General features: G+C 40.6%; 2 protein-coding genes and 1 long non-coding RNA gene across 3 annotated transcripts; 2 read left to right on the top strand and 1 right to left on the bottom strand.

Annotated features, from left to right (window-relative positions):
- The first annotated feature begins 27,924 nt into the window (after positions 1–27,924).
- LOC120232634 lies at positions 27,925–41,050 on the top strand. The gene is made up of 4 exons (XR_005528615.1): positions 27,925–28,041; positions 36,258–36,386; positions 38,603–38,677; positions 40,736–41,050. It is a non-coding gene; the product is annotated as an uncharacterized LOC120232634 (long non-coding RNA).
- A 13,570-nt stretch (positions 41,051–54,620) lies between these two features.
- JAK1 (Janus kinase 1) lies at positions 54,621–181,680 on the top strand. Its single transcript, XM_039233416.1, has 25 exons — positions 54,621–54,828; positions 131,088–131,165; positions 133,838–134,036; positions 137,406–137,529; positions 143,706–143,859; positions 147,775–147,938; positions 149,644–149,983; positions 151,567–151,752; positions 156,025–156,182; positions 158,408–158,531; positions 160,586–160,772; positions 165,650–165,756; positions 168,520–168,663; positions 169,408–169,495; positions 169,912–170,039; positions 170,653–170,788; positions 172,414–172,565; positions 174,292–174,442; positions 174,569–174,663; positions 175,739–175,931; positions 176,677–176,801; positions 177,196–177,368; positions 179,023–179,140; positions 179,667–179,777; positions 180,475–181,680. The coding sequence occupies exons 2-25, from the start codon at positions 131,160–131,162 to the stop codon at positions 180,580–180,582; spliced, it is 3,471 nt and encodes a 1,156-aa protein (XP_039089347.1). The 5' UTR covers positions 54,621–54,828; positions 131,088–131,159; the 3' UTR covers positions 180,583–181,680.
- Positions 181,681–182,898: 1,218 nt separating this feature from the next.
- Positions 182,899–270,547, bottom strand: RAVER2 (ribonucleoprotein, PTB binding 2). The gene is made up of 12 exons (XM_039233415.1): positions 270,293–270,547; positions 249,873–249,939; positions 244,513–244,982; positions 241,374–241,565; positions 232,097–232,223; positions 224,853–224,938; positions 223,032–223,136; positions 222,761–222,872; positions 220,578–220,846; positions 213,212–213,323; positions 211,742–211,878; positions 182,899–183,799 (listed from the first exon to the last, which is right to left on the bottom strand). The coding sequence occupies exons 1-12, from the start codon at positions 270,545–270,547 to the stop codon at positions 183,653–183,655; spliced, it is 2,079 nt and encodes a 692-aa protein (XP_039089346.1). The 3' UTR covers positions 182,899–183,652.
- Positions 270,548–288,358: the final 17,811 nt, after the last annotated feature.

Below are 288,358 nucleotides of genomic sequence, written 5' to 3'. Positions count from 1 at the left end.
GATATCTAAGAGAGGGAAAACCCAAGCCACAACATAAGAGATGATATTAACTACAGATGTAAACAACAAAGGCCGTGAATCTAAAACATAAAAACTCATACAAGTCCTCTTTGATTTCTTAGTTGACCCCTTCATTATTTAGTAGCATGTAATTTAGCCTCCATGTATCTGTGTTCTTTCCAGATTTTTTCTTGTGATTGACTTCTAGTTTTATACCATTGTGGTCTAAAAAGATGCATGATATGACATTAGTCTTTGTATTTATTTTTTTAAGTTTTATTTATTAATTTTGAGAGAGAGGGAGTGCACACATGTGAGCAGGGGAGAGGCAGAGAGAGAGAGGGAAAGAGAGAATCCTAAGAAGGCCCAATGCTGTCAGCACAGAGCCTGACGTAGGGCTCGATCTCACAAACCATGAGATTATGACCTGAGCCAAAATCAAGAGTTGGACGATTAACCAACTGAGCCACCTGTGCACCCCGATTTCAGTCTTTTTAAATATATTGAGATTTATTTTGTGACTTAACATGATCCATTCTGGAGAATGTTCCATGTGTACTTTTTTAAAAAGTTCAAGGGCGCCTGGGTGGTTTAGTCGGTTAAGCGTCCGACTTTCACTTAGGTCATGATCTCGCGGTTCATGGGTTCGAGCCCCGTGTCAGGCTCTGTGCTGACTGCCAAGCTCAGAGCCTGGAGCCTGTTTCAGTCTGTGTCTCCCTCTCTCTCTGACCCTCCCCTGCTCACGCTCTCTCTCTCTCTCTCTCTCCTAGAAATAAATAAAAACATTAAAGAAAAAACAAACTAATTTTAAAAAAAATGTTTATTTATTTATTTTGAGAGAGCGAGAAAGAGTGAGCGTGTGAGCAAGTGGAGGAAGGGCAGAAAGAGGGAGAGAGAAGCCCAAGCAGGCTCCGCGTTGTCAGCACAGAGCCCAACACAGGGCTTGAACTCATGAACTGTGAGATCATGACCTGAGCCGAAATCAAGAGTGGGACACTCAACTAACTGAGCCACCCAGGTGTCCCCATGTGTACTTAAAAAGAATGTAGATTCTGCTATTTTTGAATGGAATATTCTGAATATATCTGTTGGATCCATCTGTTCCAATGTATCATTAAAAGCCACTGTTTCCTTGTTGGCTTTCTGTCTGGATGATCTATCCATTGATGTAAGTGGAGTGTTAAAGTCCCCTACTATCATTATATTACTGTCAATTTCTTCCCTTATGTCTGGTAATATTGCTATGTATTTAGGAGCTCCCATGTTGGGTCATAAATATTTACAATTGTTATATCCTCTTTTTGGATTGTTCTCTTTATCATTATGTGGTGTCCTTCTTTGTCTCTTGTTATAGTCTTTGTTTTAAAGTCTATTTTGTGCCTGCGTGGCTCAGTCAGTTAAGCATTCAACTTTTGCCCAGGTCATGATCTCATGGTTTATGGGTTAGAGCCCCATGTAGAGCCTACTTCGGATTCTGTGTCTCCTTCTCTCTCTGCCCTCCCCCTCGCCCGTCTCAAAAATAAATAAAGATACAAAAAAAATTTTTAAGTAAAAAAATAAGGTCTATTTTGTCTGATATAAGCAGTGGTACCCTAGCTTTATTTTTACTTTTATTTTCAAGGTTAATGTTTTTCCATCTCTTCACTTTCACTCTGAATGTATCTTTAGGTCTGAACTAAGTCTCCTACAGGGGTGCCTAGGTGGCTTAGTTGGTTAAGTGTTCCAACTTCATCTTAGGTCATGATCTCATGGCTTGTGTGTTCAAGCCCCGCATTGGGCTTGAACAAAAATCGAAGTAAATCTCTTGTAGGCAGCATATAGATGGGCCTTGCTTTATATCCATTTAGTCACCCTGTGTCTTTTGATTACAGCATTTAGTCCATTTACATTTAAAGTGATTATTGCTATATGGAAACCAACTTGACAATAAACTATTTGTAAAAAAAATAAAAATAAAGTGATTATTGCTAGGTGTGTATTTATTGCCATTTGTTACATATTTTACTTGTTTTTGTAGTCCTTATCTGTTGCTTTCTACTCCTCTTTCTCTCTTCCCTTGTGGTTTGATGGGTTTCTTTAGTGATATGTTTGGATTCCCTTCTCCTTATTTTTTGTATCCTCTATTTTTTTATCATCCTCTAGATGAGGATTTTAATTTGCGGTTACCATTAGTTTCATATATAGTATCTTATGCACATAGGAGGCTGTGTTAAGTTGTTCACTTAAGTTTGAACCTATTCTAAAATGATTAAATTTTTATCTCCCACCGTATATTATGTATATGATACCATGTTTTACATCATTTTCTTTTGTGAATCCCTTGACTAATTTTTATAGGTATCATTGATTTTAGTGCTTTTATGCTTTAATCTCCATACTGGTTTTATGAGTGATTAATCTACTACTTTTATTATATGTTTGCATTTACCTATGAAATTTTTTCCTTTCATAGTTTTCTTCTGATTATGGTTTTTTCTTTTCACTCAAAGAATTCCATTTAGTGTTTCATATATGGCTGGTTTAGTGGTAATGAAGTCCTTTAACTTTTGTTTGTCTTGGAAATTCTTTTAAATCTCCTTCTATTCTGGGGGCACCTGGGTGGCTCAGTCAGTTGAGTGTCCAACTTTGACTCAGGTCCTGATCTCATGGTTCATGGGTTTGAGCCCCATGTCAGGCTCTGTGCTGACAGCTCAGAGCTTGGAGCCTGTTTCAGATTCTGTCTCCCTCTCTCTCTGCCCCTCTTCTGCCTGTGATCTGTCTCTCTCTTGTCTCTCAAAAATAAACATTAAAAAAACTGAAAATTAAAAAAAAAATCTCCTTCTATTCTGAATGATAGCCTTGCCAGGTAGAGTATTGTTGGTTGCAGGGTTTTTTTTTCCTTTCAGCACTTTGAATAGATCATGCCAGTCCCTTCTGGCCTACAGAGTTTCTGCTGAACAATCATCTCATAGCTTTATGGGGTTTCCCTGATACGTAACTTTATTCTTTTCTCTTGTTGATTTTATCTCTCTTTATCACTATTTGCCATTTTAATTATTATATGTCTTCGTATGGACCTAAGAGTTAATTTTTTTGGGGGCTCTCTATGCTTCCTGGATCTGGATACCTGTTTCTGTTTCCTTCCCCAAATTTGGGAAGTTTTCAACTATTATTTCTTCAAATAAATTTTCTTCCCCTTCTTTCTTGCTTGTCCTTCTGGGATCCCCGTAGTGCAAAAGTTATCACACTTGATGTCGCTGAGTTCCTTTAATTTATTCTCATTTTTTATTATTTGTTTTGGTGTTCAGGTTGGCTCCTTTCCATTTCCCTGTCTTCCAGATCACTGATCCATTTTCTCCATTCTCCAATCTGCTGTTGATCTCATCTATTTGTATTTTTTATTTCAGTTATTGGGTTCTTCATCTCTGATTAGTTCTTTTTTGTATTTTTATCTCTTTGTTGTAGGTCTAATTGAGATCTTCAATTTATTTTTTCAAGTCCAGTCAGTATTTTTATGATTGTTCCCTTGAATTTTTTATCAGGCGTATTGCTTTTCTCTCTTTCATCTGGCTTTTTTGCTGTGGCTTTGTCATGTGTTTCCATTTAGGCCATATTCCTCTGTCTCATTTTGTCCAACTCTCTGTGCTTGTTTTTACGTATTAGGAAAGTCAGCTACATCTCCTGATCTTGAAAGTAGTGGCTTTATGAAGAAAAAGTGGTGCCCTGTAGTGCCATGCCCCTGTTTTCCAGAACCAGGTCCTTCAGGAGTATCTCCTATGTGGGTTGCATATGTCCTACTGAGCTGCATCTGCCTTCAGTGCAGTCCACTGCAACGACTTACTTTACCTCTTCTGAGCTCACTGGGCAGGGTTTGATCCCTGTGCTGTTAGGGAACAAGTGTAGAGCTGCTGTGGGCTTGTAGTTGGGCAGTGTCAGTAGGCAGTCTAGATGCCTGCCCCCAACCTGTCTGCCAGGACTGCAGTCACACCAAACTGTAAGGCACTCTCCCTTCATTGTCCTCTGAGAGGCCTTCATTGATGGGCAGGGCCTGTGGTCAGATGAGATGTCTGTCCCCAGCCCCAGCATCTATTGGGGCTTTAGTTGTACTGACCTACAGGGTACTCTTCCTGCCTTGTCCACTGAAAGGCTTTCATTGGTGGGTAGAGCTAGCAGTCAGACAATAAAGTAAAAAAAGTATATGAAGAAATACGAAAATGAAAACACAGTGGTCCAAAATCTTTAACATGCAACAAAAGCTGTTCTACGAGGAAAGATTATAGAAATACAAGCCTACCTCAAGAAACAAGAAAAATCTCAAATAAACAACCTAACTTTATACCTTAAGGAGCTATAAAAAAGAACAAACAAAGCCCAAAGCCAGTAGAAGGAAAGAACTAATAAAGATTAGAACAGAAACAAATGAAATAGAGACTTAAAAAGCAATAGAAATAATCAATGAAACCAGGAACTGGTTCATTGAAAAGAAAAACAAATTTGAAGAACTATTAGCCAGACTTATCAGGGAAAAAAAATGATTCAAATAAATTCGGAAATGAAGGAGAAATCGCAACCAATACTACAGAAATAAAAAGGATTATAAAAGAATATTATGAAAAAGTGTATTTCAACAAATTGGACAACCTAAAGAGATGGACAAATTCCCAGAAACATATTACCTTCTAAACTGAATCAGGAAGAAATAGGAAATTTGATCATACTGATTACTAACAATGAAATTAAATCAATAAACAAAAAAACTCTCAGCAAACAAAAGTCCAGGACCAGATAGCTTCACAGGTGAACTCAAAAAGCATTTAAAGAAGAGTTAATACCCATGCTTCTCAAACTATTCCAAATAATAGAAGAGGAAGGAATGCTTCCAAATGTATTCCACAAGGCCAGAATTGCTGTGACACTCAAATCAGATCAAAACACTACAAAAAAAAGGAAAGCTACAGGCCAATATCTCTGATGAACATAGATGCAGAAATCTTCAACAAAATATTAGCAAACCAAATCCAAAATACATTAAAATAATTCAATCAAGTGGGATTTATTTCAGGAATGCAATGCTGGCTCAATATTCGCAAATCAATCAAGGTAATGTATCACGTTAACAAGTGAAAAGATAAAAGGGATATGATCATCTCAGTAGATACAGAAGAAACATGTGACAAAGTACAACATCCATTCATATAAGAACTTTCTGCAAAGTAGGTTCGAGGGAACATACCTCAACATAATGAAGGACATATGTGAAAAACCTATAGCTAACATCATATTCAATGGGGGGAGGGGGACTGACAATCAGACAAGAAAAAAGGAATACAAGGCATTCACATTGGTAAGGAAGAAGTAAAACCTTCACTATTTGCAGATGACATGATGCTATATATAGAAAACCCTAAAGACCCCATCATAAAGCTATTAGAACTGGTAAATAAATTAAGCAATGTTGCAGTATACAAAATTAATATACAGAAATTGGTTGCATTTCTTTACAGTAGTACTGGAGTAGCAGAAAGATGAATCAAGAGAATAATTCCATTTACAATTGCGTAAAAAAAAAAAAAACCAATAAAACGAACCCAGGAGGTGTAATACCTATACTCTGAAAACTATAAAACATTGATGAAAGAAATTGAAACTGACACAAACAAATGGGAAGATATTCCATGCTCATGGACTGGAAGAACCAATATTGTTAAAATGTACATACTACCCAAAGCTATCTACACATTTAATGCAATCCCTATCAAAATACCAACAACACTTTTTACAGAACTAGAACAAATAATTGTGAAATTTGTATGGAACCACAAAAGATTCTGAATAGCCAAAGCAATCTTTTTTTTTTTTTTTTTTTAGCCAAAGCAATCTTAAAAAGCAAAGCTGGAGGCATCACAATTCAAGTTCTATTACAAAGCTGTAGTATTCAAAACACTATGGTACTGGCACAAAAATAGACACACAGTTCAATGGAACAAAACAGGCCAGAAACACAACCTCATTTATAGGATTAATTAAGCCAGGACGAAGGAAGCAACAATATACAATGGGGAAAAGACAGTCTCTTTAACAAATGGTCCTGGGACAACTGGATAGCTACTTGCAAAAGAATGAAACTGGACCACTTTCCTACACCATGTACAAAAATAAACTCAAAATGGGTTGAAGGCCTAAGTGTGAACCCTGAAACTATACAAATCCTTGAAGAGAACATAAGCAGTAATTTAGTTGATATTGGCTAGAGAAACATTTTTCTAGATATGCTCCTCAGGCAAGGGAAATAAAAGCAAAATTAAAGTATTGGCACTACACCAAAATAAAAAGTTTTGCACAGCAAAGGAAACTATCAAACAAAACAAAAAGACAACCTATTGAATAGGAGAAATATTTGCAAATGATATATTCGATAAGGGGCTAATACTCAAAATATACAAAGAAGTTCTAGAAGTCAACACCAGGGGTAAAAATGAACCATATAATCTGATTAAAAATGGGAACAGGACCTAAATGGCAGAGATATTTTTCAAAGAAGAAGACATACAGATGGCCAACAGACACGTAAATAGATGCTCAACACCATTAATCATCAGGGAACTGAAAATCAAAACCACAGTGAGATATTACATTACCCCTATCAGAAAGGCTAAAACCAAAACACAAGATATAACAAATATTGGTGAGGATATGAAACAAAAGAAACCCTTGTGCATTGTTGGTGGTAATGCAAATTGATGCAACCACTGTGGAAAACAATATGGAGGTTCCTTGGATAATTAAAATCAGAAATACCCTATGATCCTGGATATTTACCCAAAGAAAATGAAAACACGAATTCAAACAAATATATGCACCCCTGTGTTAACTGCAGCCAAGTCATGGAAGCAACCCAAGTATCCATTGGTAGATGAATGGATAAAGAAGAAATGATACACACACACACCCCCCCCCACACACACAACACACACACACACACGAATATTTACTCAGCCATGAAAGAATGAAATCTTGTCATTTGCAACGTGGATGATCCTATTATTTCACATAATGCTAAGTGAAATAAGTCAGCCAGAGAAAGACAAGTACCATATGTTTTCACATGTGGAGTTTAAGAAACAGAATGAATGAACAAAGAAAAAAGAAACAAACCCAAAACCAGACTCTTAAATGCAGAGAGCAAACTGGTGGTTTCTGAAGAGGAGATAGTTGGTGGATGGGTGACATAGATAAAGGGAATTCAAAGTACACTTACCTTGATGAGCACTGAGTAATGCATAGAATTGTTGAATCATTATATTGTACACATTAAACTAATGCAACTCTGTGTGTTATTATGTTTAAAAAACCAAACAACTCTTAAAAGTCATTATGAAAAAATCAGAAATAGATTTTGCCAATAGAAGATGGGCAGAAGATTGGGTCATGATCTCACAGTCCTGAGTTCGAGCCCCACATCGGGCTCACTGCTGTCAGCCTATCAGCATGGAGACTGCTTTGGATCCTCTGTCCCCCTCTCTGCCCCTCCCATGCTTGTGCTCACCCAAAAATAAATAAATATTTTTTTAAAAAGAAAATGGGCAGAAGATTTAAATAGGCACCTCATAAAAGAGGATCTATGCAAAGCCAAAAAATATATGAAGACTTGCGCCAACTTGTTTTCCTCATTAGTAATGAGGGAAATGCAACAGAAAACCACAATAAGGTACCAACACCATCCTGACTAGTGGAGTTAATGTTCGATAGCGGGAATTCTCTTAGGCTATTGATGGGGGTAGAAATTAGTACAACCATTTTTGAAAAAGTGTGGCACTGTCTAATGTAGATGAAGTTATACCGATCTTCAGACACAGCAGCTTCACTCCTAGGTTTGGGTCCTGGAGCAGTGGTTTTCAAAGAATGGTCCATGGACACCTGAAGGTCCTCGATTATCTTAAAAGTCTATGAGGAAAAAACTATTTTTATAATAAAACTAATATGCTATTTGCCTTTTTCAGTGTGTTAACATCTGCACTGATGGAGCAAAAGCAGTGATGGGGAAAATTCTGGAGTCTCAGCACAATTTAAGGCAGTAGTACCAAACTGTACAGGTAGTTCTTATATTCTGCAATACCACTTACCAAAAAAATGCCAGTTTTACTTAAGAATATCTTCTTAAAATTTTTTTCTAATATTTATTTATTTTTGAGACAAACAGAGCATGCACAGGGGAGGGGCAGAGAAAGGAGACACAGAATCTGAAGCAGGCTCCAGGCTCTGAGCTGTCAGCACAGAGCCCGAGCTTGAATTTGCGAACCACGAGATCATGACCTGAGCTCAAGTCAGATGCTCAACCGACTGAACCACCCAGGCACCCTAAGAGTATCTTTAAAACAATAAAATTAATAAATGAAACAGTAAATATTAATTATACTAAATCAGAAGTATTGGTACCTTAAATACATCTTTTACTGATGATATCAGTGGCAATATTAGCAAATGTGAAATTTCTGATGTAAGGAAATGTGTTAACATTTGGAAAAATCTGTGTAACTCAGTGAACCAATATTTACCAAATGGCCAGTGCGTGATATTAAAAAATCATGCATAGGTAAAAGTTTCATTCAGAGTTAGAGACCAGAAGATTTTAAAGAACAGAGTACATTCACTGATGTGATTTCAGATTCTATATGCAACTAACCTTTGAGAAACTACCAGTGTTAAATAGAAGAGATGATGGTAAGCATCTTTTTACTTTCCCTTATTTCAGAGAGGAAGCTTTCAGTGTTTCACTATTTAGAATGATGTTGGCTATAGATTTTCTGTAGATGACTTTTAAATGATTTTAAAATTCCTTTTTTTTCAAGTTTGATGAATTTTAAAAATAAGTGTACATATTGATTTTTTTATTTTACTATTTACCTCTTCTGAATATACTGAGGTAGTCATATGGTTTTTCACCTTTACTAATATGACAAATTATATTTATTTATTTTTAAATTTTTAAAATGTTCATTTTTTAATATTTTATTTATTTCTGAGAGAGAGAGAGAGAGAGTGTGTGAATGGGGGAGGGGCAAAGAGAGAGGGAGACACAGAATCTGAAGCAGGCTCCAGGCTCTGAGCTGTCAACAGAGCACGATGTGGGGCTCTAGCTCACGAACTGTGAGATCGTGACCTGAGCCACCCAGACACCCCTATATTGATTTATTTTCTAATGTTAAACCAATTTTGTATTCTAGGAAATATCCAATTTGGTTATATATATTATCCTTTTGTACTGCTGGATTCAGTTTTCTAATATTTTGTTTCAGATTTTTCAGTTAATGTCTGTAGATCAAATTAGCCTGTGATTATTTATATTTTGTCATAATGTCCATGATGAGTTTTAGTATCTTATTATGAGTTTGAGAGTTCTCTCTTTTATTTCATTTATATAATATTAGAATACTTTTTTCCTTAAAATATTGGTAGAACTCACATGAAAGCCTCCTGGTCCTAGAGTTTTCTTTAAGGATTTTTTATGAATGGTTTTACTTTATAATGGTTATAGGATTATTCTGGTTTTTAAAGCTATTATAGGTTTTGCTAATTTTTCCCCTAGAAAATTAGTCCATATAGCCTATACATTTTCAAATGTATTAACATTAAGTCATTCATTATATTCTTTTGTGATTTTTTTTAAATTTTTTTTTTTATTTATTTCTAGGGGAGAGAGAGAGAGACAGCGTGAGCAGGGGAGGGTCAGAGAGAGAGGGAGACACAGACTCCGAAATAGGCTCCAGGCTCTGAGCTGGCAGGCAGCACAGAGCCCGATGCGGGGCTCGAACCCACGAACCGCGAGATCATGACCTAAGCGAAAGTCGGACGCCCAACCGACTATGCCACCCAGGCGCCCCGCTTTTGTGATTTTTTAAATGTCTGCAACATCTGGAGTAGTATGCACCTTTTGAATCTTGATAGTTTTTTTGTGTGTATTTATTCACCCTTTCTGTCTCTCCTTTCTCTTATAGTCTCACCAAAGATTTGACAACTTTATTAGCCTCCTCAAAGAACCAAGGATTGGCTTTATTAATCCTATTAAGTATTTTTTTCCATTTAATATATTTCTGTTCTTATTTATTATTTTCTATCACTTTCTGTTTATTTCTAGTATCCTGAGATTGTTGCTTATCTCATTAAGTTTTGAAGCCTTTTACTTTCTCTTCTTTTTTCTTTATTGCCCTTTTTCTTTTCTAATATATCACATTTAAGGCTATAAATCAGCCCTCTAAGTACTTGATAGCTGCATCCTACATATTTTCAATAGGTGTGAGTTTATTATTCAATATAAAACAATTTTTAAAATTTCCATCATGAGTAATTTTACAAATACATGGGGATGTTCTGTTTATTTTTTTATTATTTATTTATAGTTTGATCACCCTCTGTGTTATCTCCATTCTTGCTTTAAACATCTCATGAGTCCATTTTTGAAATGTTTTGTGTGGACTTTGGAGTATTTGTTTTGCAGTTTTTTAATGTAATATATATATTCTAGTTAGGTCAACTTTATCTAGTTAGGTCATCATTGTTTGAATCATCTATTAGATAATTTTTCTTTATTTTTTGTTTATTTATTTTTGAGAGAGAAAGAGAGAGGCAGAGTGTGAGTGGGGGAAGGGCAGAGAGAGAGGGAGACACAGAATCCAAAGTAGGCTCCAGGCTCTGAGCTGTCAGCACAGAGCCCAACTCTCAAGCCGTAAGATCATGACCTTAGCCGAAGTTGGATGCTTAACCAACCTAGCCACCCATGTTCTCCTATCTTGTCTTATTCTATTATTTTTAAGTTTTCCATATAATTGTGGGTTTGTCTACTTTTCCTTATATTTCTGATTTTCTCTTACATAGTTAGAGGATATTAGTAGGTATATATAAATTTTAAATATGAGTAAAAATTGATTTTGTATGGTTAAGAAGGGATTATCTTTATCTTACTAAATTTTTATTGTAAAATATATATAACATCGACTTTGCCATTTTAACCATTTCTAAGTGTCCAATTCAGTGGCATTAATTATATTCATCATATTGTGCAACCATAACCGCTATCTAGTTAGTTACAAAACATTTCCATTACCCCAAATAGAAACTGTAACCATTAGGCAAAAATTCCCCATGTTCCCTTCCTCCCAGTCTGACAAATCTACTTTCTGTCTCTATGAATTTGCCTGTTCTAGATATTTCATGTAAGTGAAATCATACAATTCTTGCCATTTTATTTCTGGCTTATTTCACTTAGCATATGTTTTCAAGGTTCATCCATATTTATGTGCCATACATACATCAGAACTCCATTCCTTTTTATGGCTGAATTAATACTACTCCATCATATGTACATTGCATTTTGTTTATCCATTGATTTGTTGAATAGTTGTTTCCACCTTCTGGCTGATGTGAACAATGCTACAGTAACATGGTATAAAAGTATCTTGTGAGTCCTTGCTTTCCTTTTTTTTTTTTTAAGCTATATGCATCAGAGTGGAATTGCTGGGTCATATAGTAATTCTGTGTTTAACTTTTTGAGTAACAGCCAAATTGCTTTCAATATTTTTTTTTTTTTTTTTTTTTTTTGCGTCTTAAAATCTGTTTAGAGTACTAGTGATATAAGAGTGATGGCTCTCTGGGGCTCCTGGGTGGATCAGTCGATTAAGCATCCAGCTGTGGATCATGTCATGACCTCACAGCTCATGAGTTGGAGCCCCTTATTGGGCCCTGTGCTGACAGCTCAGAGCTTGGAGCCTGCTTCAGATTCTGTGTCTTCCCCTCTCTCTCTCTGCCCCTCCCCCACTCACACTCTGCTCTTTCTTCTTCAAAAATAAATAAGCATTACAAAAAAAGATCGCTGGCTCTTTTCTGTTTGTATTTATAGAGAATATGTATTTCTATTTCACCTGTTTGAATATTTTTTATTCAGTCTGAAAACCTCTGTTTTATAACTAATACATTTAATCCATTTATGTTTTATTTCATTAATTAGTGTTAATAACTAATATCTTAATTTTTTTTTTTTTTCTGAGAGAGAGACAGAGTGTGAGTGGGAGAGTGGCAAGGAGAGAGGGAGACACAAAATCTAAAGCAGGCTCCAGGCTCTGAGCTGTCAGCATAGAATCTGATGCAGGGTTTGAACCCACGGACTATGAGATCATGACCTGAGCCGAAGTCAGACATTTAACCAACTGAGCCACCCAGGTGTCCCAATAGCTAACATATTTTAAATTAACCACACATGCTTTTCTTTCACTTTGTCTCACTTGTTCTATATTCTTTTTCTCTTCTTTTCTTCTTTTGAATTGATGATTTTTTAAATCATTCTATTTTCTGTCCTCCAATCAATTTATAGGCCACTCATTTTTTAATCTAAGTCATTATTAATGTTGTATTATGCACAACATTGCATTATATAGATTTATCCAGATATTTACCACTTTCTTTATTCTTCATTCCTTCTTGCATTTCAGAGATTCCATCTGAGATCACATTCTTTCTTCCAGAAAGATATCCTTCAGAATTCCCTTTTGTGAGGGTCTGAATAGTAGCGAACTAACTCTCTATGTTCTGATTGGTTTTTAAATGTTTATATTATGCTCTCATTCTTGAAAGATGTTTTTGCTAAGAATAAAATAATAGGTTCACAGGTATTTTCCTTCACCCCATGGAGGATATCACTATACTGTCATCTGCTTTCCATTGATTCTGTTGAGAAGTCAGTTATCAGTCCATCTGGTCGTTGCTTTGACAATGATCTCCACCCAACCCCACCCCCATCTCCACCACACCTCCCATTCCCCGCCCACCCCTAGTCTGGCTATTCATTAGTTTTATGATGAGTCTTGGTTTGAAGTTTTCTCATTAGTTATTTCATTCTTTCTTCCTTGATTCCCTCCTTGCTTTCTTTCCTTCCCTCACTCCTTCCTTCTCTTCTCTCTCTTCCTCCTCTCTCTTCTACTTTCCTCCCTCCCCTCCCCTCCCCTCCCCTTCTCTTCCCTTCCCTTCCCTCTCTTCTCCTATATAGGACTTATTTCTGTTTTTGAGTGCATGAATTGATGCCATTTTTTAGCTCTGAAAAAGTATAAACCATTATTTTTTCAAATCTTCCCTCTGTCATCTCTTTCTTCTCCTTCTAGAACTAATTAAATGTACACTAGACCTTCTCACTCTCTTTTCCATAAATGTTTTTTTTGAAGTTTATTTATGTTGAGAGAGAGAGGGAAAGAACATGTGCAAGCTGGGGAGGGTCTGAGGGAGGGAGAGAGGAAGGGGGAGAGAGAGAGAGAGAGAGAGAGAGAGAGAGAGAGAGAGAGAGAGAGAGAATCCCAAGCAGGCCCCGCAGTGATGGTACAGAGCTTGACACAGGGCTTGAACCCACTAACTCTGAGATCATGATCTGAGCCAAAATGAAGAGTCAAATGCTTAACCAACTGAATCACCCAGGTGCTGCTCACTAAATCTTAATCTCTTTTTGATATATTCCATTTCTTTGCATTTCTGTGCTGCCTTCTGTAAAGTCTTATGACTTAAACTTCCTGTTCTCTAATTCTCTTTTAATTTATGTCCAATATGCTGTTAAACAACTGTTTTTTTTTTTTGTTTTTGTTTTTAACTTCAGTAATTGTGATTTACATTTCTAGAAATTTTATTTGGTTCTTCCTAAAACCTTCTTGGTCAAGTTTTACAGTTTCATGTATCCTGAAGATATTTTCAAGTGTAACTTTTATATCTTTAATAATAGATATATAATTGTGATTTTTTAAAAATTTATTTTGAGAGAGAGAGCTCAAGCAGGGGAGGGGCAGAGAGAGAGAAGGAGAGAGAGAATCCCAAGCAGACTTCAGGCTGTCAGTGTGGAGCCCAACACCAGGCTTGAATCCATGAACAATGAGATCATGACCAGAGCCAAAACCAAGACCAGTTGGATGCTTAATTGACTGAACCACCCAGGTGCCCCAGAAATTTTTTTAAATCTATGTCTGATAATTCCAGTGTCTTAAATCTTTTTGGCTCTATTTCTACTATTGTATCTTTTAACTTTTATACATGGTGCTTATTCATCTAGGTGTGCTTAGTTGTTTTTTACTCTGTGTTGCTCATTGACCTTGAAAAATTATTTATATGAATACTTTGAGGCCCAGGAGGAAGATGACTTCTCAAAATGGGTTCATTTTGAGACACTCAGTCCCTATAGGTTCACCAGTATACAATTTAAGTTGGTGGAATTGGGCGAATGCATAGCCTATGAATTCCTAGTTCCACTGGTGCATTTCCTTTTGTACTTTACACCTTAGGCAGATGAGGCTCAAGTTGGCTGGATTAGCAAATGCTCTCAGGGCAAAAGTAGCATGTACTCAGTATACTTTAGATTTGAACAAACTGAGGGTTGCTGGAAGGGAGGTATATGGCAGGTGGGGGGAGTGGGGCAGAGGGAATGGACTAGTGGGTGATGGGCATTAAAGAGGGCACTCGTTGGGATGAGCACTGGCTGTTATACATAAATGATGAATCACTAAATTCTACTCCTGAAACTAATATACTATATGTTAATGAACTAGAATCTAAATAAAAACTTGAAACATTAAAAAAATATTTTAATTGTGTTTTGATACTTTTATTATGTGTATTTTAAAATTATTTTAATACTTGAATATTTTATATTATTATATATATATCTTATATATTATACTTATATATTATCTTTATATTCAATCCAGCATTTTTAGTTGTCAGTTTCTTTAGTCAAGTGTCTGGGATAAGCTGCTCCCAAGACTGGCCCCTGGACTGGAGTCCACTGAGGTCTCACAGGGGTATCTCTGCTTTTCTGCTCTTATCTGTTACTCAAGTCAAACGAATATTTCATAGGGTGGTCATTTTTCTCCACTTGGTCAGGCGCTGGTGGTGTACCTCAGCTGCCACTGACCTGCTGTGGTTCTCATCAGCACCAGCACGAGCACCACAGACCTCTTTGAATCTTGGCCAATTTCTCTACTCATTGTCTTCATCTCTACTTCTGCTATGGGTCACCTTGACCAACCTCGTGGCTGAGCTATTATCTCTCAGCTGAGCCATGTTCTGTGTCCTCTAACAGGAGACGCAGGAAGACCTGAGTCCCTTCCCCACCACACAGGAGCTAATGAAGCTAAATTGGGCCCTCTTTGTACCCTCTGTTCTGCGCTCTTTCCTCCCACCCCCTGTGCTGCTGGCTCAACATCATATCCTCGTTCTGTCCGAGGCTAGCAAGCTCAATGGTCTAGTCATCATAGGTGCACACAGTTGTCTTATTGTGCTGAAGAAGAAACGCCATGATCTGGCCTACCAGGTTTTATCCTTGATATGTCAAAGGAATGTGAAAAATTTCTTCTCTTCCTCTTTATTTTGGCTTCCTGAATAACTATTTTGATCAAAAATACTATTTTGGATGTCAGAAGCTGATTTTTAGCCCTCCTTTTATTTTTATTTTTTTTCTTAAATAGCTTATTGTCAAGTTGGTTTCCATATAACACCCAGTGCTCATCCCCACACGTGCCCTCCTCCATGCCCATCACCCCCCTTCCCCTCTCCCTCACCCCCATCAGCCCTCAGTTTGTTCTCAGCATTCAAGAGTCTCTCATGGTTTGCCTCCCTCCCTCTCCCCAACTATTTTTTCCCTTCTCCTCCCTCATGGCCCTCCATTAAGTTCCTCCTAATCCACCTATATGTGCAAACATATGGTATCTGTCCTTCTCTGCCTGACTTATTTCGCTCAGCATAACACCTCCAAGTTCCATCCATGTTGTTACACATGGCCAGATTTCATTCTTTCTCATTGCCTTGTAGTATTCCATTGTGTAAATAAACCACACCTTCTTGATCCATTCGTCCGTTGATGGACACTTAGGCTCTTTCCATGTTTTGGCTATTGTTGAGAGTGCTGCTATGAACATTGTGGTACATGTGCCCCTATGCATCAGCTCTCCTGTTTCCCTTGGGTAAATTCCTAGCAGTGCTATTGCTGGGTCATAGGGGAGTTCTACTGTTAATATTTTGAGGAACCTCCACACTGTTTTCCAGAGGTAGCCCTCCTTTTATTAATTCCAGCTTTAAGAATCCTAATCCCACCCTCCACACATCACTGTCAGTCAAATGGATGCCTCAGGCCAACTAAGGAAAAGATCATATGCATGAAAATGTAAAAGGAAGAAGCAGATTAATATGTTCCATAAATATCCAAGTTACAGATATATACATATATTATTTTCCAATCAAAAACATTTGTATTAATTATTTACTGCTGTGTAATAAATTATGCCAATATTTAGTGGCTTAAGATAATGAACCTTATTATTTCACCATTTCTATAGGTCGTAAATTTTACAAGTGGCTTAGCTTGGTGATTCTGGCTCAGGATCTCCTAGGAGGTTAAAGACCAGATAGAGGGGGCTGCAATCACCTGAAGTCTTGACTGAGGCTGAACTCTGAAGTTTACTCCCAGATTAGCAGGAGGCCTCAGGTCCTCATGACATGGCTTCCCTCAAACCAAGCTGGGAGGTAAGAGAGTGAGCAGGAAGCCACCATGCGTATTATGTCCCAGCCTCTGAGATCACACACTGTCACTTTTGATTCATTCTATTCATTAGAAATGGGCCACTAAGTCCAGCTCATACCCAAGAGTAAGAAAATTAGGCTCACCCTCTTAAGGGTAGTGTCAAAGAATTTGTAGACATTTTAAACCACCACAGTATTAAAAATCATTCATCTCCCCCTTCCTGTGTGCCATGTGCAGAAACCAACCACGAAGCAGATTCCTGCATAATAGAGCTCAGAGTCTGGTGGGTGCATGCATATGAACACAAGCAATTACAGTACACCAAGATAGGGGTCCTAGTTTTCTCCCATGTGACATGGGGGACAATAGATGCTTGGGGGCACAGAAGTCAATATATGTGAAATGCTTTTGTGTAACTGTAGTTTAGCAAAAGTGATCAAGAGCTGAGATTCAACAGGCAAAATGCCTGCATTCAAATTTCAGCTCTGCCACTTTTACTGTCTATGTGAGGCTGAGCCACAACTCATTTTCTCTGTGCCTCAGTTTCCTCATCAGTAAGATGAGAGAGTAACAGTACCTAACTCACAGGGTCTTTGCGAGGATTAAACAGGTTAGCATATGGGAAGGGTTAAAAGATACCTGGAATTGGGGTGCCTGGATGGCTCAGTTGGTTAAGTGTCCGTTTTCAGGTCAGGTCATGAGCTCGCAGTTCATGGGTTTGTGCCCCGCATCAGGCTCTGTGCTGACACTCTGAGACTAGAGCCTGTTTCAGATTCTGTCTGCCTCTTGCTCTACCCCTCCCTGGCTCGCATTCTGTGTCTCTCTCAAAAATAAATTTTTTTTAAAAAAGTTAAAAAAAAAAGGTACCTGGAACATAGCAAGGGCTAGTTATCACAGTTGTAAACTGCAAACTGCTTCAGGAATAACAGCTCAGAGCCTGGAGCCTGCTTCGGATTCAGTGTTTCTCTCTCTCTCTGACCCTCCCCCACTCATGCTCTGTCTCTCTGTCTCTCAAAAATAAATAAACGTTAAAAAATTTTTTTAAAGGAATGGAAGGTAGTATTATTCTAATTTCTGAGTCTAAGTACATATCCTTATGCCTGTCTTACTGAAAATGAAATTAACTTTAAAAAATGTTTAATGATGTACCTTTATCTTTTTAAGCATATGACACATGTAGTAAGATGACTGTCACTCTTCATCTCTACCCCACCCACTCATTAATCCCACTTCCTTCCCCAGAGGAAACCACGTTAACAGTTTCATGAATGTTCTTTCAGAAATTTCTATCTGTTTAAAAGCTATGTATTTTTACAATACTTTACTATAAATGGAATTGTATTATACGTATCTGCTACTTGCTTTTTTCTGTTAATAATTTTACTGTTAATAGTTAATAGGCCTTTTGATGTTAATGACCACAGCTTTATATCTTTCCTTTTAATGGCCATAGGAAGCTTTGTAGGATATATACACTGTCAATTCTTTAAGCATTCTTCAAATGATGGCCATCCATGTTGATTCCAACTTTTTATTATTATAAGCAATTTTATAATAAACATGAACATTTAAATGGACTTTGTAACCTTCAAAGACTTCATGAATATACATGTTTTAGAATATTTATTTATTTTGAGAGAGAGAGAGAGAGAGAACAAACAGAGGAGGGACAGAGAGAGGGGGAGAGAAAGAGAATCCCAAGCAGGCTCCATGCTGTCAGCTTTAGCTCAATGTAGGGCTCAAACCCATGAACCATGAGATCATGACCTGAGCCAAAATTGAGAGTTGGATGCTTACCAGACTGAGCCACCCAGGTGCCCAAAATATATATGTTTTTTATTAAGACATGTTATACTCATTAAACCTATAAAGCTCTAATGAAAAAGTCTACAGAAATTTAAACCTTTTAGCTTGACATCCAGGAATTTCTCCAATGTGTCCTCAAATTATTTCTCTGACTTTGTCACTTAGTGCTTTTGCACAAACTCCATACCTAGACAAATTGTCTTACATGATATTACTAGAACACACCATACACATTTCTGCCTGTGGACCTTTGACTAGGAATAGTCTTCTACTTTCCTCTGCTTTCTGTCCTGTCCTTCTGTAGTGGGTGACAATGGGGTGGTCTGTCCATCTCACAGAAGTGGATTCTTGGTTTCCTACTTGATTGCAATTGTTTGGATCAGGAGTTGGCACCAGATCCAAGCTGTGCAAATCACAGTCTCCCCAAAGAACTTGGAATTGGGACCAAAAGTGAGTATCTGTCCAGGTGGCCAGACTTGGGTCACCATGGGAGCTATGGGATGGTTATATGATCCTTAGCGGCAAGAAATGCAACCAAACCTGGCTGGTAGAAGCAGAAGAATGAGATGGACTTACAGAGAGGAGATAAGACACAGTCTGGGTATTTTCCCAAAATAGCACCTGGATCTCCTTCCATCAAAGGACTCAATTACACTCCTGCCTTGCATTCTGTCAAAACTGGGTTTACTAAAGCTGGTTTTTCCTATTTACATTCATAAAAGTGGATCCCATAGCATCTTCCTTAAAGGTTGAGCCCTAGGTACTCTGATTTGTGAGGGCCTGAACCTGCATGCGTTGGCCTACTCACTTGGAACTTAAACCATTCATTTTGGCCACTTTGTTTCAAACTCATGACTATCCAACATTACTGTGCAAAGAGGAATTCTAGATGAGGAAAATAAACATCAGCATTTTTCTTATTTTTTAAACTTTTAACCATTTTGGATGGACCTTTCTGAGGCAACTGACAAAAATTACCTAGTTTATTAAATTGAGTGTCTTACTATTTAATCATTTCTGGATGATTCAAACTAAACATGAAGATCTAACATTTTATTTTTATTTTTTTAATGTTTATTTATTTTGAGAGAGACAAAACATGAGTGGGGGAGGGCAGAGGGAGAGAATGAGAATTGCAAGCAGACTCCACGCTGCATGCGCAGAGCTCCATGCAGGGCTCGAATCATGAACCATGAGATCATGACCTGAGTGGAAATCAAGAGCCAGACACTTAATCTACTGAACCATTGAGGTGCCCTGAAGATTAAACATTTTATATGCAAAGCATAATCCACAGAACCTATGGGTTCATCTCACATAATGAGCACCTGGTACTAAAACAGAATAAAATAAGCCACCTCTTTGAAGAGGAAAATGAGATATCAGATATGAGTCCTCCTTTAAGAATCTAAACTTTTTTAAACTTTAGAGAGACAGAGAGAGTGTGAGTAGTGTGGGAGGGGCAGAGAGAGATGGGGAGAATCTCAAGCAGGCTCAGCACTGCCAGCACAGAGCCTGACGCAGGGCCATGAAATTGTGAGATCATGACCTGAGCCGAAATCAAGAGTTGGATGCTCAACTGACTGAGCCACCTAAGGGCCCCAAGAATGGAAACTGTTTTAACTCAAGAAAAGCTCTGAAGCAAAGCACCTAGGCACCTAGACCTAAAGATATTTTCAAATTCAGATGCTAGACTATAAAATATTTCAGTCTTTGCAGAAAAGAAAGCTAAGTTTTTGATTTAGTGAGCTACTCATGGGGCTTAATGATTTATCAGTTAGGTTACCAAATAATATTTCATTATACTGGGTTCAGTTCTCTCCATGGTAAGAAACAGATTTTTCCCTATTGCTTCCTCACACTTGTGTGCAGAGATAAAATCTCTTGCCATAAAGCCCATACTCATTGTTTACCCTATGTTAGTATGGGCAGCAAGGTTGGTGAAAAATTCAATTGTGGTAGGTTCTAAAATGGGTGTGGCTGGTGTCTGATCAAAAGAGTTTGTGAATTATACTTCTACTAAACTTAGCGTGATCTTATTTTGGTGTAGAACTAAGCCCCTTGTTTCTACATGCAAAAGCTCCAGTGTAATTTTTGTTTTGTTTTTGGTTGAATAGTTTTTGTTGATATTAGTTATGCTCACATAAGAATGTAGAACTCATAAATGTACAGTTGAAAGAATAAAAATAAAGTAAGAATTCTCTCTAGCCTTCCTTCTCCCTCAGGTTAAGGAAAGAACATTTTCATTGTCAAAGAAACTTCTTGTGTGGGCCTCCTCAATTGCTCTCCCCTTCCTACACCACTGAGGTAATCAATGTTCTGAATTTTAGGATAATTGTCCCCTTAGTTTTCTTTTCTTTAGTTTTATGACCTATATGCATCCCTAAACAAGAGTGTTTAGTTTTGCCTGTTTTGAACTTGGTATAAACACAATCATATTGCATATTTTTTTCAGGGGCTTGCTTCTTTCAACATTGTGATTGCAATATCTATGTTGGTATGTGTAGCTGTTCATTATTTTCATTGCTGTACAGTAGTACCTTCATGAATATACTGTAGTTATATATTCAACCTTTGGTGGACATTTAGATTGCTCTGTTTGTTAGTATTATTATGAACAATGCTGCTATAAACATCCATGTATATATTTCCTAGTGCTAGAGTTTCTACTTGAAGATAGGTAACTGGGAGAAGAATCATAGGATATTTATAGGCTCAGTCTTGCTAGGTAATGCCAAACTGGTTTTTTTTTTTTTTTTTTTTTTTAAGTGCTATTGCAAATTCATGCTCTTATCTGCAATGTGTAAGGGTTCTCATTGTTCCACGGCATTTTCTATATTTAGAATGGCCAGACTTACTTTCATCAATCTGGTGGAGATGTAAAAATATTTCGGTGTGGTTTTACTTTGTTACTCCTTACTCCTAAGGTTGAACATCTTTTCATATGTTTAACGGCTTTTTGACTTTCTCCTTTTGTGAGATATCTGTTTTCATCTTTTGTCCATCTTCCTATTTTGTGTTTGTCTGTTATTCATAATTCCTAAGTCTTCTGTGTATATTTTTGATACTACCCTTATCACTTAAATCAGTTTCAAATGTGCATCTCCTTCCAGTGGATGGTAGGTTATTAAGTTTTTTGATGAATAATTGTTCTCAATTTCAATGTAGTCTAATTTACCAATCTTTTTTCTTATGTTTATACATTTTATGTCTTAAGAAAACTTTCCCTGCCCCAGGGTCATGAATATTTTCTCCTGTACTATTTTCTAAAATTTTTATAGTTTGCCTTTTACATTAGATTTTTAATTCACCTGGGGATTATTTATATGTATAGTATGCAGTAAGGATGCAATCTTATTTTTATAACTAAATACCTAGTCATTCCAGCACTATTTACTGCACGCTCCATGATTTCTCCTTTATTCTGCAGTGCCCGTTTGTCTATATATTTGTGGATCTAGGTCCGGCCTCTCTCTTCAGATTCATTGATTTATTCTTCTATGCTTAAACCAGTAACAGAGTATCTTAATTATAATGAATATATAAGTATTAATATCTTGATGGTGAGTCCCTATGTTCTTCTTCAAGAATGTCTTGGCTCTTTTTGGCTTTTTGGCTTTCATATATATTGTAGAATCAAGTTGTCAAGTTCCACCAAAAAAATGTCTGTTGGGATTTTAATCTGGATTGTAATTAAATCTATAGATCAGTTTGGGGAAGAATTGACATCTTTAAAATGTTAAGTCTTCCAGTTTGTGAATATAGTGTATCTCCATTTATCTAGGCCCTCTTAAACAACATTCACTAAAGTTTTATAATTTTGTTGCATATACTTTGTTAGACTTATTCCTGGGTAATTTTTTTAACATATAAATTTGGATGCTACTACAAATGAACTGTTATTTAGAAATCAAGTACTTTGTGATTGTATTATTCTAAGGCTATTTTAACAACTTGCCACAAACTTAGTGGTATAAAATAACAGAAATTTATTATCTCATAGTTCTGTAGTTCTGAAGTCCAAAATCAGTTCAAAATCAAGATGTTGGAAAGGCTGTGTTGCTCTCTAGAGGCTCTAGGGGAGAATCTGTTTCCTTGTCCTTTCCAGTTTCTAGACTTGTCCACATGCCCTGGCTTTTCTCCATCTTCAAAACCAGCAACAAACAGGTTGATTGACTTTTAATGACACACTTTTTCAGTTTTAAGTACTCTTGTGATTACATTGGGGTCACCCAGATAATCCAGGATAGTGTGACCATTTTAAATGAATTTAATCACATCTACAACGTCATTTTTGACATTGAAGGCAAACGTGTTCGCAGATTTCACGGATTAAGATCTGGACATCTCTGGAGGGAAGACAGGCATCATTCTGCCTACCGTAGTAATACTGATTTTGTATCCTACAGTCTTGCTAACCTCTCTTATGAATTATTATCATTTATCTATAGGTTTTTTAGGTTTCTACATATACAATCAAATCATTTGCAAATAATGACAGTTTTGTTTTGTCCTTTCCAATAAGTATGTGTGTGTATAACACAAAGAATAGCTGGGGAAAACAAACAAATAACAAAAATACTGCTAGGGCTTCCAATATAATGTTAAATAGGAGTGGTTATGTCAGGCAATCCTGTTTTGTTTCTAACCTCTAATGGAATACTTTCAGCATTTCATCATTAAACATGTTTGATGTAGGCTTTTTTTCCTCCTGAAATTGAGAAGGTCATATGTTTTTTCTCCTCGAATCTATTAATCACATTAATTACATTAATTGATTTTGTAATGTTAAACCAACCTTCCTTTCTGAGAAAAATCAAACTTGGCTATGCATTTTAGTAGTCATGCTAATGAATGATTGTGGGCCTTTTCTTTTCCTTTCTTGTATGCAGTATCGTAATCAGGTTATTGCTGCTCAGTTATAACAGCCTCACAAAATTAGTCACAGAGGGTACCTACTTTTTCTATTCTCTGAAATACTTTGTGTAAGGTTGGAATTATTTGTTACAGCATTGCTTTTAGTACAATTGCTGAGTTTCTAAACCTAAACTACATTGTGAAGCTTTGTACATTCTTCAACATGTTTGTGTAAAGTGCTTTAATTTTTTTTAAGGTTTATTTATTCTTGAGAGAGAAAGAGAGAGAGAAAGAGAGAGAGAGAGAGCAAGTCGGGGAGGGACAGAGAGAGAGAGGGAGACACAGAATCCGAAGCAGGCTCCAGACTCTGAGCTGTCAGCACAGAGCCTGATGCGGGGCTTGAACCCATGAACTGGGATATCATGACCCTAGCCAAAGTCAGATGTGAGCCACCATGAAGTGCCCCATGAAATGTTTCAGTATTTAATTATTCAACTCAGGGAGATTGGAAGTACTATCTCTTTTCTTTTTCCTGATAAGGAAACTGAAGCTAAACAGGTTACATATATGCCTAAAGATCACATAATTACTAAATGGCCCAACAGAACTTGAATTAAGATTTCTAGGGGTACCTGGATGGTTCGGTCAGTTAAGCATCCAACTTCGGCTCAGGTCATGATCTTAAGGTTTGTGAGTTCAAGCCTAGCATGGAGCTCTCTGCTATTAGCTCAGAGCCTGCTTGAGATCCTCTATCTCTTGCTCTCTCTGCCCCTCCTCTGCTCTCTCTCTCTCTCAAAACTAAATAAACATTAAAAAAAAAAAAAAAGACTTCTTGGCTCCAAATCTATTATACAACACTACATTTTATTGACACTCTTCAGAAGTATTGATATCTTGGCTGCCATGAGTCCACATTTTTCCAAAACAAATTTTATGGTGTCTTTGTCTCTTCCTTTGATTTTATTTCTTGCCATCATTTTTCTCCTTTCTCTCTCCTTGCCCCACTATTGCTTTATTTCTAATATGCTGTGCTCCCAGAGACATAAATAGGTTACTGTTTGGTAAGAGGAAATATGCTCTGAATGTCTGAGGGACATTCCTCGAAGTAAGGAGCATCAGCTTTGGAACATCCATTTCAGATCGGCTAAGAAGATTTTATTATTCTCTTTGTTTCTCTTATGTTGCTAGACTGTTAATTCTCTTCATATTTATATGTCCTACACTTTGCTAACTCAAAGCATAATCTGTGGACCAGCAGAAGTGGCATCTCCTTGGAGCATGTTTGTAGCAAAGTAGGTCCCATCCCAGAACCAATCAATCAGAAACTGTATTTTAGTAAAATTGCTAGGTGATTCCTATGGACATTAAAGTTTGAGAAACATTGGCCTATGTCACCAATTAGACTATAAAACCTTTGGGAGCTCCTTATACCTTTTCATACCACCAGTTCCAAACACCATGCCTTATACAAAACCACATACTCATGAAATGAAGGCTATTAAGATGATTTTGTAAAACACAAGGCAAATCGGAATACTCAGTTCTAGTTTTGACTGTGTCAGGAACTCAATATATTGTTTAATTTCTCATCTTTAAAATAAAGGTGTATAGTTTTTTTCTAATGATCCCCCAAATTCCAAAATGCTACACCATGACTGATAAATATCTTATAGTTAAACTAATCAATGTTAATGACAATTGTAATAGTCTGAGGTATTTTCTTCACAAAAATTCGATATGAATTACACAACGGTGTTGAAAGAAATATGTAACATATTTTAAAAGTATCACCTGCATCCAAATAAGTTGTCATTCTTAAGATCTCACTTGGTAAAGATGACTTTTGATCAGATGCCCTTTCTCAAGCAGCAAAGTAGTGTAATAATAGGGGCCAGCACTTTGTGTTTCTAAAGTTCAGGTTCAGTAGCCTGGTATAATGGCAAACTGGAAACTGCAATATGTGAGAATATAGGAGGTGATGCTTTGATTTCATGAACATTGTGTAGGACTATCAAACCAGAATTAATATATTCTACCTTAGCTGCCTAGAATTTCAAAAATTTCTAGCAATTTTGTATTTGTTCTCACCTTCAAGATATCAGACGTAGAGAAGGGGTAAAGACAGCAGAGTTAAAAAGAAAAAAAAAAAATTACCCCAGGGGCACCTGCATGGCTCGGTTGAGCGTCCAACCCTTGATTTTGGCTCAGCTCATGATCTCACGGGTTGTGAAATCCAGTCCTGTATCAGGCTCTGCACTGACATCATGGAACCTGCTTGGGATTCTCTCTCCCATGCTCGCTCTCTGCCCCTCCCCGACATGTTCTCTCTTCTCTCTCTCTCTAATAAACTTTAATAATAATAATAATAATAATAATAATAATAAAAGATTGCCCTAGTTCAGAGTGTATCTGGCTGGCCTAAAAAATGAGACATTTCATAATTTGCTCTTCTATCTTCTTGGAGAAGAATTTGTGCTTGGGTTGTATTGTTGTAACTGTATCATAATCATCATTGTGGAACCATTGTTGGCAACCCACAAAAGAATGGAGTTTTTCATGATTGCCACTTATAGTTTTGATTCCTTTGATCTTAACATCTACTTGTTTGGTAATTCTGTTCCCTAAATTAGACATTTGGTACAGTTGGTCAGCCTTGAAACTTCAAAGACAACAAGCTGTCCAGCCATCTGCATGACTACCATTGAAGTCCCTGGTGTTCTCACAGATTGCAGCTTGTCTGTTCTGGAAGATGAGCTACACATCTATTCTGAGCCTGAGCAAAATATGTGACCAGCCAGAGCAACCCTGACAGTTACTTATGAGTCTAGCGGTTCCTATGCAAAACACCGAACACTGTACTTACAACAGCATGGTTAGTGGCAAATGGTATCTTCCATACAATTCTTTTAATTTTTTTTTTTTTTTTTTTAGTTTTTGGTTTCATTTTTGTTTTTGTTGTTGTTTTGTTTTTTTGAGAGAAAGACCACAAGCAGAGGAGGGATGAGGCAGGGAGGGGGCAGTGGGTGCCAGAGGATCCCAAGCCAGCTCTGCCAGACAGCGAGAGAGCCCAATGCCGGTCTGGAACTCATGAACCCTGACGTCATGATCGGAACTGAAGATGGAGGATCAATGGACTGAGCCACCCAGTGGCCCCTTCCATACCATTTTGAAGAAGCAATATTCTTTTTTTTCTTTTCCTTTCTTCCTTTCTTCTTCTGCTGCTGCTTTCTTCTCCTTCTCCTTCTTCTTTTTCTTGCCTATTTTGTGATTAACATGGGGATAAGACAGAAAATGCCCTGCAAACATCTCGCTTTGGCATTGCCCAATTTAGCCTATTTCATGCATGTATTGTGTTTGGGAGTTGCTTGTTTTTGTTTTGTTTGTTTTAGATGGGCGGGAAGAGGGCATCAAGTAAGGATTTGAAGAGGTTACTGCAGAAGGCATTTTATTTTCATATAGAGGGGAAAATATACCCATCTCATAATTACGAAGTATTTCGAGTTGAAAGGAGTTGAAATACGTCTATTCCTGACGTCCAAATGAATTAGCTAGGTGACCCTGGGCAAGTCACTTAACCTCTGAATTTCCTCATCTGCAAAATAAAAGCATTGGTCTACACACAGCTATTTAAATCCCTCCTTCAATTGTTCATTCATTCGCTCTCTATTCAGTACCTACTATGCGCCATTAATGCTAATAACACCAATTATAGGAGAGCTTAAAATTGCGTCTTCAAACCTTTAAACATCACTCATCATTTAAAACCAGTTCCTGAATTCTCTACCCCCCACCCCCCAGTAGGTCGAAACACCGTTTCTGTCTGAAAACACACGTGGGGACAAGAAACGTGTAAGTTGCATGCAACCTAAAGCGGATGTGCCAGCGAGCTGGTGAGCTTTTCTTCCTTCCGAAAGGGCAGGCTCTGCAAGGGCGCCCGGGCGCAGAGTGGGTTACCCAGTCGCTCCTTTCTCGGCGGGGAAACCTGGGAAACATTTTTGGGCTCCGTCCGAGTCACGCGGCGACTCCACGGCAGGAATTGTGCAACGAGGCGAGCCGGGCTGCCGGCCTGGGTGGAAAGACGCGGGGGAGGCTGCCACAGTGCCAGCTCTTTTCCTCCCTGGGGGACCTCGAGGCGCGACGGCGCGGCCAGGACGGCGGCGATCCGGACGGCCCCGAATCCCGGCCAAGAAAGCCTCGCTGCGCCGCGGGGCGCGGAGGAGAGGAGCGCTTGGGGGCCGTCCCCTCTCCGCGGCAGGGACCGACCCCGCGCGCTCCCCCGGACTCCACTCAGGGCCGCCGGCCGAGGGGGGCGGGCGGGAGAGCGGGAACGGCGGCCGCGGCTCCCCCCTGCGGCCGCGGCCGGGAAGTCCGGGCTCGCACTTTCGGTTAGAGCACCGGGGCTTCCAGCGGCGCCGCCCCCCACCCCCGCCGGCCGGCTCGCGCTTTCGGGCTGGGTGACGCAGCCGTCCGGGTACGCAGAAGTCTGCGCGGAAGCCCGGAACCTCCCGGGCCGCCGGCGCCGCCCGGCCGCCCCCGCGCCGCCCAGCGCCCGCCCAGGCCTGCGCGCGGGGGTAACCCGGGGAGCCCCGGCGGGACGCGCTCCCCGGGCGCAGGATCGCCGATCAACCTTTGGTCCTGTTGACCCGTCGTCACTGGCCCGGTGACGTGCGTACTATTATTAGCGTTAGAGGTGAGGAGACGGGTCCAAAAACTATCCAGTTACGTGCTTGAAGTCACAGAAGGAAGGGCTGCGAAGCAAATCCGGGTTTATCTGGACACAGCTAGGTCATACTTGTCTTGGGTCAGTCTCTTCCAGGCTTTCATTCCAGTGAGCCGCAGACAGGTAACAGGTGGGACAGGTAAATTGAGAGACGGAGCCCCTCTGTACGGGGGCAGCGGGGGCAGTTGGCTTCTGGTTGGTGCTCACTCATTTGCCCCCGTGTGCCATAAAAATGTTTTTTTGTCCCTGTGTATCTCGGAGTGGACGAGGTTGGAAAGCATTTCCCAGACCTTCTACCTCTAGTTTCAAACCGTATCTTGGGATCAGGGACACCAAACGTAAGGGGTTTGTTAGAGAAGTAAGACAGTGTTTATGGGAGTACTAGCACCTCGGGGATCTTCAATACGTGTCCATGGTCTCTTCTTTTTGCGGCGCTCCTGGGGATATCTGGGCACTCGCCCTTCTAGGTCGCAGCCCTTTTAGGTCAACACCCTCTCTGACAGATGAAAGATATAAGGCACTCAGTGGGAAAATCACTTACCCCTCCCCCCATCTCCATCTAATTAGGGATAGATGGTGAGCTAGGAGCCCTGTCTCTTGGGAAGGTGCAAGGGCTTTGGGCACCCCACCCACCTTTTCCTCCCAAAAGCTTCAGAAGGACTCCAAAGCTAGAACGTGACTTCCTCGGAGACCTGATGACGGTGATGTGGGCGGGGACCTCCGGGAAGGAGGAGGAAGCTAAGTCACCGGGTTTTTAGCGGCTCCCCCCACCCCCTAGAGAGGGACCTAGCAACCTCAGGCGTGAAGTCAGCCCTGCAGGCCTTGGCCACTTTTGCCGTCTGGGGCTCGGCCCCTTTTGGAATAGCTGCAGCCCAGTAAAAGATAAAGTGTGTGTGTGTGTGTGTGTGTGTGTGTGTCGGTCCCTTTTGGAATAGCTGCAGCCCAGTAAAAGATAAAGTGTGTGTGTGTGTGTGTGTGTCTCGGTCCCTTTTGGAATAGCTGCAGCCCAGTAAAAGATAAAGTGTGTGTGTGTGTGGGTGGGTGGGGTCCGGAAGTAATGTCCAAGTAAATGTAGATCAAGGTAGGAAGGAACATGCTGGCGTGGGAATTTTCTCCTCGGTGGGACACCCTCCTTCATGGCAGATCATTTCAGGGTCAGCGCAGAATTTTGAGAGGAATTTATCTTGGAAAGTGAAACATACTAATGCAAGTTTTCTAACATGGCCACATCTTGGGAACTTTTTGGGTTTTAAAATCACTGCTCACTGGAGCAGCTCGTTTTCCCTCCCAAGCCTCGACTTTGTGAAATGAGGCTGAGCTACCTGGGCAGCCCTCACCCTTGGGCGCCCTGGGATGGCTGGAACAGGAACAGCCCCCCAGTGGAGGTGCAGCTCCAAAGGGAAGCCCGATCGTGAAAGCGGAGGACTCTCTCCTTTGAAAACAAAATCCATTTTTTAATCACAGAAATAATTAGTACTCATTGTACAGAAGTTAGATTTCTTTCAGAAACAGAAAGAAGATAAAAAATTGAAATCTGACACCTGGGAAACCACTGTTGATAATTTGATTTATAGCATTAAACATAAGCAGACTGCATGCGCTGCTTTTTTCCTTGAACAGCCTTTTTTCCTCGAATAAAATATCACGACATGACACTAAATATTTTCCTTATGTTTTTTTCCACATATTTTTTAAAGGGGTATTTAGTATTCCATTGTGCATTCATTTAGCTAAGGTCCAGATGAAGGATTAAAATTGTGTCAGGATTTTGCTATTGAAATAGCAATGAAGTGTGAGGCTTGTAACTCAATCTTTGCACACATTCTCAATTATTTATATAGATAAAATTTTTAGATACGGTATTTCTAGATCCAGGGATAAAGACTGCCCTACAGTGACCTTTCAAGCTTGATACCGTAACATCCACGCCAGTGTTTTCCCAGACTTTCTGTACCATTTATTCACCAAGAATTTATTGAACACCCATCATATACCAGACACGGCTGGATACAGACAGCACAGGTGCCATAAATGTTAGAGAAAGCTTTGGGTAGTCAGATGACCAGTTTGAAGAGGGTCATAAAGGCCAGTTGATTTTTTTGAGATGAAGGGATTTTATGTGAAAGGAAGTTAGTGAGGAGCAGTGAAAAAAGAAAAGAAGAACAAAAAAAGGATCAAGGAGAGTTTTCTGTGCAAAAACATGGTGGCCTAAAAACAAACATGTGTTTGTATATTTGGCAAGACTGTGAGTTGTCTTGTGTGCTTGTACTAAGCCTAGACTTGGGAAGGAGAGTAGTAAGATAATGCAAAAAAAAAAAAAAAATAGCCTATTATGTCATGTTAAGAAAGTTCCGACCTTATTCAGACTTCATTTATGATGAAATTGGATCTCACCACTTAACCTACTGAAGGGCACTGTCTTCAGTAGACCTTTGAAATCATTCCTGGGGAGAGAAAAAAAACATGATAGGAAAATTTGCAAAAGAAGTATCTATCCCTAAAGAATACTGAAATCCAAACTGTGGAGAATCAACCACATTCAGCAGTAGTAACTACCATGTCTGTCACACTAAAGAATGTACTATAGTAATCATTAGTAAATTTAGTCATGAATAACGTTCTTCTTTCTACTTTAAAGCGAATGGCCTGGATACTGATACATGCCCAGAGATTATTTCAGTTTCCTATCAAGAAAGCAAATCCAAAAGTAATATATAGTATAATATAGTAATCTTGGAGTGTCTTTAGTTAGTCATTTGGGCCACCATAGAGGAAAAAGAAATTACATTGGTTTCCTCAGCCTTTCTCCATGCTGTAATATTTTCAGCTTACTATTTGCCTAATCTCAATAAAAGATTTCTAATGTCAGATAGGTACTGTTGTGTATGTTGTGTGTGTTGAGTGTTGAGTTGGTCTTCCTTCCCTAGGCACTTTGCATACATTTCAAGGGATACAGAGCTGTGGTCAGTCTCTCGGTTTGCAAGTCATTTCATTTAAAAATAGACCGGTGACTTTTGCCTCAGATTTCCTAGATAATATTGCAGTAGATGAGAAAATTGTTCTACGTTACTTTAAATTAGAATGAAAGACAATTTTCTACCCACTCAGAATTAGAGAGTAGCTTCTAAAATAATTTCTCTTGTTTGCTTTCTGAATTCAACTTCAGGTTTTTGTTTTTGCTTTTTTTTGGAATGAAACTTTCCCTCAAGATGCCCCAGAGCATTGGAGATTAGTTATGAAAACCTTGAAGTTTAATGATTAAATCGCACTGGCCTAGTGCTCTGGGAGTCAATCCCAGCAACTTCAGTGTATGACAGGAAGTGTCTGATGCAAATTTGAAAATTTGCTCTTGAAACTGCTCCTTTTTTCTTTTTGCAATTTGAACTGCAAATCTGAAAATTTGCTCCTGAAACTGCTCAGTTTTTCTTTTCGCATTTTTGAATGAGGTGGCTCCTCGTGTGTCTAGCTCCAGAGAGGCAAGTAAAATTCAAAATGGCATAGCAGCTAGGGGTTCCAGGGTTACAGCATGAATTGTGATGGTGCCTGGAAGTCGCATCCTTCCCTTAGACCTTCCCATCCCACTTAGAGACCGAGAGACCAAAGTCTGGTCTGTGCTTTGACTTCTTTTCTACTGTGGCTTCACCCTCCTCTTCACTGAGGTTTTACATGCAAGACAGAAAAATATCTGACTGAAAAAGGTGCATTCTTAACTCTGTTTTAATTCTTTAATCCCATCGTATCTTATTTCTATCTGATGCCTTGTATTATTTATAAATCTTCTCTTGAGAATATTTTCTCTCGAGAATATTGTAAGTTTAGAGATCAGATTCTCACGATTTGAATGCTGCCAGCAATGGCGGAGTGACCTTGCAGGGTTAGGTTTACCTTGAAGAGGTCATCAGGGTGTGAGCCTCTGCTCCTCAGTCTCAAATTTTGCCAGTACTGAGAATGGACCCATTTCAGAGATGCACTCACATTGTCCAGGCTTATAATATGCATAAAGCAATATCTAAACGTAGAATGCTGATATATTATGTTTGTGACCTGGGCAAGTTCCACAAAAGGCGGAGAGTCTGTTCTCTGCCATGTCTCCAGTGCTAGTTCAGGGCACCATATGCTAGGTGCTCAGCAAATATTTGAATTCATGATTTAATTCCTAATTGCCAGTTTTCTCTCTGTAAATCAAGTACCATATATCTCACTGATTGTTTCTGAGAACTAATTTATGAGCACTTAGCATGGTATTTGCCACAAAGTAAGCATTCAGTAAATTTCTCATCAAAGATTAGATAGCTGTTAAGTTTTTATTTATTTTTTGCTTTACTTGAAACAAAACATCAGTTCTATTCGCTACAGATATTTGTTTTAACCCCTCACCGTTCTGGGGGGAAATTAGTTTGAAATATGAAAATGTGTATTGTATGCTCACTGTGTAGGTTACAAACATAATGTTTGTGCCATATAGAAACCTAATCCAATGAAGGAAATAGACTTACAAAATGACTACAAGGCTACATATGGAGCCAGAGAGAAGGGCACAAGCATAGGGCTGGGGGCATTCTAAGAAAGGCACAGTTCAGCTGGCAGGAGGGTGAGAGGCCTATTTGCTAATAAAACTGATGCTTATGATGAATAGGAAAGCAGTAGGAAATATATTTCTGATTCATCAAAGACAAGTGATGGTTTAAAAGATGGTACCATTTTTAAAAGGTTATGCTTAATATAATTTTTTTATTGTCTCATATTCTAATTCTTTGAAAATTTATAACCTATTTAGAATGTGTGGCAACGCAGAATTAATCAGTGTTTAATCAGTTGGAATATTCTGTTTCTCAAACTATTTTAGACAAACATTTGAAACTGTGTTCCACCAAGAATAATACAGTTCTTTTTTTTTTTTAATGTTATTTATTATGAGAGAGAGAGAGACAGAGAGAGAGAGAGAGCACAAGCAGGGGAGGGGCAGGGAGAAGGAGAGAGAGAGAATCCCAAGCAGGCTCTGCACAGCGTGGAGCCCAATGGTGGGGCTTGAACTCATGAACTGCGAGATCATGACCTGAGCCAAAACCAAGAGTCAGATGCTTAACCAACTGAGCCACCCAGGCACCCCAAGAGTAATGCAGTTCTACCAAGTGACATCCTTTTATTGCATAAAAACAAAACTAAAAATTAAAAAATATATATAAATATTTATTTTTTGGTAATTTATAATCACAATAACCTTGGCACTTGGAGGAGGAGATAGAGACAGGGATGGATGTAGATATCTCCTCCACGGTCCAGACAGGCACGTTTCCTTGTTGTCTTTTCCTGTACAGCGGCTGTCTAACCTGTTCATCATTATACTGGCCTTCCTTGGGTTTCCAGTTTTATTAGATTTCCCCATTTGGGGTGGACTTTAGCTCAAGCTGATTTCTAACAACCCAGTCTTCTTAGATCTTCAGATTTCTCAAGAGTAGCTTGATTTTTATGTGAAATCAGCAATTTTAAAATGTTGGCAATCAATTTAAACTTACTCGTTTTTAAAGTGCTATACAAAAAAAAAAAAAATTACCAAGGGCCATATATGGGCCTCAGTCTATTAGCTTATAATCTCTGTTCTAAATAGGCTAAGCCATCAACCCATGTGTTTTATATATACAATGTAGAACACATTTTGCTAGGATGCATGTGTTAGATACAATATTCACAAAGTTGGAGAGATAAGTCCAATTTGAGATTTCTTTTTATTTTTCTTTATAAATGTACACATGTATTTCTTTGTAAATGTACATGTACATTTTGTTGTTCAGTGAATACGGTCACTATACGTACAATATAAGGAAATGTAGGGCACAGTCCCTGCCCTCAAAGATTTTTTACATCCTGTGCGGTATAGAATGTGAGATGGATTGAATTATCAAGAGACTTTTTTTTATAGTTTATTGTCAAGTTGGTTTCCATATAACACCCAGTGCTCATCCCAACAAGTGCCCTCCTCCTTGCCCATCACCCATTTAAAGAAAGAAGAACACCAGGAATTTACTGGGTCTGGGTCTGTTTTAAAGGAGCCAAAGGGAGAGTGAGTGTGATGGCACTAGAAGGAAAGGATATTTATAGGAAGTTGTGACAAGAATTGATAACTGAATGGATGTAGTGTAAGAATAAGTGAAAAATGGTATCTGTGCTTCTATAATTGGAAAATTCTAACTAAGCATCATATTGCATGACTATTCAAAGGGTGCCTTGAGTGAATTTTGAAGGAAATAAAAAAGCTCAATGTCCCTTTCCTTTTGGTTATTCATTTCTTATAAACCAAAAGCAATGTGAAAGATTTTCTAATTTATAAAAGGCTCAACAAATGTAATCAATTTTTGCATAATTAAAAGGCAGAGAAATATCCAAGTTTTAAGGAAAATGTTTTAACTGATATATTCATGTATGTTATTCTATTTTATTACCTTCTCATCTTACAGGATTGCCTTTCTTTTTTTGAGAGAGAAAGAGAGAGAGAGAGAGAACAAGAGTGGGGGAAGGGTAGAGGAAGAGAGAGAGAATCCTGATGCAGGGCTCCATTCCAGGACCTTGGGATCCTGACCTGAACCAAATCATGAGTCGGACACTGAACTGACTGAGCCACCCAGGTGCCCCGCCTTTCTTTTTCAATCAACAAAAATAAATGTGCACAGGTACATCAAGATTTTAAAATATCTGTAGGCTTCTCATGTTGAAAAGCTTCATTGAAGTAGACCATCAGTATTCTCCAAATCAATGCTATTAGTTCCACTTAGGGCATTTTACTGGCGTCTGATTGTTTGAAGGGGCTATAGGGAAACTGATGACATTAAGTAAGATAGATTATGGATCACATTCATCTCTCCCCTCTCCATGGGCCTAGCAGGCATAGCTTGCATTATTGCTAATGGGAGTTTTGAGTTTACCATTAAAAGTCTATCAATCTCCTAATCCTTGCAGAACACAAATGGGCTTTAACTTCAGGTGTAACTTGTTAATTGGTTGACAACAGCCCCACTGTAAAAGATCAACACCCAACAAGTTTTTGTGTGTGTTTTTGCCATTTCTTCTGCCCCTTTCTAGTTCAGAACCAAAGGGCATTTGTCAGCAGGCTAGAATAAAGACAGCAGTAGGAGACTTTGGTTGCTTATGTAGATTCAGGACAACAGGGTAGAAACCCAGATAGCATTATGTTTTCAGCGCTTCCAGAATGTACGAGGTCACATTTGAATGTCAGTGCAATTCTGTCTTGAGAGTAGATTAGCATCTTAGACTGGGCAGCTATAACAAAGTACCGCAGCTTGGGTGGCTTATAAACAGTAGAAATTTTTATTTCTCAGTTCTGGAGGCTGAAAGTCTGGGATCAGGGTGCCAGCATGGTCAGGTTCCAATGAGCACCCTCTTCTGGGTAGCAGGCTTCTCACTGTGTGCACACATGGCAGAAACAGGGATCCACCCTGGTGAGCTGATCATCTCCCTGAAGTCTCCCCTTCTAATACCTTCATACTGGGGGTTAAGATGTCAACATATGAATGTGGAGGCAGGGGACACAAATGTTCCACTCCTTGCAGTTGAGCCTCCCTCTTACACCTATGTAGAAACTGATTATCAGAGTCGCCTTCAAATTTCTTGTCCAGTGTCACCAAACTTGCACTTATGAAAACTGGGACTAGAACCCAAATCTTATGGCAACAAGTCCAGTGCTTTTTGCAGGGTCCCAAACTGCTTCTCAGCCATTCAGTTTAACAAGTGTTTCTTCAGGGCCCATTCCATCAGGCTCTAAGGATGCCAAGAGCGCACAGCATTGCTGCCTTCTCTCAAAGGACTTCTAGTTTATTTGATCAAGGTTTGTGGCGGTGCCTGGGTGGCTCAGTCGGTTAAGCGTCTGACTTCAGCTCAGGTCATGATCTCACAGTTCATGGGTTCGAGCCCCGCGCCGGGCTCTGTGCTGACAGCTTGCTCAGAGCCTGGAGCCTGTTTCAGATTCTGTGTCTCCCTCTCTCTCTGACCCTCTCCTGCTCACTCTGTCTCTCTCTCGCTCTCTCAGAAATAAATAAAAAACATTAAAAAATTAAAAATTAAAGTTTGTGTACGTATAAAATGGCTACAGCATCAAGTGTATTTTCATGAAATATTTTAGGAATGTAGAGAAAGGAGAAATTTTGGGCTTTTCATTGGGGAAAATTTCATGGAGGAGGCCTGTGGGCATTCATGGACGCTCTACAATGAATAAAGTACCTAAGGAGCTAACCTTTTGAGCACCTAGTCTTTGAGCACCGTGTGAGATATTTCTCATAGCTTCCTTCATATAGGCCCCATCATTATCCTCTGAGGTAGGTGTTGTTACCTTTCACATTGCAGATGAGAAGATCAGTGCTCAGAGGAGTGGAAGGCACACTTGTCCAAGGTACACACTACGGCAGAGACAATATTGAACATAGGAGGACACCAAGGTCTGAACTCTTAACCAGTATTGTACGTGGTTTTATGGTAAGTAGATTTTAAAAATCTGACTTAACTTTTTAAAATTTTATTTATTAAAATTTTTTTTAAATGTTTTTGATTTTTGAGAGAGACAGAGCACAAGCAGAGGAGGGGCAAAGAGAGAGGGAGACACAATATGAAGTAGGTTCCAGGCTCTAAGCTGTCAGCACAGAGCTCGATGCCAGGCTCGAACCCACAGACCATGAGATCATGATCTGAGTTGAAGTTGGGTCCTTAAACTGACTGAGCTACCTAGGTGCCCCTATTTTTTTTTTTATTTGAGACAGAGAGAGAGAGAGAGAGAGGGAGCATACACATGATGTGGGGAGAGGGGCAGGGGAGAGAGAGAGAGAATCTTAAGCAGTCTCCACACTCAGCATGGAGCCTGACACAGGGCTTGATCCCACAACTCTGAGATCATGACCCGAGCTGAAATCAAAAGTTGGACGCTCAACAGACTGAGGCACCCAGGTGCCCCCGAAATCTGATTTTTTACAAATGTATATAAAAATGTGTCCAAGTCTCTAAAACAAAAAAGCAATTAGAGTTCCCCTTTCCCTTGACATGTTGGCAGACTTGTGGGATAAAACAGAGAAAGGGGAGCTATTCTGTTCTAAGCTCTCACTTCATAAAACAAAATTCTGGGGACACCTGTGTGGCTCAGTTGGGTTAAGTGTCTACAGCTTTTAAAGAGACTCAGTCTTTGTGGCCTAATATTTTGGGGACAGTCTGCTTCAGGAAGTTGAGATGCCAAAGCTTTGTTCTCCAAACCATTGAGGTAGGTGATCCAGTATGAAAGCTCATCTCCCTGCATAAGTTTCTAGAGCTATTAAATAAGGTTTACCCGTGCTTTCTTGAACTTTTATTCAGTGTACTTTTTATACATACATATTTACAATACAAAAAATGTTTCAGTGCTCATTTTATTTTATTTATTTTTAATATTTTTAAATTTATTTTTGAGAGAGAGACAGAGCACGAGCAGGGGAAGGTCAGAGAGAGAGGGAAACACAGAATATGAAGCAGGCTCCAGGCTCTGAGCTAGCTGTCAGCACAGAGCCCGATGCGGGGCTCGAACCCACCAACAGTGAGATCATGACCTGAGCTGAAGTCATATGCTTAACTGACTGAGCCACCTAGGTGCCCCTTCTATGCTTATTTTAAAGTTTTTTTTCTTTTTTCCCCTAATGTCCTATGTCCTACATCAGCAGTGTCTGTCGACATGGTGGTACTTGGCCAGCATACAGTGCTTGTTGGTGCTTCCTCCCCCACAGGGATTGTCAAGTGTACAATATGGAGAAAAAAAGGTTTCAATCAATTGAGAGAGAAATAGGCAACATTAGGTCACTGGACTCAAAGGATGGGGATGAGAAAAAGCTGGAAAATTAAGTGGAGGGTTGACAAGACAGTTTAGTTATTTTTTATTGTGATGAAATATATAACACTAAATATGCCACTTTAACTATTTTTAAGGGTATAATTTAGTGGAAGTAATTATTGAAAACTTTTTGTAGAGGCGCCTGAGTGGCTCAGTCGGTTAAGTGTCTGACTTCAGCTCAGGTCATGATATCACGGCTTGTGAGTTCAAGCCCCACATCAGGTTCTGTGCTGACAGCTCAGAGCCTGGAACCTGCTTCAGATTCTGTGTTTCCCTCTTTCTCTACCCCTCCCCTGCTTGTACTCTGTCTTTGTCTCTCTCTCTCTCTCTCTCTCTCAAAACATTTTTTAAAAATTTTATTTTATTTTATTAAACATTTTTTAAGATTTATTTCTGAGACAGAGAGACACAATGTGAGCAGGGGACTCAGATAGAGAGGGAGATACAGGATCTGAAGCAGGTTCCAGGCTCTGAGCTGTCAACACAGAGCCCGATGTAGGACTCGAACCCACGAACCGTGGGATCATAACCTGAGCTGAAGTCGCATGCTTAACCGACTGAGCCACCCAGGCGCCCCTAAAAAATTTTTTAGAAAGTAGTAGATTCCAGCTCAAGAAACCACTTCCTTTGCTCATCCATAAGAAGCAACTTCTCATCTGTTAACGTCTTATCACAAGATTGCAGCAATTCAAATAGTAATAATAATATTAATACATTATTAATATAATATCAATATAATAATAATTTTAAAGTTTGAAATGTTTTGAGAACTGCCAAACTATGACAGACACACAAAATGAGCAAATGTTGTTGGAAAAATGGTACCAATATACTTGCTCTGCAGGGTTGCCATAAACCTTCAATTTGTGAAAAACATGTTATCTGTGAAGAGCAATAAAGTGAAGTGCAATAAAATGAGGTATGCCTGTATTTAGGTCTCTTAACTTCTTACATTGTCTTAGAGCTTTCAGTGTTCCATATTTTACTTCCTTGGTTAAATTTATTCTTAGGTATTTTATACTTTTTGATACTACTTTCATGTTAGTGGAATTGGCTTATTTCCTTTTGAATTGTTCATTACTGATGTGTAGAAACAACTGATTTTTGTATTTTGATCTTGTGAACAGCAACTTTGCTGAATGGGTTCACTAATAGCTTTCTTGTGGATGCTTTGAGATCTTTTTTATATATAGGATCATGACATCTGTGAAGAGAGTTAGTTATATTTCTTTCTTGCCAATTTTTTTTGCACTTTATTTTTCTTGTCCGCTTCCTTTAGCTGGAACTTCCAGTATGGTGTTGAATAGCAGTGGTGGAAGCATGCATCCTTGTCTTGTTCTTGCTCTTAGAGGCAAAGCGTTCAGTCTTTTACTACTGGCGAAGGTGCTAGCGGTGGGTTTTTCATAAATGCCCTTTATTGTGTTAGAAAAGTTCCCTTTTATTCCTAGGTTTTGGAGTGTTTTTATCCCGAAAGAGTGTTGGGTGTTGTCAAATGCCTTTTTTGCATAACTGAGATTTTTTTTTACCTTTGTTCTATTAATGTGGTTTATTACATTGATTGATTTTCTTTTTTTTTTTTGGTTTTAAATGTGTTTTTATTTATTTTTGAGAGGGAGAGAGAAAGAGAAAGAGAAAGAGAGAGAAATCAAGCAAGCACAAGCATGACAGGGACAGAGAGAGAGACACACAGAATCTGAAGCAGGCTCTGAGCTTTCAGTGCAGAACCCAATGTGGGGTTCCAACCCACGAACTGTGAGATCATGACCTGAGCAGAAGTTGGATGCTTAATACACTGAGCCACCCAGGTGCCCCAGTGATTTTCTTTCTTTCTTTTTTCTTTTCTTCCTCCCTCCCTCCCTCCCTCCCTCCCTTCCTTCCTTCCTTCCTTCCTTCCTCCCTCCCTTCCTTCCTTCCTTCCTTCCTTCTTTGTTTCTTTCTTTCATGCTTGTTCATTTCTGAGAGACACACAGAGAGATTGCAAGCAGGGGAGCAGCAGAGAGAGAGGGAGACACAGAATCTGAAGCAGGCTCCAGGCTCCAAGCCCCTAGCAGAGAGCCCTACTCAGGGCTCCAACTCACAAACCGTGAGATCATGACTTGAGCCAAAGTCAGATGCTCAACCGACTGAGCCACCCAGGCGCGCCGATTTTCTTATGTTGAACTACTTTTGCATTCCTGAGAAAAATCCCACCTGGCATAGTGTATAATCCTTTTAATATGCTGTTAGATTTGGTTTCCAAGTATCTTGTTGAGGCTTTTTGCATTCGTGAGGGATATTGGCCTGTAATTCTCTTTTCTTATGATGTCTTTATCTGCTCTTGGTATTGGAGTAATGTTGATCTTATAGAATGAATTAGGACGTGTTCTCTCCATCATGATTAAGTGCATCAACGTTGGAGGCAGATGGTGTGAATTTTAATACTGCTTCTGCTACCAAAAAGTTTGTAGTAAATTATTTTGTCATTTGTCTTCTCTAAACGTGATTTCCCCTTCTGTAAAATGGGAGTGTTAGGAGAATTATTTGGGATCATTCATTGTAAATCCAGTGGTGTGCTGGTAAATGTTTAACAACCAGCTCTCAGAGGATGTGGAGATGAGAAACCCTGGTTTGTAGTGTTTGCCAATTTCCATGGTGTAACTACTCCTGCCGTGATGGATTTTAAGGCGCAGATGGAGTTGGAGAGACATGTACACGGTCTGTTCTCACGTGCCAGTGGGAGCTGACTCCAGCCCACCAGGTTTTTTTTTTAAGGGTGAAGTACATAATAGGTTGTCAATCAATAAATATTATCATTTTCCGTTACCTTTAACAAAAATAAAATAAATGAAAATAGAATGAGTCCTGAAAAGTCAATCTCTATAATCTCCCTCTCTATTGCCTTGTGTTCTGAAATATTGTATATTTAATGCTATCCTCAGATGGTCTATCCTCTGTGGAAATCACTTTCTAATTTTAGATCTTGCATCATTGTTTATAGTGAATATAATCACAGCGAGGATGGTCCTTGCCCGCAAGTCTATTTGCCCGGCTGGCAACTGGCCACACCTGGAAGGACTTGCTGCTCCTACTTGCTTAACATACTAACCTTGACGGCTACAGGGAAACTTAGAGACATCATCCTGCCTTGGCTCCGTGGGTGCTAAGGTCCTCTGCTTGATATTGGCCCTGCCAGGAATCACCAGCCAGTCCTGCTTTCCCTGGAAGGCACACATAGATGACACAACCGCCCTCACTGGGCAAATGATTCTGGAAAGGTCATGCCCTCTACACTTCTGCTTAGACCTGGGCTTAAGGAAATTTATGAAGGAAATAAAGACTGTCTTACCCTGTCTCCTAGGCACCTACTCTTAAATGCTTGACTGAGTCACCGTGTTGTCCTGCGTTCTTTATCCACCCATCTCTCCACCCATCCATCCATCCATCCATCCAACCAATCATGACTTACAGAATGCCTGTGGCTGCACATACGGAGATGCTAGATGGGCCTAGTGTTCATAAATTCACAGCCTGGGATGGGGTCAGGTCATGTGGAGATAGAGATGCAAATGAATAATGAGAATAAGTTATGATAAGAAAAAGCACAAACGTATATCCAAAGTACTATGGGAAACTAAAGGATGAGTTCTGTTTGCCTGGAGGAGCTCTGGAGGTTTTTGCAGAGTGTGTGCAGATAACCAAAGGATGAAGCAGAGGTTTGGAGCCAGATTATGACAGACTTTCTATGCTCAACTGTGACATTAAACTTGATCCTTCAGCAACAGGAAGACTTTCTTTCCTTTCCTCTTCCACTGCCCTGTATCTTAGGACTTCAAGGCCCTGGTCCCTGCTAATAAAATAATAACCAACTTTTTAAGGGCTTACAATGTGCCAGGTACTGTAGTAGGTGCTTTAAATTCATTATTTAACTTAATCTTCACAACAACCTTAGAAGACAGAAAGTAGCATCATCCCCGTTTTACAGATGAGAAAACTGAGATTTATAACTCAAAGTCACACAACTGGAAATAGGCAGAGCTAAAACCCAGTTCTGATTCACAGCCAAGCCTGTCCTCCTAGAAACATGAACCAGTGAGACTTGGTGTAGCTGAGGCATTAGGAGGAGTGGTTCCATCTCACCAAACCAGCCTCCAAACTTCCCTGTATTTTATAATGTTCATACCTCAAACCCTCTTACCTCCTACCTGGGCTGATAACAACCATCTGAAAGCACCTTGTTTAGGAGACGGTCATAGCTATTTTGGAGGAGGGCTTTGAAGAATGTTGATGGCATGTCAACTTATCATCAAGGATTGTGGTTGCTTTGGGGTGACGTTGAATTAATGATTAATCTGCTCCTGCATAAGTCAGCAAATGCCCCTCCCAAATAACGTAATGTGGTAACTCCAAAACATCTGCCCAACTAAACAGACTGATATTCCTCTCAACTCTCATTGTACACCTTCTGTAAAAGGAAGCAAGAATTCTACTTAACCTTTCTTGCCAGGCAGTGTTAAATTTATACATGAAATTAACTTTATATTAAATATGTATGTATTTCTAGGTATAATTTAATTCTGTAAAATTGTGTGTACAAATGAGTGACCTGAAGCTCAGAAAGATGAAACTACTTGTTCAAGGTCATGGAATCAATTTTCTCCCTACTGTTGCAGGACTCTAACATTGGGGTGGTCTTCAGGTTGTATCCCAGTGAATAACTGCCCTTCTTTTTTTTTTTTTCTTTTATTTATTTATTTATTTTATTTCTAGGAGAAAGAGAGAGAGACAGCATGAACAGGGGAGGGTCAGAGAGAGAGGGAGTCACAGACTGAAACAGGTTCCAGGCTCTGAGCTGGCAGTCAGCACAGAGCCCGATGTGAGGCTCGAACCCACGAACCGCGAGATCATGACCTAAGCGAAAGTCGGACGCTTAACTGACTAAGCCACCCAGGCGCCCCTAACTGCCCTTCTTTTTAATAATTAGACTTGGAATGTCGCTAAAGGAGCATTATTATTTTAGAGATGTGGTGTAGTGAAAAGAGCAGGGGCTCTGAAGCCACGTATTCCTGCATTAAGATTCTAGCGCCTGCTCTGTAGTGGGGTGACCTTTGGCAAATCACCTCATCTCACCTGAAAAGACAACCGTGAGAATTGCAGCAGATGGCTGGCCCCTGGGGGGGCCTCAGTACAGGTCAGTTCTTTCCAGCTCCTCCTTGGTGTAACACGAATGGACGGCTCTAGCCATCTCAAACAAGTTGGTTATGCACTCAATACATTCTTAGAGGTATGTTTACTTATATTAATCAAAACAAATTCCTGCCATGTGGTATTTTGAGGGGAAATTTGGGGAAGGTATTGTGAGACTAGGCCCCTGCAAGATGGGACTCAACAGAACATTCAGGGAGGCCCATGACCCATAAGACTTTTGGGGAGGAAAGAGAAATGATGCTGTGTTGGAGCCACAAAATATCTGGTCAGGGACATGATACCGGGACAAATGGAAGGAAAATAGCAATAGAAGGCAGCAGAGGACAGATTTCCAGAGAATGATGCCCATAGTACATGCTGTGTGAATATGGCGGAAAGAGAAAGACCAGTTGGAGGGGGCCAAGGAACCCGCCATGATGCCCCTCCTGCATTCTCTCCTGCTTTTGTCCCCCCACAGCACTTTGGGTTTCTCTTAGAGTTACCAGCGCACCTACCTCTTTGTAACAAGGTGGAGAATATATCACTATCTTTTTTTAAAGTTTATTTTATTTTATTGGCAGAGAGAAAGAAACAGTGAGCAAGGAAGGGGCAGAGAGAAGGGAGAGAGAGAATCCCAAGCAGACTCCATGCTGGCAGTGCAGAACCTGGTGTGGGGATTGAACCCATGAACTATGAGATCATGACTTGAGCCAAAATCAAGAGTTGGACAGTCAACCGACTGAGCCACCCAGGCACCCCAGAAAATAACACTACCTCTTAATAGCTGGTGCCAAAATTTCTCTGGGAGCTAGAAGCATCTAGGTTAGGAAAGCTGGGTATAACAGAATTGGTTGGAGAGCTTAAGGCAGAATGTTGAGACTCGAGGACTTGGATGTTAGAGGAGGGGCCACTTGTTGTGGGTACTACAGAGAGAATGTGCAATCCTTGGGGGGAATCTGGGATGAAGAACACGAGGAAAAGAGAGAAGGGAGGGCAGGGGGAAAAGGGAGAGAGTGGCTAGCAGTGCCTCTGAGCTGTCATTCCTCCCTCCCCTTCCCTACATCTCCAGCAATGACCACCAAACCCAGGCAGCTTTGTGTGAGTGCCTTTGATGAGAAAAGTGGGAAGAGACAGAGTTTCATATCAACATTGTGCAGGACAGATTAGATGTGAAGAAATGGAAGTGTCCCTTCATCTCTCGGAAAGGCCATGTACTTGCATAGGCCAGTGAAGAGTTCGGGGTTCAAACCAAATTTACGCAGATCTTTGAGAGAGGCAAAGGGACCTCAGCTAACTTCTGAGTTATATCTCTAATTTCTTTGTCTTTCCTTCTTTACCTTTCCCTCCCCTCCAAAGCTTACCCAGTACAGAACCTGACATATAGTAGGCACTCCATAAATATCTGTTGTTCTGAATCATGTAAATATTATGTATGGTTTCTGCTGTCGTGGTACTTAAAATTGAGTAAAGACAACACACATGTATTTCCTGCATAAAAATAAACCTAATGCTAAAAATTCTGGGAAGGACATAAATACCATCTAAATAGACTTAACACTTTCCCACCTCTTTGTTTTTTTAGTGTCCTTCAAGTTCAACTCATATCTCACCCTCCAGGAAGTCTATCTGGACTTTCAGTGATGTTTCCTGTCTCTGAAATCATATGCCACTTCCTGTCTGTGTCAGCCATTTGACACTTGATCACTTATTTTACAAATGGATGTTTTGCATTTTCCTCTATATACTATAGTCTCTGAGGACCACCCTTGCTAAGGGCCTAGTATAGTATCCTGTACACATAGTTGTTCAATTGATTGTTACTGATCATATGTATCTTGCAACAGACTCTCAGAAACTAAAGAATTTATTATGTACTTGGCACATACTGGTACTGAATAAATATTGTTGAATTGAGTTGAATTGTTGGCTGCCACAAACCTCTGAGAATCTGCAATTCCTAGATCTCACCCTCCTGCCAGAATAACGGAAGATTAGAACTTGGGAAGAGATCGAATCTAATTATTGTTAAGCCATAATTTGTTTACCTGTCGCTTTGGGGCATATAATTTAGGCTTTGCACTCCAAATGAAAATATGATTTATTGGCCAGTTACTTTCACATGGATGCTATGAGGTTAAAAAATAAAGATGCACAGAATTTTGATGCTGACAGACATTATCAACTCAGGAGAAGTATGAGCTCAGAGAGGTCAGACAGGCTGCCTTATGTCTCCTTGGTCTGTTGCAGAGCTCACTGAGCGTTCAGGTCCCATGCTTTCTGGTTCATGGGCTTTCCAGGCTCTAATCTTGGTTGTCAGAATAGCATTTCTTCATAGAGTTTTCATTATTAATGAAGCATACTAAGTCCCTAGGGTGGAATAAACCTCATTATTAGAGCTAGTAAGTCAAGCCAAAGCAATCTGATATTCTTGTAAAATTGAATAGATTTTGAAGTAAAGATTCCTTGGGCTCACTACCTTCCAAGGGGGCCATCATCTCATTTATCCTACCTATATATAACATCATATATATACACCCTGTAAGTGGACACTTCTGTGAGGACATTCATTATAACAGTTTTATTGATTCTGTTATACTGCTGTTAATTACATGAACCACAAAAAACTTCAGTTAGATTAAGCCATAATAAATAAGATTAGTAAGTCAGTTCTGTATGTTGAGTGTTTTTATAAGAAATGTTCATCTTTTCATAAATTACTACACTGACATCTTGTAAAATAATTATATCAGATATTTGGACATTTTGTAATTAAAAAAAGGTTTTGTGTGTTTTCTAATAATTAATGGTACGAACTACAATTAATTATCCTCATGATAACCCTATAAAGTGGACATTATGATCCTCCTCACTTACAGGCAAAGAAAATAAAAGTTTATGAAAATTTGATATCTTGCCCAAGATCCCACAGTAGGGGAGGCCAAGACTGAATGTGGTAAGATATATGTACTTAGCACAGTGCTGGGCAGATAGTGCGTTGAGTAAACGCAATTGGAAGAGTCAGTGTGAAGTGAAAGTCAGTGAAAAGAAAGACAAAGCTGTTTTGAAGGTGGCACATAAAGTACATTTTAGAAATTCCTGTATATAGGAGCGCCTGGGTGGCTCAGTTGTTTAAGCGTTCAACTTTGGCTCAGGTCATGATCTCATGGTTCATGAGCCCCGTGTCGGGCTCTGTGCTGACAGCTTAGAGCTTAGAGCCTGGAGCCTGTTTCAAATTCTTTCTCCCTTTCTCTTTGCCCATCCCCTGCTTACTCTCTCTCTCTCTCTGTCTCTCTCTCTCAAAAATAAGTAAACATTAAAAAAAAGAAGTTCCTGTATAGAAAACATGTGTGACTAAAATTTGATTCTGAGCTTCTTAACAATCAGCAGGACAAATACGATCAGTTATATAAGTGATAAGTAGCCTTGCCCAAGTACAACTATCTATCACTCAGACCTAAGGGCCTTTTTTCAAAACACAGCGTTTATCCCCCTAGTGAGAACCTTGGGAGATAAGGCAAACTCACCAATGAACATATGGGACGGCTGTTAGAAGCCTGGAAAAGTACCAGCCAAACCTGAGTGAAGTGGAGGTGCCTGAGTTGCCCTGGCAGACGGCAGAAGAAGGATTAAGAACTTGAGGGAAAGGGCAAGCAAGAGTGGAAAGGCCAGAAGGCCCCTAAGAGGATTGTTTCATGGGAGGCCCAAAGGATACACCATTCACCAAGACCATTATGAATGTACTGCAGGGGCGCCTGAGTGGCTCAGTCAGTTAAGCTTCCGACTTCAGCTTAAGTCATGATCTCATGGTTTGTGAGTTTGAACCCCACATCGGGCTCTGCGCTCACAGCTCAGAGCCTGGAGCTTGCTTCGGATTTTGTTTTTTCCCTCTCTATCTCTCTGTCCCTTCCCTGCTCTCACTCTGTCTCTCTCTCAAAAATAAATAAACATTAAAAAAAAAAAAAAAAGAATGTACTGCAGAGAGGTACCAGTGTCACTAAGAAGTCACTTCTGAAGGCCTGGGCTCAAAGTAGGAGAATGGTCCCAGAGCTGGGCTCCTTAATAGCCATGGGTATGATGAGGCTCCTTCTAAGAAATACTCATTGGAAGCGTTTACCTACCGGAAGCCATGAAGCCACAATACCATATTAACCAGTAGAGTCAGAGGGGCAGCCATGGGGGTTTAGTCTGCAGGAATTACAGAGAGGGTTAACAGCTCATTGTGTCCCAAGGCGCAAATGTGTAGAGAACAAAGGTACTGTATAAAATCTAGAAAAGAGAGGGCCTATGATCATGTGGTCCTCTGGTCATATATATCACATATGGCACCCCTAGAGCAGCAGACCTCACAGAGTGCTGCCAGCCCTTGCAAAGGCACATCTGAAGTGACAGACCAGAAGTAACCCTCTGAGAGACTGGGTTGCCTTCCTGTAGGCTATGCTTTAAATCTGAGACCTCTGTATGACAGGGTGTCCACGCCTAGATGAATGAACGCATCCAGGATCCAAGGAATCAGAGCAGGAGTGGTGCCCATGTACCATCACTCCTAACGGCTCACTGGGGAACTTTGCCCACATTCTGGTCTCTTCAAGTGTTAGGGGTCTTGGGCCCTAAACAGCGTGTTCTCTTGCCGGGGGATGTAACAAGAGTCCTATGGAGTTATGAATTATAGCTGTCACCGGGGCCCTATGATTCCTTGTGCCCAGGGACCAGCAGAGGAAAAGAGTCACCATCGTGGCAGGGAGAATCCATCCTCATCGGCAGGAGGAAGTGGAGTTCCTAAAAGGAATGCGGCTAGGGAGGAACGTGCGTGGTATCCTGGAGAACACAGGTCCCGGAACTGTTTCTCCACTGGAACTATGATTGGAAGCAGATAGCACTCCTGGCCTGAGGACGGTGTGACTGCAAAGGGCTCAGTCAGTCGTCTCAGGAAGGAAGATTTGGGTCACTTCACCAGGTAAGCCACCAGGACCTGCCAAAGTAATAGCTAAGAATGAGAGGAATTTGGAATAGAACAGAAAGCAAACAAATAAACAGAATGGACAGAAGAGGGAGAGGATGGGAACCAGCTGTGGCTCTGAGACCAACGGCAGTGACCTGGCCATAGTTTGCCTCATTAACCGCCTTTCTAAATTTCCCTGCAGAGAGACAGATCCACAAACCTGTGGAGGTCCTGCTCCCCGAACCTGCTGTAGAAGTGGACCTGAGCAGTGCAGTGGCTAGAATGTAGCCTCTGTGAAAGTACAGTGCTCAGATTTCCTCCTGTGGGGAGCATGACTGACAGAGTTCCAGCCATTTCCTCTGTGCATCCATTACTATGTGTGTGTAGGGACTAGGCTTTCCATGCCAATGACTGAGCACGGCAAGCATACTAAGGCAGGCCAGTTCCGGTGAACAATGGCCACTTTGGCTTGAGGACTCCCAGGTGCCTCATCCAGGGTTTTCTTGGAAATGCGCTCTTTCTATCCAAACCTCCCTTTCCTCCTCTTTTCTTCCATAGATATTGGAGATGCATTATCGTCTGGAGGCTTCCGTCACGTTCTTTTCTTTCCTCTCCAATAAATCTCTTGCTTATCTAGTCCTGTCTTACTTGCTTCTTTGTTTCTTTTAATGTTTATTTTTGAGGGAGTGAGAGAGAGAGAGAGAGAGAGAGAGAGAACATCAGCAGGGGAGGGGCGGAAAGAAAGAGGGAGGGAGAGAGAATCTTAAGCAGGATCCATGCTGTTAGCGCAGAGCCCGACACCAGGCTTGAACCCACGAATTGTGAGATCATGACCTGATCTGAAATCAAGTCAGACGCTTAATCCACTGAGCCACCCAGGTCCTCCCTTGTTTCTTGAAGGACCTAATGTGTGCTCCCCAGTTAGTGACTAGCTATTAAGTATAGTCCATACACTCTAATGGAGTTGAAACTGTGAGTTTGTAGAGACGTGCTTACTTAGTCTTCATAATCATTTACTGGGGTAAATGGGCCAGGTGGTATTATTCTAATTTTACATATGAGGAAACTGAGGATTAATTTAGGAACTTTCCTGGGGTACACAGCTAGTGAAGTGGCAGGGCTGAGCTGAAATTCAAACTTAGATCTGTATTACTTCAGTCACCTTTACTACTCAGCCGCTAGACAGTTGGCCTAATGGCAGAGCTGATATCTTGAGAGAGTTGAAGTTTCTAAGGAAGAATAACCTCATGTCTGAACAGGAGCGAGCTGAGGCAGTTCTCCAAATCAAGTCCAAGGTGTATCTCTGGCGATAATTTTAGGGTAGTATTAATGCTGTCATCAAATACGTGATAGACACATCAAACTTCTGGATAGTATTCCTTCAAAAATTTTAGCCTGGAAAGGTTTTAAAGTGGGCATTCACAATCATACATATATAATTCAATTGTTTCATCTTTTTTCTTTCTCTGAATTAACTTTTATAGCAAATATCTACTGAAGTTTTACTATATGTCATGCATGATTCCTTCCAGGCAAATATTATATATATTCCTTTTCCTTCCCCATTACATTTAATCAGGCTCTTTTTTTCTTACTTTCAGTCAGTCATTATTGGTATCATTTTTTTCCTAGTGTTTATCTTCTTATTTATTTTGAGAAACAGGATGCGCAGGGGAGGGGTAGAGAGAGGAGAGAGAGAATCCCAAGTTCCCTGTCATTATCAGTATTCTTGATGGCCTACTGATTTCATGGTACTACGAAATGAGAAAGGATCTCTTTCCTGTAAGTGTAATAATTTCCCCACTTAGCAGGATACTAATTGCATGGATTAGAGATCACATAGGAAAAGAATTGTTCAGTTACTGTCTTAGTTTAGGGGTAAAAGATCTAACATTTTATTGTAATTTTCTTTCTACTTTTTTTGTTTTGTTTTGTTTTGTTTTTGGAGGGTGGGATGAAGGAAAGGGAGGAATTGTTAAATAAAAACCATTTATTGAATAGTATAGTCAATATATATGTAAATATATATGTCAATATAAATGACAAAAAGTTTCAGGCACTTTGGAGCATCCGTTGAAAATTCAGATGGTTTAAATACTGGATATTTAAAGCATTGAGCTGTATGAAAGCTAGAGTAATGTAGAAAAAACATTTATGTCATCCTTCCTCATTCTGTCTCTTAAATCTTTTCCCACCCCCCTTAGCATATATCACTATCTGACATTATTCTAATTACTTACTCATTTCCTTGTTTTCAACTATCCTCACAAACTAGGAACCTTCTCTGTCTTGTTTCACTGCTGTATTCACAATGCAGAATAGTGACAAGCACATAATTTGGTGTTCAACAAATATTCATTGTATTCGTTTGTCTAACCTAGGGAAAGAGGATGATTTCCTAAAGAAACACAGATGAATGCATAATACAGCAAACAAAAACCCACAGTAATCAATATACTTGACTATAAGAAAACAGAAAATTTTTACAAGCATAATTTTTTAGAACAAAGTGTATACTGGGAAAAATATATGTCAAAAGGATGACAGAAAAATATTGCTATCTTTATTAAAGATATCATTATTACAAATTGCTAGAAGATACTATGATCCCTGTAGATATCAGGCAAAGAATGAAAGCAGAATTTCTCCTACCTACTCCATAGACACACATTGATAAGTTAGAAGAAAAATGAAAAATAGAAAGGCATGAGAAGGCACATAAAAATTATTAATCTCTTCAATAATCATGGAAATTCATAATTAAAAGTAAAAAAATTAAAACATTAAAGATGTATGTATGTATGCATGTATTTAAATTTTATTTTAAGTAGGCTCCACAAGCAATATGGGGCCCAAACTCACAACCCTGAGATTAAGAGTTGCATGCTTTATTGACTGAGCCAGCCAGCCATCCCAAAGATGTAAAGCATTAAAAAATGATAATGTTCATTCTTGCAGAACTTGACATTGTGTATGTTTTTCAGGACAGTTTAAATTTTTGGAAACTTCCTGGAAAGTGACTTGCCAATATGAATCTATGATCAGGAATCTAAAAATATGCAGTCCATTTAACTCAATAATTTCATTTCTGTGAATTTCTCCTAAGATAATGGCCTGAATAATATATATTTAATTTAATTATTATTTAAGTTATTTGCATGAGGAAATCTATTAGTTATGAAGACTTTTGTAGTAACATGGACAAATATTCATAAATTTAAGGAACAATTTATAAAATTACATGTACACCATGATTATACTTACATTAAAAATATGGCTAGTGAAAAAGTAACTGGAAGAAAATATGTAACATGGTAAGCATATTTATATTAGGGTTGCAAAATTTATCTCTCTTCTCTAGTTTCCAAGTCTTTGTAACTGAATTTCATGATCTGTACAATGGGATTTTAGTTTTGTTTAGTACAGCCTTAATTTTTTTTTAATGTTTATTTTTGAGAGAGAGAGAGAGAGCAGGGGAGGGGAAGAGAGGGAGACACAGAATCTGAAGTTGCCTTCAGGGTCTGAGCTGTCAGCACAGAGCCTGATGCAGGGCTTGAACTCACAAACCGCGAGATCATTACCTGAGCCGAAGTCGGATGCTTAACCGACTGAGACACCCAGGTGCCCCTGTTTAGTACAACCTTTTAAACGCAAACCTTATTATTTGAATCTACTTTCCCATTGTAATCTAATCTTTTCCAGAGACAGACTGGTGAGCAAACGCTGTTGATGAAGATTTACGTGTGAAGCCCATGTGTATGATTGCTGGTTGGATAGGGTGGTTTTTTAAAAGAATTTCCCGATAAGAGGGTTCTGCTTCATTACATTTGGTTTAGTTCAATTTAGGTGAATGTTTGTAGCAGGCTTTCAGGTTTCTTGCCACATGTTACATATTAGAAGAGAGTATGTGTAGTCCTCCTTCTATATTGTTCTCTCCTTCCTATGTTCCTTACAGGGTGACTATAGAAGTTTTTTTTCTGCTCTCAAACGTAAGATTGAGTTCCTCATCCAATTTAGTTGGTGTGTTCTTGGTCAACCTGTCAACTAACTTGGAAAATTTGCGAGACACGTGACATTCTTCCTTATGCCTCAGCACCCACATCTAATCAGTCACCACACAGTCTATTCTACCTCCTCAGGCTTTTGACACTTTCATGCTTATCCCTCCTTAGTCTGCTGCTTTAAATATTGTGCTTATCACTTGTAGCTCACGGCTCTACAATGCTGTGGAGATTAATCTTGTCCTCCAATCCATTATCCACCTTATCTTTACAGTAGTGGTTGTCGACAAGGGCAAGGGTGGTTTTTGTCCCCCAGGGGATATTTGCCAATGTCTGAAGACATTTTGGGTTGTCATACTTGGGCCAGGAGGTGGGTGGGTGGGGTTGGAGGGCGTGGAGGGGAAGCGAGGGGGACTGCTACTGGCATCTAGTGGTTAGAGGACAGAGAAGCTGCTGAGCCTCCTGCAATACATAGGACAGCACCACGTAACAAAGAATTTTCCAGCCCCAAATGTCAATGGTGCTGAGGTTGAGAAACCGTTCCCTGGGGTGATTCTTGTAAAACAAACCTGCTTAAGTACCTAAAGAACACACTATGTCTTTCAGGCAAGATTTCTGCATCACTTATCTTATTCCCCAGCCTCACAAACATATATGTATTACTGCCTGAATATGCCATGATCCCCCCGGGGCTCCTGTGATTTATCTGCTGCTTATAGCATCTTCTTTTCTTCCTGATGTCTTCAGGCTAGGTTGAGAAATTCTCCTCTGTGACCAGTGTTAGAAGATTATGAATCACACTGAACGGTCACCCATCATTTATGCCACTCCAGTGTGAGAACCAGAGGTCAGGAGCTGGGTGTTTTCCCTCAGAATCCTCAGCACTTAGTGCAATGCCCAGTATGGGGAAATACACTCAACCAAGACCCTCTCTCCTAAGTCCATTCCATGAGCCTTTCATAGTAGTCAGATTCATTCCTGAGTACAATGGGATCATTGCTGCTGTCCTGACGGGCCTTTATCTTTACTTTTTGCCTTTCCTGAAATGTGGCTCTTTCGTGTTTTTGTTGCCATTCATTCACTCCCACCTGTTCTTTAAGGACCAGGTGAATAAAAATGACTTACCAAGCCCACCGCTGTGCCAGACTTGCATTATCTTCTTTTGAAAATGTTTATTTATTTTTGAGAAGGGGTGGGGCAGTGAGAGAGGGAGACACAGAATCCAAAGCAGGCTCCAAGATCTGAGATGTCAGCACAGATCCCGATGCAGGGTCAAACCTGCAAACTGTGAGATCATAACCTGAGCCGAAGTCAGATGCTTAGACTGAGGAACCCAGGCATCCTGGGGCATGCATTATCTTAGTTCGCCTTCAGCATAATCCCTGTAAGGAAGGCATATCCCAATTGAACAGGTGAAGAATATGATGTAAACAGCCCTGAGTGGCAGGTGAGGGAATACATGCACACAAACACCCAGAAATGGAGGCAGCTGGGGCCACAACCCTCCCTGCTTGATTCTACTCTCTTCTCTGTTAACGTTTCTATCTCCTTCCAGAGGGCAGTTTGGAGGTCCTTTAGTCTGCCCCTCAACTTTTATGAGTAAATTGTAATTTGTTTAGGGTATCACAGGTGGCTAATTGTGGGAGCCTGACCTAAAATCCAGAACTCTAGAATCAAGTGCTCTTTTCACTCATTAGGTACCACACTGGCACTTCTTGCTCAGTATGAGGTAAGTCTCAGGAGTCCCCCAAGTTATCAGGAACCTTCCAGCAGGATTAGCAGAGCAGGTGGGGCAGCCTTGGTCCACAGTGACTGAGCTGCAGAAGCCTGACCTCATGGCTGGGAGGATTTTCCAGGGGAAGGACTGGAGTGTTTCAAGCTCTGGAGTGAGTGGAACAGATTTGAAATTTTAAAAGCTCACTGTAGAAAATTAATTGGAGACTGCAGTGAATGCAGAGCCTCAATTTAAGAGGTGTTTGTGGTCCTTCAGGTGAGAGATGATGGCAGCTTGGATCATGTTGTTGGAACAGTTAGAGACTGGAGATACCTTGGGAGTAGAATTGTCTGGATCTGACTGTAGACTCCCTACGGGATATGAATCCTGGCTGTAGTGTGACTTTAAGATATATAAGCCTCAATTTGTTTTCTCATAGCTAAAACGAGGATAATACCTACTTTGAGAGATTATTAGTAAAAAAATGAAAAGTGCTGAATACATCAGGTATCAACAAATGTTAGTTCTTAGGTTTTTGTTTTTTTTTTTTAAATTTATTTGAAAGAGCTCTTTAAATAGGGTATGGGTTGGATCTGAAGTACCTGGTCTAAGTCAAATAAGATTTGTTCTAAAGTTCCTGCTAGTAAGGTGCTCTACAGCTCACCTCTTACTCTGTGGGGACAAGGGTGAGGACCGTGATCAAAGCATCGCGGTGCACGAGCACATCAAACTTGAGAGGTGTCAGCCTGTGACCAAAACCTCACACCAATTTTACTTTTTGCCCTCGCAGACCTCTCCTCCCTAGACTGGCGTTTCTAGAAGACGCGGTAGAAAGAAGCGAGTGAGGTGTGGGGGGCACGAACGAAGCCGAGTGGGGACTGGACGGGACCCCCCGGAGGCGAGGGATTCTGCGCGTAGTTGAGCCCAACACTTGACTACGGCCCCCGCCCCCTCTTTCTTGGGCCGTAGCTCGTGGCATCACGAGGAGGCGGGACCGACTTCGGCCTGGGAGGCGGAGCCGGCGGCGGGGCGGGGCGGGAGCGTCGCGAGCGCAGGCCGCGGCGGCCGCGGAGTAGCTAGCAGCCGCTTTGAGCGCTGGCCTGCGCCCCAGCCCTGATTTCCCACCCCGCGCCCCCTCCTCAGCCCGGGGCGCGCGCACGCCGGGGCCCTGCGGGGCTGGCCGCCGAGCTAGCAGGCCGCCGGACCTGCGCAGCGACCCGGAGCCCCCTCCGGCCCAGGCGCACACGGAAGTGGTGAGTGTCACGGAGGGGAGGTGGAGAGGCTGCGGCGGCCGCAGACGGCCGGGCGAGGGGCGCGGAGCCGGGCGCTGGCGGGCGACGCGGCCGCTGCTCTCTGTCCTCGGGAACCGCGCGTCCCCGGCCGCTCGGCAAGCGCGGCGCTGGACCCGGGGCCCGGGCGGGCTGGGGGCGTGTGGGTGCGGGCGAGGAAGCGGGGGATTTCCAGCCGAGCGGAGACGACCGGCGGCGGGGAGGTTGGGGGGCGGGAGCCCCGCGCCGGGATGGGGGGGGAAGGTTAAGTCTCGTCGCCCCCTCCCCCAGAGCACACACCAAGTTTTCATAAACAAGCCTGGAACGCGCTGACATCCTGTTTATACCACCCTGAGATACAGGCGCGGGCTTGAGGTCAGACGTCCCTCGCTCTTGCACCGAGAACTTGACCGCCAGCACTCTGGCAGAATTGCTGTTGGGGTGGGGGGCGGGAAGAGGTTTTCTCTGGCCTCAGGACGGAGGCCGAGGGTCTTCGCTGTTGTCTTCCTTTGGCATCTCAGCGAGGGAAAGTTGTGAGATTTGGGGCCGTATTTGGGGCAAGGAGGGGGCGTCCGTGGACTCAGGAAACGCCCCCTCCCCCTTAGGGTCTTTTCGCACCAGAGCCGAGGCATCCCGAGAGGAGGGCGAAGATGCACCCCGGGCGAGAGGGCCAGGGAAGAGGAACCGTGAGAGAGAGCCCCTGGGGGAAGTGCGAATCCTCCTATAATGGGACTGAATAACTGAAACTAGGGCTGGGCTCCGGCCTCCTCTCTTACTCCGCAGACCCCATCCGCGCGTGGTCGCCAAGCGTCAAAGGGAGACGTCCCTTTAGCGGGACTAGTAAACTCCCGTCTCAAGTCGTCTCCCAAGGTTCTAGGGATGTGGGCTTCTTGGATATGTGTTCACCAAGGAGCCTCCTTAGGGAGACGAGATAAAAGGTGTGATTATTGGCAGGTGTCCACGTTTTTAAAACACTGTGTATTCTCTGAATTCTTGTGTGTCCGTTGGGAAAAGGACCCTGCCGCTTCTCTAATACGTGGCTGTGAGCCGTCTGTCTTTAAGCCCCGGGTAGATACATGCTATTAATTTCTTTTTTTCCTCTTTTCTTTCTTTTCTTTCTTTCTTTCTTTCTTTCTTTCTTTCTTTCTTTCTTTCTTTCTTTCTTTCTTTCTTTCTTTCTTTCTCTCTTTCTTTCTCTCTTTCTTTCTCTCTTTCTCTCTTTCTCTCTTTCTCTCTTTCTCTCTTTCTCTCTTTCGTCACAGATGTTTTCTTTCAGTAGCAGTAGTTCACAGCGGTATAAAATTGTCATTGCTTCTTTCAGGGAGGATATGCGTTAAAAACCTTGGATAGTTAAGTGAGGAGTAGAATGCAGAAACAATGAGATGTGACCATGGAGTCTTTGTTAGCGATTTTTTAAGAAAAGGATCATGGGCATATATATATACACAGTGCAAAGAATTCTTTTAGATGAGCATTTTATAGTGATTAAATCCTTGTTTCTTCCCTTTCCAAAACCCCATTTTGTGCTGTTTCTCGCTTTTGCTTTTGGTGGCTCTGTTTTCTAAGACCAGGGAGTCATTCTCACTGAAGGATCAATGTGTTCTTTTTTGTACTTTGTGGCGAAGGTTCATGGAGACCATAAGGTTACTAGACACTTGAGGTCCAATGTGTTGTGTATTATGGAGAAAACGTATCCTATGTGTAGCTCCAGATCAGGTTTAAAGTACATCATATCTGAGTGATTGTGGACATTGTGAATAGAAATAATCACAGCCTCTTAATTCTACATATCATATTAAGTAAGCAATTTCACTCTATCTTATAAATAGCTACAAAAATGTATTTTTAAATTCAGGGGTTGCAGTGTGACACTCTGCATTGAATAAAAGCCAGTTTAGTTTCCTCATTCCGCAATATGCTAATTACAATTACTAGGAAATGATGATGGAGGGTAAATAAATTGTATATATATATAGGTAAAATAATTCAGACACTTTCCAAAATAGAACTTATATAACTACATTGCAATTTGCCATAATTTAAGCAGTGTTAGTATCTGTTTAGTTAATGCTGTACTTCTGACATCTTTCTGTTCATTTGGTATCCACCCATTACAGATTAAGATGAATTAGGTTGCAAATTTTTTTCAATTCGGGCATTTGCTAAAAAGCTGCTAAATATAAGGAATTTTGAGGGTGGAGTTGCTGTTGTAGGAATAGGGACTCGGGTTAAATGGCATGAAGAAACGTAAATTGAGTGCTTTTAAATCAGATTGTTAGGTCTGCCAGTTTAGATTCTAGGTTCACAAACACTAGTGGTTTCAACTGCACACCACAAATTCTAGTAATGTTTTAAGGTTATCACTCAATTTCTTCTGAATAGCTTAGGTCATGCATATAAATGGACAGAAACCCATCTGAAGCTAGTATTGAGAGCGTGTGTAGGTTTATATTCACTTTTCTAGAGAGAACACTGATATATAACTGTGTTAATAAGGTTCATTAGCAAAGACCAAAATCTGTGTTTTCTAACTTCTCTGATAAGTGTTTATTCCCTTAAACACATGCACATCATTTTGTTTTCTTATTATGTATTTCCTTGTGTTCTAATGAGATAGATAATTATATGCTTTTTAAAAAATTTATCATCTGAGATGTAAATATTCATACAAGGACATTTTTCTTGTTCATTTCCACATTTTAAAAAGTTGTTTTAAGTGAATGGGCAATTGGTTAATTAACTCAATGTCCCTGAGCAGGCAGTATCTGATGCTTTGTGATTTCTTGTGGCTCAGTGGTATATGGAGCCTTGTCGTAGAGAACCTCTCAGATTCTTTTAGACCAGTATTTCTCAACTGGATATGATTTTGTGCCCGAGGAGATATTTGCAGTTTTTGGAGACACTTTTGGTTATTCCAACTTCGGGGGTAGGATGGGAGGGAGCAGTGTTATTGACATCTAATGGAAAGAGGTCAGGGATGTTCCTAAACTTCCTATAATGGTGAAACCCCATAGAACAAAGAATTATCTGGTTCAAAATGTCAGTAGTGCTGGGGTTGAGAAATTCTGTTTTGGAATGCCAGGTAGGGAACAAGAAGATGTGGACTTCTGTCATGGCAAATAGCTTCCCTTCAGTTTCCAATTTTCCTCATCTGTAGAGTGGAAACAAAAGTGTTCACCATTTCAAAACGTTGGGCGGGAAATCATTTAAATAATGCATGGAAACTGAAGTGCCACGTAAATTATAATTGTTATGAAAACATGATTTTTTAAATTGATAGATATACTAGTAGTTGAGGAGTAAAGAGCTTAAGGTTATAGAGTGAAAAGATTTGAGTGGTTTGGTATTATTGAATTGTTACTAATTATTTTGGGTAAAGGATTTATTTAATGTAATTTCTTATTAGAACATAAACTTCAGAAGGCTCAGTCTGAAGTTTATGGGTGGCTTAGTCAGTTGAGTATCCGACTTCAGCTCAGGTCATGGTCTCAGGGGTTTGAGCCCTGCATCAGGCTCTGTGTTGACAGCTCAGAGCCTGGAGCCTGCTTCGGATTCTCTCTCTCTCTCTCTCTCTCTCTCTCTCTCTCTCTCTCTCTTTCTCTCACTCTCACTGCCCATCCCCTGCTCACACTCTGTCTCTCTCAAAATAAATCTTAAAAAAAAAAATTAAAAAACAACAACAACATAAACTTCAGAGTCATCGATGGTCTACTCCCTTTCTGGTTTAAAGACCATCAGGTTCTTGTCAATTTCTTTTCTATAAGAGTCCTTAAACTTGGAAGAAGAGCTAATGATGGGAAAAGGGGGAGGAGCTGGTGACCAGAGAAGGCACTATTTGTTTCTAAGCCCTTCGTTTTCTCTTTTTGGATAATCACCACGTACAGGTAAATTACATTACAGGAGACATTAGAAAAAATGGTTCATTGTTTTTTATACTTTGTGGGCTAACCTCCAAGCCATGTTCTCACTCGGCATGTTGTTTCCTCTCTGCCTCTTGCTCTCCCCTGTACTCAGCTAGGTGTGCCACTATTGCTTCCTGTCTCGAAAACCCAGCGGTAGTAACGTGGGTTTTAAACAGCTGCCATGTTGAAATGACTGGGTTTCAGGGGCAGGAAACTACTTCCTATGAGCATTCTTCCCTCTGAAGTGCACCCAGTTTTTTTGGTAGTTTGAGGCAACAAGCAAGCATAAAACATGAAGTTCATTTCTATGATATATTTACTTCTAAGATTTTATGATCTGTGATTCTTAGCAGCCGGCTGTGGGCACAAATTTATCTTTGGTGCTCTGTGAATAAATTGCCCAGTCTGGAGGCAAGACTTGCTTTAGAAGAAAAATGAAAATTTCTTTAAGTCTAGCCAGAAGACAGAGCTGGGCTTTGTTGGGATATTTTTAATCTGCGGTAACTGAATTTATTTAACAGTACATTCACACAACACTTTGTTCATTCCTTTATTCATTCAGTAAATACTTGTTGAGCCTTTGCTATGAATCTCAGGGAGTGAATAAACAGAAAAAAAGCATGCAGAAAGCCTTGTCCTTATAGGATTTACAGTCTAGTAGAACCGTGGAGCTGTTCAGTCTGGGTTTCTCAGTTGTAGATTTTACATGTGCAGAAAAGTAAATCCTTCTTTGTCAGTGTAGCCAGGCCGCTTGTTTTGATCCAAGCTGTGACAATGTGGGCAACTTAAGCTTGTTTCTTTATCAATAAAAAGGAAGTAAAGATGGTACCTACCTCTAAGCTAGTTTTGAGAATTGAATGACTATGCCTTAAGATTTTTGAATGGTGCCAGGCACAAGGTGTAAGCTGAACATTTGTGTTTTTATTTATTTATTTTTTTACTGGTGAGTCCTTTGGTTTAGTTAAAAACAAAGTGAAGAGCTTAAATTGTATTCAGAATGCTTTAAGATGGTAGGGAGGGGCGCTTGGGTGGCTTAGTCATTTAAGCTTCTGACTCTTGGTTTCAGCTAAGGATGATCTCATAGTTCATGGGTTCAAGGCCCACATTGGCCTCCAGGCTGACATTGCAGAGCATGCTGGGGATTCTCTCTCTCTTCCTCCCTCTGTGCCTCCCCCCTTCTCTCAAAATAAGTAAATAAACTTAAAAAAAGAAAAGAAAAGATATCAGAAGTGTGACCCATTACATACAAAACAGAGTAGCTGATACATTCTATGTTAGAAAGGCTTCAATTAGAAATGGATGAATCAAAAAAGTTTAGGCGCTTAAAGTATTCAGTTTCTCAAATCTAGAAGAGTGTGTTATGTAGACAGAACCAAAAGTAGATAACACATTAGGTTTTGTATTTTTAAGGAAAAATGAGAAACAAAGATGCCTTTAATTTAACTTTAAAGGTCATGCAAAGTATATAATTTGGTAGGAATGTATTAGACTTTCTGGGAAGGTCCATATAAAGGTACTGTGTTGCTCTCACTGATTCAGTTTACTTAGGAAGTGGCAGAAACACAGGCATACCCGTTTGTAAAATGGTGTTTTCAGTGTTGTGTGCAAGTTAAAAATCTTATAAGTCAGATGATGTGTTAGGGAATTTTGCTACTTAAGCAATTATAAGAGTTAAAAGAAACTCTGAAGTATGTATTCATTTTCTCCTGAATTTTGTTTTATCAGTTTCTAGTTCCATATATGTGCTTTCCAGAAGCACGACTTACCAAAAATATAAATTATACAAAAAGTTAGCCCTTCCTCCTAATCGTATTTTAAATATACCTTTAGTTCCTTCTCAGTACTGTTTATATTGTACTTATTTTCTCAAGAATAACAGTTGCCAGGTGGCTGGAAAAGAGCTCTTGATATTTTCATCCCATATTCTTTGATAGCAAAGGAGTTAGTTGTATCTTTTCCTTGTCTTCTGGTAAAACTCCTAATTCAGATTTGTGGAGGGGCAGCAGGAAGGGAAGTCCGGCTCAAATGGTGAACAGGTTGACCTGTAGGTATTTAAAAAATAAATTTAGGTTTATTATTTTTGGGTACATTGGGTAACTAAGGCAAGTTTGAAGGCATATATAAAGGAGAAATAGGTAAGAACAATTTGTAATTAACATAGCTCATGTTTTTAATGGCGATTTAAAGGGCTTACGGCTGTTAGAACTGACAACAGTTCATTCAATTAAGCACAATTATATCTACAGACTTATTTGCAGTTAATTTGCTCAAGCTGTAGCAAGGCTGTAATTCATAGCAATTTTTTTCAATAAGTAGAATTTAAAACTCTTATGGTAAGGGAAAAGACAAAAGAAAAAATTAAGGAGAAAACAGTCTGCCAAATGTATACTTTTCCCAGTGAAAAATGTCGTTATTGAACAGGAGCGCACCCAGGGAGGCAGACAGATGTGAGTCATATAATAAAGAGATGCACTAGGTCTCTTACTGTACACCTGCATACTCACTTTAGGGCTAATTCCCAAAACACAGACTTAAAGAAGTAAGATGCATTATGCTTCAGTTTAGTATTCTGGCCCTTTGTTGTTGTTTTTCCAGTTAAAGCCATTCTGTAAAACTAGACAAGTCTGCTAACCACTGTATGTTAGTGTTCTAATTGGAAAAATCATTTTATGTACGGTGGCATCTCCAAAGAATTTTACTTATTTAGAATGACCATTCATGCAGGTTGGCTAGTGGGAGGGGGGAGTCAGAGAAAGCTAGACTGGCCTGTATGTAAATTATAAGCCCTCTTGATGTGGATTTAGGAAGTAGTCTGATTGAGATGTACAAACTCACTGATAAATGCTTTCAGGTTCTCCTGTTTATTCCTTTATTTAAGTATTATCTGTAAATATGTATTATGTGAGTGCAAGATAGGCCTGATTCCTGCTCTCAGGAAGCTTCCTTGCTAGTGGAGAACACAATAATTCAACAATTATAAACCATTTGTTAAAATTATGTGAAGTATCGGGAGAGATGTTTTAGTTTGCTACAGAGGTTGACAGGCAGTAAGAAGAGGGGGTCTTCATGGTACATTTAAAAAATTTTAAACATTGAAATCTGAAGGGTGAAAGAGTTAGCTAGGCTAAGGGGATGAGGAGGTTTTTCCAGCTAAAGGAGATAGCATGTGCAAAGGACCTGAGGTGGAACCAGCACTGCAGCTGGAACGGGAGGACAAAGATGTAGGCTTGTAAGGTTGGGAGGCACCTGATCAAGCAGGGTCCTTCTGGGTCGTATTACTTTGGGCCTTGTAACATACCAGGGGAAACTGAAGGCTTTGAAAGAGGGCAGTGACATGATGGGACCTGAAGCCTTGTAGGAAAAAAAGAAAGGATTCCCCCGTTGCCACTGTCCCTGGGGCATCTTTCTTCTCTCTCTGCCAAATGCATTGAAAGCCTTCCCTTCCTCTCACTCACTCATGCTTTAATTCTTGGCAATCTGACTGCCACCCCCCACACTCTTGAGACTTCTTTGAGGTCACCGATGACCTCCTTGCTGCCACATTTTTGACACCTTTCTTCTGCCCTTGTTATCTAAAACATTTGATGCTGTTTAGCCCCTCCCTGAAAGATGTCCGCAGCCCCACTGCTGTCTGGCTCCTGTAACTCTCCTTCCTCACTCTGTCTTTTCTCTCTTCTCTTTGGTGTCTTCTCCTCTCCTCTCTCCCTTTCCCCCAGCGAAGACTTTTCCCCAAGCTTCTGTGAATGGCAAGTCTTTGTTCCTGCGACTGTGCAGATGGCTTGCTTTCACCTGAGCCCTAGTTGTTGAGCAGCCCTAGGTGTTATTTCGAGGCACCGGGATGCTTTAGACCAGAGGAAAGGCCTCTCCTTAAGGAGCCACACTCCAAGATGTTAAATGTCTCCGTAAATGAGATGATTTCTGGTGGTGATAAGTGCAATAAAGAAAATAAGTTAATGAGTAGAGAATGCTTAAGTGGCTGGGAGAGGGGCTTCCTCCTGGGAGGTGACATTTGAGCTCAGGCCTTAGTAATAAACAGGAGCCAGGGCATGTTAGGATCTGGAGGAAGAGCCAGGCAGGGCAACAGCAGAGGCCTAGGCCCCATTAGGAACGGTCTTTCCATTCCGTGCTGGGCTCCTTTCCCTGGATGGCTTAGTGACACCTCCCATTTAATTGCTTCAAACTTGGTATCCGTCTCTCTGACCCTGCCTTGTCAATGATTGATTTCTCTATTCTCTTAATACCATCTCTGTCCACCACCCTCAACACTTTAGACCAGCGGTCAGAAAACTTATTCCATGAAGGAAAAGGCAGTAGATAAATTCAGCTTTCAGGGCCATGCTGCCTTTGTCACAGCTATACAATTCTCTTGTAGAACTGAAGCAAATGTAGACAATATATAAAGCTGTGAGTCTGGCTATGTTCCAATATAATTTTATGTATGGACCCTGCAATTTGAATTTTCACTTGTCATGAAATATTTTTTCCCAACCACTTTAAAATGCGGAAACTCATACGGCTTCTTAGCTGTACAGAACAAGTGGCAGTGGACCAAAGTTTGCTGACCCCTGCTTAGACTCATGTTGACTTCTCCCTTGCCTTTCTTCCTACCCCACACCCAGCAGTCTGCCCAGCCCTCAGTGCTCCCTCCCAGTATTTGTACCTTTTCACTGCTTAGCAGTCCCTGCTGCAAGCTACCTTTCTTCTGCTTGATGATCCCAGCAATCTCTAATGTAGCCTCCTGACTGCAGCCCTTCCCCTCCAGTCTGTCCTTCACACAGATACTGAATAATCTTCTTGCAGCTGGGTTATTCAGGTCATAGAATTTCCCTGACCACAGCTTTCGGAAGCCCCTACTGCCTACAGAAAATAGTCTAAACTCCACCTTGCTGTGGCATTCAAGGGTCCTTGTGATAAGTCCTCAGCTTTTCAGCTTCCTCTCCCGTTTCTCTTCCTCTGCACTGTGCCAAAATAGACTATTTACTGTATTGCATTTGGCCTTAGACATTTCTTCTGCTTTTCTGCAGTCTTCTTTTTTAAAGTTGATTCATTCATTCATTCATTCATTCATTCATTCATTCAGAGTGCATGCACGGATTGGGGGGAGGGGCAGAGAGAGAGGAGAGAGAGAATCCCAAGCAGGCTCCCCACTGTCAGTGCAGAGCCTGATGCGGGCTCCATCTCACGAACCTGTGAAACCACGACCTGAGCTGAAATCCAGAGTCGGGGGCACCGACAGAGCTACCCAGACGCCCCTGCAGCCTTCTTTTTTAACACACTTTGCCCATCCTCCTGTCTCCGTCTGCCAAAAGTCTGTACCTTTCAAGGCCCCTTCAAATGTCCCTACCCTTCCCCTCATCCCGGACAAGAAGTCTGTATACATGTAACGCTTTGGTGGTGAGGGCATCGTGTTCCGCCTTGTGCCTCCGTCTTTAGCAGACTGGCGTCTGCTGTACAGTACCAAGGTCTTAGAGGCCAGGAACGGTCTTATTCACTACGATATGACCTTTCTCAGTGGGCACGTGGGTGTTTATTGGGAATAAATGCTAAGTCCTGTGTAGATGTATACAGTTTGTAGACGTAAATGAGAATGTTTTGCTGATGGGAATTTGGTCAGTTTAGTTCTCGAGTCTTCTATGAAGAGGTACAGTTTTGTGAAAGATTAGGTACTTTGGAAGCCATTAGTTGTGCTCTTGGTCCTGTCCATATTGAACTTAGATAAATACATTTAGGCAAATTACTGATGTTCCTCTTTAGGAATTGTTATGTTTCCTTTTATAAAAAAGAGTAACGAATGCTCTTTAGTTCATAATGTTTCCTTGCCAGAAAGCTCGGGGCCAAGCTATTTGCTCATTTTAGGTTGCTGTCCATTCTTTGACATTAATGTCCTTGCCTCAGTCTCCCAGCAGATCACTTGTCTCATGTGTTAAATCTTCCTTTAATTAATGGTTGTTGTATATGGCTTTTATATTTATGTAGGTAGCCTCAACATCTTTTTTGGTGATAGAGTTATAAATAATAATAGTAGCCCCTTAGTGTAACCATCCTGAAGTGACACCAAGATGGCAGAAGAGATAAATGTCTGAGAAGAAACAGGCAAAAAGGCTCTGGGGCAACATGGGAAACATGATGTGGGTTTGGTGGAAAATGAGAAGAGCTCTTTATAAGTGTTTGGTAGTCTTTCGATTAACGTGTGCTTGGGGCAGGTTGTCCCCTAGGTTTGTGGGTGTGTATGTAGCACATCTTTGTCAACAGGAAGGAGAGGGGGCAAGAGAATGAAACTCAGGACTAGTGGACTTTTATGTCAGCTCTTGTATGTGCTTTGTATCTGGTGTTTAATCTTTTCATAGAGAGTTGGGTCTTAACAGCATCATTTTCCAGATGAACAAACAGAGCTAATAAAGGCAGACCTGACTTTCAAATTTGAAGCCCTATGGCATTAAAACAGATAAACACCCTTTCTACTCTTTCTCCCCTAATCCCGGCTTTACTGAGGTATAACTGGAAAACCCTTCTCTTAAAAGAACCCTTTCTACTGCCTTGTCACTTGTCTCTTTGGGGTGTGTGTGTGTGTGTGTGTGTGTGCTGTTTTTCGTTTTGGCTGACATTGGCATTTAAACCTATGGAACTTGTTTCTGTCCCATTCTATAGCCTAGTGCTTCTGAAGCAGTTTTTGCCTCTTGGAGAAGTGCCTCTACGCACCCGTATTGTGTTTGGTATTGTTAGATCCTAAGTAATAAAGAGGATCCAAGAGGATTTTTCCGTGAGGGGTTGGGGGTGAAACAGGCACCTGGGTTCGTTTAGCTGTCCTGAACAGAGTTCAGTACTTTCTGGTGAAATATTTTGGACAGTGTAAATCAGACTTGATTTACTGTTGCCTTTTATTACCTGGTTATTATATAATACGTTCCATGTTTACAGGTTTGTGTCTCAGTATACCAGACGTGTTGTGAAAAACAGGCTGGACTTGGACCCAGGAAGAACTGGGTCTGAGGCTGTCCTCTGCCATGGCTAGCTCTGTGGCTTTGGGCTCATAATTGATCCTCAGTTTTTCTCAGCTGTAAAATGGATTTAATAGTGCCTATCACAAAGGTGGCTTTGTGAAGGTTAAATGAGGCGGGACATATGGAATACCTTCAGACAGCACTTGGAATTCAGCAGCATTTAATAAATGTTAGTTACCCACTCCCACTCCAGATACTGAAAATTGCCAGGGAATGTGTAAATGATTATGTAATGTTTACATGTTTACTAATGGGAACTTTATTGATAGATCACACTCAAGTTATGAACTTGTGATTCAGGAAACCCCCTAATGCAAATGGCTGGTTTCCCACTGCTACAAAAACATCGGTATAACATAGTGGCTCAGACTTCCAAATCTGGAACCAGAGTCTGTGGTGAACTCTGCTTTATTTTACTAGCTTTTTGATCCTGGGCCAGTTATTCACACTCTTTGTGTCTTGGTTTCCTCCTGTGTAAAAGGAGGATAATAATAGCACATAGTTTTTAGGTTGTAAGGATTACATGAGCATGCATGTGCATGTGTGTATGTATACCATAAGGGTTTGTCACTACTGTTTACTATCGCTCCTGTCTTTTCCTCATTGTGTAGACAGACCATAAGTCACTGGAAATTCCTTGTAATTCCCTGCCACGTCTTCTCTTAACAGGAGAATCTTCTGAGCATTATAGCTGTGTCTTTTCCCTCTATCTTCTGTCCTTTTTTAATTACTCAATTTTAACTCAGGCTGTCCTTTTTCTCATTTGTTCTCCATGGGGCTCTTCCTTGTACATTTCTTGTCTAAACACTTAAAAAAAATCTGACTTTGTTTTATGTGAAAACTGGACATTTCCTAATAATGAATGATAAACCCAGCTATGGGTTATGCTAAGGAAGATGAAAGCCATATATAGTCTCAAGCAGATAAAAAAAAAAATGTATAAACTGCTTTACTGTGTATTGAATGCTTACTCCATGCCAGACAGTCAGGTCAGTGCACTGAGGCTAAAAATGATTATGTTTAAAGGCACCCAGGTTTTCTTTCTTTCTTTTTTTTTTTAAAAATGTTTATTTTAGAGAGAGAGAATGCACATGAGAGGGGGAGGGCCAGAGAGAGAGGAGAGAGGGGAACTGAGGATCTGAAGTGAGCGCTGTGCTGGCAGCATTGCTGGCAGCAGAGAGACCAGTGTGGGGCTGGACTCACAAGCCGTGAGATCATGACCTGAGCCAACCTACTGAGCCACCCAGTTGCCTCTAAAGGCACCTTGTTTTTAAGTGGAGGAATCTGGATTTGATTGAAGGGAGGACTCCTGGACCCTTGGTTTCAGAATTCCTGAGATGAGTTGCCTTAAAGCCGACAGGTACCTCCTCACCACTCCATCTGCACCCCTTATTAACCTACTCTGCTTTCCCTTAAGCTCCAGCTTTCAGGGTGACAAGATCACTCACAGTTCTCTTTGGCTCCTTTCACAGGGCACATGTATAGTGTTTCAGTTACTATATGTGTTAAATTGGTCTTTTGTGTGCTGGCTTGGAAACCCAGCCACATTTATAGCAGTGCATGTTGGGGGAAAACGTGCTTTAAATTTCAGACAGCCAACTTGGAAATTTTCAAAAAGGCAAAACCTTTTATAAACTAGAGGGTACCAGTATATTTGAATGTATTACCTGCATTGATACACTTGAAAGGCTTATATGTCATGCCTGAACTAGGCACATTTTGAAATTTATACACATTATTACACTTATTTGCTTAGCTGTCTGTTCTCATCTGTGCCTGACCTTTGTATCCCCAACCACCACCATTGTGTTTGGTACAGACTAGGAGCTAGGAACCCTATGAAGAGACCTATTTAGTCCTCTTTAAAAATTGATGGCTTTTTATACTTTTCTGTATGCTCGATACAGTTCAATAAAAAAAAAAAAATCAATGCAGTAAGAGTCAGGTAACATAGAAGGAGTGATATTGCCACACAGTTACCTAGCAGATGAAAATACTGCTTATGCTAGACATAAGCAGTTGGGAGCCAGACACTTAGAGAATATTGCTTTGATTATTGGAAGGCAAGGAAAGCAGTCAAACGAGTTCTTTCTTGGCTTGGAGTCTTGTTTACTTTTCCCAGGTTAGAAGTGATAGCTCTAATGGTTTTAAGGAATCAGGAAGACAGGTCTGCCACGAACCCAGCATATTGGGTTCTGAGTTTATAGACATTTCCTAATTGGCATCGTTTAAAGGTTTGTAGTACATAGTGATCATAAAATCTTATAATAATTGTAAGAGTTGGAAGAAATTGTAGTCACCCAGGGATACTTCCCTGGTTTTATAATGAGAAAACTAAGAATGAGAGCATTCGTGTGACTTGCCCAAGACCTTGGTGGGCCAACACTCTGAGTTTATTTTTTTATTTATTTTTTCAACTGTTTATTTTTGAACTAGAGAGTGAGTGGGGAAGGGACAGAGAGAGAGACAGACAGACAGACAGAAGATCTGAAGCAGGCTCTGCACTGACAGCAGAGAACCCGATGTGGGCCTCAAACTCATGGAAACATGAGGTCATGACCTGAGCCAAATTCAGACACTTAACTGAGCCACCCAGGCGCCCCTTTGTGTTATTTTTAAAATATAGCCTCATGTGGAATTTGTGATTGAGTGGTAAAATGATATAGAAAGTATTTACATATAGAACTTAAGAAACTAAATGCCCGTTTGTTGAAATAGAGAAGTTTAAGATGTATTTGTGGATGAAAGATTTAGAGATTATTTAAGAGAAATTGGGGTTATGTAGGGTCTAGCCATTGGACATTGGACATTGTGAAGTGCGGTGGCTTGTGGGAGAAGAGAGATCACGCTGCTCTCTTTGGCTCTTGCCACATTGCAAGTTACAGAGGTTAGGGACCAAGTCCCTCTTGATTATCCCTTAGTCCTAGTCCAGCTCTGTCTCTGCTGCGGAACAGATGGTCAATAAGTATTATTAAACACGTGAATGCCAGTTGTAAGCCGCTAAGTGTGGGTTTGTGTTGTGTAAGTTTGAATTTGAATGTTTTGACTGGCATTTTTTTATGTTCCTTTTATCAGGAGAAAAGCCACTTTACAAAGCATCCCCTGTTAGACCTTAATGGAGGTAACAGTTAATATTAAGAACAACAATAACAAGTGTGCAGAGGTCATTCTAGATAAAAAGGTGTTCTGTATAACTTTCATTTGAGACGTAAGGCAGTCAGAGAAGTGAAGTGGTTAGGAGCTAGTCCCGAGCCCTGTGCTCTTCCATTGTGCCCCAGGGCTGCACTTGACTGCTCCTGACTGGTTTGGGGGAACAGCACAACCTGTAATGCCTCCCCTGGTTGTAGTCCGCTCAAGTTCACCTGCTCACTGGCTCCTCTGTTGCCCCCTTGGAATTTATGCCTGCTGTCTTCTGGTCACACTCAAGGCCCTAATCACATAACTGAGTCAGAATGACCTGTTCTTGATGTCAGCCTCATATTGGCCCTATGTTCCAGTCACTTGAAACTCGCTATATACAGCACCTGAATTCTTCTTTTAAAATTTTATTTAGCATTTTAAAGAAATTAAAACAAATACTATGCTTGAATTTTAGAAAAATTAAGTAAATAAAAATTCCAAGACCTGTCGCTCACATAAACATTTTTGTTACTACTTTAGTGTAGTAACTAACATGAGATTTTGTTTCATGCATTATGGACCTATAAATTTAAAACAAATTCAAGGAGATCGTAGAACATAATGCTGTTTTGTAATCTGGTTTTTTTTTCACCAAGTGATTCCTCATAATTTTGGTCAGAGTGACATAATGCTTTATGGTAAATAGTTTTCTGTCTAAAGTGCAACATACGTTGTTTTTCCTACCGTAAATAATCCTGTTGAAAACATCTTTGTTCCTCCATTTTTGTGTACTTTTCTGATTGTTTCCTTAGGAGGCTGTAAATGGTTTTTTTTTGTGAAGTTTTTTTCATATTTTAAGGTTTTGGATACTTATTTATGTCATGGTGTAAAAAGCATGTGCCGCGCCCTAGTGGAAACGTCCTAAATCTGCCCAGTGGCGTCCTACAGCAGCAGGTTCCCGTAGGTTCTTTGGGGAACGTGTGGTTCTGGGATTTCGGATTCCTGAGCAGTGTTTCTAATGGTTAGATTGTCCCCGGAGTACCACAGACATTCCAAGATTTACACTAAAGGTGTGAGGTGGAAGCCACCTTAAGTAGTGGGAAGATAATCCCTCGGAAGAGACAGGTTTTATCATTTTGTGTTCACCAGGTGTGTTGTAGTGAACCTTGGAAAGTTCCAAGTAAAATAGGGTCTGCTTTTCCCCCCTCTTGTGGTTAAAATACTTCTGCTAATCTTTCATGACAGAGAGACACCCAAAAGCTATTTCAGAAGACAGATCCGTTACTGATCAGTGGTTATCAAGATTTCACATGGATAGTATGCTCAGTGTTCTGAAGTTATTTTATTGGTTGGGTCTGTTTCAGAGAACTAGGCAAGGCTGGTTTACCTTCGCAAAGGCTTGCTACAACAAGCTCATAACTGCATTCCCTGGGGAGCACAGTACACTTTTAAGATTTTGCTTCAGGCATCTCTGTGCAGCTATGAACCTTTCAGATTCTAGATGTGAAACTGGTTTGACATTAATTCCTAGCATGACAGCTTTTCAGGTAGCCTCTGTGCATAAGTCAGACAAAGCCTGCAGAGCCAACACCATGCTGGGCACAGTAATTTCTTTTCTCTTTATTTGCTCCTTTCTCCGTGCCTCCTGATTCATACAAGAGAGTCCTTATACCTGGGGAGTCCTAAATTTTTTGATTAGATTTATATTTGATAAAATTAAACTGTGTAAGTAATTAGTGAAAACCAAACCAAGGGAACCTGTAGTTAATGGAGCACTGAGTTGAAGACCTGATAAAGGGCGAAGTTCTTTCAGCACAGATGAGAGATCTTATCTGTGTATTATCTTCCTGTTCTTTGACTTTAGTGTTAGCGTGTTCCTTCCAAAGCCTCCATTTCAGGGTAATATTGTAGGCACTCTTTTCTATGTTATACTTCAGGTAATTTAGAAACCTTAATATTTCTAATGCAGTCTCTTTCTGTCTAAACCTTTAATGCTTTGTAAGTCTCTCCTTCTGTATATAATCATGTAGGTTTAATGATTTTTTTTTAAATTATGTTTTTTCTTCATAAATGTAATAGTAGAGGCCTAACATAATGATGTATTTACCAACTGGAAAGATGATGTTAAATTTGAAATCATACTCACAAAATTATGGGATTGTGTACTACTGTTCTACTAAAGGAATGTGATACTGAAGATAAAATTCCAAATGGAGCTATGGAGAGAAATCTTACACAAGGACCTATATAGCTCATCATGGTTTTGCTTTTCTTTTGGATTTCTGTATTCTCTCTGATGACTTACCAAAGATGTTGAGGTTTATTGGCCCATATAACTAGAGCCTTTTAGTGAGGCGGGGGATGGGGGGAGAATCCATGAGCTTCAGTGATGTCAAGGCATGATCCCTTCATTAGGATCCTGTCTCTGTTTCTCTCATTGGTCTCATTTCTTGCTAATAGTCAAGTTTTCTCCAAGTGGCTTGAAAGAGAAGAACTGGCTTCCCCAAGGTGATACTCTTTAGGCTTCCATTCATCAGATCTCCCTGAGGGTCTCTTGCTTGAGTCACTCCTCTGTCCTGTAGGTAGACACTGGGTGGTCAGGCCTGGGTCATGGATGGGGGTCAGGCAGGACACTGCCTGAACTGTAGTCCTAACAGAACCACATGGGATGAGAGATTTCTAGACAGGTAAAGATAATAGATGTCTATCATAACATTTTCACAATGACCTAACATGTCTACACAACACACATAAAATTTACCATCCAAGCCATTTTTAAGTTCAGTGGTATTAAGTACATTCACATCGTTGTGCGGCCTGTCTCCAGAGCTCTCTTCATCTTGCAAAACTAAAACTATATTCCCAATTAAATGTACTACCCCCGCCTCCATTCTCCCCCTCTTCCATCCCCTGGCAGCCACCATTCTTTCTGTCTCTATGAATCTTAACTACTCTAGCTACCTCATATGAGAGATGGAGAATTTTTCCTTTCATCTAGGTTCTTTGGCCGGTCTAATAATTAAATTGATATCAGATCAACAAGAGAAAAACAGATTTAGTTTTATACATATGAAAGCTCATAAAAATATGAGATTCAAGGAAGTGACCAAAGCAGACAACTTTTTATACCTTAAACAATAAATTTGTGAAGAACTGGCAAGACAGAGAAGTTTGGGCTTGGGGTAGCAGATTAATGAAGAAGTAACACGTTATGTTTATATAGCCTTTTTCACCCTGGGATTTCCTATTTCTAGCAATAAGGATGCTTTCTACCCTGTAGGTGCAAGGAGGAAGGTGCCCTTCACATGGGGAATTTATGCCCTGCTTTCAGGGGTACAGGGGGTCAGAGTGTCCTCCTTGTCTTGGCTATTTTTAAAGTAACTTTAATTCAAAATAACCAATAGGCCAGAGTGGCACATTTTAGGGCAGTCTGCCCGGAACTCCCTCAGTACAGTATTTGTCCTTTTGTGATTGGCTTACTTCACTCTGCATAATGTCCTCAAGCTTCATCCATGTTGTAGGATGTTTCAGAATTTCCTTCCTTTTTAAAACTGAATTAATACTCTGTTGAATGTATATACCACACTTTGTCTATCCATTCATCTGTCAGTGGACACTTGGGTGGCCTTACAGCTCTTCGCTGTTGTATATAACGCTGTGCATGTGGATGTACAGCTCTCTCTCAGAGACACTGGTTTCAGTTGCTTTGTAAACTGGCAGTTTTTAGACAATTCTAACTCAAACAGGACCAAAACCAAGTTCATCTTTTCCCTTAAAAACTTTCCTTTTTCTTAACCTCCCTCTCCTATCACCTTCACTGGTCATCTAAGCTCAACCCTGGGGCTTTTTTGACCCCCCTCTCATGGGCTATTAGTCACCAAGTCTGATGATTTTTAACTTTTAAATATCCTTTTAATCCAGTGTATCCCTGAGTATGTTTGTTCTGAAGGTGTTCTTAGAAGAAAAAATTTCATGGTCTAATAAATTTGGGGATTAGATGCTGCTTAGCTTATCCTTTTCTTGGAGAACCAAAATGTAGGTTAACATTCTAATGTCTCAAGAAGTCTTATGGTAAAGCAGCTGTTGAATGCTACTCAGTTAACTGTTTTCCAGGTACACGTGATCATGGAATCAGTGCATCACTTAACACTTTACTCATGGAATCGAGTAAGAAACACAGCTCTCATCTCTCCTTTCTATCCCTACTCCTGCTGCCTTTCTTTAGATTTTATGTCTTGCTTGGACTATAGCCCAAACCTCTGAAGTCAGGGGTTTTAAACCTTCTTTTTAAATTTCATCGATCCATTTGGCAGTCAATTGAAGCCTCCTTCTCTTGGAATAAGAGAACATATACACTTAAATACATAGGATTACAGATCATTCACTGATTTGCGAGGGAAGCTGTCGTCTGGTTCATCTTCAGTTACTGCAGCCTGCACGTGGTGTGTGGGGAGAGTACTGTATAGTGGGGAATAGTGTAGGCAGTATGGCAGGACAGTCTCCGTGGGCAAGTTATTTAACTTCTCTGTCTCACTTTACTTCTCTGGAAAACTAAGATAGTGATAGTACCTACCTCATAGGATTGTTCTGAGAATTAAGTGAGTCCTATATTTAAAGCACTTAGAATGGTGACTGGTATATATAAGTGCCCAATAGCTGTTAGTTGCTATTTCTTTCCTTCCTTCCTCTGTGGTAGCATTATTTCATCATATTGCAAAAGATGAGTTATGGTTCCTGTGAGGTTCATTATTTGCATGCATTTCCATAGTTCATCCCCAGTGAAGGAAAAATACATCTGATAACATTACCTGTAACTAACTTTTTTGGTGCTCAGTAAGTGGAAAATAAAGAACATCCTTTTGTTTAGGTAGAATGTTTGCTTTATTTATTTATTTATTTAAAGATTTAAAAAAATTCTTAAGTATTCTTTCCACCTAATGGGGAGCCCCAAGATCAAGAGTCACACACTCCACTGACTGAGCCAGCCAGGCACCCCAGATATTTGCTTTATTTAACAAACACTTATTCTCAAAACATAGAAAACAGAATATTAGAGGAAACACATGGAAGGAAGTATAGTTATGGGTGTATGGCTGACATTTATTTTTACTGAGACCTAAATTTTCCCTTTGAGAGTTTCAGCAGGTTAAGAGCATGGATTGCAGTCTTAGCCCTGTGACTTGGGCAAGTTACCTAATGCCTTGTCATTTACTTATTTACCACCATTTGCTTATTTGCAGAAATGGGACTGGTTATTCCTCTGAGGGTTAATTTGAATATTAAATGAGATGACTTACACAGAAAACACAGCCCCTGGTAGGAGGTCTGTAAATGGTTTCCTCTATCCTTCAGAGAAGTAGAAGATTATGCCCCTGGTGATTTATTGCTCAGCTCCAGTGTTCCTCACTGTGGGTCGCAAACGTCCCTCTTACCAAGGCTTTCTTGGCAAGCATTTTAAAATTTTTTTTTTTTTAATGTTTTATTTATTTCTAGGAGAGAGATAGAGACAGCATGAGCAGGGGAGGGTCAGAGAGAGAGGGAGTCACAGACTGAAACAGGCTCCAGGCTCTGAGCTGGCAGTCAGCACAGAGCCCGATGCGGGGCTCGAACCCACGAACCGCGAGATCATGACCCAAGCGAAAGTCGGACGCTTAACCGACTAAGCCACCCAGGCGCCCCTCTTGGCAAGCATTTTAAACAACAGCAGCAACATCATCATCATCATCATCATCATCATCATCATCATCATTGGTGGTAGTGTTGATGTTTTGTTTGGCATGGGTGCTATATGGGTCAGAAAACCAAGCACTGTATAACAAGGTACAAAGCTCGTTCCCATCCTTGAGAAAACTCGTTCCCATCCTTGTTCCTGTCAGCTTCCTTCCCTGCCTACTTAAGTATTCTCCTTTATTAATTTCTTGTGTTCAGATACGGTTAATACAAGTATATGTTTTCCCTGTCTGTACACTGTTCAGCACTTTGCTTTTTTCTTCTTACAGCACATCCGTCTCACTTTTCTTATTAGGACATTGAGTATTTCCTTATTTACATGCATGCATGCAAGTGTGTGTGTGCATATGTATATGTGCGTATGTATTAGAGCTCCAGAGTTTTCAAATGTGTGACCGTACCATGGTTTACTTAACCATCCCCATTTTTCTGGATATTTGCTTTGTTTCCACATTTTTGCTGTTGCAAACAGTGCTTCTTCATATAACCTCATATGTACAAGGTTGGACAAATTCCCAGATGGTATTGTTGGATTAAAAGATAAGTGTATGTATCATGTTATTAAAATGGAAAATTGCTCGTATTGTTGGATTAAAAGATAAGTGTATGTATCATTTTATTAAAATGGAAAATTGCTCTCCAGGAGGTTTGCACTATTTTGCATACATTGGCGTGCACTTATTTTTATTTTGCATTGCAGATAGTTCTTACTACTCCCAAACCTTTTTTGAGCTGCCATCTTGTTAATATAGTGGGTATTGTGTAAGTGAAGGAGATCGCTTCCCATTTTTCCTATGTGGTACTGGGCTGTTCAAATCCAGTGTTTTCCAAGCCACATACTAGGGCACAGGGTCATGGTGTGGTGTGAGACTAGGCATTCTGCCCATCCTTATCTGCTCTTGTCCCTGTCTTGGGATGAGGATGGAATGGTTGGGTGTATTGTGTGCCTGAGGCGCCAGGTAGGTCTGGGGAGATGGTCACTTGCTCTGCACATAAAGTATTATTGGCTACTGTCTCCCTTCCTTGGAAGTTATTTATATTTTTAAGGAATTATGTTCACTGCTTTTTGCAAAAGTTATTTCTATTTATTGAAGATTTAGAATAAGAGGAAAGAATAAAAGACACTTGGAATCTTATAACCATTGTTAATATTTTAGTGAATATCCTCTCAATCCTATGTGTGTATTCCCATCATAAATGGTAATCATATACTGCATGATGTTTTATAACCTTTCATTTATTAATGCATTAGGAATATCATTCCATTTTTCAGTAATCACACACACACACATACATACATGTATGTATGTATGTGTGTGTGTGTGAGTGTGTGTGTGTGTGCGCATAGAATTCTGTTGGGTGGCTTCACCACAGTTCTGTGTTCCTGGATGAACGTTTTAAGATTGTTCTGTTAGTCATTTTAAAGAGCGTTATGAGGAAAATCCTTGTAGTTAAATCTTATTTATCATTGTTATTTGCTTAGAAGAAATTCCTAGAAGTAGAATTGCTAGGTCAAAGTACATGTGCTGTTGTTCTCCAAAGCTGACATGCTGTTTATATTTCTAAATGAGAGTTCTTGCTTCATCACATCCAGTCAATTTGTGGATATTGTAATCTTTAAAAATTTGACAATCTATTAGTAATAAATGGTAAATTTATATTTTACTCTCTAGATTTTTTTTCATACTTGAGAATTTGCATTTTCTTTGTGGATGCCTGTCAAGGCCTTTGCCTATTTTATTACTGGTGTGTGTGTGTTCTTGTTTTTTGTTAAAAAAAAACTATAAACGTATACAGGATATTAATTTTTTGTCATATATAGTACAAATATTTTTCTTCAGCTTGTTTGCTTATATATTTAGGGTCTTTGGATTGAGAAGTTTTAGATTTTTGTGTATTCACATTTGTCAAACATTTCTACTTTTGATGTCATATTGGAGAGACCTTTTGACTTCCATGATTGCATAAATGTTTATGTCCATTTAGACTTGGTAATTGATATCTTTGGTGTTTTTTTTTTTTAAATTTTTTATGTTTGTTTATTTTGAGAGAGACAGAGTCAGCATGCATCGGGGAGGGAGGGAAGGAGGGAGGGAGGGAAGGAGGGAAGGAGGGAGGGAAGGAGGGAAGGAGGGAAGGAGGGAGGGAGGGAAAATCCCAAGGAGGCTCTGCACCGTTGCAGAGCCCAACATGGGGCTTGAACTCACGAAGCCATGATCATGACCTGAGCCAAAACCAAGAGTCAGATGCTTAACCACCTGAGCCACCCAGGCACCCTGCTATATTGGTGTTTTTAAATGAGGGGGCATTTATTTTGGTTTATGGTGTAAGATGAATGCTGACTTTCTTAATATTTTTTTCTGACTCACTATCCAGTTATCTCACCACACACACAATTATTCTTCTCTCTGCTTTGAAATCCATGTATTTAAAAAGCATTCTTTTTTTTTTAACAGGCTTGAAGATTTATACTAAATTTCTGTAGAAAGGGCATTAGAGTATGTAACTGTTTTCAGGCAGTTGATGTCAGGGTGATATTGAGGAGGTAGCTTAACTTGTCTTTGACTGAATTTCTTTTGTGAGATCACATCTAACCCATAGGGCAACTGAGCCACTATTCTTGATTTAATTAAGGAAAACAAATGTGATTTATTCAGATTTTTGCAGTTTCTTTCAGATAAAAATTAGTTGTGTTTCCTTAATTTTGGGAGAGCCAAGTTTTCTAGATGGATGGGAGTTTATTCTTATAATCACCATATTTTAAAAGCTTTAACTACTTTGATGAAAAAGTTCAAAACTATATTATATCTTTGCACTGAGGTAACTAAATACAATTTATTTTTCTTAATCAGATTCAGTTGTAAGCGTAAGTTGTTATGCTGAACATTGTGCTTATAGGGGCATAGCATGGCCTGGAGTAAAAAGACCTGGGTTTAAATTTACATTTTACTACTTGTTGGCTCAGCAAACCCCTCCTAACCTCACTTTCCTCATCTTTTAAGAAATTGAGATTAAAAATCTTTGTATATAATCTTCCATAAGTGATAGCTCTTATTATTATGATAGGGATGTCCTCTACAGTCTGTCGAATTGCATACACTGTCTTTCTCACACACACAACATATACACACACAGTGTATTTGTTTCATACTAACTAGCTTTGGACTAGAATTCTTGTGCTTTCTATAGTTTTTCAGTCAACTTCTCTGTTGTCACTTCCTGAAGTGATCAGTCTGCCTATGTATAGAGGCTTGTCCCATAGGATTTACAGACTTGTTGGCATCTAGTCAGTCTTACTTTGTGCACAACTCTAAGTGAGAAGGCCTGGCAGCATGTAATGTTCATGAATATTAGTGTGCAACTTCTGTACCATTTCCTTTGGTGAACTCCTATTTCACGTGTGTTCCAAAACAATGAAGCTTAGCGTCATTCAAACATAAGAGTGTATTTGCACACTGGTGTATATTTATAAAGGAATAGTATTGAGCCACCCACTGGGGAGACACATAATCTAAGTGGTTCTTTTATTTCCTCTCCCCTTTTTATTGACTGTGTGGCACACATACACCAGTGGTATAATACATATCTGAGTTTCAAAGCACAGATTGAAACCATGTTGTTTTCTTTTTTTTAAGTCTTGTATGGGGATTATGTCTAGGACCTTGACGTTAAAAGTTACACGTCTGTTGTGTGTCCACCCTTTGTGCACTGGATGATATCCCCATTTAAAGATGAGGGAACCAAGATTTGCAGAAATTAAGTACCTTATTCATTTTGTAAATGAGTAACTCCTGTCTGACTTCAAAGCTTTTTACCACAAACCGTGCTATCTGTTAGCTCCAAACTGAAGCTCTTGTGATGGGGTAGATGTATTGGAGTTGAGCAGTGGTAAATGTCTATACTTCTTTTATCCTACATAATGGGCAGTAAGCTGTCATCTACTATTCTCAATTACATGGTCCCTTTCAAAGGCATGTGTTGTGCTCATATGTATATATTTATGCAAAGATACACTGCTCACGGAACCATCTCACATCTTCCTGCCTCTAGAAAAAATGGCTGGTGGCGACCAGAACAGAATGCCATGGCAAAGACCTCTTTAGTGGAAAATATGTTCTCACCGTTCAGATAACAGTGCTCTAAGCACATGTGAGCCAACAGAGTCTCTATGAGAACAATGCTACATGGATCTTCAGTTTTGTTCTGTTAATTTAATTATTAAACATTAATTTTTACAACATTTAAATGAGAATGCCAGGCAAGGGCAAATGACCATGATTCTGTCCTGGGCCACTACTGACACCATGTGATGCTACCATCTGCATCTGCCTCCATCACATCCCTTGTGTGAACATAAAATGCATATTAAGATGAGAGACTCTATGAGGAAACATTAGTTTTTTGGTTTCTTTTGTAGTAAACTCTTAATTTTAGATGAGATACCTGGAACCAAATGGTCTTGTGTTGATAAAAGTGTTGCCTTGCTAGTTTCATTTAGAGCTAATATTGTTTGGGTTTTATAAATGGTTATGATGAAGGAAGGAGAGAAGATAAATAGTTCTGGTGTTGAGGGAAGTGGAGCAATAAAATCAAGCTAAAACATGGTCACTAAGCTCAAATTAATCAGACCATCTGTGTGTCTTCAAATAGGGCTGAATCAAGGATTCAGACAAGTACAAGTGCTTCTGGATTTTTTTTTTCTAACTAGACTTAGTTTATAGACCAGAGAAAGCTTCTGCTCCTAACTGGGCCAATAGTTGAAAAAACTCTGTCATTAAAGGAAGAAAAGGCAAAATCATACAATGCATCCAAAATTTGTGATTAAAATTGTTCTTTATTAAAGGGTCATTTCTTATGCCTTATATAACTGAATTTAAAACACTTTTTTAAAAATTTTGGAATAATTACAGGAAGTTACAAAGATAGTAAAGAGAGGGCCTGTATTGTTTAATTGAACTTTAACACAAGTGATAACGCTTTTCTTTCTAGTTTTTAAAGATTTTAAAGATAAAAGATTTTTAAAGATAAAAGATACTCAGTGCTGGGTCTTTGAAACTTGTTGTGAACTAGTTTTCTGAATGACTCCAGGTACAACTGGAATAATGGCTGAAATCCAGATGGCACTGGTCAGGACTGTGACTGTGTCATAAACGTGAAGTGGGTTTCCCTGGAAGCCAGAAGTACCATTAGAAGCCGAAGAATGCTGTGGAGTTCTCTAGTCGCTGTAGCTTGGGCCTCTTGAGCCCTTGAGCTTCCTGTAGATGCTTGAGGTTTTGTAAAAGGTCCTAGTAGCCCTAAAGCTGCAGTTGTCAAAGTAACAGGTGGGAGCTGGAAGCCAGCTTGGCAGTCAGTCAGCTCCGCAAATAACCAAGGTTGCTCAGTGTTCACAAGGTCCTGCAGACCAAACTGGGGGTGTGAGGATCAGCCCCACACAGATATTTGGTTCTTCTTTTTTTTTTAAACAATCATTTGAAGTCACTTGCTTTGTGTTTGTGTTTTCTTTCATACCGATTTGATTTAACCATACAAAATTTCCATTTTTGTGGGTTAAAAAATGGTCAAGTGTTGGAAATGTAATATGGTTCAGCCTCATGCTTTCTCCTATCACGTTGAAAATTCTTATGAATGTGGAATAGCATATTTTCAGGGAGACCTGGGCTCTGTCTGCTTCTTTAGGGAGGAAATTTAGCACTCACCATTTTAAGTAGATTAACTTAATCCTCTTAACAATCATGAGGTAGGTCCTAATATGCTCCCTGTGTTGAAGCTCACAGGTAGTGAGTGGTGGAGCTGGGTTCACACCCAGGCAGTCTAGTCATGGAGCTGTGCTGCTGCTCAGCACTTCCCTTTGGCCCCACCTCTCAAGTCATGCTTGTGAAGAAGTCCTGGGTGCCTGGCCAGCTGATGGGCAATGATGTAGGTGTTTCTTTTTGACTTCATGGGAAAAAGAACTTAATTTCCCCCCCTAAAAATGATATTCTTCTGCAATACAAGAGTTTTAGAGACTTAAGGATACTCTTGCAGTCTTTGGGCCTCTAGAATTGAGAGTAAGAAGAGACTTGTTGGCCCTAATAATGAAAGTATAGATGGTTACTGCCTTAGAAGAGGAGGGTGAATGTTTGTCCATTCCAACTATGGATCCTCTGGTTCTCTAATAAATCCCTGCCTCTCATCTGTGTTGCTTAATCTCTTTGATCTTGAGTATGGAAGGAAAGGAAGCAACACAGTGCATGAGGGAGTTTTATTTGGAAATTGCTCATGGCCTCTTGCTTGCCGAGTTCCATATTGATATTGGTGGAGTGAGGCAGCAGGTTAGGAGACTAGGCTCCCTGGCCAGGAGCTTTGTGAAGTGGGGAAAGGAGGGGTGTGTCCCTGGGTCATTTCTTTCTGGGGCAGCTGTCCTAGGTATTGAGACACAGACAGATCTTTTCTAGGACAGTCCTACTGGATCGTGTCACATCACACTCTAGCCTTTCCTGATTTATTTGTACATCAGTTATGGCTCTGATGGCCATTGAACAGAATTGTAAAGGCTCACATAGTGCCTTTCCAGGGACTTTCCCTCTTTCTCTCCCTTAGCATCAGAGATGAACCATCATAGTTGTAGGCGATTCTGTCATCAGCATCTCAGGTATTCTGTCACAGCAGGAAAGGCTGGACAAACAGCGAGTGACTGCCAGAGACCCAGAGGACTTCCCATTCAGGCTGAGTAGGAGGAAAGGACAGGTTGTTGCAGATTTGGTTTAAAGTGAAATACAATAGTTTTTTCTGGTTATATCCTCTGTGGGCAGAGGAGGGAAAAGGTCAGAAAACAGTTTCTTAAGTATTTTTCAATACTCTCTAGTGTGTTAGTTTGGTCACAGTGGATGTGAGGTTCAAAGCCAGTTTGATTTGTTTGGCAGTGTCATCAATTTGTTTGGCAGTGACAAAGATGTCAGCTGCATTTGCATGATCATTTCTAGAGGGCAATCAAGGGAAAAGCTCCCTCATTCCTATGTTAGAGAAAGTAAGGAGGGGAGTGGTGCATATCTGCATGGCTAGGATTGGATTGGTCTTCAAGAAAGTTGGTTTCATAAGTTGAACATGAATCTTTTGCAGAGCGCCATGGCCTTTGTAACTCTGGATGGTCATGAGTTCGTTCGTTCGTTCGTTCGTTCGTTCATTCATTCATTCATTCATTCATTCATTACCTACTGTGTTAGAAGCCCTGAATCTGAGAAATAAGAATGAATGAAGCACAGCCTCAGATGCCCCTATGGTCTGGTGGGTGATATTTACAAAACAAAGCAAGCTTGGGTTGTAATTCCTGTGTTTAACAAAGTGCTGTTGAGGCATAGACAAGAGTGTGACTGCATTTGTCTGGGAAAGTCAGGAAGACTTAACAGGGAGGGTGACACACTTGAGCTGGACTTTTAGAGAATGAGATAGAATTCTTCAGGTCCAATAGATAGGAAAACTTTCTGAAAAATCTCAGGAGGACAGAGCCTTGGAACAGTCAGGGTTGAGGGAGCACTCATACAGGTCCTTACCCATCTCAATTTGTAACTAGAAGGCCAGGCTCTCCCTTTAATGTGTTTTTCTTCATTTTCCTATGGATTCATCATGATGAGTCACTGTAGTTTCTGTTCACAGTGATACGAGGGACAGCTGGTAAGAAAAGGACCCAGCTCTTCACTACCTGGTTCCCCTGGTTTTGGCTTCCCCCACCCTTTACTCTCCTCTTCTCAGAAACAGCCTCATATGCTATGCCCTCGTATCATTTATTGAGCATGTTTCTTAGGACCGGTCTGGAGGACATTTGCGTGATGCCTCTTGGGATTTCCCTGAAACCTTTCCTCACTGATCTGAGTTGGTGGCCAGGGACACAGGCTGCTTTTTTGGTCCTTTGCCATTTCTCCAAGCTTTCTGACTTCATGAGATCCTTCTGTCCTTTCTGGATGTGGGTCAGTATTTCTCTTTCCTCCTATGGACTCCTAGTAGTGTCTGATCACTGTGTACCAACTCCCTAGTTGCACAGGTGGACCTGAGTTAGGTCCTTGACTGTATGTCTTGTTACTGTGTTTGCATTACTTGAGGGTCTCCATATTTATATAGTAATTGTGTACTCTATAGTGCCTGAAAATCCTAAAGGCCAAGGCTAGTTTGAATGATTCAAAGTTAGTCATTTCAGCATGAAGCAGAGTGAGTCTAAGGCAAATCAAGAATTCTTTGAAAGCAAAAACTTTTGTTTAGAGCAGCATGTTTGCTGAAGCAGATAGATTGGTGCCAGAAATATGCCATTCTCTTTTTATACTGTACCTCCTGCCATGTGGTCAGAGACATGAGGATCCTTTGGAGTGAATTCCGGCTGCACAGTTCTGGGGAGAGCATCAGGGTGATAGGCACGGAATGCCTGTCCAGGCTGTTCTGGAATTGCTGTTGAAGAGTGAGCATCACTCAGCCCATTGCCTGCAGATCGTGAGGGGAGGATGCAGGTGGGAGGTGGGTAATGTATGGGGACACGGTGAAGACACATGTGAAAAGCCCATTGGAATCTGCTTTTTGGCAGTGTTGGGCAATTCCCTCAGAAGTTTCTTCACTTCCCAGGAACATGTACAGAGAGTGATACATCACTCATGTGTAAAGATTACTCAGGGTCTGCAAAATGCTGCACTCTCAAACAGTTTTGCTGAGCTGAACATTGGTCAGTTCTGATGTTTGGTTGGTGGCCATCCATGGTTATTAAAAATAACTTCCCGAGTCCAGGAATCTAGGAATTTACAAGTTCAAAGCAGAGGGGTGGGAGCCCTGTGTTCTCCCTCTTCCCAGGCAAGGGAAGTGTTTTTCTAGCTATACACTTTTCAGTAAAACTTAAGTTCTTTGTGCTTGGGTTTACTCATCTGTAAAGTGGGTGTAATAGTGGTACCCACCTTATAGTATGGTTCAGGATTAAATGAGTAAGTACAGGTAAAAGTCTTGGCATGATGCCTAATACAAATAGCTAACACTGATATAGTGTTTACTCCTGTTTGTTTTCCTTACTCTTTCTTATTTGAGATTTCCCTGAGATTCTATAGTCATTTAAAAACCACTCTTTCGGGGCGCCTGGGTGGCTTAGTCGGTTGAGCGTCCAACTTTCGCTTAGGTCATGATCTCGCGGTTCTTGGGTTCGAGCCCCGTGTCAGGCTCTGTGCTGACAGCTCAGAGCCTGGAGCCTGTTTCAGATTCTGTGTCTCCCTCTCTCTCTGACCCTCCCCTGCTCACGCTGTCTCTCTCTCTCCTAGAAATAAATAAAAAATAAAAAATAAAAATAGATTGCCTTAAAAAAAAAAAACCCCACTCTTTCTATGGCTTTAGGCTCCATCAGCACTGGCTTAAGAATTCTTCCTGGGAGTAACTTTTGGTTTGTAGTAGTCTTTATTCCCTTCCCTTTCCCTCGGGGTGGCACAGGAGAGAGGGTGGTGCAGGGTCAGAAATCAGTGGGGAACAGAGGTGTGTGGTCGCAGGCAGAGGCACCAGCTGGAGCTCTTTCCTGCCTCATATTTGGATCCTTGGGATTATTTGATGGTAGAATGAATGATTATTCCATTTTGCCAAAAAAGCCATAGCTTTAGTGTTAGGAGAAGCTGAACAAAGGCATGTAGGACTCCTGCAATTATCTTTGCAGGTCTTCTGTAAATCTAAAATTAATCTAAAACAAAAAGTTTTTAAAATTGAGGGGAATGAGGGGGCACCCGGGTGGCTTAGTCGGTTAAGCATCCGACTTTCGCTCAGATCATGACCTCGCGGTTCGTGGGTTCGAGCCCCGTGTCGGGCTCTGTGCTGACTGCCAGCTCAGAGCCTGAAGCCTGTTTCAGAGTCTGTCACTCCCTCTCTCTCTGACCCTCCCCTGCTCATGCTGTCTCTCTCTCTCCTAGAAATAAATAAAATATTTTAAAAAAAAATTAAAAAAAATTGAGGGGAATGAGGAGTTGCTTATGAGTTTCAGTCATATGAGATGAAAACAACAATGTGCATATAGTTAACAATACCATAATGTACACTTAAAAATTGTTGTGAGGGTAAATTTATGTTATGTGTCTTTACCACAGTAAGAAAAAGAAAGAAGTAAAAAAAAAACAAAACCCAAAAAACAAACAAACAAAAAACTTGCAAAGCTCCAGTGACAAAGCTGGCAAGGAGTACTATGCCCGGCACATTAGTAAATACTTAAGAATTGGCTGTGGGAATGAGTGAGTGAGCTAGGTTTGAACCTGACCTTGACACTTACTAGACAGGCAACCTCAGGCTAAATCGTTTCTTGTCTGAATCTGCTTATTTTTACAGTGCAGTCATATCTACCCCATAGAGTTGGTGTGAGCATTAAATGATGTTAAAGAAGTTTATCAGAGGATCCAGTATTAGTAAGTGCTATAAAATGTGGGAATTATAATTATAGAATTGATATACTCTTGTGTGGATATCCAGTTTTTAAAATCTATCCTTTTTTGGTACATTGAGATTACTTTTAGGTTTTTGCTATTGTGAACAATACTGTGATTAATTGCCTTACAGCTAAATCTCTGTGTGCATACATTGTTTTCTTATTATATATTTCAGAGAGTCACATGGTTCCTAATTTTTAGATCTTATTCCAGTATCAGACTCTTTCTAGATAGTTTGTAACAATTTGCCATTCTCCACAACAGTGTGGAGGACAGATTTTTGATAGTCAGAGATGGGGGGGTGGGTGAGTGGACCCTATACAAGTGAAGTGCTCTCTTCACAGTAATGTTAAAAGTTGAGGGCCCTCTGAACGCTAGCCTGAGCTCTTAGGGCATGAGAAGTCAACCTTATGGTAAATAGCTGGGCGCCCACCGCATGGTTTAGTTGAGCTGAATGGCTTTCAGCCTGTGGCTGGGGAGGTGAGGACATGGATGACTGGCATATGCAGGGTGGAGAGCTGCCTCAGGTGTCCAGAACCTTACTGCTGACAGATCAGGGACCAGAAAGGGAGAATTTTTCTAGGCCTTCCTGCCCCATGGGAGTTGTAATGTGGGTAAGCAGGGTGGGCAGGTAATACACACCTAATTAGAGTTTGCCTTCCCCGATGAATATTAGAGCCTGAAGAGGAATTTGATGGTATCTGGTATAGTGTTTTTTTTTGTTTGTTTGTTTTTTTACTCTTTGGAAGCCAGGGATCTCTATGTCAAATTTAATCCCACTTGAAGCCTCCATGTACCGAAGAGACTAATTTTATAAATTCAGACACAATATAATATCATAACTTGCCAGTTAAAGTCGAGAACAATGAATCTAATTATGGAAACTGAATTTTGAATGAGTTCAGAGTGGAGTGGCAGTCCCAATCATTTGCCAGTTTTATTACCCAATTTACTTCTGAATTTAGTTTTGGTTACAGTATGGAGAAATCTGACTCACATGAATAATTGCAGATAGTTTACTAATAACTTACCTTGCGGTTTTAGGATACTCTTCAACTGGCCCAGAAGCCTGAAAGAATAGGAGGAACTTTTATCACCATAGACTCACAACTATTTAATGAATGGTTTCATTCTCTATCCATAGTGCAAGACCGATGCTGTGTGCTTACTCTTTATTCCAGTGCAAGCTGTTGTGAATTTATTTGTTATTGCATAACTGACGATTCCCCTGTGAGTCTGAGCCCAGCGGATGTGCTGGAGATTTGTCTGGCATTCAGTTGACCTGGCCAAGTGTGCTCTGGAAGTTTGTCTACTTGTTTGAGCAGTTTTCAGGGAGCAGGTCAGTAGAAGTCTGAATTTAAACAATAGAGTTCCTTCACAAGATGTTCAAATATAAGCTCGGAATTAATAAGAGAAGCATTATTCTGAAGTCTGCAAAAGAAAGTATGAACACATTGGTGATCTTCAGTGAGTTAAAAGGTGCTATAAAATTGAATTTGTGAGGGTTCATTAAAATCAAAAGTTGTTAAAATATAGCTGAAAAGTGAAATTTGAATGAATTTTCCCCCAAGAATTATAGAGCACTCCAAACGTTTGGTTACTTAGAACATAGCTTGAAAATCCTTATCTCTAACATAGTACACCTCACTCATTTTGTAACGTGATAAAATTGAAGCCTCAGGAGGGGAGGTAACTTTCCAAGGGTCACTCTGCAAGTTACTGGGAAAGCTGAGAAGAGGAATCCTTGGGTCTCTAGATGCTTCTCTCTCTCTCTGTCTTTAAAGTTTATTTTATTGATTTTGAGAGAGAGAACAGGGAGGGGTGGAAAGAGAGAATCCCAAGCAGGCTTTGTGCTGCCAGCACAGAGCCTGATGCAGGGCTCCATCCCATGAACTGAAAGTTCATGACTTGAGCCGAAATCAAGAGTCAGATGCTTAACCAACTGAGCCAACCAGGCGCCTCTCTAGATTTTTCTTTATGGTTTTTTTTTTTTTTTTCTGCTGAGTAGTGAGGACTCCCCAAAGGGGCAGGAAGCCGGGAACATGTGTAGGCACATGCACGGACTCCCATGTACCCACTCACACACTAGGCACCTGACAGCTGGCTTCAGGTAAGAAGGGAAAGGAAGTGAAGTTTGGAGTCCCCACACTGAGCTGCCCTTCCTGGCAGTGTTTCTTGTTGTGAATCTCTGGAGATACCTTTTGCTGCATGAAAACTTAAATCTTCTCAGGACTCCACTTTCAGGCTGCTCTGCTCTGACAAGTAAAAGTCACTAATCTGATAAACTTGTCTAACTTTAAAGGTGGGAGTGAACTCACTGGCTGCCCCTACCTGTTTTTGTATTATGAGCATCTCCTGGAATACAATGCTTTTCACCCTGACTTGACTGGCTGTTTCAGGGGCACTGTGAGGCTGGGAGGGTGTTCTTAATAGTGTCTCCTGCATCCTGAAAATAAGACAGACCCTTGCCAGGGCTGCTGCTGATCTGCATGCTGCCTTTGTGGGAATTAGAAAACAACCCTGCCCTGGCAGTGCCGCCTCACCCGTTGAAAGAAGGCAGCCCCAGCTGTTCTTTCACCTCCGTTGGACACTCTTGGCAGGACTGTAGTCCTGATCCTGATTGTTGTCTGTCTTCCAGCCAAGTGTAACGAATTATTGTCTTACATTATACTGAGAGCATACAGATTTGCTCCTTGTGGGTGCTTAATAGATGATTCGGTGGATCGATAATTGAGAGTTGACCAAGTACAGAAAATGGCAACTTGCAGGATGACACCTGCCCTCAAAGCAGCAGTGACCATCCAGCATGAACGTAAGGATTCCATAGTTCATACGTTTATTTATTTATTTTTAATGATTTTTTAATGTTTATTTTTTAGAGAGAAAGAGAGAGAGAGAATGAGAATGAGAATGAGTCGGGGAGGGACAGAGAGATGGAGACACAGAATCTGAAACAGGCTCCAGGCTCTGAGCTGTCAGCACAGAGCCCAGTGTAGGGCTTGAACCCATGAACCACGAGATCATGACCTGAGTCAAAGTTGGACACTTAACCAACTGAGCCACCCAGGTGCCCCTTAAATTTTTTTTAGTCATACATTTATTCAATAGATGCTTCTTGAGCAGTCACTGTATAGAACCAGGCTCTGGGTGAAGACAGACAGACGTTCATTCTCTCATCTCTAGTCAAGGTGATGGACCCCAAACAAATACAGAGACCAAGTTACCATAAGTAACAGAATTCTAGGTTGTGATAAGTGCTCTAAGGAAAATAAACAAGGGTGTGTAAGGGGTGGATAGGAGTGAGGGAGGGGAGAAGAGGGCACTGGAGGCAGGGCCTAGATCACCAAGACCTTCTGGATCTGGGTTGTCAGGGAACATCTGTCTCTGAGATAAGCATGTAATCAGACCCAAACAATGGAAAGGAGCAGGTGTGCAAAAAGCAGTCAAGGCAGCTTGGACAAAGGTGGGTAAAAGTGTGCTGTACTTTAAACCCTCATAGTATGAACTTGGAGCATAATATGAGGCAAGGTTGGAGGCAGCACTGATAGTAACAGTAGCAAACACTTATTCTGTATACTATGTGCCATGTCAAGTGCTTCCCATATATTAACACTTCAAATGCTGAGAATTTATTTACCTATGAGGTATGTAATAATACATACTTACTTTACAGATAAGGAACCGAGGCACAGAGGCTAAATAACTTACCCAAGATTTCACAGCTGGTAAATAGTAGAGCAGGGATTCAAACACAGGCGGCCTGATTCCACACCGTGCTGGTATCCACTGTGGTGTAATGCCAGTGGAAACGGAATAATGCCAGGTCTCGGTTTCCGCATCAGTAGAATGGAACTGGTATGTAGATGAAAGGAGATAATGTCTGCAAAGTGATTGGCACATGGGGAGGCACTCATTAAGTGGTGGTAGTTAGTGTTGCGGGAGGGGAGGAGGGGGGGCAAGGAACTAAAGCTCTAGGGAAGGGACGCGTATACTGACTGCTTTGACACAGGAGAGTGCCATGAAGGCTCAGAAGTAGAGTTAGTTTCTTCCAGATGGAGAATGCAGACAGACCCAGGGGAGGTCCTTACTGTAGACCTTGAAAGATGGTCAGGACTCAGATATGCAGAGCAGGTAGGAGGGGAGATCTAGCATTTGCTCAGAAGCTGGAGAGCCGGGCTTGGGGGCAACAGCACTGGCCCTCCCGAGCAGAGGTGGAGGACCCAGATATAGGCCAAAGTGATGGTAGGTTGGAGCCAACACTCAGCAGGGCTTGATGCCATCCTGAAGCTTTGGGTCTTTATGTATTAGAGAATGTAGTGTCCTGGTGTCCAAAGCTCAGTTTAAAGATCCAATTTGGGCTCCTTCCAAGTCTCAGATTGGGCCTCTGGCTGAGTCAGTGAGAGAGAGGAGGTTTTTTTTTGTTTTTTTTGTCTTTGGACATGTCATGTGGCTGTCCAGTAGAGGTGTCTGGCCACTTTCTGGGTCCATGCAGAGAAGCACCACTCTAGTAGAGAGCTCTAGTACCCTGCTCCTTCAGACAAGTTTTATAGGTAGTTGCAGACAAATAACCAGTGTAGGCTTTGGAGCTAGTTAGCTGGGCAGGAATCTGGGCTTTGATTCTTGCTTTTGATCTTGGGCCTTATTTAGTTTCCTGTGAAGTAGAGATTTATACCACCTCATATTGTTGTATGAGGGTCCAATAAGCATTTAGCACTAGGTACCTGAAGCACATAGTAAGTGCTCAAATGACAGTAGTGGAAGTTACTAGATTGCATGGTGTGGAAAGCTCTGAATACCCAGGGGAAGTTTTTTGAGCCTACTAATTGCCTTCTCCCATATTTCTGAGGTTAGGAAACCTAAGTAGTTGGCGGGACTCACTGGAGCCATGTTGAGATGGATGTTAAAGCCATTCCCAGGCTCAGTGGGACTTCATGCCACAATGTGTATTTGCTATCATAGTCTTAGCCTGTCATTTTGGAATAGGAACAATAGCATCCTTTAAAGTGTTTCTGATTGTGAGTGAAATGTCAGCAGTTTTATATTCCAGTCCAGTAGACCAGGAGATGTCATTTTCATATTGATTGAAAATATTGACTCTGCTTCTCTGCTACCTAAGAATGAATTTTTACTTTTTTTAAGTTTTATTTATTTATTCTGAGAGAGAGAGAGCACACATGTGCACATGTGTGGGGGAGGAGCAGAGAGAGGGAGAGAATACCAAGCAGGCTCTGGACTGATGTGGAGCCCAACATGGGGCTCGATCCCAGGAACATGACATCATGACCTGAACCGAAAGGAAGAGTTGGACACTTAACCCACTGACACCCACGTGCCCCCAAGGCACCTAAGAAAGAATTTTGGAAGAAATACCACCCAATTCTTCAGACTCACTGAGTACCTGCTTAGGAGCCAACTGCAGTTCAAGGTCATTACCAGGGAACACAAAGATAGCAAGACTCCACTTAGGCTCAAAGCAGCACTCTTCATTTCAGCTGGTTCAGTGACATCCTGTGAGATGTTGTTGATTCATGGTGGGGTGGGTATCTTTGGCATTTAGAGAGAATGGCCAGGAATAATAATTATCCTGTAATGTGCATAGGGACAGTCCTGTGCAAAGAAGTATTTTTCGATAACATGCATGACTTCTTTTTTTTTTTATTTTTTATATTTTTATTTATTTCTAGGAGAGAGAGAGAGAGAGAGAGAGACAGCGTGAACAGGGGAGGGTCAGAGAGAGAGGGAGACACAGACTCTGAAATAGGCTCCAGGCTCTAAGCTGGAAGTCAGCACAAGGCCCGACGCGGGGCTCAAACCCACGAACTGCGAGATCATGACCTAAGCGAAAGTCGGACGCTTAACCAACTAAGCCACCCAGGCGCCCCAACATGCATGACTTCTGAATGTCTCTCTAGACATTCTTGTAGGGGAAAAACTTGTTTATAATTTTATGAGCCTAGAACAGAACCTAACTTTATTTTCCATAAAGTAATTTTTGCATCATTCTGTTATAACCTGAATTTGCTAGGAATGCAACTACTGTATAATTGATCCATTGTACTATAGAAATCTGATACTATTTTATTTTGTTTGAAACTTTACCAGAAGCTATTCACCATTTCGATAAATTGTGCTACCAGTTGGCAAACACAGTGTATTTGTGTTGCCAAGAAGGACCTGCTGGTATCTGTCTCTATTTGTGGTTACTGCATTCATGGCTACTCTGCTCTCGGTGTAAGTACTAAACTATTGCAGGGGTCCCTGGCTGGTCAAGCCGCTGACTTTGGCCCAGGTCATGATCTTGGAGTTCGTGAGTTCAGGGCCTCGTCAGACTGTGTGCTGATAGCTCAGAGCCTGGAGCCTGCTTCACATTCTGTGTCTCCCTCTCTCTCTGTCCCTCCCCCACTCAGGCGCTGCCTCTCTCTCTCAAAAATAAATAATAAAACATTAAAAACAACAATTAGACTATTTCATTATGTCTTCTAGTGTACTTTTGACAGGAATTACATGTTGAAATACAGATTATTATAAATTTCTTTAAGTGATCCTTTATAGTTTGGACATCATTTGATTATTTTGAAATTTTGCATGTGAATTGTTTTTATTTTTGATTTTCACTTCAGGATAGTAATGGGAGCATTATAAAATATGTTTAAAAAAGTGGGGGAGAAGAATGTTTAGAACCATTGGTTTGGTGCACTGGTTTCACGTCAGTCAGCCCTGGTAGTGTGCAGAGACGTCTTTAGGGAGAGTTTCACCTCCAGTTTGTTCTAAGTCCTGGTATGTGTAGCCTTGATTCTAAACTCATTTGCATCAAGAGTTGTTTTTAGCTGATGGTTTTGCAGTTCTAGAAAACGGGTGTATCTGAGTGGATGTGAAGTGGTTACAGTGGTTTTGTCCACAGCACCCTGTGCCTGAGAATCTTAGCCGGAGGGCTTCTAACTTGTGTTCTAGTCACCACAGCCAGCAAATGGGAGTGTCTCAAGCGAGCTGAACCAGAGTGGTTTTAGAGAGGGTCAGAATGCTCCTTTCAGATGTTAACGTTATCTGTTAGCGTTCAAAAGTGATTCTGAAGCTTTCGTAAGTCTCGCTAAATGGCGTTGTGTAATCGCTTGTGGTCTCTAGTTTATAACCAGCGAGAATAATGAAAGGTTAATGAGACTGGAATTTAGAGAAACAGAGAATGCTTTCCCTGAAGGTCTTCAATGGATAGGTGTCGGGGCTGGCCTAGTAGTAATCCTAGACAAATAATAAAGTGTTTAATTAAGGGCTGATTATGTTATGTGTCAGACATTGTAGGCCAGAGTTGCTGGAGATAGGTAGTGGAAGAGGAGGTTGGATCGGGGTGGGCCCCGAAGGGAGAGGAGGAGAGTATAAAAAAGCTGTAATTGTTTCCTACCCGGAATTTCCATGCTATTATTACCCCAGCAATCACATTGGCTTGTATTCTGAATTTACAGTCATAGGAATTCATGGATATCTTTAATTTGGTACGAAATAATGTATGATTTGTATGAAATGCATGATTTCCTTTGTGCGTGGTTTTTGGCAACAGTTAGATGAGAGGGAATTAGTACTGAGCTCAGAAACTTAAGTGCCCAACGCCACAGAGCTCGTACGTGGCAGGGCCAGGATTTTTTTTTTTAATTTTTTTAATGTTTTATTTATTTCTAGGAGAGAGAGAGACAGTGTGAGCAGGGGAGGGTCATAGAGAGAGGGAGTCACAGACTGAAACAGGCTCCAGGCTCTGAGCTGGCAGTCAGCACAGAGCCCGACGTGGGGCTCGAACCCACGAACCGCGAGATCATGACCTAAGCGAAAGTCAGACGCTTAACTGACTAAGCCACCCAGGCGTAAACTCAGGTTCCAGTGATGCCAGAACCTCTCCTTAAGCCTTTGCATATCGTCTCCGTGGAGGTGGTGATCATGATTAGCCTTTTTGGTCACCATTTTGTACACAGGTTGTAAAACAGATCTCAATTGGCCCAATTATGTCAATTTGTTTTATGTTTTCAACATATAATCTCTGATTGTATTTAAATTAGGGATGGTTAAAAAGTTCCAGCCCAGTTAGTAATTTAGCAACTTAAAGCATTTGACTAGCATGGTTAACCAAAAACCTAAATCATACTAACTGTTTGAAGTGGCAAAGAGTAAGGGAGCTTTTCATATGGTTACTAGTCTGCTTTTTAAAATGTGTTTGTAAACGGAGATTCCTAGGTGATCAGTATTTGTATTGTGATGTTAGATGGGCTTTGGAAATTCCCTCACCGTGACTTCTTGAAAAGTTGGCTGAATAAACTGACAAGGGATTCCAGCCCTTATTGTGTAATTGAAGGTAAAGATGTGGAGCGAGTTTCTGTGCCCCCAGCTGTCATCACGTTAGGTGTAGCAGCAATGAAACTGTCAGGTCAACGAAAAAAATTTTACTATTGTTATTTTTTAATGTTTGTTTATTTTTGAGAGTGAGAAAGAGTGTGAGTGGGGGAGGTGTAGAGAGAGAGAGAGAGGGAGACACAGAATCTGAAGCAGGGTCCAGGCTCCGAGCTGTCAGCACAGAGCCTGACGTGGGGCTCGAACCCACAGACCATGAAATCATGACTTGAGCTGAAGTCAAACGCTTAACCAACTGAGCCACCCAAGTGCCCCTTAAAAATATCTCATTTCTAAGTGAGGATGGTCTGGCTAGCTGTTCTCCACTAGGGAGGACTTTTAATATTGGATTGGATTGTTTTGCTTTTTGTTTTTTTCTGAAAGACAATCTAATGAGAACCTAAGAACACCTTTGGCTGCTTAAGGAATTTTTGTCACTGAACGGACTACTGAAAACTGTGATTCTCGGGAAGGATTGTCACATGTCTTAATGTCTGTGGGGGGAGAGAGAGAGAGGTTGAAGGCCCTGTGCTGCTCTGTGATTTCAGACCAGTTACTTAATTCCTCTCTGCCTCCATTGACTCAAGCCATGCTGTAACTAGCAGTTTCTGTTCTGAGGGCAGATCTCAGGAATGTCTTCTCAGTTGGGAATGGGAGACGGGGCACATCTGGGGTCCAGCCCCAACAGCAGGCTGACTCAGTTCCTGTCCTAACTGGCCCCTCTCCCCACCTCTGGAATTACTACCCTGCCTCCCCTTCCTCTGCCCTCTTCTTCTGAGGCTGTTCTGACCCACTTTGTGAGGGACAGGAAACAAAGGTGATGGGTATAAACTGAGGTGCACTTAGCCGTGGAGCTGTTATTAGGCCTGGTTCTGACTGTGGCTCCATCACTTCTTTGTCCTTTTTGGAAATAGATGGAATTCACTCACTGGTGATATTGGGGATTGGGACAAGTGAGCAGTACTTTTTTATATACTGACTGACTCTTTCTAGCTGGCCCTTTCTCAGGGCAAGGGGACTAAAGGAAGGGAAAATGAAGTTTAAGAATCTTTTTTGGGGGGGTCTACAGTGTTTACAAAAGATTGAACTACTCTCATAAGTATATCACAAGAGTTTCCAACAGGTTTCATTTCAGTCACTTGTTTTCTTATCCCGGATCACAAAGCACTTTGATGAGAAGAGTCCAGGTTTTGGTTTTGGATCACCTGGTTGCAAGTCCCAGCTCCACTGCTTGCTAGCTCGATACCCTTGGGCAAGTCACTTCAATTCTCTGAGCCTCTGTTTCTTCATCTGTTAAAATGGGTGCAGAAACATTTGCCAGAAGCGTTCTACTGGGTCCCTGGGAATCAGCTAAGTTCATAGATGTGGAAGCTCTTTGTAAACTGAAAAGGGCCATATAAGCCTAAACAATAATTGTTATGGTTTCAGGTATTAAACATGGCCATGCATCGGGGCGCCTGGGTGGCTTAGTCGGTTAAGCGTCCGACTTTCACTTAGGTCATGATCTTGCGGTTCGTGGGTTCGAGCCCTGCGTCGGGCTCTGTGCTGACTGCCAGCTCAGAGCCTGGAGCCTCTTTCAGTCTGTGACTCCCTCTCTCTCTGACCCTCCCCTGCTCACGCTGTCTCTCTCTCTCTCCTAGAAATAAATAAAACATTAAAAAAATAAAAATAAAAAAAAATGGCCGTGCATCAAGAGGTGAGGGTAGCTATATTTTGGGCACCTGACTGGAGGTCCTATATTCCAAAGCCCGGAAGTCCTCACTGGCATTTTTCCTAATGCAGCAGTCCTGTGGTAGTTTTTGGAGTGTGGCCAGAAGCACATGCCATACTTATTAAAGGATTCTGGCTCTCTGTAACGTGGGATTACTGGCACCGGGAGATGGAATGATAAAGGAACATCACATTATATTCAGATGTGTGAGTCATGCACATTTATGAGTTACTTTAAAAAAAGGAATCGTAATAGAAATGGGCATGGGTTCAACTTATATTATTTTCCTTGGCTTTAGCAGTTTTCAGGTTAAAAGTCACTGCATTTAACTGTCTTAAAGTATAGCTTTTATAAAAAGCTTTTAGAACTTAAACTCTGTGTAAATGCACCTGAATTCGAAACTCTGTCTTTTAATTTTCCTGCCAGTAGGGTATTAGAGACAGTTTTGCATTGTGCATATCTCTGTGTCCTGCTCCGACTCTTACTGAATCAGAAAGCAGGAATAGATGATTCCTATGACCCTGGTGGCCTTCAGAGAGCTTCATGGTCTTGTATTCTGCCCACTTGTTTTGCAGTGAGAAAAGCTGCAGTCCCAAGGGGTTGCTGGATTTATCAAGGCCCAGAGCTACATTATGGCAGAGGCAGGATTAGAACTCAGTCCACATGACACTGCCAACAGGGAGATAGACTCCGGGAAGATTTAGTCACCGTGTTGGGTGACTCCACCACCACCCTCAGTTCATTCCATTTAAAGATCATGGTTTGTTTAGTTTAACCTACTTGCCTCTGTGGTTTAATTCTTTTCAGAATTGGAAATAATTTTCAAGGATTATCCTTTATACCGTACTACCTCTTTATGCTTAAGATTTTCACTTGATTCATTTAACCAGGAAGATCACAAGACTCTTCCGTAAGGGGTGACTTTTCCATTAACCAGGTTAGTCATATTTGTCCCTCTTCTTAGAACTTTTTTCTTCAGATTTCGTTTATTATTTATCTGCAGCCATTTGAGTTCTCACTCTGTGCCAGGCCCTGTGCTAGGTGGGTGCTATGAGTAGGAAGGCACTGAGTGACAGAAGGAAGGACCTCATCTAAGATCTTGATTTTCTCCCGAGAGGATCTAGTGTGCCTATCAGGTCCCACCATCATTGTGTTTTATAGTAGACAGTAGAAGGCTGAAAGAGAAAATCATTAGCAAAGTAAAGATTTTTCTAAAAATGTCTGTTCTCAGCCTAGCTAAGTAGACCTACATTACCAGTCTGTAATGACATAAACTGGCGATAAAAGTCAGGGGGATTCCTGCATAGTCAGGGTTTCAGAAGGTTGCTGCCATTCGAGATAGTCTTTAAAGAAGCTCAGGATTTGGATAACTTCATGGAATAAATTACGTAATTGATAATTAATGAATATCTGATAAAAATCTCTTGCTGTGTTAGGAGCTTTAAATATATTAGCTCATTTAATCATTTGGGGAGGGAGTTTTTTTTTCCTTGAAAAATGTATTAAACAAATAAAAGAGGCGCCTAGGTGGCTCAGTCAGTTAAGTGTCTGATCTTTGGTTTCAGCTCAGGTCATGATCTCAGGGTTGTGGGATTCAGCCTCGCATCAAGCTCTGAGCTGAGTGCGGAGCCTGCTCAAAATTCTCTTTCTCTCCTTCTCCCTCCCCCTCCACCCTTCTCCCCTGCTCATGTGTGCAAGTGCTCTCCCTCTCAAATTAAAAGAAGAAAGAAAAGCCAAATTCAATTAGGCATTCTCTCTCTTGATGTGGTCTGAGGATCTTGATAATGGCAGCCCTAAGCATATCCATCTCTTGTGTCTCACTGCCCAAGTGTGGACAGGCTGTCCTCAAAGACTGGCTTTCATCCTGAGCTCACTGGTCTGCCCTCCTAGAAATTCCCTTTGCCTCCTCTGTGTTTAATCTTTATTTCTCGTTTTGGAGCTTCTCCTCTACTCCTCCTTTGAGGATGGGTAGCAGGTAAAATTTTCAAGATCTTGAATATCTAACTATTGCCCTTATTACTCCTTCAGACTTTACTGATCATTTGGTGGGTTATAGAGTTTTAGGTTGCTGTTGTTTCCCTTCAGAATTTTGAAGGCATTTGTCAGTTGTCACATTGTTTCATGCAGCTGTTAAAAAGTAACCCAATTACTTTTTTTTTTTAATATTCATTTATTTTTGAGAGACAGAGACAAAGCATGAGTCAGGAAGGAACAGAGAGAGAGGAGAACAGAATTGGAAGTAGACTCCAGGCTCCGAGCTGTCAGCACAGAGTCTGATGTGGGGCTAGAACCCACAAACGATGAGGTCATAACCTGAGCTAAAGTCGGACACAACCAACTGAGCCACGCTGGTGCTTCTTTTTTCTTTGAAATGTTACTTTAAGGGGAGCCTGGGTGGCTCAGTCGGTTAAGCGTCAGACTTCGGCTCAGGTCATGATCTCACAGTTCGTGGGTTCAAGCTCCGTGTCGGGCTCTGTGCTGACAGCCAGCTCAGAGCCTGGAGCCTGTTTCAGATTCTGTACCTCCCTCTCTCTCTGACCTTCCCCTGCTTATGCACGCGTGCTCTCTCTCTCTCTCTCTGAAATAAATAAAAACACACTAAAATTTTTTTAAATGTTACTTTAAAAGAAAAATCTTGTTCTTGCTTAATAGATAAAATATATTTCTTTATCAACCTGATGACATAAATTACTTTTTAAGGTTTTTTTGTCTCTATAAATAATCTTTATTCTGAGTTGCTTTTTTTCCTTTCTGCATTAGAGGCTTTCCTCAGACATTGGTTTATCTTGGATGTCTGTTCATTCTTAAATGTGAAGAGAAGGAGCATGTGCGTGGGACTTACACACTTTGAACTTCCCTAAAGAGTGACTTGAATGGGCCGTCAATTGGGGAACCCCAAGTGTTAGTATTGTTAGGTGTGTTCTCGTGGGATGGCAACATTCCTCAGAAAAGAATATTTCGCTCTCTTGCCTTAAGGATCAGAGAGTGGCTGCCAGCATTTCTGGAGCCATGTGGGGAAGAGGGTGGAAGTTGCAGCAACCCGGGCCTCAGCATCCAGTGTGTGTGCAGACACAGCCCCGTTGTGTGCTGTAAGCTTCCCATGCTTTGCCTGGCATCTCTAGTCTCAGGATCCTCTGACTTATCGTCTCCAGAAAATAAACCTCTAGACCCATGCTTCCCTGAAATGCAATAGCTACTAGCCATGTTAAGCCATTTAAATTCAAATTAATAAACATTACATACAATTTAAAAAATGAAATAACTTAAAACTTGCCCTGACCACATTTTAAGATCTCGATAGCCTCATGTGGCTAGCGGCTGCCATACTGGGTAGAGCAGATAGAAAACATTTACACTGTGACAGAGAATTCTGTTGGACGGTGCTGGTCTAGACTTCTGAGGGGCGGAGGAGTGGGCAAGGGAATTCCATTTCTCAGATGTCTCTCCCCAGCCTTCCTCATTTACCCCAGGTGCTGGTGCTTCCAATCCCTGTGACTTTTTGAGGCTTGTGTGGTACACATTTATTTGCTTGTCAGCTTTTGCCACTGTCCACGTGGGATTCAGTTTTCATGGGTTATCTGTCATTTTGCTACATACCTATCTCATTACCAGCTTCCAGAAATTATTTGCAGTTTTCTCCTCTCCTTTTCCCCTCCCATAGTTGTGATTGTGGTCTTAAAAAAGCCTTACCGTGTCTACTGTGTTATACACACATGCGCACCGTGTACACATACACATGCGCGCACACACACATTTTAGTTGGGTTTCAGGAGGGCATGGCATTGGACAGTTGTGTTCACTCAGCCATTTTGACCAGGAATCCTAATTCATTTACTCTTCATAAACCTATGAGGTATAGGCATAGTTGTTCTCATTTTACAGTGAAGAAAGGCAGGTAAAATAATTAGCTCAAGGTCACATAGCCAGTTAGTGGGGTTTGAATTCAGGTTAGATTTAGAAATCTGGTATCTTTTTCCTTGAACAGTATTATGCCGCATTTTGTGTTCAGGAGAGATTCTCCCCTCACACATACCCCAAGTTGTAATATTTTATAGTTGCGTTTTAAATATATTATTCCAGATATTTCTCAGTTATCCTTAAACCTATTTAAGAGGTCAACTTTGAGTAATTCTGTCTCAGACATGTTTTCTCTCCTCTGCTCTTCATTTCTACTTTTTTTCGAGGACTTCATGACTTCTAAACTTTGTGTTAGCATTCTCTTCAGCAGTTCTTGAAGAGTTTAGAAAAAAGTATTTAGAAAAACATTCTGTTGTTTAATTTAAGCCTTTTATTCAAACTATCTATGGTGATTCTCATATAAAATTGTTCCTATATCTGTCTTTAGTTGGACCCCACCTTCCATAAGACAGTGAGCAATCCTATTTGTCTTTGAATCCCTTGTCCGAGATACAAGATTCATAAACATTTATCACTCTTTGACTCGACGTCATTTCTTTCCTTTTTTTTTTTAAGATTTTATTTATTTATTTATTTATTTATTTATTTATTTATTTATTTTAAGTGACCTCTACACCTAGTGCGGGATTCAAACTTGCAACCCTGAGATCAAGAGTCACATACTGTTCCAAATGAGCCAGCCAGGTGCTCCTTAACATCATTTCTTATTTAGGCCATTGCATTGCCTCCTAACTGCAGGTCTCTCTGCCTTCTGTCTTCATGTTTGCCCAAGATGACCTATACAGATTGGTCCTTCTCGAATGCAACGTTCATTGGCCTCCTCTAACCTTCACTGTAAACTCCTGGCTTCTCAACATTGCACTGAGGGTCAGGTCTGCCTTTCCTACCATGTTAGCTCCGCTTCTGGCCCCCCACTGTGACATGTACTATACCACCCTGCCTTTCATGGAAGGGTGTCTACATGGTCTTGAATCTGTGCCCTTTGTACATGCATTTATCTCTGAGATATACTGTCTCTGTTCCCACCTGTTTCTTCTCCTGTTTAATACCTACTATTTTTCTGCAAATCTCAGCTCCAGGATATTCTCCCTGTGAAACCATTCCTGAACGAACCACCCTTACATAGACCTAGAGGATTCTGCTTTCTGCTCCCACAGTACCACGTTTCAGTATACTTCATCTGTCCATCCATCCAGATGGAATCCTTTCATACACATTACCCTGCAGCTGGCTTTTTCATGTCATAACTGTTGTAACTCTCTGGTTGCAATTTGATTTTCATATACCAGTTTCTAGCATAGAGTCTGGCACATAGCAGGCCCATAGATTATTTTTTATTGAGCCAAACAGCCTAGCATCAGTGAGCTTATGGTAATTGATTTCTCCTTTGTTCTCTTTGAATTCTGTCATAAATGTGACCATAAATTACACTTAAGTCTATTTCCCCAGGATAATTATGAATAGCACCCCACTTTGACTTTAAAAGTCTTCCAGTAGACAGTAAACTGTATGGCCATCTGCCAATGAAACACATCCAGGTGGAAACCATTTTTTCTTTATTTTTCTTTAGTGGAACAACTAAAGAGAAAGAAACACTTGAGGTGTGAGATTGCATATGGAATATTGAATTCTATTTCTCTCCATCCAGCCACAGAGGAAAGCCCTAAACTACACAATGGAAGAGTCACCTTTGAAGTACCTTTCAAAGTCTAAACATTTCATTTTCCAGAAGGACTGCTGATTCCTTCCAGAAGTACTTTTATAAAGAGCAGTGTATATTTCAGAAGTAGGCCTTTGTTTCCCTTTCCTGCTACTAATATTTAGATTTCAGTTTGTCTGCTTGAAAATCCAGAGCTTTTTGGATTCTTTTTCTGTTGAGACCCCAGTGGGGTCCCGGGCTGTGACGTGCAGCCTGCATGGAAACTAGCTGTCCTGGAGGCAAAGGGGACTCAAATAGCTTTAGGTTAATTGGTGGGTATATTGAGAAGAGCTGGGGATTTAGGTTCGAGTCCTTGCTCGGCCACTTCCTAGCAGTATCACTATAGGAAAGCTATTTAACCTCTTCAGTAATGTGAAGTGGGGATGGGAATATCCCACTTTGCTGGGTCAGTGTGAAAATTGAGATCATGCACGCAGGGCAATTAGTACAGATAGTGGCGTAGTAGGTGTTTAGCAAATATAACTTTTTATTCTTGTTATGATTAGGACAATCATCTTTTGCATAGACTAAAACATTAGAAAATGTTTATGAGAACGTTGGGAGAAGAATGAATAGGATCTGCCCCACAGCTTTCTGCCTGCATTGTGCCTATCCCCACCAGCTGCATTGCAGAATGGAAGCAAGGAAATCAATAGAAAGAAATCATGTGGGTTGCAGAGGAGAGAGTAGAATGACATATCTGTGGTTGTGGGCAGGTGGAGTATTAGCTGAGTCTACCTTGGAAGTCTTGTGTTGGATTGGGATTAGAAGGGCTGGATCTCAGAATCCCCTCAAGAGTTAAAAATTTTTTCTTCTCTGGATCCCTGATGTAGAGAAGATCAGGAATATATTATTTCATATTATACTTTGGATAGTATAGTACAGTATATTTTTAAAAAGCTGCCAGGTGATTCTGATGTACAGCTGGGTTTGAGAATAACTAGATTAGGTAACTATTTCTTACCCAATAACACCATAAAACATTCTAACCATTTGTTACTTAATGTAGGTCAGGTGATGGCACAATAATACTTATTTTTGGGGTCAGAGAACAGAGACTATTGTTGCAGTAAAATGGAGAGCCTGACTTAATTGAGTTCAACTGATTAAATTTTATGACACTTGAAATTGAGCTTCTCATGCATCTGTGTGTTTTCATCTAGGATCTTTGCTTATGTTTAGATTATTTGAAATGAGGTAACAAGGAAATTGTGATATTAGGAACCATAAAAATCCTGTTAGGAGTATAAAATACTCAAAACATAAACTCAGGTATGTGTGCATTTCAAACATAAAGGAAGATATTTCTCCTTATATTTGAAAATGTCTTCAACTTTTATTACTGATACTGCAAAGGAGAAAGAACTTAGGCCCACGTCCTTGACAGCTGGATGTTCTGGGTCATTATTTTAGTGGAAGAGTATTGGATCAGGAGTCAGTAGACCCTGCTGGAGACTCTGCTCTGATTTTCCTCTTTGTAAACTTGAATTAGTTACTTATCTAATCTCTTGGACATGTGCTTCCTTAATCTGTAAAATGAAGGTAATATTATTGGCCTTCTCTGTCCTGTACATGTTGTTGGGGGTAAATGAGGAAATATCTTCAGTAGGAATGTAAAGCTGTGATGAGCACACAGAATGACCATATATTCCTGTTTAGCTGGAATGGCCCTGGTTTGTGACTGTTGTTGGGTGTGATTATTAATGGCTCTCAGGTGTCCCAGTTTGGATGATAAGTTATTTGGTCACCCTGTTCTCCTAAAACCCATCCATTGTTGACTCTTAGTCTCCATAGCAGGAGGGTTTTCTGGCCTTATTCCTGTAGCCCTCAAAATTTCTCACCAGATAATCTAGCATTTCTTTGATACTTTCTGGTAATTTTCTTCACTTTTACATCAGTCTCATCTCTCTGACTAGATTGATCAGTGGATAAAAATGGTTTGTTTCTCTCCTCCTGAATAATTTTCTATATTTATCATGGATTTAGCATTTTAGACACTATATTTGCCCACTTTGATTGATGTGTCCTAAGGAAGTAATATCTAAGTGCGAGGAGAAGACAGAGGAATCATAGAAGGAGAAATGGCTTTGTGGAATAATACTAAAACACGAAGAGAAAAACAGTTTCTAGGCTGGTGTCCTGATTTGATTTTTTTGAAATTTAAATGCCCTATGTTGATATTTCCAAGTGCAGCATAAATCTCTAAGTAATTTGGAGAACTACAGAAGCTTCATGAGATCAAATTCCACATGCTCCCTACCCCCTCAGGAGAGTTTTGTTTTAGAACTAAGACTAGAAAAAATATTTCCATTTCTCAGATAATGGGTGCATTTTCTTTTCCCCTTTTGACAATGAATATAATGTATTTGGTTGTTTTCTTTTTGACCTCTAGGAAACTAGGAGCCAAATCCATGGCTCATCTGTTTGGAAAGCTGTGGCTTGCAAATAACTTTCCCTTCATCTTGGCTTTTTGCCCTTTGTTATAATTTCTCTGGACCTGGGTTTTTAATTTTTGATATATTTCTATTCTATTAAATACATTCTTATAAACGCCTTTAGAATCTTGTCACTTAAGTCAGAGGTTAAATAACTACTGCAAAGACAGCATGTAGTTTCAACATTATTTTCATGGAACTGCTTGGAGTTTAGAAGGCCAGAGCTTTTGAGACCTGTGTGACCTCAGAACAATAATGAGTATGTGTTGATGTGTCATCCTGCTGAAGAAGTCACCTCCCTCCCACAAGAATAAAGGCTGAATACAATAAATCACCTTCTGTATGTTAGCTCTTGGACAAAGAATCAGTAAAACTAGTGTAGCACAGCATTAATTGAGGATAAGGACTGAATTTTCAGCAATTCAGTCTGGATTAGAATATGCATTTTCTTTTCTCTTAGTGCTTCTCATGATAGTGTCTCTCCTCATCTCTCCCTCTGTCTGTTTTGGCTTCTCTTTTAGTTTCCTCAGCCTCACTGTTCCCTATCCACTGTTCCTTTCTGGTCTGGTCTTCTCCTTGCCTTCCAGTCCTAAAACCTTGAGGTGTTTTGTTTTCAATCACTAGCCAGTTTCCCTTCCACACCGCCTGTTCCGTTCTGTGAAGCACACTGTATGCCCACCTGCTTTCAACCATTCTGCCTCTGGGACCCTTTCTTCCTAATCACCTCAGACCAAGTCTTATGCGTATACCAGCTTGTCTGTCAGGCAGTTCCTGTGGGAAGCACCGCCCCTGCTCACCAGCTACCTTCAAACCAGGAAAAGAAGTACACCATTAAATACCAAGATAGGATTTAGGAAAAAATAAAAATATAACATTAAATTTGGTTGGAGTACTTACACTACACTTCAAGAGGTTAATAATAGGAAGGAGAATTAAAAACGTGGCAGTAGCTAGCATAATGCTAGACAGCAGTAAGGCAGTTCTTATGTCCTTTGTTCATTTATTCACTGGTACGCTCATTCATTTGTTCACTGAGCAACCACTTACTCTGAGTCTGCTATGTTGCCAGTCATGTTTCAGTGGTCTGAGCTTTTGATGACTAGAGCTTGATGAAACCTGTGACCTCATCAGGGAATTTAGTACTTGCTTGATTTTCGATCTGGAGAAAGGCCACCTCTACTTACACAACTTCACCTATACATACAGGTTTGGCTTTGTCTATTGGACTGTTGTAACAAAATACCAGAGACTTAAGGGGCTTATAAATACGGGAATTTATTTCTTATAGCTCTACAGACTGGATGTCCAAGATCAGAGTGCCAGCATGTTCAGGTGAGGGCCCTCTTCAGGGCCGCAGATTTCTCATTGTGTCCTCATGTTGCAGAAAGGGCTAGGGAGCTTTGAGGCATCTCTTTTATGAGAGCGGTAATACTGTTCATAAGGGCTCCACCCCCGGGCCTAATCCCCGTCCGAAGGCTCCACCTCCTGACACCATCACACTGGGTGTCAGAATTCCAACATGAATTTTGGTGGGGGACACAAACATTCAGACCTAACAGAGTTATTATGTACTCTGAATGCTTGCTTTATTTAAATAAGGTGTGTGTGTATGTATGCCATGTATTGTATTCTGAAGACTATTGGCATATGCTTCCATTTCAGCAAGCCTGGAATAAAGTACAGCAATTTGAATGTCTGATAAGATTGTTTAAATGCAGGGTGCCTGGATGGCTTAGTTGGTTGAGCGTCCGACTCTTGATTTCAGCTCAGGTCATGATCCTAGCTCAGGTCATGATCCCAGGGTAGGATCGAGCCTTGTATCAGCCTCACACTAAGTGTGGAGCCAGCTTAAAATTCTCTCTCTTCTCTCCCTCTGCCCCTGTCCCCCCACTCAACTGCTCTCTCTTTCTAAAAAAACAAAAACAAAAAAGCATGGATTGTTAGATGAGTTCAAAACCCATTTTTGTTAAAAACAAAGATTATTTAAATGGGATTTTGCTAATAAAATGAGTGAAAACGTTAATGTTGGGAAATATAGGAGTCTTAACTATCTGCTTCTAGGCTAAAGCAGGCATTTGGGTCCTTCTCCCTAATGTACTAATTTAAGCAAAACATAATATTTTATTTTTTAATCTACATAGTAAAACTTGTACTAATTGGAACAAGTGGGAAGAATACTTGCCCGAATGTGTGGAAAGCTTGAATGGGGAATAGAGAGTACCTGTACATGGTAGCTCAGGAAAAAGACCCTGATTGTGTGAAAATTAATAAGGATGTGGGGTGCTTGGTTGGCAATTCGGTTAAACATCCGACTTCGACTCAGGTCATGATATGGAGGTTCATGGTTTGAGGCCTGCATGAGGCTCTGTGCTGACACCTCGGAGCCTGAACCCTGCTTCCGATTCTGTGACTCCTTTTCTCTGCCGCTCCCCTACTTGGGCTCTGGCTCTTCTCTCTCAAAAATAAACAAACATTAAAGTTTTTTTTTTAATTAATAAGATGAAGCCCAGGATGCATGTCATTTTGAGAGGATCACCACCATAAGAGTAAGGACCAAAGAAAAACCTAGTCTTATGTATGACTTTAAGGATTTGATAAAAACTGTTTGTGATTATAGTGCATAATGTTTTAACCTGAGTGGTGCTGACTTGACTTCCTTTTACATTAGCAATACTTTTTAAAGATGAGTGGATATTTTTAGAGTAGTTGAAATGTTCTATTAAAGAGGTCAGTAGTCTCCTTGAACTTCATCACTATTCTTTTTCCTTAGTTTCTTTTTGGGCAGCTGGTACACTGCTAAATACTTTTATTTATTTTTTGAGAGAAAGCGTACACACCTGCGCCTGCAGGGGAGAGGCAGAGGGAGCAGGAGAGAACCTCAGAGAGGCTCCATGTCCATCATGGAGCCCAACGTGGGGGCTCGATCTCACAACCCTCACAGCGGTGAGATCATGACCTGAACCAAAATCAAGAGTTGGACACTTAACTGACTGAGCCACCCAGGTGCCCCAGTGCTAAATACTTTTGAAAATGTCTTAAGACCCAAACTGGGAAAATCTGATTTAGAAGGATTTAGGCTAATGGGAATAGCAGTGTAAGGATCATAATTATATTTCAGTCAGCGGATACAATTTTGGTATGAGCTGAGTCTCCCTAACTTTCTTGTGGTCTTTACTGTCTGGTTATAAAAATATATATATATATATATATATATATATGGGGCACCTGGGTGGCTCAGTCGGTTAAGCGTCCAACTTCAACTCAGGTCATGATCTCATGGTTCGTGGGTTCGAGCCCCGCGTTAGGCTCTGTGCTGACAGCTCAGAGCCTGGAGTCTGTCTTCAGATTCTGTGTCTCCCTCTCTCTCTGACCCTCCCCTGCTCATGCTATCTCTATCTCTCTCTCAAAAATAAATGAAACATTTTAAAAAATGTGTGTATTTCACTAGTATGTTTTGTTGCACTTGGAGGTAGTTCCTGTGTCTTCTTAAGGGCCCAGTTTCATAAAATTAGGGGAATCCTGTGAGCACATTCCTAATGTATCTTATTTGTATGTCCTTGTTCCTGAGGAACCTGAGTCTCTGAGAGGTAAAGAGATATATTATAGCAGAACCTGTATGAACCTGGCACTCTGTGTAAATTCCACTTTGCTGCAGGTCTGACAGTGGCCCAGAGAGGTTTATTCTGCTAGAAAAGTGTTATTTTTTCCTTCAGAGCCCAACCTTTTCATTTTCTAATAGCTGTTCTTTAAGGGCACCAGTTGGCATATGTAAGTGCATTTATTTAAAATGTATTCATTGTATCACTTTACTGCATAAAAGTACCCCATGTCCAACCTTCCTCCTAGTATTTTCAGTTCAGAATTGGGGTTAGGCTTCCATAGCACCTGAACTGGTTCCATCCCCCATCATCATTATTACTCTTTAAAACAGGTTGCATTGAAACAGACCTAATTTATTTTATTATTCTTTTGAGAGAGAAAGAGAGTAAGCTCGCCTCCTGCCTCCATTTTAAAGGTGTTACTGAAAAGTTTACTGTACTTTGGATCCTCGAACATTTCTCTCCTTTGTGTGCATTTCCTCACTGCTTAGAGTCAAGGTTTGTCGGAAAAGAAGTTTTGAGTATGTGCATTTGAGAAAGAAGGGTAAAAGGAAAAAGAAAAAAAAACAAGTACAAGCATGAGAGACATCCCATATATGTGGAGCCCTGGCTTTTATCATTAATTTACTCTGTGAGTCCTATCACTTCTTGGAGCCAATATTCATTTACTCATGAACTGTTGAGCATTTTTTGTGTGTCAAAACATTGCGGATACAACATAGAAAAAACTAACACAGCCTCTGCCTTCTTGGTTGTTTATGTTAAGAAGAAGGTGCTGACTGAGCAGCAGAGGTGGTGAGAAATTGTTGGATGTGTGACATACTTTGAAGCTAAATTTAGCTGATAGAATTGGTGATGGTTTGGATGTGGGATGTGAGAAAGAGTTATGTGAGAAAGAGGCATGTGAGAAGGCCGACCTCTGGGTTTTCTACTCAAATGACGTATTGAATAGTGGTGGCATTTACTGAGACGTTGAACACTGGGGAGGAGGGTGGTGGTGTGTAGTGTCACAGGAATCAAGTGTTGCTTTTTATATGAGCTTTAAGTACTTATTACACTAAACAGATGCTGAAGAAGATGGGAGTTGAAGAGAGAAGTTTAGAAATTGTCAGCAGGTAAATCACACAGCTGGTTGTGATTGCTTTGGTTGTGAATGTGGAAAGAGAAAAGGTGTGAAGGTCAAGGTCTGAGGCCGGGGGTCCACCAACAATTAGGAGACAGGGAAATGGAGGCGGCTCCAATGTCTAAAAATGAGGATTCTAGAACCTGACCTCTCTCTCTCTCTCTCTCTGAAAATTGTTATAGAGATTGTGTAAGATACTGCACATGAACACACACTGGAAAATTATTTACTACTTTACTACATGAATAAATATAGGAGTTGGGGAAAGTTATGTAGGGAAATCATTTTCCCCCTTGACTTTTCTTCTGAAAGTCTGTATGGGGTTGGGTGAGGTGTCTGTGGATCTGATATACAGCAGAAGGTCCCAGTGTGTAGGTTAGGTAACTAAAGGAATGGGAGTGGGGGTAGGTAGGGAGGCTGTTTGGGAAAGTTTTCAAGGTGTACACTTTGAATATGGTTATTTTTGTTTTTATCAGTTCAAAAAAATAATTACACAAAGGATCATGAACTATTTACTGCTAACTGGGTTCTCATAGTAAAAAAAAAAAAGTTAATGCTGATATTGACATATGTAGATATATGCATACAATGTATGTGTGCTAAATATGAATTGGATACAGTTGGAGTTGTCTGTTTTTGTGAACAGATATCTGCTTGAGTTCCCGTCTTAGTAGGCTGTTTGAACTTGGCATCATCTCACTCTCTGCCCCCTCCCTTCTCATCATCTTCCCTTTAGTGGGAATGAGGCAGGGTTTCCTGAAAAGTGGGCTCTCTTCTGGGAAGACTCTGTGGCCATTTGCCAGTGTGTCATATAACTTATCCAGTCACATGGTGAAAGAAAGACTTGCGAAAAGATGGGGCATAAAAACAGGAAAAATCAAGTGGGTCAGAGGAGAAAGAAGCAAGGCTGAAGCAAATAAAGGCAGAGGTTCATTTGGAATGGAGTCAGGGATAGGCACCTTCACCGTTTTTTTTCTCTCTCTCCTTGGGTTATTTTCTTTGTGCCCACCTGCTGTTGCCAGAATTGCAAGGACTTTCCCCAGGTGTTTGGGTTATTGAGTAATAGAGAACTGTAATTTTTCCCAGACTTTACCTTCCAGAATGCCTGCTTGAGATGACATAGCAAAAATGCCCCGGCTCAGTCCGTTAAGCATCTGGTTTTGGCTCAGGTCATGATCTTGAGGTTTGTGAGTTCAAGCCCTGCATGAGGTGTGGAGTCTGCTTGGGATTCTCCCTCTCTCTCTCTCTCTCTCTCTCTCTCTCTCTCTCTCTCTCTCGCTTCCTCCCCCTTCCCCATTTGTGCTCTCTGTCTCTCTAAATAAATAAACTTAAAATGATTTTTAAAAATGCCACATTCTTCCTCATTTTTAGGAGTACCTCTTTTGTCTGATCTGATTAAACTGAAATCTTAGATTTTATTCCTGTACTGCATCTATCTAATTTTAGTATGTGAGAGACAGAGGGGTAGAGAATATAAGTGATTGAATGATGGATGGGTGAATGAATGAATGACTTTCCTGAAGAATTTGGTGTATTGAATTATTTGTCCAGGAAAGAAGGCTTTCTAAGATGGATACTCTCAGATATATTTATAGAATTTGGTAAGTGAAAGAGCATAGAGATCACCTAATTCAGACTTTTCCAAGTATATCTTAAAAAAAGAAGTCCCTAGACCAATTAATTTTGCAAAACTTGTAGACTCATTACACTTATTAACACATTAAAGGTCAAGAGTTGTTATTAAAGATCCTGTTTAACTTTGCTTTCATAGTATTTCCCCAATTTATTTCACAATGGGCCTCCACTTTTCTTCTTCCCATTTTCTGATCAGTATATAGAACAATAATTATCATTGCACAGAAATAGAAGGTTTCAGAAAACAGTTTGGGAATGCTGATTTAATCTAATCCTTACATTTATTTTGAGGTTGTCGCTTAACTTCTCTGGTGTTTGCCCACATGTATAATATGAATAAGAGTAAGTTGAATGACGAAGAGCACATGCACCCCAATGTTTGTAGCAGCACTATCAATAACAGCCAAAGTATAGAAAGAGTCCAAATGTCTGTCGATGAATGAATGGATAAAGAAGATGTAGTGTATATATATACAATGGAGTATTACTCAGCAATAAAAAAGAATGAAATCGTGCCATTTGCAACTATGTGGATGAAACTAGAGGGTATTATGCTAAGTGAAATTAGTCAGAGAAAGACAAATATCCTAAGACTTCACTTATGTGAAGACTTTAAGATAAAAAACAGATGAACATAAGGGAAGGGAAGCAAAAATAATATAAAAACAGGGAAAGGGACAAATTATGAGAGACTCAAATATGGAGAACAAACAAAGGGTTGCTGGAGGGGTTGTGGGAGGGGGAATGGGCTAAATGAGTAAAGGGCATTAAGAAATCTACTCCTGAAATCATTTTTGCACTATATGCTACCTAACTTGGATGTAAAATAAACAAACAATAAATAAAACAAGTAGATTGAATTAGTAAGTGATGTGATGCTTTTCCTGGCTGTGACACTTTCTGGTTCAGGTAGATTCATTAACAAAATCAACATTTAAAAAATTGTATCTGCTTCTGTATTAAGGTTGTCATGGCACCTGAGTGGTTCAGTTGGTTAAGCATCTAACTCTTGATTTTGGCTTAGGTTATGATCTCATGGTTTGTGAGATGGAGCCCTGAGTCTGGCTCTGTGCTGACAGCGGAGGCTGCTTGAGATTCTCTCTCTCCTTCTCCCTTTGCCCCTCTCCAGTTTTTCTCTCTTTCTAAATAAACAAACATTAAAAAAAGGTTGCCTTCCTTGTTCTTCACTATAACTTTGACATCTACTACAGTATCTGATACATAGCGGCATCTCAGTAAGTGTTATTGAACAGGCATGTACACCTTTCAGTTTCAGAGCACTGGGTCAGCTTTGCCTTGATGCTTAGAGGAGAGAAGATCCTGTTTTTGCCCTTAAATTTTTTTTTATGTTTTATTTATTTTTGAGAGAGAGAGAGAGAGGCAGCATGAGCAGGGGAGGATCAGAAAGGGAGGGAGACACAATCTGAAGCAGGCTCCAGGCTCTGAGCTGGCTGTCAGCACAGAGCCCAACGCAGGGCTCAAACCCACGAACTGTGAGATCCTGACCTGAGCCGAAGTTGGACGCTTAACCGACTGAGCCACCCAGGTGCCCCAAGTTGATGACTTTTCTAAGAGCATGGGATGTGCCAAGGAGAGAACCCAAGTTACATTTGGATTGTGATCTTCTGTAGGATGTAGATATATTGGACATGATTTCTGAACCTGAGTCAGATGTGTGGACTAGAACATTAGTAGGTGTGTTACTATAACTTTCATGAGAAAAAAGTGTCATTTAGAGTTGTGGTCATGGTAGCAACCACATAGTTCTTTTATCCCTGACAAGGATTTCATGATACTACCAGCACTAGGAGGTAAGAGCTAGTATTATTCCCATTTTGCTTTTGGAGTCTTGCAAACTTGTATTTTCTTTTCCACATTTTTTTCTTTCAGTACATTTCTGACCTGTTGCTCACACTTCTAGTCTCTCAATCATGTCAACAGGCATTATTCATTCATCTGTTTATTCCTTTATCTGTTCCTTTATTTATTTATTGAGGTGTATAGTTGGCATATAACATTGCATTCATTTTAGGTGTACAGCATAGTGATTTGAGATAGGTAGGTAGTGAAATGATCACCACACTAAGTTTTGTTTTAATATCCATCACCACACAGTTACAATTTTTTTCTTAAAATGAGAACATTTAAGATTCATTTTCTTTGATATGATAATGTATTGTTAACTGTAGTCACCACACTGTACATGACATCCCCAGGACTGACTTATAATTGGAAGTTTGTACCTTTTGGCTACCTTCAGTTGTTTTGCCCACTCCCCTGCCTCTGGCAGCTACCAAAACCATCAGTCTGTTCTCTAAATCTATTTGTTCAGTTTTTGTTGTCATTATTGTTCTTAGATTCTACATATAAGTGAGATCATATAGTATTTGTGTTTCCTGATGTATTTCACCTAACATAATTTGCTCAGGATACATTCATGTTGTCACAGGTGACAGAATTTCCTTCTTTCATATGGCTGAATAATGTTCCACTGTATGTATGTGTGTAAATATGTATATATCACAGTTTTTATCCATTCATTAATGGATAGACACTTAGGTGGTTTCCATATCTTGGCTGTGGTAAATTATGCTGCAGCGAACACGTGAGGTGCATGTATCTTTTTGAGTTAGTGTTTTTGCTTCCTTCTAATAAGAATCCAGAAGAGGAAGTGGCGGGGGAGGGGGGGTTGGGTAGCTCAGCCGATTAAGTGGCCAACTCTTGATTTCGACTCAGGTCATGATCTCACAGTCTAGGAGATCAAGCCCTGTGTTGGGCTCTGTGCTGACAGTGTGGAGTCTGCTTGAGATTCTCTCTCCCCGTCCTTCCCCCACTTGCTCTTTCTGTCTCAAAGTAAATAAATGTTTGGTTTTTTTTTTAATTTAGAAAAAAAAGAACCCAGAAGCAGAATTGCTGGAACATATGGTAGTTTTATTTTTAATTTTTAAAGGAACTTCCACACTGTCTTCCATGATGGCTTCACCACTTTACATTCCCATCAACAGTGTACATGATTCCCTTTTCTCCACATCCTCATCAGCGCAGATTTCTCATCTTTTTGATAATTGCCATCCTAACAGATGTGATGTGATATCCCATTCTGGTTTCAATTTGCATTTCTCTGATTAGTGATATTTAGTACCTTTTCCTACCTTTTGACCATCTGTATATCTTCTTTGGAAAAATGTCTGTTCAGATCCACTGCCCACTTTATAATTGGATTGTTTGGGTTTTGGGCTTTTGTTCTTTCTTTCTTGCTATTGAGTTGTATGAGTTCTTTATATTTTTTGGATATTAATCTCTTATCAGATACATAATTTGCAAATATTTTCTTCCATTCAGTAGATTGCCTTTTCATTTTGTTGGTTTCCATTGCTATGCAGAAGCCGTTTAGTTTGATATAGTCCCAGTTGTTTACTTTTGCTTTTGTTACCTTTGCTTTTGGTGTCAAGTTCAAAAAATCACCTCCAAGACTGATGTCATGGACCTTATTGCCTGTGTTTTCTTCTAGGAGTTTCAGGCCTTATGTTCAAGTCTTTAATCCACTTTGAGCAGTTTTTTGTGTGTGGTGTAAGTGTGGTCGAGTTTCATTCTTTTTCACATGTGACTGTCTAGTTTTCCCAACACCATTTCTTAAAGCCTGTTTCATAAATAAAGGAATTGGGGCTCAGATTTAGGAAGATGTCTAAATTGACATCCACCCTGAGTGAAAAGCCAGAATTAGGACCATATGTGTGATTTTAAATTTTGTGTACCTAACCACTTGACTTCTGTCTTCCCATTCAATCTTGATATCTTTCATTATCCCATTCATATTAGAAGCTCTGAACCTTAATTATGTTCAGAAGATGTGCACATTTCCAGAAAGGATTAAGAAAAAGGTGCAAAATTCATATGCTCTCCTTTTGGGAAGAAGCTCCTACACAGTACTTTGTTGATACCCCATTGGCCAGAACTTAGTCACATAGTTTCCTCCTGCTGTAAGAGAGGTTGTCCGTTTTAGTCTTCATTGTGTGTGTCCATGTGCATGGCTAAAAATCACTGAAGAAGGGAGGATAGGGGCATGCAAGTTGCAGTTTCTGCCACCCCCTCTTCATTGGGGATCTGTTGCCCATCTGCTCCTATCTTTTAACCACTGGTCAGTAGATCGTCCTTTCCCCCTCTCATAACTTCACCATCATCCTTTTAATTCTTTTCTCCTCATTATCCTTTCAATATTCTGAAGTCTCTCTTAACATGATGTGACACAAAACAACAACCAATCTGTGAATAAAGGTACTTTGTAACCCCAGTGTTCATGTTATATCCCTAGATCCTCATACAGGGCATAGTGCATAGGAGTTTTTCCAGTAATTGTTGAAAAACTAAGTGAATGAGTGAGAGGCTGAAACTTTGTTCTTAGCTTTTATCAGCTGGTGAGCAGGAAATACTGGTCAGTTTTTCCTATGGCAAAAATAGTAGGACTGATTTTACTGCTGAGAGTGCCAACATGGTAAAACATATTTGCTGTTCTGGTTTTACCATTTACTGGCTATACAGACATTTGGCAAATCATATAGTCTCTATGAGCCTCAGTTTCCTCACTCACCTGATGAAATGAAGTCTCCCTGACCTCCCTCACAAGGTTGTTGCTATGATTAAATGAGAAATATATCCTAGGAATACTATTTTCACTTTGTCGTGATTTTTAAGATCAAAGAACACTTTTACATCTATTTTTTTTATTTCTCAAGTGATTTAAAAATTTTAAGTGCCTTCATTGTTTCTCATTGCCATGTAGTATTCCATGGTATAGATAAACCACATCTTCTTGATCCATTCATCTGTTGATGGACACTTAGGCTCTTTCCATGTTTTAGCTATTGTGGAGAGTGCTGCTATGAAATCTGGCCATGTGTAGCAACATGGATGGACCTTGAGGGTGTTATGCTGAGCGAAATAAGTCAGGCAGAGAAGGACAAATACCATATGTTTGCACGTATAGGAGGATTAGGAGGAACTTGACGGAGGACCAAGGGGGAGAAGAAGGGCGGAAATGGTGGGGGAAAGGGAGAGAGGCAAACCATGAGAGACTCTTGAATGCTGACAAAAACTGAGGACGGATGGATGTGGGGGGGAGGGGGGGATGGGCATGAAGGAGGGCACTTTGGGGATGAGCACTGAGTGTTATGTAGAAACTAATTTGACAAACTATTTGTAAAAAAATAAAAAAATAAAAAAATAAAAATTTTAAGTGCCTTCATACAGTGGAGTATCACTCAGCCATAAAGAGGAATCAAGTATTAACACATGCTACAACATGGATGAATATTGAAAACATGTTAGGTGAGGGGGCACCTGGGTGGCTCAGTCAGTTAAGCGTCCCACTCGGCTCAGGTCATGATCTCACAGCTTGTGAGTTTTAGCCCTGCATCGGGCTTTGTGCTGACAGCTCGGAGCCTGGAGCCTGCTTCTGATTCTATGTCTCCCTCTCTCTCTTTCTGCCCCTCCCCTGCACACTCGTGCTCGCTCTCACATTCTTTCTTTCTCAAAAATAAACATTAAAAAAAAAAAACATGTTAGTTGAAATAAGCCAGACACAAAAGCCACGTATTGTATGATTTCAGTTATATGAAATGTTCAGAATAGACAAATAGATTAATGATTGGCAGAGGATATGACCTGATAGGGGGAGTGGAGAGTGGCCACTCATGGGAATGGGGTTATTTTTGGGGGTGATGAAAATGTTCTAGAATTAGGTAGTAGAGCTGGCTGTAAAACTTTATGAATATACTAAAAACCACTGAATTGTACACATTAATAAATAAAAATATTAAAGTGCCTTCACAGGGCAATATAATTGTAAGTAAGAGAATATTTTAAAATTTTGTCTATAGTTTTGTTTCACAATTTACCATTAATTCTCCTATAACAGAAATCAACATTTGGTTCATACCTAGTATGAACTTGCAGTTTTTCACTTGCTGGCCTTATTAAATTGATTTGATAAACTATATTTGACTATATTATTTCCATCCTAAGCAACTCCAGCTCACTGAGAAATCTCAAGGTATGTTTTTCCATATGAGAAAGAAGACATAGCTTTGGACTCCTTCATGGGTACCGTGGTGGGGGGAAGATAAAAGAATACAAAGTTTAATTGTTTTTCATAATTCAGTTAGGCATATAACTGCACATTTAATGTTATAAATATTTTTAAAATGCAAACTGGAAGAGATGGCTGGCTGGCTCAGAATAGCCTGTGACTCTTGATCTTGGGGTCGTGAGTTTCAAGCATCACGTTGGGTGTAGAGATTACTTAAATAATTCAAAAAACACTTTACACGTACACTGGTATATCGTTATCATGTTCACATAGGCTAGGTAAGTACTTCTCGAGGGAAGTGGGGATGGTCAGGGAAGGCATCATGAAAAAGGAAATGTTCAAGCATTTCTTCCCCAAGCAATTATTGGCTGCTGTAGCCTAAGCACTGTTGTTTGGTGCTGTATATAGCTCGATAACAGCTACTGTCCCTGCTCTCAGGGAGCTCAAGGACAATGGACAAGACACATTCTGTGGACACGTACAAAGCAGGATTATAAAGGCTGCTGTAAAAGCAAAGACAGGATGCTGTGATGTCTTGATCAAGTCAGGGAAGCTGCCTGCATAACTCAGCACATTTGGAGTCCAGGTACAAATAGCGGTAAGCCACAGAAGGGTAGATCACAAGTAGCCTTGAAGTCCACCTTTCCTAAGAGAGTCGGAAGGAGAAAGCATAAGATTTTTAGATTTGCAGTTTAGAAATCTGACTGGCTGCATTGTGGGGACAGGAATAGAGGAAATGAGAAGGAAGATGGGAACTTTTCAGGAGAAAATGGTCAGGAGACCATTGCCCTAATTTGAGAAAGAAATCAGAATGATGGGGAGAAGTAAAGGAGGACAAAGCAGTTACAATGATTGGGGCTTACCAGTTGGGCACCTAAGCAGCCTGTGACTCCCAGGTCGTCTGTACACCACACCACTGTCCCGTCCATCTGGGTCTGAGCGCCACCTCCCTCCACAGTCTTGTCACCTGCCTCTCTGCGTGAATATGTGCAAACTTCTCCTGCCTGTCCCCAAAGCAAGCCTGCTGGTTTTCTACCTGCTGCCTGTGATCACACCTTTAACTTCACTTGGAATGGAGCTCACTCCTCTTCACCTGTCCGGATCTCTGACTTATCAAGCCTGTGAAATCATTCTGTGCTAGGATGGTCTCTTTCTCCTCTGACATCGTAGTACTTAGTATCACTCGTTAGCAAATAATTACATTTTGCCTTGTCACATCTCTTAATTGCTTTTAGTTGTTAGTAACTCCTGAACTGCTTTTAAAATTACAGCAGGAAAAAACAAACAGGATTACAACAGGCAGAATGACACATTCTGCTTAAATAGTGAAGGCTTAAATAGTGAAATAGGAATCAGCTGTCCTGAACCCCGGTCCTAACTTCAACCCCTTATGGAACCTGGAGGAATTACTCCTCCCCCCCCCCCCCCCCCCCCCCCCCCCGTTAGAGTAGTAACACATAGTTGTCAGAGCGTACTTGGAAAATCTGGAAAGGCTTGCAAAATGAACTGATTCCTAATCCACAAGCACCTAAAATAATCACCATTAACACAGGTCATTTTTCTTACTGTGCCCTTCCCATCGTCCATCTTTTCTCTCTCTCTCTTGGATTGTATGCACGTGTCTGTGCAACATAGCTGGACCATCCTCTACGTGCTATTTTATAACCTGCTATTTTAAATTAATGTATTGCAGGGTTGCTGAATCCAAACATGAGGATTTTTAAATACAAGTTGACATGTGGGGCCAAATTGTCCTCAAGGAAGTTTGCACCAAAAACTGAATAGTGGTTTTCTCTGGGGAGTAGGGAGAGGAACTTTTGCTTTTCAGTAATATCGGTCTATACTGCTGAATGTGTATTTTTATTAACATGAGTCTAAATAACTTTTATAGTTTCAACATGACAGTAACTTACACCTCTACTTAATCCAGTCTTCAATCTACATTTAAAAAGTACATAACCTTTACTGGTCAGATAGATAAAAAATGGCATCCTGTTACTTTAGTTTGACAATTGGTGAAATTTGACCTTTTCACCATGATCACTTGTCATTTTTTCTTTAGACCTTTCATGAGTCACTTAGTATCTTTAGGCCTTAGTTTGCTTATGAGTAAAATAAGAGGAATGATATTTAAAGTTATTGTGAGGATTAATGGAAACCATGTATTTTGAAGATGCTTTGTAAGCTCTAAAAAGTATATACTTATATTTATTGATTGTGTGTGTATTGATTTTTGTATTGACTTTGATTACTTAATGATTATGAACAACTACACCAGCTTTGCTTTTTTGCATTAATTGGCAGAAAGGCTAATATTTATTTTCATGCAATGTAGGATGCATGAGATGTGGCATCTGAGGACTTGGCCTGTCCCACAGCTCTGCTATTTATTAGCTATGTGTACAGATATCATAGTACATGGACAAACACAATTCTTTTGGCCAAGATCAGCAATGTTCAGGGAACACCTGGCTGGACACACATCAGAGAGTTCTGCGAGCTGATAAAACGTTCGTGCAAGCTCATGAAGATTATCTGTTTGAGTGGATGGTAGTACAAGGGACCTTGTTTGTACAGATTACCCCTCCCCCACCCTATTCCACCCCCCATGGCTTTATGAAATGAAAATTGGTCAAAATCATAATTCTAAGGCCTGGGAAGTATTAAAGGCAGATAAATTGCCATTTGACATGATTTTTGTAAATTCTATATTTAGCTCTCCGGAAACATGGGTACCTTATGTCTTTCATTTATCCAAAACACGGGATTCTGGATAATAGGGAAACAGTGCTGCGTAAACAACTCCACTGAGTAATAGATGACCTCCCAGCCTCCTATTTCTGACTGTTTCCTTTTATCCAAGGACAAGATGTTACAAAAATAATTCAGAGTGACTCCCGAGGGTAGCCCTGTGAACTCCTCCCTTGAACTGTAGTCGGAGAGGAGGGTGAATCACCACAGCAGAATGTTGATTCCCCCAGTGCTGTTAGTAAATGTCCCAGCCAGGCTCTTTAGCTGTGAGGACACAAGCAGTGGGAAAGTTTTTTCTGACTCATTCACAGTGTAATTCGCAGAAGAACACCTCTAGCTTCTCATTTTATTTAAGAGAGAGAGAGTGTGTTGTGTGTGTTTAGTAAGGTGAGGTTAGAGTATGGATCTCTCAAATGGATATTTAAACTGTCTCTTACCAGTGCAATATATGGGGCTATTTTGTCAGTTTTATTGTCCTGGATGTTCATACTGGGGGAAGAGGGAGGGGGAACCTCAGTGTCCAGTGCCTATATATCCATGGAGGCCTAGTTGATTCATTCAAAGTGTTTTAGGGGCTTCTGGATGGCTCAGTTGGTTAAGTATCTGACTCTTGATTTTGACTCAGGTCATGATCTTAAAATTTGTGGGTTTGAGCACTGCGTTGGGCTCTGTGCTGACAGCATGGAGCCTGCTTGGGATTTATTCTCTCTCTTTCCCTCCTTCCCCCTCCCCCTCCCCCTCCCCTCCCCCTCTCCCTCCCCCTCTCCCCACTCCCTCCCCCCTCCCCCTTCTCCCCACTCCCCTGCTTGTATCTATCTAAAAAAATACATAATTATAATAAAGTATTTTAAAACAAGAATATTCTCTTTCACAGTGAATTTCAGGTGTCCCCATGCCTTGTCTCTTCACTCCTTGTGTCTGAGACCCCACTCCTGACAGAACACACGTTCACATACCAGGGGACTTTCTTGCTTCAGAGGAATTCATCGGAGCCTGGGGATTCATGAGCAGTGTCTCCTCAGAGGAAAGTCCAGACTCTTCAGTTGGCAGTTGTGGTTCACTGTAAACTGACCTCAGCTTTCTCCCTTTCCTCATATCTTTCTGATTTACACAGACCTTCTGTTTACACTCCAAAGGGGGCCCCTCCTGTCCTTCTGCTGCTGTTTCTCTTGTTTCTGTTATTTGGAGTGTTCCTTCAGTTAGCTTCCGCCCCCTCCTGTTTGCATCTTACCCATCCCTAAAGGCCCAGTTCAAAGCCCACCTCCGCCATAATGGTCATACTACTACATGACTACTGTGGGCCAGCCGTTCTACCAACCTATATATATTATTTTTTACAGAGTTTAAAACAACCCTGAAAAATAATTACTATTATTCTTATTTGCAAATGAGAAAACAATTACTGAAAGTTAAAAGGTGACTTCAACCCAGCTACTAAGTGGCAGGGCTGCTCTTCTGGCTCAAGTCCTCCTCCTCCCCCTCTTCATTTTTTTTTTTTTTTAATTTTTTAATTTTTTTTTAATGTTTTATTTATTTCTGAGAGAGAGAGAGAGAGAGACCGTGTGAGCAGGGGCGGGGTCAGAGAGAAAGGGAGACACAGAATCTGAAGCAGGCTCCAGGCTCTGAGCTAGCTGTCAGCACAGAACCTGATGCGGGGCTCGAACCCACGAACTGTGAGATCATGACCTGAGCTGAAGTCGGAAGCTTAACCGACTGAGCCACCCAGGCACCCCCCCCTTCATTTTTAATGTTTATTTATTCTTGAGAGAGTACAAGCAGAGGAGGGGCAGAGAGAGGGGGACAGAGGATCTGAAGTGGGCTCCGCGCTGACAGGCTCACAGCAGCAAGCCTGATATGGGCCTCAAACCCAGGAGCCATGAGATCATGACCATTCAACCAACCGAGCCACCGAGGCACTCCTGGCTCAAGTCTTCATGACCTAAACATGCTAGTTTTCCATGAAGCCTTCTGGGTTGGACTAGCTACACCAGCTCCCACGTCACACCTTCTCTGACTATGCTATTTTGCCTTGGTTGGGTGTGTCTTGTGTTTGGCAATCAATCATGTGTTATTACCTTGTCACATTCTTGAGTTGCTAGTTCTTCTCCAATGATGTATCTTTTCTTGCATCCTTTTCTTCCCACAGAACTGTGTTTCACAGACTTTTCATGATGATTTCTGTTTGTTTGTAATAACTTAATGCATGATGTCTAGGAGTGAGCTACTCCTCCTCGTTGTTATGTTTATATTTTTCTAGTTAGTCCAATTAGTCGTCAACATCCTACCATAATATTTACAGCAGCCTTAGTAATCTTAGGAGTCTTAGTATACAGAAGTCTTCACCCCCTGTATTTCTCTATGTTTATTCCCTTGAAAGGGGGGACAAAAGAAGTTCCATAGCTGGAGTATGTACTATTCCTCCACCTTTCCAGCAGGAAAAACAAATGTAACGAATGAAGACCAGGCATTGCCGTTGAATAGTTTGCAGTGAGATGGATGACAGTTTGGTTAAATTCAATTGTTTCTGTTAGGCAAGGGCTATTTGATAAAAGAATTACAGGTAGAGTCATGCTGTGGATGTGTTTGGGACAAGAGTGCAAGAAAGTGCTTCACCGAGGTTCTGCCTTCTTATGTGCCAAATACGAAGTGAGCATTTATCTTGAGAAGAGAGAGCTGTATCTGTTTACCTTTTTCAGCTTGTTGGTAGAAGAATATAATTAAAGTTGATACAAAGGACTCCTTACCTAATCCATGGTTTATACCATCTATCATCTAAACCTCCAAGACCTACCTGCGTGGCTCCCCCTCCCCAGCAATTCCCGTTGGTGGCCATACACTGAACTCCTTTGTCCATTCTTATTGGTTATCGACATGAAATACACTGAAAAATCTTGCACAGATGAGAAGTAAACAATGGATTTTGAAATCCTTAGGTTCCTGCAAAGCATCACCTCACTGTGATTGTGAAGTTAGAAACTGGGGACTGTGGGAATAAATCATGGGTTTATGAATAAATCATGGGTTTTAAGAAGAGTGGTTATTGGCAGAATTTAAAGCATGGATCTTCTGTTCTCTCTGGGTGTAGTTTCTGTGTTTACTCAATCCGTAGCATCATTGTATAGATTTAGAAGGTAGCCTGACTGAAGAGCTTTCTGGGAGAAGAAACTATTGTGAAAGGAAGACTCTGAGTGGATTGCACAGTGGATCTCGGGGTAGCTGTTTGGGTTGAAACTTGTAGCCCAAAAGTGTGTGTCATAGGCTACACACTGTGGGGAAAGAGGAGTGATCTTCTGGTAGTCAGAGGGATTTCAGAAGAAATACATTTCTGTGTTTTAATGTCAGCTGGGGAAGGTATACACATTGAATATAAGCAGTGAATATAAAGTACATCTTATGGGATGCCTGGGTGGCTCATTTGGTTAAGTGTCTGGTTTCGGCTCAGGTCATAATCTTACAGCTCATGGGTTTGTGCCCTGAGTCAGGCTCTGTGCTGACAGCTTAGAGCCTGGAGCCTGCTTTCAATTCTGTGTCTCCTTCTCTGCCTCTTCCCCACTCGCAGTCTGTCTGTCTGTCTGTCTGTCTCTCTGTCTCAAAAATAAACAAATATTAAAAAATTAAAAGGGACGCCTGAGTGATTCAGTCGGTTAAGTGTTCAACTTCAGCTCAGGTCATGATCTCATGGTTTGTGGGTTCAAGCCCCACGTCAGGCTCTGTGCTGACAGCTCCGAGCCTGGAGCCTGTTTCAGATTCTGTGTCTCCCTCTCTCTCTGCTCCTCCCCCACTCATGCTCTGTCTCTCTCTGTCTCAAAAATAAACTGTAAAAGTTTTTTTAAAGTTTAAAGTACATTTTATTATTGGTAACCTTGGTGAGTCCTTTAAACCAGTGTTTTTCAGACTGGTTTGTTATATATAATATATCATTAGTGGTCTGTGAAATATATTTTGAGGGTCTTGTTTAGCATTTTAAAAATGTATTAAATAGAAGAAAATAGCATAGAATAGAAAATAGAATGAATTGCATATCGTAAGGATATCTTTCTGTGAAACTAATTTTTGTCACACACACATACACACACACATACTGTAAAATATATTTTTTACCATGTATCATGTCCAAAAAGGTTTGGAAAGGTGTTGGCACGGGTTCCTAGGATATGAGATAGTGGGGTATAACCCTTACTAGATTCTCAACTGAACTGGGGCAGACCTGGGAGTTGAGCGAGAGGTGGCTCAGTGCTCTGCAGTGTTGACCTAGTGATTAAGTCTGCTGCCTTGATGGGGACAAAGTGCACTACTTATTGTACAAATATGGTCCACTGAGGAGCTCTGCCTGCCATTTCAATTCAGAGATGTGGTTGGCAGACTATTTCAAAGCCAAACAAAAACTGATTCTAGTTTCTTGGTTGGGGAGAGGTATAGAGGACCATTTTTCTTGAGATTTCTTTTTATTTTTCTCCTCTAACTTTGCCTAGCTGAGTTCTTTGGGAATATAGACTAGAGTGGACACTTGCTATCTGGGGGATTGTCTGGCATCCGAACTCTCTTCATTTCTAGAGTGATTGTCTGTTGTTGCTGTTGAGGTTGAAGGAAAGGCAGACACATGACTGGATGAACTCGGTTCATGTCTTGGGTCCCTGTGTCCCCGGACGTTGAATCTAGAGGGGACAGTACAGACACATAGGGGCTGCTTGAGAGCAGCTAATGGCTGATAAACAGTGGTAGCCCTGCTATAATGGTGTTCTTATCAGACTGTTCTGTGCTCTTAGATCTTTCTCTTAATTCATTTTTATCCTAAGGTAAGCAGGACTGGTTTCTGTTGTTTGCATCCAAGAATGCTGAGTGGTTAAAGAATTACTGGAAAAAATGTTAGATGGATTTTTGCCCTGAAGGAGCTCATAGTGCATAACAGAGAGAGGGAGTAGGTTAATACACAGTAACACAAAAATAACTTAGTAAAAGTTAGCAAGGGGTAGGGTATTCACTGTTTTTCTGTGTATTCCATTAATTTTTGGTTTCCTGCAAGCTTTGTCAGATGCCATCATCAGCAAGAGGATGTTGAAGCATGTCATCTTGAAAATACAAGTTAATGAAAAATTAGCTGTGTTAGGGTGTGGCATAATATGGTTTCAAACATTCTGTTCTTTAAGGAACCGCAGAAGTCATCTAGTATTTATTATTATTATTATTATTATTATTATTATTATACAGTATTGGAGCTCAGAAAGCTTCAGCAGCTTGCCTAAGACCAGGCTGGCAGAACTGGGCAGGAGCTAGGGCCTCCTCCTCTGGGGGGCTTCTCTTGTTGCCCACAGGAGGAAGCTGGCACACAGACTTTCCTCAGACGGACCCTCCCTCACCTTTCCATGCTGTCTCCCTCCTTCCTGTCTGCCCCTCCTGGTCTGTATATTCGTTCTTACATACCCACCCTCATGATTTCCCTTCTCCTTTCCCTTTTCCAGAAGAGCTGCATACTTCTTTCTGTCTTTCACAATCTTCTGTCTCCCTCAAGCCTGGGAGCTGATTCCCCTCTCCCTGATGACCTCACAGCCCTCTCTTCCTGACTCGTGTTGCTCCTGCGGTCTGTGTCTCAGCACCCCCTCCACATCTGCTTTCTTGAGGCCCCTCGGGATCTTTGTCTCTTGCCAGCTACTAATAGACTAAGGTTTTGGTGGGCTCAGATTTTAATTGTAGTACTTCTTTAGATTCTGCCAAAGTCCCGTGCCTTGACCCAGGAAATGTGGCAGAGGGAGAAAGGACAGTGAAGCCGGAGGCCGAGAAATGTGTTTGAGCCCTGACTTGCCACTCACGGGCTTCTTGACCGTGAGAATGTCTGAAGCTGAATCTTCTCATCTGCGAAAGGGGCTGTGAGACCCAAATGTGGTGATAGATGTGAAAGCCATTTTTAAGTATAAAGTACCATACAAGGTTTTATTGCAATGGTACAAGTGTTTAATATGTATTTTAGGAATGAGTGATTGAAAAGCACATGAGGTGAAGGCAAGCCATTCTCCCCACCATGATTGGAGTGTCCTCTCCTGCCACCATAGTCTTGACCTCTGTATTCTGTGTTCTCTAATAACATTATAGATGTATTAGTGGAAAAGAAAGAAAAAAATAGCAAAGCATCTTGATACAACGTGGCTTTTAGGAAAATACTTATTGACTTTAATCAGGCAAAGTACTGTATTTACCTTGACCAGAAATTGTCTCTCAGGGAGAGCAGGCTTATTGGGAGCATGCAGAGAGCCCTGACCCATTGAGTTGGCATTGATTGTTTGATCATCCCTGGAAGTTTATTGTAAATGAAGCAGCACTTACGGTTCTGGGGTATTCCTGGAAATGCTATAGTTAGAAGTGAATTATTCTGTGTGGCAGGAATGGCATATAGAAGAGCCATAATTCTGACTTGCTGACAGGAAAAAATAGCAGATTTTATATTTATTTTGTGTCGTCCTTTTGGCTGGAATCCATCAGCTCTGCACAGTATCTTGTGATACTTTTCATCAGACAGTTGTTCTGGGTCCCCACAGGCAGGGGGTACTGGGTACACCCGATACAAGTCACTTCCAGAAAGTTCTTGTGCACGCACAGTCCCTTGTGATGAGACTGGAAGGGAAGCAGGGATGCTTTCCCCGCCTCTGTGTGTGTCTTAGGCCTCAAGGAGGGTCTGTGTGTATGTGAGCTGGGCCCTAGTCAGCAGCCACCAGAACTCTCCTCCCCGCACCTGTGGTGGTGCTGCTGGAGCAGTGTGTTAGCCGTGGGCTGCAGCGCAGGCAAGGCCTGGGCACTTCACTGAGGTTTTCAGCAACCCTTCTTTCAGTCTCTGGAGGGAAAGCCTTAGAATGAGTTCAGTCTCCTAGGTCGATGTGAGGCTGTGAGAAATACTGAAAAGCCAGAGAAGACAGTGGTGTTGTTGATAGGGAGCATGTTAAAGCGGGTTCCCCCATCCCCTGCTGCCCTGGGGAAAGAGCAGGGTCCTTGGAATCAGGAGTCTGTGTTTGACTTTCGGCACTCCTGCTGATTGGCCTCAAGCCTCTCCTGAGAATTAAGTGCAAGCACCCATTGATGCATGAGATGCTGCAGAGGCTCAGTGTATACTGGAGTTCCCTGTCCTCGACTGGAACTGTGCTCCCTCAATATGTAATCAGTTTAGCAGGAATTATGGCCAAAATATGAATGCTCGCTGCCTACTAAACTCTGCCTTAGGGTTTATATGCATTAACTCCTATAATCCTTAACAGCTCTGTGAGACAGCTGCCGTTCCCCACTTCCCCCCATAACTGAGAACATTGAGGTTAGGGATGTTAAGTAGCTTGCCTAAGATTACCATAGCGAGTAGGTGGGGAAGGCAGGATCAGACCCAGGTCGGGATGACTCCAGCTCACTCTCCTGACTGCTCTGCTAGATTTATAAAATAGAACTTGATTAATGACCAGAATGTCAGAATACCTGTTTATTCTGTTGTCCTTCAAGCAAGCTCACAGCTCACTTGAGTCCTTTGCCATGAAGCCTACATTACATTGCTTTACCACTTAACACCTTTCTGAGCACTTTCACATCAACAACCTCACTTGAAAAAGGTGTTGGAGGAGGCTGATGAAGACTTTCTCAAAGATCTTTCTGATTCTTTAGGTAGGATGTTTCCTCCAAGATTAGCAGATGAGGAAACTAGGCTCAGAGGTTAAAATGATTTGTCCAGGGTCACACTTGCTAGTTGTGTGTTGAGTCAGTAATGTTGCTTACTTGGTTACCTTCGTTTCAGTTAACAATTGCAGTTGACCCTTGAAGGACAGAAGCTTGTATTGCATGGGTCCACCAATATACTCCCTTTTTTAATAGAAACAGTCCAGTGCTGTGAATGTATTTGCTCTCCCTTATGATTTTCTCGATAACATTTTCTTTTCACTAGTTTACTTTATTATAGAAATCCACTAATATGTATAACATAGAAAATATGTATTAATTTACTGTGTTATTGGTAAGGCTATTAGTAATTAATTTTGGGTGGAGTCAAAAGTTATACACTGATTTTTGATGGCACGGGGGTTTAAGCCCCTAACCCTCACGCTGTTTAAGATTCAACTATATTTAACTAATAGCACCTAATATGTGCTGGTGATCAGCACTTACGGGGACAAAGGTCCTGCCCTCTTGGACCTTGTATTGTGACATTAGGTTTCCTCACCAAACTTAAGGCAGGCGCCTGCTGAAATCATTTAAGGTCTAGGAGCTTTAGTCTTAAAGTTTCTTAAGCAGCTGATTTCAGGAAATACTTCTAAATTACATATTTTTCTTCTCAGTTTTTCTGGGTTTATACTTTAACTTACCAACATTTTGTATTTTGTACTTCAGAAATCAAAAGCTTTGATTCCTTTAAGGTGGACATAAAGTAGTACTGTGTGTGTGTGTGTGTGTGTGAGAGAGAGAGAGAGAGAGAGAGAGAGAGAGAGAGAGAGAGAGTGTATGTGTGAGTGATGGTTTCTTTAGTAAAAACAACCAGCTACCCAAAGTGTTGTATTCTGACCCTGGTCATTGATTTTAACCATCATCCAGTCTATTTTTGTCATGTAAATCTGATAGTGACCTTGGCCAAAAGCAGTCATATTCTGGTCATACTTGTGAATTTTAACGTGGCCTATGTTTATGTCTCTTCACTATTCAAAGTTTAATTATTTATTCTTCACTTTTACAGATCCTTATATTTCAAAAGATGTCCTTGACAGTTGAAGAGGATTTCAGCATCTTTACACATAGATTTCTAGGACTTTGCCTCTTGGAAAATAGTTATGTTACCCCTCTATTGCAGCTAGGCCCTGTCCAGACTCACAGAGTTGTGTCTCGTTTCTGTTACATTTCCCTCATCCAGGAAGCATCAGATATATTTGGATCAGACTTTTATAAACTAAAGAATTGTGAGACTCTACAAAATTCGCCCCCCCCCTTTTAAATGTAAAGTAACATCTCATAGGGGCACATGTATCCCAATGTTCATAGCAGCACTCTCAACAATAGCTAAAACATGGAAAGAGCCTAAGTGAAGAATGGATCAAGAAGATGTGGTTTATCTATACAGTGGAATATTACATGGCAGTGAGAATGGAATCTGGCCATTTGTAGCAACATGGATGGAAATCAAGGGTGTTATGCTGAGCTAAATAAGTCAGGCAGAAAAGGACAGATACTATGTTTTCACATATAGGTGGATTAGGAGGAACTTAATGGAGGACCATGGGGGAGAAGAGGGCAAAAATAGTTGGAGAGAGGGAGGGAGGGAAACCATGAGAGACTCTTGAATGCTGAGAACAAACTGCAGGCTGATGGGTGTGGGGGAGAGGGGAAGGGGGGTGATGGGCATGGAGGAGGGCACTTGTTGGGAGGAGCACTGGGTGTTATATGGACACCAACTTAATAATAAGCTATATAAGAAAAAAAAATAAAGTAGTATCTAACAAGATTGAGCCACAAAAGCAATCCTCTAATCATAGAAAGAAAGGTAGGTTTGTTTTTTATTCCAAAAACTTGAAATTTTGTAAGTAAATTAGTGTGGAAGAATTCAGTGCTATCATCAAAGAACATTTGAGTCCTCACTTTTATTCTTCCCATTTTCTGAGCTTCTTTGTATTCATTTATTTTGGGAATGGAACCCAGTGAATCATAGTCTTTTTAAAGGGTGTTGTGCGATTCCTACTGGTTAGGTTTTCAAGCATTTAACATTTTCTTTTTTGTATCTGTGATGAGAAACTTGAACTGATTTCTTAGAATTATCTGTAGTATTTATAAACCTGATCTTGCTTTTTTCCTACCTGTTGTTAAAATAGAGAACAGGAGTGCCTGGGTGGCTTAGTCGGTTAAGCGTCCGACTTTCACTTAGGTCATGATCTCGCAGTTCGTGGGTTCGAGCCCTGCGTCGGGCTCTGTGCTGACTGCCAGCTCAGAGCCTGGAGCCTATTTCAGAGTCTGTGACTCCCTCTCTCTCTGACCCTCCCCTGCTCACGCTGTCTCTCTCTCTCTCTCTCTCTCCTAGAAATAAATAAAAATATTTAATAAATAAATAAATAAATAAGATAGAGAACAAACTGAGGGTTGCTGGAAGGGGTAGGGTGGGTGGGAGGTAGTGTCGGTTAATGGGTAATGGGTATTAAGGAGGGCACTTTTCGGGATGAGCACTGGATGTCATATGTAAGAGATGAATCACTGGGTTCTGCTCCTGAAGCCAAGACCACACTGTATGTTAACTAACTTGAATTAAATAAATAAATGGCCTTTTGTTTGGGATTTTTGGAAAGAAATGTTATTTGAATGAAGCCTTTACACAAAGTCTCACCAACAAAAGACTCTTCTCATCCTGAATGAGAACAGATGTCATTTCATATAAAGTGGATCAGCAGTCCTAGATTTAAGTGCTTAGAACGATGCTTACCTTGTATTTTAAGTGCTTTATGGGTGTTTTTACATTTTTATCATTAGAATGCCAGTTTTTTGAGAGAGATTTTGTTACTGAGTCAGCATATAAAAACACCATAGTAAATTCACATTGTCCAGCAATTCTGCTGCTGATTCTGTTTTCTCTATGAGTTTGATCTCTATGCTAAGCATCAAAAATTAATACCATTCTATTGTCCAGTAATACAGGAGGTCAATTTGAAAACTAGGTACATTGTGATTTCAATATAGTGTGACATGCAATAGGGAAGGAATAATGGAAAAACCATTTCTTTTATTAAATGTTTTCATAGAATCCTAGGTCTAGAAAAATCTTAGTAATTTTAGGCTGACCCTTGAATCTTACACGAGGCTCTGAGCAACCACGGACTCCTGAACTCAAGTAGTAGGTGATCTGGTGGTGAATTCTGAAAGGTTTTATGCTGTAGCCTTTGTTAAGTTGGGTCTGATGGAACCGACAGGTCTCTTCCTGATCTGAAAGGCTCCAAGTATGTCTCTTTGGGGGCAGGCTTCTTAATTCTACACAGCATGGGGCCCATCTGGTCAATTTTCATTCATTCTTGGCAGCAGGGTCCATTTCCTTCGTGCCTCTAGGAAACCTCAGGTAGGCCCTGGACATGCTATTAGCAAATACTGCTGACGAACCAACTAGGGCTATTCTTTGCCCAGGTATAGAGGAATATTGGAGGGGTTTTTCTGTTTATGAAGCTGGAGAGAGGAGACTAGCTCCTTCCCTCTACAGGGCCTTTGTGCATGCCAATCCTTTACCCAGACTGCCTTCTCTCCACCTCCCTGGATATCCATTACATCTCAGCTCAATATTACTTCCCTCTTGAGTCCCACGCTAGATGACATTCCTTTTATCATCCCTCTCTTTTTTTCCTTCATGGCATTTTAGGCTCTTTATAATTACCTCTTTATGTGCATCTTTGTTTGATTCCACTATAGACTGTAAGCTCTGTGTGAGCAGGGGCCATATTGCTCTTGTTCTTTATTGTAGCCTCCTGATATAGGTCCATTTTGGGCATGAAGAACTCAAAAATAACGGATCTCCTAAATGTGACATTTGAAACTCTGCTTCAGAGCCAGAGCAAGGCATTATAGCATGTAGTTAATTTCAGATTCCTGTTTTGATGCAGGCAGGGTATCTATTCTCATAAATAAAACAGTTGATTACATTATGTTTTTAAAAGCTGAAAGTATAATGATTTGTTCTTTGAATCTTGTTAAAGTTGTCCACGTCAAAATAGCCAAGTTAAAGCTGCCCTATCAAAACTCATACTTCTGTCCTCTGCCTGGCCTCCTGAAGGTGACATTGTGACATGCTCTTTTGGTTTGAGATTGCTTTTATGTTCTCATTTGTGCCGTCTCCCCCTTCGATTGTGAGATCCTGTGGGAATGCTGGCTTGTGGCCTCATCTCCATCACCCCACTCCGTGTCTGCTTCTGCTGCATAATGCTTGGGAAAGGAGAATTCTGATAAAGTGTATTAAATGACCAACAGAAAACAGAGAGTGATCTGTATTAACTTGGTAACCACTTTCACACCGCCAAGGGTGGTTGCTCCTCATTTGCAAAAATAATTAGATTCTACTCTTAAGAATTTGTGAGAGGGACCTGGGAAGTTGTTAAAACAGTACAGATCTCTGCGTGCGTGCTGGGGAGTTGGTGGTGGTTGGTGGTTGGTGATGAACATGATAGGATCGGTGCTTTAATTCTAGAGAATCAGGCTGGTTTTCTCTTACGTAGTAGAAGTCTGAAGTGAGGTTGGGGCTTTTTTGCTACCTAAGTTTTCAAATAAGAATGGCTCAAAAAACATTTGGTGAACTAAAAGCATTTTTCATTGGATTTATCCCTAGGCCCTCCCCCTTTCACCATATCATAGGATGTATCACATTAAATGAGGCCAAGGGCAGACCGGGTTAGGAGGAGGGTATTTCTAAAGGAAATGGACATGGGAAATAAAAGCGCATAAGTTTGGGGATCCTGACCTATTGTTCACGGCCTCAGGGGAGAGGTTGTTGACGGAAAAGGCGCACGGTCTTCACTTACACTGGACGGGGCACTCTATGCCAGGAAGCAGAAGTCCCCGGCTTCCTCTCTTGAAGTGGTAAAAATAATGTCTTCTTTGATATTCATACTCTACGATGCCTCTCTGTCCTCTCAGTGTCCTCATCCATTTTTTTCTCCTTCTTCCTCCCCAATGCCTTTTCCTGCCCACTTATGGTTTGGGCTGCTTCCTTAATAAGAGTGTCCTCTTATTCTCTGATGCAATTACCTCTGCAGCTGATTTATTTATTTATCCCTGTCTCTATCCCAGCTCGGAACGGTCTTTGGATAATAGAGAAGAAAATCCAGTCTGCTTTTTGGAGGACATTGGACAGCCGAATAAATGCAGGTTTGTACCTTCGCATATCTTTACAAAAGGACTGAAAGGAAAATAGCTTTTAAAAAGAATAATAAAGCTGATCTTGAACTTGTAAGGACACCTGTATTTCTATCCTCTCAGTTTTCAGTATTGGTATTTTAATTTTTATTCATTTCTAAATGCTGAGTGTGCTGGCTTAAAAGTAAATCCTAAGAGTATAAAAGTGTGACAAGTCCCAAGTAAAAGATAAAGTTCCTTATAGTCCTTCCTAGATATTCACCACTTCCGCGGTTTGTTGTACGTTTTTCCAGATTATACATATATGCAGGATCAAAAGGATCATGATATACATATTATGCCATTTTTCACTTTGCAGTATGTCATATGTATCTTTCAGTGGTGATTCACGTAGCTTTATGTCATCTTTTTAACAGCTGCATAGTATTGCCTTGTGTTGCTATTTCTTATTTTGTTAGCCTCCTATTGTCACTTGTATTTTTTCCTATTTTAAATGGTGCCACGTCTTGTACATATATAATCACATATACTTGCCTCATTATTTCCTTAGGGTGAAAGCATGCGACACCATCTCTGAATTTTTCCCGTGCCATGCCTGTATAGGGTCTCAAGGACAAAGACGCATCTTACGAAGCGGACTACAGCTTCTTTGTCTTCCATTTCTGTTTTTCATTGTAGGGTGGAGTTGGGCGCTTAGTGTTGGGTTTTAAAACTTTCTTGCTCAGGGCACCTGGGTGGCTCTGTCGGTTAAGCGTCCGACTCTTGATTTCAGCTCAGATTATGATCTTGTGGTTTGTGAGTTCTGTGAGTTCGAGCCCCACAACAGGCTCTGTGCTGATAGTGCAGAGAGATTTTTCTCTCCCCCTCTGCCCCTCCCCTACTTTCTCTCACTCTGTCTCAAAATATATAAACAAACTTAAAAAAAACTTGTTGCTTGCTAGTTTATCTGAACCCTTAAGTTATGGACTTAGTCTTTCAGCCTATTTCTGGGAGCTTCTTTTTCAGATTTATTTTGGAGATGAAACAAGTAAAATTGAGTGCCTCTTAGTTTGTAGCATTGAGGCGTATCTGGTTCATATCTCTCCTCTAAGTATCTCACCTTCACCAGGGCAGCTAATAAGTAAGCATATGAGTCTGGTGAAAAAGAACTGTGGCTTTGTCCACACTATGTGAATTGTCTTGTTTTGAGAAGCTTCTGTGGCCATTCTGCAAGCACCTGTTAAGTGTAAGGCTCTGTGCTGGGTACTGGGGATACAAAGATGAATGACATAGTCCCTGCCTGTAAGGAACTCCCAGCATAAACCATTGAGAGAGAGACAGACAGACAGACAGACAGACACATGAATAAGATGGTCATAATCCAGTGCGGTTAGTGCAGCGAGGAGAGTTTGGGAGAGGGCATCCAGCTTAGGGGATGGGATAGAGGTTCATAGGCATTTCCTGGAGGTAGGTAATGTCCAAGCAGAGTTCTAGAGACAATTATAGTTTGTCATGAAAAAGATGAGGTGGGAAGGTATTCCTGATAGAGAAATGAGTATGACCCAAAGGCAGGAAGGTGAGAAAAGCAGAATGTGGGCAGGAGGAATTGGGATAATAAGAACAATGGCAACTTTGTGGGTTTCAGGCATGACGCTGGAAGCCGGGGTGATGGAAGATGGGCTGGGGAGGCTAGCTGGCAGGTGATGGAGGGCTTCAGTGAGGACTTTGAGATTGCTCTTGTAGATTAACGGGGGGGCCTTTGGGGGATCTGGTACGCATTACAGGGATGTTATTTTTGAGGGCTAAGTGAAGGTTGGCTATGCAGGCAGGCAGGCAATTAGGAACCTGGGGTCAGGGAAATTAGTTTTTAGGCTACTAGTGTTGGAGTGAGGGGAAGGAAGATGTACAAGGCTTTCCCTTGTTCCCCTTCCTTCCTGGCCGTGTCTAAATCTTAAGTTGCTGAGGCTGGCTCTTTGTCCTAGTTGCCCTGCCTTTAGAGGCAGTTCAGGTGAAGGACTTATTTGCAAGTTTCTCACCAGCGGGTTCTGACCTCTTCAAAGGAAGGCTTCCAGCCCTCATTCTGCTGCCACGAAGTGCTACCCATCCGTCTACCTGCCAGTGGAGTGATGAGGACTTGGCCTCATTCATTTTCAAGACCCTTCCAGGGCTCATGAACTTCAGTTGGTGGTCACTTTGTACTGAGAGCCAGCCCTGGGCTAGGCTCTGGAGGCAGGAAGATAGATAAGAGGCGGTTCACGGCCTCCCTGAGCTTGCAGTTTGGTGGGAGATAGAGTGAAAAAATGTGATTCGTGCCCTAGATCAGCTCAGAAATGAAATAGAGGTGACAGTAGAGGTAGCAGCATGAGTAACATTAACATGAACGCTCCCAGAGTGAGCCACATTTTCCAACTACAACTATAGAAACACAAATCTAGGCCATATGTAAAATTATTCTGATTTTTGAGAATACGGTCTGGTCATAAAGAATTAAAATGTATAATTGATTATGAATTCATAATTACAATGGATTGTCTGACATCTCATAAGTTCGGATGCGTTTGATTTTCAGAGAGGGAAGGGGTGGGCAGAGTTACTTACCTGTTTGAGAGGTATTTGTGCTTGTTTACCTTCCTAACATTCTCTCTTACCACTTGAACTTCTGGCACATAGAATGACCACACGGTCTCGTTTTCCTTCCACTACAGTATCTAAATATAAAAGAGGACTGCAATGCCATGGCTTTCTGTGCTAAAATGAGGAGCTCCAAGAAGACGGAGGTGAATCTGGAGTCCCCCGAGCCGGGGGTGGAAGTGCTCTTCTATCTTTCGGACAGGGAGCCGCTCCGGCTGGGCAGCGGGGAGTACACGGCAGAGGAGCTGTGCATCAGGGCGGCGCAGGAGTGCTGTGAGTACTGGCCACTGCCCCCTGGCCCGGCGTGCGGTGTCCCTGCCCCTTACCAACTCTGCCCAGTGTGGGCACGCGTGGGCCCTGCCCTGCCTCTGCCACCCACGTGCGTTTCACCTGAGGCCAGTTCTGAATTCTGAGGGTTTCATTTTTCACTTTCTTCATCGTAAAGTGACTTATTCCTGCTCTGTCACTAATGAGCTTGGGATCCCAAGGAATGAGGCTTGCCTTCTGTGGAGGCTCTGTTTTTATTTCCCCTACATCTGGGAAATTGGAATACTATCAGCACTAAATGAGTAAAAACATCTTGCACAAAGTTACAAGCTCAGTAAGGGGCATCTCTCAAGATCTGAAGGATTGATTGTTCAAAACTTCTTCTGAAAGGTAGGATTGTCCTTCTGCCGCTGTAACCTGCTTCCCCTTCGTGATGCTGACTTGAGGTGAGAACTTGAGTGTCACTTTGTGGCTTGGTCACACTACCAAGTTGCAGAAAGGGCAGTGAGGCTGTGAACAACATGGTCTTTTTCTTTTTTCTTTTTTTTTTTTTTAAGTGAGCCTTGTCTTTCTTCAGTTAGCCTGTTGCCAAACAAGGGAGAGGGTAAGAAACCAGAATGAATAACAGAATGAAACTCCTTTAAACTTTGGAGTCAGTGACAGTTTTGTCCACTGACTTTTAAATGACAAGTGAAGTTAAATTGTAGAAACTTAAAGATCTGATCCCCTGGGGTTGTGGTGACAGTTGTATCAATGTAAATATACTAAAATTCATTGAATTGTACACTTAAAATGGGTAGACTTTATGATATGTAAATTACATCTCAATAAAGCTGTGTTTTGTTTTGTTTTTTTAAATCAACGCATGATGATTAACTGTGATGGCAGACAGTGTGATCCATGCTTGATTTATACCATCTTTAGCCCTCAGGACAACTCTGTTGGGATAGTCTGGGCGTTTCAAGAATTACTACCCACTTTGTGACACAGCTTGTGCAGAAACCCTGTTTTCTTTCTGCTCTACATCTTTCTGTCTCCAATGCTTTAAATATGAGAGCTCCAATAAAAGGGGAGAGGTTGGTGCTTCCGGGAATAAAATTGGCCGAGGTACATCGAGTATGAGGTTCATGCCCTTATGTTCATATTTTAAAGTTATTTTGACTGGATAGCAAAGTATAAAAGGAAGCAGCTTTAGACATTAGCTTTAAAACTATTTGTAATGGGCAAAACGGCTAGATGTAAATGGGTGCTTCCAAAGTACTTTTTTAAGGTATTGTGTTTTTTTCTCCTTTCCCTTGAGGTTTGGCTTATAGTGTTTATTCTGTTGGCCCATTTTCTTAGCATCGTATTTGTACAGAATTGTTGGGCTGCAGTTAATGAGAGGTCAAGGGGCTGCTGCTAACAGAGATGAGGGGAGAGAGCCTGAGTCCGCAGGCAGGCACAGCCACAGAGCCTGCTGTGGCCCTGGGCTCCGGGCCAGGCAATGTGGGGTACCAGTTTCTAAGCCCAGTCTGTAGAGATTGAGTGACCTCTTTTATAACCGACTCAGGGGAATGTTGCAAACATTTATTAATTTTCAAAGTACATGAGTACGGAATGCCACATATTTTCGGAGCTCTCATTATTATTATAGTAAGTGATCTTTGGAGGCAGTATTTTCTTCCCTCTTGTCCAAATATATTTGGTCCATTTTTGTTCTTTCAGCTCTCATTCTTGTACCTCCTCAGTAGCTCTGTCTTGGTTTGAATCTTAACTCTGCACTTTACTTGAATAGCTCGGAATCGTACTAAATCTCAAGAGGCCCCAGTTACTTAACCTATAAAATGGCGAAAATGTTAATTACATCATTAAGTGTTGGGATTAAGAGATAATAAACATAGAGTGTGTTAGCCTGATGCCTGACACTTAACCCTCAGTAAATGTTACTGTTGTTGTTACCGTTATCCTATACTTTTGTATATAAAGCTATCTTTGATTTTCCTATTTATAAGTACTAATATTTTTAGAATCAGACCTGCGATAGAATACAGATAGATTCAGGATTACAAATAAATTTTGCTTCAATATGTACGTGTCCGTGCCCATTCAAATATGAGTATGTACAAAGAAAGATGAGGCTTCTGGGCCAGTCTGCAAAGGCCAGTTCACGAATGGAAAACTGTAGTATTCCCGAACCATAGCCCTAACAGTACTGGATCTATAACTTATTTGCCCCTGTTACCATGAGAAGATGCTCTTTGAAGTTTACCCCCTTCTCTGTCACAAGGAGGAACAACAACCTCTGAAGGGGTTGCTCCAGGTAACTGTGAGGCAGGAATCAAGAAGTGTAGCGAGGCGCCAACACATCTGCCACTTCTTCACTCAGGGTGCATGTCAGAGGGAGTTCTTGCCGTGGAGGGTCCCTGTCAGTGTCAGTCTCGCTCCAGACATCTGATTTGGGAAGCTCCTATTACCTTATATTTTCATATATTTTTGGTTAAGTTGCCCATATCTTAGTTTGAGGCCTGGTCACAGATGAAAATGTCAGTAATAATTGGTTATTTGCAATCACCTTCTTTCCTTCCTCCACGCTTTTATATTACAGATCTGTGTAATTTTAATTATGGGCTCAGAAGTGAGTGGAAAGGTGCTTTCCTGGCTTTACAATCTCCTTTATCTCTTTAGTTCTTCTTGTATCAGAGGAGACAGGTGGTGGGACAGAGAGGCAAGGGAGCACTGTTAGACCACTTTTGTTAAGCATATATCTTCTTGTGAGTTGGCTACTAATAAAAAATATTTATGATAACTATACAGAGTAGTTAAGTGTATTATTAATGGTAATAGATTTTTATCACTGACAAAAATCACTTTGGTTATTTATTCTAACACATGATTTTGTGTGCTACTGCCAGGAACTTCTTTGCATGTTTAATGCATAATCACGGTGTGTTAGAATTGTTTAAATATTTTCTGTAGGAGACAGGTTGGGGATTTCCCAGACTCCAAGGATGTTTCTGACTGTGATTAGCAAGGTGCACTTCAGGTGGGATCTGGGAACCTCTCAGCTCGCGTAGTTTTTCTTTTAAGCAGGATTTGTTAGGACTGTCATAGACACCGTGTTGAGAAACATCATTAGACTTCTGTTTTACAATGTTTTCAATCTTGTTAGTCAGGAGCTATAGTGTATATTCCTGGGGAGCCATAGTTCTTAATTATCATGATTAAAACTGCCTGACTGAACCTGGTTGGAAGTCATATTTGCCCTAAGAGGATAAAAAATGTGACCTGGATTCTTTGGATAAGAGAATTGCTTGTCTTTGTGTATATCATGCCCTGGACCAGATGGCCTGATGCATCTGTCTTTAATTTTCTGATGCATGTTTTACTTTTCCCCAGGTATCTCTCCTCTGTGTCACAACCTCTTTGCCCTGTATGAGGAGAACACCAAGCTGTGGTATGCTCCGAATCACACGATCACGGTTGATGACAAGACATCACTCCGGCTCCACTACCGGATGAGGTATGGGCACCTGCTTGGCTTCTTCCTGCAGGGGGAGGATGACAGTTAGCTTGGAGGCCTGAGTCACTTAGTAAGAAGATTTGTAGTCATTTTGTAATTGGTAAGTTTTATATTTGCTTGGTATGAGAAAGGACTTCTTCAGTATTTGGAATGCAATTCAGAATGAATTTGATCACTCTCCTCTGCCACATTGTAGAAGAGAAATCATTATGATGCAGAGGGTATTTTGAAAAGAATTAGTATTCTACGGCAGAGTTTTTCAAGTGGTGAGTCATGCCTATGAATTTAATTTCGTGCTTTGTGACCAGAATTAAAAAAAAAAATGCAAGAATAGGTAATATTAGCCTATGTACATATCCCAAGAATATTGTGTTTTAAAACTTCTATTTGAGATATGCAGGTGTATATACCAGCTCATGATACAGCAAAATACTTCTTAAAAGTTGCAGCTGAAGAGTTTGAGGAGCACCGGCTGAAGTGGTTCCCTAGAAATTCTAGTTTGCTCTTGCTCTCAAGGGCTAGGTGTTTTGATCCAGTCCCTGAGAATTTTTGCCTAGTGGGTGCGACTCTCATTTTTCTTCGGATGGGTACTTAACTTGCCTTTTCTCCTGTATTGTAGACTTCCTTAAATGTCACATGGTCCCCCAAGGTGGCATAGCCAGTCAGGACTTCACTGTGGTGTCAAGTTTATAAGCATTTTTCTCTGTTACCTAGAATTGAAAATATGTTTGTGAGATATTAGTTAAGCACAAGTGAATGTGCTTTTAGCAAAGGAGCTTATAAACAGGGTGAACACTTTTTGAAGAGGATCTTGACTTACATAGATGAGATGAAACCAGCAGATGGGCTCAGGTGCTGATGGAATGAATGTAGGGACCTGCTGGAGACTCCCTCAGGGATCTCAGAGGCATTCCACAGTAGCTTAGATGCTGCTTCCATTGGGAAGTTGGTAGAGTTGCTAACATTCCAGAATGATCTGGATGTTTTTCTCAGCAGCAGTTGAACCAGATCTGCTTTCTTGGATAATCATCCTAGGGCTGACTTTTTTTTTTTCCTCTGTCTATAGTCACCCAAGGTCTCACCTTAAGAGGAGAGGTATGTACCATGTGAGATTTCACGCCCCAGATTTAAGGAAACATTCACCCCACCCAGCTGAGCCTTCTGACTATATTTGGATTTGTTTTTCAAAGTGTAATCTTGCTTTCTGTGGCCTGGGGGTTGTCTGTGTGAACGAGCATTGAAACGTGTATTTGCAACTGGCAGTCTAGGAAGGGGGCATGTCATTGAGTTCTAGTTCTTTCCCTCTAGGTTTGTCCTCTTGGCTCAGAATCTGGAATGGTAGAATTTGGGACTTGGATAAGACCTGAGTTTACCTGATTCAACTATTGCAATTGTTTAGGGGCAAAGTGAGTTGTGAAGTGAAGTGACCCAGAGTCACACACCTAGTGAATCCTCTTATCTGTCCCAGAACCCTCCTCGAGGCATTTGTCTTTGTGGATTGTGTGAATACCTCACTATTACCTCACTATTAGAAGCTGTCTTTGCCTCCTCCCTGTTCTGTTAGCTGCCAGGAAGTACACAGCTACTTCATTTTTGGCACCTTGACTTTGTACCTGACATCGAGCTTCAACAGGATATTGCTTTGTTACCACAGGCTCTTTGAACTTGGAAAAAAAAGATCCCACCCTAAGGTAAAACATTTGCATTACAACAAACTACAAAAACTTTGAAACCTCCTACTCTCACCACTAAAGAGGGTGTAATATGAAAACAAATGTTAGTGACTGTTCAGTGGAATCCCAGCTCTATTTGGGGGAACACTCTGAGCTTCAATTGTAAGTTTCTGTTTTTAGATCATGATTTTAATGGTTATTATTTTATAATATATGTATGATAAGCCTATTCTTTATTCCTTTTTATGAAAAAGAATATTTGCTTTTTCATTCAAATGAATTTTACTCTCCATTAGTAAAGTTCTGTAGAAACCTAAGGAGAATTCCTTGTGTATAATATCTATACATAAACTTTCTCTTTTTTTCCCCTAATTTTTTAGATGGCTTTTACTTATTTATTTTTATTTATTTATTTTTTCCTTCATAGTTTATTGTCAAGTTGGTTTCCATATAACACCCAGAGCTCATCCCAACAAGTGCCTCCTCCATGCCCATCACCTCCCTTCTCCTCTTCCCCACCCCCATCAGCCCTCAGTTTGTTCTCAGTATTCAAGAGTCTCTCATGGTTTGCCTCCCTCCCACTCCCCAACTATTTTTCCCCTTCTCCTCCCCCATGGTCCTCTGTTAAGTTTCTGCTAATCTACCTATATGTGAAAACATATGGTATTTGTCCTTCTCTGCCTAACTTATTTCGCTCAGCATAACACCCTCAAGTTCCATCCACGTTCTTACAAATGGCCAGATTCATTCTTTCTCATTGCCATGTAGTATTCCATTGCATAGATAAACCACATCTTCTTGGTCCATTTGTCAGTTGGTGGACACTTAGGCTCTTTCCATGATTTGGCTATTGTTGAGAGTGCTGCTATATACATAAACTTTCAGTATGCAGTCATCTATAATATAATTTTCTCAAAAACTTGCAAGGAAGTCATATCTCCCTGATAGGTCTATCTGTCTACTTATCTCTCCCTCCCTCTTCCTTCCTGTATCATTCCTCCACGCCATTCTGAAAAGGAATCTACGCTTGTCATACTACATTTATTTATGCCATTCTTTTTTTTTTTCCATTAGCATGTTCTAATACTAGGAATTTGTGGCCCAAGTTTGATGAATATCTTTCCATGTGACTTTTGACCATCTGTATTTCTTCTTTGGAAAAGTGTCTTTTCATGTCTTCTGCCCCATTTTTAATTTAATTATTTGTTTTTTGGTTTTGAATTATGTAAATTTTTTATTTTGTATCTTAATTGCTTATTGGATATATCATTTGCAATTGTCTTCTCCCATTTGGCAGGTTGTCTTTTTATTCTGTTGAGGGTTTTCCTTCCCTGAGCAAAAGCCTTTTATTTTGGTGTAGTCTCAATAGTTTGTTTTTGTTTCCCTAGCTAAAGGAGAAAAATGTTTCTGTGGCTGTTGTCAAAGAGATTACTGCCTGTATTTTCTTCTAGGAATGTTGCAGAATTGTTGAGTCATTATATTGTACATCTGAAACTAATAGAACACCGTATGCTAATTATACTCACATTTTAAGTGTAGAGTTTCTGCCTTCAGTGTACCTTCTAGTTTTGTCTTTTTAGGATGATATTAGGAAGGTGTTGAATTTGGTAGTCACTGATTTAAAGGCTTTTACTCTTTGTTTTGTCATCTTATTAAATAGAAAGCTGTCAGCCTTTGACTGTGGGCAATCTCTAGAGATGCAGCCTTGTTTTAGGCTCCTTTCAGCCTTTACTGAAGTGGTAAAGTCACACATTAGTCTGATCTCCTCAGCCTTATCCTGTCTGAACATCTTGCCAAAAGATTTCCAAATTGTAGCTGGTCCCCCAGGGCTCAGATAACAGCCTGGAAGAATGTTTTTGTTCAGATTCGATTGGAGAGTGTGTTCAGACCTGATTGGAGATTGTGTTGGGCCCTTGATTCACCAGGTCCAAAGACTCTTTCTCATAGAGATTCAGCGGGATGTGGCACAAGAGGACCATGCCTCGGACTGGTTCAGGGAAAGCCTGTCTTCACTGCTTCTCTTTGAAACAACCTCCTCCATCCTAGAGACCCTTTTACTTTTCCCAGGTGCCCTTCTGTATCACCTGTAACTCTCATTTCCTCACCGCCTTCCTCCACTGCCAAACCTAATATACTTGTCTGCATGCCCTTTTGGGGAGAGCCCTGCTTTGTTTGTGTAAAGAGTACCTGGCACAGGGTCAGTGTTCACGAGCTCTCAGCTCCTGCCTTCGTTGTCCTGTTCGTAACCTTTTCACCTGTCTCCTTCCAGACAGATCCTGAAAACTTCTAGTAGATGTCTGGTTATTGTGTGAATGGCGAGAATGCTCTGTTTTGTGCTTGATTCAGTAACCAAAAGAGTTAGCTGTGTCCTAATCAATTTTTTTTCTGCCCCAATGTCAGATTTTCCTGTACTTGCCCAGTTGATAGAGACAGTTCACCTCTTACTTTCTGCCCCATCTTGGATCGCTGATCTCGGCTGAGTCCTCCTGTTCTGTGCTCTGTTCTGCCCTTGAAAATTATTCTTCAGTCTGGGGATAGCATAAGTGCCAGCCCCTTCATCAGCAGATAGCCACGGGGGCCTGACCCCGTCATATAGGAGGGTGAGAGGACAGTCCTATAGCTGTGGTTTATGCTGCACATGGGCTCCATGGATATGTGCTCTTTCTGTGTGTGTGGGTGAGCTATCAAAGCCCACAGTCAAATTCTCAATCATTTTCATAAGTCATAGAGAAGGTGAGCTGTAGAGAATCCCTGAAGGTTCTAAAATACTGATTTTACTTTAATATAAACTTCCTTATCCATCCTTCCCTCTCCATGTTAATTGCTACTCCCTGAAGTTGTTCATTTCTTGTTTGTTCACCAAACAATCATGTGTTAATAAGCATCTGTTATATGCCAGGAGATTAAGTGCTAAGCAAGACAGCTGAGGTGTCCGCCTCCACAGAGCTCACAGCATTGCCCAGGCTATTGCCATAGGCATCTGATGCAGTCTCTGTCATTTCAGTCCACCTTCTGTGGAGCTTTCTTCCGGGGCATCCTGCCTCACGTGACCTTGCCTTGCCAGCTCCCCTGCCTGCTGTGTCTGGTCCAGGCTCTGAAGCCTGGCATTTATTTATTCTGGTCCCAACTTTCCTTCCCAGCCCTTTCTCTCTTCCCCTGGCAGTAGAAGGTGGTTTCTCCCTTGTTTGGCACCTCATCAAAGACTCCCTTATGTCCAGAGACAACTTGTCTATTAGGCACAGTGCCTAGGGCTCATAATACTTGTAAGGACTCGCAAAGGTCTTTTAATTTCATCTAAAGCCAGAAAAAAAGTGAATATAATCCAGGATGGATTATATCCATCTTTATATCAACACTGTTGTAAAATATACCTTTAATACTTTTTTTTTTATGAAGGAAGGAAAAACTGGGCTCCATGAAAGTCACATTCTATTCCTGCTTGTGAGACCTGCCCCCTGATGTTACTTTATTGTTATTGTTGGATTTGACTGGTTGCCATGTAGACCTACAGACAAGCAACTCCCAGAGTGCGGGGACCATAGCCTTTGACTCCCGGCCTGGCCCGGGGCCCGCTATGTCTAGGCTTTGCAAATGCAGCTCAGTGACCGAAGTCTGAGGTTTGTGGCAGCATTTCTTGGGAAGAAATTTTATTTGTTGCTTCTTTATGTCATCGTGTTTTTTTGTCAGCACATGGGCACGTCACGGGGGCAAAACCCGGGTACCAGCTGAGTCTGTAACCTAGGGATGGCCTGGGCCCACTTTCACACACTCGAGAACTCACTGCGTTTCTCCTACAGGCGGTGGAGGCAAGTAGTAGTTAAGAGAAGCGGCTTGTAGTCAGGTCACTTCGCCTCTTGGAACCTCTTCTATCCTCACCCATAAAACAGAAACAGTGAAACCTACCTAGAGCGGTTGCTGTAAGGATTAAATGGCATCAAGTGCTTATTAATTTAATTCACAGCACTGCAAGCTGCCCTTGTAGTAGTGCTCATGTGTTTCTTCTCTTTGTAACTCTCTTCATTGTCAGATAAGCAATCAGTGAAGTAACAGCGGTCTGGGAAATAGGAGGCACTGCCTTACTAACTGTACATCTGGATTACACAACGAAACTACGTTTTCTTCGATAGGAATGTTAAAGTGTCAGTTAAATAAGGTCTTGGATTCAAGGCAGGGTAGCATTATTAAAGGTAAAAGGACTTGCTAGGCCTGCTCCTGGGTCTAGTTAGTGTGTTTTCCTATTTAGGAAGACGCAGTGGAAAGTCCATTTATCTCCCTGAGTCACGGCCAGGTTCTGGCAGGACGCTGTTCACAGAGTGCTTGCAAGAGTGAAAAGAAAAAGGACTTTCTAACCTGTGACATGCAATGCAGCTGAAAGCCCTGTTTGTTTGCTTTTCAGGGAAGTTTAGCTCCCAGCATTGAGCACTCTGGGTACAACCAGGACCCCTCTCCAGTGCATTCGAAGGTCGTCTTCCCCAAATTGACACTTATCTTCCTGCCTTCTAGGTTCTATTTCACCAACTGGCATGGGACCAATGATAATGAGCAGTCTGTATGGCGACATTCTCCAAAGAAGCAGAAAAATGGCTATGAGAAAAAAAAAGTTCCAGATGCAACCCCTCTCCTTGACGCCAGCTCCCTGGAGTATCTGTTTGCTCAGGTGAGAAGTCTGGGCCCGGGAGAAGCTGGAGTACCCAGGATTGCTGAGACGTCGCAGGGTTCCGACCCCCTGGCGCGGCTGGACTTGCTGGCGGCCAGGATGTTTTACAGCCTGCTCTCCTGCTCTGCTCTGTTTTAGGGCTGTCCTTGCCACTCCTGGAATTGCCCAGAACGAGGAGGCGAGAGGTAGCAGTCTGGTGTCCCAAGGGGCTGGTTGTCCCACTTGGGGGTTTTCAAGGCATCGCTTCTTCCCCATTTCTTTCCCCCCTACCTCCTACCGTTTTACTTCTCATCTGCAGTGCTTCCCGTGGAGAGAGCAGAGGGAAGCTGCAAGTGAGGGAGGGTGTAGTTCAGTGGGGTGAATGGGGACATCTCAGCAGTCAGAGTAACGTTTGGGAAGGAAGGAGGTGGCTGCTCTGAGTCACAGTTGTAGTAGGGTAGGAAGATGAGACACTAGATAAAAAGCAGAAGAGCAGTTAGAGTCACCTGAATTACAGTTCCCTGAGATAACCAGCATTTTTGGTGATACGCTTCCTGATGTTATCATGCAGGTATATATTCTGTACCGTGCAGTTTTTTGAAAATATCCTGTCATTTCGTAAACTGCTTTTTTTTTTTTTTTTGCCCATTCTATTGATCATCTTTCAGATGTCAATTAATGTAAATCTTTGCTGTATTAATGGCTTCATAATCCTTCATTCAACATATAATTACTACTGAGTGTGTGATCTTTGCTGAGGCATTGCAGATACTGTGGTGAACAAGACAGAGGTGGTCTCTGCAAGCCGCAGATGCAAAATCAAGCTGGGCAAACGGAAAACAAGTAAAGTGATACACAGGGAATACATAAGAGTTGTCAGAAGTCCTATGAAGGAGGAAGCTTTTGTGATAGAGAATATAGGGAGGAGGTTTGATTGAGAAGGTCTGATGTAAATAGTGTGGTCAGAGAAGGTATCTAAGGAGGTGACACTTCTACTGAATCTGGAAGGAGAAGGAGTCTGTAGTTCTAAGGAAGGAGAGGGGAAAGTGTTTTCTTCTGTTAGAGCAGTTTTTCAGCAGCACTACTGACAGTTTGGGCTGGGTAGTTTTTTTCTCAGAGGGACTGCCCTGTGCATTGTACGGTATTTACCCACACCCCTGGCCTCTGCTCATTAGATACCACCCCCTCAGTTGTGACAATCAAAACTGTCTCCAGACCTTGCCAGATATCCCCTACGGGGCAGAATCTCCCTGGTTGAGAGCATTTGATAGAGAGGGAACAGAATGTGGGAAGGCTCTGAGGCAGGTTGGAGCTGAGAGGAGAGTCAGTGTGGCTGGAGGAGAAGAGGGTGATGAGAAAGAGTGTGACTGGTGAGGCCGACGAGGAAGAAGATCATGTGCCATGTTGGTCCACGTGACAGAAGGTGCTGGTTTGGCTGAGTGCGGTGGCAGTTGAGTTTTGAGAAAAATGGCAGACCGGCAATTAATTCTGGAGGGAGAATTGATAGGATTTGCGGATGGGTTGGCTGTGGAAGGGGAGAGAATCTGAAGTGTCAAAGGTGCTTTTGAGGTTTCTGTTTTGGGCGTTGTTTGATAGATAATGGAGTCATTCCCTAAGTAGGGAAGGCAGGGAGGAACAGGTTGGAGGAGGCTTGGGAACAAGCCATCTCCATTCTCATTTGGATATGCCTGTGGAGATTTCAGGTAGGAAGTGAGTATGAGGCTGTTGTCCACAGGAAAGGCCCTCCTTTATTAAACTTGTTTCCTCTTTCTGGGCATTTTTTGTTTTTCTTAAGTTTCCCCTATTAGGCTGTCGCTGTTACAGTAGCAAGTGGTTGTGGGCAACCTCCATACTTGTTTATGTATGTGTTCTGTTACTCCTTTAGGGTACACTTTCCCATGTGATTTTTATGTCCCAGTTCTATCCCATTGCCCAGCTTTAGTTTCTGCTTCCATTTGGCCCCCATCCCATACATACCTGAGAACTGGACTTAGAGATGGCAGGAATGCACAGCCCTGGGCAGAGAGTGTGTTGTTGAAAAAATTAAATGAATTGGGGGCGCCTGGGTGGCTTAGTCGGTTAAGCGTCCGACTTTCGCTTGGGTCATGATCTCACGGTTCGAGGGTTCGAGCCCCGCGTCGGGCTCTGTGCCGATTGCCAGCTCGGAGCCTGGAGCCTGTTTCAGTCTGTGACTCCCTCTCTCTCTGACCCTCCCCTGCTCACGCTGGCTCTCTCTCTCTCCTAGAAATAAATAAAACATTTAAAAAAAATTAAATGAATTGGCTGTTTTCGGACTGATCGTTTTTTATTCAGTCTCCCACTTTTATATTTTCAAAGGAATAGCGCGCCGTACTTCAAGAATAAGTATTGCATTAGAATCTGACCTCTCAGATGTTCACATGAGAGTTACTTGAGGTGGCTGTACAGTGATGTTTACAGAAAATCTCAGCCAACCAAAATCATTTCAGATTTTGTTCTGCTTCTTCAAACATTGCCGGCAGAGATGTTAGTTGCTGGTCCTTGGTAGTTAGTGGAAGTGAACAGTGTGCTGTTGTTACTGGAGAGAAATAAGAAATCCTATCTGGGAAAGAAGAGGAATTGCCGCAGTGAGAACCCTCCATCCAGAAACCACTAAGTCCCTTCATGGAAGTGAGTGTCTTACTTATGTAGAAACAGTACCCCCAGACTTCACGTCTACCTCTGTTCCAATGCAAGAAAGGCTAGAGAGTTCAGCGCGCTTGATGTTAGTAAAGTTGAGTGAGTGACTGCAGCACAGTGTTGATGAACCAAAGCCCAGGAGTCCCATCTAGGTTTGACTTTCCTCCACTACTTCCTGGGTCCCCAGCTCCCACGGCACTCTGTCTTTCTACTTGACTTTGTTCCTTGTAACTACTTGGTGTTATGTATTGTCATTTGTTTATTCTTTCTTCTCAATACGGAATCTCCCTGAGGTCAGGAACACAGTTTGGCTTATTGCTGTGTATACCCCTGACACCTAGAATGATACCTGGCCCATAATTGGTTCCCAGTTATCAATAGTTACTACATGCTGAGTGAAATGATGTAACCTTTGGGTGCCTTAGATTCCTCATCTGTTAGATAAGAGGTGATGACGTTAGCACCCACCTTATGGGGCTGTTGTGAGGATTGAATGAAACAGTAAATAAAAGGAATGTAGTGCACAGTCTAGCACTGAGGCTAGGGTTTCATAAAGGGGAGGTAGCATTGACATCATCATATCATCGTCACTACTCTGTATAAGATGGGTGATGGGGACTGCTTTCTAGCTTTCTTCTTTATTTTTGAAGCCCTCACTGGCTCTTGGAATGCTTTGCAGCTCCAACGGAGAGAAGGTATATTTTGGTGATACATTTCACTACTAGGAACTTGAACAACGGGTGTTGAAAAACTTGTGTGTGGTAATGATTCACTGTAGAATGTGTGTTCCTTGCCCTTTCTCTAACTCTCCATCAGAGTGAGGTGTGGTACGTTGTCAGCAATACAGCCAGTGCCTAGGCTAGGCTATCTCAGTATGTATGTTTGTGGAATTAATAAGCCAACCCCAGCCAGCTGTCAGCCTCCCTTGCCTGGTGTTGTCCAAGCCCAGGACATGCTGCTGGCCACCATTATTTATAGGATAAGCCCTGAGAAAGGGTTTCATGTGTTTACACTATTCATTGGCAGCTCGCATGATGCTTAGTAAACATTTGTTCAATCAATGAATTTATTACTGGGGAGAACAGTTCCTTAGTCCCCTCATGCCCAACTGTTGAGAAAGAGCTTTGGTGACAGAGAATCTATAAACCTCATTCATGTCATCACTACTTTTCTGGGTGGCACCACCCTGTATGGGCAACCTTCCGCTTAAGACTAGAGACACACATGGACTCTTGAAACTCAAGTGGTGGTTCATTTCTTCTCACCTCTGCTCCAAAGGGACAATATGATTTGGTCAAATGCCTGGCTCCTATTCGAGACCCCAAGACCGAGCAGGATGGACACGATATCGAGAATGAGTGTCTGGGAATGGCCGTCCTGGCCATCTCCCACTACGCCATGATGAAGAAGATGCAGTTGCCAGAACTGCCCAAGGACATCAGGTAAATCTTCCTGCTGGCTGAAGGGTTGATCGTGGAGACAGTGTTATTTTTATACGTTCCCATACACCTCAGTTTAATCCCTGCCAGTTTTTAGCTGACCCTTGCTCTCTGCAGAGCCCAGATCTTTTTTTAGAACATTTATAAAAGGTAGTACAATTATAATTGGGTCTTGTTTTGAATGTGGGCTCCTGACCTCAGAAATTTGTACTCAGGTGTAACTTCTGGATGAGAGATGCCAATCAAACTGGTGGCCCACATGCTTGCCCTTTGCCTGTCTGCTCATGGTGGGCATTGCTATCTATCACCACACTTTTTCCTTTTGTGCCAGAGCTGTCCTAAAATCCTTCTGAGTATTGTTCTACAGGCAGCTGCTGTCATCCCCAGCCTGAACTAGAGTTCACTAGAGAGCTGTTTATTTGATGTGATATTCTTGTACCTCAAGAAAATGGCACTTATTTAAAATACCATTCATAATCAAGTCTCTGTGAAGTAATGTTCAAACTGCATAATTTCTACCCATCTATAAAATATGTGTGTATATATATTTACCAAGGAGTTACTGTGAATGTCGTAAAAGAAGACAGACCCATTTTGAAGAGCAGCTTATTTATAGCTCTTTTATTTGAGATAGGCAGCGTGCACCTTCCCATAAGCTGCCTTCTTGTATGTCTTGCCTGAGCAGAGTCTGGAGCAGGTCATAGGCTGGTCCTTAGTGATGCAGGACCGATCAGATACATGCTGTACTGCTGCTTTCTCTTTTTTCCATGGCTTTTGCTCCGGGCACCTCCTCTGTTTCATGAGACAAAGGCCTCCTCTGATCTTCCTCTCTATTAACCTTAATCTGAAATGTCACAATATGTGTTGGGGATAAATTCTAAACTTTACAATTTTCCACTGTAATGAAACCATTCATGCAGCAGGGATTACCCAGTGCAGGATGCTGGCTCAGGCCTGGGAGTATTAGGCAGACTGGTCTCCCCACTGGTTTGGTCCCCAGTTTGTTCTTTCTTCCATGGGTGTTCATACTCTTCTTAAAGCTGGCTCCTTTCAGCAGTCTGTCAGTTTGCTGAGACTCTGTTAGTCATAGGTACTCTCCAGTTAGCATCTGCATTAGCAATTGATCATTCAGTTTCCTTGCCAATCCATTTAATTCACCTGGGACACTTTCACATGGCAGACATGAGGTCTTCATATTTAATTAGATTTTATGTGTTTTTCCTATTTCTTACAAAAGCAATATGTGATCTTGATAGAAAAATTATAAAACCTAAAAGTAGAGCCTACAGAGCATCTGTAATCACTCTTGCCTCCTCTCACACCAACATCTAACTGATGCTGAATCTTAATAACAGTTCATGCGAGTACATGGTGCATAGGAACAGTGATGCTGGCCACCAGAAATACAGATAAGTCAATTTTGCTGCCTGCCTTTGCGACCCAGAAAATTGGATGATACTTGCAGGAATTCCCATGTCAGTACAGTCTGTGGAACATGTGCTTTTCTTTCTCTTTCAGTCCCTATTCACTTCCATCCCCTTGTGATGATCAGCCTAGTGCTTCCTCCATCTAATTCCCTCCGGGGGCAGGCCCTCCTTTCCCATGGGGCAGCACAAGGAGGGAAGATTTCTAGACTTGGTTTGGTTTCCGTAGTATTCTCTGCTGGCCTGTACAAGAACGACAGACATATTTTTCTCCTCTGTTTCAGCTACAAGCGGTATATTCCAGAAACATTGAATAAGTCCATCAGGCAGAGGAATCTTCTCACCAGGATGCGGATAAATAATGTTTTCAAGGATTTCCTAAAGGAATTTAATAACAAGACCATTTGCGACAGCAGTGTATCTACTCATGACCTGAAGGTGAAATACCTGGCTACCTTGGAAACTTTGACAAAACATTATGGTGCTGAAGTATTTGAGACTTCCATGCTATTGATTTCATCAGAAAATGAGATGAATTGGTTTAATCCAGATGACAGTGGAAACATTCTCTATGAAGTGATGGTAACTGGAAATCTTGGAATCCAGTGGAGACAGAAACCAAATGTAAGTGGTGATAGGCGGCCGGCAGAACAGACCGTACTGTGTCACGTACCTATTCTGTTTATCCTGTCGGGATTAGCTGTTTGCATGTCATCCCTCCTGTCAGACAAGTGTATTTGGCTAGAGACCATGTATCATTCATCTTTTATTGTGTTCATGAAGCAGTAGATCTAAATAAATATTGAGTTCTGTAGGAAAATAGAGAAACATAACAATAGCATATATAATATATAATAATATAATAATAATGGCAGATGTTTATTGAGGGCTTACTGTGTACCAAGTACCTTTCTAAGCATTTTACATGTATTACTTGTTTATTCCTTTAAAAACAAACAAACATGGGGATGAGCACTGAGTGTTATGTGGAAACTAATTTGACAATAAACTATTTGTAGAAAACAAACAAACAAACAAAAAGCCTTGAGGGAAGTACTACCATTATCCCTATTCTATAGATGAACACAGAGGCCCAGAGAAGTTAAGAAACTTGCCCAAGGTCCTTATAAACTAATAAACGATTGTGCCAAGAGTTGAACTTAGGCTTTTGGCTCCATGAAATAGGGTAATTGATTTTGTGATTTCAGGCTGCTTTTTGAAGTGTTTGCTGGATGAGGCAAGGGAGCAAAGTGGTTTAAAAGCCTGGGTTTTAAACCTAAATAGACCTCGTTCAGATCCTGGGTCCACTGTTTGTAGTTCTGTAGCTTTGGGGGATTACTTCCCCTGTATCAGCTACATATTATTCATCTGTAAAATGGAGGTACTTACTGTATCTGCCTTATGGAGTTGTTGAGAGAACTGAATGTCAGCACAGAGCCCAGCGTGTAATAAATGTTCAAAAATTATTATAGCTGCCATCATCATTATTATAATTATCAATAATATTAAAGCAAGGTGATATTATTTCCTCCTCATTTATTCATGCTAAAATAATAATGCCTAACACTTACCGAGTGCTTTTTTAATAGTAGATACACTGTTAATGAGAACTAATCCTCAAAGAAGCTGGTGAAATATAAGATCTGTTTTATATATGGATTGGGAAATGGAGGCTCAAATTGATGACCTAACTAGTTAATAACTGACAGATTATTCAAGCATAGGATTCATATCTTCTTTTGAAAGTTTCAACTTGGATACTGTTAGGAAGTCAAGATAATCGGTGGTAGATTCTAAAAGGAGAAAGCTCATGTTCTGTGCAGCCACATTTGGGAGGAACATGCTCTCTGCCTGTGTCGAAACATTCATCAGTCCGGAAGTGAGAGGACCTGATGGTGGATGCCTGTCTAGTGGGCAGTTACTTCCCTTTCTGAGTTGACTGGTACAGTAGAGATTATGTAAAGAGTTTAGTCAGTGTGCTCATTAAGGTCCCTTCCACGTATAAAATCCCAAGATTCCCTGATAGGACCCAAAACTGCAATCCTAAGTCCACATGTACCATCTCTCCTAATTCCTGTGTAAATTCAGGCTGGCTGGCTTTCTTCTTGAGGATAGCCTCTGTGACAGTTTTCCAGAAGCATTGACCTTTCTTGCCAATAGGAAATGAGAAAGCAACTTAACTCTGGCGCTTTTATGCATCTTATCAGGTTGTTCCTGTTGAAAAGGAAAAAACCAAACTGAAATGGAAAAAACTGGAAAGTAAACACAAAAAGGATGAGGAGAAAAACAAAATCCGGGAAGAGTGGAACAATTTTTCTTACTTCCCTGAAATCACTCACATTGTAATAAAGGAGTGTGTGGTCAGCATCAATAAGCAGGACAACAAAAAAATGGTAAGTTTGCTCTGGAGGCAATTCTGTGTGGATCCGGTGACGAGAGGGAGCCTTTGCTGAGGACGGTTATGCAGCACATGCTCGCAGAGTTCCCGTCCCAAGGAGAAAAATCTCATGATTGTCTTTATTTCTCATTTCAACGAGAAATCCCCCTTGCTGACATTGGCATTATCAGTGTTGGTTTTTGGTTATACTCATCTGTTCTGGAGCTTTTCTTTGGTCTTGCAAATGTGTATCTACTTCAGGATTTGCTGCCCTCCCAAAGACATTTCAGCATAAATGTTTCATTCACAAAAGTTAGTGGATTTGAAGGAAAACAAGATCCCAGTGTTAGCATTTCCCCCCAAAGGCCCCTGTGCAACCTCTCGCCTGTCTGCTGAGTGCAGGGAGGGATGCATCCTTTGGGAAGAAGTCTCCAGGAAACCCGCTTTGCACTTTAAGAGCTTGTCAGGCTGGTGGCTGTGGCCACAGTGGCAGTACCCTTTACAGTGTCAGGCACACCCAAGTGACTCCGGACAGAGGAAGGGGTGTTCAGTCTCACTTCTTCTTTTTTGGTATCACTTGAGGACATAATCTAGACAGGCAGGCCACCTTTGGCAGGGGAAGTAGGAGCGCTGCCAAAATAAACATGTTTGTGTCGGAGAAGTCACGACTGATGGCACGTGGAGAGCACAGGCAGCTGAAGTGGGTAGTGGTGGGGCGAAGATAGCACCAGGGAAATGCCACGCTTTGCCTAAAATGTTGTCAGAAGGATAATGTAACACTCAGTGTTGGGAATGAGTCTGGTGATAGGGTTGAGAACAGATGGTCACTCTTTTATAGGTGGAGTAACTTGCCTTTCTGTTATACCTTTTATTTTATTTATTTATTTATTTATTTTTAATGTTTTATTTATTTCTAGGAGAGAGAGAGACAGCATGAGCAGGGGAGGGTCAGAGAGAGAGGGAGTCACAGACTGAAACAGGCTCCAGGCTCTGAGCTGGCAGTCAGCACAGAGTCCGACGCGGGGCTCGAACCCACGAACTGCGAGATCATGACCCAAGCGAAAGTCGGACGCTTAACCGACTAAGCCACCCAGGCGCCCCTGTTATACCTTTTAGATAGCAGTTTGGCAACATGTGCTAAAAAGCCTTGAAAATATTTGTATATATTTCCATTTGAGAACTTAGTGCTGTTTTCTAGAAACAGATATGAAGCCAGTGGTCTGTGCATGAGAATGTTTATCCCAACAGAATTTACAGAGTAAAAGCACTGAAAATTACCCTAATATACAATAATAGGAGAATGGGAAAATTCATCACAGTGCACCTGAGTAGTAAAATATTATATAAACAAATTGCCAATTTTTTTAGTAATATGGAAAAATGCTTTGTAAATGGAAAAAGCCAGAATATTAAACTATCTACAGAATGGTACCAATTTTGTTCAAACCAGTTTTAAAGGGAATGCATATACATACACATGCTCCTAGAAAAATAAAATATTAATAGCTGTTGGGGTGCCTGAGTGGCTCAGTCGGTTGAGCGCCTGACTCTTGATGTTGACTCAGGCTGATCCTATGGGTTCTTGAGATTGAGGCCAGAGTTGGGCTCCACAAGTGTGAAGTTTCTCTCTCTCTGCCCCTCCCTCTGCTCATGCTTTCATTCTCTCTTAAAATAAATAGTTTTTAAAAAAATTAACAGCTGTTATTTATGGTGGGATTATGAATAATTTAAATATTTTTATTCTCTTCACCTCCCCCCTTTTAAACAAGAAACATCAGTTAATTTCATCAGGAAACTAGTGAAAAAGTGATGGGAGAAGCAGTAGAATGCAGATAGATGTTAGTGGGAAGATGGAGAATGTAGGTAGGGAGAAGATAAAAATAAGAGCCATTTATTCAGCATGTTATAGATCTAAGGCCGGATCTACAGTATTTTGTTTAGTCCTCACAAGGGTCTTAGATGTAGGAATTTTGGCTCTGTTTCCAGTGAGTGGGGGGAGATCTAGACCGTGGAGAGGTGTGGGAACTCATACAGGGTCACGGGGTGGGAATGTGGCCGCTCCAGCTCCCAGGCGTTCTCTTCTGCAGAGACTGCAGGGAGGAAGGGCTTGGCACAGACGTGCTCGGGCTCTTCACCTCTGTCAGACCCTGAAGATGCGTAGCAGAGGGAGACATGCAGCAGCCAGCTGGTACCGTGTCTGTGAGGCCGCCCTGTCCCGTCCTGCTGATAGAGTCATGTCAGGCACCTCAGTCAGCACCGCTCGGACCACAGGGGCTGGCGGCTCTGTGGCAGCTGAGGGAGGAAGGCAGGGAGAAATAAAGTCTTGATTCTCCTCCTTACTTCATTGTCCTCTACACATACCAGCTCTTACTACATGCCAGGCACTTCCTAGTCTAAGTGCTTCCTATTCTAAATGTATAGGTAATACACCTACCTATAAGAGAAGTGAAAATGGAAAGAATTTATATTTATATAAATATACTTATATTTATAAATATATATTATAAAAATATATAAAAATATAAATAAATAAATTTATATAAATTCTTTCCATTTTCACTTCTCTTATAAGTAGGTGTATTATTATCCCCACCTGTAGGGGGATCTGTGTATTTTACAGAGGAGGAAACTGAGGCACAAAAAGGTAACTTGCCCAAGGTCACACAGCTCTAAGATGACACCATCTGAAATTGCCAACATTTGACACTTTTTGACCTGTAAAAATGATGATTGCATGTGCTTAACCATAATAGCAAGTTGGAGATATTAAGATATGAACCCACATAAAACTGACTCCAGAACCTGTGGGCTAATGCCATTTGATGCTTTCTCTTCTTTATCTCCGCGCCGCCCCCCCCCCCGCCCCCGCCGTTGGATTTCCAAGCCCTTTGACTAGGCAGTACTTTGGCTGCTGGTCTTTCAGGAAAGCATGATGCTAGCATGTTATCAAACTATATCTGGATTTATCTCTTCTCTCTGCCTCTTCTTGACATCTCCCTTTTCCTCAGACTTCTGCTCTTAGGGAACGTAAGTGCTTATGTGGTCTTGCTTTTTTATGTGATTGGGCTTCCTTTCAGCTACCCAATTCAGACCATCCTGAATTTGCTCTCTGGGGATCTGCAGGTCAATGCCAGGGAACGTGTGAAAGGAAGCACATTTAGCACAGAGTCTCCTTACTAAATAACTGTCTCTGTGGTGGCCTTGGCCTCCTTTGCACACAAGTCCAGAGCTGACCCTTCCTTTGGCAAGGTAGCTGTCCTTAGCCCCACTTACCTCCATCCTTTCTAGTGGCTTCTATCCACCCCTTTCCCTTTCACTGATTTTTCTCCTTTCTGTTTTTCCCTGCCACCAGCCTGTCCTTTCTCTGGTTCTATGGGCAGTCTTACTCTCACATGTCATTCTGCCCTCAGAAAACTCAGGTGCTTTTTAATATTCTTGTGAGTCAAAGCTCTAAATGGCTTTCCATACCTTCCCCAACCCCCCTTCATGAGGAGATGTTCCTGGTTGAGCCCATGGCTTAGAGGCAGTTTTTGTTCAGGGCTGTGTGACCAAGACAGAAACAGAATTCACCTGTCTTTATCTCCAGGCATTTTTTTTGAAAACCTTCTTTCTGTGGAAATTCCCTCACTCATCCCCATTTTTGCCTTTGTTCTCCCACTTTGAGTAAGACTCTGCCTCCTCCAAACCCTCAGAGGTTTCTGGACTTAATCTAGCAGCCTCATCATTGTCTGGGACCATTTCTGGATTAAAATTTGGGAGTTTCACCTTCTAGACAGACCAACTCCATATGAGATGAAGCACCTGTGCCTCTGTTTCCTTCTCTATAAAATGGGAACGGTGCTGAGTCAGTCATTGCTTAGTGCCAAGACCAGGGTACCACTTGCACATGCCCTGCTTCTCCTCCCTCCACTTCTTTTTTGTAGTTCTCTGTACTTTTATACCAGTGTGGCCCTGAGGCAGGCTCGTTCCTCCATCTGGACCCCCGTGGCAGCCTCTCCATAGGTCTCCTGCCTGCCACAGCTGCGCCCCTGCCCTTCCACCTACACAAGCACACACACCTCATCTGCTAGTTTGAAGATAATAGACAAGAAGGTATGATGAGCGGTCAGAATCCTGTATAACTGCAAGGGGTACAGTTACTGTCAACAAAAAGTGTTTCCTTTTGAGGTCATGCATTCTCCATTCTGTTTTAAATATCTTCTCACTCTGTACCTCCCCATAAATTCAGCTGCTTGAGGTAGTAGGCACATGATGTAACTAACCATGGGTATGTCTTCTCTCTCATCAGGAACTGAAACTTTCGTCCCATGAGGAGGCCTTGTCCTTTGTGTCCCTCGTAGATGGCTACTTCCGGCTCACAGCGGATGCCCACCATTACCTCTGCACTGATGTGGCTCCCCCACTGATCGTCCACAACATACAGAATGGCTGTCACGGTCCAATCTGGTTGGTTCTGGAAACTTCTCAGTTCCTTTTGGTGTGAACAGAACCATAGTTTAGTGATGGGGCGTGTGGCGTCATCAGTTGATTAGGTTGGGGCCAATTGAGCGTGTTGTTTAGAACTTACTGGGTGTCCTCGTTTTCATCCCTGCTGTCCACTGGTCAGGCCTTCCTGTCATCTCTTACCTTGGTTCGTGCCACAGAACCTTCCCTTATCTCCTTTGGGTTTCCTCCTAGTTTAACCCCTTCATTTCTCCACAGCTGACCAAGAAGTGCTACACTTCCTAACCCCTTGCTGTGTCACACACACAGATAGATAGGACACGGGTCTCCATACCAGTGTGGTAAGCAATGGCATCCTGAGTCCTAAAGTGCCAGATAGATGGTGGGAACAGTGAGGTGACCTAGCTTTAGACTGGAAGTCTTGTCCCACCTGCATCTAAGACCTGATAGCCCTTACTCCAGTACCTCTGGTGATGGGGTACTTAGTACTGCATGAGACACGAGTAGATGATAGCTCTGACAATGACAGACATATGTATCTTTCTGATAGGGAGTTGAAGTTTACCTCTCTAACTTCTTCCTATTCATTTGACTTCTGCCATTTGAAGCAACAGGGATTTGGTGTACTTCCTTTTAAATGGGACTGTTCTTTAAACAGAGAAAAACAGCTGCTGTATTTCTTCTGAGTCTCTCTTCCCAGACCAAAATATATCTGGGGAGGCCTCTCTTCTACTGCCTTCTTCATGGTGGGTTCCCCCCTTCTTCCTTCTGCCAGTTACCTGTGGACGGCTAGTCCATTAGTGTGAGATCCCTGGCTTAGGGAGGCCCACAGACTCACGGGGAAACAGACACACAAAGAAATGCAAGCAGGGTGTTGAGCATTATAATAAAGCACATCCCTCAAATATCCCAACCAAGTTAGGCTTCAGGGCCCTGGCACTTGCTCTTCCTTTGGCCTAGAAGGCCCTTTCTCGGGCATGTATATAACCACCACTTCCTTTAGATACCACTCACTTGTCACCTTATTGGTGAAGTGTTCCCTGACCACTACCTACAAAGTAACAAACAACACCTCTCCCCCCTGACCTCTGTACCCCATACTTCCTGGCTGCTTCACTCTGCTTTATTTTTCTTCGGTGGTATTTACCTCCTGACTTGCTGTATTTCCGCGTCCATTTGTTTTTTGTCCGACTACCCTCGCTGCCCAGAACATGAGCTGCAGAGAGGCAGGGGCACTGTGTGCTTTGCTCACTGCTTTTCCTCAGCACCTGTAACTGGGCCTGGCACATACCGTAGGCACTCAGTAAATACTTGTTGACTGAATGAGTGTTTCATGTTCCATGGGAGGCTGAAACTCATGGCCTGAGGAGCCTCCTCTGAGTAGGCAGCATTCAAATCAAATCAAGCCCTGAAGGATCGGTGATGGTTGACAGGTCTTAAAGAGGGGAAAGGGCATCCCAGGTGAGGGATCATCCTGTGCAAGGGCGTGAAGTTGTTGCAGGTGATAGAGCGGTTGGTCTGTGCATTTCTAAGACATGCTGACCATGTCGTTCCTCTTTCACCAGCACTCAGTGAGCGCCACTCACAAGATGTGGTAACCTCACATGGGGATCTGTGTAGCGATCATTCACTACCCTCTCTGTGCCAGGACTGATGGATCCTGGGAATACAAAGGAGTGCAAAACAGGCATTAGCATCTTTCTAATTAGCATCTTTTTAATTCTTACCAGTTTTTTAAAGTCAGTGTTAATTATTCAACTATTTAATGTGCAACTACTGAGCCAAGTGTGCTCTGGATACTGAGGATCCAGCAGTGAACAGAATAACCCCAAATGTGTGCTTTTCTGAGGATCATGTTCAAGTTGTGCTGCCTAGGGTTGGTGGGGAGGGACCCCACTATATGATGGGCCATATATGGTTGGCGGCTCTGCATCACCTTTTGGGGGATAGCTTCTGTCCAGCTGGAGACCACACGTGTAGGGAAGTCAGGGTCAAGCTGGGCTCAGTCCCTTGAACGGCAGACGAGTCTTCTTTCTAGACCTTGGAGGCTTGATATGTGTTGAGGTTCCTTGGCGTCTCAGGGCGCCTCATATGTCCTATCTGACAGGACTTCAGGACCCTGCTTGGCCCAGAGGACTTGAGCCAGCTTGGGGAAGTGGCTCCCCAGGGGATTTGGAGTGCTGTCATTGGTATGAGCTCTTTCTCCCTTTCCCTTTCTCTCCCTCTAGCACAGAATATGCCATCAATAAGTTGCGGCAAGAAGGAAGTGAGGAGGGGATGTATGTGCTGAGGTGGAGCTGTACCGACTTTGACAATATCCTCATGACTGTCACCTGTTTTGAAAAATCTGAGGTCAGTCAGGCCGAGATATATGGCCACATGTGTTCAGTGCAGCCAGCCTAGGAGCTGCTGCAGAGAGGACCACCGGGTGGGGGGGGCGGGGGGGGCGGTGCATGGTTTGGGGTGGGGGTAGAAAAGCCTGGGGAGATAGACACCCAGAGAAAGGCAGAGCAAGGTGTCGAGCCTTTTAAATTTTCTGAGGAAATGCCTGGCAGTTCTGACTGGAACAACCCCACTCCTCAAAAGGAGACTTCCTGAGCAGCCAAAGCTCGAAACGTTCCTCCTCATAGCCCTTTCTTTTCTCCCTTGAGGGGCCTGTGGCAGGGTCCCCGGTGGCTCTGGAAGGTAGGACGTGGCCAGAAAACCAGTTCAGACCAAACACTTGTCATGGAGTGCATTGTTTACAGTGGTTTACTTTATACTCAGTGACAGAATCGCAGACGCAGAGCCACGTCTGTCTGTGGCACTCACAGGTACAAACCAGTGCCAGCAAGTCCAGCTCGGCAGCCCGGCCTAGCACCACATTCCCTGGACGGTAGCTTCAGACATTGAAACAGACGCTTGCTGAGCTGTGTTTTGACAAGTGGAGATGACACTTCTTAGTGACTCTAGTGTAGCTGGAAGCTAGGAACGGTGTGAGAGACACCCTGAAAGCAGAGATAGAAACCAGAATTGTTGACCTTACCTCACTAGACCACAACACTGCCTTTGTCACTCAGGCAATCTTCTTCAATACAGGAAACGGAGTATTTCAAAAGACCGTGAGTTTTACAGAATTAGTCCAGACAAATATGCTAGTGTTGACTGGGTTAGCAAGAACTGGGATGGCTGGGGTGGGGGCAGTGAGGTGGAAGTCAGCACAGTAGCACGTCATAGTCCTCAGACACCGGAAGGAAAAGTACTGGGGAACCCCTGGGGACTAGACTCTGTCATGAGTTGGAAGAGGAAACGGCCGAAGGAACCCAGGGCTGCCAGGTGTCCTGGGCAAAGCGTCTGGGTGCCAGTGCCTGCCTAGGAGTGTTCCCGTACAGCAAGGCCTCACGGCTGATATGGACATGCGGGTCAGAACTTGTCAGCTTGTCTGGGCAGCATGCCTGTCTTCTGCGTTCATCAGGCTGTGAAGGGAGTGTAATGTCGTTCACGTGGATGGGTGCACGAGCCAGCCTAACCTCCTTCTGAGGTGGAATCGGCTTGTGCTGACCAGGAATGTCGGTGACCGCAGAGTGTGGTCCGTGGGGTGTCAGATCACCTGGAGAAAACAGGATCATAGATATGATTACTCCTGCTGTTCGTGTCAGCTCACCAGAAACTGGGCTGAACACTTACATGTCCTCATTTAAACCTTATGCCGACTCTGTGAGATAGACCCTGGTATTGTCCCCATTGTACAGATGAATAAAAACCAAGGCTTTGCAGTCTTAAATATCTTGTCCTAGTTTATACTTTATACCATAAGTAGATCTTTCTGACCCTCATCCTTAATGACTAAAATATTTGTCTTTGTACAAAAAGTGCCTTTGAAGGAAAACTGCTTATACTTCCTCTCAGTGGTGCTGTAGAACCGAAAATGGACCAGACCGCTGACTACCACCTCCCAGAGGGGTTCTCCTCAGATAGATGCACAGCCTGGAAGGGCTCAGTTTGAGAGACTTCCTTGATAAATATTGTTATAGTAATTTTATTTCATGCATAATGATATTTGCAAACCTTTTATAAAGTGCTTACTAAGTTTTTTTGCTTTGTCATATAATCACAGCAGTGAGGTTGGTTTTTCATTGAACTTCATCTTACAGGTTTAAAGCCAGGCAATGCTGTTGTAGAAGTCACTGCTCTGTTATGCTTTCTCCCTAGTGTTAACTCCCTTTGATCGGTGTCTTCTTCTGGACTTAACTTATTTATTGTTTACCTCTTTATAATAAGTTTTTATTTTTGAATAATTAGATTTACAGAAACGTTACAGAGATAGTACATAGTTCTGTATATCCTTATTCAGCGCCTCCTGTTGTTGATACGTTTGCCTGATCCTTTTCAAACAAACCGTTTCTGATCATTTTCCTGAATGGCAGGTGGTGGGTAGCCAGAAACAGTTCAAGAACTTTCAGATCGAGGTGCAGAAGGGCCGTTACAGCCTGCACGGCTCGGACCGCAGCTTCCCCAGCCTAGGGGACCTGATGAGCCACCTCAAGAAGCAGATCCTGCGTACAGACAACATCAGTTTTGTGCTGAAGCGCTGCTGCCAGCCCAAGCCCCGAGGTCAGTCCCCCGGCCGGAGCTGGCCTGTCCCTCCAGGGATCCCCTTTGCCCCTCGCTGATGCTCGAAGACACGCATCAACCACAAGATACTGGTTGGTTTGAAGAAAGTGGTCCCGCCCCCACAGTTTCAAGGTGTCCTTCATTAAGTTCTGTTACGAGCCTGTCCCGAACTTCAATCCCAGGCCTCAGGTGTCAGCATTGTCTATAGGAAGGAACATACACCTTTTCTTAGCATCTTGTGCTTCCGAAAGAGGCACGTTTAGGATTAGGAAACCGAAGCTTACTATTTTCCTCTTTAAGATAAAACATGTTGGGAGTTCCCCTGTGAGTGGTGTATTTTCCAAGAAATGTTCCTGGTTTAACCTCTGTGGGCCAAGAACTGTGGTAAATGCAGAGAATCAAATGCCTGACACTCAGGCCCTGCTCTTCCGAGAGTTTCCAGTCTAACGCGGAAAATGTTACAGGTAAACACGGCCTCCACACTGCGTGATGGCTGTTTTCATCAGCACCTACGTATCAGACCTCAGGCTTGCAGAGAAGCGCGTGGTCAGAATCCCTGAGTCGTGGCACGGAAAGCTGCGTGGAAGAGGTGGATCTTGTGCCTATTGGTGGACAGTTAGCGAGAGCCTGGCCGTTAAATGAGGGCTTTTCCAACAAAGCACGTGGAGGGGCAAAGTGGCGGCCAGAGCAGCAGCTGCAGACAGGCAGGGGCCGAAGGGCTGCTGCACTCAGTGAGGTTAGAAAGAAGGGGCGCCTGGGTGGCTCAGTCGGCTGAGCATCCAACTCTTGATTTCGGCTCAGGTCATGATCAGGTCGTGGGATCAAGCCCTGCGTTGGGCTCTGTGCTAAGTGTGGAGCCTGCTTAAGATTTTTTCTCTGTCCCTCTGCCTCTCCCCGCAGCCTGTCTTCTCTCTCTCTTAAAACAGAATAGGATAAAATAAGAAGGGGCAAGTGAGACTGGGAGAGGGCAGATTTGGGTCCTAGGAGTCCTTGGATGCCATGTCTGGAAGCTGAGGGGGAACCACAGGAGGGTCAGGGAGTAGGAGGGATGACGAACTCAGCTATTCTTTTTCAAGCCCCACGGTTAGTGTCCCTGCTGTCCTGCAGGTGAATTCATCACCTCTTAGAAAGTGAGAACCGGAAGGACAGTTAGGCACCACCTAGTCAAGTGCCCCATTTTCAGGTGAGAGAAAACGGAGTCCTTGTAGAAGCGAAGTTACACTGGTCAAGGTCAGAGAGGGGTTTGAGCGCCAGTCTACTCCAAATAGCTTTTTGATGCTCCTGTACTGTGAGGCACTGCCCTACGTGTGTCAGATCCTCCCCTCAGAAGGGGTCAGGCCTCGAAGAAAGGACAGGCAGTGCATTTGGGACAGGCAGGCCCTAGTAAGTGTGGTCGAAGACACTCTGAGGAGCCTCTTTGTCTGAGACACATCTTGTTCTTGTAAGGGAGTTTGTCTGGGAGCTTTTATGTCCGGGGTGGGCAGAGGACGAAGCCCTGGGGCAGACAGGGGCCTGGGTTCTTGACGGTTGAATCACTGTTTGGCTTCCCAAGCCAGGGGCTGCCGCTGCACCCAGTGGAAGAGGAAGGGCTTGTGTTCTTGTTGGCCAGATGGGGTTTCCTGCCAGCTTTGGGGGTAACTGCAGCCTTTGTTTTCATGCTTAAAGATGTTCTGCAAGAGTGAAAACACATCTGCCACTTGGCCCTGAGACCTCAGAGGAAGGTAGAACTTTAAAGCCCAACTACCCGATTTACTTACATAATCTCTCTTCCTGAGAGTAAAAGCAGTGTTTACAAGGGACTGGGGGTCTCCGGGTAGGGATGGGGGCACGGAGGACAGCAGCCACGCGTAGTGAGAGGTGGTGGCCGTTGGGAGGCTGGCATAGGACTTCTTCCCTGGAATTAGCTGGGCAGGCCTCTGGTGGAGACTGCTGCTCCTCCCGGCCCAGACCTGGGCGCCAGCAGCCGTGGCAGGAAGAGCTCAGGAACCCATCGAACCCCTCTCTCGTGGCTTCTCTCTGAGCCCCTGGAGCTCTGCACTGAATGTCCCTCCCACTTGAGCATGAGCTCTTCAGACAGGATCTGGGTCTGTCTTACCGCCCTGTGGCTCGTGGGGTGGGTCCAGAGCGCCCAGCACGGAATCCACGTCCGCTGGTGTCTGCCAGATGAATGGTTACGGCGGTAGCTACCATCCTGCCGGTGCTTACTAATCTCATGCACTTGGCGTGCACATTTGCATTTATTCCATCTGCACAATGCTCTTTGTAGCTGTTACAGACATGCGGAAATGGAGGCCCAGAGAAGCTCTGTGCCTTGCCGGTGGGGTCAGTCCTAGTTATATAATTGTAGCAACAAGTAGTGATGACGATGGTGATGGTGATGGCTACTGTCGTGTGCCAGACCCTGTCATTTAATCTTCCAGACAACCCAGAGTATGTTGTAATCGCCATTGTACTTGCCTGGGCAGTTCGAGCAGGAGTGGTGAATTGAGCTCAAGTCCTCTGACCTACTTTGGGTGGTCTTTCCCCTATATCACACTCTGCAAATGTGATTAGGACACGGCAGTGGGGCAGGGGCCAGTTCTCCTGACCTGGGGGCGAGAAGGGACTGGGGAAGGGGAGAGGAGGGACTGGCGGGGGTTGGGGGCAGAGGAAGAACAAAGCTTGCAGATGAAGTTGGCTTCTGTATGCCCGCAGAAGCCCTGTCTTCCCTCTACCACCTGCAAATTAGAGAAGTGGGGAAATCATGAATATTAAAGAGAAGGGCATTTGGGGTTCCTGAGTGCCTCTGCCCTCCTAACTGTAAGGTTCTGAGAGCCAGACTCTCACCTGGGTTTCTCACTGAAAATGCAGCTGGAAGCTTCTCATGGAATCAGTGAAAAGCGGTCGGACAGTTAGAGTAGATGTGACAGCAAAGCCAAATCCACATCTCTACGTGTGGTCCAGCCCCGCCAGCCCCCTCCAGGCCTCAGGGTGGCCATGTTAAGGGGATAGGGACCCAGCAGGACTCACTGGCCTACTCATCACTGACGTACATCCTCATCTGTGGAGTCGAGCTGGGTGTGTGATTTCTGCAGCCTTTGGCTCTGACTCTGAGAGCTTCTGCAGGCTGTTGGCGGCCACCTGGTACTGGGATGGTGACGCTGACCAGGATGTAATGCTCGTCTTAACCACAATGGCTGCCAGTTTTGGAGCGCTCCCTAGACACCAGGCACTGAAGTGAGTCCCATGTGTGCGTTCTCATTTACCCCTCACAGCAACCTCACGAAAGGCACAACTGTGTCGTCCGTTTTTCCAGTGAGAAACTGGGCTCGTAGGGGTTTAATGGCTTTCTCCACTCACCTGGTTGACTTCAGTGCCACGTTCCCTGAGGCAGCCATGCAGATAATCAGCCTGTAAATGGTCCCTCTTTTCCTCCTTCTCCTCTCTCAGTCCCAAAGCAGCTCTATTGCCCTGACCCTTCCCTAGGGCACCTTTCAGGGGCGGCCCTTTATTGATGTCTTTTCTCCTCCAGGGCAGTCCTGTGTTGCCTGACTCTATCCAGGTGAATGCATGGAGTCAGGGTAACAAAATGGACGAGAATAGACTGGAGAAAGGGCACCCAGAATGTGATCACAAGGGTAGCTTGTGTCTGAACCCAGTTTCTGGCTCCCACATTTGTGCTCCCTCCCCGCCTCCACCCTGACTAGGGCCAGGTGGGAAGGGAAGAGACCAGTGCCATCACTGACTTCAGTGTGAAAGCAGAGTCCAGGGCTTACCAGCTGCCTGACCTTGGGCAAGTTGTTGCATCGCTCCTTCTCGGCTTTCTGACCTACTGAATAAAAGGGGGACTAAGTACTACGTGCTTCATAGAATTGCCATAAGGGCAAAGGAGTGTAAGTGTAAAGTAGTCAGAAAATTGAGCTTAAAAAAAAAAAGGAAAACAAACCGTGCCCTGCTAGGAAGTGAGGACTTGAGAGACCATGTTTGAGTTGCTTGGTCTCGTGTAGGGACCTAGTGCTTGGTGCTCATCGAGAGGGTTCTTCCAGCGTTCCAGCACCCGCTCACCGCCATTCTGAACCTGGAAGGTGCTCTCTTCTCCCACAGTGATGCAGCGCAAAGTGGCTCCATGGCGGGAAGGCTCCTTCTGTGGATTATAAATCCCATCAGCCTCCTGTGCTCACCCTTGCCCAGGAGATGTTGTAAAGCGTTCCGTTTGCTGTTTGAGTCAGTAGAATTTGGGATGGTCAGCTCATCCTCTGTACACTTAGTTAGCACCTCCTTGGAGTCAAGCACTGCTGGGAGCTCAGAAAGGTTCAGGCACAGCCTTCTGTCTGGATTACCTGTCCTGTTCTTTTACACAGAGCCAGTGTTTTTACCCTCCTAACTCGGTTCCCCTTACCCCTAGGCCCAGTGTACTGCTTCTTCCTCCCTCCGTGGCTCTCATCTTCCACCTCTCGTCCTGATTATTCATTCACATGTTTAACAGATACTTACTGGGTACCTACTATATATACCAGGCTGTGGAGGTAGAGCAGGAAATAAGATAACAGCCCCTGCCTTTGGGGAGTTTCTGTTCTCAGATTTTAATATTTCACTTCCTTAGGCCAACCTCCCTCCATTCTGCTGCCAGAGCAGATCCTGGCCTTGAGAGCAGCTGCACAAATGGAGGCTTTCCTTTCGATTGCTTGGGTGCTTGATTACTTGATCAGCTTAGGTTCTGGTCTTTGCCTAGAAGCTCCTGGAGGGCAGGAGTCCAGTACTTAATAAGCATTTGTTGAATGACTGAATCAACAAGTGTGCATATGTGGTCAGCAAGCCCTGTGGTTCGGCAGACAGTCGGCCGACTGGCATCTTGGACCTTCACTGCCCTGCTCAGTCTTCTTTGTTCTCTCCCACAGAGATCTCCAATCTGCTGGTGGCTACTAAGAAGGCCCAGGAGTGGCAGCCTGTCTACTCCATGAGCCAGCTGAGTTTTGACCGGATCCTTAAGAAAGATATCGTGCAAGTGAGTCATTGCTAAGGTTCTGGGTCCACCTTGTTCCTGCCAGCAGTCTGAGGATTTGGGGGAATAGAGTCTGGGCTTGGGGGAAAAAAATGAGACTTTTCTTTCATAGGTAAAGTTGTTCAGCCAGCACCTTGCCGTTCTACCCAGCCTTGCTGCTGTTCCCCAGAGACGCTTTGTCTTTGAAGGAAATGGATTAGTCAGGCTTTGTGGGGTTATCTGGGGTTGCAGGACCTTCTGGTGGGGGTCTTCTGCAGATAGAAGTGGGAGAACTTGGTGGAAACGCTGATGGGGCAGGAACGGGGTGTCCACCGGGGAGTCTGGGCTTACGACCCTCGTTGACCCACCACATGCTGTGTGACAAGAGTACTCCTACTCAGGTTCAGCCCAGGGCTTCCTGATGGTGATTCCAGAGGGAGCAAAGCTGGGGGAATACAGAATACTGTAGGGGAGCCAGAGCACTGCCTTGAGAACCAGATTCCTCGGACCATTGTCCCAGCTTGGGAGGCCTCTTGCCTGGAGCCTGCAGCTGCCCTCGGTTGTGTCCAGGGGTGTGAGGCCCGGGGCAAAGCCCACGTTCTGTTCTGTGCCCCAGTCCCCTGTATGTGGAGCCACTCACCAGGGCGGCCAAGAAGACAGCCTGCCAGCAGCTTGGAGGGAAGGATCGTTTGACCGCCTGGGGGAAGCTGCAGCCCTTCAGAGGTGTCAGCGAACTGTGGGCTCCCGTCTGGTAGGGAGCCTAGTGGAAGGCGGCAGGCTTGGAGCTGGTTTAATCAATCCCTATAATTGTTGGGCCGGGTTTTCAGGGCATGGAGGTCCGCAGCTACAGCTGCCTCTCACTTCCCTGAGGATAAATCCTTCACTGTGGGCCAGATTGTGTTGTGTTCTGTCCTTCTGGTAGAGTTAGAGCTGTGGCCAGAGATTGCAATCACCCGAGTGGCAGCACCCTGGTGTTTTTTCCTGTCGACGCTTGGCACTGTACTTGGGCCCTTCCTTCTTTCCTTGCCTTTGAACCTCTGTGCAGATCAAAGCCACCCTCCATGTGTGCAGCCCTTACTTAGCCAACAGTGACTGAGCACCTTCCCGTGCCACACGTGACAGCAGCCCTCAGCAGGTGCACAGTGTGCGGGAGAAGCCAGCTTGCCTCTTACGTAGATAATCACATTACGAAGACACAAGTCCCAAGTAGGGAAATGCAGCAGAATGTGGGACTGTCAGGCCCGACCATGCTGCCTAGCCTCGGTGGGGGCAGAGACGGCTTCCTGGGGAAAGCAGCATCTAGGCGGAGTCCCAGAGGCTAGCCAGCAGGCTGCAGGCAAAGGCAGAGGGAGCGGCATGGGAGGAGGCCAATGTGGAACACGCAGGACCCTCTGTGGGTCGCCGTGGAATCCTGCCGCCATGGCTTGGCCACTGGAACAGGCACCTTCTGGGGAAGAGTAATTACTCTGCAAGCATATGGCTTTTCCGGGATGTTCTGGGAACACAACTTCCCATAATCTTGATGAATCGCTTCATGACAGATGCAGCTTAATGAATAGTCACAGGACCTTGCCAGGATATGGGAGACAGGGCAGATGCATCGCCACTCTGCTGTGACAGATGACAAATGGTGGCATTTGTGCAAATTAATATACCCGATTAACGATGGTATACATTTCTGTAGGGACAGGGCTGATTCCAAGGGAATCCATTTTCTGCATTTACAGAACGTGCTGCCATAATAGAATAATAGCACCTTAACTTACAGACTTTCTGAGGTTACTCTCAAAAGCTTAAGAGTGCCTGAGTTTTATGAATCACATTTTGACTTCCCAATATTAAAAATGTTTAAATTAGAATTATTAAAGCTTGAACTGGGAGGCTCCTTAGAAACATGTTTATGTGCTAAGGACTTTTTGTTTTTTTTGGTATGAGGCTTTTAGCCCTCATGCCACTTATTTGGTGGTATTCTCTTCCATATGTGAGGACACTGAAGGCCCTTCCTTCCAGTCTCTGCCTCTGCCTTCACACCCCTTCCCCGCTTTGGGATTGTTAGGGCAAGTCCACATGTAAATGCATCACCGACTGTAAAGCTCAGCACGCGTGTGCATATACAGACACACACACTGGGTAGATGGATGAGAAATGAACAAGGACCTGGTCTAGAGGCAATCAAACAGAACATATCAGCCCAGCAGATGGTTTCTGTCCATGATGTGCCAGGCTCTGCACCTGGAGCCTTTATACCTGCCTCTCCACTTGATTCTAAACCAGTCTTGGGAGGTGGGTACCATTATTATCCCTGTTTACAGAAAGGGGGCTGAGGAAAGAACGTCTCCAGTTAAATGGCCAGAGAGCAGTAGCATCAGCATTGATAAGCTACTTCTCTTTGTACCCTTGTAGTAGAGAGAACCCCAGGGGTCCTCTCTGACTCCATTTTGGAGGTGAGGGTGGGGCCGCTGTCACTGGAGGCTGTTGGTGGCGCTGCTAAAAGTTTTAAGATAGGTCAGGATTATGTTTTAGCCATAGATTGTTTCCTGGAAGTAGAAGGGAAGGAACTGTGTGGGACTTTAACTGTCTCCTGGGGCCCCGGAAGTGCCACATCTGTGTTTGGTTAAGTAGCTTTGTATTTCTTTTGGAGGCCTGACCAGGACGAGGCACGGAGAGGCTGTGAACTGTGGAGGCTCTTTTGCCTTCGCCCCACCCCTGCTGGTATTCTGTGTTCCCATTAAGTCCTCAGTGCAGCCCCAGAGAGAAGTCACCCCAACCTTCTGCTTCCTTCTTCAGGGCGAGCACCTTGGGAGAGGCACGCGGACGCACATCTACTCTGGGACCCTGCTGGATTACAAGGATGACGAAGGAACTTCTGAAGAAAAGAGAATAAAAGTGATCCTCAAAGTCTTAGACCCCAGCCACAGGGACATCTCTCTGGCAAGTGACTTCTTCATAACCCTGTCCCCTCTTCCGCCCCAGTTCTGGAGCCAGCAGAGCACAGTGAGCTTGGAAGAACCTTTGTTTTTAGTTTGGTCTAGTGGTTTTGGGACTCCTCATTTGGTCTGGATGCCTTTCTTCAGATACAATGTGAGATAAAGCCGGTGTGGAAAATGAGGGAGGGAGGATTGAAGATGAAGTGGGGTGAGCAGCCTGTCCCTTCCTGTCCCTCTCACTATCCGCCTGTTTCCCACCTAGAGGTCCTTGTGGTGGGGCCCAGGACTCCACAAGGCCCCTGATGTATCTGTTCACAGTCCACGGAATTAAAGCCCAGATGAGTAAAAGAACTTACCCAAGATCCTACACATGGTTAGAGTGATAAAGCCAAGTCTTGACAGAGATCTGCCTGGTTTTTCGTTTATTCTAATACAGTGCCCAGCATTGCTATTTCTCAAAGTTTAAGGGAAGAGAAAGTGGTGGATATGTGCATCTCATGGGGAATTGTCAGCCGGCCTCTCCCTGAAGCCTGGGCCTGCATCCTATTAGGTTGTCTTAAATAGATCCCATACCCCAGCCAGGCTTAGCAGTGCCTCCGGGCAGCCAAGGCAGGGGAACAGTTTCAGGGCCTGGCATGATGACAGCGGTGAGTTTTCCTGGGACTCAATGACTTTCCTCTCAGCTGAGCCCCTTGGTCTCAGAGTGGTAGAGGCTGCCCCTAACATTCCGTGTGCCTTCCTCCCACAGGCCTTCTTCGAGGCAGCCAGCATGATGAGGCAGGTCTCCCACAAGCACATCGTGTACCTCTACGGCGTCTGTGTCCGAGATGTGGAGAGTAAGCGTACTCGCTGCAGAAGGGGGTGGTCGTCCTGGCTGGGAGCATGGGCGGCATGGGGGCGACTCGGGGCTGATGCCACTTTCCATTGCCTGGGCTTCTTGCCTCTTCGTGCAGCAGGTCTCGTGGTTGTGGAATTAAGTCCCACTTGTTTTTTCACTCACTTCTCGAACGTTTACTGTTGCCAGCCCTGGCTGCACAGCATGCTGGACCTGGGGGGCAGGGGGCGGAGTGAGCACGCTGAGAGAGTAGATGGCGCTGTAAGGGGCGGGGTGGGGAGGAAAAGTTCACTCTGCCGTTTGCACCTCACAAGGACGGGTGTGTCCTCCCAAGCCAAGTACCAGCCAGTGAGGTGGGCTCTCCTCAGGGGATGAGGGAAGATACTGTCCCTACTGTGGCTGCTCTTGTGCTTGTAGATATCATGGTGGAGGAGTTTGTGGAGGGGGGGCCCCTGGATCTCTTCATGCACCGGAAAAGTGATGTCCTCACTACGCCATGGAAGTTCAAAGTTGCCAAACAGCTGGCCAGTGCCCTGAGTTACTTGGTAAGTCTGTTCTGGAACCTGTGGTGGTCCCCGCCAGGAGCCAGAATCCCCGTGTGGGTGGTGGCAGGAAGGGGCTCTGGCCAGGCGCGCTGGAGGGGTCCCGGCTCTGTGGTTAAACACAGGTGTGCCTCGTGCCTGGTGACCGTGGGCTTTTGGGGCTGTTCGTGCACTTGTGTACAAATCCTGTTTTGAGGGAAATTGTATCACACCAGAGGACTGACTTCTGTACTGCACTGTAGGTAAGAGTGGAAATAGTGCGATTCTTGTCAAACGAACAAGCGAAACCGCCAGCATCAGTAGCGCTTACTGTGGCTCTGCCGTTCAGGAGTCATACACGTTCTCCTTCGTGTCCTTCTCACAATAACCCTATGAGGCCTGCTCCGCCATTATCCCCATTTTACTGGTGAGGGGACTGGGGCGGAGGGCTATGGTGTAGTGTGCCTGAGTCACACAGATAACTGGGGAGAGAGCTGGGCTGCCCGGGCATGGCTGCCTCTGGGGAATATGGAGAGATGATGTGAGGGGCCGGGCTTGGAAACAGGAAATGAGGGAATGAGGGAAGACAGGCAGCCCCATGGGCTACTTGACTGAGTTCACTCTTTTCACTCTGCAGGAGGATAAAGACCTGGTCCATGGAAATGTGTGCACTAAAAACCTCCTCTTGGCCCGTGAGGGCATTGACAGTGAGTTCGGCCCGTTCATCAAGCTCAGCGACCCTGGTATCCCCATCACCGTGCTGTCCAGGCAAGGTGGGTCTCCCCTTCCCTCCCACCCCAGTTCCCATCCGTGCCCTTCACCCTTCCACCCTCCCTGTCCCCACCTGAATTAAGGTCAGGCCAGCGGGGAGAAGGGGGCTAGGGCTCTGGTGTGTTTCTTTTTAAGAAGGACACTTTAGCAGACAGACATCAGGTGCTGCTGCTGTGTCGGGGCCGGGGGGGCGGGGGGGGGGGGGAGGGATATGTGGAGCCTGGGGAGGGCCAGGCCCTGCCCTCTGGGAGCTGTGTAGTAGGAGAAACACAGCTCACCTGAGGCACATGTGGTCCTGATGATAAATGAGCTGTGTTCAAGGTGCTGGGGTTGTACAGCGGGAGGCTGCTGGGCCCAGGGATGGTCACAGAGGTGTCGAGAGAAGCCGGGTCTTCTGGGCCCTCCGCTGTAGTTGGTGAGGTGTTGGGGGAGGCACCCAAGTGATAGCCATGCTCTTGTGGCCTTAGAATGAGGTGATCGGGAGCTATAGGGCTGCAAAGGAACAGACGGGCCAGGAGGCGAGACCCTGCAACCAGCACTGCACAAGTAGTGCTCTGCCTCTTAGCCCTAGAGGCCACGTGTGGGAGCTCAATGCCTCCCCAGGCCTAGCGCCCTGGCCTGTGACAGCCAGCAGTCCCCAGCACCAAGCATAGTGCCGGGCTCTTAGAGTTTTGTTTCGTAATTCAAAAGATGGGCTAAGTTTGGAAGGGAACCAGGATGAAAACAAGCCTTTCAAATACAACCAAAATCATTCACTCCTTAGCAGGGGAATGGGAAGCATTCTTTAGTGCCAGTGTAGCGCCCATCATCCGCCCGTCTCCCACCAGCCAGTGCAGATGCAGCCCTGAATCTGTCCAGGGTCCTGGGACACAGGCACTGGTGGCTCTGGAACTAGTAGAGAAGCCTGAGTGCCCCACAGGAGGTGCCTGTAAAATGTTGTGGGCATTCAGAGAGCGCGACGTCACCTAGCTGGGGACACAGGGTGACTCAGGGAGGGAGGTGGTGGGGTTTCATCTGGGCCTCGTAGGTCAGTGAGGTGGGTCTGACCGTGAACGCCAGCTCAGGAAGGACCCTCCTGCCTCTGTTTCCAGCAGGAGCCAGGAGAGCTTGTTGAGGGCCATTTCCTTGGACACAGCAGGGGTATCTACTCAGATCACTGGCTTTGGCAAGAAGCCAGAACAGGGCGGCAGAAGTAGCCAGGTGCAAGAGATGTGGGACAGCCTCACCTCCGGCTTTCATTCCCTTGTTCTTTCCCACAGGAAGCAAATGCAGCCTTTTCTTTCTTGAGCCTTTGTTCTCCTTCCCCAGAAGCCAACACCCTGGGGTGCTTTGCTGTTATCTGAGGCCAGAGCTTCAGAAGCCTGGCCCTACATGACCCTCCTGGGGGCTTGTGCTAAACAGACACATCTGCTGGCCCTAAGACTGCTGCATCCCACGTGTCAGGGTGGAGGGGCCTGGAAAATGGCACTCTTCACAAGCTCCCCCCACCCGCCACCCCGGTCCATGTTTGGAAAGCACTGCTTAAAATAGTTTCTTCATTAGCTCACAGTTTCTGCTGTGATGACAGTGATTTACTCCCCTGGCAACTCCAGAAACTGATCTGGAAATCTGTCTGGTCTTTGTCCAGAGTGCATAGAACGAATCCCATGGATCGCTCCCGAGTGTGTTGAAGACTCCAAGAACCTGAGTGTGGCTGCTGACAAGTGGAGCTTTGGAACCACACTCTGGGAAATCTGCTACAATGGCGAGATCCCTCTGAAAGACAAGACGCTGATTGAGGTGAGCAGTAGCTTTCCAGGGTGTGAGCTGCGTGAGGACTCCTTGAGCCCTCACGAACGTCTCAGGACTTGTCTGGAAGCCTCATGTATTTGCCTCAAGCTGTGGGAAGACACGGAGGCAGCTTTGAGTCTCCTCCACAGTCTTACTGGCTCTGTGACTTTGAAAGTGTCACTTAACTTCCCTGAGCCTCAGTTTCATCATCTGTAAAATGGGGACAAATAATACCTACTTTGCAGGGCTCTTGTGAAGATTAAGTAAATACTGCATGCAGAATGGTAGGCACACAGTATGCACCTATAGAGATACTGAAGAGGTAGAATGTTTAACCAGTTAACTTTGTCCAGGTAAACATAGTACAAGACCTGGAAAGCAGAGTTAAGCCAAGACCAGCAGGTAAACCCTCAGATCTATAAATCTGCTATTTGGGATTTTTGGTGTAGGCTTTTTGGGAAAAAAGTCAGTATCTTTTGAGCAGCATGCAGGACTGGCATAAGGAAGGGCCTGTGCCTGTGATGAAAGAGGGCTCCTTCTCTCCTCCCAAGTACCCCTGAGGGGTTTGGATGGCCTTTTCACCGCTACACCAGAGCGGGGAAGTGTGTGTGACGCTGAGGGCCGAGGGCAGTTCCCAGCTCAGTTCCAGCCCTTCTTCCTCATCCTCTGGGGTCCCCCCACTCCCACCCAGGATCACCAGGGACAGAGGAGAAACCCGTATTCATGGGATTCACTAGAAACTGGAGCGTAGGGGAACCAGGGTGGGTCAGTCAATTAAGTGTCCGACTTCAACTCAGGTCATGATCTCACAGTTTGTGGGTTTGAGCCCCGCATTGGGCTCGTGCTGACAGAGCCAGGAGCCTGCTTCAGATTCTGGATCCCCCTCTCTCTCTGCCCCTCGACCACTTGTGCTCTGTCCCTCTCTCTCAAAAATAAACATTAAAAAAACTGGAGGGTAATGGTTTCACCTAATTTTTTTAAAAGTAGCATCAATTATTTGTTTTAGAATTTTGAAGTAATAAGCAGTTGAACATTTGGAAAATACAGAAAACTATGAAAAAGAGAAAATAGCAGTGATCATATTCCAGTCACTCCCAGCCACTAGTTAACACTTTGGTATTTTGTCTTTGAATCTATTTGTGTGTCTCTTGTTTAAACACAACTGAGACCATGCTAGATATAGTTATATAGGCTCTATTTCTTAATTTAATATCATGAGGACTTTCCTACATAGCTAAATACGTCTTACAATTTTACAAATTTAATGTAAAAGTTGTTTCGTTAAGCTCAGATTTACTACACCTGATTTTACATTTGGCCTTTAGGTTGTTTTTAAACTTGTAATGTTCTATCTAATTCTTCAGGGAGTATCTTTGAACATAAATCTTTGTTTATATCTGACTTATTTCTGAGTCATTTTATTGTTGGAGTTAATGAGTCAAAAGATTTGAAGAATCTGCCACGTCGTATCCCTGAAGGCCACATGACTGCCCTGGAATGCAGCAGGTTCAGGGATGGGGTACACTGCTCCTCTAACTGCCTCTCTAACTTGAATTCGGATTTTAGTGTGGGGACTAACATTTCCCCAGGCTGGAATAAGGCAGTAGTAACCACACACAGTTGTGAAATCGCCTTTATGCAGAGTTATTGGGAAATAAATGAGGGATGGTAGCTGGCACTGCAAGGTTAGTGAGTGGTACCTTGGGTTTCTCCCATGTGGTTTTCTTCTTTACAGAAAGAGCGATTCTATGAAAGCCGGTGCCGGCCAGTGACACCATCTTGTAAGGAGCTGGCTGACCTTATGACCCGCTGCATGAACTATGACCCCAACCAGAGACCCTTCTTCCGAGCCATCATGAGAGACATCAATAAACTGGAGGAGCAGAGTAAGACCCTGTCTTGTGGTGTCTGGCTGAGGCCAGCCGGTGCCCGGTGCGGGGGCAGCAGAATAACTAGGGGCCAGTGAGTGGCAGTCACTCCTTTGTAACATGGTTGCTTCCCTCCTCTCTCAGATCCAGACATTGTTTCAGAACGAAAGCCGGCAACCGAAGTGGATCCCACACATTTTGAAAAGCGGTTCTTGAAGAGGATCCGTGATTTGGGAGAGGCAAGTTGGGCTGGAGTCCCCCACTGACCGTGTCACTTTGTCCTGCGTCCCAAACCACTCTCCATTTTCTCTTTGGGCCAAGGTTTATGAAGAGAAAGCATCTCACTGGGTTTTCCCTGGGCCGCTGGAATCCCAGGGGGTCTCCATTCAGCACACGACAGCAGTGTACCTATCCAGGTGGTGGGGTACACACACAGGACGCTGGTCTCTCCCTCCAGACTCGATGTTTCTCCAGGGGATGGACGAGAATGGAGAGAGAGACACAGAGCGATGGGGATAGGTATAGGGGTGGAAGAAATAGAAGAGTCTCCGTCGTGGTGAGGCTGCTTAAATAAGGGATATTTAGTACACAGAAGGCCAGACAGAATGTCACCTTTTCCCTGGGACCTCGAATGGGAGTTTGCTAATGGCTGAGGTGACCAGAAAAGCTACTGGGATTTGTGTCTAAAGACAGATTTTCTATAGTTCAGTTAAGCGAACACAGACTGTGTCCTGCATGAGAGTCTTCTGTGTGTCTGGGCCGTGTGCTGGGCCCATGACAGTGTCCCCAGTTCCTCACACTACCCTGAGAGTCTGTTGATACTGTGCACATCGAGGGCCTCAGGAGCCAGCCCAGAAGACTGGGTGACAGGGCCTTCACTCTGGGGTGGCTCAGGAGAGGCCTGACCCCACGTCTCCTAAACACTCTCCATGCAGGGCCCTTCTCGGCCACATCATGGCGCCTGCCCCGCAGCCTGGGCCCCCGGCTGCCAGAGAACGCCGCAGTCATCCTGAGGGCCCAGAAATAACCTCCCTTGTGGGCTACACTTTCACGGGAACTGGGATTGCTGTGTTGATTCAACACTCCCCTGATACTTCCTTATCTTAGCTCAGTAATAGAGGGGGCGGCATGTGGGACCAGGAGGAGGGGCTGTGGTGAGTGGGGTGGGGGGAGCTTGCTGCCTGTAAGGTGGGCTGTGCTGTGCACCCCTGGCCTTGGTGGGAACAGCCCAAGGAGCAAGCATCATCTTCTGAGTGTTCCTGCCGGCCCCAGGGTGGGGCTTTTCTCCTCAAGCACATGCATCTTTCCTTCCAGGGCCACTTTGGGAAGGTTGAGCTCTGCAGATATGACCCCGAAGGGGATAATACCGGGGAGCAGGTGGCTGTCAAATCCCTGAAGCCTGAGAGTGGAGGTAACCACATAGCTGATCTGAAGAAGGAAATTGAAATCCTAAGGAACCTCTATCATGAGAACATTGTGAAGTACAAAGGCATCTGTACAGAAGATGGTATGTTGTGCAAAGTGGGGGTGGTTTGAAAACTAAGGGACCGTCTGGGGTTGGTCGTATGCTCTGTGTGGAGCAGGTAGCGCTCTGGGCCCTATCTGGGCCACCTGAACACACTAGCCCGTGGTTCCCATGAGCTCTAGGGCTTTGCAGTTGAATGTACTGTCAGATCCCTCGGTGCACAGCTGCCTGGGAGGCCACCCAGCTTCCCCCGCAGCCACAGAGGTTTCTAGCACTCTCTACAGGCTGTTCATATGCCAGGCCTGGGACTGGACCTCACTTATCCTGATACTCACACTTAGCCTCATGGGACTGAGATCTCTTTGTCTCCTTTTCCTCCTCTGATCCGACACTAGCTAGGATGTTTCATTTTCTAGTTGTCTAAATCAAGGTGGTATTTATTAATAAGTATATCTTTTTTATAAGCCAATATAACGTATTGTACTCTAAAACTGGTAATGAAATGATGCGGCTCATGATTGTTAACAGTCTGTCATCTGCGCTTGTTCGCAGAGCACAGTTAGCTCGGTGGTGCTGGTGACTGTGGTGTGTGACCAAGTATCACTGGCTCTGCTCATTGCTGAGGATCCTGAGGTTCAGGGGCTTGAGAGGTGAAGTCGCTGGCCTGTGATTCAGGGGTGACACTGAAGTCAGTTCAGGTCCTGTGTCCCCCATCCTGTGCCCTCCAGTCCCCCACAGTTCCTTCATCTGGCAACCTCTTCCTGATGGGAGTTGTTTTTCTCAACAGGAGGAAATGGTATTAAGCTCATCATGGAGTTTCTGCCTTCAGGAAGCCTTAAGGAATATCTTCCAAAGAATAAGAACAAAATTAACCTCAAACAACAGTTAAAATATGCTGTTCAGATTTGTAAGGTAAAAATAAAAATATGCTGTTCAGGTCTGTAAGGTAAAAAAAAAAAAAAATGTTAAAGATGAAAAAATCCGGCATTCTGTCCTGGGTGATTGGTTTGTAATTAGACCGTAGGAGGGAAGCTTTCCAGTATTTGTACCTGAGTTCATTTTGGTCTGCATGGTTTGGATGAAAATTAGCCAGTGCTAACAAAACGAGCTGATTTGTTAATATGGCTGATTTAATAGGTATTTCTTTGAATTGGGTTCGTTTTCCTATTCTTGCACTAAGGTAAAAACAACAAAAAGCGTGATAGGTAAACGAAATGACATTTGTGCTTTTCCAAGATGCAGTGATGGATACAAAACACAGCCTGAACTGACCATTAACAGATGACTCTACGTTTCTCTCCCGCAGGGGATGGACTACTTGGGTTCTCGGCAGTACGTTCACCGGGACTTAGCGGCAAGAAACGTGCTTGTTGAGAGTGAGCACCAAGTGAAAATTGGAGACTTTGGTTTGACCAAAGCCATTGAAACGGACAAAGAGTACTACACAGTCAAGGATGATCGGGACAGCCCTGTGTTTTGGTAACTGAATCTAATGTTATGTTAATGTCTTTTATTTCTCCCGCCTAAGTCAAGGTTAGAAAGAACTTAGAACATTTGGAATTGATCTTTGCCTTCAAGAAACTATCTTTTAGACAGTTTCACTAATAGCAACCCACACAGAAATGCCTGAGGTTTATATGATACCGTCTTCCAAGGAGTGGAGGACATGACCCACCCACTCAGCATCTCCAGCTTCCTGGGAGAGGGCATTCACCTGACACAGCCTTTGAAACCATCCGTCGTTACAGGGGTCACATCCACACACAGAATGGCAGCATCCCAGGGAGATCCCAGACAGAGCCCAGCCCAGCCCCACGTACAGCTTGGCTGTGTGCTCACAGGTCGCCAGAGTGTCTTGGTCAGAAGGCTGCAGCCTGACTGACCCCTCGCAGCTGGAGCACCACCCAGGGGCAAGGCTGTTTAAGCCTTTACTCCAGGCTCCTGCAGAACTGAGCCGTTGCTCCGAGGTGCACCTGCATAGACACAGGTCTACATCTCTCCCACCTGTGGAGCCTAAGCCTTATTCATTCATTCATAAGTATGTATCAGGACCCTACTTTGTGTTGGGTACTAGAGATTTGTGGTGAACAAGCAGACTGAGTTTAGGATTTAATGGATGGGACAGCCAATTTCATGGTATCATAAGCATAGAAGGGTTCAGGCTTGGTTTTCTGGAAGTCTTATAAAGATTTTAAAAAGATCCATGGGGGTTTTTAAGGATGGTTAGATAAAGGCATGTGTGACTAGCAAGAATGAGACGAGGGCAGTGACTATCCCAGGACCTGAATCAGCTCGGTGTGGCTGGGTCACGAAGTGGGAGGTCTCAGGGACTTGCTGAGGCAGAGCACTGGAAGCCGAGTCACAGGGCTGGCACTCCTTCCACTCCAAGAGTTTTGGGAGACCATGGGAGGGTTTAAGAATGGCAGCTTTTGTTTTAAAAAGATCACTGTGGGGGCGCCCAGGTGGCTCAGTTGGTTAAGCGTCTGACTCTTGATTTAGGTCAGGTCATGATCTCACGGTTTTGAGATGGAGCCGCGTCATGCTCCGCGCTGAGTATGAAGCCTGCTTGGGATTCTCTGTCTCTCTTGCTCTCTCTGCTCCTCTCCCTGGGCTCTAAAAGAAAAAAAAAAATCTAAAAAGATTACTGTGGATGCGAGGGGAACAAGATCGGAGCCAGGGAGTCTGATTCAGCCAGAGCCCAGGAGGATGTGAACTAGGACAGGGACACTGGGGCTTGAGAGAAGTAGAAAGCTAGATAGGGGGGTGCCTCCATTCCTGGCTGAGGCGGTGGGGGATCATCCCCTGTTAACAGTTGACCTTGGAAGAGGGCTGGGTACTGAGGTCATTGCTAATTTTGAACTTGAAAGAAAACCTGGGGCCTCCTCTTCTATGCCACCCCCTCCTCCACATGGACAGCACGTGCTCTGTGAAGAGCACAGACTAATATTTTAAAGTAGCCGTGTGCTACAGAGAGCCTGTAACAGTGTTGTCGGACGTGTAAGGTGTGTACTTCGGTCTCTGTGGATAATAAACACTAAGAAAAACGGAAGAGGTGATTTTTCAGAATTATTCTTTAATGTTTGTTGAAATATCCTTCCCAGGAAATGAAGTGTCATGCTCTGCATTCTTTCAGGTATGCTCCAGAATGTTTAATTCAGTGTAAATTTTATATCGCCTCTGACGTCTGGTCGTTTGGAGTGACCCTGCATGAGCTGCTCACTTACTGTGACTCCGATTCCAGCCCCATGGCAGTAAGTCTTCTGTCCCTTCATCCGAACCTCATACCAGTTCAAATGTGGAAATTTTGTTCTTAAATAGAATGTAGTCAGTGTGTTCTAATGGAAAGTGTCACTTTTCCACTTACCATGGTTTTTGCCACTTGACACTTAATTGTGGCTCTCGCAGATCCTGTTTCACTAGGAGCCAGAGTTCTAGAAAATGACACTCCTTTTCAAGGATCTTACCTGTGTGAGGAGTGCAGGGACAGTCTCCTGGGAGAATGAGGGAGCAGTGGGTAGGGCCTTGGTGGAGCCTCACGTGTTCATAAATGAGATCATTTTCACCAGGACAGGCCCTTCAGCCAAGGGAGGGTGGAGTCTGAGAGATTGATTATAGACTGACTAATCATTGAGTAAATCAAGATTTTGAACTTTCATTTAAAGTTAGTAAGGAGAAGAGCCTTTTTATTATTCTAACTTCCAGTTAATTCTAGGAATTTTACCTTAAACTAGTGTTATATAAACATGTGCTAAAACATTTTGGTTTTATTTTACATAGTTGTTCCTGAAAATGATAGGCCCAACTCATGGCCAGATGACAGTAACAAGACTTGTGAATACGTTAAAAGAAGGAAAACGTCTGCCTTGTCCACCTAACTGCCCAGATGAGGTACTTGTTGGCCTTTTTTACAATACTCCACTCAATTTGTGTTACGTTGTCAGGGCTTGAGGGTAGAGGAGGAGGTGTGCGAAGAAGTAGAAAAGTAGTTTTAAAATAATTTTCTAAAGCTGAATCTCAGATCAGACATCTGAAAAATCATCTTTGGGGCAGATGACAGTTATGTTTAAAGTAAGGGATTCCCTCCATATGTAGGCTCTTCTGGTGTAGCCTTATTGTGACAGGTACATGCACAGAGGACCCTTGACCTTCATGATAACAAGTAGCACATATTTTGTAGATGTGTTATATGCCGTACACACTTATAGCACTGTGCTGTATTTAGTCAGCTCTGTGCATAACTGGACCCACACAGCTCAAATCTGTGTTGTTCACGGGTCAAGTGTAACTGCATTTGAGTCCATAGCATTTATGACACTCAGTTCTCTGTATCCTAAAGTGAATTGAGCCTTTAAGACTCTTTCACTCACACATACTCTTTAGTGCATCTCAAATGATCTAAGAACAACCAGTGAGGAAATAGAATCAAGATGTAATGACATGGATTTTTTTGGAAGGTCAGTTCATGAGCTTCTCAAATGTTAAGATCTAGGAAATGTGACAACTATAGCTCACAAATACTTTCAGTTAATAAGAGTAATCGAGTAATAAGGAAAGTCATTTACATTTTTTTTCCCCCTTCTTACAGGTTTATCAGCTCATGAGAAAATGTTGGGAATTCCAACCAGCTAATCGGACAACTTTTCAGAACCTAATTAAAGGATTTGAAGCACTTTTAGAAGCACTTTTAAAATAAGAGGCATGAATAACCTTTAAACTCCTATGTATCAAGTCCTCCTTTCCCAACCAATACCCAAGCCATTTAAAAAGAAATTTTAATGGAAAAAATTTGTATTTGGGCATGTACCATGTATAAGGCACACTGCAGTGCTCATGTGTAAGTACTTCCCTCTTTAAATTTGGCACCAGTAACAAATGACGACAACCAGAACAACAGAAAGCACTTAAGCACTCCTCCTTTTGGAAAGAGTAGGTTCCACCGTTTTGTTTGGATAGAAATGAGGAGCTGACCCAGGCACTTGTTCCCAGCTGCCAGTTGATCTGAAATGCTTTCCCAGCAGGTAAATTGAAGACAAAGATTGATGGACTTAGTACTTGTAAGTTGCCCTTGAATTTCAATATCTTTACAGTGATAGACCAAGCATTCTTGAAACATTAGATACCAGTTAGTAGATTACTGTTTCTATACAAAGATGAGTATATTCCTGTCATCAGTAGGACTTAAAGTTTGAGTTTTCTTCAGTGGCTTAGCTCCTGCCCCCTTGGGTGACCAGCAGTACTGATTTTTGAGAAAACGGGTCATACCCAGGGGGACAGCTGTGGGATACCCTGCTGCATGTTCATTCTTGAGAACCAAGCCTGTGCCAGTGCTTTCCTCAACAGTATATGTTTAATCAGAATTGACTCCAAGACTCCTGGATACTATCCTACATACATTCATGAAACGTCCATGGAGAGCCTTCTAGAACTCTACCACTTTGGGCCAAGCTGTGCCAGCATTGGTTTTGGATGCCATCTGCCAGAGCTCAGGATCTACTCTACAGTTTTCAGTTGGCTTGGAGGTAGCTGTAATCAGAACTGTCTAATCTCTGATTCAATGTGAACCATAAGATCTTTATGACCAAGAATGGAAAACGCTTTGTTAATGCCGTCTAGCATTTGTTTGATGTCATTACTTTTCACCTTTTGAGCCTAAAAGAGAGTTCTGAATTGATGCAATGGCAAATTTGTTCAATAACCCTTCATCAACAAGGTCTCTGTCTGTGTCAAACCTGTGGCCACTCTATATGCACTTTGTTTACTCTTTATACAAATAAATATACTAGAGACTTCACATGCATATGCCTTTTAATATTAAGACTTCACTTTCAAAGCATCCAGACAATTTGTTTACATAGAAAAATAACAGTAAAGACTTTGCAGGGGGAGTTTGGTAACGGTCCTTATTACAAACACACATCACTTATCTGCTATGTCCAGTGAGGACAGGGCCCAGGCCGGTACAGATGGCAGATCTGCACAGGCTCTAATTCAGAATCCCTTAGTTAGTGCCTTCAACCTGTTCCTGCTTTCATTTTGCAGCTCTGATTTACGGTTGTACTAATGCAGTAGGAGAAGTACAGAATGGGGAGAAACCATTATTCATCTGCTGAGTAATAACCGAGTGATGCCACTCCTGACCAGTTACTTAGTTTACTTCTTAGACATTAACTTTCTAGCTGTCATTTTCAAATGAAATGAATCAGACCAAGTAAATTTTTTATAATTCATACATGTGCCAATCTTAAACTTCATAATTAAAATAGGGTACCTTATAGTCAAAACCAAGTCTCCTTACCAAATTACTATTTAATGATCTGATTTCAAGACTAGGATCATTGAGACTCCTAAACTCCAGATCCTCAATTAAAGGAACTACTCACTTTGTCTACTAACAAGGAACAAACTTGGAAATTTCTAGATGGCATAGAGTTTTTCAGTACCAAAGTTTCCAGGAAATGGTGATGTCGAAAGTTAACGAAATAAACACATTTCTTAAAGTAAATTGAATTACTCTTTTGTAGTGGTAGGCTGAAAAGAGAAAGCAGAATGCGAGGTATAACTTGCTAGCTCAAAACTGTTACACTCTTACTCTGTAGTACTCCTTCAGAAAGAGCAGTACTGCCTGGTTACATGGTGGAAATCAGGCATTGAGGGTCAAAACACACCTTGTTCTAGCAATTAGGTCATCATTACTTTATGCCATGAAACCAGATGCATAAACCTATGTTGCATGCCTGCTTACAAGTCCTTTGCAAAAATTAAAGGATTAGGGAATTCGTGCTTTTAGATCAGGGGTCAACACACTTTCCCCATAAAAGGGCCAGACAGTATTTTGGGCTTTGCAGACCATCTGATCTCTGCCACAGCTACTCAGCACTTCCACAAGAGCACAAAAGTAGCCATAGATGGCATGGAAGTGAATGAATAGGTTTGCGTTCAAATAAAATTTTACAGAGACTCTGAAATTTGAATTTCACAGAATTCAAATCTTTTCTACTTCACTTAAAAATATAAACATCACTCTTAGCTTGCAGACAATATAAAAACAGGGATGACTGAACTTGACCCCAGGGTGTAGTCTGCCAATCCCTGAAATTACTTCACCAAAACTACTTTTAAAAATACCTTGTTTTTCACAAAAGGTATAAGCGGTACGTATCAGTAAAAGTAAAGCATCTGCAGTTGTGTGTAACTTGGACATCACTACCACTCTGGGTTTTATACTGCAGAGCTAGCGTGGGGGTAATTATTTAGTTTGCACATAGAGCATCTTTATAACATTACCACCACTGTGTCTTGTACTTGCACTCTTGTAGTTCTAGGAAAAAGTCCTAAAAAAAAATCTCTAAATGAGTTATATCTAGGGAAAGTCAATTGAAATGCACACTGGCATATAAGAAACTCATTCTTCTAAGGCTCAGGGAAACAAGACTGTTTCCCATTTATTGCTTCACACTTCTATAGATGGTGACAAAATTACTCCCAGTCCTAAACAAGGAATATTGGAGCACTGTTAAATTCTCCAATGGGCTGTAAGTTAATATCACATTAAGATGCATCTAATTCTAATGGAACATGTCCTCAATTGTCTTATTGCTACTTATTTTTTATTTGGCAATTCTGCTTGCTGCACTATACAGTTCCTTCTGGGAAATTAGAAACCCGTATTTAAAGGATATGGCTAGTCTGAATGTAGTTAAGGCAGCGATGACCAGCAGAGACCCTGCAAAAAACCTTAGGAGGCTCTAAGGAGAGAACTTAACTCAGTAGACGCGCTTCTTCTTTAGGTAGGTTTCCACGTAATATGCTCCTGGGCCCTGAGAATGCTGGTTGACAAATTCCACGGAACCGCCTTCTGGGGCAGAGATGAGATATGATGAGCCTCGCTTTTCACTTCTTAAAGATGACACCTGTGAGGAAAAAACACACTTAATACTAACATCCAAATTAAAAATTGGTTTATCCCTTAAGGATATTTATAAGAAAAGCAATTCTACTTCTGATTTGGTGTAAAAACGAAATAGGACAAATAGCAAAGCTATCAAAAAATTACACGAACTCCTTTATTAAAAGATTAAGATTTCTAATTCAAAATCACTTGAGGAACTTAAAAAAAAAAGATACAAAGCAGCCTCTGAATGCTCTCAACATTTTGGGGAAAGAAAAAAGCAATTGCACTTGCTTCTGCTGACTGAATCAGAATGCCAATACTAGAGGTCAGTAGTCCTCCGAGAAAGGTGACTGGCAGAGAAACTGAGCTGCATACCAAGTTAGATGATGGGTCTGGTGATTTAAAAAGTGGCAACAAACTAGTAGGTGGGAAAACACAATGGTTCCAGACCCCAGGGGAACACAGGTGCTCACAGGGAATTCAGAACAGCTTCCAGGGCTCAGAGGAAGACGGCACAATAGGAAGACCCCGAGCTCACCTCGTCCCACAGAGGCAACTACTACTTCTGAGGATGCACAACATCCTCCAGCTCATCGTACAAAGGCGGCTACATTGCAAAGGGCAGGAGGAGCAGAAGTGCAGTCTGGAACCAAACCCCCGGCACAACTGCCCACCAACGAGAGGGACATCATAGGCACAGAGGAACAAGGGGATCAGAGCGCACACCGGGCACCCTCAGGACCCGCACTGGGAAGGTGAATGTCCATACGTCTGGCTTTCAAAATCAGCAAGATTTAACTCCATGAGAGCCAGAGGGCTGTAAGAAATGGAGTCTCCACCCTCGAAGAGCTAGTAAGCTACAGACAGCCTAAGATACAGCACAGAAGGCGCTTTTAGGACACGTGCCACTGGGGCAGGCATCTGCAGGGCTTTCTCTGGAAATCAAAGTGCTGACAGGCGCCGTTTTTCTTGCCCCTCCCCAGCCTAGCTAGCCAGAGGCTTGCAGGAGTCCGTTGTAGCACTCTTCATCTACCCTGCTAGCACAACCTGCCCTGCTCAGGGAGCGGAGGGCAGAAGCAGACCCACGCCACCAGCACACCTGCGGCGGTCACGGTGGCTCGTTACCTCGCAGACAGCTGGGCCCAGTGCCAACCATGCCCCCCAATGAGCCCACAGCCCGGCTCCCAAGCCAGCACAGGAGGCAAACCCTGCCCACTGGTGTACCCACAGTAGCTGCAACTAGGCCTCGTGGGGAACAAGCCCTACACACCAGTGCACCTGCTGCAGTCACAGCTTGGCCACAGCAGGAGGCACGTGTAGCCCCCATGGGACATTCCTGAAGTGCTCAGTTCTAGTGACTAGGGATTCCTGTACAGGTGACAACAGGACCCCGCTACTTTCAAGATCAGGAGACGTAGCTCACCTACTTAACACTAGAACAAATCCAGAGGTGGACAAAGCGACGGAGGTATATATCCCAAATGAAGACAGAAATCACAGAAAAAGAGCTCAACAAAACAGAGATAAGCAATATGCCCAATAAAGAGCTCGAAGTAATGGTCATACAGATACTCACCAGACTTGAGAGAAGAGTGGATGAACTCACAACTTCAACAGAGAGAGAGAAAATGTAAAAACCAATCAGAAGTGAGGAATACAATAGCCGAGCTGAGAAATATTCTAGTGGGAAGCAACAGATTACAGGGTGCAAAAGAGTGCATCAGGGTAATGGGAAGCAACCAAGCTGAATAGCAAAAAGAATAAACGGCAGGTTAAGAGACCTCTGCAATATCGGCAGAATAATAAAATTTGCATTATAGGGGTCTCAGAAGGAGGAGAGACAGAGAAGGGGCAGAACTTATTTGAAGAAATAATATCTGAAGACTTCCCTAATTTGGGAAAGGAAACAGACATTCAGGTCCAGGAAGCACAGAGAGCCCCAAACAAGATGAACCCAAGGATGTCCACACCAAGACTCATAATAATTAAAATTGCAAGAATTAAAGATAAAGAGAGAACCTTAAAAACAGATAAGCAAATGATCATATACAAGGGGAACCCCATAATTATGGCTGTCCTCTGATTTTTCAGAAACTTTACAGTCTAGAAGGAGTGGCAGGATATATGCAAAGTGCTGAGGGGATAAAACAAACAAGAACACTATATTTAGCCTTACAAGAAATGTTAAAGGGAATTCTTTACAAGAAAAGTATGAAAGGAAAACTCTTACTGGTAAAAGTAAACATACAGCAGGGCATCTGGGTGGTTCAGTTAAGCATCTGATTTTGGCTCCAGTCATGATCTCGTGGTTCATGAGTTTGAGCCCTGTGTCGGGCTGACAGCTCAGAACCTAGAGCCTGCTTTAGATTCTGTACCTCTCTCTCTGCCCCTCCCCTGCTCATGCTCTTTTAAAAATAAACATTAAAAAATTTTATTAAAAGTAAACATAGTAAGATCAATCACAAAGCTAGTAAGGAGATTAAAACACAAAAGTAGTAAAATCAATTATATACACAAAAATTAGTCAAAGGATACACAAAATAAAAAGATACAGAATATCAAATATATGAAATGTGGAGGAAGGAGTAAAAATGTCATGCTTTTATAATGTGTTTGAATGTAAGTAACCATCAACTCAATACAGACTGCTACATACACATAGGATCTTACATATGAACCCAATGGTAACTAAAAATTTGTCTAACAGACAAAAATAGAAAAGAATCTAGGCAGAACACTAGAGAAAGCCATTAAACCAGAAGGGATGAGAGCAAGAGAAAAAAGGAACAGAGAACTACAGAAAAAAAAAAAAAAAGTAACAAAATGACAATGAATACACATCCATCAACAACTACTTTCTTTTTTTTATGTTTACTTTGTGGGTGACCTGGGTGGCTCAGTCACTTGGGCATCTGACTTCAGCTCAGGTCATAATCTCACAGTTTGTGGGTTCGAGCCCCATATCAGGCTCTGTGCTGACATCTCAGAGCCTGGAGCCTGCTTTGGATTCTGTGTCTCCCTCTCCCTCTGTCTGACCTCCCCAATTCACACTATGTGTCTCATTCTCTCAAGAATAAACAAACATTAAAAAAAAAATTATTTTGAAAGAGAGCAAGCAGGGGAGGGGCAGAGAGTGCAGAGTCCAACTGCAGGGCTCAATTCCATAAACCATGAGACATGACCTGAGCTGAAATCAAGAGTCAGATGTTTAACTGACAGAGCCACCCAGGTGCCCCTCAATCATACTTTAAATGTGAATGGACTAAATGCTCCAATCATAGAATGGATTAAAAGAATAAGACTCATCTATACTCACTTTAGATCTAAAGAACTATACAGACTAAAATGAATAGACAGAAAAAAACTAGTCCATGTAAATGGAAGCCAACAAACAAAACCACACATACAGCTGGGGTATCAATACTCAAATACTTTTTTTTTTTTTTTTTTTGAGAGGTGAAGGAAGGCACAGTGAGCAAAGGGCCAAGAGTTAGTGAGTGAGAGAGAATCCCACGAGGGACAGAGAGAGACAGTGCAAGAGGGAAAGAAAGAAAGAAGGAAGGAAGGAAGAGAGGGAGGGAGGGAAGAGAAAGAAAGAAAAGAAAGAAAAGGAAGGAAGGAAGGGAGGGAGGGAGGAAGGGAGGGAGGGAGGGAAGGGAGGGAAGGGAGGGAAGGGAGGGAAGGAAGAAGCAAGTTTCAACCAAAGTGGGGCTTGTGCTTTCCTGAAGCAGGGCATGAGCTCACCCAATGTGGAACTTGAACTTATGAACTGTGAGATCATGACCTGAACTGAATTCAGATGCTTAACCAACTAAGCCACCCAGGCACCTTCACACAAAATACACTTTAAAACAAAGACTGTCACAAGAGAAAAAAAGATCATTACATATTGATAAAGGGATCAATTCGAGCAGATATAACAATTGTAAAAATTTATGTGCCCAACTTTTAAGAATAGCTAAATATATAAAGCAAATATTAACAGATTTTGTATTACTGTCAGTTTCTCCCTTTATAAAAGTGGGGAATGTTAAAACACTATTTACATCAGTGGATAGGTCATCCAGATAAAAAAATGAAAAGGAAACAGTGGCTTTGAATAAAACTCTAGCTTAAGAGAGATGGTACAAAACATTCTGCTCCAAAAGAGCAGAATACATATTCCTTTCAAGGGTACATGGAACATTCTCCAAGACAGATTTTATGATAGGCCACAATGGATGAAATGGAAAGATAGATCATACTGATGGATTGGAAGAATACTGTTAAACTGTCCATACTACCCAAAGCAATCAATCAAAATACTAACAGCATTTTTCACAGAACTACAGCAAACAAACAAAAATTTGTACAGAACCACAAAAGACCCCAAAAGCCAAAGCAACCTTACGAAAGAAGAACAAAGCTGGAGGGATCACAATCCCAGATTTCAAATTATATAACAAAGCTGTAATAATCAAAACAGCACAAAAATAAATACATTGATCAATGGGATAGAATTGAGAGCCCAAAAGTAAACTCACGTTTATATGGCCAATTGATCTACAACAAAAAAAGCAAAAACGTACAATCAAGCAAAGACCGTCTCTTCAATAAATGGTTCTGAGAAAACTGTACAACTACATGCAAAGCAATGAAACTGGATCACCTTCTTACATAATACCCAAAATAAACTCAAAATGGATTAAAGGGACACCTGGATGGTTCAGTCGGTCGGGTGTCCAACTCTTGATTTTGGCTTAGGTCATGATCTCATGGGATCATAAGTATGACCACTGCATCGTGTTCCTTAAGCTGACAGTGTGGAGCCTGCCTGAGATTCTCCTCCACCCCCCCCCCACCCCTCCCATGCACACTCTCTTGCTCTCTTTCAAAATAAATAAATAAACTTAAAACAAAACAAAATGGATTAAAGACCTAAATGTGAGACCTGAAACCATAAAACTCCTAAAAGGAAGCATAGGCAGTAATCTCTTGGGTATCAAACTTAGCAATATTTTTCTGGATATGTCTCTTCCAAGGAAAATAAAAGCAAAAACCCTCAAAACAAACAAAAAGCACAATTGGGATTATATCAAACTAAATAGCTTTTAGCACAGTGAAGGAAACCTTCAACAAAACAAAAACCAAACCCACCCTCTCCTTCCGGCCCACTCCAAGTCACTAATATCTCCCTATAAGGAGTTTTTACACATGTCTGTGCCCCCCAGCTTTTCTGGCTGCCACCCAAGGGACGGTCCCTGGGTTGCCTGATTCTGATAGCCAACAAGACACATATTTATGAGTTTCATAGCACCGTAGCAATATCCTCTCTACCACCTACCTATGACTATGCACCTGGGCCCAGCACAGAGGGAAGAGGCAAAAATTTCCATTTAGGTTTCTCCCGGGAAGAAGTTTAACTACATACTTTCCCAGTTGCTGCCTGCATGTCCAGGTTCTAATCAGCCTGCATCTAGGCACTAATTGGAATTCATCATTTTGGGATACTAATAAGTCTTAGCACAGTATTTAGCACTGCCTCAATGACAGGGAGTCAGAAGAACAGAGGAGGAAGCTTGGTCAATCACAAAGTTTGAGGGACAACTAAGAGTTCAGGCCAGGTTCATCCACTACACAAGACCATTCTGTCAAGACTGGGAGAGATGGCTGTTTTATCTAATGTGCAGAAACAAAGAGAGTCAAGTAAAATGAAGAAACAGAGATGTGTTGCAAACAAAAGATCAAGATAAAGATCCAGAAACAGATCGTAATTAAACAGAGATAAGTGATTTACCTGGAAGGAGTTCAAAATAACAGTAAAAAAATAATGCATGAACAAAGTGAGAATTTCAACAAAGAAAATATTTTAAAAGTACAAACAAAATTCAGAGCTGAAGAATACAACTCAGCTGAAAAAATTCAATAGAAAGTTTCAATAGCAGACTAGATCACCCAGAATGAAAGCATTAATGAACTCTCAGAGTTCCACAGACAGGTCAGTGGAATTAATCCAATCAGAGTTGGGTAGAAAAAAAAGAAAGAATGAAGATAGCTTAAGAGACTTACAGATCACCATCAAACAAATCAATATACACATTATACAGGTCTTAGAAGGAAAGGAGGGAGCAAAGGGCCAGAAAACTTTTTCAAAGAATTAATGGATGAAAATTTCCCTACCCTGAGGAGAGAGACATTGAAATCCATAACACCCAAAGAGCACCAAACAAGATGAATTAAGAGACCTACCCTGAGACATCTTATAATTAAATTATTAGACATTAAAGACAAGGAGAAACACTGAAAAGCAGCAAGAGAAAAAGCAAGTTGTTATACAAAGGGACCCCCATAGTTCTATAAGCAAAGTTTTCAGCAAACCTGAGACCATTAAAGTCCTAGAAGAAAACATAGGTGGTAAGCTCCTTGGTATCAGTCTTCATGATGATTTTTGGAGTTTGACACCAAAGGAAAGGAAACAAAAGTAAAAACAAAGAAATGGGAGCTCAAGAAACTAAAGCTTCTGCTCAGCACAGGAAACCATTGACAAAATGAAACCATCTCCTTTCTCTACTAAAGGAGAAAATATTCGCAAATCATATATCTGAAAATGGGTTAATGTCCAAAATATATAAAGTACTCATATAACTCAATAGCAGGAAAAAAAAAAAAACCCAACCAAACTGCTATTATAAAATGGACAGAGGACATGAATAGACAATTGTTCAAAGAAGACATGGAGATAGCCACTGGGTGCATGAAAAGATGTTCAATAGCGCTAATAATCAGGGAAATGCAAACCAAAATCACAGATAGCAGGAACACACGAGCATGTGATGGGACATAGCAGTTAGTCCAGGGAAGACAGTAGCAAAGTTGGAAAGATATGCTGGCCTCAACCATGGAAGGAGTGAGAATGAGATATCATCTCCTTATTAGAATGGCTATTATCGACAAAAGATATTAATTATACTTGAACTAAAGTTAAAAGATTAACAATGAAAAAAAAAGATGTAACATTGGTAAAGATGTGCAGAAAAGGGAGCATTTATGCACCTTTGGGAATGTAAATTGGTACAGCCACTATGAACAAAAGTATGGAGGTTCCCCAAAAAATTAAACTACAAATGTAGTTTATAGAATTCAGTAATTCTACTTTTGAGTATTTATCTAAAGGAAAGAAAAACATTAACTCATAAGTGATATCTGGGCCCCTATGTTCATTGCAGCATTATTTACAATAACCAAGACATGAGTTGGGGCACCTGGGTGGCTCAGCCAGTTAAATTTCTGACTTCAGCTCAGGTCATGATCTCTCGGTTGGTGAGCTCAAGCCCTGCATTGGGCTCTGTGCTGACAGCCAGCTCAGAGCCTAAAGCCTGTTTCAGATTCTGTACCTCCCTCTCCCTCTGACCCTCCCCTGCTCATGCTGATTCTCTCTCTCAGAAATAAATAAAACATTAAAAAATTAAAAAAAAAAAGATAACTTGTTAGGGCGCCTGGGTGGCTCAGTTGGTTAAGTGTCTGACTTCAGCTCAGGTCATGATCTCACAGTTCGTGAGTGTGAGCTCCACACTGGGCTCTGTGCTGCCAGCTTGGAGCCTGGATGTGCTTGGGATTCTGTGTCTCCCTCTCTGATGCTCACACTCTCTCAAAAATGAATAAACATTTAAAAAAAATAACAAGACATGAAAGCAACCTAAGTGTCCATCAATGGATGAATGGGTACAGAGAATCTCTCTCTCTCTCTCTCTCTCTCTCTCTCACACACACACACACACACACACACGGAGGGGGAGAGAGAGAAAAGAAGAAAAACATTATTCCGCCATAAAAAAGAGAATATATTGCCATTTGTGACAACATAGATGGGCCTTGAGGGCATTATGCTAAGTGAGTCAGAGAAGGACAAATACTGTATGACCTCGCTTATATGTGGAATCTAAAAAACAAGCAGAACAAAGCCAATTAAACTACAGATACAGAATAAAGATAGGTGGTTGCCAGAGATTGGGAGTGGGGGTGGGTGAAATGGGTGAAGCTGGTTAAAAGGTAGAAACTTTCAGGTAATAGATAACTAAGTCCTGGGGATGTCATGGACAGCGTGGTGCCTAATACCATATTGTGTATTTGAAAATTACAAGAGTAGATTGTAAAAGTTCTCATCACAGGAAAAAAAATTTGTAACTATGTGTGGTGATGGATATTAAACTAGACTTATTGTAGTGACCATTTCACAATATATGCAAATATTATATTGTAAACCTGAAAATAATATGTTATATGTCAACTATATCTCAATTTAAAAAAAGAGATTCCTGGGGCACCTGGGTGCTTCAGTTGGTTAAGCATCCGACTTCAGCTCAGGTCATGATCTCACGGTTTTTGGGTTTGAGCCCAGTGTCGGGCTCTGTGCTGACAGCCAGCTCAGAGCCTGGAGGCTGTTTCAGATTCCGTACCTCCCTCTCTCTCTGACCTTCCCTGGCCCACGCTCTCTCTCAGAAATAAATAAAACATTAAAAAAATTTTTTTTTAAAAAGAGATTCCACCCTAGGTGAAGACTGCCTGCAACAAAATTGCATACTGAGACCCAGATTCCTCCACTACCAAGCCTCTAATTATTCCTTCAGCTGCCTTTCACTTGAGTCCCTCTGTTGGTGATCTCACTGAGTGATAGACTGTGCCCACTAACACTGTCAGGTCCTTAGCTTCAGGTATAAAGAACTCTTTTTCTTATTAGTGTTCTTCCTCTAGTAAATGGTTAGTCCATTAAATTAAATTTTGAAAAGCCCAATTCATTTTTCAAAGATAACAAGGAGAGAAATAATACCTAACTCTGGGGTCTGGAAATCACACACTTTGAATTCCTTTCCCTTGAATCTTCCTGCTATGTAGTCATCCATGTTTCATGTTTTAGTATAAAGCAAATCAATACTGTGAATTTTCCTCTCTTTCTGTGCTATCTTTATTCCCAGAAGCCAGGCAGGAAATTTATTATGTGCTTCCACGGAAAGGACTTCCCAGTTGTGTTCTACACCATGGAAGTAAGAATCAAGTGTGATGTAGGAGAGATCAGCAAAACACTTCACTGAGCAGCACAGGAAGTATCAGTAAGAAGAGGAAATGAAAATGGACTTCATTATCACCCATACAACTGGGAGAAAGAAAAATTTTTCTGATACACTCTATCAAAGATATCTAATTTTTAGTGCAAGAACTGTTGGGTACAATGGGAAGTGATGATAATTAACATTTTTGAAACAAAGTTCAGTGTTCTCAGGGAAGTAAATCAGGATGAGAGAGAGAGAGAGAGAGAGAGAGAGAGAGACAGGAAACCACAAGAGAGCGGAAGAGTATATACAAAGCAGGCAAATACTCTTCCCTCTATTTCATATTTTGCAGGGCATGGACATCCATTCCTTCAGAGACAACTACTGAGGTCACTAGGCTGTGTGCTATAAGATTACCGAGATAAATGAAGATTGGACTGTGCCCTCCAACAGCTCATATCATAGGGGAAGTAAGAAAAGCACAAAACATACTTCTAAAGGGAGAACACCACTATGATGAAAGAGAAAGAGGCAACGTGCTCGAGCTTTTTCATAGAAGGGAAAATGGGAGAGGAAGGTGTGAGACATATGGACAAAAGCGTCTGAATTTGGATTTGGAGATGATTTTGGATATGGACATGAGGAGACCAAGAATGACAGTTCTAGCAGAGAGGAAAGGCCTGAGCAAAGGCAGGTTGTAGGAACACATGGGCCTGTGATGGGGCGCAGTGGCTGGTCCGTGGAAGAGCATAGGGGCAAATGAAGTTGGAACGGCAAGCTGGCCTCAGTCATGGAGGGGCTGGAATGCTAGGCTAAGATTACAAGTGGAATAATCTGATCTTGGAATCTAGAAAAATAAGCAGCTCTATTAAAAAAAAATGTGGAAATGAAAGAGATAGGCACTAGATATATGCATGTGGGCAAATACACAGATTATACGTGACTTAAAACTTTGACTAAAATTTTACAAGAAAGAAAAGAAAGTGGTATACTTTGAAAATCTGAAAAAACAATTTATGGGCATTTATGCTTTGGAGAGACTAAAGCAAGACACTGAGTAGACGAAAATGTACACTATTCAGGTGGGAATCAAATTAGCAAAATATCCAAACCATAATACACTTGAGAGATAAACTAACAAAATTTAATGATGATGATAGCCTACACTGTTTCACCAATGTCAGCCCTGCGCAGTAAGCAAAAAAGGAACAATCTCCAGTGAATAGGTGTGAAAAACAGAAGCTCAAATAACTTATGGGACTTGGCTTAAATCACAAGGTTATTAAATGTTAGAGCCATGAATCCAACCCATTTTTTCTCACATTGGTGTCCTTTTCATTATCCCAATTTTGCTTATTTTTAAAAATCCCTTTTTTTGCACACATTTAATTACTATGAAGCCCATTCTGTACTTATGCAGTTGCTATTTTATTGTTGGCTTTGAAGAAAGAAATATTTTCTTCCTTTAATTAAAGCAAATATTTTTATCTTCATGTAATTGTAGACTAATTTTCTTTTCTTTCCAGGTGAATTTAGAATGCCATGGTTTCACTTTTTGACAGGCAAAGTTTAATGCTTAAGATGTGTCTTAAGCTCAGTATTTAAGCTCACTTCAATAACAGAACGGAAAGCTAGTTTTTTTTTTTTTTTATGTTTTTTATTTATTTCTAGGAGAGAGAGAGAGAGCGTGAGCAGGAGAGGGTCAGCGAGAGAAGGAGTCACAGACTCTGAAACAGGCTCCAGGCTCCGAGCTGGCAGTCAGCACAGAGCCCGATGCGGGGCTCGAACCCACGAACCGCGAGATCATGACCTAAGCGAAAGTCGGATGCCCAACCGACTAAGCCACCCAGGCGCCCCTGGAAAGCTAGTTTTTAAGAGACCTTATAAGAATTCATGAAAACGGCATCTGAAATATCCCTCAGGGACATTCCTTTGGGCTTTAAGTTTATTTATTTTGAGAGAGCACTCATGCACAAGTGGAGAAGGGGTAGAGACATAGGAGGTGAGAGAGAACCCGCACCATCAGCACAGAGCCTGACACAGGGCTCCATCTCATGAACTGCAAGATCATGACCTGAGCCGAAGTCAGATGCTTCACCGACTGAGCCACCCAGGTGCCCCACTTTGGGGTGTGAATTTTATTTGGCTTCTCTGCTCCTGGTCCAAATTCACAATAGGTATCATTCATGTTCTTCTGAAAGGGATGTAATAGCTTAGTGTCCACTAAATACACAAACTGGTTTTTGGAAAATTGGGCCTCTACTTAGGGCTCCTCAGCCTCACCTTTACCTTTATTTTTTATTTATTTTTTTTACAAATAGTTTATTGTCAAATTAGTTTCCACATAACACTCAATAACACTCAGTGCTCATCCCCAAAGTGCCCTCCTCCATGCCCGTCCCCCCCTCCCCCCCACATCCATCAGTCCTCAGTTTTTGTCAGCATTCAAGAGTCTCTCATGGTTTGCCTCTCTCCCTTTCCCCCACCATTTCCGCCCTTCTTCTCCCCCTTGTTCCTCAGTTAAGTTCCTCCTAATCCTCCTATACGTGCAAACATATGATATTTGTCCTTCTCTGCCTGTCTTATTTCGCTCAGCATAACACCCTCTAGGTCCATTCATGTTGCTACACATGGCCAGATTTCATTCTTTCTCATTGCCATGTAGTTTTCCATGGTATAGATAAACCACATCTTCTTGATCCATTCTTCTGTTGATGGACACTTAGGCTCTTTCCATGTTTTAGCTATTGTGGAGAGTGCTGCTATGAACATTGGGGTACATGTGCTCCTATGCTTCAGCATTTCTGTATCCCTTGGGTAAATTCCTAGCAGTGCTATTGCTGGGTCATAGGGGAGTTCTATTGTTAGTTTCCTGAGGAACCTCCACACTGTTTTCCAGAGGGGCTGTACCAGTTTACATTCCCACCAACAGTGTAGGAGGGTGCCCGTTTCTCCACATCCTTGCCAGCATCTAGAGTTCTCTGATTTGCTCATTTTAGCCGCTCTGACTGGCGTGAGCCTCACCTTTACCTTTAGCCCAACTTTACCTTCTCCAGGTCTTGTCTCATTAGGGAAGTTAGAGGAGATGGAGAGCCAAAAGGGAACAACTGTACTAGTTCTTCTAGAATCTGAATCAAACTCTTAATATTCCTTTCTTAGGGTTTCAAGTCCAGCTCTTTGGACTTTACACCTAAAGAAACATGAATTTGTTCATCTTTTCTGCATTAAGCATACCATTTTATTTAAATACATTTTTTCTCTTTTCTCTAGTTAAAAATGCTTTAAAACCCATTTTGCTTTATTTTGCGACATGTAGGATATAACAATAAAATGTCTCTCTCTTATATAGATGTCTTTGATTTTCACATTAATTTTTGCTTCTCAGCTACCTGCCTTTCTTCATGAGTGATATTAAGTCTTAACTTTGAAGGACTGATCCTCCAAAAGTATGGTAGCACATTCCAAAAAAATAAAACTAATATTTGAGTGCCCCACTAATTTCAGTGTACCAAGTTATACAAATCTATACCTTAGGTTTAAGTATGGTTTCTAAAATATTTATTTATTTAGTGAAAGAAACAGAGAGAAAGAGAGTAAGACAGAGAGCATGTGAGAGAGAGCGAGAGCATGCGAGAGCGAGAGAGAGAGAGAGAGAACGAACAGATGAGTATGAGAGAAAATCTTAAGCAGGCTCCACATTCAGCGCGGAGCCTGACACTGGCTTTGATCTCACCACTATGAGATCGCGACCTGAACTGAAATCAAGAGTCGGACACATAATCAACTGAACTACCCAGCTGTCCCTAAGAATGCTTAATAAGGACTCTTAAAATAAGTCAGGCAGAGAAGGACAGATATCTTATGTTTGCACGTATAGGAGGATTAGGAGGAACTTGATGGAGGAACAAGGGGGAGAAGAAGGGGGGAAATGGTGGGGGAAAGGGAGAGAGGCAAACCATGAGGGACTCTTGAATGCTGACAAAAACTGAGGACTGATGGATGTGGGGGGGAGGGGAGATGGGCATGGAGGAGGGCACTTGTGGGGATGAGCACTGGGTGTTATATGGAAACCAACGTGACAGCAAACTATTTAAAAATAATAAAAAGTAAAAAAAAATAAGGACTCTTAAAATATCAAAATATACACGTTAAAATCCTTTGAAAAATTAGACTAACGTGTCAGAGTAGCAATTCAAAACTATCTTTAAATTGTACGCTTATTTTATTTTTTTAACATTTAAAACACTGATTTGGTTTATAAACAAAAGATTTTAAACTAACGAAGGTAACTAAATTCCAAATTATTTTTTTTCTTAATTACAGTTTTTGGCAAAATCATTTCTTAAAAATTATTTTCCAAATTATTGGCTAGGGTTACTATATTATCTGTAGTTCCATAACTATTGTTTAAAGTAGACTTAGGTTTTTAAAAACAATCTATATAGTTAGTATCTATCACAAGGTTCTTTTTGTCACAAAAATCTTTTTGGCAGGGCTCCTTGTACTGTCTGCCCACTAGGTGGCAGCCTTGCACTCCCTATGAAAGGAGTGAACGCCAAGCAGGCCTTTTTGTTCATTTTTTAGTTTCCTATTTCCTCATCACAAAGTCTTATCACACATTCTGTGGTTGATTCCCTGAAACAGGCAATCAGCTTCCTTTCAGGAAAGACCCCTGTAACCAAGGGCAACACAAGAGGACAACAGGCAGGTAAATCGTATTCTCTTAACCTGCAACACACCAGGCAAGAGTCACATGAAAACCTCAAATCACAATTTTAACAGTCCTATGACACAGCAGAAGTAATTCTTACATCATTCCTTACATAATTAAAACTAATTAGGAGGCCAAACTGAAAAGATGCTTAAGAGAAATTCTGACCTATTTTACCTGCTTTATTAAAATAGGGGAGGAAGGAATGTCTTGTTTTTGACAGATTTTAATTAGATGTTAGGTTAGGCATTTAATAAAAACTTAATAAATTGGCTCAAAGGCTTTTCCCTTAAAGTAGGCTTCTCCCAGCCGTCTGACATAGACATACCTCTCTCGGAACCTGACATTTCAAACTCCATTCATATATTTAAATTCACAGGATCACAGAGCCATCATGCTACTATCATTGACAGAGTATTATACATTTTTAAATAACCGCATCTATTTTTGATTTAAATTTTCTCAGTAAGAGAATATTTAAGGGCAGCCTGGGTAGTGTAGCCAGTTAGCTGTCCAACTCTTGGTTTCAGCTCAGGTCGTCCTGGTTCATGAGTTTGAGCCCCGCATCTGCGCTGAGAGCTCAAAGCCTGCTCGGTATTCTCTCTCTCCCACTCTCTCTACCCCTCCCCAGCTCACATTCTCTCTTTCTTCCTCAAAATAAATAAATAAAAACTTCTTTAAAATTATTTTAAAATTTTTAAAAAGAATATTTAAAAGGTACACTTTTAGAGAAAAGAAATAATGTTGGCTCAATGGCAGTACCCAACTGTTATAATCAACTAGAGAAATAGGATGTGTAGCCCATTTTAAATTGTTTTCAAATTAGAACTAGATCTGTAATTAAGTTTTCTTATCATTAGATACTTTGAGGATCTCTAAAACACTGTGTGAAAACGCCGCCCTCTGTTTAGTACAGTTAGACTTTTTATTTTATGAGTACACCATTTGTTGATGTTCATAAGGTTGTGTAGCCATGACCACAATCTAATTCCAGGCCATTTTCATCACTTCATAAAGGATACCCTGTACCTGTAAACAGTTACTCCACAACTCCTATTTCCCTGACCCCTAGTAACTGTTCACTTTCTCTAAGAATTTGCCTATTCTGGATATTTCATATAAACAGCATCATATAGGACCTTTCGAATCTGGCTTAGCATAATGATTTCAAGTTTAGTTATATAGTGACAAAGATCAGTATTCCATTTCTTTTATAGGTACATAACATGTCATTGTATGGAATATGCCACATTTTGTTTATTCACTCATTAACTGATTGACACTTGGGTCATTTCCCTTTTGGCTATTATGAATAATGCTGCTATGAAAATTAATTAAATTAATTAAAGGGCACCTGGGTGGCTCAGTCAGTTAAGTGTCCAACTTCGGCTCAGGTCATGATCTCGCAGTTCGTGAGTTAGAGCCCCACGTCAGGCCCTGTGCTCACAGCTCAGAGCCTGGAGCCTGCTTCAGATTCTCTCTCTCTCTCTCTCTCTCTCTGCTCCTTCCCTGCTTGTGCGCTCTCTCTCTCTCTCTCAAAAATAAACGTTAAAAAAAAGCTAATCTCCAATTTTGTATGGGGACAGTATATTTTCAATTCTCTTGGATATGTGATTCCTAGGTCATATGATAACTGTGTGTCTAACATTTTGAGGAACTGCCTAATTTTTCTAAGGCAGCTGCATGATTTTATATTCCCTCCCGACAATGTATGAGAGTACTAATTTCTCCACTTCGTTGACAGCCCTTTTTATGGTTCATTTTTCTTCATTCTCTTTCAATTGTTTAGGCTGGATAATCTCAGTTGACCTTCTTCCAAATGTGTTGATTGTTTCATTTGCATGTTCTAATGTGCTATGTATGCATAGTACATTTTTCACTTCAGTTATTGTGCTTATTCAAGTCCAGAACTTCCTAATAATTATTGCCAGTTTTATATATATATATATATATTTTTTTTTTTTTTTTGATGAGAGAACATTTAGTTTCTTATTGTGCCATTTTTTTTGTTGATATACATTTGGCCTGGATTTTCCATTTAGGCCTATGATACACTGCAAATTAATTTTAGAGTATAGTTTGAGGCAAGAGTCAGGATTCACGTTTTCCAGTATGGATAATCAACTGTTCTAACAACATTGCTACTCTTTACCTATTGAATTGTTTTGGCATCTTTTTCAAAAATCAGTTTACCATTTAAGCATGGGCATATTTAGACTCTGTTCTGTTGTAGTGATCTATTTGCTGGTCACTTTGCCAAAACCCCTATGCTTCACTGTTATGACTTTGTAGTAAATCTTGAAATCATATGGAGGAAGTCTTCTACATTTGTTTTTTCATAAGACTGTTTGGGTATTTTGGTTCCTTTGCATTTTAATACAAACTTTAAAAATCAGCTTGTCAAATTCTTTTAAGAAAAAGGCTGCTGAGAAACTAGTTGGGGTAACAGTGAATCTATAAATCAGTTTTGGGAGAACTGATATATTACCAATATTAAGTCTTCCAATTCATTGACATGTATAGCTTTCCATCCACAGACATCTTGTTTAGTTTCTTTCAGCAATGTCTTGTTTTCATTGTTCTTACAAATCTTCTGTTAACTTATTGCTATGTATTTCAGGTTTGATTCTGTTGCAAATGGAAATTTTAAAAAACTTTATTTTCTAATTATTTGCTGCTTGTACACAGAAACACAACTGATTTTTGCATACTGCCCTATCTTGTGACTTTGCAAAGTTTATTAGTTTTAATGGTTGCTTTTTAGATTCTTAAGGATTTTTCATATAGACACTCATCATATGCAAAGAGAGACTTTTACTTTTTCTTCCCATTTCATATCCCTTTTAAAAAACCTTGCTGCAGTGACTGAAACTTCCAGTAAAATGTTAAAAAGAAGCGGTAAAAGTATATAGTCAAGCCTTGCTCTGACAACCTCTTTAATTGGAGCTTGTACTCTATTTTAACTCTTATTATCACTCAATTTGGGTTTCCTGCCTAGCTATTTGTTTTCTATTCATCCTCGTTTTTTATTTCCTTTTCTGATATTTTTTGGCTTAATCAAATGTTCTTAGAATTCCAGTATAATTAAACTACTGACACTTTAGTATACTGTTTTGTATTTTTTTAATGGTTGCTCTATGGATTACAATGTGTTTCATAACTTATCATAGTCTACTCAGTGTTACTATTCTACTTCATATAAAATGCACTAATCCCACCACTATACTTTCATTCACCCCATACTACAGTGTCCTTTGTACAGTTATCAAATATGTTATGTCTATTTAAATTACAAACCCCACAATGTTATAATTTTGCTTTTAAATAAATTGAGAAAATATATAGTATTTTATTTACCTACATATTACCAGTTATTTTAACATAGTAGTTCTCCATAAGGGGTAAAATAATGGGTAGAGGACAAGATACTGCTAAATATCTCCCAATGCACAGGATAGTCTCCCCACCCCCTACCTAGTCCAGAATGTCAATGCCAAGGCTGAGAAATGTGCCCTAGGAAAAATGTGCATTGTTTTTATCTAGTTACTTTTAAGATACTCTCTTTCTAACTTTGGTTTTCATCATATTACTTGATGTGTCTAGGTAAACTGTTTTTATTTATCTTGCTTTGCAGGGGAGATGTCTGAGCCTGTTAGGTCTGTAGGTTTTTACAGCCAATTTGGGAGATTTTTACCATTATTTCTTCAAATATTTCAGGTCACATTACGGGTCTTCCTGGAACACCAATTACACTTATTTTAGACGGCTTGATATTGTCCCTCAGTTCGTGAGGATCTGTTCACTGATTTTCATTCTCATTTCTGTTCTTCAGATTGAATTATTTGTCTTTATGTTAATAACTTTTTTTCCTGATTTCTCCAATCCTCTGCCAAGCCCATCCATTATATTTTTGTTTCCAGATACACTTTTCAATTATAGAGTTGCTATACTTTTTTAATTTCTTGTTGAAAATCCCCACCTATTCACTATGACTTTATTTTCCTTAAGCTCTTGAACATATAATTGCTGTTTTAAATAAGACCAACATCTAGGTCATCTTGGGGTCAGTTTTTATTATTTACTTTTCTTCTTTAAAAAATTTTTTTACTTTAAAAAATTTTTTTACTTTTTTACTTACTTTTTACTTTAAAAAATTTTTACTTTAAAAAATTTATTTTTGAGAGAGAGAGAGAGAGAATGAGAAAAAGAGAGAGAGGGAGAGGGAGAGAGAGTGTGTGGGGGGAGGGGAGGAGCAGTGACAGAGGGAGACACAGAATCTGAAGCAGGCTCCAGGCCCTGGACTGTCAGCACAAACCCTGATGTGGGGCTAGAACTCATGAAACACGAGATCATGACCTGAGCTGAAGTCAGATGCTCGACTGAGTCACCCAGGTGCCCATAATTACTCTTCTTAATTGCCACATTTCTTGTTTCTTCAGCTATCTAGTAATGTTTATTCACTGAACACTATACATGGTATATCATAAAGACTGTAAGTGTATAATCTTTCTCTGGTGATTATTGATTTTTTTGTAACAAGGAGATAATTTTGCTGAACTCAGACTCCAAAACCCTGTCTCTTCTGTGCAGGGGAGGAATTCAGTCTGTTCTCAGTTCTCATCATCTGCCAGCTGTTGTTTTCCACCAGGACCTGGAATCCCCCTCACAAACATGCACAGTCAGTTAAGTGTATGCTTCTGAGTTTACACAGAGATGTTGAGGCTCCGTCCTAAGCAACCCCTTTTTCAGCGACTTCATGCTTATTTTCCAGCCTTGCTAATGGTTCTGAACTGTGTGCTCTGACCCCACCAGCAGTAAGTGTATGGACTGCAGGTGGTGTTAGGCAAAAAGCCACACAAAGACAAGTCTCATCTAATGCAGTTTCCATCTATCAAGGACTAACTCCCCTTCAGGTCCTGCTTGCTTTTGATCATGTCCCAAGCCTTCAGATAGTTGTTTTTCTTTCATATTTAGTCCAGTTTTAATAATGGTTATCTGCAGTAGAAATAATGTGATACAGGCAACTTCACCAATATTGGAATACCAGTTAGGATTTTTAAATGTGATAGTTTTATTGGAAATAGGGATTATTATATTCATCTGGACCTCGACACATTCATCTCTCCCAATTCTTAGGTTTAGCAGCTAACACAAAGAAACAAACTTTTTATGAGACCCTACTTCCACGGATGAAGAAACTTCTCCACGGTATAATGAAAATAGTGTGGACTTTGTCATCACAGAAATTGTTTGCTAACTGCATGAACTTACAAAGATTATTAACTTCTTTATGCCTTTCTACTTGTATCGAGGGACAGTCTCCCAGGGTTGTCAGAAAAGTCAAATGCTTACATCACAAAGCATATAGCGAGTGTTCAAAACAAAACAAAACAAAATGTTGGTTTCTTTTCCTTAGACCTCTTCCTCCATTCCACCAGTACAAATACAAAAAATTCCTAAAACATGGCCACTTGTTTTTCTAGTTACTTCATTCCATTAGTAACATCTAATCGAGTTCGCTTCACAAGGATGAAAGAACACAAGGCTGATAACAAAACTCACTTGATGAACAAACGCAAGGTAGAAACCGAGACTGTTGAAGGGGACAACGAGCCCAGGAAAGAGCCCCACATCCACGGTGTCTCCAGGTAAGCAAGTATGGAGGCAGGAGGAGGAGGGCAACGTAAAGGCATCTTTACCACAGAACTTCTCCACGTGTGAATAGAGAAGTGTCTTCTGTGGTGATGAAAAGTACACAATGAACCACAGTAATCTAATAAGCAGAATTGTTATTGAAAAAAGAACAAATTTCAAAAGTGAAATGAACGCAAAGGTAAGGAAAAAATTAACTTAAAAAATTAAATCATACATGTCAGCTGGGCAGAAGGTGGAATGGGCGGACCCTACAATTGCCTTGTTTCATGGATACAACTACAGAACAGTGCGGTCAGTGTAAATCAGCTAGAAAATGGCCCAAAGACTGGCAGAACAAACTCCACAACTAAAGGCAGGAGAGAGGCCACAATGAAGAAGGTAGGAAGGCTGAAGACACGGCCTGAGAGTGAAACAGATCGTGGTGTCCATGGTGGGGAGGGAGCCAATGGTGCCAGAGAAGGGTAGAAAACAGATTTCACCCTGGGGAGCTCATGAATGAGGAGGACAAATCTCCATAATATTTGCTTTTGAAAGTGAGAGGGGCAAAATTTCTGAGTTCTTAAAACCAGCAGGACTTAAAGGCTGGAATTTTAAAAATCAGCAGGCTGAGCTCTGGGAGAGCCTAGATGGCAGTAGGAGGCAGAAGCCCTGACCTTAAAGAGATAGCACAGTAAATAGCTTGTGCAGATACAGTGTCGACAAACAGTTTGAAAACACAGGGGTAGAGAGGAAGAAGAGGGCTTTGCTCATCTGGGAGCATGGCCTGGAGAGTCAGGGATCACAGAGAGACCCCTCTGGGAACAACGGAGCTGCCAGGCACCATTGCCCTCCCAGCATAAACAACGGCCATCTGTGGGAACCAGCATGGCACCAGCACTCCTTTCCTAACTTGTTTACACCAAGTCTCCACCCCGGACTTAAGCAGATCTGCCTTTCCCAGTCATACATGCCTTATTCTTGGCACTGTGAGCTGTTCCCCAGAAGACCAGAACACATCTCCTGACCTGTGCCTTTTGTGGGACTTCAGTTCTGGCAGTAATGGCGGCAGGTCTCATTTAGCAAGCAGACCGCTGCGCGCTTGCTAGAGAGCCTCTGCAGACCACTGGACTGAAGGAAAAATAGGCCAAGACTCAACAGCAGGGTACACTCAACACACAGAGACACTGAAGGGCCAGGTCCTGGAGAACAGGGGACAGTGCACTGTGGGACACCGGAGGGTCTATTCTTCATAAGGCTATTATCATTAAGAACATGAGAAGTAGCTGACTTTCCTAACACACAGACAGAGGAAGTTAGAGAAAATGAGTAGACAGAGAAACATTCCAAAAGAAGGACCAAACCACAGCAAGAGACAGCAGTGAAAAGGACAGAAGTAATATGCCTATCATAAAGATACTCCCTGACCTGGAGAAAAGAGTGAGGCACAACACATAGATTAAAAAAAATAATAATAATGAATCAGAAATCAAGAACACAATAAAATTTAATAAAAAATATACTTGATGGGATGGATGAGCTAGAGGCAGCAGAGGAACAAATCAATAACTTGGAAGACAGAGTGATGGAAAGTAACCAAACTGAGCAAAAGAGAAGAAATTATGCGAATTGAGAATAGTCTTAGGGAACTCAATGATTCCATCAAGCATAATAACATTCATATTGTAGGGATCTCAGAGGAAGAAAGAGATGAGAGGGCAAACAAATTATTTAAGGAAATAATCTAGGAAAGTAAATAGACATCCAGATCCAGGAGGCACTGAGAGCTCCCTCCAAAATTCAAAGCAAGGAGGTCCACACTAAGACACGCAGTAATTAAAATGGCAAAAAGTAGCAATAAGGAAAAAGTTTTAAAGGCAGCAAAAGAAGACAGTTATACACAAAGGAAACCCCATAAGGTTATCAGGATTTTTCAGTAGAAATTTTGCAGGCCAGAAGGGAATGGCATGATATATTAAGAGTGCTGAAAGACAAAAACATGCAACCAAGAATACTCTATCCAGCAAGTCTTTCATTCTGAATAGGAGACTAAAGAGGTTCTCAGACAAAAACTAAATGAGTTCATGACCACTGAACCAGTCCTACAAGAAATATTAAAGAGGAGTCTCATGAGTGAGAGTATGGCAAGTAAACACAAAAGCAGTACAAATAAATATTTCCATAAAAATCAGTCAATGGACACATAAAATAAAACGATGTAAAATATGACACCATATACCTAAAACATGTGGGGAGAGGAGTAAAGAATGGATTCAAACTTAAATGACCATCAGCTTAATATACACAGATGTTAATATAAACCTAATGGTAACCATAAATAAAAAACCTATGATAGATATATAAAAAAGAAAAAAGAAATCCAAATGTATCACTAAAGAAAGCCATCAAACTATGAGAACAAGCAAAGATCAGAGAAAATCTACTTAAAAACAACCACAAAACAAGTAACAAGATGGCAATAAACACGTCTATCAGTAATTACTTTGAATATAAATGGACTAACTGCACCAATCAAAAGACATAGGGTGTCAGAGTAGATAAAGACCCATCTCTATGCTGCCTATAAGAGATTTATTTCAGATACAAAGATATCTGCAGATTGAAAGCGAGGGGAGGAGAAATATTTATCATGATAAATGGGTGTCAAAAGAAAGCTGGGGTAGTAATACTTATATCAGGCAAAATAGACTTTATTTTTTTTAAGTTTATTTATTTTGAGAGAGAGACAGAGAGATTGAGCACAAGCGGTGGGGGTGGGGTGGGGGTGGAGGGCTGTCTGTGCCAACAAAAGGGATAGAGAGAATCCCAAGCAGGCTCTATGCTGTCAGCACAGAGCCTGACACAAGGCTCAATCTCATGAACCGTGAGATCATGACCTGAGCCAAAATCATGAGTCAGACATTTAACCAACTGAACCACTCAGGTATCTCCAAAATAGACTTTAAAACAAAGACTATAAGAGTCAAAGAAGGATACGGTATAATAATAAGGGGAACAATCCAACAAGAGAATACAACAATTATAAATATTTATGCTCCCAATATGGAAACACCCAAATACATAAGACTGTTAATAACAAACATAAAAGAAATAACCAATAGTAATACAATAACGGTAGGGAACTTTAACATCCCACTTACATTGATGGACAGATACTCTAAATAGAAAGTCAACAGGGAAACAATGGTTTGGAATGACACACTGGACCAAATGAATTTAACAGACATATTCAGAACATTCTATCCTACAACAGCAGGATACACATTCTCTCAAGCACATATGGAGCATTCTCTGGAACAGATAACATATTAGGCCACAAAACAAGTCTCAACAAATTCAAAAAGATCAAAAACAGATCATGCATCTTTTTTTGGACAACACTATTAAAAACTAACCACAAGAAAAAATCTGGAAAGAGCACAAATACACAGAGGTTAAAATAACATGCCATTAAACAATGAAAGGGTCATTCCTGAAATCACAGAAAAATCAATAACTACATGAAAACACATGAAAATGAAAGCATGACAGTCCAAAATCTTTTGGATGTAGCCAAAGCTGTTCTAAGAGGGAAGTTTACAGCAATAAAGGTGTAGCTCAAGTAGCAAGAAAAATCACAAACAACCTAACCTTACATCTAAAGGAGCTAGGAAAAGAAGAGCAAATAAAACCAAAACCCAGCAAAATAAGGAAATAATAAAAATTAGAGCAGAAATAAATGATATAGAAACAAACAAAAAAATAGAACAATGAAACCAAGAGCTGTTTCTTTCAAAAGATCAACATTGATTAACCTTTAACAAGATTCATTTAGAGAGAGAGAGAGAACACCAAATAAACAAAATTACCAATGAAAGAGGAGAAATAGCAACAGATTTAACAGACATACTCCGAATATCCATCCTAAAACACATGTTATCCGTAACAGACATAGCCATCCTAAAACACATGGATACTCATATGAAAACCTATATGCCAACAAACTGGACAACTTAGAAGACACAGATAAATTCCTAGAAAGATATAATCTACCAAAACTAGGGCAGAGAAAAACAGAAAATTTAAACTGACCAATCACCAGTGAGGAAATTGAATCAGAAATGAAATAACTTCCCCAAACCAAAAATCCAGGACAAGATGGCTTCACAGGCGAATTCTACCAAACTTTTAAAAAAGAGTTAATACCTACTCTTCTCAAACTGTTCCAAAAAACAGAAGAGGAAGGAAAACTTCTAAATTCTATGAGGCCAGTATCAACCTGATACCAAAACTAGATACAGACATTGCCCCCCACCCCAGACACAGACAAAGAGAAGTACGGGCCAAGATCTCTCGTGAATATAGATGTAAAAATAAAAATCCTCAATACTCTACAATTAAGGGGAAATTTTCCCCCCAAGACACAAGAATGGGTCAATATTCACAAAACAATCAACATGATACATCATATCAATAAGACAAAGGATAAAAACTCTATAATCATTTTAAAAGATTCAGAAAAAGCATTTGACAAAGTATGACATGTACTCATGATAAAACCTCTCTGCAAAGTAGGTCTAGAGGAAACATTTATCAAAATAATAAAAGCAGTATTTGAAAAACCCACAGCGAACACTATATATACACTGTGGGGAAAAACTGAGAGCCTTCCCTTATGGTCAGGAACAAGATGAGGATGTCCACTCTCACCACTTTATTCAACACAGTACTGCAAGTCCTAGGCACAGCATTTAGGCAACTTAAAGAAATAAAAGGCATCTAAATTAGTAAAGAAGAAGTAAAATTCAGCATTTGTAGATGACTTGATACAATACATAGAAAACCCTAAGGACTCCACTAAAAAACTACTAGAAGTGATAAATGAATTCAGTAAAGTCAGAGGATATAAAACCAATGTACAAAAATCTGTTGCATTCTTATACACTAATAATAAAAATACAATTCTGAGGTGCCTGGATGGCTCAGTTTCAGCTCAGGTCATGATCTCATGGTTCATGAGATCAAGCCTCATGTGGGGCTCTGTGCTGACAGTGTGGAACCTGCTTGGGATTCTTCTCTCTGCCCCTTGGCCCACTTGTGCTCTCTCTCAAACTTTATTAAAAAATAAATAAAAGTACAATCCCATTTATTACTGCACATATAAATACATTAAACATCTAGGAATAAACTTAACCAAAGGGTGAAAGATCTATACTCTGAAAACTATAAAACACTGATGAAAGAAATTCAAGATGATACAAAGAAATGGCAAGACATTGATGCTCATGAATTGGAAAAATCAGTATTATTAAAATGTCTATACTACCCAAAGCCATCTACAGATTTAATGGAGTGCCTATTAAAGTACCAACAGCATTTTTTACAGAACTAGAACGAATAATCCTAAAATCTATATGGATCCACAAAGGACCTCAAAGAGCCAAAGCAATCTTGGGAAAGAAAAAACAAAATGAGGTGTCACAATTCCAGATTTCAAGTTATATTACAAAGTGGTAGTAATTAAAACAGAATACTACTGGAATAAAAGCAGACACACAGATCAGTGGAATAGGAGAGAGAGCCCAGAAATAAACCCACAATCACATGGCCATTTAATCTTCAACAGGAGGAATCAATACCCAATGTGACAAAGATGGTCTCTTCAACCAGTGGTGCTGGAGTAACTGGAAGAATGAAACTGAACCACTTTCTTTCACCATACACAAGAATAGACTAAAATGGATTAATGACCTAAATGTGAGGGATGAAACCATAAAAATACTTGAAGAGAGCATAGGCAGTATTCTCTCTGCCACTGGTCATAGCAACACTTTCCTAGAGGTCTCCTGAGGCAGGGGAAATAAAAGCAAAAATAAACTACTGGGACTACATCAAAATAAAAAGCTTCTGCACAGCAAGGGAAATCAATAGCAAGAATAAAAGGCAATCTACTGGATGGGAGAAGATATTTGCAAATGACATATCTGATAAAGGGTTAGTATCCAAAATATACAACCCAACACCCAAAAATGAACAATCCATTTAAAAAATGGGCAGAAGGCATGAATAGACATTTCTCCAAAGAAGACACATAGATGACCAACAGACAAATGAAAAGATGTTCAACATCACTCATCACCAGGGAAATGCAAATCAAAACTATAATGAGATGTCACCTCATACCTGTCAGAATGGCTAAAACAAAAAAGTTAAAAAACAACAAGAGTTGGCGAGCATGGGGAGGAAAAGGGAACCTCTCGTGCTGTTGAGAATGCAAACCGATGCAGCCACTCTGGAAGACAAGATTGAGATTCCTCAAAATATTAAAAATAGAACTACTGTAGGATCCAGAAATATTAGCATTGAACATTTACCCCCAAAATACAAAAACATTAATTCAAAAGGATACATGCACCCCTATGTTTACTGCAGCACTATTTACAATAGCCAATATATGGAAGCAGCCCAAGTGTCCGCTGACAGATGAATGGATAAAGATGTGGTACATATATGCAAGCAACATGCTTCAGTCATAAAAAGTATGAAATCTTGCCATTTGCAACAATATAAGTGGAGCTAGAGAGTACTATGCTGAGCAATAGAAATCAGAGAAAGACAAATACCATATGATCTCACTCATATGTGGAATTTAAGAAACAAAACAAACAAGCACGGGGGAAAAAAGAGACAAACCACGAAACAGACTCAAAGTGATGGTTACAGAGAAGAGGTGGTAGGGGAAATGGTGGATGGGATTAAAGAGTACATATATCATGATAAAATTAAGTGATGAAAAATAAAAAAGTTAAATCATACATGTTTAAATTTTTAAAAATGTGCTTCCTTCTGTTTATAAAAGTATTTTTTGTTCCTTATAAAAAAAAGATAAAATTATATAGGACTATATTTTATAAATTTTAAAAATTAACAAGAGATTATGAAACATTTACCATGAGTTTACATGGTATTTTACATGATTTTTAATATTTGCATTGTATATCTAGGATAAATATGACATGATTTGTTTACTTAGTCTCATAAATTATTGGAAATTTAGGCTGTTTCTAATTTACAGAACTATAAATTATTTATAAATGATTTTACACATCTCTGAGAATTCCCTTGGATTCTATCACCTGTAAATATAATAGGCATACAATTAATGTCCTTATCTCAATCATTACTTAAAAATGTTAATAGGGGCGCCCGGGTGGCTTAGTCGGTTAAGCGTCCGACTTTCGCCCAGGTCATGATCTCGCGTTTCGTGGGTTCGAGCCCCGCTTTGGGCTCTGTGCTGACTGCCAGCTCAGAGCCTGGAGCCTATTTCAGAGTCTGTGTCTCCCTCTCTCTCTGACCCTCCCTTGCTCACGCTGTCTCTCTCTCTCTCTCTCCCCCCTAGAAATAAAAATATTTTAAAAAATGTTAATAAAGGAACAAAAATGGAGTCATATGAAACATGTAAGAGAATGCTTTCCAAGTTGTATTAATTCATGACTACTAGTCCTTAGATACAGGTCTGTTGCCACCTACTTATATCATCTTTTAACCCATATTTCTCCATCTTTTCCACAGATAGGTTGGAGACTATTATATAGTATTCTAATACCCTGCTGCACCATTTTTTACAGACTCTATTACACCTGTGTTTCTAGTATCCTGTCGTTAAAGCGTAACAAGAAATCAGTTCCAAGTGAATTCACATAGGTTTTCTTTTCTAAGGTTTTAGAGACAGGTGAGGCAAACACAGTTGCTCCAAGGAAATCAAAGTGGAAGCACTGCTCACACAGATAGGACAGAGCAGAGGAGCTGATATGCTGAGAAATCAGAAAGAATCAGAACTGTTGATTATAAGACTCTCATGATTATATAATCCTATACTAACATGATATATACTCTCCGCTTAAGCCACTGAAAATAACCTGAAGGAGAAAAGGTCAGAGTAAAATTGACTTATTTAAATAGTGGGACAATGTACCTTTTGAATAGAATACTTTTTATGTTAGTGACTGATTGGTTTAAATGTCAGAATAATGCCTGCAATTATGATCATGTTTCTGTGTCAGTAAGCAGGGGTGAAGAACAGAGGCATTTCCTTGGGTTCCTTACTCAGGTGTACCTTGATATAAACCAGAAGTCAGCAGAGTTTCTGTAAAGAGCCAGAGAGTAAGTATTTAATCTTATGAGTCCTTTAGTCTCCAATGTAGCTATTCAACTTGACCATTGTAGCACAACAGCACCATAGACAATATGTAAATGAATGGATGTGGCTGTATTCCGATCAAATTTTATGTATAAAACAGGTAGGGGGCTAGCTCTGGTCTATAGTTTGTTGACCACTAGTCAACAAACACTGAGTAAACACTGAGAGGTAAATACCAAGTAAAATGGTAGTTAATTTCTTGAACATGGCCTAAAATACCAAACGAGCAAGGAATACTATATAGATGAATGCAATTTTATTTTCCTATGGTATTTCCTATGATATTAAAGGAATCACAATTTCAATTATAGGAATCACAATTACAGGAATATGAGCTCAATATATAGTTGAGCCAATTTTTCTAGATACCATCAAAACCTGAGAATCATTTACCTGTGCATAATCACCAAAAGGTTGAGAATAAGAAATGCACTTTTCCAACATGTGTTGTGATTCACTTCCCTGAGAGATTACATCCAGAATGTTGCCTGCAATTCCAGTCTTCTGTAGGGTGGTTTTACTTGCAGGGGCTAAAGGCAAAATCAATAATATTTCAGCTAAAAGTTGTTTTATTATAAGTTATAAGCAAAATACAGAATATTCCAAAGTAGAAAACAAACTTTCATTTGCCAGTATATGTCTATATTTTTTATGCCCAAGGGAAAAATATATAGTATTGATGTTGTCTTGTTCATTTAAAGCAACTGAAAATGGAAGTTTGCCCTATGGGTAAATAATTTTGATGGAAACATTTTTCGGACCTATATCCAATCTCTAAAAGAAGGCAAATAAAATGTAAACTAACCATTCTTGTTAACGCAATAGTTGTAACCATCCATTTTTAAATGTGGTAAATATGTGATATCAAAGAAGCACGTTACATTTTTTTCTGGCTCTTTAAAAAAAATTACAAATCAATGTCTAGATTCAAGAAGATACTTTATAAAATACAAAGAATGTATGTTAAAATCTTTAATCTCTTTTCATTCAATCCTACTCTTTTTTTCCAGGGGTAACAGTTTAGAATTTATTTTCCAAAATTTACTGTATGCATTTATACATTAAATATGCACACATAAGAATATGCAGCTATAAACACAAATGGAATCTCTTTATGCATATATTGGCTTTTTCCACTTAATTTGCTTTAGAGATAATTTCATATTAGTACATGTAGCTCTCCCTCAATTACCAAAAAAAAAAATTGTATTATATTCTATTTTATGATTAACTACTTTTTTATTTAACCATTCCACTATTGATGAACATTAAGGGACTTTTCTGTTACACCAACTGACAGCCAACATTGTAGTGAATATCCTAGTACCTAGATCATACCACATTTGTGATTTTTCCTTATAATTACAATTAATTTATCCCAACTGAAGGCCTGAGAAGGTCTCTAAAAAAGTAAATAAGAGTTCAACCTATGCCAATTATCATTAGCTTAGATATTCTGGGGTAGTTTGCAAATATTCTGGATATATTAGATTACTTAGATAGTATATAGTATATACTCTAAGTATATTAGATTACATAGATATAAAAATATGGTTCCATATGTATTGCAAAGCCTTAAGAGTATTGTCAATAATTCCTTTGCTCAATTATTTTTTATGATTCAAAAATTCAATACATTAATTATATTCTTAATAAAACATTACAAAAGACATTTTCCTTAAATAATTAGAATGCACTTTAAGTATCTTAATTTTTGTTACTCTTTCAATTTAAAGGCTGGTCATATTTTAGGCTTTAATTCGTCAATGAGCATTATTTGCTCCCATTAAATTACAAAAATAAAACTCGTTATGGAAAATATTCAGTACAACTACAAAATATTAATACTGAGCTCTCACTTACCTGATAAGCACACACTGGGCAACACACTTGCCAAGTTCAAGTATGGATTTTTACTGAGCCGTATTTCTTTTGGTGGTTCTCCTAACAGTGATGTCTGATGCTTAGAAGCAGCCTATTTGTCAAAAACAAAAGAGTAAGTGCTTAATAAGAGGTACAAGAAAATAAAAATGCAGAAAAGGTAATGTTTATTCTTCAGTAAATTCAATCTAGTGTAATAAAAATCTGTGGAACCTAACATTTGAACATATTTAGTTATGGGATATTTCTGGATATTGATTAAAAATATCACATTCCACTTGCTATTAGTTTTTTTTTTTTAACTCCTCTAGAACCATAAATCTTCAGAACTGAAAGAAAATTAAAGGCCTTCATGTAAATCCTTCTCATTTGAATTAGGAGGGAATTCATCTTCATAAGAAAAAACAAATCCCATACCTCTTTTCCAGAAATTTTGTTATCCACATTTTCTTATTAAGATTTTTATTTTATATTCAGCCAAATGATAAAGGAAAGGTTGTTTATCTTTGGTTCTAAGATAAGTGGATTTAACAAGATCCAAATACACATTTAGATGATAACCCTAGAAATTCACATTTCTTGACAAGATATGCTATCAATATAATTTTATGTAACTAGGTATAAGGGTTCTAGTATTTCTTTAAAAGAAAAGGGTTGATTCTTCAGATCATTTCATTTTCTTCCAACAGAAATTTTTACTTTTTGTTCGCAGTTGGTAAAAATTTTTAAAGAAGACAATTCAGATTACTATAATTAAAGTTAAAGCTATCAGCTAAGTTTTCATTTCCAAATCAATTTTTATTTTGTTCTCTAAGAAGAATGAAAAAAATATAGTTTCAGGTGCTTATTTCTATATTTGAGAGCCAGAGCTCCTTTTATTTGTTCTTTGCCTGGCCAATATTAGTGTATTTGGATTGAGAAACCTATCTTGCATCTCTTCATAAGTCCCAAAGTAGTCCAGATTTGCTTGTGATATGTAAATCCCAGATGTAGATGTATTCATCCATTCATACGTGTTTACTGAATGTTACTATGCTTCAGGCACTGTGGTGGGCACTGATGATAAATACCAAAATGAGTAAGACAGGAACACTACCCGTAAGAAACCCACAGTCAAGTAGATACAACAGCTCAAAAGCAGTCCCAGATGGAACCATAAGATTCTAGGAGGGAGCTAAAACCATTAGTTATTTACCAAAGGACAGCATATAGCATGAGGAAAGACAATGCTTTAGAAAGAATTCAGTAACTGAGTAAAGGTAGCCAGCAAAGCACTCTCAGATATTGTTTCTAAAGTACTTACATTGCCAAGGTAATCAGATTCCATCCTATCAGGGGTTCTCAACTCTAGCTATGAAAGAGAATCAATTATAAAATTTTAAAAAGTACAGAGTCTGCCAACAAAGAAAAGCCCTGGACCAAATGGCTTCACTGGATAATTCGATAAGACATTTAAGGAGGAATTAAAACCAATTCTTCTCAAACTCTTCCACAAAACTGATAAAGAAAGAATACTTCTTAACTCATTCTATGAGACCAGCATTGCCCTAGTACCGCGGCCAGATAGTCACTACAAAAAAGAAACAAAATTACAGACCAATATCGAATATCTCTTATAACTATTTGTGCTAAAATCACCAACAAAACACTAACAAGCCAAATTTAGTGGATTTTTAAAAGGGTTATATGCCATAACCAACTGGGATTTATTCCTAGAATGCAAGGATGATTCAACATACAAAAATCATTCAGTGTAATACACTACATTAACAGAATGGAGAAAAAAACCACATGATCACCTCAACTGATACAGAAAAAGCATCTAACAAAATTTAACACTTTCATGAATAAAATTCAACATGATCAACACATTAGGAATAGAGAGAAATTGCCTTAATACAACAAAAGTTATATATGAAAAGGCAACATTACACTCAATGGTCAAACACTGAAATATTTCCCTGTAACATCAAAAATAAGACAAAGGTGTCTGCTTTCACCACTTCTGTTCAACAGAGTATTAGAAGTTTTAGCCAGAGGAATTAGGCACAGAAAAGAAAAGGCATCCAAACTAGAGCGGCAGAATTAAAGTCGTCTCTGCTTGCAGATGACTTGAAAACTCTAAGTAGTGTGTACACACACACACACACACACACACACACTATTAGAGCAAATGAATTCAGCAAATTTTCAGGATATAAAATCAACCTACAAAAATCAATTACATTTCTACACACTAATAATGAACAATCCAAAAAGAAAATTAACAATTTCACTTACAACATAATCAAAAAGAATAAATACTTAAGAATTAACCAAACTAAGAAGGAAAAATATTTGTCCACTAAAAACTACACAACATGGCTGCAAGTGATATTTAAGCAGAAACCCTTATTTCTCTAATAAAGTGATTAAAGCCAAAACTTTATTGACAAAGTGAGAGATTAAGCCATGAAAACATCTAAGACTGCACTGTCTGACATGGCAGCCACTAGCTACACGTGACTACATACAAAATGTGGATAGTTTAAACTGAGATGTTTGTGAAATTTAAAATATATACTAAATCTCAAAGAGTACCAAAGAAAGAATGCAAAGTATCTTAAGAGCTTAGTATATATTACATTTGGTAATAGTATTTTGAATATGCTGGGTTAAATATTAAAAATTCAAAAAATATTGCTGAAATAAATGACATAAATAAATGGAAAGGCATTCTATGTTCATGGATTTGAAGACATAATGTTGTTAAAATATCAATATTAACCAGCGTGATCTCCAGATTCAATACAATCTCTATCAAAATTCCAACTTTTCTTTGTAGAAAAAGAAAAATCTATCCTGAAATTCATACAGAATTTCAATGGACCCCCAAAACAGTAAAAATAATGTTGAAAAAGGTGAAATATAATAACAAGAATAGAAACTCATACTTTGTGATTTCAAACTTACTACAAAGCTACAGTACTCTCAACAGTATAGTACTGGCATAAAGACAGACACACAGACAAATGGAATAGAATAGAAAGCCCAGAAATAAGTCCGTGTGTATATGGTTAAATGATTTTTGACAATATTCAATGGGAGAAAGAACAGTCTTTTCAACAAAAGTGCTGGGAAATCTGGGTATCACATGTAAAAGAATAAAGTGGATCCTCACCCTACACCACATACAAAAATTAACTCAAAGATCAAAGACCAAAATTAAGAGCTAAAATTATAGAACTCTTTAAAGCTTAGGTGGAAAGCTTCATGATATTCATTTTGCCAATGATTTTTTTGGTCTGGCACCAAAAGCAGAAGCAAAAAAAAAAGAAAAGAAAGAAAGGAGAGAAAGAGAAATGAAGGAAGGAAAGAAGAAAGAAAAGGAGGGAAAGAGGGAGAGAACATGATGGAAGGATCATATGTTGAGCCACAAAGTAAGTCTGCACAAATTTAAGAATACTGAAATCATACCAGGTATTATTCTGACTGCAGTGGTATGAAATAGAAATCAAACACAGGAGGGAAACTGGAAAATTCATATACAGCATACTCCTGAACAACCAATATGTCAAAGAAGAAATCAAAAGAGAAGTCAGAAAGTATCCTGACAGCAACGAAAATGGAAGTATATCAAAACTTATGGACAGCAAAAGCAGTTCCAAGAAGAAAGTTTATAGTAATGCATACATGAAGAAAAAAGGTTTCAAACAACCTAACATTACATATCAAGAAACTAGAAAAAGCAAACTAAGCCCAAAATTAGCATAAAGAAGAAAATAGTAACAATTAGAGCAGAAATAAATGAAATACAGACGAGAAAGACAGATCCATGAAACTAAGTGTTGGCATCTTAAAGAGATTAAACACAACAGATAGACCATGACTAGACTAACCAAGAGACAAAGAGAGGACTCCAACAGTTACAAATGAAAGAGGAGACATTAAAACTGATACCACAGAAATACAAGGGATTGTAAGAAACTATTACCAAGAAATATATGCCAACAAATTAGATAACCTACAAAGAAATTCCCAGAAAACTATACCCTATCAAGACCACATCATAATAAAAATAGAAAATCTTATAGACCAATAATGAAGTAAGGAGTAATCAAATAAAAAACCTCCCAACAATGAAAACATAAGAACTAGATGGTGTCACTGGTGAATTCTACCAGACAGTTAAAGAAAAATTAATGCCATTTCTTCTGAAACTCTTGCAAAATGTTCAAGAGGAGGAAACACTTACCTAATTTATTTAACGAGGCCAGCATTACCTTCATACCAAAGCAAGAACACTGCAAGAAAATAAAATTACATACCAATATCCCTGATGAACACAGATGTAAAACTCAACAAAATACTAGCAACCCAAATTCAACAATGCATTAAAGAGATTGTACACCATAGTTAGGATAACTCAAAAATAAACTCACACATGTGGTCAATCAATCTTTGACAAGGGAGCCAAAAATTCACAATGGAAAAAAGGACATCTCTTTAATAAATGGTGGTGGGGAAATTGGATGTCCATATGCTAAAGAATGAGACTGGAACCCTGATCTTATACCACACACAAAAATTCCCTAAAAGTGGATTAAAGACTTAAATACAGGATCAGAAGGCATAAATCCCCTAGGAGAAAATATAGGGAAAAAAGCTCTTTGACATTAGTTTTGGCAATGATTTTTTGGATACAACACCAAAAGCAAAGGCAACAAAAGTAAAAATAAATGAGTGGAAATACATCAAACAAAGCTTCTGTACAGCAAAGGAAAACATCAACAAAATGAAAATACAATCTACTGAATGGGAGGAAACAAACAACCACAATGGGAAACAGTATGGAAGTTCCTAAAAAAATAAACAATTACTGTATGATCCAGCCATCCCATTCCTGGGTATATATTCACAGAACATGAAATCACTATCTCAAGAGTCATCTGCATGCCCATGTTCACTGCAGCAGTATCCCCAACAGACAAGATGTGAAAACAACAGAAGTGCTCTTTGATGGATGAATAAAGAAAACGTGCGTATGTATTCAGTCTTAAATAGGAAAGAAATCTTGCTGTTTGTGATAACAAGGATGGACCTTGAGGGTATTATGTTAAATGAAAAAACTCAGAAAAACGAATACCGTATGATCTTACTTACATGTAGAATTTTTTAAAAAATGAAAAAACAAGCTCATAGGTATAGAAAACAGATTGGTGTTTATCAGAGGCAGAGGTGGGCAAAATGAGTGAAAAAAATTAAAAGGTACAAACTTCTAGTTATGAAATAAATAAGTCGTGGGGATGTGATATACAGCATGGTGACTATAGTAAATAATATCACATTGCATATCTGAAAGTTGCTAAGAGAACAGATCTTAAAAGTTCCTATCATACACAAAAAAATTATAATATATGTATATATGGTAATGGATGTTACCTAGATTTACAGATCATTTTGTAATATGTAAGATGTATCAAATCATTATGTTGTATATCTGAAACTAATATAATGCTGCAATTATATTGGTCAATTATACCTTAATAAAAATATTTCTTAAAAATTAAAGTCTAAAAATCTAAAGTCGAGTTAAACCAAATATGTTTAACAAAAATCAAAAATCTTGCTACATTCTTGGAAAACATACTTTGAAGTTACCTGGTCCAAACTTCTACTGTCAGAAAGAGGGATCACTTCTACAGCAATCTATACCAATGCTCACTTCGTGTCTACTTAATTGTGTTCAGTGACAGGACAGTCACGTCTTTGTGAAATAGTCAAGCTTTTTCTTTGTTTGAAAGCTTCAATTGTTCTTTGTTATATTAAGCCCAAATCTGCTTTATTGTAGGTCATACTTACTGCATTAGTTCTGCCTACTGGTAAAACACAAAATACCATGTGACTAGTTTGAGAATATATATTTTAAATGGATATCCAGCTTGTCTTCCCTGTCAGGGTTACAGGTCTCCATTTCCCTCAGTTTTTTCACAGAACCTGTTTTCCTGGCCCTGCACCACTTCAGCTGTTTTCCTCCTGAAAAGACTCTGCCCATTACGCAAATCACCTCAAATCAAGCTTTTCTAAAGAACTGGCGCTTTCTGTGCAAAAAGATAATAGCATATTCGTGTATGCGTTCTAATTGTTTAATTTCCCTCAAGAACCCAAGAAATTAATACTGCAGATAAATTTATAAAATTCCTTCTACAAGTACTGCCTTAGCTTTCTCAATAAACAGTTGTAGGGCATCCCATCCATACCTGCTGCTATGACTAGCTGACAATAAAACCGCCTCCAAATCAATCTAATTATTTTGACATTTGAAGACAGTCAACTACATGAATTTTTTCCTCACATGCTGCTTATCACCTGAGTTTTATACTACTTACAAACCATAAGGTATTTCAGGGTATGAATAAAAGTTAAATGTACTTTATTCTACCTACCAAGTGACATTTACAAATGTCACTGGTCTAAGGACCAATAAAATAATTGAGTAAAAACTTCCTGAATTAAAACAGAGATTAGATTCTTTTGAGCAGACTAGATGTGAATAACTGCAACATTTTTCAGACAAAATAAAATTGGTTTTGCCTTTAAATATTAAACTAATACCTAATTAGCTATGGAGTATACATTTAGAGTAGAAAAAATAAACATTTTGAAAATCATTATTATTTAATTAGAAAGCCTCATAAATTATATATCATTAGATAAATATTAATGATACTCTTAAGCTTTTCCAAACTATAACTTTTGAACTCAGTTTATATTTTATTTCTAAAATATCAAGCATTTGTGAATATTAGAATTTTCAATTCTAACTGAAATATTAAATTTTAGAAAGCAAATATCTATGAGTAAAGAATCCATATTTAAGTTATTTTACAGACATAAGCTCATTTTACTCAAATTGAAATTATCTTATAGACAAACTGGTAAGTAATTAAGCATAGTCACAAATAACAGCTGACATAACTTACCAAAAGATGGGTTTTTGTTTGCTTATAATAACAGCATTGTTTTGAGAGTGCTATATTTTCTTCTGTTTTGAGAAGTAAATGCACACTATGAAAAAGTCATCATTGCACTGATACATGAACTATCTAGTTTCTAATCCATATTTATACTCATTATTAACTTTCTTTGGAATTTAAAAATACTTAAGATAATTTATACTTCATAAATTACATTACATGCAAAATAAGCCCCACGTTAGAATTCTCCAGAATTAGAATAATTTAAAGTATATTTTTAAAGGAATATACATATATATTCCTGCGGAGTATTTACATACATGTAGTATACACGTGTATGTGTGTGTGTGTGCTCGCGTGCACGTGTGTATGCACAAACACAATTTGCTTACCCCTGAACTTATCTCCGAGCTTCTGGGCTGACTTTGCTGTTGCTTATGGTGTCCGATCAGCAAGCCTCCTGCAGTAAGGTTTGGAAAGCTCTGAAGATAAGCCTGTGACCCTGAGAAAGTTCCTTCTGCCTTCCCCACCGAGGCTGGCTGTTTCTCCTGAGAATTCCCATGCCCTGGCCCGGCTTGCCCAGCAATGTGCTGATTGGGAAAGAATGGTAACATGCCCATTCCAGCTGTTACAGTTGTCTGAGTTGGAATCAGATTAGACGCTGCAGTGAACCACAAATGCAAAAAGGTTTGGTTAGACAAGAGTTCTTCACAACAGTCCTTTGGATTTTTGTTAAGATATGGGCAAAACGTCGAAAAACCTATTTTGTGCTCATGAGAGAAGAGTTAAATTTAAAAGGTGAAGTTAGTGGTTATTAAATAGCAGGTTCCTATTTGGGGGAAAATCCCTATAACAGTAATTGTGCTTTTCTTATTTTCAACAACTTTCAGGATAACCTCAAGGATATTTTTTTAATTCTAAGTTTTAACTGTATATTGTAAAGTATGAGAGCAAAACGTGTGTACTTTTTGGCACTTAAGTTACATCAGGTGGCTTTGTTTGCATGTGCAACCTCTGTAATTGGCCTGCTTCCATATTTGAAGGGAATAATTAAGTCTTCAGTTTAAAAAATTGTCTGACACTTAAAAATAAAGTTACATTAAATCCAACAATAAATTTGATCAGCCAACTTGCACCAGTTCATAAGAGCTGACTGAGGGTATCTTTTCCCAGCTCCTGAATTCAGTGTCTTCACGTGGGTAGTGTGCAATTGGTCATGACTTGTAGTGTTTACACACAGACCTCCACAAATGCTATGAAAATCAAGATTTTTTTTTTTTAGATCTAGAGAGCTGGTTTTTAAAAATCAGCACAACACCGGTTTAGAAAACATTAACATTTGTGAATAGATAGACACCAATTTAACACACGAAAGCTTTACATTTTTATGTAAAGGAAATACCAAGAAATTCTGGAAGAAATTAAAATTTTAATAGAAAAATTTTTAATGATTCCACTTTTTAAAAATCTATGGCTCACAAGTAGAAGAAAAGAGCTAATTTTGATAACTATGTTAAGTCAAATTTATATTTTATAAATTCACTGAACGAATTCCTTAAATTACTTCTAATACTAAATATTTAGAGGTAGATACTTCAGTTCTTCTAGGAATGTATTTATTTGGACATTTTGAATTTTAAATGTTCTTAAAGCAGTGTATGTGAAAGCAAACGGCTTATTATTTAACCTAACATAAATAATAAACATGTGCATAAACTTTTGTTGATACAAAATTTAATTTTTTGGACAGGGCCCATCATACCATAAAAATTTCTACACTTGTCTGTATACTAGTTTAACCTTCACCCAGTTAATTCCAATAGTCAGAATTGATGCACTTATTTGATCATTTGACTTGTTGGCTTTATGTAGAGACAAAATATGCTACCCTATATTTAACTGCAAGTTTTGTTTTGTTCTTTAATTACTGGTGGCTCTTCTCTTTTCCCAGCATAATCACTTCAAACAAATTTCAATTACACCTCAAAGTGAAAGTTCCTTCCAAATCGCATTCCAATAAGAAATCCTGGTATCCCACATGCCCTTGTTTTTCTAAAAAATAATTGCTTTGTTTAAATTTGTCATCTCTTCAGAGCACAGAGTACATGGGTTGCTATTTTTCTTCTACTACTATTTTGGTGATCACATTTAAAAAATAATACAAATAAATAATCAAAGTTTACCAAAATACCACGTATTTCTTTAAAAGCTAAGAGTTTCTCATTCAGGCAAAAATTAAACGGATACCTATATAATATGCTGTCAGCCCAGTGGGCAGCACGTCACCCTCAAAGGGATCTATGTCTTTGCTTCATGCTGCTGTGAACCTTCATCAAATATTAAAGCACATCCAACAGGGGAAATGTGATCTTGGCATGGAAGCAAGTCCATCAATACCTTACCAATAGTTTTCTAATATTAAAAATAGAAAAGCCACGAGGGCTCTTAAAATTTTAAATGACTGACTAAAACTCAAACTCAACCTTTCTGTAAATAAAAGTAGAATACAGGTAAACCATCTTTAAATCTCAAATCTGACTGTTTCTGGACTTCTCTGAAAATGCAGGTCATTTACTTTTATGTGCTTCTCCATGATGACCCAACTCCGTTTTCAAAGTAAGTGCTGACCCCATCCCTACTGCGGTTTGAAGTACCATGGCTGGGGGATCTCCAAGTAAGCCCGGCTTCTGCAAAAGAAGAAAAGAAAGTAAGACTTCTGCTCATGGCAGCAGTATATCACCAAATGAAAAGGCTACCCATGTGAACATTCATAAACAATCTGACCAACAGCCTGAATACAGAAAAGGAATGAACTCAATTCAAAAGAAAAAAATGCCCATACTTACATTATTAGTAGGAATATTCTCAAACTTCATTAATTGTTGCTGTGCCAATGGTACATGAGACAGATTCTGAAGGAATAAATTAGAAGCATTACCCGTAACTGTGCTCTGTGAAAATGATAAAGCATCAGGTTAGTTTAATTTTGAAAAGCTACTTTTCACAGAACCCAATTCATTTTAAAGTTCAATTCTCCAGTTGATCTGAGCAAAAGCAACAGCTTCTTAATATTCTACTTTACTACTTCAGGCAATGCTAACTAATTCTTTTAATAATACAAGATGTGACCATGTGGTCATGAAACTAACTCTACATCCTCTCCTCTTTCTGTCATCCTTCTTCCTCCCCTCACCCCTTTTAGGCTTTATGTCAGTGTCATTCAATCATTTATTTATTCATTTAATCATCCAACACATATTTACTGAGCACTTTCTATGTGCCCAGGCACAGTACTACATAGTGAGAAATACAAAATACGTATGATCTCCCCTCACAGATCTTAGAGGCTCCTGGGGGAGTGAGACATTAATTAACATTAAAAACGTATCATTACAAATGGTGATGAGTATGAAAGAAAAATACAGGAGCTATGAGAATAGGTGGGGATTTGATTTAGGTTGATGAATTCAAGGAAATTGTCCCTGAGGAACTAACACTGGCACAGAGATTTGAAGGTTGTGGAGAAAGAACTAGGTGAAGTCTGGGGGACTTAGGTGGTATTGAGATGGGGAGCACTGCAGGCAGAAGGAACAGTGGGAGCAAAGACCGACGGAGAAGAGAGCAAAGTCCTTTGAGGACCAAAAGCAGGCCACTGTTGCTGGGACTGTGATTCCCAACGAACAGGAGAGGCAGCAGAGGCCAGCTTGGACAGGCCTTCTGGGCAAAATTAAGCATTCTGGTCTTAATTCCAGCTTAACGATAACCCACAACCCTCGGACCAACTATTCTGGTCTTAATTCCAAAATAAAGAGACTACTGTCAACAGTCTGAACTCTCCTCTCATGTCACTCTTCGCAGCTTATTATAATTAATTAACATTTGTTTTCTATATTTGTTGAAATTCTTCAAGAAGAAAGGACTATGAATGTTATGTTCAAAGCTATAGCCTCAATGACCAGCAGAGTGTCTAGTACATGTTAGATTCTCAATATGTTGACTAAGTGAATGAGTAAAGACCCTCTAATGTACAAGGTCCTATGTTAGATTCCAAAAATGGAAAGTAAAAGAGAAATCTTTTTCTTGAAAAGCTTGGTTCAGAACTAGACATTCATTCATTAATCTACATTAATCACCTAGTATATATTAGGGTGGTTTTGTAATTAGGCTTCTATATAGACACAGCCTTAAGCAGTACCAGAAATTAGTGAGTACTATTTATCTCCAATATTATATTTATGTATACAAATTCATTTAAAATACTTATCTGAAAAAGGTAAGAAAAATATTTTTATTATATGAATTATTTTTATATAAACTTTAAAAATTAAGAGTTCCCATTCATTCATTTTTTGCTTTCTGTGAATACTTTGAGTTAAGACCACAAAGGACTGGTTTTGACTACTCATTTCTAGAAAAAAAAAAATGCCACAAAATACACCTCCTGCCTTATTGCCCTATAAAAACAGAAATCAATAAGCAGATAGAACAATACTTCCTTGATCAGCTTAATTTGATCTGATGTCCTCACTGGCTACAGTTATTACTAAGGATTTTTTTTTTTAAGGATAAAATACTCATTTAACTTCTCAAGAATTTTAAATGCTAATAGCAAGCAAATGAGTCACTCCAAATGTTTGATACTTCGGTACTGGATGCCATGTATATACCTGATGTGCTTTATTCAGATGTAAAAATGCAGGGGAGATGGATGGACTCATCAGATGTGGCAAGCTGTGAGGTGTTCCAAGAACTGCTTTAAAGAAATAAAAGTCAATGTTTAACTTCATAATATATATGGGATTAAAAAATAAGACAAACTCAAAAAAGGGCAAATAAATATATTTTTAAAATTTTTAACAAGTTTATTTTAAGGTCAATTACATACTGACCTTGTCATACACGAAGTAATAAGCTCCCTTTCCTGTGATTCAAAACTAGAATTTGATTTCAAATCCAACACCTTCTGTTAAGATAATAAAACACCAAGCCTAGCCTTTCTCTTCTCTAGTGTTAAGGGCAACAACACTAAATCCATGGGGTAGTAAGTATAATACTAACTGAACCCTTGTCATTTGCTCCATATTTTTGTTAGATATTTGGGGTGTGTTGGCAGGGAGTGGGGTGGGCGGGAAAACCAAGAATATACAGTCTTTTCCTCTGAAAAGCTTCCAACCCACTTAAGAAGAGAATATATGTACATAAAAATATTTATATAATAAAAACAAAAGAAACAGAGGTGCCTGGATGGCTCAGTCGGTTAAGCATCTGACTTCGGCTCAGGTCATGATATCACAGTTTGTGGGTTTGAGCCCTGCATCGAGCTCTGTGCTGACAGCTAGTTCAGAGCCTGGAGACTCTTTTGGATTCTGTGTCTCCCTCTCTCTCTGACCCTCCCCTGTTCACACGGTCTCTCTCTCTCTCTCAGAAATTTAAAAAAAAAACTCAAACAAAAAAAAAACAATACTGTACATAGTTGATAAAAGGGATAAGTGGTAGCCACACTTTTTATCAAGTTTGCCTGAGTACAAATACCAGACTATTTATTAAAAGAGATGTTTTCAAAATAAATAATATATAGACAAAACTATGAGATAGAAAATATGTGAAGTAATTTCATGTAATTATTACAGCACAACTAGAAATGGTCAGGCACAGAGAGTGCTTCAAAATGTATTTCATCTTAGGGAGCCTGGTTGGCACCGATGGTAGAACATGCGACTCGTGAGTGGGCCATGAGTTTAAGCCCAACATTGGATTGAGAGCTTACTTTAAAAAAAATAAAGAATTGTATTGTCTTACTTTTAAAAAAAAGAGAAAATAAGTGCTTAAAAAAAGCAATTAATCTAATCAAACACATTTGAAATTCATATATAACATGTCTACAAGTTTATCCCATGTTTTCAAAAGTACAAGTTTTTATTACTTGCCAAACTAGTCCATCTTTAAAATTGCTCAAAAGTGTTTTCTTTGGGGGCGCCTGGTTGGCAGATTATTAGGAAACAGTGATAAAAATGGTCATTTCATAACAATAAAGGGGTCATCAGTAGGATCCAACAATCTTAAATGTGCCTCAAATAACTTCAAAATATAGAAATTTCTAGAACCAAAAAGTAGACAAACCCACACTTATGGTTAGAGATTTCAACACCACCTTTCTTTTTTTCTGTTAGCCACTGTATTTTGTTATAAAACATTAAAAATTAGTTTTTCACAGCTTTTAATGAATACAATATTCTCCAGTTTAAAACAAACACTACCAGAATCAAAACACTCTGGAAATGTCTATAGTCTCACATATAACAGCCCTTATCCTTAACTTCTCCCATTGTGTCCCGTCCTGTGCTCCTCAAGAAGTCTTGAACAACACTATCAATCAACAATAAGTACAAAGGACTATAACAGATCATGACCAAATGAGGTTTACCCTAGTTATAAAAGTTTGGTTTAACATTCAAAAATTAATGTAATTCATCATGCTAGCAGAGCAAACAAAAACAACACTATGATCATCTCAATTAATGGAGACAAGCACTGGATACATTCCAACAATTATCATGATGAAATTTCTCTGCAATATAGAAATAGAAGGCAAAGTTCTCAGCTTGAGAAAGAACATCTGTTAAAAACTATAGCTAATATAACAATAAAAGGATGAGTGTTCTCTCCTCAAGATCAGAAACAATGCAAATATATCCATTCTTACCAGTTCAATGCACAAATTATGCTGTGATTTCTGTCTATTGCAATAAAGCAAGAAAAAGAGGTAAATGTACACATATTGGAAAGGAAGAAGTAAAACTGTGTTTATTTGTAGATTACATGATTGTGTATATAGAAAATTTTAGGAACAAAACCAACAAGAAATAATAAGCTAGGTTGCAAGATATAATATATACAAAATCAAGTGTACTTCCATATGCTAGAAATAAATTCGAAATTGAAATTTAAAAAGCAACTCTATTTAAAATAGTATCAAGAAACATAAAATACTATAAATTACTCTGACAAAATATGTGTAAGATTTGTACCTTGAAAATTACAAACTATTGCTGAGAAAAATTAATAAGACCTTAATTGAGGAAATGTACCATATGTATGGCTCAACCTGAAAACTGTTATCAATACTGCCCAAATTAATATAGACTCCACATAATCCCAATTAAATTACTGCCATTTTGTCATGGAAACTGTCTGGTTCCAAAATTTATATATTAATACAAAGGAGAGAGAATAGGCAAAACAAATATAAGGATTTACACTAACTGATTTCTAGGTTTGTTATAAAGCTGTGTTTATCAAGACAATGAAGTATTGGGATAAAGACAAATATTTAGATGATGAATGGAATAGAATGGAGAATCCAGAGACAGAACCATACATACATAGTGAACTCATCTTCGAAAAAGGCGTCAAGCAATTCAATGGAGAAAGGATAACCTTTTTAAATGATGGTGGAACAACGGTAAAAAAAAATTTACTTGTAACTTTACTTCACACCATAAACAAAACAACATGAACCACAGATCTACATATAAAGGATAAAATTATAAAATTTCTCAAAGAAAATATAAGAGAGCCTCTTAATGACCTAAAATTTGGCAAAGATTTTTAAAGGATTTCTTAAATATGACAAAAGATGTACAAATTATAACAGAAAAATAAATTGGACTTTGCCAAAATCATAAATTTTGCTTTTCAAAGGACACTGTTAAGAAAATAAAGGAAAACTTACAAAGTGAAAGAAAATGTCTGCAAACCCATACATACAACAGTGGACTTGTATCTAGAATAAAGAATACTTACAACTTAATAAGAAAGACAACCCAATTTTAAAATGCGCAAAAAATTTAAAATGATATGACAAAAAGATATGAAGATGACTAATTAGCATATTAAAAGATGTTCAAAATCATTAGTCAAAAGGAATAGTCAAAATCACTGTGAGATACTCCACAGAAAGGCTAAAATTAGAGGAGGAACACATCAAGTGTGGTGAGAGTATTAAGCAAACTGGGGCCCTACATAATTAATGGGTGAGAATGCAAAGAGGTTTAACCACAAAGGAAAACAGATGGGAGAGTTCCTTATAACTTAAACCTATATCTACCACATGTCTCAGCCATTCCACAGCTACATATTTAGCGGAGAGAAATAAAAGTCTACAGAAAGACTAACATACAGATGTTCACAGAAATTTTATTTGTAATGATCCCAAACTAGAAGTAACCTAAATGTTCATCAACAACTCAATAGATACGCAAATCTATTCCATTCATGGAATGGAATACTGCTCCATTAAAAAGAAAAAAAACTGATACATGAAACAACATGAATGAGTCTCAAAAAAATAATTTTATTTAATTCTGTTTATATAAATTTCTGTGTGATTCCATTTATATCAACTTCTGGAAAATACAAACTATAGTGACAGAGATCAAATCAGCAGTTTCTTAGGGATGGAGGAGAAGGAGATTGCAAAAGGAAATTTTTGAGAGTTATAAATATGTTCATTATTTTGATCATGGTGATATACATATGGGTGTACACTTATATCAAAAATTATGTATACAATGGTTTTATACATATGTCAACTTATACATTTTTATAGTCTAAATATGTGTAGATTAATATGCAATTATACCTCAATAAAGCTGTTAAAAATACAAGTTAGACTATAAGTGATTGCATACTAGTTAAAATTTAAAAGGGACACACCCATATATAGAGAAAGAAGTCTCAAATATTTACATTGTATTTCCAAAATGGGTTAAAAGGTCTGGGTTGAAGACAAAAGGTCAGTATGGTCAGAGTAACAGAACATAAATTGGGTCTGGGAGGAAAATTAAGCTAACGGAAGTGTGCAGATGAGACAGAAGAGGCAGACAAGAGTAGCTGGGCATTTATAGGCCAGGCCATTTGTGAGTAAGAAGGTATGTACAGGTTGTGGAACAAAGATACAGAGGAAGGGGACTGATCTGTAAATAAATATTTAAGTTCCTTTCATTATAAATAACAGTTCTGTTTTAGGTGCATGAGATGAGTAAGACATAAATCTTTGCAGTTACGGAACTTACATTTTAGTGGGAGACACAAGCTAAAACCAAGAAAATATGTGTGAGTTATTTGAGAAATGAAACAATGAGAAGGAAGAAGAGCAAGGGTATAAATATAAATATATATACTACTTAATATAAACATAATTATAAGGAATTATAATTCTTAGTTTGCTCAGAGCCCTCTGTGAAGAGCTGAAAATACAGTAAGGGATAGAGTTAAGATATACTAAAGGACACAGTAAAGGAAATACAAGTGGAACTTATGATTAACAAGACACTTCATCTTTCCTAACCACCATGAAACTTTCCATACATCCTCCAGAAGGTTTGCACATGTTCAAGTGACGTAAATTAATCCTCTTCCCTTGCCACTCCACACAAAGGAAAAAAGCAAGTTTGGTGAAAGAATTTCTCCATCAGTGTAATATTGAAACATTCTATTTCAAAACTGTGAAACTAGCCCTAAAATAAGCATAACTTATTTCTTGGCCGTACATCAATCTGAGTAGAAAAGCAGAGTAGAGAATTATATTTTTAGATGAAAAGAAGAGACAAAAACTAATATTGAAGAGGACTTACTAAAGAGAGCCCAGAGTCCAAAGGTATGGACAATACTTTCTAAAAGACCCAAGAACATGATATACTTCCTTCAAACACTAATACAATCTTGGGCTACATTAAGAGGAGCAGAATGATCACAGGAGGCAAATCCCAGCATATTCTGTGCTGACCAAAACCCATTTACAGGGTATGTTCATGTCCATGTACACCTTGTTCTGGACAACCCAGAAAATCTAGACTATTATCTATGAGAGAGCAACTAGCTGGGGAAGCTTGGGACATGTTATGGAAAGCCAAACATAAAACAGTAGTCTCCAAAGAAGTTAATGAGGTATAGAAAAAAAAATACTAGAACTCTTGTTCACGTTAACTCTCACCTTCAAATAAAAATATTACGCTTTATCATTTCTTAATATACAGGCCAACAAGGATGCATTTATATAACTGGCACATAACTGATACATATACATGGGCCTCTGCTCAAAATTTATTTTACTGATAGAGCTGCACATTCAAAAAATAAATAAATTTTAAGACGACGACAGACCTGGAGAAGAGAAGACAGGGAAAACCAAAAATGACTAAGGTTTCATGGTAGTTGTCTTTTCAAATACTACTAGAAGTCCTTTCTTAAGGAAGAAGGAAGAGATTTATTCTGTGTTTCTTCAGAGGAAGAACTAGAATAAGTGGCTAAAATTACAAGGATTACTAATATTTAAAAAAACAAAACTTCTAGTAATTAAATCTGTCAAATTAGGGAATATGTTGCCTTGGGAAATAATGAGCTTCTCATGCTTTAAGTTATCAAGACATGAAAAAAACTACTTCTATACCATTAAAATTGTAGAAGAGATATCTGATTATATAACAGGCTAACTCAGAAAAACCTCTAAAGTTGCCTACACACAAATAATTGATGATTATGGGACATATTTATTACTCTGAATATTGCTGTACAATAAAAAATTTAACTAGTTTTTGTCCTTGGTTCCTAGAAGGAAAACTATATCCTTAGTATCTTCTGAGTGCTACAAGTATTTTTGTTATGCTAATGAGGTGACTCAGGGTGGGCCCTTACGTGGGGACTGATCTTGTCAAAAACACCAACTATGTGATTTAGGGGGTTGGGGCTCTGGGTCATGTGATATCAGTGGGACCTCTGGATCTCCAGAGAGAGGAGGGAAACTGGAGACTGAGTTCGGTAACGCTCTTCATGCCTTCATGAGGAAACTCCAATAAAAACTCTGGATGCCAGAGTTCCTTCAGTAGAGATCTCTAGCCGGTGAACACACTGATGTGCTGGGAGGGTAATGTGCTCTGACTCCACAGGAAAAGATCATAAAAGCTCTGCAGTCAGGGCCCTCCTAGGCCTAGGTATAAGAGGATTTTCTTTTGGTTGTTTCTGAGTTGTAGCCTTTATAATAAAACTGTAATCATAAGTATAGTGCTTTCCTAAGTTCTATGAAGTGTTCTAGCAAATCATCAAACCTGAGGTGGTCCTCGGAAGCCCCAAGTTTGTAGCCAGCTTGTCAGAAGTACAAATGGCTTGAGGACCCCCTGAACTTACAACTGGTGTGTAAAGGAGAGGCAGACCTGTTGGTGACTAAGCTCTTAACTTCTGGGGTCTGTGCGAACCCTCGGCAGTTAGTGCCAGAACTGAACCGCAGTCCATTAGTTGGTGTGAGACCAGTTGGGGTTGAAACAAACATAATGTATTTAAACATTTTTGGGCTAAACTTTAGTACTGAATTCACTCCATAATGCTAAAGAATACATTTTATGTACATACAGTTGTGCACTTCAAAAGGTAAGTTCTTATTAAAGGAGGAATACTAAATAGATATTTAATATATAACAATGTTATAAAGGTTTCCACAATGCTTTTGTCATTTTCTACAAAGTAAAACTAGTTTTCAACAAAAACAGTAAGAGCAAAAAGGAAATATAACAGTAGCATTTTTGAACAAAGCAATTCTAAACACATTATTTAGAAAAGTCTCATATCCTCTGTTGATACAGCTCATAACAATGTAGCATGTTAATTACCTGGTCTTTAAATTCCTGCAATTAGAAGCTAAACTGGTTTTAATATTTAATATTTATTAAAGGTAAAACAAATCAGAAAACACATAAGCAGGTTGTATCAAAACAGTCAAAACATAGTATCACCTCACACCGTCAATTAAAATTCATTGACAAATCCTAGAAAAATATTTTTGGACAAATTTAAATGTGTTTTTCATGTAAAACGCACAAGGTGACTTTTATATTTAATCAGTGTCCATGGCGCTTACCTGGTTTAACAGCTCGCCCACAGAGCTGGGGTTGTAGAAGGACTTGTAACAGGGCAGGGTTGTTTAAACTTTTCATAATTTGTACAGGATTTGGCTCTGGAAGTAAGCCTTTTTGACTACTGTGCATCTTCAATAAATACAGAAACAGGAAATATTACAACAAGGATAAGTACAAAAGATGAAATTTTAAAGGCTTTCATCCAGAAATTCCCATTCATTTGATCTTTTTTAATGATAAAAACAAATTGCTTTACATGATACATTCTTTATATATTCTACCACAATTTCTAGTTACAATGTTAAGGTATAAACTATATACACTGTACAGCATATACTAAAATCCTCATAAAATGTCTCAGTGAAATACAAATTGGCTCTAAGAGGACTAACGATTTAGAAAGATAAAAACAATTTAGTTAACTAAATCTCTTCATACAAGTAGAAAGATGCCAAGGATATCTGAATATATTTACAGAGAGATAACCTGTCGATGCAGTATGAATACCTTATACTACAGAAGAGCCTTCCTATAATGTTTATCCAAAGCATAATAATGTGGGTTGCCTTACGAATAAAAATTTTCTTATAATAAAGGTCCTTATTAAGTTAACCTTCTGATACAAAGCTAACTGGACTCACATACATATAAGTCAGGAGCTTCCTAAACATCTGAAATTGTTTTCAGTTTTAAAAACCAACCTGATAGATGAGAATACTAATATAAGGTTAGCATATAAACTTAGTTCATAAACATAAAAAACTATAAACTTCTAGTCATGAAAAAAATGGAGAACTGACAATGCACCTGGAATCCCTCTCTCAACCCAGATGCTGTGAAAGTAGAGGGGCAGGGTGGCAAATTTGAGAATGGGACACAAAACCTGTGAGAAATCCCTGGCGAGAGAGCAGGCAGCAGGTCCCAGTGCGGAGGCAGCCATCAACAAAGAGCCTGAGACAGCCTGGACCTACAGCCAGTTTGGGGAAGGACTGCTTACTTGTGCAACTATGTTGCTGCCTCCACACTGCCCTCTAGAGGTCAGGGCTTTCTTGGCCAGCACAAGGAGGGGAAAACAGCAGCATCAATTTAGTGACAGCCACAGGACCAATGAATGAAGAGTTTCTCAAAGGTGCAGGGCTGCCTGGTTGAAGTGGGGAAAGGGTTGCAGCCAAGGACAGATAGTAAAGGCAGAGGTTCTCTGCCTAGCTCCTCACCTGCCTTCCCTAAACCCTGGCTAAGATGAACAGGCTTTAGCTCTCCCCGTCCATCCTCTACTCCCTCAACCGCTAAACACACATACAGGGAAGCAGATACCTTCCCAGGGAAATACGTATTCACAGAACACAACAACTAGATATGTGGAGAGAATGGAGCCCCTAAAAATTATAAGTAACAAACTATATGAGACACCTGTAAGAAACAAGCCAGAATTAATGGCTAGGAAATAAGAATGCTGCATAGTAAAAGACATAACAAATATCCTTAAAAAACCATTTTTATCAGTAACGTGAATCAAGGAGAAGCAGTTACAAACAAGAATCAATTTGAAATAGTGGGTATGAAAAATAAACATGTTAAAAAAAGAGAAAAGCGGCCCTCACCACATACTTAGCATTATTCTAAGCACTTTACATGGATTGTTTCACTTAGTTTTCTAAAACAACTCTACTGAGTTGGTACTGTTATCACGATTCTATAGACTAGGAAACTGAAGAAACTCATACACAGCAATACTCTTAACCTCTATCTTGTGCTTGAACAGATAGGTTAAATAGTAGAATGTGTGTTGCTGAAAAACAAAACAGTGACTGGAAAGATCAGTTCAAAGAACGCTCCCAGAAGACATCAGAAAAGGATAAAGAAGTGGAAAATGCAAACAAACAAAACAAAACATGGAAATAAGAAATGCAAATAAAACAAAAGAGGCAAAGCAAGGCAATGAAGAGGCTAGATGTGTCAACCTGTATAAAACAGGAGTCCCTGAAGGAGAAGAATACAGAATGGGATCTTTGAAGAAATAATGGCTGAGAACTGCCTGTCATCAAAGAAAAATTAAAGAGCACACAATGAAAAGGGTTCACAGTGTTCAGGATATGATGCATAAGAAAAAAAAAAAACACCTAGTCACATTTGTGGATATGAAATTTAAGAGTATCAAAGACAAAAATGCTAAAAGCTTCCAGTGAGAAAGAATGTGTTTCCAAAGGGAATGGGAAAGGAATGTCATCTCCCTCAAAGCATTAACATTGGATTTAAGAAGGCAACAAATTAGTATTTTCAAAGGGTTAAAGGAAGAAATTTGAATCTAGATTTTTATAGTTTTATATTCAGCTAAGCTATTACCTAAATATGTGAAAGAAAAATACTCCCAACTATACAAATTCTCAAAAGCTTTTTTTTTTTTTTACCACATTAATACCGTCTCTGAAAAATCACAGAAGATGCAGCAAATGCAAGACAATATTACATGATATGTGTAAATAAACATATATACGAGCATAGTTAATTTCAATCTTGCATACAAAACCTACTACCATCGGGGGAAATATTTAAGGCAATCCTAAAATAAATATATAGATAACAATATGGTGGTAGGTGGGACAGGAGGAAGGAAGTAGGATGGAGATAAGAATGAGTTAAGTGGCTCACTACTGTTATTCGACATAGTACTGGAAGTCTTAGCCTCAGAAATCAGACAACACAAAGGAATAAAAGGCATCATCTTGGCCAGGCAGAGGTCAAACTTTCACGCTTCACAGATGACATGGTACTCTATACAGAAACCCCAAAACATTCCACCAAGAAACTGCTAGAACTGATCCATGAACACAGCAAAGTTGCAGGATATAAAACCATTGCACAGAAATTGGTGGCATTCCTATACACCGATAATGAAGTAACAGAGAAATCAAGGAGTTGATCCCATTTACAATTGCACCAAAAACCAGAAGATACCTAGGAATAAATCTAACTAAAGAGGTGAAAAACCTATACACTGAAAACTAATGAAAGAAATTGAAGACCCCAAAAAATAGAAAAATATTCCATACTCCTGGATAGGAAAAACAAATATTGTTAAAATGTCAACACTACCCAAAGCAATCTACATATTCAATGCAATCCCTATCAAAATAACACCAGCATTCTTCACAGAGCTAGAAAAAACAATCCTAAAATTTGTATGGAAACACAAGGACCCCGAAAAGCCAAAGCAATCTTGAAAATCTTGAAAAAGAAAACCAAAGCTGGAGGTATCACAATCCCATACTTCAAGCTGTATCACAAAGCTATAATCAAGACAGTACAGTACTGGCACAAAAACAGACACTCAGATCAATGGAACAGAATAGAGAACCCAGAAATGGACCCACAAATGTATGGGCAACTAATCTTTGACAAAGCAGGAAAGAATATCCAATGGAATAGTCTCTTCAGCAAGTGGTACTGGGAAAACTGGACAGCGACATGCAAAAAAAAAAATGAACGTGGACCACTTTCTTACACCATACACAAAAGTAAACTCAGAATGGATGAAAGACCTAAGTGTAAGACAGGAAGCCATCAAAATCCTAGAGGAGAAAGCAGGCAAAAACCTTTTGACCTCAGCCACAGCAACTTCTTATTCAACACATCTCTGGAGGCAAGGGAAACTAAACCAAAAGTGAACTATTGGGATCTCATCAAAATAAAAAGCTTCTTCAGGGTGAAGGAAACAATCAGCAAAAATAAAAGACAACTGATGGAATAGAAGATACTTGCAGATGACATATCAGATAAAGGGTAGTATCCAAAATCTACAAAGTACTTATCAAACTCAATATCCAAGAAACAAATAATCCAGTGAAGAAATGGGCAAAAGACATGAATAGACACTTCTCCAAAGAAGACATCCAGATGACCAATCGATACATGAAAAAATGTTCAACATCACTCATCATCAGGGAAATGTCAGAATAGTTTTAGAAATTTTTTTTAATGTTTATTTCTGAAAGAGAGAGAGAGAGAGAATGAGAGAGAGAGACAGACAGACAGACAGACAACGTGAGTAGGGGAAGGTCAGAGAAAGAGGGAGACACAGAATCCGAAACAGGCTCCAGGCTCTGCGCTAGCTGTCGGCACAGAACCCGACGCGGGGCTCGAACCCGTGAACCGTGAGATCATGACCTGAGCTGAAGTCGGATGCTTAACCAACTGAGCCACCCAGGCATCCCAGTTTTTGAAAATTTTTAAGTGAACATAAAGTGAAAAACAAAAATCAAGCTTTGAGTATAAAAGGAAATCATAAAATAATTTTAAACATTTATAATCTGAAATTTATGACATTGTTTAGAATTGTTGAATCACTATATTGTATTCCTGAAACTAAAATAACACTGTCTATTAACTAAAATAAAAATAAAAACTTAAAGGAGTGCCTGGGTGGCTTAGTCGGTTAAGCGTCCGACTTTTGCTTAGGTCATGATCTCGCGGTTCGTGGGTTCGAGCCCCGTGTCGGGCTCTGTGCTGACTGCCAGCTCAGAGCCTGGAGCCTATTTCGGAGTCTGTATCTCCCTCTCTTTCTGACCCTCCCCTGCTCACGCTGTCTCTCTCTCTCTCTACTAGAAATAAATAAAAAATATTTAAAAAATAAATAAATAAAAACTCAAAAAAGCCAAAATGAAATTAGTGACACATAGCATTAGTTAAAAAGAAACTTGCTTTAAATAGATTCATCAGAAAACAACCAAGATTGAAAATAAAGGTGCTAAGTACTGATAGCAATAAAGACAGAGGAGAAAGAGTAAGCCTGAAAAAGAAAAAAACAAGGATATTATAAAGATAAGGGCAGACACTGTGGAAAACAGTACATAGGTTCCTCAAAAAAATTAAAAACAGTATTACCATATGATCCAGTAATTTCTCTACTGGATATTTACTCAAAGAATATAAAAACACTAATTTAAAAAGATACATGCACTCCTATGTTTATTGCAGCATAATTTAACAACAGCCAGGATATGGAAGTAGTCTAAGTGTCCATTGATAGATTAATGGATACAGAAGAGATGATACACACACACACACACACATAAAGGAACAGTACTCAGCCAAAAAAAGACTGAAATCTTGCCATTTGCAACCACGTGGGTGGATCTAAAGCTAAGTGAAATAAATCAGAGAAAGACGAATACCTAATAATTTCATTCAAATGTGGAATTTAAGATACAAAACAAAGAGAAAAAGAAAACTAAGAAACAGACTCTTAACTATAGAGAACAGATGGTTCCCAGAGGGGAAGGTGGGGCGGGGCGGGGTGGGGGTGGGGGGTGGGGTGGGGATTCGGCGAAGTAGGTGAAGGGGATTAAGAGTACACTTATCATGATGAGCACTAAGTAATGTACAAAATTACTGAATCACTATACTGCACACCTGACACTAATAAAGCATTATGTTACCTTTACTGGAATTAAAATTTAAAAAGGGCAGAAATAAGCGAAAGATAGAAGTAACAAACACAAGAAAAGCTGTTTCTCTAAAAAGATAAAACATGGAAATCTTATGCAACACTGATCAAAGAGAAAAAAGTTATATATGTAAATAGATAAAATAGACAATGAAAATGAGAACAGTAGGAGCACCTAAGTGGCTCAGTCGGTTAAGTGTCTGACTCTTGATTTTGGTTCAGGTCATGATCTCACTGTTCATGAAACCAAGCCCTGCACTGGGCCCTGTGCTGACAGTGTAGAACCTGCTTGGGATTCTCTCTCTCTCTCTCTCTCTCTCTCTCTCTCTCTCTCTAATAAATTTTTAAAAAATGAGAACAGCAGAGAAAACAAATTTTAAAAATAATATTATAAATGACTATGTGCCAATAATTTTGAAAAATTAGCCGAAATGGATGACTCTGTGGAATATAATCAAATGCCACATATGGCATAGAGACAAAAATAAAACCAAAATATCTAAACATCCGTAGAAGGAACTTTAGTGGTAACCAACGATCTTCCTCTGTATGAGTTTCCAGGAGTAGGTCTATATGATTTTACAGACAAGATTTCTCAAATTTTCAAACAGGCAAGCCCTAATTTTATATGAGTTGATCTATGAAAGAGCAAAAAAAGGGGAGCAGGAGCAAAAACTGTTTAAATCAGTTAATGAGGTCAGTATTCCCTTAATTCAGAAATAAACAACAGGGGGTACCTGGGTGGCTCTGTCAGTCAAGTGTCTGACTTTGGCTCGAGTCATGATCTCCCGGTTGGTGGGTTCTAGCCCTGTGTTGGGCTCTGTGCTGACAGCTCAGAGCCTGGAGCCTGCTTCAGATTCTGTGTCTCCCTCTCTCTTTGACCCTCCCTGCTCACGAAATAAATAAAAACCATTAAAAAAATAAATGGCACAAAAAATTTTAAGCATTGTCACTTGTGAGCACACATGCACAATAAAATATTATCCAATCAAATCAAACAATGTATTGGCAAAAATATTATCAATTAGAGTTTATAACACAAGGATGGTTTACATTTTTTTAATGTTTTTTATTGAATTGAACTATTTATATAACATCTCGAGGATGGTTTAACATTAGAAAATCAGTGTGATTCAGCACATTAAAGAATTTAGGGAGAAATCATAGGATTATCTCAATAGTTACAGAAATACTCTGATAAATTTTAGTACCTATTTATGATTCTTTTTAATTTTTATTTAAATAATTTTTTAACATTTATTTATTTGAGAGAGAGAACGAGAATGAGTGGGGGAGGGGCAGAGAGAGAGGGAGAAACAAAATCTGAAGCAGGCTGCAGGCTCTGAGCTGTCAGCACAGAGCCTGACTCAGGACTCAAGCTCATGAACCACAAGATCATGACCTGAGGTGAAGTCAGATGCTTAACCAACTGATCCACCCAGGCGCCCTGTGACTTTTTTTAAATCTCAGGAAATTTGATAAAGTATATGTACCAGGAACCTGTAGAAAGCATCAATGCAAATGCATTACTTTTAAGATCAAGAAACGTTTACGGTTTCTCATTATAACTGATATCCAATCATGAAGGGCCCTGCATGCCATGCAAAGGAATCTGAACTTCAGACATTAAAGAATATTTTTTTTAAATATTTTTTACTTATTTCTAGGAGAGAGAGAGAGACAGCGTGAGCAGGGGAGGGTCAAAGAGAGAGGGAGATACAGACTCTGAAATTGGCTCCAGGCTCTGAGCTGGCAGTCAGCACAGAGCCCGACGCGGGGCTCAAACCCATGAACCACGAGATCATGACCTAAGCGAAAGTCGGACGTTTAACCAACTAAGCCACCCAGGCGCCCCCAGACATTAAAGAATATTAAATAAGAGGATGACACAATCTGATCTGAGGATGGAAAAGATCACTCCTGAGACCTGGTGGAAGATGGATTACAGTGGTGACCACACAGAGGGTTATTCTCATCACCAAGGTGAGAAAAGATGAGATCCTGAGTACAGTAACAAAGATGTTGACAAGTCTCAAGGATTTAAGAAATGTTGGAGCATGCAACTGAAAGGATTTGCTAATATTTTTGACATTTAGATTTGAGCAACAGATGAGGGAAACCAATCATGATTAACTGAGTTCTTTGTTCAGATAATTTTAGTTTGGGTGAAATGGTGCCACATACAGAACACAGAATTGTACATGTATGTCACATATTTGTAGTGGCATCAAGCCACCTAGAGGTGTGTTCTCCTGGTGCAAGTGGGTGACTGGATGTATTCAGAGTTGTAACCTCCGCAAATCCAATCCCACATTATAGAACACAGAAAAACAAGTTTCAGAGAAAAGAGTTTTGTTTTGGAAATCTTAAAATTGAACTATTTATATAACATGAAGGTAGACTGTTAATAATCATTTGGAAATACATATTTAGTGCTGAGGGAAAGTTGGTTCAAAAATGTATGCTTATAAGTCATTACCGATAGGCAATAATCGGGGCCATTGGAATATACACAAAGAAGTGAGAAAGCCGAATATGAAGTCTAATGATAGCAGCCATCGGGGAAAAAGAAGAAAGGGAAGGAATGGTTAGGAAGAAAAATAATGGTGGGGTAGAATTCAAGATGGTGGAGACTTTTAAAGAGACTAAGCAATAAGACGCTGAATAGTGCCTATTCAATTTGAATACTAAGAAATATCTATTAACCTTAATGGGAACAGATTCACTTGAATAGCTGAGGTAGAAACCATAGTATCAGGCTGAGACAGAATGGGAAATGAAGAAATGGGAAATGACAGCAAGTAGGGGCTAATTGTTCAAGAGGCTCCAGTTGTGAAGGAAGAACAATACAAAAGCCAGTTTCTAGAGAGAAATTTTAAAGGAAAGGATCTGAGCATGTTTACAAGAAGATGGGATGGAGCTAGTGGAGCAAGCAGTGAAAAACTGTAGAAGGGTAAGAATCAAGACCCTTGAAGACGGGAGACATGGTCATGAGCCCCTGTGTTGGCAGGAGGAGGCACAGCTCTTCCTCCAAGAGAGCAGGGATATTTGTCCACAGATGAATCAGAAATATCTCTGGCATTTCCTAGCGTGGAGTGGGTGCCTGGTAGGTACTTGTGGAATGAATGCTACTGAAGAGAAACGGAAGTGAAAACTGGGGACACATTTGCTGGGGCAGTATGAGAAGAGTTGAATGAATGACCAGCACACGACCTTTGTATTTCTAGAAAGTAGGAGCCATGACCATCTGATAGAAAGGGCTAAGGCAGCAACAGAGCTTAAGGTTTCAGGTAGTTGCTGTAGAAAATGGAGAAGAGAGGCTGATGAGAGATGTGAAGCTAAAGTTTTTCTGGAGACCAGCCATAAACGCAGGACACACTTATCTAGTAGCACCAAACTACCAAGGTGTTTGTTTTTCTTCAAAAGGACACAGGTGCCCTGGCCGCAGAAGTAGGTGACTGGATGAATTCAGAATTGTAAACTCGGCACCTCTGATCCAACACAGACCATTTAATCAGAGGCATGATGACACTGACAGTCAAAGGACAGCTGAGGCCTTGACTTAGGCAAACTGGGACAGGAAAACGACAGGAGAGCCTAAGAAGGAAAGGCAAACTACAGACGAAGGGAGAAGGGATCCAGGACCAGAGGAGGTTAAAGAACAGGAAGGGGAGGGCAAGAGATGGGAGACCAGGAGCAACCTCCTATCTTTCCCTCCTTACCCCATCTTTGTGTAATGGAAATATAATGAAAGTCCAATGAATGGTCAACTGGTTTGGATAGATTAAAAAAGTATTAGCATTCTTCTTTATCCTCATAAAGAACATTAAACTTACCACACGTTGAGCTGCTATCAATGCCGCTAATGTACTTCGCCCAGGTGCTCCCGGGGCACAGAAGGAAACTTGGACTTTGCTTCCCTTGATGGTCATACCATCAGTGGCTTGCTGAACCTCTTCAGCATGCTCTGCAGTATTATATTCCACCACTGCAAAGCCACCAACGTAACTGCCTTCATCCTGTGCAAGCTGATTTAACACAGTTTGTTAAAAGGAGAATCCTAATATTTAGTTAGAAATATTTATTTTCAGTATATAATTTTCAAATTAAAATACAAATGTATCAGAGCATGATACTGGTGAAAATAATGTATTCTTTCTATCTAACATTAAAGGTTTCCTATTGTGGGATGCCTGGCTGACTCAGCTGGAAGAGCATGCGATCCTTGATCTTGGGGTCATACATTTGAACCCCATGTTGGATGCACAGATTACTTTAATAAATATATAAATAACAAATATTCACTAGTTACTTAGATGCAGTCCTGAAGATAGGATGATAAACAAGATTCTGTCAAATTTCTTTTCAATCCTTTGATTTTCTAATTTACCTTAAGAGTCAAAGCTCAAATGATAATATTCCCTCTATATTAAGAAAGATGTATAACTGATAATTTATCAAAAAATGTAGAGACACGAAAAATAAAACTTTCTTTAAAATAAATTTACCAGATACATGGACAATGAAAGATACTGAACAATTATTTGACCACACATCTATGTAAATTAGACTTTATATTATCAAGAGAAGAAAGGTAGGAGGAACCATATTAAACTTTTAATTCAATATTTCAGGCAGATCTGAGGAATTTGGTCAAGTATTCCAAAGCAAACCTTATGTCATAAAATTGTGCCCTGGATTTGTTAAAATACCATACGCATCACACAAGCTTTATTTCTGAATGTGCCCTAAATAAACTCCTGCAATGCAGAACTCGATTTATTTCCAGTCACCCACCTGTAAGAGTGTAAAGGAAGATACTAAAGTCCTGGATCTGTAAAGACTAGTACAAAGAGCAAAGATAAGAACAAAATAAGACACTAAAAAGTTTCTAAGTTTTGAATATGTCTGAATTATCTTACACACATTCACTCTATAAAGTGGTAAATGTGATCAAATTCAGCATGGTATGTCTTTGAGAAGACACAACTAAACATTTGTTTGGATTTGGCATCTCATAAGTTCATATTACAATTAAATCATTTCTTAGTCCTTTTTAGTTTCTTTTCTCTTATTTTTGAAGTTTTACTTTCTAACTATACAGTTAGACCAAATTTCTATTCTTCCTTCACATTCTTCCTTCCTTTTAGAACTTTCCTCATGAAACTTTTCTTCCATGAAACTTTTCCAATCACCTGGGAGAAAGGGAAAACATCTACCTCTTCTAAACCTTTCTCCTACACCATTCTTCTTGTAATCCAAACCACATATAAAAATCAGATTTTTAAAGCCATCGGTCTCTTTGGTGTCCCTTGATTACAAGGTAAGAGACTATATTCAATACAGTCCATGTCCACCTGCCAAGCAAAAGAGCCTAAATTTCACAGATCCACTGATAAAGGTATCATAAAGTAATTGTATTAATCTTTTTAAAAATCTTTTCAAATACTTATTATTCCTGGGTCATTATGGTAACTTTCATGCCTATATAAATTATAATACCATTTTAATTCTTTCAAAAGACAAAATCATCTAAGTCCACAGCATCAGTAGTTTCAAAGTTTTTTTTCAGTTCAATAGGAGAGTCATTCAAATATGTATTAGTCTGACTTCTGATCTAGTTAATTTTCCATTGTTTTTAAATATTTTAACAGAAGCTAAATGGCCACTCACAAACATGTTTCTACCAATGACCAGCTGGATTAGAGAACCTTTCATGTACCTTCCAATTCTGGGATTCATAATTCAAATACAATTTGTGATAAATGGCTTTCCCCCTCACATTTGCCTTGAAGCCTTCAACTATAGCTACAAAGAATTATGTATGACCTCAGAATATCACTATACAATTTTTAGTATTCAAAAATACCATATGGATTAGAGAATCATTTTTCAATAACTGGGTAAAGATTTGATAAAAGATTTGTCACAGAACTTTCTAATTGTATGAAGCTCTTGGATGGTTTCTTTGATGTTTATATTGGGATTGGAGAGGTAGAAATGTATGAAAAAGATAGTAGGCATTTATATATATATATACTTACATATATATTATAGTTATATATTATAGTTACATATTAGCTATATAGAATATATATTATTTAAATATACTATGGTTGTGTGTGTGTGTGTGTGTGTGTGTGTGTGAGAATAACTCCAAACTTTCTACTGTAATAGGAGAGACTCAACAATTACATGATTAAAGAAAGCTGTGGGGTGTTGGGGGTAGGGAGCAGAGGTTAAGAAGAAAAGAAGCATGAGAGAGAAGAAGTGAGAGAAGGAATAAATTAAGAGAAGCAAGAAAGAAGAGTTGGTCAATTGCTATCAAACACCTATAGGGGAAGGATCTTATAGTATATGTCTGTGTCTATTTAGAAGAATATATTTAATTTTACTGACAAAGGGCATGAAAATTCTTACCAGTGTTGTTAGTTTTTAAGATCTTCTCTAAATGTCTCACCATGATAACATTAAGACAGAACTATACATTCTTTGTAAACCTCATAATACTCTTCTGTCTTCCATTAATTACATCACTTTTTAGACAGAATTTATCATTATTTGGTTGTCAGTACCTTGTGCAAGATTCTTAGGTATTGAGAGAGTACGTTTTTATTCTCTATATTTCTAACTTTTAGCAATATAGTGTCTGGCACAAAAGAATAAGTAAAACTCGATGGATGAATGGATCAGTGAATGAAAGGCTAGGCAAATGGATGGAATGAGGAATGAGGAATGAGGAAGTGACGGGTTTGCTAAGACATACTTAACTATATAATAATATAGGTTGACCCACACACAATAGGAATTGATTTAAAATTTACCATGAACTTAAAGTCTTCATTACAGACTAAAGAAGAATTAGATTATCCATGGTGATATTCACATAGGCATAATAAACTTGTGAGTGCATATAGAATAGATACTTAGGCAGATATTTTCAAATATTTCAAATGATACCTGAAAAATACATACCTGGCAAAACACAGGTTTATGTATACTGGAAAAAAATTGCAACAGTTCTTCTGAATCCCTGTAGTCACTAGGGAGTTTATCTATACAAAGGCACTTAGAATGAATTAGCTCTTCGGCCAACAGATTAACATCCATCCATTGTGCAAACAGAGCTGATGCTCCCAATTGTTTACCCAATAACTCCAATCTAGCCTTTGCGGCAAAGTCCTTTTTCATGTATTCCACAAATCCATAGCCTTTGGAATGGCCAGTAACCTCACTGTAGACTAGAAAACATCTCTCGATATTTCCATAAGCACGAACAAGTTCTTCAAACTCTTCTAATGTGAAAGAAGTGGGTAAGTTGGTAATACACAGCAAAGCATCTGTTGGCTGGAGCTGAACAATTAAGTCCTTTCCTCGAAAAGAATATTGATGAAACATCTGAATTGCATTCTGGGCTTGTTCCCCATTCAGTAAGGTAACAAAAGCTAGAAGATAACAAAATGAATTAAAGTTTTGTCTAAGCCAGTGTTTTCAAACTTTTTTGACTATGACCTACAGTAAGGAATATATTTTTGGTGACTCAGTACACACACACACACACACACACACACACACACACACACACTTCACATGTTTCTGAAACAAAAGTATTAGGAACTAAAACTCCTGTCACATGTAATGCACTCTGATATTTTCTATTCTATTTCATTGTGTTTTTTAAGAATGATACACCCAGTAATCTAATTTCATGACCAGTGACTCAAATCAAAGCATAGGAATTACATCAGGAGTTCCACTGTAAGATACTACAACGTTGTTTTGTTTTTTAGTTTTATAGTATTTCCAAACTACATACAAATTTAAATTTTTCCAACTATGTGTAATATAATTTCATAAAGTCTTAAAACCTGTCTTTCATATTGAAGCACTTAAATACATAAAGTAAATATTAACAGACAGAAAGCAAGAAATTGACAGTAATACAATAAAAGTAGGGGACTTTAATAGCCCACTTACATCGATAAATAGATCATCCAGGCAGAAAATCAACAATCAAACAGTGTCTTTGAATGACATACTAGGACAGATGGATTTAATAGATATAAACAGAATATTACATCAAAAATCAACAGAATAACATTCTTTTCAAGTTCACAAGGAATATTATCCAGGATAAACCATATGATAGGCTACAAAAAAGTTTCAATAAATTTAATAAAACTTAAATCCTGTATCTTTTCTGATGATTATAGTATAAAACTATAAATCAATCACAAGAAAAAAAACTGGAAAAAAACACAAAGGTGGAAGCTAAATAACATGCTACTAAATAGCCAGTGGGTCAATGAAGAAATCAAAGAGGAAATTAAAAAATACATGAAGACAAATGAAAATAAAAACACAATGTTCCAAAATCTTTGGGACACAACAAAAGCAGTTCTAAGAGTAAAATTTATAGAGATACAGGCCCACCTCAAGAAACAAGAAAAATCTCAGTCTAACCTAATACCTAGAGGTATTAGAAAAGGAAGAACAAACAAAGCCCAAAGCCAGGAAAAGAAGAAAATATTAAGATCAGAGCCAAAATAAATTAGAGACTAAAAAAGACAATAGAAAAGATCAGTGAAACCAAGAGATAAAAGAGCATCAAAATTGATAAACCTTTAGCCAGACTCATCAAGAAAAAAAGAGAGGATACAAATAAAATCAGAGATAAAAGGGGAATTAACAACTGACACCACTGAAATACCAAAGATTGTAAGGGAATACTTCACAAAGTTATATGGCAACAGGCTGGACAATCTAGAAGAAATGGATAAATTTCTAGAAACATACCATCTTCCAAAACTTAATCAGGAAGAAATAGAAAATCTGAACAGACCAATTACTAGTAACAAAATTGATTTGGTAATGAAAAACTTCTGACAAAGAGAAGTCCAGGATCGGACTGTCTCACAAGTGAATTCTACCTTTCATTTAAGTAAGAATACTGATTCTCCTGAAACTATTCAGAAAAATAGAAGAGGAAGGAAAACTTTCAAATACATTCTATGAGGCCAGTATTACTCTGATTAAAAAACACAACAACAACAAAAACCCAGAAACACTACAAAAAAAGAAAATCACAAATATTCCTGATGTACATAAATGCAAAAATCCTCAACAAAGTTTTAGCAAGCTGCATTCGGCAATACACTGAAAGGATCATTCATCCAGATCAAAATGGATTTCTTCCCAGGAGACAAGGAGGTTCAATATTCACAGATCAATCAACATGATAAACCACATTAACTTAACAAAGGATAAAAGTCATACAATCATCTCAATAGATGCAGAAAAGGCGTTTGACAAAATTCAACATGAATTGATGATAAGCTCTCTCAACAAAGTGTGCTTAGGGGGGACATACGTTAACCTAAATAAAGGTCATTCATGAAAAACCCACGGCTAATATCATACTCAATAGTAAAAAGCTGAAAGCTTTTTATCTAAGATCAGAAACAAGACAAGAATGTCCACTCTTGATTCTCATATTTAACATAGTACTAGAAGACCCAGCTACAGAAATAAAACAAGAAATAAAGGTCATCCAAATTGGTAAGGAAGAAGTTAAATTGTCACTACTTATAGATGGCATGATACCATAGAAAATCATAAAGATTCGACCAAAAACTACTAGAATAAATGAATGCAGTAAAGCTGCAGGATATACAATTAATACATAAAAAACAGTTGCCTTTCTGTACACTAATAATTAAATAGCAAAAAAAGTAAGAAAACAATCTCATTTATAATTATACTAAAAAGAATAAAATGCCTAGGAATAAATTTAACCAAGGAGGTAAAAAGACCTGGACATTGATGACATAAATTGAAGATAACACAAAGGGGAAGATACTCCATGCTCCCGGATTGGAAGAGCCAATATTGTCAAAATGTCCACACTACCCAAAGCAATCTACAGATTTAATGCAATCTCTAACAAAATACCAGCAACATTTTTCACAGAACTAGAACAAATAATACAAAAATTTATATGGAACCACAAAGAACCTCAAGAAGCCAAAGCAATCTTGAGAAAGAAGACCAAAGCTGGAAGTATCACAATCCTAGGTTTCAAAATCTACTACAAAGTTGTAGTAATCAAAACAGTATGGTACTGGCACAAAAACAGACACATAGATCAATGAAACAGAGAGCCCCCAAATAAACCCATACCTATATGGTCAATTAATCTGTAACAAAGTAGGCAAGAATACACAAGGGGGAAGACAGTCTTTTCAGTAAATGGTGCTAGGAAAATTGGACAGCCATATGCAAAAGAATGAAACTGCATCTTCTTACACTATACACAAAATAAACTCACAATGAACTAAAGACTTAAATGTGAGACCTGAAACCATAAAACTCCTAATAGTTGTTAAAAAAAAAAAAAAAAAAAAAAGGCAGTGATCTCTTGGACATCACCCTTAGCAACATATTTATAGACAGGTTTCCTTACGCAAAGGAAACAAAAGCAAAAGTAAACTACTGAGACTACACTAATTTGCCCAGCAAAGGAAATCATTAACAGAACAAAAAGACAACCTAACGACTGGAAGAAAATATTTGCAAGTGATGTATTTGATAAAGGACTGATATCCAAAACATATAAACTTATACAAATCAACACCAAAAAACAATGTGATTAAAAAATGGGCAGAGGGGTGCCTGGGTGGCTCAGTTGGTTAAGCACTTGACTCTTGATTTCATTTCAGGTCACGGTCTCACAGTTTGTGAATCAAGCCCTGTGGCAGGCTCTGCGCTGACAACATGGAGTTGCTTGGCATTCTCGCTCTCGGCCCCTCTCCTAGTCTCACCCTCAAAATAAATAAGCATTTTTTTTTAAATGGGCAAAAAAACATACAGATGGCCAACAGATACATGAAAAGATGCTCAACATCACTTATCAGCAGAGAAATGCAAATCAAAATCATAAGATATTACCTCACACCAGGCAGAATAGCTAGTATCAGAAAGACAAGAAATAAAAGTGTTGGTGAGGATGAGGAGGATTGGGAGCCCTTGTGCACTGTTGGTAGGAATGTAAATTAGTGCAGTGACTGTGGATAACAGTATGGAGGTTCCTTAAAACACTGAAAATAGAAATACCATATGATCCAGTAATTCCACCACTGGATATTAACCCAAAGAAAATGAAAATATTAATTTGAAAAGATACATGTTTGCTGCAGTATTTACAACAAAGATATGGAAGTAATCCAAACGTCCATTAATAGATGAATGTGTGTGTGTGTATACATGTGTGTGCGCACAGAATATTACTCAGCCATAAAAAAAGAATTAGATCTTGCAATTTGCAACCACATGAACAGACCTAGAGAGTATATTGCTAAGTGAAATAAATCAGAGACAGGAAGACAAATACCATATGATTTCACTAATATGTAGAATCTAAAAAACCAAAACAAATGAGTAAACAAAAACAAATGAATAAGGGGCACCTGAATGGCTCTGGTGGCAGAGCATGCAACTTGATATCAGGGTCATGAGATTGAGCCCCCTGTTGGGCATAGAATTTAATACAGAGAACAAAATGGTGGTTGCCTGAGGAGACATGGGGAAGTGGTGAATGAAATATATAAAGTGAATTAAGAGGTACAAACTGCCAGCTATGAAATAAGTAATGGAGATGAAAAGGGCAGCATAGGGAATGCAGTCCATAATACCGTAATCATGTTGTATGATTACAGATGGTGACTACACTTACTGTGGTAAGCAATGAGTAATTGTGGAATCAATATGCTGTACACCTAAAAAAAAAATATGTTGTACACCTGAAACTAATATAACATTGTATGTTAATTATATTCAGTTAAAAAATAAATAATACAAAGCCTATAAAAATTTACTAAAACAGGCACGCCTGGGTGGCTCAGTCAGTTAAGTGTCCAACTTTGGCTCAGGTCATGATCTCGCGGTCCATGGGTTTGAGCCCTGCATTGGGCTCTGTGCTGACAGCCTGGAGCCTGTTTCAGATTCTGTGTCTCCCTCTCTCTCTGCCCCTCCCCAACTCGGGCTCTCTGTCTCAAAAATAAATGTATGTTAAAAAAATAAAAATTTACTAAAACACCACAACATATTAGGACATTCTTCATAAAAACGAATGGCTCTAGTAAGATACATACTATGTGATGATAATTTAGGATACTAACACTATCTTCAGAAAATACATCTCATGAGTAACGTTTATATGATTTGATGCTTAAGAATTTCATAGATTATCTTAAAAATAAAGACACTAAGCTTTTTTGTTTAATAATGCCCACATTTAGAATCAAAATGAAACCAGATGCTTAAAACCGAAATCTTACCTGTTCGCTTATTTCTGTCCACATAACAATACTTTAACTCATAGTCTTGTAATAAATCATGAACTTCCTGAAAGAGACAAAACATGAATTCAAATAAACACGCAAATGCAGTTAGTGGATAATGCAGCTGTATTAGCCAATCGTTACTACCACCACCATCCACCATGTACAAAACCTCCCATGGATCTCCATTATTTAATTAAAGGCATTCCAGGCCCACCAAATAGGACATCAACCTGCCTCTCCAACCATATCTCCCAGTACAGAATCTGCACACAGATCCTGTTTCTGCTCTAGGGGCTCTGTCTGCTGAGGATGCCATGCACAGCCCTCATTCTGAATCTCTGCTCATGCTGATACCTTGACCTTGCATGGGACAAAGATACCAATACTTCTAAACTTCTGAAATCACACATATCCTTTGAAATCCCACCTCAAATATTCTTTCATGAAGTTTTCTCCAATTCTTTCCCACAGGACATGACCTCTCCCACCTCTATGCTAACAGTGGTCATACTTTTTTTTTATGCCTGCCTTATAGAAACAATAGTAAACACTTCTCTTTGTATATTACATACTGAATTTTTAACCAGTAATACACTTGTAAATGCTGTAGCACCAGCCTAGAGAATAAATACAGTAAAACTGCAAACCTAGAGATCTGTGGATATGAAAACAATAACCACCATAAGGTATGCATGTGGTTCGATTTATTTCCACTTGGCTCCTCAAGGTGTTGAAACTGGCTTTCCAGTTCGTTCTGTTTCCATTATTAACCCAGTCTGAACTTGCTTCTTCTGGTACAACTTTCACCTAGCTGGGGACCTGAAAAAGCAGATTTCTATTCCTAATCCTCCTGTTAAATTGATGACACTTGAGTATGGGAACTGTATTTCATAGATTTGTATATGACCTGTATTGCTTTGCATATGCTAGGCACTCAAATGTATACTGAAGTGAATTATTTTGTCATTGAATTGATATTTGGCCTTGGAAAGTTTACTAATAATATATAACAGATGCAATTATTATTTTCTAAAGGAATTAGATTATCATGTAGGTGTACATTCTGATCCTGGATGGAGGGTTACAGCCAACCTGTTCTACAATGCACATGAATAGATTAAGCATACACAAGTGCTGGTATGTTGAGTTCACAAGAGAAATGAATTAACTCAATGATAATAATTCTTAATATTGCCATTATTATAGCTAACATTCATTTAGCTTTTACTAGGTACCAGAGCAGGGCTATCTTACTCCTTTTACTAAAAATCAGGAAACTAGAGCAGAGAAAAATCAAGTAACTTGCCAAAGTCATACTCAGTAACTTGCTGAGTGTAGATCACCAGTCAGTCTGGCTCCAGGGACCACAATCTTATCCTCTATATTCTTAACCACCATATTCCTTCCAGAGTTAATTAAAAATAGTATACACACCACTAATAGTTACAAAAACAGTATCATTAGTGCCCTAATAAGTGATCATCTGGAAACAAAAAATAAATAAGTGGACAGTTACAAGTTGAGACATTTTCCCATTTAACACAATGTAAGGGAAGGAAGAGTGATATGATAGGCAAAATATAAAAACATAATGCTGGGTGAAAAAAAGATAAACACCTATGATAAGAAATAAAAGAAAGTAAAGTTGATAATTTAGTATTCTTTATTTGCAAGTCAAAATTAGATATGTTTTAAAATACATAAACTACCAACTTTGTGAAATATGGTTTAATGAGTTATGTAGTAGTATGACCAACATACTGATTAGCTTACATCTTACTAGAGTAATTTTTTATCTTATAAACTGCAATGTTTTCTTGAACTTAAAACAACATATAGTGTATTCATTAAGAAAATATAATTCTCTCAATAGCATGGAATATACATCTTGCCAATTAGCTAATACTTAATATAGAAGGTAGCACACTTTTGTTTGAGGGGATACAGTGTACGCTTTTAGTTGCACAGACTTTCATCTCTCTTTTCACTAGTTAACAGCTGTCAAGCTCAAGCGCCAGATTAAGAAAACATGACAGTGCTCTTCACATTATCAACTATCTGTAAACAAATGACATGGTATGTTCCTCATTCAGCTGAATTACCTGAGAGAGATCTTAAATATTCAAAGATGCATTTGGCAACTTAACATTTTTTAAATACATTTATTTCAAGTTGTAGCTTTTCTATGTATCAGATGTGGGGTGCAGATTTTGCCATTTGGGAAACCTTACAAGTCTTCTTGCAAAGAAAAAAAAAACGATTATTTTTCTCCATGCCCTGGTTGTTTTGACCCAGCCAAAAGTGGGTCACCCCTCAATTTGAGCCTTGGTAAATTGGCCAAATTAAAAACTTAAAACCTGAAAGAGAGCCCTAACAACCATTTGCCTAAATTCTACTATGCTCTACCACACAGAACCCAAACAACTAAAATTATATCTGCCTATTCTAATCTAGCTTTATAACATTTCTGTTTACTTAAAAGTAATTTTAAGGAATGAAGTAGCACCTTTGATAAAAACATTTTTCCTTCTGACCAGGAATATCAGTTACAAATTACTTACAGTAAGATGAGTTCATCAAAATTGATAGCATTAGACAGCTTTAGTAACCTATTTCCAGACCACGTTCATTATCACTCCCTGGAATTAAATGAAAATTTTGCACATATGAAATATTTCCTGGGGAGAGAATTGATAGCCTCAATGAAACTCATCCTTAGTTGTTGGTTTTTTGTTTTTAACATTTTATTTTTGAGAGAGACAGAATGTGAGCAGGGGAAGGGCAGAGAGAGGGGGTACAGAGGATCCAAAGCAGGCTCTGTGCTGACAGCAGAGAGCCTGATGTGGGGTTCAAATTCACCAACCATGAAGTCATGACCTGGGCCGAAGTCGGGCATATAACTGACTGAGCCACTCAGGTGCCCCGACCCAGCCTTAGTATTAAACATGAATCGCATCGCCTTATAAACCCTTCTCAGACTTACCTTTATTATTTTTTTTAATGTTTTATTTATTTCTAGGAGAGAGAGAGAGAGAGACAGCGTGAGCAGGGGAGGGTCAGAAAGAGAGGAAGTCACAGACTGAGACAGGCTCCAGGCTCTGAGCTGGCAGTCAGCACAGAGCCCGACGCGGGGCTCGAACCACGAACCGCGAGATCATGATCCAAGTGAAAGTCTGACGCTTAACCAACTAAGCCACCCAGGCGCCCCATCAGACTTACCTTTATTAATTTTTTTTCCTAAGAAAGGCTTTCACAGATTAAAGCACCATACTTTAAAATTTTATTTTTTTGGAATAAAAAAGGAAATATTTTTGCTAATTTGCCTTTAAAACTTTAGGTGATTTGATACCTGTAACACATAGGAAGTTATGAGGCATAATAATGAAACTCACTACCAGGCCTAAGAGAACGTTAGCAACACTGTTCCACTAACTTTTTCACCCCTTTGCTGGCCCATCCCGCCCTTTCCTGCATGGCTTGAGTTCCTAAAGTAGCTATGTATCCCCAAACAATATGTTGTTCTGTTTTACTGGTTTCTGAGCTTTAGAGAAATGGTATTATGCTATTTTTAGTCTTCTATACCTTGCCTTTTGTGTGTGTGTGTGTGTGTGTGTGTGTGTGTGTGTGTGTGTGTGTGTGTGCTTTGCATTTTTTTAAAGTAGGCTCCATGCCCAACTTGAGGTCCCAACTTACAACCCTGAGATCAAGAGTCAGATGCTCTAGTGACTGAGCCAGCCAGGCACCCTGTGTGCCTTGCTCTTTATACTCAATATTTTGTTGCAAAAATTCACTCATGTTCTCCTTGGCCATTCATTTATTCACTACTGTTTGATACTCCATTTATGACTACTTTTCTATCACTGAATATTTGGTTTCTAGGTTGTTTTGCTACTTTTTTTTTTTTTTTTTTTGATTACTACCAGGGCACCTGGGTGACTCAGTCAGTTAAGTGTCCAACTTTGGCTCAGGTAATGATCTCATGGTTCTTGAGTTCGAGCTCTGTGTCAGGCTCTGTGCTGACAGTTTAGAGCCTGGAGCCTGCTTTGGATTCTGTGTCTTCCTCTCTCTCTGCGCCTCCGTCACTCATGCTCTGTCTCAAAAATAAGCATTAAAAAAACTTTTTTAAATAAAAAAAACACAGCAGATGTTGGCGAGGATGCAGAGAAAGAGGATCTCTTTTGCACTGCTGGTAGGAATGCAAACTGGTGCAGTTACTCTGGAGAGCAGTATGGAGGTTCTTCAAAAAGTTAAAAATAGAATTATCCTATGACCCAGGAATTGCACTACTAGGTATATAACCTTTGGTGTGCTATTTTGAAGGGGCACACGTACCCCAATGTTTATAGCAGCACTATCAACAATAGCCAAAGTATGGAAAGAGCCCAAATGTCCATCGACAGATGAATGGATAAAGAAGATGGGGTATATATATATACATATACATAAATATAATATATACAATGGAGTATTACTCAGCAGTCAAAAAGAATGAAATCTTGCCATTTGCAACAACATGGATGGATCCAGAGGGTATTATGCTAAGCTAAATAAGTCAGTCAGAGAAAGATAAATATCATATGACTTCACTCATATGAGGACTTTGAGATACAAAACAGATGAACATAAGAGAAGGGAAGCAAAAATAATATAAAAACAGGGAGAGAGACAAAATATGAGAGACTCTTAAATACAGAGAACAAACTGAGGGTTGCTGGCATGGCTGTGAGAGGGGGGTGGGCTAAATGGGTAAGAGGCATTAAGGAAGACACTCGTTGGGATGAGCACTGGGTGTTATACATAAGGGATGAATCACTGGAATCTATTCCTAAAGTCATTATTCCACTATATGCTAACTTGGATGTAAATTAAAAATAAATAAAAATAAGAATAAAAATAAATTACTACCACATTCTTCTAGATTTTATATATCTCCTGGTGCTCATGTATAAGTTTCTGAAAAAATGAAATTCCTGGACTGCACACATGCAGGCATGTCCATCTTTGTATGTAAGTCCAATTTGTTTGCTGCCATGGTTGTACCAGTCTACCTTCCCATCAATAGTATGTAAGAGTCCTGCTAATACAGATCCTTAAAATGCCTTGTATTACCAGATGCTTGTCAATTTAGTGGATATAACTGTTACTCACTGTGATCTTAATTTGTATTCCCTTGATTACTAAAAGTAAGGCATTGTGATGGTTAGTTTTGGGTTGTCTTGGCTATAGTATCCAGTTATATAAACATTAATCTAAGTGTTGCCATGAAGGATTTTGTAGGTGTGGTTAGTATCTACAATCAGTTTAAGTAAAGGAGACAACCTTACATAATGTGGATGAGCCTCATATAATCAGATGAAGGCCTTAACAGCAAAAACCAAGGTTTCCTGGAGAAGCAATTCTGCCACAAGACCACAGCTTCAGAACATGCCTGACTTTCTGACATGCTGGTGTGCTTGACACATTCCAGACCTGCCAGCTCCCTCAATCAATCAAGCAAGCAAGCAAGCATGTGCACTCTCTCTCTCTCTCTCTCTCTCTCTCTCTCTATATATATATATATATATATATCTGCATATAGTATAAAAACATGTTAATACAAATATTATATATAATCTGTTTCTCTGAAGAACTTTAACTGATACAGGTATCTTTTCATGTTTATTTGCCATTTATTTCACTTTCTGGAAAACACTCATCTCAACTGCCATTTTTCTATTGTAGTTGTCTTCTTTTAACAACTTGTAGGAGATTTAAAAAAAAAAACATATTCTGCGTGCTAATTGTTTGTTGGGAACTGTTTTATAAATGGATCCCCTACTATGTGGTCGGTCATTTTATTTGTGAGTTTTTCTGGTGAAGAGAAATGTATCATTTGAATGAAGCCAAAATGATTAATTCTTTCCTTTACCATTTGTATTTTTTGTACCTTAAGAAGTCCTTTCCTGAGGCATCTGGCTGGCTTGCTCAGGTAAGGCTCTGACTCTTGGCTTTGGCTCGGGTCATGATCTCACGGTTGGTGAGCTCAATCCCTGCTTCACGTAAGCACGAGCCCTGCACGAGCCCCGCTTTGGGTGAGCCCCATTTCTCTCCCCTCCTTCTTTCCCTCTCTCTCTCTGCTCCTTGCTCACCTGTACCCTCCACCCTCAAAAAAAGAAAAGAAATCCTTTCCTTCCCAAGTCCTAAAGACATTTTATGCTCCAATGGTTTTTAAATTTCCCTGTTACTTACCAGTTCTCAGTCCATTAGTTAGCCATATTATGCTAGCTACAACTTCCAGTACCATCTGGAACGGAAGTAATGCTGGCATTGCTCCTAATCTCAGGGGTAAAGTTCTCAGTATTTCACCACTGAATGATTGCCTTGGTTTCTCTAGATCATTTTCAAGTCTGAATAAGTTCTCTTCTATTCCTGCTTGCTATGAATTTTTATTAAGAATGGGTGTTAAGTTTTATCAAATGCTTTTTCTGCATCAATTGTGATGCCTTAAGTTCCACCTTCGTGCCTGTGATCTCCAAATTCTTATTTCCACTTTCAAACCAATCTCTTAGGCTCCAAACCTATATATGCTATTGTTCGTGTAGATCTGCATTTGCAGGTTACACATCAGGTAATACTTTTTTTGGACCAATGGAGGGCCTATCATATACTATCTTTCATGATATTGGCTGAGTAAATGTGATATCAAGTATAATTTTGGCAAATTTTTAACAACTTTCAACGGAGCTATTCTCTTGCAAAGTGCATGTGAATACAAACTTTTTGCCAGGGGAACATTCTGACTTTGCCTAAAAAAAATAATACCCCTTCAGATTTTCTTATTAGAATAATAATAATGATAATTTACTGAGTGCTCACTTTATCCCAGGCACTTCACAGATGTTATCTCATTTAATCCTATGTAACCCAAATGAGCTAGATTTTAAAGCTGGATTTTATTATCTGGATTTTAAAGATTTCTAGGCCATTGAGGCCTAGAAAAGCATAGTGACTTGCAGTATAAACAGACAGTATGTGATTGATCTGGGATTCAAAGCTAGATTAACAAACTCTAGAGCAAACACAGTGAACTACTATCCTATATTGTACCTTAAGTATCAGCACTACAAAAATAAAGTCTAAGAAGTATTCATTCCCACCACATTTCTAAAGCTTACTACATCACTGACCTTCTAACCCTAGAATGAGGATCAGGCCAAGAACAAAGTTTGAAAGATAAAAACAACATCGTGTTACTTTCTGACAGCTGGAAATAAGATTGCATCACTCCCTTGGTTTAATTATTTCAATGAATCCTCATTTCCATTAAAATAAAATCCAAATCCCTACTATTGCTTATAAATGTTTAATCACCTGGTCTTCACACAGCCTTTCGCTAGCGCTGGCACACATTTAGGGGACGGAAGTGGATGCACACTGCAGATAACGAGCTCTTTTGGGGGTCTTTCCTTCTGAGAAGACTTCTCCTACTGGATCAGGGCCCCACCCTTAGGGCCTTGTTTAACTATAATTACTTCCACAGAAGCCGCATCTCCAAGTATAGCCACAGGGGGTGGGGAAAGTCTTCAACATATGAATTTGGAGGAACACACATTCAGTCCATAACAGGTACCTTCACGAAATGGCTGATTCCAGGGCTGGAGCACAGAAAGTGCAAAATAAGCTGCAACATCTTATGTTGAAAACAAAGGAAGTGCTCAGCAAATGATGGGGACATGTCACAAGGACATCAGACCCTTCCCAGAAGTGAGTGCAGGAATTAGTGACTTGTTTCCAAGGAATCGTGAATGGGAAAAATGGTGTCTTAACAGGAGTGATACAGGAGATATCACCTTAAGCAAATGATCACGGTTAACATGATTGGTAATAAGTCACGTTCCCCCTGAAATGATGTTATCAGAAGTAGACTTCCCCTCTGTGGAATTTTTACCAAAATTCCATAACCCTAATCTCTCATGAGAAAAACATCATACAAACCAAAATTGAGGGGATTTTCTAAAAGATATGTGACCAAAGCTGTCAAGGTCATAAAAAAAAACAAGGAAGAGAAGCTGATGAAGAATGGAGACCAATGGGACATAGTGACAGAGTGCAATGAGGCACCCTGAATTGGATCTTGGAACAGAAAGAGGACATAAGTGAATCCAAAGACCGAAGTTCAATCCAGATGGCCAACAGACACATGAAACGATGCTCAGCATCCCTCCTCATCAGGGAAATACAAATCAAAACCACACTGAGATACCACCTCACGCCAGTCAGAGTGGCTAAAATGAGCAAATCAGAGAACTCTAGATGCTGGCGAGGATGTGGAGAAACGGGCACCCTCCTACACTGTTGGTGGGATTGTAAACTGGTACAGCCCCTCTGGAAAACAGTGTGGAGGTTCCTCAGGAAACTAACAATAGAACTCCCCTATGACCCAGCAATAGCACTGCTAGGAATTTACCCAAGGGATACAGAAATGCTGAGGCATAGGAGCACATGTACCCCAATGTTCACAGCAGCACTCTCCACAATAGCTAAAACATGGAAAGAGCCTAAGTGTCCATCAACAGATGATTGGATCAAGAAGATGTGGTTTATCTATACCATGGAATACTACATGGCAATGAGAAACAATGAAATCTGGCCATGTGTAGCAACATGGATGGACCTTGAGGGTGTTATGCTGAGTGAAATAAGTCAGGCAGAGAAGGACAAATATCATATGTTTGCACGTATAGGAGGATTAGGAGGAACTTGACGGAGGATCAAGGGGGAGAAGAAGGGCGGAAATGGTGGGGGAAAGGGAGAGAGGCAAACCATGAGAGACTCTTGAATGCTGACAAAAACTGAGGACTGATGGATGTGGGGGGGAGGGGGGGATGGGCATGGAGGAGGGCACTTTGGGGATGAGCACTGAGTGTTATGTAGAAACTAATTTGACAATAAACTATTTGTAAAATAAAAAAACAAAAAAAACAAAACAAAGACCGAAGTTCAGTTTATAATAATATACCAATGTTAATGTCTTAGTCCTGGCTAATGTACCTTGAATATAGAAGATGTAACATGAATGGAAACTGGGTAAGGAATATATGGCAACCCTATGTGATATCTTAGCATTTTTTTCTGTAAGCATAAAATTATTTTAAAATAAAAGACTTGAGGACATAGGAGCCAGCTTGAAGAAGCTCCCAGTGCTCAAATCAAAAACAATTTAAGCATGAAAGTAAGTAATAATATTAATGAAGTATGATCCATCGAGCAACACAGGAATCCATGAGCCTATTTTTTAACATAAATTAGTAGATAAATATCCTGAACACTTGAAAGGGAATAGAGTATTTACATAGTCTTAAAGTATTCCCCTTTAAACCCGTATTGTATACAAAGGGGAACTCTGCATGGAGAAGATACCACTTTAATAAAAGTCAGTCAAAATGATCAAAGTTAATTTTACTGACAGTGAGCCAAAATCTAAAATGTGTACCACTCTGTCCTGCCAAGGATATCTAACTTGAATCTAATCATGAAGAAACATCAGACAATTCCAAATTGACATTCTACAAAGGACATTCTACAAAATAACTGGCCTATCATCTTCAAAAGGGTCAAGGTCATAAAAGCTGAGCAAAGACTGAGGACTTATTCCAGGCTAAAAAGACTAAAAAGAGACAATGAAATGCAATACGTAATTCTGACCCAGACCCTTCCACTATGAAAGACATTAGTAGGATAACCAGCAAAACTTAAATGTGATCTGAGGATCAGGTGGCAATTATTTTGACTTCAATGGCAGTGATGTGGTTATGGTGGAGAAAGTCCAAATTTGTAGGAAATACACAATGAAGTACTCAGGGTGGAAAAGCATCATGTTAGTACTCACAAACAGTTCAGGGAGAAAAGTTCTTTGTATTATACTTTTCTGTAGGTTTGAGATTTCAAAACTTCCCAGATTCATGTGTTCTTGTTTACTGCCATTACGTCTAGACAGGGCTGTAAAAAGTCCACAGGGTATATAAAGTCAGAAAAATGGAGATTAATCCCCACTCAAAAGCAAGCAGTTAAACTTGTGGGTAATAGAAGATCCAAAGTCCAGGAAATAAAAGCAAGCTGGGAGCTAAGAGCAGAAAATTACAGTAGTGGGTTGAGGAAAGATATAAAGCCCAATTGGCTGGGACAAAAGGGGTTGGATGAAGTAGGTCAAAGTGATAGGAAAAGAGGCAAAGTATACGTACGCGTACCAGTATAGGCTTGAACAAATTCAATGACCTGTAATGCTATTTTGGCATTCAGGTGGTAATAAACAGTTAACAGACAGCTTCAAACACAAGGAGAATATATGTGTACACAGGAGTGAGAAATAAATTCACAAACCTAAAGCTAATGATAGTAAAAATAAGCACAGAATAAAGCTATGCATGAAAAACAAGGTTAGGGGCCCACAATGAATTAGGGACTCAGAAATCTAAAAAAAAAAAAAAAGAGAGAGAAACTTCTTCCTTATCAAGTGCTTGTTGTGAAGAACAGTGAACAGCACAATGGGCAACTGTCTCCCCATGTTTTAAAGAGAAATATTCTTAGGGCACCCGGGTGGCTCAATAGGTTAAGCGTCCCACTTCAGCTCAGTTCATTCTCTCAGGGTTCGTGGGTTCGAGTCTCACATCAGGCTCTATGCTGACCGCTCAGAGCCTGGTGACTGCCTCAGATTCTGTCTCCCTCTCATTCTGCCTCTCCCCCGCTCATGCTCTCTCTCTCTTTCAAAAATGAATAAACATTAAAAAATTTTTAATTAAAAAATTTATAAAGAGCAATATTCCTCATACCAATCTTTGATGTTTAGTCCATTAAGGAGAAAATAATACACTGCAATTCTTTGTAAACCTCTGTGCCAGGCACGGTGCCTCAAGTGTCAGTTGGTACTGCTGAGGAGGGTGGAGAAGAAGGAGGTTGTACAACAAACATGAAGTGACTCAGTTGACTTTTTTAAGAAAGAAAATTAATGAGCCTGATTTATACTCCTATCCAGATGGAAGATCACCCCACCTTGGCATAAACATGGCCCACTACAGATTCTGATGGAAACTCTCTGAGCTCTAGATCTGCTCAAGTGGTCCATACTCAGGAAGTCCCCAAAACATGATCAAATTACTTTAGCCTGGAAAGGCACTTCTCAACCTGGGCCTTTAATTCCCCAGTGAGATCAGGCAGAAGTTACAGGAGATCCAAAATCTCTTGAAATTACATGCAAATTTCTACGTGTCTAGGAATATTAAGCACTTTCCTGGAGAGAGGGTTTATGGCTTTCGTCCTACTCATAAGCCGTCAACAGTTGACTGATTGAATTATAAGTAAATGGAGTAACGTCACTGCCAAAAAAGCCAGCAGCACAATCTTACAAGGCAAAATTTCTTCATTTTACAAATCAGTCATGAGACTTGAGGATGTCAGGCTTATTAATAGAAGTCTAACATTTCAGAACAAAGTAGGTGAGTAATCTTGTTTTAAATTTACATTGGAACAATGTGTCAGGTTCTAGGTGAAATATTTGTGACACAAAGGTAAATATTACTTAATTCCTGTCCTTTGAAACACATTACGGTGAGTGTGGAGAGTCACAAGGCAAGGTAGGAGAAGAATAGGAGCTTCGGAACCAAACAGACTCGAGTCTTTCCCACCCTGCCGCTAATTAGCTGAATGACCTTGGGCAAACTGCTTCACATCAATTTTGTATCTGTTTCCCTGTTAACAAAATGGGAATGAGAAATTCTGATTTTACAGCCTTGAAATGAGAGGTATAACGTAAACAAAATACAACATACAATGTCTGGCAATAGTAAGTACCCAATAAACAAAACTTTTTATTGGTGCTATAGATATCCAAAGGAGAGAGAAATTTGTTCTGGCAGAGGGATTACTGGAAGATCTCGATTAGACAACCATACACAATTTTGGGTGCCACATTTTAAGGAATACAATGACAAAGTAGTAGTGCGTGCATACAGGGAAAAATGATGAAGACTGTGAGGAAATTTAGACTCATACCTGAAAAACTAGTGATTTGAAGAAACTGAAATTATAAGTTAACAAACAAAATTCTCTATATCATGGGAGGGGAGAAGTTAGATCAGGAAATCAAAATTTCAGGGAAATTAATGTTATATATTCGGTATAAATAAGACATTTAAAACCAAGCTGTCTGAAGATACTAAGCAGTGATGCCTTTAAAAGTAAAGGTGTTAAAAGTATGCTAGAATTCATGGGTTGAGAACTTTAAAGTGGATTTACTTATACAGTAAGCAAAAGAGTTAGATAAAATGTCTTCTGCCATCCCTTCCAATACCGAGATTTTACTTTTTTTTAATTCTATATCAATTGGGATACTATTGGTTGGTAGTATCAGAAGACCCAACTTGAAATCCATGAAATCAAAGGAATGTAGTGGCTTGCATAGGTACGAAATCCAGAGCTAAGTCTCAGATACAGCTTGACCAGGGCTACAGCTCAGCTTCTCTCTCTTCCCGGTGCCCCACCCCCTACCCTCATCCAGTACCTCTTTGGTTGTCTGCTCTGTTCCCAGACTATCAGCAGCAAACAGGGCGATGCGTCTCTGCATTCATATCCAGTAGGAAGAAAGAGAACCCCTTAAGAAGCAAACAAAAGTCCCAAGCTTCTTGTTATATTGGGTTGAAACAATCACTACAGTCAAGGGACAATGATATACTGACTGGCTTAGGGCCCATGCTTTCACTAATTCTCATGCCAAAAGGGAAGAACACTGTCTATTGGTTTATGTCAGCCAATGGGGTGATCTCTATCAAATGGACTCAAACCATATAGTTGGTAAATAATGAGGGAGGGGTAAGTCTCAAAGGGATATCTGGGTGCTAGGAGGAAAGACAAGAGAAAGAAAGAAAACTGGGTAGGCAAAAGCGTTGGGTTCTCAGCAAGAAACATGGCATACTCAAAAACTAAGTAATAGAAGAGATTTTTAATGCTTTTATTTTTGAGAGTGAGAGAGAGAGAGAGAGAAACAGGCGTGAGTGGGCGGGGGCTGGGGTTGCAGAGAGAGAGAGAGGGAGATACAGAATCTAGGCTCTAGTCTCTGAGCTGTCAGCATGGAGCCCAATGCAGATCTCAGAAATGGTGAGATCATGACCAGAACTGAAGTCAGATGCTCAAGCAACTGAGCCACCCTGGCATCCCAAAGAGAATTTTTTAAAGAGACTATCTACAAAGGCCTTAAAAAAAAAAAAAAAAAAAAAAAAAAGACTATGGTTAACAAGTCTCCCATAACCTCTAAGCCTAAGGAAGCAAGGTGAATGATTACAACCCAGAGAGCTTAGATGCATGGAGAGCCAATGGAAAGGAACTGTGACCTTTGAAAGAGGAAACAGCCAACCCAAGGTATCCTGGTAGAAAGGGAGATGGGCGAGTAAATGCTCCAATCTCTCTCTCCTCCACCCTTTAATCTCCCACTGGTGGTTCTGGACAAATGCACCCAGAAACCAGAGGATGAGAGAGCCTGGTTAGTGCAATCCACAGTAAGATAAGTCTCCCAGGACACAGCGCAGGTGAGAAGGATGGAGACAGATCTGGAGGAACAATGAAAGATAGTAAGCATAGTGACCAAGAATAATCATCTGCAGATAATCATAAGCCAAAATATACAGACAAGCATTCTAGGTGGTCTGATTTTCCCTCTTCTCACTACCTCTCTCAGTACACATCATCCCCTTAGATGAAGGCAACTGCCTTCCTAGCCAAACAAAATAACAGAGCCAAAGTTTCAGATAAGCACTTACAGAACATTTATAGATAATTTTTGTTTTCCTTGTTTACATTTTAACATTCCATTATTTGCCTTGTTTCAGCTGGTCTAAGTACAGCTAAGTATAAAACATCCTGCCCACTGTTAGGAAATGAGCTCTGGAAGCTCCTAAGGGCCACTGGCTATAAGGTAGCGGAGACAAGTACACACGGAAGTAGTAAGTGACAAAACTCAGGGCATCAGAGGGACCCCTTTCCAGCAACAGCCTTCCATCAGAGATGACCTCATTTAATGCTTCCCTGATGTTCGAGATCTTGTTTATTTAAAGAGCAACTGTCTTGAGTACAGCTCTTTCTTGAGTGCTGACATAAGGCACAGGTGTCCCCGTCAATGATTGGAAGCTGGAAGAGTCCCTGTTCTGGCACAAAGCTGTTTAGATGTTATTATAACTATTCAGAATAATCTTAAATGTCAGAAGCATCAGCAGCATTAAATAGCTGTTAAGATGCTAACCGACAACAGTAAACACCATCTGCCATAGTATTCTATGGGAAAACAGGTTACAGTCCAAAACATAATTTATAAGCATAAGCTGGCCATTAATTAGGAAATGGTCTGTAAATCACCTGAGACTTCTTTGGACTGCTTGTTAACATCCAGCATGGTGATGCTGACCACAAAGGACTCCTCTTCTTGAAGATGTTTTCAGAGCAGAGAACAAGCTTTGCTGAAACACTTTTCAAGAATTCTTGCCAAGACCAGAAGCTTAGTGAGCCAGTGACAACCAAGAAATCTAGACATTCCGGGGCGTCTGGGTGGCTTAGTCGGTGAAGCGTCCGACTTTTGCTTAGGTCATGATCTCGCGGTTAGTGGGTTCGAGCCCCGCGTCAGGCTCTGTGCTGACTGCCAGCTCAGAGCCTGGAGCCTGTTTCAGTCTGTGACTCCCTCTCTCTCTGACCCTCCCCCTGCTCACGCTGTCTTTCTCTCTGTCTCCTAGAAATAAATAAAAATCTTTAAAAAAAAAAAAAAAGAAAAGAAATCTAGACGTTCCTTTAGCAGCTTTAGGTGTCCTTGTTACATTGGGTATAATAAAGCATACAGAAAAGGAGAGTCCATCATGCAATTCTGATTAACTACACTAGGAAACAGATAACTTTTAAGTTGTGTAAACTACACTAAGTAACTACACTAAGAATAACTTGCCAAGAATGCAAAATGGTATTCTTGATAAGAAGAATAATTTCAAAATGTTAAAAAGTCCCAGTATTATTATGAAAAAGTGAATAATAGCCCTATTATGAAAAGAGACAGTAATTACTGATTATTAGAGAAAACAAATGATGCATATTTTTAAATCTCACAGTTGGGGTGCCTGGGTGGCTCAGCGGTTAAGTGTCGGACTTCGGCTCAGGTCATGATCTCACAGTTCAAAGGTTTGAGCCTCGCATCAGGCTCTGTGCTGACAGCTCAGAGCCTGAGCCTGCTTTGGATTCTGTGTCTCCCTCTCCCCCTGGCCCTCCCCTGCGTGTGCTCTCTCTCAAAAACAAACATTAAATTTTTTAAAAAAAATAAAAATTTGCAATTAAAGAACACAAAGTAAGTGAGAAAATGCTATAGGTTTCTGACAAATACAAAAGAAACACAGGAATAAATAGCTTTTAAAAAGAAAATCAACTGGGGCGCCTGGGTGGCTTAGTCAGTTAAGCGTCCGACTTTCGCTTAGGTCATGATCTCGCGGTTTGTGGGTTCGAGCCCCGCGTCGGGCTCTGTGCTGACTGCCAGCTCGGAGCCTGGAGCCTGTTTCAGTCTGTGACTCCCTCTCTCTCTGACCCTCCCCTGCTCACGCTGTCTCTCTCTCTCTCCTAGAAATAAATAAAAATATTTAAAAAAAAATCAACTGAAATACTCTATATTTGGTGGTTTGTGATTCTAAAGTGCTTAGCTGATAATACTGTGCTTTGAAATGGACCTTGGTGAATTAACCATCAAGCTTCTCAATTAACTATTATAATAGAGTACGTCAAAATGAAAGTTAATAATGTCCAGAGTGAGACAATACAATGTTTTGTTTCTATTACTAATCTTGGCTGTTAGCCCTAAGCACTTCACATTTTCTCTTAATTACACCATAAAGTCTCTTTCAGATTCTAAAATCTAAAACAAGAACAAAACACATGTACACATACATAACATGGTAGGAAAAAACTGAGTGAATTCAAACAGTATAGAGAATAAATGCCACTGTTTTCTCCATTTTGAAACCCCAGTTAACTATTCTTTTGAAACAGAACCAGGTTAACCAACAAATGTAAACCAATGTATAGAAAGTCCAACAAAAAACACGTATTAGAACATTACCTTAAAATTCTAAATTCAGAGTTGCAAAAGACTATTCACACACACACACACACACACACAATGGCTATTCTGAATAAGAACCCGTATTTTCAATATTGTTATTATTCGCTTTAATTATAATTATTAGAAATGTTATTCATGATAAATTAATCACAAAAATTACATTCCAAAACACAAACATGCAAAGACATTTCTATAAATATTCAAAGCACAGTGGTCTGAAGCATTTGGGGATGTAGGTAGCTTGATGAAGCCAGACCAGAATCCAGTATAGGACTAGTAAGAAAGGAGACTGCAAATGTGGGCAAGCGCCAAGTCACAAAAAGCCTTGAATCTTATATTTCTATCCTAATATGTCATGCCTTTCAATCCAAGGTCTGAGTACTCCATGGTAATAAGGAGTATGGAAAATCATCGGATAAATATGTCCATCTTCTTAAGTGTCAGGTTTATGAAAAAAAGTTGTAAGGCAGTGAAACAAGTTTAAGTCATCATTTGTACATTAACTCCATGTTTACTAGTAGAACAAAACATTAACATGAATTTTTCAGTCAGAAACATGAAGCTTCAAAGCCATTTCACTCTTGGAATAAGCTAATTGAGCTTCACTATTCCTTACGATATGAGAAAAAGAGACAAGTTGAGGGCCATTTGATGAAGATTTTGAGAATGTAGAGCTAAACCTTTCCTTTCTTCTCATTTTCTCTCCTTTTCTTTCTTTCTGTCTCTCTCCCTTTCTTTCTTTGCAGTAGAGTGACACTATTGGATTTGTGCTTTGAAGAGTTCTCTCAAGGGAAGCAGTAAGCAGGATGAGCTAAAACATAAGACACAGGACAATAATGAGGGTAGATGACAAACAGAAAAGTTGTAATAGTCTGGACAAGAGATAAAAAGGGACATGAACCAAAGCTGAGACTATGAAAACACAGAGGCTAAGAGAATTCAAGAAAACCTAGGAGGCCGACCAGACAGCACCTGACTGCACAGTAACTATTCAATGAGACAGCTTCTGAGAACTGATTTTACCTAAAATTAAAATTTGAGTAAAATTTCAATAAAGAAAACACCTTTGTTTTAAAAATGTTCAATGAGTATTACTGGGCTCCTACTAATCAGTTACCAACGTAACTTTTCTACAGACTTGAGAACTACAATGAGGAATGGCCTTGATCCTTAATGTAATATTCTAGAATAAAAGAATGAATGAACTGATAGAGTCTTCTAGAGAAGAACAAGAATTTGAGCATTTAAAATATCTGATTACTTAACGACTGAACAAAAAGTAGTAACCTTCTTAAACCACATTAGTTGTTTCATAAGAAGTAAATTGGTAGTTTAGCCAAGTAATAAATGCTAAAAGGCACAACTGAAAATTAAAGTTAAATCCTCATTTCTAAGTTGACAGTAAACTGCAGCCACTGAGAGGAACATTAGAATCAGACATTAGAATTGTTAAGGGAAATAAAAGATAAAATATAAAAAATCCTTGCAGAATATATTCATAAGACTATTACAACTTAAGAGTAGGTTAGGTGTATGTTAATTTTATTCAACCAATAAAAATAGCTATTCTCAATCTAATTAAAGACTTTCAACTGTTTTTAAAAATTAGCATATTTTGCTCTACTATACTTAATTAATGTAACACAGACCACTGATAGTTATGACTGTGATCAGAAAACCAGCAAAGATACAACTACAGAAGATGACAGAAAGAAACACTACTCAAATGTTATCTGTGCACTGATAGGTTTAGACTTTAAAGCTACACATCATAAATGTTAAAAACAACATTTTATAATATAAATCAGAATAGAAAAAAATAAATGCTAGAATAAATCTGGAAACTAATCTCTAGGTCCTAATAACTATTTTTGTTTTTAGATGAAACTCTTCAATTCTCAAAAAAATGTGGCCTAAGGATTTAACATGAAATTTTAAGATAGTCGGCAGTAAAAAACTCATCTAGACATGTAGATCTGATACCAATTTTATTCAATAGTTTACAGTTGCTACTTTACAGAAAATTCTAAGATTTAGGCTAAAGATAAAGTTATAACAGAGAAAAAATATCTCAAAAATACAAATCAGTAGAATTCTCAAAAAAAAAAAAAACCTCCATTCATCACTAATACCAATTAAAACCGTTCCTGTGTTTGGACCCTTTATTTTTTTTTCGTGGCTCTTAATAAAGGAAATGAGAATGGTACAGCAAAACAAGAATAGAGCAAACTGTCTAGAATTTTGTGTCTAAATATTTTTAGAATGCAAGGAAATGTAGTAACAAAAGAAAATTAAGACTCTTCTCCATCTCTCTTCTTCTAGATTATCTACACACAGAGCTGTTATTCCTTCAACTTTTTTTAATGCCACCTGCTTCTTCAGGCCTTCCTCTTCCTGAACCCCCTTGCGGTCTTCTATTTGCGTAGGTAGGGGAAATTTGCTTCTATGAAATGAGCCTATTGCAGGTGTTCTTATAGGGAGCATCACAAAATCTTACCTGACAGATGGGAAGCGCTGAAGGAGGGATGAGCTATATCATATTGACAGAGACTTTTTACACTGCTGGTTAACAAAATGGCCCCCCATGCATATGGGTTACAAGGTTATATGCTCTCATTTACTGTGAATAGAATGTGAGGTCTATTTACAAAGTAATGAGGTACCGCTCTCATTATTTTAAGGGTCTTACAGAAGAACTGCCCTGCAATTATCAATCGCCAGCCCACTTACAATTCCCTATATCCCCTTATAGAAGGAACCACATGAATCGGCTCAAATCTGCCACCGCCAGGACAACCTACCCTGCTCCATCCACACAAAATATTTAAATTCAAGCTATATGTGAAATATACACAAACATCTAGACAATTAAGAAACACTGAAGAATCAGACATGGCTTCTCTTCCTTTTTTTTTGTAAAACCAAAATACATATGCATACATAGACACAGGAAAAGGGAGAAGGATAGTATCTTATGTTAACAATGGTTGTCTTTAAATACCAGAAATACGCAAGTATTTCCTTAGCACTGGGGACAACATGGATGGACCTGCAGGGTATTATGCTAAGTGAAATAGACGGAGAAAGACAAATACCATGTGATTTCACTTATATATGGTATCTAAAAAACAAAAGAACAAAACAGAAACAGACTCACTGACACAGAGAACTGGTAGTTGCCAGAAGGGACAGGCGGGGGAGGGGGTGTGTGAAACAGGTGAAGGAGATTAAGAGGCACAAACTTCCAGTTAGAAGTCCATCACGAGTATGAGAAGTACCGCATCAGGAAACTAGTCCATAACATTGTAATAACTTTCTATGGTGACAGACGGGAACACTGTGGTGAGCAATGTCTAACCTATAGAATTGTCCAATCACTATTTTGTACACCTGAAACTAATATAACATCGTGTTAACTATACTTCAATTAAAGAGAAAATACAGGTGATTTCTATTTTCCTCCTTGGCACCTTCCTGTATTTTCTCACTTTTCTACAATGAGCATGTAGACTTTGGCAATAAAGGGGGGTGGGGTGGGCGGGGGGTAAATAGATGCAGAGTTTCTAATCTTAAAGCAACAGTAAATCTGGATCAAAGACACAAAGTAGCCTCTTTAAGCTTCCTTAGAGTCGCTAAGTAACAAATCCTCCAGGACTTGACATGACAGAAGGTGGACGCAAGGTTCCCCAAAGCGCAGCGATAAACCTCTCCATTCCGGGGCCCTGGTAAACCGGGGATGGGGGTGGAGGGCAGAGTTCTTTCATACAAACTTGGGCAAGTGCTTCTGCAATAGCAAAACTCACTTTCAGCTCTCTCATGACCCCGCCCCCCCCCATGGCACGCCCAAGGCCGGAGGACCCTAGGGGGGAACCCTCCGTCCCTCTCAAGGTGGCCCCGAAAACTTGGTCCCCCAAAACTGTGCTCCTCGGCTCACTTCCACTCCACTTCCTTTCCCCTACTATTTCACCGACTTCTCTCTCTACCCTCACCCAAGGGCCACAGGGGAAGGAAAGAGCGGGGCGAACGAAAGGCAGCCGCCCCCGATTCCCGTGACCTTGGACCCGTGCTTTGCTTCTCGGAGCCTCAGTTTCCTACCGTGCCACCCGGCAGGGGGGGCGCAGGCTCAGAAGCCCGTGGGCTTTGCAAAATCGACGGACGGTTCTAACTCGGCAGCGACGCCCTCCTTCCCCCGACCGTTCCAAGGCGCCGGGCACCCGCTCGGCCACCTCCGCGCAGCTTCCCTTGGAAGCCCTGCCCCGATGTCCCCGGGACGGGCCGCCTCAACGTCCTGTCTCCGTACCTGGCAGTTGCTGTCCTGGGGCAGGTTTTTCACCAGGATTTTCCTGCGGTTGCTCAGCTCCCGATGCATCCGCTGCAGCCGCGCGGCGACCTCTTCGGGGTGCAGCGCGCTGGGCGCGGAGCCCGGGGCAGGGTCCTCGCTCGCGCCGGCGGAGGGACCCGGCCCGCGAGGCCCCGACCCAGACCCCGACCCCGGCCCCGCCGCGCCGCCCAGGCCCGCGCCCCCCTCGCCGCTGCCGCCTCCCGCCGCCGCCATCTTCCCGGGCGCCCCTCGGCTGCGGGCTCCTCCGGAGGCTCGAGGGGAAGAGGAGAGAGAAAGCGGGAGGAGGCCCGGGCGGGGGCGAGGCGGGCAGAGGCCGCAGAGTGGGCCCGGCCGCGAGGGGGAGGGAGGCGGCGCCGCAGCCAGCAGCCGGCGGGCGGGAGAGGAAACCTGAGCGCCGAGGAGGAGCCCGAGAACCACCTCGCGGGAACCTCCCCCCGGGCCCCAGCCCCCGCGCACGGGCGGCGCCCATCCCGCCCTGCGCGCCGGTGGGGGCCCGGGCGCCGCCACCGGACACCTGTGCGCCGCGGGCTGGCTGCTCCCCTCCTCGCGAGGCCGTAGCGAACGCCCAGACTTGGGCTCTAGGGATGCGGCCTCTTAGCCGCAGCTTCCCGAGTGGGGGCGGGACGGGGGGGGGTCCCTGCGCGGCCCCTCCACGTGACGCCCAGCTGTCCCCGGGCTCTCCTCAAAACTCCCGCGTTGGGGAGGCTCGGTGGCTGCAGATGCCAGTTGGGGCTCCCCAAACCCGGGGAGGTGCCCTGCAGGCTCCCGGACCTCAACCTTACGTGCTCAAGATGTGCATATTTGGCAAAGAAGTTTGAGTTCACGATGAAAAATAAAATTTGAGATTTTTCTAGGTAGTACAGAGATATTCTGGAGGAAATTTTATACATTTGGAAAAACCTGATAGCAAAGTATTTTCCTAGCCACGCACCAGAAAGACTGCTCTTCACCGTTCCCGGTGGTAAAGTATTAAAATGTAAAAAGCCTAGATGGTTGCATGTGCAACATTATAAAACGATCCTGAAACAAAGACTAACATGGAAGAGGAGTTATGGCAGGGGACTGGAGAATGCCCTAATTGAAACTTGCAGAGTTACATTGTAGAACTAGACTCCGTCAAAGTGATGTTATCAGATCAAACCATCAGCACCCTTTGGCACCAGCTCAAATGAGTATCAGCAGAGAGGACTATGCATCTTAAATGTGTAGCATGCAAATTTATCTGTAAAACAAATAAACCCTGTTTAACACCAGTATTATTCTGTTAGGGGAACATATTTTAGATGAAGGTGACAGAAAAGGAAAAACAAAGGATTAAAAAATACTGTGCATTCAGTTCTTACACTGTACCTCCACATAGTTCTAAGTCCTTTACATAGATTTCATCTCATCTTCACAATAACGCAGTTTTGTTTTAGGTTCTATTTCCCCACTTTACACATGAAGAAATGGAGTCTAGTCTGCTTAATTCTAAAGCGCAATGTTCTTAATAATATAAAAAGATTCCCCTGTAATCCCAAAGTAATGACCCTTAATATTCCTGAAGTTATTCTCTACCAGTTGGTGGTTAGATCATTTAAATGATTCTGCAGTATACTCATGTTCATAGCAAAACTATTTCCAATAGCCAAAGGGTGGAAAAAACCTAAATGTGCATCTACCCATGAACAGATACATTGTGGTATATACATGCAAGGAATATTATTCAGCCATAAGAAGGAATAGTACTGCTATTAGACAGAATATTAAGGGGCACCAGAGTGGTTCAGTTGGTTAAGCATCGGACTTCGGCTCAGGTCATGATCCTATGGTTCGTGAGTTTGAGCCCCGCATCAGGTTCTGTGCTGATGGCTCAGAGCCTGGAGACTGCTTCGGATTCTGTGTCTCCCTCTCTCTCTGCCCCTCCCTTGCTCACATTCTGTGTGTGTGTGTGTGTGTGTGTGTGTGTGTGTGTGTGTGTGTCAAAAGTAAGTAAATATATTTTTTTAAATGTTTTATTTATTTCTAGGAGAGAGAGAGAGACAGCGTGAGCAGGGGAGGGTCAGAGAGAGAGGGAGTCACAGACTCCGAAATAGNCGACTTCAGTTCAGGTCATGATCTCATTGCTGGTGAGTTGGAGCCCTGCATCAGGTTCTGTGCTGATGGCTCAGAGCCTGGGAGCCTGCTTCAGATTTTGTCGCCCCCACACCCCACCTCTGCCTCTCCCCTGCTCGTGCTCTGTCTCCTCTCTCTCTCTCAAATATAAATAAACATTAAAATTTTTTTTTATTTTTATTTATTTCTAGGAGAGAGAGAGAGAGACAGCATGAGCAGGGGAGGGTCAGAGAGAGAGGGAGTCACAGACTCCGAAATAGGCTCCAGGCTCTGAGCTGGCAGTCAGCACAGAGCCTGACGCGGGGCTCGAACCCACGAAGCACGAGATCACGACCTAAGCGAAAGTCAGACGCTTAACCGACTAAGCCACCCAGGCGCCCCAAGTAAACACATATTTTTAAAATTATTTTTAAAAGACAGAACATTAAGCTAAGTGAAGCAACAAAAGGTCACATAGGTATGATCCATGTATATGAAATATCCAGAATAAGTAAATCCATAGAAGACATAATGCAGATTAATGATTACCAGGGATTGAAGGAAGGAGGACTGCTTAATGGGTACAGTTTCCTTTTGGGGTGATGAAAACGTTTTGGAACTAGACAGAGGTGGTTGTTGGCCAATAATGTGAAGGTACTAAACAGCCACTGAATTGTTCACTGTAAAACGTTTCATTATGTTATGTGAATTTAACCTCATAAATATTTAAAATGAGGGGTGCCTAGGTGGTTCAGTCAGTTAAGTATTTGACTTCTGCTCAGGGCACTGTCTCATGGTTTGTGGGTAGGAGCTCCCCATCAGGCTGATAGTGCAGAGCCTGCTTGGATTCTCTCTCTCTCCCTCTCTGCCTCTCCCCCACTTGCACTCATCCTCAAAATAAATAAATACACTTTAAAAAATAAAATAAATGTTTGAAATGATATTTTACAGTTTATAGCTTTATTACCTGTTTTTTTACAGTACATATTTCTGAGCCTTCTTCTTTGCCAATATAATTGAACATTATTATTTTCCATGGCTACGTATTGTTCTATTGTGAGAATCACCATAATTTATGCCCCTAATTTCTTAATATTAGACATCTTTGTCTATTGTTAAAAGCCCTGACATTAATATCCTTGCATCTATGTTATCGATTCTTAATTTGCCATAGAAAAAGAACTAGAAGCAAAATTTCTTCATCATAGAATAAGTATACTTACAGATTTTTGATGTGTATTTCCCAACTACCTTCTTCAGTTTTCCCTATCACACACATTGCCTGAGAGTGTTCATTTCCCCACTTGCATTCAGGATAATTTGATATCAGAACAATATCTCATTTTGTTTTAAATTTTATTCCTTTGATTTAAAATGTTATGAATTTTAAATTCCAGTAAAGCCCTGTTTTGAGGTTGCAAGACTAGAAATATATTCTTTTTAAAAATTTCTTTAATGTTTATTTTATTTTTGAGAAAGAGGGGAAGGAAGGGCAGAGAGAGAGGGAGACACAGAATCCAAAGCAGGCTCCAGGCTCTGAGCTGTCAGCACAGAACCCAGTGCAGGCTTGACCTCATGAACTGTGAGATCATGACCTAAGCTGAAGTTGGACACTTAACCAACTGAGCCACCCAGGTGCCCTGAGATTCTTTAAAGTATATTCTTTAAAGCATGAATAGCCTTAGCATGTGCTCTGACCTTGAGTCATTCATTTACGTTTCAGAACATGTATATATCCAAATGAGTTCTATCTTCCTAACACTTATTAAATGCCTCTTATGTTCTAGAATACACACATACACACGGGCACTGGGACACAGAAATAATAAAATAAGTTTTCTGTGTGAAAACTTTTCTCAGTCTCATTGGAAGAAAATTATACAATGATTATAATTAAATTTGTGATACACATGCAAACAGAAACTTCAGAAGTAGTCCTGGAAAACAGTGCTCTGAGTCTAATTTTAGTTATGTTGCTTTTGCTGAAAATATTTTTCAAACTACTTTTTTGGTATTGACTTCAGAATCTATGGCAAATTTTTTGGCATAGCTTCTGTAGTAGTGAGCATGCATCTTTCAGAGATGGGTTTGACTTTGGAAATAATTAAACGTTATTTGAAGCCAAGTCTGCTGAATGAATGAGGTATTGATTATGCGTTTGGAAGTATGATTATATAATTACAGTTTGGGCGCCCCAAGTGGGGCATGATTACAATGTTATCAAATTTAAATCAATTTTATTAAGTGGGTACTTGGACATGATCCAACTCCTTGAACAATATTGCTGTGTCCTATAGGGTGGTGACTTTCAAACTTCCCAGTCTAGTGGGAAATAAATGCCATAGTGGGAAATACATTTTACATCACAACCCAGTAAACACACCCATACATGCCCATGTGTGCGTGCGCACGCGCACACACACACACACACAAACACACACACACGTATAACTATAACAAAAATTTTATAAAATAACATACCCATATCTGATGCAGCATGCTGTATGTAGCATTTTCTATTCTGTTCCTTCTTTTTAATTGCTGGGGGGGGGGGGAACACACTAAATTGATATCATGTGCCGTTAATGAGTCATTTTTCACATTTTGATGAATACTGCTCTAGTTTTCAAATCAATGATTTTCCTCATTACTTTGGCTCAACTGCTTCCAAGGAATTCAGAGAAATAACAGAACTTACTCATTTTGAATTATTTAACTGAATTGGTTATTATTACCACATGAGACAAATGGATGGAAACTGCAAAGACTTGGAAGTGCTACTACAATTCAAAGAGGTCCTCTCATCCCAGGTTTTAGCCTCTTCAAATAGCAGCTTCTGTGGCAAATTAGAGGAACATTCTAATCTGAACCCGAAGTGGAGTATAATTATCAAGCTGCAACGTATTTACCAATAGCCACTGGTGATTATCATGATCTATATAATTACCTTGTTCTCAAAACATGTTCAGGGCTCATTTTTGCCCTTATTTTCAAAACTTTTGGAGGTTATTTTTGTACATGTATATTTTTAAATATTTGTTTTATTTTGAGAGAGAAAGAGCACGAGCAGGGGAGGGGGGAGAGGGAGGGGAAGAGAGGGAAGGGAAGAGAGAGACAGAGACGAGACGAGAGAGAGAGAGAGAGGGAGGGGGGAGAGAGAGAGAGAGAGAGAGAGAGAGAGAGAGAGAGACTCTTAAGCAGGCTCCACACTCAGCAGGGAACCCAATGCAGGGCTCAATCACAGGCCCTAGGATCATAATCTGAGCCACAATCAAGAGTTGAATGTTCAACTGCCTGAGCCACCCAGGCACCCCTATTTTTGTAAGGCTTTGTAAATTTAGTAAGAAAGTTTTGTCATTTATTCATTCAATGACATACAGTGATTGCCTGCAATGTACCAGATACTGTACAAACACACCAAATTCGATGAGTTTTTATTTGGAAATGGTCTTTTCCCTAGGGAAAGTAATTGCAACTCAGTAACTGCAAATTTGGCATGATAAATACTATGACTAAATATACTCTTATTAGCACAGAGGGGTGTTTGATTTTGACTTAGGGGAAGGTACCATGAGGAACTGGGTCTTGAAGGATAAGAAGGAGTTTTCTAGATGCCAAAGGGTAAGTACTGAAACAGGGAACAGAAAGAGACCCAAACGCATCAAAGGAGCTGGCATAAACATGAAATAATAAGTTTGGTGTTAATGAAAGCTGTGCTACTTGTGTGAGAGTGGTGGAAAATAAGTGAGAATGATAGCAGGTGTCATTCCATTTTAAGAAGTTGATTCCAATGCTTTAATATGGCACAAAAGACAAACTCACAGAGAAAAGCGTTATTAGAGGCTCCTTAGGGGCATGACATGATCAGATACAGCTTTAGGAAAAATAATTCCGACAACAACTGAGAGAATGAATTTAGCAGGTCTTAGGTCAGGGAGACCAGTTAGAAATCTTTTGAAACAAAGTAAAAACCTTTATGGGTTTATGCTCAAGTCGAGTAGTAACAGTAACAGATGGAAATAAGCATAGTGTAACTTATATGTATTAAGTGTATAGAGCTTTACATAGGTTACCTATGCCTATGCCGCATTCCTTATTTTTTCTTTGTATTATTTAATTTTAAACCCTATCGTCAACCTGTAATGTAGCTAGTACATACCTGTTTGCCAGTGAGGAACCAAAGTCAGAGAAGGTAACTGGTCCAGAGTCACACAGTAGTTAGGGGCTCCAGGATTCCAACGCAAATCCATCAGCTTTTGGAGCTCAGGTATGTGAACTTGTGTAACTGTAGCTGAAGGAGGGGCTAGATTTGTGAGACTTTTTTGAGAGAAACGCAAGAGAGCAAAGTACAAGCAGAATATAGTGATGGAGAAAGCAGGATCTGGAGTTAAAATACCTGGATTCAATTCTGTGTATCTGGAGCAAGCTATTTAAAACATGAGAGAATAATTCAAATATGCTGAGCCTCAGACTTTTCATCTCTAAAACGGAGATAATAACAGCACCCACAGGGTATTATTAAAGGCTATTATGAGGATTAGATGAGGTAACGTATATAAAAGGCTTAGCAGAGTGCTTAGCTCCAGGGCAAGCTAACAAGGCAATAGCAGTAGCAGCAGCAGCAGCAGCAGCAGCAGCAGCAGCAGCAGTAGTAGTAGTAAATTCTCATTATTTTTAGAAGTCTTGCTAATTTACTAGATGTCAGCAAAGACAAAGAATTTAAGAAAGACATCATGGTTTCTAATATGAGAGATTGGATGGAGATGATGCCACAAATGAAGGAGGGAACAGTTTAAGAAGATACCAAGCTCAATATAGGCGTCGAAGCTTCAAATCCTGCGAGACATCCAGATAAATATACCCATTAGAAGGTCTAAAACTTGTAAGAGAGCCAGGTAGTTAAAATGACACTGGATGAGATCATCCAGGCTGAGTGTGTATTGAAAGAGAAGTCCAAGAAATAGGACTTGAGGGATAACATTTATAAGCCCAAAAGGAAAGAAAGTGGAAGGTACTAGGAAGTCCTGTTAAGATACTGCGTCGACTATTTACATGCTCCACCTGCAAAAATAGTGCCTCATAAAAATGAAAAGGATGTCCAGCAAACATGGTTGTATCACATGAGGCATTTCTCTGTGTTTTCTCATCTGCAGTTACCTTAGTGGCGATCTCTAGCTCCTGATTCTTGGCTCCAGCTCTCTGCTACAGCTTCTGGCACATCCCCTCCTTGGCTTCACAGTATTGGCCTTGGTTTTCTTGGCTTCCTTCTCGAATCACAAGCTGAACCAACTCACCACTGCTTTCTGCTATTGACCGTGCGTTTCACGATATGCCAGCTATAAAAGAACCCCAAAATCAGCAAGCAAGCAAGAAAGAAGACGGGAAGTGAACTAGAAAGACGGGCTTCAGAGACGGCAATAAAGCGAAATGTTTCGAGGAGAGTGGTCAACTTGCTAATGCAGCAGAGAGGGCAAACAGAAGGAGGACTGAAATGGAGATAATTGGATTTGGCAGCTAGGAAGCTGTTGATGTCTTTGAAGGGGAGCAACTTCAAGAAAGTGGTAAAGAGACAAGAAACAAATCTATGAAAAAGAGCTGGTGAGATTCTAATTTTCTCCATGAAGCAGAAAGATCAGCCTCTAATAGTAAGGAGATTTAGCAGAACATTAAAAACTGTGGTCCACATAGGTGATTTACACATACTGAATCCCCACAACCACCATGTGAAGTGGGTGTTATTATACCCATGTTACAAGTTAGGCAACTGACATAACAAAGAGAAGTCATCCAGCTAGCGTGAGGCAGATTTAGCATTCAGACCCAGGTCTGTCATCAAATTCCCTGCTTTTCTTTTCTTTACGTTGTTTTAATTTTTTTCAGAAATGTTGATTTATTTTTGACAGAGTGCACGCATGCACAAGCAGCGGAGGGGCAGAGAGAGAAGGGATTGATGTGAGGCTCAAACCCACAAACTGTGAGATCATGACCTGAGCTGAAGTTGGACACTTAACTGACCAAGCTACCCTGGCACCCCTAAATTCCCTGCTTTTCTTATTGCATTTAGCCACCTAGGGGAATGTGAAAGTACTGATGTAGTAATACTAGGCATAGTATTATAAATATTATTACTTCTATATAAATATATAATAGTGGTAAGAATGATGAGTAACATCAATCAGTCGATGCTGAACCAGATACCGTGGTGCCCATAGTAACGGTGAGATAAATGCTTTTGTTGATTAAAATTTAATGGCAAGTAATAGCCTCACATCTAACTTTATGCTGTAAAGGACAGTGCCTGTGAGTACCAGAATTAAATGAAGTTACTTAATACAAATGACTTTTCTCATTTTCATTTCAGCCACCAGGAAGTGTCACTTACATAGATTTTGCTTTTGTTATACTCTAACCATGTCTTTAAATAATTTATAAGCTCTAACTTTATTTTTATTTCCAAGGTTATGAAAGATATTTTGAAAGTTTTAAATATGTAAGCCACAAACATTTCCTTTGAACCTTGTGTTGTAAATAATACAAAAACAGTTTTACATATTGCCATTGAAATTTGAATTCCCTTCACACCCTGAATTACAAAAGCCTTTCTATCACTTTCTAATTACACTTTCTTTCAAAAATGCAGTTTTTAAAAATGGTAGCTATAAAGTTATTTTAAAAAGCCACAAAACAGGTGGCATGAATATTTGAAAGATAATAAAGTATAACCCAGCTATCTAGCAGGGAAATCAATCTTTTTAAGTCATAAAGTGTAGAATGAAGGGAGTTACCATTTAAGCAAGTGACATGTAAAAAATCATTCTGCTGAACATTTCTTGAACGTGCCTATATAAAGGAGTGCATATTTACTTCATAGGACAGATGATACTCAACCTGACTATCCTTCCTGTGATGCTTCCAATAATGAGTGATTGCTTGCTGGGTATATTGAGGATTATAGGATGATTTTCTGCTACATTAAATGGCTCCATAAAGCTATGCCTTCTAAATTCTTGTGTCAAATTGTTGTCAACTTTTTTGCCTCCTTCCTTGTCAATTCTCATTTCTTACTGCTAGCCCATTTATCCACAGACCCATTTATGCCCTGTTGTTAACACTAAACCAGTCCATCCAATGCATATACATGTAACAAAACATATACATGTAAACAAAACTTTGCATGTGGCCATGCTTATCCACAAAGCTCCTTGGCTGGCTCATATTCCATTTTCTACCTGGCCTCCTGGTGGTGGCTTCTTTCCTTCCTGCTTACATCACTTAGACTTGATTTTGGAGCTGTTCCACTCAGCTCTTCCTTCAAGAAGTGAATGAAGAGGGGAGCGCCTGGGTGGCTCAGTGGGTTGGAGGTCCAACTCTTTTTTAAAAATGCTTTTTTTTAAAAAATGTATTTCAGAGAGAGAGAGACACAGTGTGAGCAGGGGAGGGTCAGAGAGAGAGGGAGACACAGAATCTGAAATAGGCTCCAGGCTCTGAGCTAGCTGTCAGCACAGAGCTCGACATAGGGCTCGAACACATGAACTATGAGATCACAACCTGAGCCGAAGTTGGATACTTAACCGACTGAGCCACCCAGGTGCCCCAAGGGGGTCCAACTCTTGATTTCGACTCAGGTCATGATCTCACAGTTTGTGAGTTCCAGCCCCACGTCAGGCTCTGCATTGACAGTGCAAAGCCTGCTTGGGATTCTTTCTCTCTCTGCTCCTCTCCCACTGTCTCTTAAAATAAATAAATAAACTTAAAAGGAAAAAAAAAGAAGTAGAGTTGGCCAACAACCTCCAGCTAGTAGCTGTACCTCCAGATCCCGATCTGCAACATTCATACTGAGGCCACTCTCCCTGCAGAAAACTTCCAGCCAATAACTTTTTCTTTTTTTAATGAACACAATGTTTTATTATTCCTTTTCATGGCTTTGAGAAACAAAAGGATGATTTCTCTCTCTCAAAAGACTATTTCTCTCAAAAAGATTATTGTCACCTCGATCTTCTCCACTCTATGTAAACAACCATAACATAGTTGGGAAGTATGTTTTATTGTCTGTTGTGCTAGTTGACATGTTTTCTATTCCTAAGATAAAAAAATAAATAAGTAGAATTCTTTATATTTCTCTCAGAGAACAAAGACAACAACAAATCTAAATCAGGATGCTTTATTCTCCAGCCAATAACTTAACACAGCGCAGTACTAGAGCTAGTCCATGTCTGCCTGACATAAGATTTTTCTAGTGGGCAGTCTTTGTTTGGGGACTCCTCAGTTGTCTGGACAGACTTTCTTCAAAGTGCACTGTGGCCCCGGGGCTTTTCTTGTCTCCTTTCACAAGTGTCAGACCTGCTTTGTGGTTTGAAGACCCTCTCCACCTACTCTCACTCCCTTCCCCTTTATCCTTCACAGATGTCTTCTCATCTTTTGCACACCTAATTTTGGTTTGGTGTATGCTACCCAGAGGACCCAAGTGACACAGTTGGTAAAAAAAAATAAAAAATAAAAATAGTCTAAGAAAGCAGGCGGTAAAATTAGGTTTTAGGGATCATTCATTCATGCTTGGCTGGCAAGTAGGACCTCATTGTGAGTGGAATGTGGGTAACAGAGAGTTCCTGGCACAAGGAAACCCCATGATTGCTAACTATTTCACTGCTGGTGACTTGGGAATGCATTCTTGTAGAGAGGAACAGCTTTGCTCGTCTGATGATCCAGGCATTTGAAAGATATGGGGAGAATAATGCCTACAAGATGGGGGTGTTGGCTGGTTATTTTGAAGTTCTGTTGATGCCCTGCATATGGATAATGAGAAACCAAGAAGGCAGGTAACAGTAAAAGGCAATGTAAGAGACAGAGAGAGAGAGAGAGAGCCAGTTTGAGCACTTCCTTGGAAAGCGGGATTTAACACCATTGCAAGGATTTACCCCCCACCTCATAGGATGGGGCAAACTCACTATAGGGTGGCTCTTAGAAACCTAGAGAAGGTGACATAACTCAGGCTAAAGTTGAAATGCTTGAGTTGCCATGGCAGATGGAAAAGGAAGGAATAAAAGCATTACAGGAAGAAGTATGTTATAACGGCTTCACAACGTGAGACCAGAGGGTCCACCAGAGATTATGTTCTACAGCAGGGTCCAGAGAATACACACTCCACAGCTATATACTGGTGAGAGGGGCACCAGCACCATTAAGAAGTCCTGTGGCGGCACTCCTTGCAGCCCAGAGATAAAGCTGTCACAGATTTGGGCTCATTCATACCACCAGGGATGCCAGCACTTCAAAATAATAGAAGCTCCATAATAAAACTTAACTATCAGAAGCTGGGGTAGGGAGGGGCGCCATTACTATAATTACCAGCAAGATTGGAATAGCTACTGTCAAGGGACAGGGCCCGTAGAAAGCTGTAGAAATGGTTAATTGAAGCTGGTGTCCTTAGGGACAAAATAGAAGGACAACCAGTGAGAGTGCCATTTAACATCTATAATCAGAAATAGGCAAGAACAGAGAAGCAGGAAGATCAGGGGAGTAGCCCCAATAAAAATTCATGCTCAGCTCTTGGACCTGAGACAAAATTTTAAATAATTAATATAATTTATTAATGGATATAATTTTGGATATAATTTTTTAATCTCTTGGGGTGACCACAAGGTGTCTCTCCTTTTTTTAATTCTACATTTTCCCAGTTTAATTGAGAAATAATTGACACACATCACTCTATAAGTTTAAGGCATACAGTATGGTGGTTTGATTTACATATATGATGAAATGTCTACCACAATAGGTTCAGCTAATATCCGTCCTCTCTTATAGAATAACAAAAAGAACGAAAAAAGGGTAAACATTTTTTTCCCTTGTGATGAGAACTCTTAGGATTTATTCTCTGAATAACTTTCCTATAAATCCTACAGCAATTTTCGCTATGATCATCATGGTGTGCCTCACATCCCTAGTGCTCATTTATCTTGTAACTGGAGGTTTGTACCTTTTGATCAACTTCCTTCAACTGCCCCTCCCCCTACCCTCCACCTCTAATACCCACAAATGTGATCTCTTTTTCTATGAGTTTGTGGGGTTTTTCCTTTTCAGAGTCCACATATAAGTGAGATCATTCAGTATCATTTCACTTTGCATGATGTCTTCCAGCTCCATTGATGTCACAAATGGTAGGACTTCCTCATTTTTTATGGCTGAATAATAGTCCATTGTATATGTGTGTATAATACCACAACTTCTTCATCCTTTTATCTACCAATGGACACTTAGGTCACTGTCATGTGTTGGCTATGATAGATAATGCTGCTATGAACATTTGGGGGTGGGGGGTGCAGATATCTTTTCAGTTAGTGTTTTCATTTCCTTTGGATATGTTCCCAGAGTGCAATTGCTGGATCGTATGGTAGCTCTATTTTTAATTTTTTGAAGATCCTCCATAATGCTTTCATAGTGGCTGCACCAATTTTGAGATGATTTTCAGACTGAGAATTCATGATTGAGAGATGGTTGTGTCCCACAGTGGAGGACCCCTGCAACAGCAGGACAGGTATTAACTGTGATGATTTCCCCAGTCCTGCTCCAAAGCGACCTTCAGCCATTAACTCAGGGGATTATGTACTGGACAAAGGAGGATAACTGTGCCTATAGAGCACTTCTGGACATACTTCCACGGCTGACATTTATAACTGAAAACCTCAAGTGTCATCATGACCATCAAGGGCTTTGGGACCCAGTTAACAAATGTAGCCTGAGTCCACTGGGTTCATGAACCTAACTAGTGATCATTTCATTCCCCCTTGGTGAAAGATTAGGATTAACATTCATGTCAGTTTGGCTCATTTGGGTCCCTGGTTAGTAGGATAAGAACCATCATACTGGGGAAGGACAAGAGGAAATCTCTGGAGCCACCACTTTCCCAAGCCATGATAGTAAATAAAAAATAATAAGGGTCCCAAAAATTATGGCAGAGATTAGTTTTGTTGTGATAGTTAACCTTATGTGTCAACTTGGCTAGGCCAGGGTGCCTGGATAATGGATTAAGCATTATTTTTCATATTTCTGTGAGAGTATGCTTGGATGAATTTCCATTAAACTGGTGGACTTAGGTGAAGCATATTGTTGTGAGCCTCACCCAATCAACTGAGAATCCGAATAGAACACAAAACTGATTTCCCCTGGACAAGAGGCAATTATGCCTTCAGACTTCAGCTGTAACATCTGCTCTTCCTGGTTCACCTGCCTTTGGACTTGAGTTACAACTCTTCTTGAGTCTCCAGCCTGCTGGTCTCCCTCATCAGACTTTTGGACTTGCCAAGCCTCCACAATCATATAAGCCAAATAAATATCTTTTAAAAAATGCTTTTATTGGGGCACCTGGGTGGCCCAGTCAGTTAAGTGTCTGAATTCGGCTTAGGTCACCATCTCACCGTTTGTGAGTTCAAGCCCCATGTCGGGCTCTATGCCAGTGGCTGCATTGGGCTCCATGCTGACAGCTTGCAGAGCCTGGCGCCTGCTTCAGATTCCATGTTTCCCTCTCTATCTACCCCTCCCCTGCTTCCACACACCCTCTCTCTCAAAAATAAATATTTTAGAATTTTTTTAAAAATTAAAATTAAAATATGCTTTTATTTTTTTTAAATAAATGTATTTATTAACACACACACACACACACACACACACACACACACACATCCTATTGGTTCAATTACTTTGAAGAATCCACACTAATACAACCACCATTGAAGATTTAAAGGATAGGGAGGTGGTAGTCCCTATCTTATCTCCATTCACTTCACCAGTAGGACACCTATAGAAACCACAACGGATCCTGTACAATGATTATAGATTTCTGCAAGTTCAACCAAGTAGTAGCTTCCATTGCAGTTGCTATGCCAAACAAGATGTTGATGGTAAAGCAGATCAGTAAAGCCTCACCTATGTAGCATGCAGACATTGATTTGATGATTGTATTCTGTTCCGTATCAATCAGAAAAGAGGATCAGAAAGAACAAAACAAAGAACAGAAAATGAAAAGAGGATCATTTCACTGACATGGCATGGATAACAAGATTCATTTATAGTTTACCCCAGAGTTAGCTCTCCACACTCTGTCATAATAGAGTTCAAATAGGCTGCACCATCACATCAATCCAAAATGTTAATGATATAATGCCGATTGGGCAGGATAAGCGAGAGGTGGTTTGTATACTGGAGGCCTTGGCACATACGCTTCAGAAGGTAGGAGATAAGACCTACGTAGCTTCAGGGACCTACCACTTCAAGGAAGCTTTTAGGAATCCATTGACCAGAGGCAGATCAGGCCATCTCCTCTAAAGTGAAGGACAAAGTGATGCTTTTTATATTTCCTGCCCAAAACAAAAAAGCACAATACCTGGTGAATTTCTTTGGGTTCTGGAGGCAACCAAATCTCCACCTAATGGTAGAACTATATTCCAGCCTAGTGACCTGGTGACAGGGAGACCTATCAGCTCAGAGTAGAAACCGGAGCTGAAAAGAGCCGTGCAGGAAGTATAGACTGTAGCTCAAACAGTCATATGACTGGAAGATGAGAGACGAGAAAGTCTGCGTGTGGATGGACATATGGACATGAAGCATGAAGATTTTTGTATTACATGTTTAATGGCCACCAAAAGGCATCTACATTTGGAAAAGGTTGAAAAAACAATTAGTCAAAATTACTCGACAGGTCAATGTTAGCTAGCTTTCATCACTGGTCATCCCAGAATTGCCCCAAGAGGCACATAAATGACATGGCCACTGTGTCAAAAATGGCATCGACATATCGGTCCCACTGCATGAATAAGTACTTACAAAGACCAATCTAACTACTGCTGCCTCAGAATATCCAGCTTATCAGCAACAGAGACCAACACTGAGACCTGATATGACACTATTCCTCATGGAGACCAATAACCATTTGGTGTCACTGAACTCTTCTGTCCTGGAAGGGCCAGCAGCTCATCCTCACAGTGATACCTACTCCAGGTCTGAATTTTCCTTTTCTGCCTGGAGACCCTCAGCATCACTATCCAGGAGTTTATACACTGTTTGATTCATGGACATGCAATTCCATATTGCATAGTATCTGACTAGGAACCCCACGTTACAGTGAAGGAGGTCCAAGATTGGGTCCTGGGCTGTGGAATCCAGTGAACCCTCACTATCCTAAAGCAGTCAGCCTAATAGAATGTTGAAACAGCTTACTATACAGCTGAAATACCATTTGGAGGCAATACTCTGCAAGCACAGAATGACATCATTCAGGATACAGTATACACATTAAGTCAAAGACCTCTATATAGCACTGGGTCCCCAAATGAAAGAATACCTGGGCACAAATACCTAGGGGTAGAAGAAGTTATGGCCCACTTCCCATCACTGCCAATGATCCATTGGAAGACATTTTGTTTTTCATCCCCACAACTCTGAGCTCAGAGTGGGTGAGGTTCTCATCCCCAAAAGGAACATACTCTTGCCAGGGGGACAGCAAAGCCCCCATTTTACTCCAAATTAGGGCTGCTGCTTGAGCATCTTGGACTCCTTGTATCCATAACCAGCAGGCAGGAAGAGAAGTCACCATCTTTGTTAGGGTAATAGACGCAGAACAGCAGCAGAAGGCAAGGTTGAATTTCCACACATGATCCATTTGGGTGTCTCTTGTACTCCCTTGACCAATTTAACCATGAATGGACCCATGTAGCAATGTTAGCCTGGAAAAGGGTGAGTACCAAGGAATCTGGTCCCTCAGGGATGAAGGTTTGGGTCATACTACCCAGGTAGGTCAACAGAGACAACAGAGGTGATAAGTAAAGATAAGGGGAATTTAGAAGGGTCAGTGCGGGAGGGAAACAATGAATACCTATCATTTATGGTTCTGAGACCAACCGTAGCATTTGGAGACGTAATTTCTTTTCCCATTAATCACTCTCTTTGAAGTTTCCTCTCAGGAAGAGAGGCTCACAGGAACTATGGGAGAGCTGCTCTCCAGACATGTGTGGAGAAATATGTCTGTGTGGCATTAAAGGTGCACTGTAGCAGTCATACAGGTATGCCACTCAGATTTCTCTTCCAAAGAGCTAGCTGTGAGGAGTATAGTTGGCTGACCATCTCTAGCTGCTGCCTTTTGTGACCCAACAAACCATTCATCACTGAGGCCAAGCTGCCCCCAGGCTGCTTCCAGCTAATGACTGGGCACAGTGGTATTCTCAGAGCTGGGCCATGTCTCCCCAGTGCATAACTGGTCCAGTGCATAAGCGGAGGGAGATTTGGGGGGATCTTTCCTAGGGCACTTGCCACTGAACTTGCTGCCATGCATTCTGAAGTTCTTTCTACAAGCTTTCCCTTCCTTTCCTCTCTCTTTTCACAGAGGTCAGAGGTCTACTGAGGCCTGAGACCCCATCTCACCCACCCCTGCCTCCTTCCCCCTTTATCCTTCACACGCATTTCCTTAAATTAATTTCTTGCTTATCTCATTCTGTCTTGGTATCTTGCTTCTGAGAGGACCCAAAATGAGACAAATTGTTTTCTTAATTTTGGTATTTAGAATTCCCTACAAGCTTTGACATATGCTCATTGTTCTAGTTTAGTCTTCTGCCATTTTGCATAATTTCCTCAGTCTCTTCCCTTTAGTCTTCAGCCCCTGGCACATTTCCATGTTATGTTTGTCAATCCTTACTAGAATATGGCATTTGAGAACATTTTTAAGACCATATCTAATTAGCACAGTCCTGACAACAGTCTCATCACTAATTAGTAATGTATTGCAGTCCTTGGACAATTAATGCTTTTGAAGCCAAACTAACAGGTGCTTCACATCATCAATGCATAAATTATCTGATCTCACTTAGCAGACAGTTAAAAATAAACATATTAAACTTCCCTTCACAGATTCTACATTCCTACCTCTCCTCTGAGCCAACTGAGGTACGGGTTTTCAAGCTAAGTCCCCTCGTTAGTTCACAAATATATTGCTGGATCTAAATTCCTAGGATTCTCTAGCTAAAGGCTGAATTTCTTGTAGAATCATTAGCATTTGAGCTGCCCACTCAAAAGGAGCGTTTCTACAACTGCCTCTGTTTTCAGCTAATTTTACATCCCTCCATTTTGCTGTATTCCAATTCTCTCGCCAGGTCTTCCATTTCTTTTTTGGTTGCAATATTCCATTACCCCTTCTGCTTTTGCACTTAGTTGTCCATTTACGGGCAGCATTTTGCTTTTCTTCATCCAGTAACAGAAACCCAACCTTTGAAGTTGTACTATTCTAGAATAGTTTTCACATGAGCACAGATATTTTTCCTAATGTACTTTGCAGCTGGTGAACTTACTCCTTACACAGAAAAAGATCCCCAGATAAGGCATGCTAAAGATAACTTTAGTAAAGTAGGTTTACTAATGCTAATTCCATACATACTGTTGGACGTTTCCCAGGTACCCATAATTATGGGAACCTGTATATTTGATGTACATTTAATGCAATGATAAATATTTCACTTCCAGAATGTCCATTCAGAAAGCTCATGAGGCGTCTACTGAACTGAGTCTAACAAAATACAAGAACATCTATGCCAGCTTCACACTGACCACCTTACAGGGCCATGTGCCTAAAGGAGTTTTATAAATCAGCTCTGTGGTAGTTGGGGAGAATTGTTCATAAACAACCAAGATATGGATGAAAAGCATCCAAGAAAGCGCTCATAACCAGCTAACTCTATTTAACAATGAGCCATCAGAAATTTCTTCTTTGAATATTAAAAATCTGTTACAGCTTAAATCCATTTTTTAATTATATGTCTTATACAGAGGTTAAAAAACATTTTTTTTTACAGAATGCATAATATATGCCCCAAGTTGTACTTGTTTATTTCTTGTAGTAAACATTTTCATGTAAAGGCTACTGTCTTTTTTTAAATAGTGGTTTTTTAATTTATTTTGAGAGAGAGGGAGAGA

The sequence above is a fragment of the Hyaena hyaena genome, unplaced genomic scaffold (assembly GCF_003009895.1).
Source record: "Hyaena hyaena isolate Hyena2069 unplaced genomic scaffold, ASM300989v1 scaffold_75, whole genome shotgun sequence".
Classification (NCBI taxonomy): domain Eukaryota; kingdom Metazoa; phylum Chordata; class Mammalia; order Carnivora; family Hyaenidae; genus Hyaena; species Hyaena hyaena.
Note: the sequence above shows the minus strand (reverse complement) of the source record. Positions and strands in the feature narration are given on the sequence as shown.

Excerpts from the sequence above, each read along its gene's own strand:
- JAK1 (XM_039233416.1), top strand. Across the intron at positions 165,757-168,519 it reads TTAAGAAAGATATCGTGCAA|GGCGAGCACCTTGGGAGAGG; the intron begins GTGAGTCATTGC and ends TTCCTTCTTCAG. Across the intron at positions 172,566-174,291 it reads AAGACAAGACGCTGATTGAG|AAAGAGCGATTCTATGAAAG; the intron begins GTGAGCAGTAGC and ends TCTTCTTTACAG.
- RAVER2 (XM_039233415.1), bottom strand. The coding sequence starts at position 270,547 with ATGGCGGCGGCGGGAGGCGGCAGCGGCGAGGGGGGCGCGGGCCTGGGC. Across the intron at positions 224,939-232,096 it reads TGGGCGAGCTGTTAAACCAG|CAGTTCTTGGAACACCTCAC; the intron begins GTAAGCGCCATG and ends ATTTCTTTAAAG. Across the intron at positions 211,879-213,211 it reads GCCCAGTGTGTGCTTATCAG|CCCCTGCAAGTAAAACCACC; the intron begins GTAAGTGAGAGC and ends TTTTGCCTTTAG.